General features: G+C 46.0%; 1 protein-coding gene and 1 long non-coding RNA gene across 15 annotated transcripts; one reads left to right on the forward strand and one right to left on the reverse strand.

The window, feature by feature from the left end:
* Positions 1-81,722: 81,722 nt before the first annotated feature.
* Positions 81,723-215,502, reverse strand: KLHL13 (kelch like family member 13). Of its 11 annotated transcripts, none has more exons than XM_075941168.2 (10): positions 215,369-215,475; positions 194,583-194,699; positions 192,187-192,245; positions 174,487-174,558; positions 123,091-123,232; positions 116,080-116,212; positions 115,615-115,811; positions 104,482-105,277; positions 93,148-93,261; positions 81,723-91,340 (listed from the first exon to the last, which is right to left on the reverse strand). In XM_075941168.2, the coding sequence occupies exons 3-10, from the start codon at positions 192,204-192,206 to the stop codon at positions 90,853-90,855; spliced, it is 1,962 nt and encodes a 653-aa protein (XP_075797283.1). In that variant the 5' UTR covers positions 192,207-192,245; positions 194,583-194,699; positions 215,369-215,475; the 3' UTR covers positions 81,723-90,852. The 11 variants fall into 11 exon arrangements, with proteins under 11 accessions (XP_075797283.1, XP_025046644.1, XP_075797282.1 ...); XM_025190859.3 differs by lacking the exons at positions 194,583-194,699; positions 215,369-215,475 and adding exons at positions 142,730-142,842; positions 143,338-143,382; XM_075941167.2 differs by lacking the exon at positions 194,583-194,699 and having other exon boundaries at positions 215,369-215,502.
* LOC106732830 (uncharacterized) lies at positions 215,456-243,283 on the forward strand. Of its 4 annotated transcripts, none has more exons than XR_016350604.1 (4): positions 215,456-215,591; positions 222,448-222,582; positions 230,888-235,900; positions 240,847-243,283. It is a non-coding gene; the product is annotated as an uncharacterized LOC106732830 (long non-coding RNA). The 4 variants fall into 4 exon arrangements; XR_016350603.1 differs by lacking the exon at positions 240,847-243,283 and having other exon boundaries at positions 230,888-231,168; positions 234,356-240,840; XR_016350602.1 differs by lacking the exon at positions 240,847-243,283 and having other exon boundaries at positions 230,888-231,154; positions 234,356-240,840.
* The last annotated feature ends 5,054 nt before the right edge of the window (positions 243,284-248,337 follow it).

Below are 248,337 nucleotides of genomic sequence, written 5' to 3' on the forward strand. Positions count from 1 at the left end.
TTTAGCGAGAGACAATGATCCATCTGTTGGTTTTGTGGACTTACTGTCAATCGTTATCTTTTTCAGAAATGAAAGAGACGAGTCTACTTCGACATTTGGATTCTGTGGTTCACATACCACATGTGGCTAACAGTGTAACAGAGCTGAATATTAGAACACTTTTGAAATATTTCCAGGCAGATAAATTCCAGTCTCACACATCACTGTCAATCAAATATTTCTTGCCTATAATTTCTTGTCTAAGCTAAAAACCCACACACACACTTCCTTTGACGGGCACAGCTTTGTTTTTGATTGGCTAAAATCTTTTCAAAAATAGTTGCTTTGCCCAATAGGATGCACCATTAAAAAAATCCCATTTGAACTCTGCATTTTAATATCACATTTGGGTGGGCCCCTGTGATAATTGGGGTGGAGGGGTGGGGGTTGTGGCCTATCCAGGCCTACTCATAGCTGTGTCCCTGTGTCGAACCCATTGAGATGGGCTGTGTGGGGCTCTGTGCCCGCAGTGGCTTATGGGTAAGGGAGCCAGAGCTAGTTACAGCTGTTGCTGGGTGGCAGTGGGGAGGTGTTTGCTACCTAGCAACTATCAGCTCAGGTCTGAGTCCTACTGGCCTTACACAAAGTTTCAAGGAGAAAGAGCAGGCCCAAAGGCCCTTTCTCCCCTCCGCCCCCCCACCCCCAAGTCTCACTTGTGCAGCACTGTTACTAAATAGGAATGTATATTTGCAGACTTAATTTGCTTGCAATCACCTCTGCTACACTGAGCAGCAGCGTTCACAAAATGCTACTTTGCACTCAAACTTGTAAATACGGCGTTTATTTGAGCAAAAATTAGGCATCCAATTGCACACACATTTTGGCGTGTGACTTTGGATTATGCACGTAGGAACAGAGCTGAATAATTGATTTTTCATAACCAACAATCCAAACAAAATTCAGTTCCTTTCTAACCGAAACTGCGTTCACTAAAACAAAACAAAAAAAAAACATACTGAATATTGATTCAAGGCAAAAACCAATTTCAAAACCATTTCAAAACTGTGAAAACAAACCATCTCAACACTTCTGTAGAAAATAAAACATTTTCTCACCAAAACTATTTGCCGAATTAAACCCGTCATCATGAATCGTTTCAGTTGCCAAAAAATTACATTTTTCCACCTAGAGCTCTATGTGGCTTAAAAACAGGTTTCTCACCTACAGAAGATATGCCAATAAGAGATGTGACCTCCCCCACTTCAGCCACATCTACAGTGAACAGAATATCATCACTGCCGCAATCGATCTTCCGGAGTTTGATTTAGCAGGTCTAGTTAAGACTCGCTAAATCAAACTCAGAGTGTCCCCCTGCCAATGACTGGTGCACCTGTTTATGTGAGGAGTAAGGGATGCCAACACAAGCATAGGCTCCGGTCAGCCTCCTGCTGTGGGGTCAGCGAGGAAATGCCAAACGAGGTACATTGACTCTAGCTATGCAATTAACATAGCTGGAGTTGCATGTCTTCATTCAACGCTCCTTTTTAGTGTAAACCTGGCCTTTGTCTCCAATATCCTGGGACTGGCATGGCTACACCACCACTGCATACTAGCTGGACAAGTGTCAGCCGCAGCCCAGAGCTCCTTGCTAACTGTCCGACAGCCACCCAGTTCAAAGCAGGCTGCCCTCTTCCCACCCCACTAGCGAGCAACAGAAATCCACGGAGTCCCTGCTTTCCTGGCTGCTTTACCTCATCCAAGCTGGGCCCGAAGCTTCTCTTTGTGAGGACTCGTTCCTTCGCTGAGCACAGAACACAAAGGCCTCACGTCCCCATTCGGGTCCTGCCCCCCAGGGTCAACACCTGCTCTTCCCAGCAGACTGTCACTTCTGATCAGTCCCAGTCTTGATTGAGAAGTACAAAGCTGTCACCACGGATCCTCTTCTGGTCTCCGGCTACACAGGCACCGCCTCTGTCCTCCCGCAGGCCGGGGCAAGCGCCAAACCGTCAGGAGGCGCATGCTGCCATCCAGCCAGTGACTGAACTTCTTGTCTCAGCATTGCAAGGCAGAAAGCAGCCGCAGAACGCTAGCAGAGCCCCAGCAGCGCCCTCCAAAATGCCAATGACAGGTCCAGAGGGCAGCTGGAAAGAGTCTTCCAGCCATCACTTGTCTGTACAACACTCTAAATAGGAGAGCTGAAATCCCTGCGACTGAACTCAACGGGGTCTGACCAGAACACGACAACACGGGGCCTTTTCGTTTGTTGCATGTGACTTGTGTCATTGAATGTTTTTGTTTTAGCACAAAAGTTTCTCTCGCTTTCTCTCCCTTGTTTCCCATTGTCTACTGCAGGGGTGGGGAACCTTTTTTGGGGTGGGGGGGCTGACTCACAAAAATAAAAAGTCAGTTGGGGACCACACACAAGTGAGAAGAAAAAAAAATCCTCAACCCACTCTTTGCTGATTTGCCGATTTTGAGGTTGAACTCGACCTCCTGAGGTCTCTTAACTCCTTCATGATTCTAGAAGTCGGATGTGGCGTTCCTCTCTAGATTACATTTTTCCACTCGGCCCCTGATAAGAGAACTTATTCTCAGAACACCCAGAACCCTGCTGCTGAAGCAGAATACAGCTGACTCTGGCTGTCCGCTTAACAATACTTTTTTGCATGAAGTAGATCGCACCTGTGTTCCAGCATCTGTACAAATTTCCAGCGTATTAGGAAAAACAAGGAGTCCTGCAGCGCCTTAAAATTGGCAAAAGCATTAGAGTATAAGGTGCCACCGGACTCTTTTGTTGGTTTTGTTGCATCAGACTAAGACAGCTACCCCTCTGAAACCAGTCTACCGAGGTGGCACATGCTGCTTATCAAAAGCAAAAATAGCTACGCTTTGGATGGGACTAATTCAAACTTTCTGCTCCACCGCAAACAAACAACAAAAGAAAAAAGTCAGAACTTTCCTTCTCCTTATATTCATGATTATGTAAATATTCATATAACAAATAAAAAAGCTACTAAATATTTATTTAGTCAAGTCAGTCGGCATATGCAACAGAATTAATTTTCCCTTTCAGGGCCTCATGAGTGTGATGCATACTTCCTGTCTGATGTATCCGTGATTTTCTAGTTAGTTTAAAGCCAATGTGCTCTCCTCCTCCCCTCTTTCACTTTCTCATTTTTGACAAAAAAAATAAATTTTAAAAAACCTGGAAATGGAAAAAAGTATTTAAAATTCACCAAGAGGAAAAGAAGAAAAGGCCCAGATGGATAATGCAACACAGGAAAAGCAAGGGGAAGTCTGAAAATAATTTTGTCCATACATACACTTATCCCCATCCTAACCCCCACCAGACCCTAGGCTGTGACTTAGAAAGCTGGAAAGACTTAGAGATGCAATTTGCAGTATGCAAATTGCTTTGCTTATCCAAGTCTAAATCGAAAAAGCTTATTTTGAAATTTGGCTTGTCTACACAGCACCAGATTTCAAAATAAGGCACTATTCCAACAAATCTCTTAACTCTCATGGAACGAGGGTTACAGGGATGCTGGAATAGCACACGCGCTATTTTGAGAAATAGCAGGTGCTTTTAAGGACATGGCATTGCTATTTTGGGGTACTTCTGGTATCCTGAAAGAGCCACACAGTCTAGACATACCCTCAGTGAATTGTGGGCTCTACAGACATTGTAGATCAGGCTGGATTTGACATTCATTTACACCTAGCGCTCACCGACAGGTATTTCTCAGGCCCCTTTTCCCCAACTAGACCCTGCCCCAGAATACACTTACGCATGTGCTTAACATTATGTACATGAGTAATCGAGACAATTACACACGTGTAGAAATTTATGCATCTGTGTAATTATTGACACGACCAAATGGACATCAAAAGGCAGCTCTGGACAGTCTGCCTGCTCGTGTCCCAGGAAGCCCGTGTCACCAGGTCTTATTTGAAGCTGCCAGGTTGGATTTCCTGACAGGCGGCTCCACCAGGTCTGCAGCTGCCAGGACCTGGCACAAGGAAGTTGACTCTACCAGGCCTACTGCTGTCTAAACTGCCGATGAGTAGAATATTTTCAGGAACATCTCTGACTTCTGCTAATCGGGCTGTCGATGATGCACAAACATCCTTGGGAGTTTTTGCAGTTCCTAGTCTCCTGTTGCAGAGCACCAAAAGAAAGTGGGAGTAACACCTGATTACACACTCTTCTCTATATGGGCTATTGAATCCACTCAAAACCTAATGAATCCTGTGTGTAATTGAACATGCTGTACTGTAAGAGCCAAACATGGAAAATGAAGTGCTCTCCTTAGGTAAGCAGTTAATTGTATTGGAGTGTCATGCATCACGGTGTTTTATTTGCCAGGGTGGTTTAAAAAAAAAGTTCTGTTGCAGAATCATGGCTGCAGACAGCTTGAAATGAGCTTACACAAGCATAGGCAATTAGTAATCTGATGTTCATTACCAGCTTCAGGGTTCGCTCCCTACTCCCTTTTCAAATTCTCTCTATTAGCTGATTTGAGTGCAGCTCAAAAATGCAAAAAAGACAATAAACCAGAAAAGAATCAATAGGTGCATTCGGCTATCTCATAGGTCACTTCAAGTTATACTTTGCTCAGACTGCCATCTTGATGACCACAGTGCATATGTAAACTCACTGCTTTGCGCAGAAGTGATGGAATTACGGAGTCAGGGGATTGGGATGTTTGAATTTAACATGCTATGGGATTCATGTATATTTATTAATTATTATTATTATTGTTATTAGACTGCTGCAGCACTGCATTAGCTCAATTCAGACGTTTCCAGTAATGATTCCATCTGGGGCTGTAATTTGAAATCAGCCATTTGAAAACAGACGAGCATGAAAATTCAGATTGGCAAATATATTACCAGTCCAACTGGATTTTTACCTCCCAAGCTGTGTTTTTAATGGATTTTGACATTATTAGGCAATAAATCAGGGGAAGTACATGATTGTCACAAGACTTTGAGACATCTTATATCAGGCTATAGGCAACAAAACAAAACAAAAATAAAAAGCACATGCTAACTTTCAAAAGTGTGCGGTGCCCTCAGATTAACATCCCCCATTCTGAGAGCCATCCATGAGACATGGATAAAAAAGGTTTCCCTAGCAACACAAGGCACTTAAAGTAATCTTGTCATAACCGTTGCGCACCCATTTTCCCTCACTTCAGCATTTTGTATGTGGCCTTCCATGAATTGAAACAATTTTGCCATTTAGTCGTAAATTAGTTAGCAATTTCATTACAAGTCTCCGATGCTTTAGCACACGGGTGGGGAACCTAAGGCTTTGGGGCCAGATGCAGTGTCCTGGCATGCCTGGATCCAGCCCCCGGGGCTCCTCCCCCCAGCTTTGGGAAGCCCACCCCAGTATTCCAGTCCCTGCTGCCCTCTGCCTGACTGATTTATCTGAGAGTCAGCAGCCCCTGACCCAAAAAACATTTCCCAGCCCTGTTTTAGCACAAGCCACCAGTCTATGAACCTTTCTGAAGCCTAAATTCTGTGTTGTGTAACAATAGCACCATTTGCCTCCCACTAGCCACCTGCGGTTAGAAGACGCTAACAACGCAATATAACACAGTATGGCATCAAGAGCGACAGTCACCCTATTTAAAAGGGAGCATGTGCGATAAAGGAGTTGATATGGCAGACTGCACTGAATCAAAATAATGCAATACATTTTAAGGGGCTACATTGTAATGACATTGCTTGAATGTTTTTGCACATAGCCACCTACTGATGGATTGATTGACTCTGTCTGTGAGTGAGAGAGTGTGTGCGTATTTTATTACATTGATTTTAAATAACCAACACGTCTTGGTTGCAGTGTGTTTGTAAAGGAGTATTCAGGGCGTTATAATACACAACACTACGCCGTGCAGATCTCAAAGCACTCTAACAATATAAGCTCTCTGAGCCCCATTTTAGAGATGGGTCGTTGTGCCACATTAAGCTGTTTGCTTCAGATCATGTAGTAAAATGATGGTATAAAGTGGGAAGAGAACCAGATTGTTTGACCCCGGCCGAGTGGTTTCTCCACTGGACTCTTCCAAGGCATTTATGGTTATAACGATTTTTGGCTTCGGAGGATACACTGTCACAAGGAACTGAGGTCGAGCCTCAAAAATATGTACATTTCGGGGGTTTTAAAGGAGAAATGAATGCGATACTCTGAAGCTCATTAATGAAAAATACAAGCTGGTGGGTGGAAGCGTAGGCGGTGTACACAAGGGGGATTCAAAACGGATTTCATTGATTCTTTTTGCAGAAGTTGGCTTAGCTCATTGTTCAATACAATTCATATTATCAGATGACAGAACAATTATCTAACTAAGTAATTTAACCATGATTAAAGATGAAACAATCCGCTGAACAAACACCTACTGAGCCTCATGTAGCTAGAATTGTAATTCCCAGCACATACCCAGTGTCTTACATGTTGTATCCTCTTGTAAAAGGGCTAACGGGGCATAGGAGAATGCCTCTGCACTGCATTGCACAAGACGTACATTTAACCTCAGCTCGAGTAGCAAAGTCAGTGAGGCCGCATGAATGTCACACATTTCCAAGCTATACAACACCCTATACAATTAGCTCTCAAGTGTTCTGTCATTTAGACAAAGATCATTCCTCCTTCGCCGGAGTTGTCAGAGAAGCCGAAACCCATGTTTTGATGTTGATGGCCTTTCATCTCCAATGAACAGCAGTGCTCTTTGGGTCACTCTTTTAGACATTCTGCAACATTCTTTTTGTGTTTTAAAGAAGAACATGCATTCAGTTGAGTGAGATTAGGGAAGAGGCATTGATGTTGCCAAACTAGCAGCATGAGAAGGGACTATAAGCTCCTTATATAACCCACTGGTGTGCTACATAGAATCACAATCCTAGGGTGGCAAGGGACCACAGGAGTCACCGAGTCCAACCCCCTGCTAAAAGCAGGTCAATCCCAACTCAATCAACCCAGCCAGGGCTTGGTCAAGCTGGGACTTAAAAACCTCTATGGATGGAGATTCCACCCCCTCCCTAGGGAACCCAGCCCAGCACTTCCCCACCCTCCTAGGGAAATAGTTTTTCCTAATATCCAACCAACAGGAGTGGCCCTAAACGAGCTGCTGGCAACTGGTGCCCTAGGCAAAATGCGCAATGGGCACGTGATCGACGCCCCCACCTCCAAACCCCTCAACGGCCATTTAATTAGCCACCCTAGGCGACCGCCTACTCGCGCCTATGGACGGGCCGCCACTGCAAACCAACATGCTCCCTTTTGCGCCCAAACCACAAGTAAGGCACAGCCCCCCTCGCAAAGCCTAGCTCAAGTCGAAGAGACTCACGCTTTCATCTGAGGAGTTTGCCCACTCAGCCCTCAGTGTCAGCCAAGATGGCTACCATCACACCTGTCCCATTCAATCACAAAGGAGCCACCAAAATGGCTTAACCAGTCACCTCTGGGTTGTCCCTTTGTCAGTAGAATCCCCTGTGCGGAGGCCAGGTGGGACACACTGTGATGCGGTACATTAGTGGCTCCATCCCATCTCCCTCCCAGCTCTGGCGTAAGGCACATTCCCAGGGGAAAGATGTGGCCAATGCACATCTGTAGCCTAGTTTTGGGAGATTTCTGCAGGACCTGCCAGCCCACCCCACAGGCGGTGGAAGCAGAAGACAGCCTGACACGTCACGTAAGCAATAGCATGCAAATGCATGAGCACCGAGAGAGGGTGCAAAGGCAAAATCTATTTCTGTTCCTTTACCTCCCATAGACCTCCTGTTGTTCCACAGACGAATATAGCTGATCTTTCAGTGGATAGCAAAGGGCTGAGACTACCCATTTGGTTGCAGCAACTGATGTAAGGCACTAAAGAAAGAGCTGTACAGCAACGAAATGTCAATATGCCAATAGGCGCTGATGCCTTTCCATATGACTAAACACCACATCCGCATCCAGAAAATGCCATTCCTTTGAGAGGCAGTTGACAGACTTTCAAAACACATTTTGTTTAGCTGCCTGGGCTCTACACACGTGCAAGTCATCAGACCAACAGGGCACGTGAAGTTCAACCTAAGAAATTGATAGAGATGCAGCCATGTTAGTCTGGTGTAGCTGAAACAAAAGACAGGACTATGTAGCACTTTAAAGACGAACAAGATGGTTTATTAGGTAATGAGCTTTCGTGGGCCAGACCCACTTCCTCAGATCAATATGTGGAAGAAAATCGGCACAACCATATATACCAAAGTGATACAATAAAAAAAAAACACATGTGAAATTGACAAATCAAATTTTAGAGCAGAGTGGGGGTGAGGGGAGAAGGTTAGTTTCTGTGAGGTAATGACATAGGGGTGATAATAGGGGAAGTTTCTGTGAGGTAATGAAAACAGAAAACAGCTGAAAACAGACCGGCTGTGTCTAGACTGGCAAGTTTTTCCGCAAAATCAGATGATTTTGCGGAAAAAGTTGCCAGCTGTCTACACCGGCCGCTTGAATTTCCGCAAGATCACTGACGATCTCATGTAAGATCTCATGTAAGATCGTCAGTATTCTTGCGGAAATACTGTGCTGCTCCCGTTCGGGCAAAAGCCCTCTTGTGCAAATCATTTGCGCAAAAGGGCCAGCGTAAACAGCACAGTACTGTTTTCCGCAGAAAAGCCCCGATTGCGAAAATGGCAATCAGGGCTTTTTTGTGGAAAACTGCATCTAGATTGGCCACGGACGCTTTTCCACTTTTGCGGAAAAGCGTCCTGCCAATCTAGACGCGATTTTTCCAAAAATGCTTTTAACGGAAAACTTTTCCGTTAAAAGCATTTCCAGAAAATCATGCCAGTGTAGACGTAGCCACCAAGTAAAAGTGAGCAATAATCTAAAACCTATACCCAAAAACATGATAGATATTGTAATTTATCAGGTATGGCAGGCAGCTTTAATCACTGGTGCTTTTAATTACATTTTAAAGATTTCTATATGGTGGTAAGGTGTGTTTCTTACAGCATGTGATGGTGAAAGTCAAAGAAAATAAAATCTATTAAAAACGTTATGGCCTGGTATAATCAATATTAATATAATTGTAGTCAAGAGTTTGCAAATATGCTGTAGAAAGACTGTAGTGCTCCCTTCTGCTTTTCTTACTAGGGTTTCACTTCCACCTCTAATGCGCTCTTTTGCTCTGCTGTTTAGTCATGGCAGCATTTTGGGGGAGAAGGAGGGTCCTTTAATGGGTTTTTTTTTAATTGGTGTATCAAAGAGAATAAAATCATCAAAAGTGTACATTACGACCATAAGCATCAACTAAAAATGCTTAAAGCACTCTTAAGGACACATCTAGACAATGTTCTAATTTCAAAATTCCGCTGAAACTTGCATATCTTCTTCCGATCACTTTTTTGAAAGTGTGTCTTTTGAAAGTGAAAGTAGTCTGGACATGTTTTTTCGGGAAAAAACCCTTTTTCGAAAAAACTGCTCTTCCTAAAAAAAGGAAGTTTAAGTGGTTTTTTTCAAAAAAACAAAAACAAACAAAAAACCACACACGTACAGACTACTTTCACTTTCAAAAGACCTGCTTGTGATCAGAAAAAGATATGCAAATTCCCGCAGAATTTTCATATCCTCTTTTGAAATTAGAACATAGTTTAGACGTGCCTTATGTTTGCTTCTCATCAGCATAGTAGCGAGAATTATAATAAAAAGCTACAAAAAAAGGCAATTCAGGAAGCTTATTAGCCTTGTAATAGATCCCGGTACAGTGCAAGCTTTGTGAGCTGGCGTTCCTGGAGAATAGGGGTTGCTGGTTAATCAACTGTGTTCGTTACTCCATCTTCACACCGATGCCCCCAGTCAGCCACGGCACTGACCGTGTGTGTGGTGTTCTACAGATCACAACATGCACCAGCCAAAGGTGTCACAGAAGAGGCAGGAGTCCCGGCAGGAGACACACATGAGCATTCTTTGATTTGCTGTCTGGCCACGGAGGGCTACGCCAACACAACTGCTGAACGAGACACAACTTGCACCTCCCACCCCCCTGCTCTGTTTGCTCTTCTTCTGCAGGCCAAAGGAGGCACTCTTGCATGGCTGCCAGGACAGCTGCAGGAGTCAGAGGAGCGCAGAACACCCATGGCATATGCATTGCGATGCTTAAACAAAGGAGATCGCTCCTTCTCAAGTCACGTTTATATAGTGCAAAATGAAACCATTGTGATGTTTCTAGAGACCAAAAAAAAGCAATAACCTAAGCCAAAGTAATGCACTATCTGCTGAAAGTTATGAGTGTGCGCATTATGCAGGCCATGTGCAGACATTCGCAACAGCTTAATGAGAGGGAAATCGGGCCTATAGTTTCTGTCTATAGTGCCGAGGGATAAAGAAAAAAAGAGAGACTATGAGAAAAGACAGGCCTGTCGATGGCGTGAGCAAGGGGACGTCTGCCCCGGGACCTAGCAATTCTAAGGAGTCCTGATCTCCCAGGACCATTAGAATGGCTGCCAGAGTGCCGGGCCGTGGACTCGAGTGTGCTCTGGCTGGCTCTGAGGGACGGTGTCAGGTGGTGCTGTGCCATCCAGGCGGTGCTGAAGACTGGCTGCTCTAGCCCCACCCCTTCCACCGGATGCCCCACCCTTCCAGGAGCAGGCAGCCAGCTCCCCTCCCTCGGTCATCGCCCAGGGGCCTAGCAGTCCTGTCAGCTCCCCTGAGAAGAGGGCAAGGTATTCGGAACCGGCTAGTGATTCAGGTGTCCAATGCAAGAGGCCATTAAGGGGTCCAGATTTTCACAATGCATTGAGCATCCCCCCGAAAACCAGCTCTCCTCAGAGCGTCTCCAGCGGCGCACTCAGCCACCAGCCGCTTGAGGCTGTTTTGGCCAAAGGCTTCCGCCTTGCTGAGAAGAATTTCGCATTTCCCGAAAACGTAGCCGGCACGGACGTGGCAAGTTCCTCACCCCACGCCTGCGGCACAGTGACCAGAGAGGCAGACAGAGGCCTTCGGGCGCCACGGGATGGGTGGGATACAAGAAGCCCGACGACTGAAGAGCAGCATTGGCTACCCGCCAGGGATTCCAATGATGGCAGCAAAAGTGTTCTCAGCGCAGCTCAAGACGAGCAACAGCATGTGGCACCTCTTCTCTGCGCAGCACCAGCTGTCGACACCATTGCTGGCGATGCTCACAGCGCCTGTCACCATCTACTCGGCCCGCAACAACCCAGCCCTCGCGCCCCCCTTTCTGGGCCTTCTGCCACGCCCAGCTTCCTCTGAAACGTTTGCACCCGCCCACGCACGGTGGCGGGAAGTGCTGAGAACTCACTCAGTTCTTTGAGGAGCACAGAGCCCACGTTTTAAAATCCAGACAAAACGTGGCTCGACTTGCTAACAAACAACAACAAAAGCTAAAAATATTTTTTCGGCCCTGATCGTTGTACGGGTAGGACGTAGTTTGATAGTAATCGTGGCTGACAGATTTTCCAGTCATTTCATATCTGTGCCTTCTAGAGCACATCTTTGAGTTAAGAATGCGGTGTGTAGAGGGCCACCGTGTGAATGTTATCCTGAGTTTATTATATGCACCGGTGCATAGGAGGTTGCATTTACAATGGCTTCCCAATAAAACCGACAGCCAGCTTGATGGACACAAAACTGCGTTTATAATTGCTGGAATTTGCTAGGTCAATATACATGTTACACTTAATCTGATTATAAAATTCAGCTTAGTTACAATTACACTGGGATATTATTTTAAATTGAAATCTGTCAATGAGTTTAAATCCGTGAATTGTTTGAATTCACCGTAGTAGAGAAGAGGTTCAAAGTCACATTTGCTTCCATATACACATACTGGATTGCAGGGACACATACAGTGAGAAATTATGAAAGTCAGTGACTAGAACAAAATGCAGTCATGTGTCAGATGACTAGCAAACCGCCAAGACAAGGCAATGGCCCAGCCGGTTTCTAATCCATCTGAAAAACAACAGTGCAAAGACCAGCGGTTGGCCGATGCAGACGGAGAGGAGCGTCAGACCTACTGGAAATGAAGAGGGTCAGGAACCAAACAAGAGTTAGTCGCGGCTTGTAGAGGGGATTGGGCAGAACTCAAAAGGAGGAGACAATGAGAAGGCCAGGAGAATAAGACGGGTTTTATCAACATTCCAGGGGAAAGCAGCACTAGAAAGAATGTAGAATCCCAGAGCGGGCAGAGACCTCAGGAGTCACCGAGTCCAGCCCCCTGCCCAAAGCAGGACCAACCCAACTCAATCAGCCCAGCCAGGGTTTTGTCAGGCCGGGACTTAAACCTCTAGGGATGGAGATTCCACCACCTTCCTAGGGAACCCATCCCAGTGCTTCACCACCCGCCTAGAGAAATAGTTTTTCCTAATATCCAACTTAGACCTCCCCCACTGCAACTTGAAACCGTTGCTCCTTGTTCTGCCATCCGTCACCACTGAGAACAGCCTCTCTCCATCCTCTCTGGAACCCCCCTTCAGGAAGTTGAAGGCTGCTCTCAAATCCCCCCTCACTCCTCTCTTCTGCAGACTGAACAAGCCCAAATCCCTCAGTCTCTTCTCATAAGACATGTGGTCCAGCCCCCGAATCATTTTTGTCGCCCTCCGCTGGACTTTCTCCAACTTCCCCACGTGCTTGCTGGAATTGGGGGGCCCAGAATGAGATGCAACACTCCAAATCCTTTAACAAATGCTGAGGAGAAGAAAAAAATAGTGCCTCAGAAGTTGCTGAGATGCTTGAAGAAGGGGACTTGGAAACTGTCATCTAGTGCTGGATTGGACTCTCTGAAGTCACTGGGAATGCTCTATTTCAGCGAGATCTGAACTGGGCCAACAGGCGGGAGGAACAGATGTTTCCTGGGGCGTGAAGAGGATGAATTAGGAAATGATCTTAATATAACCTTTTGAAACAGTTTTTGCAAGTGGGAAGTCCTGGAAAAAAACTGTAGGAAAGCCAGTTCAAGAGAAGTACTTTTTTAAGGAGGAAATGAAATGGACTAAGACCAGTGCGCCTTTATCATATTCATAATTAGCTGCGGCATTTTTTCCTAGCAATTTCAAAAAGCGAGCCTCATTTCCAAACTGCACATTTACCGTGTGCCTTTACCCTACGATCCTCGGGGGGATTGAATTACAGTTCATAGAACCCACCCACATTTTAAAGCTGCCGTGGAAAGTGCTTATATTTAATAGAAGCTGCCGCTTCGAAATGATTATGGTATTTCATCTGCAGGCTCATTACTATTTTAGCTGCAGCCTCATTAGAGCAGCGTTACAGGCCCCCATGCTTTTATGGCCATGATGAGGGGAACAGACCGCACATGAAAAATTTAGAAAAGAGAGAGAGAGAGAGAGACGCAAGAGAGGCAGAGCGGGCTGAATAGATTTGTTGTGAGCTTTTGGCAAAGCTCCAATGACTGGTTTCAGGGAGAGGGAAAAAGAGATGAAGTATGTTTTGTGCTAATTTACATTACAGTTAAGTATTGGTCGGGACAGCTCTTCGTTTGATGTGCATGCACACTTCACTGGTGGGCAGCCCATGGCCAGATGAGGAGGTGGCTCCCAGTCCACTGATGGAGACAGATGGAAGATTCCTACAAATTTTTCTTCACTCTGTCCCAGCCTCCATATTTGGACTAAGTCAACGTGTTCTACTACCTGTGTGCAGGAAGGAATTATTTATCTTAGGGTATGTCTGCACTTGCACCCTCTTTCGAGAGAGGGATGCAAATGAAGTCATTCGAAATTGCAAATGAAGCTGGGATTTAAATATCCCGTGCTTCATTTGCATATTCATGTTATGGCGCTATTTCGAAACAGATGCAGTTAAGATGCAGTTATTTCAAGAGAAAACCCCTCTCGAAATAACTGGTAAACCTCATTGTATGAGGAATAAGGGTTATTTTGAGAGAAGGGTTTTCTCTCAAAATAACCACGTCTTAACAGCATCTGCTATTTTGAAATAGCAACATACCGTGAATATGCAAATGAAGCACGGGATATTTAAATCCCAGCTTCATTTGCAACTTCGAATGTCTTCATTTGCATCCCTCTCTCAAAAGAGGGTACAAGTGTAGACATACCCCAGGGCTGTGTCTACATTGGCGCTTGCTTTTGCGCAAAATCTTGCCGCCTGTCTACACTGGCTGCAAGTATTTGCGCAAGAACACTAATGTCGTAATGTACAAAATCAGTGCTTCTTGTGCAAATACTCTGACGCTCCCGCTCAGGGATAAGCCCTCCTGCGCAAGTATTCTTGCACAAGAGGCCAGTGTAGACAGCAACGTTAATTTCTTGCGCAAGAAAACCCGATGGCTAAAATGGTCATCGGAGCTTTCTTGCACAAGAGAGCGTCTACACTGGCACGGATGCTTTTGTGCAAAAGCACATCTCTTGCGCAAAAGCACATGCCAGTGTAGACGCTCTTTTGCCCAAAAACTTTTAACGGAAAAACACTTCCGTTAAAAGTATTTGTGCAAAATCTTGCCAGTGTAGACACAGCCTAAGGGATTTATAGAGCCCCCATTATAGACATGATGGCAGCTCTCAAGTATCTAAAAAGGTGTTACAAGGAGGGAGAAAAATTGTTCTCCTTGGCCTCTGATGACAGGACAAGAAGCAATGGGCTTAAATTGCAGCAAGGGAGGTTTAGGTTGGACATTAGGAAAAACTTCCTGTCAGGGTGGTGAAACACTGGAATAAATTTCCTGGTGGGGGTTGTGGAATCTCCCATCTCTGGAGATATTTAAGAGCAAGTTGGACAGACGCCTGTCAGGGATGGTCTAGATGGTGCTTGGTCCTGTCGTGAGGGCAGGGGACTGGACTTGATGACCTCGCGAGGGCCCTTCCAGTCCTAGTGTGCTAGGAGTCTAGGATTCATTACGACAGCGTTAGAGCACCTCGCAATTTTTAACACGTTGACCTTCAATCACTCCCTATGAAAAGGGCGGTGCTCCTTGTTCCGTTTTAACTCCGAGACAGAGGTGCGAGGCCCAGCTCCATCAAGGGACTCGGACATTAAGACACCGAACTTTTAGGTGTCTAGAAAAAACAAAATCCCAGGAATAACATGGCAAACCACAATGCCCACGTTAGGCACAGAGGCACCCTAGACAACGCCTGAGGTAAGATGGGCCCCTCGGCGTGAGAGCCACAGGGCCAGCAGATAGGCACGGTGCTGGCCAGGGGGAGACGGGGAGAGGAGCAACATCTGGTAAATCCCACCCCTTAGGGTGTGTCTAGACTACATGCCTCCTTCGACGGAGGCATGTAGATTAGCCAGATCGGAAGAGGGAAATGAAGCCGCGATTAAAATAATCGCGGCTTCATTTAAATTTAAATGGCTGCCCCGATCTGCCGATCAGCTGTTTGTCGGCAGATCGGGGCAGTCTGGACGCGATGCGCCGACAAAGAAGCCTTTCTTCATCGGCACAGGTAAACCTGGTTTCACGAGGCTTACCTGTGCCGATGAAGAAAGGCTTCTTTGTCGGCGCGTCGCGTCCAGACTGCCCCGATCTGCCGACAAACAGCTGATCGGCAGATCGGGGCAGCCATTTAAATTTAAATGAAGCCGCGATTATTTTAATCGCGGCTTCATTTCCCTCTTCCGATCTGGCTAATCTACATGCCTCCGTCGAAGGAGGCATGTAGTCTAGACACACCCCTAGAGACAGCTGCCTACCTCTGCTAGCCACTTGCCACTGGGGACCCTCTGCTCCAGCAAGATGGCTGAGGTGCCAAAGGTGCGTGTTGGGCAAATGAGTTCGACCCTTCCTCACTCTGCGCAACAGGGGTGGAGAGTAGTGAAAACTTCCCCGTCCGCCAGTGAGAGCAGATATGGGCCCTCTGCAGCCTCTGGAACTCCCTTTCAGGATAGTGTGGCCCAACAGTAACCGAGTCTACCCTCCCGCCTGTGTTCTGGGTAGCACGGCCTAGCAGTCACAGTCAATATACAGTTCAATACACAGTACAGCCCAGCAGTCAATGAGTCAATAGACTTGCCCATCAGGGCAGCATGGCCTAACGGTCAAAAGGTCTCTACAACTCCTTTGTGCTCAGGGTAGCTCAGTCTAGTGGCCAGAGTCAACAAAGTACGGCCCAAAGGCTAAAGAGTCAATATACAATTCCCCTGAGTGCAGGGTAGCACAGCCGAGCAGTTGCCAAGTCAATCTATAGTACGGCCCAGCGGCCAACGAGTCAATATACTTCCTCCTAGGGTCAGGGTAGTATGGCCTAGCGGCCAAAGAGTCTATACAATTCCCCTGTGGTCAGGGCAGCTCAGCCTAGTAGCCAGCAGCAGAACAAAGCAGCCAAAGCTCCCGGCGTGGGGAACGGGAGGAGGGGAGAGGGGGACCCAGGCCTACCAGCAGCTGACCGCCCACTACTAGCTCGGCAGGGAATCCCAGCGGAACATGCCCAGCACCCGGGCACCAATGTCCTGCCCTGGGCTACTTCCTACCTGTGTCTTCAGGGTTACCCTCTCTCTCTCTCCCCTCTGGACTGGGTGCCTCATCTGCAGCTTCCTCATGGCCTCTGTGGCTTGGTCCACAGGTGGTTCCTCTGATGGAGCTCCTGCAACACCTCCTTCCCTGGCAGCAGCCAGCCCTGACTGAGCAGCTCCACTGGTCTTTATACCCGGCCTCCAGCTGGAGCATGCCCAGTGGGGCTGTGGGGGCGGGGCCTCCTCAGCTGGCTGAGCCAGGTGAACCCCCTTCAGGCCCAGTGTGGAGTGGGCTCACCCCAGCACCGGGACCTGGGTCCCCCCCCCTCGGTCTACAGAGGAGAAAGGGCCCCTGCTCAAATCCTTCTACCTTCCGTCACAATCTGAGGAAGAGCTGGGGGCTCTGTCGTTCCTGGGGACGCCAGTCCTCTTTGGATAAATAAGGAAATAGTCACGGCCGCAGGGAGAGGCAAGACCCTTGGCCTCTCACTGGCTGGGGCCCCAATCCAGTCAGAGGCCTCCAAGCACACCTCTCCGATGGATGGGCTGCTCGGGGGCGTAGGCAGGAGATAGACGCCCACAGGGAGGCAGCTGCGGGCAGGCCCCGAGGCAGAAACAGGCCCCTACCCATCTTCTCCTGCGAAATCCTGGACGCTGACGGGTCCACAGAACGAGGTGGCAGCCCAGCAGGGGTTGTAGGCGCTGCTGGTGGCCACTAAACTGGGATTAAGGCCCCCCATGACTCACCCCAGGACACACAGGCAGGCAGGGGTAAAGCAGGGACCTGACCCTGCTCCGAGGCGAGTGCTGCAGCCACGGATCGGTGTCAGTCAGCCTCACCAGCAGGCCCAGGAAGGCACCAGCGTAATGAAGCTGTCACTTAATTACCCCGGCCAGTCAGGGGCGAGGGCACTGAAATCAGCGGAGTTGCACCGCGATAAACCTCACGAGCCAGATCGCAGACCTCTCGGGCCTGCTCTCCTCTGCCGGAAGGGGCTGGAGGGCTGTTACCGCAAGGGAACAACCTGCAGCAGTTCCTGGCTGTCCCGTCCCTAGGGCAGACCAGGCCCTTGCTGCGTTCATCCCGAAGTAGCCAGGCAGGCTCAGCCGGCCTGCCTCTGCTCGGTCGCGAGGGAATATTCACGCTCTTGATCTCCACTCCGTGCTTACAACAGGACAGCTAGCGTGAGCGGTTATCCCACAGGGGCACACACACAATGCGCCGCCTTTGTCAGCAACGGCATCGCCTGGAGTCACTTCCAAGGGACAGCCCTGAAAGAGCTCCAACCAGAGCACAAGGCAGAAGCCTAGGGGGGGACAACAACCCTCCTCTCCCGCTTTGTTCTGTCTCGCCTGCATCCGGCTCAACCTCGCTGTTCGATGCACCGCCAGAGGCTGCTGCTACTGCATCTCAACGCCCCCCGCGCCAGCGGGCCGTGGATTTCTGTTCCTGGAAACGGCACCGGCTTTGACAGACAGAGGGGGAAGTTGGTTCCAACAGAGGCAGAGCGTTACAGACGATGAATTTGAGAACGGAGGGCAATGGGGATTCTTTGAGCGGCTGGCCGCAGAGACCAGCTGGGAGGCTGCAGTTACCGAACATCATCAAGGCAGGCACCTCCGATTCCTCGGGAGTCGAGGCCACGAACCTTGTTCAGAGTCAGTAACTGCCCATGAGAAAAGGACCGTCTAGGAATTCCACCTCCTCGCTTGCGGGACCTGAGCCAAGAAGTGCAGCATTATGAAAGGCAGACTCAGCTGTTATGCAAATGCGCACGTCCATGTTCCTCCTCTGCTAACGATTCCCTGCTGTAACCCTGAAAGGTTTTAAAAGCGGCCACCTAAGGCAGCACACTTCAAAAACCCATTTGACCACAAGCTCGCCCGGGTCCCCTGGGGTTGTCCTGTTTGTTCATTTGGGCATAGTTAGTGCTTAGATGGATGCCAGACTGAGGCCCCCGAAGAGAGAGGAGTCCCTCTCATTACGCGCAGCTGAAATACAACATAGGCAGCTCATAGAATCATAGGACTGGAAGGGACCTCGAGAGGTCATCGAGTCCAGCCCCCCGCCCTCAAGGCAGGACCAAGCTCCGTCTACACCATCCCTGACAGATGTCTATCTAACCTGTTCTTAAATATCTCCAGAGAGGGAGATTCCACCACCTCCCTTGGCAATTTATTCCAATATTTGACCACCCTGACAGTTAGGAATTTTTCCTAATGTCCAATCTAAACCTCCCTTGCTGCACTTTAAGCCCATTACTCCTTGTCCTGTCCTCAGAAACCAAGAGGAACAAATTTTCTCCTTCCTCCTTGTGACACCCTTTTAGATATTTGAAAACCGCTATCATGTCCCCCCTACATATGATATGGAAGCTGTGCCTTCCTACATATGATATGGGGAGATAGGATAGAGGTCTATAAAATCATGACTGGTGTGGAAAAAGTGAATAAGGAAAAGTTATTTGCTTATTCTCACAATGTAAGAACTAGGGGTCACCAAATGCATAGGCAGCAGGTTTAAAACAAACAGAAGGAAGTTTTTCTTCACTCGGCGCAGAGTCAACCTGTGGAACTCCTTGCCAGAGGATGCAGTGAATGCTACGACTTTAACAGGGTTCAAAAAAAGAGCTAGATTGATTCATGGAAGTCCGGTCCATCAATGGCTATTAGCCAGGATGGGTGGGAATGATGTCCCTAGCCTCTGTTTGTCAGAGGTGAGTGACAGGGGAGGGATCACTTGATCATTACCTGTTGTGATCCCTCCCTCTGGGGCACCTGGCATTGGCCACAGTGGGCAGGCAGGATACTGGGCTGGATGGACCTTTGGTCTGACCCAGTCTGGCCGCTCTTATGTTCATACCCCACCAACCCTCTTCTGCTCTGCTGGGAGGGCTTAGGAGCCAGTCTGTGTTCTCAGCTACGCTGCTGGTATGGTGCCTGCCATCGGTGTCTCCTGGGAAGTAACCGCAGAAGAGCAGGGCAACGGACATCAGTCTCCGGCGGCGCGTCAAGGAACGCAAGCGTTCAGCCACCGGCCTCTGGGTGGAGCTCGCCACTCTGAACACCGCCTGGTGCTAACGGGTGACGGCGCCCGGGGAACAACGAAGGTTGTCGGCTCTCTCCTCCTCGAGCCCAATGAGCTGCCCAAGAGCCTTTGGCCACCACTGAAGAGTCACGCCGGTGGCCTAGCTGCAAAAGGCTCTACTGGCCACTGCCGTTTGCCCGGCCCAGTGCCCCAGTTTCCTTTTCTTCCTTGCAACCGCTGGGTCTATGCCTCCGGGCTGCTCCGTGAGCCAAAATTCTGCTCCCACTTCTATTTCACCCCTCCTAACCAGCCAGTTATTGCTGGCCGACTCGTCGTTCCGCCGGCTCAACATAGCACACCAGGACTCTCAGCGGTTTCCATCTAGAGTTCCAGCCTGAGGGCACCTCCGGAAGGTGACTGCGGAGTCAGACTGTTGTTCAGCGTAACACCCTTCCCTGAAGGGAGGTAGTCACAGCCCAGGACAGCAAAGAAAAGGCCAGAATCCACAGAGTTAGTAGGCTCATTTGCAACATAACAGGTATGGAGGTTTGGGGGCTTGGCGTGGGCTGCAGAAGATGCTATTGCTGACTTTGACATTTACTAGTATTTGTATTGCAGCAGCACATTGGAGCCCTGGTACCGGACTGGGATCCCAGGGTGCAAGGCACTGTACAAACTGAACACAAAGATGGGCCAGGATGTGTGCATTAAGTAGAGTGAGCCGATGGAAGGAGAGGACTATGAGGAGAGGTGAAAGTAGCTAGCCCTCTAAAATATCCTGACAATTAACACTGGTGGGAGAATAAATGCAGGGAAAGGAAATGTCAGGGAAAGGAAAGGATCCTGCAAGCTTCCACCACTGATTTACAGACCCACTTAAAGTTCTCTTTGCTACTTGCTGGGTGCAGCCGGGACCGGTAACTCTTTTCCGGATGTCACTGGCCCTTGCTGAGATGGTATTTCAATAAGCCAGGGAGAGGAAGTGTGCAGAATGTCTCCCTTTGCTGAGAAACTGGATTCACCTGAAAAGTCGTAAGATGATCTTGGTTTCCTCGGGGTCTTTTTTACTGAAGATGACGACTCGACTGAAATCCTCTCTTACTGAGTGACAAGCCGGTTGAGATAACGTGTGTGAATGATTACAGGATTTAATTGACTGTCAAGAAAAGGGATACGTTCACCAGCAAACTGAAGCTTGTGAAAACTAATCTTTTTGATCATGTTAATCAAAGAGCTACATCCTCCAGCAAATCAGCACCATAAAGCGAACTCTGGCTTGGCAACGAATAACAGAACACAACTTTTGCCAAGGACTCCTATAACAAAGGATGGAACTCACCTATACCTACAGAAATACCAGGATTTCAATATACACAAAATATTGCAACCATATGACAATATGGCAGCCATCACTATCAAATATTTCAAGCACAGAACAAGAGACTGTCAATATAACAAGGGATTCAAAGGTTTTTAAAATTTCCTTATGTGTCTTTTTCATCAATAGCTTTGGGCTTGAAGGAAATCGAGGGGGAAAACAGTAACTGGAACGTTTAAGTAGTGACACACGAGCCTGCAACCAGTAAATGCAGAACCAGCCGAGAGTTTACGAGAAGGGACAGCAGCTGCTCAGACCTGAATTAGCCCACATTGCCAGCGGAGAACGGTTTGTTTTCTCCAAAGGGTTGCATGCACGACAGCCCGAAAGAGCGAATATCAGCATCTTCCAACTCCCTGCAAACATACTGTCTGGTGCGTGGGAGGAAATGTAAAGAAAAGCATCAGTTCTTGGTGTCTCGTGAAGGGTCTGCAAAAACATCCCCCTCCCTTCTTGCCTCTTTACAGGAAGCCGGCCTATAAAGAGTTCTCAGCAGTGACGTTTCAACAGCAATGCCAGAATACTTTATGAAGTATTCTCCTGCTTCTTACAGAAAAGAGCAGAGCTTTTTGCCTTTGACACACTGTAGCCGTGTTGGTTTATCTGTTCCAGGAGAGATTAATTAGAATAGTGGATTATCTGATGATTAGAGCAGTAGATTTTGCAGACCAGTGTAATGGCAGAGAGGCAGAATTTGAATACAGGTTGCACCTCTATAAACTGGAACTCTCTGGTCTGGCAACACCCGTGATCCGGCAGGATAAGAGTCCTGGCACACTGAAGGGGGTAGAGGGCCCCGCGCAATGCAGGGGGGCAATGCACAGCTCAGTGGGGTTGGAGGGGTAAAGTGGGGAGCAGCACTGGGCTGCGGTGGTGGGAAGGAGGAGCCGGCGTGTGGTTCAGCTGCGCTGCAGGAGGCGGGGCCGGAAGCCAGTGCATGCTCAGCTGGGCTGTGAGGGCGGAGCTAGGAAGCCAGGTGGCGGAGGATGGGACAGGGGTGGGCTGGCAGCAGGGTAGCCAGAAACGACCTCCCCTGGTCCAGCAAATTCCCTCATCCAGGACCAGTCAGGTCCTGAAGGTGCCAGACCAGGGAGGTCCAACCTGGACTTCATTTCAGTTTTGGAAAGCTTCGCCTCCCACATCTCAGCCTTCCCAGGAGAGCTCGTGCTCCCTCCCACGATTGCCTTGCACACTACAACCGGCCTGGCTTACCTGCCCTGCCCAAGAACTGGCTGCTACCTGGAGGCAGCCAAGCAGCTACCATCACTGAGAAGAGCCGTCCCTTAGAAAACAAAGCCTGTGAAGCGTTTGCATGCTAGGAACATACAGCATCAGACAGACACAAGCATGCAAGTGGTACTCCCCAGATTTTGTCTTTCCTGATCTGTATCCTTCCGTGGGCAACAGCCACGCGACCGGATGGACGCTTAGAATTTCAGGCCTATTAAACACCTGGTTAAACACTCAATGACATGGCCCTGGCTGAACGAACTCCTCGTTAAGCGGCACAGCCATTACTGCTGCCCCAATTAAGCAGTAAGCATTGCCGTGCGCTAGCATTGGGTTCAACCTGCTTGTTGCAAGGCAGTGCAGTGAGGTGGCTCCTGACCCAGCCGCGTACAGGCAGGCTGCGTGGGCGCTCCGTGCACCCCCATCGTGGAGATCCAGCATGGGCAGCGAGAGGAGGCAGGGCTTGCAGGAGGCAAGCCCCAAGCCCGTCCCCAGCCCCGCCCCTTCTGCCCAGGCCACACCCCCCAACAGGGAGCGGGTCTGGCTGCTGCTGGCAAGGGGGGAAAGCGTAACACGATAGGGGCTCTCCAGCTGCAAGGTGATGGAGACCTCGCAGTGTGGTGGGGAGCAACTGAGCCTTCTCAGGGGACTGTCCTGGGGCCACTCACCATGAGCAAGGCTGGTGGCCAGGCCCTTACAGCCAAGGGCAGCGCCTGCTGGGACGTTCACACAGGCAAAGCCAACGCAAAACCCAGCAGAAGGCACCTGGGACCCGACTAATGGTCCACGAGGCCTGGGGTTCACCACCTTGTTCAGAGCCTCCCCCGACTCCGCGTGGCCACTGCCACCATTTTTCTGCCTATGAGAGTCACAACCGGTGGCAGCAGCAGCACGAAGGGCAGTTGTCTGGGGCCCCACGTCACAGGGGCACTGCAAAGCCCAGCAGCCCCAGCGGTGGGGCTCAGAGCTCCGGCCTGCCCTTTGGCTTCCTGCCCTGGGCCCTAGAGATGTGAATGGAGGCCATGTTGGACCGTCCCCCCTGAATCCTGCTTGCACCCCTCCCCTCCCCCGGAAGCTCTGGAGGAGAAACCCTGCACGAGGCAGCGCTAGTGTGACTGGCCAGCCAGCTCAGTAAGGCAAAGCCGGGCGAGACGGAGCAGCCCACCCCTGAGAGGGGGGCGCGGGCCCATGGCGCGGCACCAGGAGTCTGCTCGCTGGCCTTAGCCGAGTGCCAGCTGGCTTGTCGTCGTGCAGTAGAGGCTCATGCACTGAGCTCCACAGGTCCCAGGTGTGATTCTGCGCACAGACGACCAGGGCCTGTCAGTGTTAAAACAGCCTGCTGTTGGCATTGGGGCTATCCCGACCCCCTGGAGCATCATGGCCTCCAGCACCTGGCCCTCGGCACGGGGTCTGACCTCACTACGGAGCTGCCGTAGGGCTGCCAGCCCCCCAGGACTGGCCTGGAGTCTCTCCGAATTGGCATCCGTCTCCCGGTGACTGTTGAAAGCAACCCCGGAGATCTGAACGGGAGAGAAGAAGAAAACGACATTACGTCGCGTTGAGGGGAGTCGTCCAGAACAGCTTCCTCCAGCTACCTGGAGCGCCCAGCCCCCCCCCCCCCTCTTGAGCTTTCCAACCAACCCAGAAATTAGTTTTCTGGGGCCAGTCCCCCGAGGCGCACTGGGCAGAGGGAAAGCATTTTGTTCAAGGACCCTCTGGGCCTCTCGGGCGGGCCCGGAGCTCTCTAGCGCGCTGAGCATTCGCGAGGCCTGAAACAGGGTGAGATTGCATATGAATTTCATGGGGAACAGCTTTCCAGTTGCATACAAGCTGCTTCCTCACTCAGCCCTAAGAACAAGCCAAAGTCCTGCCTCTAGCACGACAGAAAGGACTCCAGTGTATTAGAGGCCTTGTTATCGACAAGTCATTCAGAAGCAGCATGGCACACAGATCCAGTGCCGGCCCGAGCCCTTCTTGCAGCCCGGGTAGCCGGTGCACGGTGCCCCTCCAATTTACAATCGGGCGCCCTCCATAGGTTGGGGCCCCGGGAAGCTGCCTGGCTAGCCCCCCCTTAATCCGGCCCTGCACTGATCACCACGTTTCATTCATTACCACCCTTCAGCAATGATCCCTGATGGGGGAAAAGAGCATCCAACTCCAACTGAGAGCACAGTATGGACCAGAGACCCCTGTGTAATCAGTCGGACTTCGTGTGTTCCGTACGGTGTCTTTATCTAGGCAGCGATTCTTTTTATTTAGAGCTAGTCAAAAATGGAGAGAGAATTGCTGAAAAGAATCGACATTTTCATCGTGTAGGCTCCAAAATGGTGCCTTTTATTCCCCCACCCCAGTGTGATCTCTTTGTAAATCTGCTTTTATCTAAATGGCTGCGTTTAAAAAAAAAAGTCATTTAATGGTATCCTGCAAACAATTCCTATAACTGTTCCAACAAAACTTGCAGGAAACTCTTCAATAATGTGCACTATTTTCTGGGAATTATTGACTTTGCTTTTTTTTTTTTCCATTCAAAGCCACTTGAGGAGTTTGATTATAATTATTTATGGGCAATCAACCAAGTTTGGTGCTGCAAAAACGCATTAGCAGAAGCAATATCGCACTAATGACTTTATAGTTTAAAACCCTGCACGTAACTTTACGCAGACCAAATTCTCCTTGGAAGTAATAGACGTGGTCCCTCAGGAAAGCTTTACACCCTACTCATCCTTTCCTCAATTAGCTGCATATTAGGTACAGACAGTATCAGCTAGAGCAGGGTTAGGGTTAGGGTTAGACTAGGGGTCGCAGCCCAGCACTGGGGGGTGGGATGTTGGGCACTGGGTCTCGTGGTTGCAGGGGATCAGGTGACCAGTGGAAGGCTAATGCAGATCCCTGACTGTCCAGGCACTGCAGACTGCGCTGCACCCCAGAAGCGGTCACAGCAGGCCCAGGTCCTAGGTGGGGAGGAGACCACACAGGACTCCACACATTGCCCCTGCCTCAAGCACTGCACTCCCATGGGCTGGGACCCTGCTACCGGCTGCTTCCAGGGGCAGCATGGTCTGCGGTGCCAGGAGAGGCAGGAAGCTGCCTTAGGCCGCCCTCCTCTCCCCCCCCCGCCCCCCCCCCCACACACACAGAGAGCACCGCTGACTGGGAGCCACTCGAGGTAAGCCCCTCCTCCACCTCAGCCCTGACACCTCTAAAACCAGAGCCCCCTTGGAGCCCCCAAAGCTCCTCCTCAGCTCCACCCCAGAGCCCACGCTCCAGTCAGTCTGTTGGGTCGCAGCATCAATGACTTTCTTCAACTGGGTCATGAGAAAACCAGCTGGAAAGCCGCTGGTCTAGAGAGACAGTATTTTATACATCCATGATGCAGAAGAGGCCCTCTGAATCTGCATGCAGACGGGGTGTCATTTTTAATATCTATTCATTACTTGGTGGGCTCCTAGTTGATTAGGAACCGGACAAAAATGCCTTTTTTCTGTTGAGCTTGCTGTCAGTCTCTCGAGTGAAATCCTGTGGTAGCAACTCTGCCACGTGGCGTGGGTTCTATTACTCTCCCCCTACACTGACAAGACACTGTTTATTCACAGGGCAACCGGTGTTGTCACTAAGAAAAGGGGCCAAAACATTTATGCCTCCAGTGTTTGAGTAGTATAGGTTGAACCTCTCCAGCCCGGCTCCCTCAGGACCTGACCAGTCCGGAGTGAGAATTTTCCAGACCATGGGAGGTCAATACTGTGTAGAAGCATTCCCAACGCTGCCACTACTTACTGGGCTCTGAGAAGACACTGAGGGTGTGTCTAGACTACAGGGTTTTGTTGACAAAAGTGGACTTTTGTCGACAAAACTAGACCTGTGTCTACACTACCGCTGAGTTCTGTTGACATAACGTCGACAGAACTCGGCAGTTTTGTCGACGGCTGTAAACCTCATTTTATGAGGAATAATGCTTTTTGTTGACAGAGTTCTGTCGACAGAAGGTGTTATTCCATCTACACTGTCCTTTGCATCTACACTGCCATGTCGACAAAGCAGCTTGCTTTGCCGACAGAACGGAATGTAGTCTAGACGCTCTTTGTCGACAGAAGCTTTGTCGACAGTATCTGTCGACAACATTTCTGTCGATGAAAGCCTGTAGTCTAGACGTACCCTGAGGGATCAATTAGGCTGTGTCCAGACTCAGGAGTTTTTTCGGGAAAAGTAGCCTTTTTCCGAAAAAACTTCACCTGCGTCTAGACTGCAGCCGCGTTCTTTTGAAATTAAATCGAAAGAACGCGGCTTTTCTTTCGACAGCGGTAAACCTCATTTCACGAGGAAGAACGCCTTCTTTCGAAAGTGCTTCTTTCGAAAGACGACGTTCTTGAATGTAAATAGGGCTTCTTCGAAAGAGAGCATCCAGACTCACTGGGTGCTTTCTTTCGAAAAAGCGGCTTGCTCTTTCAAAAGTTCCGCATGCAGTCTAGACGCTCTCTTTCGAAAGAGGCTCTTTCGAAAGAGGCTTGCAGTCTAGACATAGCCTTAGAGCTAACTAACAGCACAGAACACAGAGCCAGGACTGGGGACTGTAAAACTTCATGAGATCGCGGGAAACTTGGCCACACCCACAAAAAGTGGACATCCAGCCAACAACAATCATTCTGGATGACAATGTTTCTGGACCAAGAGAGTTCTGAACTAGGGAGAGTCAACTTGTTTTATAGTTTGCTCATAAGCTGTTAGAAGCAGCCAAGGAAGTGCTGGTTCAAAATACACACACACAAATAAATGCTTATTATGAAGTAACAATATTATTCGCACTCAAGGCTTTCATCTTGCCTTTTTTAAGGGGAGGATCCATTTGTGGAGCGGACAGGCTGTGAGGAGCAGAGATTTAGCATGAAACTCTTCAGTTGCCATGCCTCGTGAGAGCAGAAGGCATGTGCCTATTTCCGTCGCATGCTCTCCCCTGCATAATAAATAGGTTCTTTTCTGGTGAACACCACTTCTCTGAAACTTCTATACGGATGGTGCCAAAGCAAAGAGAATAAGAAACCATCTGTGAAAGGAAGGTGTAGGAGCACTTAATGACCCTGGGAAAGATTTAAGCTTTTCAAAATGAATGATCAACATTGTAAAATGCATAATTTAAAGATAATTACAGAGCATGTAGGTGGCTTCAAGAACGACACTAAGTGAAGGAGAAGAAAATAGTCATGTTTCTCGCCGGGAGAAAAGGAGGATGGCTGTGACTCTGGTTAATGGAAAAACACTAAAAAAACAACCTGACATCCTGGATTGGTCAGTCTCAAAATAACGTGGAAATTTTGCTGAAAACAAAACCCAGATCTGGAGGCGAAGGAGAGTGATCAGCGTCTGCTGGGCTCTGATTCGGCAAAGCTGCTCATGGTGGGCTGAAAAGGGACATGTTCTGGTTGCAAACTGGCCCAGTCTCACACTGTACGGTCATCACTGCGAGTGGCTGCAGTCACTGTGGGTCACATGCCTCCACGGCAGGCTGGGGACAATCCGATCACTGCTCCTAGCGCTAGGTTGATAGGCTGTGCTCCTGGGCTCAGATCTCATCACTGCCCTTCCTTGGGGGGTGAGATTCTACCATCCGGCCCCCCTGCAGGGATCGAAATCAAGGGAAGAGGCTGAACAGATGCAGCCCCCGGCCAATGGTTCAGCATGGGTCCAAGGCGGGCTTCCCAACTAGACGCATAACCCACCGTGATCAGTGAACATTTGTAACGCAATAGCACGTAAAGACAACCACCAGCCCAGGACCCGCCGTGCCAGGCGCTGCGTAGACGCAATACATGGCCATCGTGGGCTCCACCGTTTTGCTGAGCAGGGATAATCAGTCACCCACGGCTAGGCCACAGATGGAGGCTCACTCTTGTAGACGGTGGAGTCCACTCCAGCTCTGGGTTGGAGGTAGGGTGCAGGTTCACTCTAAGCCTCTCTGGCCCCCATTGAAGTCACGGAGGGTTTTACTCGATTTTCGTGAGAGCCGTGGAGGGAAGAAGTTAATTTTCTCAGGCCACTGCTGTGTAAGGACAGCACAGAGGTGAGTAGTCCCTCCACACTTAATTTAATCCACGTGCCTTTGACCACACACACACACACACACACACACACACACACACACACACACACACACACACAATAAAACAGTAGGTGCCTTTAGCAGCCCTAGCAACCCCCAAGGTTTCTCCACAACATGTCTCTGGGAACCTGCCTCCTGCCTCACGTCGGAGATGAAGCAAGCTCACAACGGCCATGTCGCCTAACTCAGCCCACTAGAAAACGTGTGAACTAAACTCTACCCATGGACAAGCTAGGGAGAGATGTGAGCGGAAAGTGCACCGACAGGCAGGGAAAGAAAAGTGGCTTAGTCTGTCCATAGCACCGTGGATCTCAACACCACAAGCATGTTCTCTCAGGTGTGACATCAGCCCTGGCAAAGGAAACTGAAATCTGAGCAGGAATGTAGCAAAACAAGACTTGTTTCGTCACATTCACGACCAGCGTTCCCTGTAAGCTGGGCGCTTGGATGGCTGCCCAGACAAGATTCAAATGCCTCTCGGCTCATCAGCAGAGCACCCACAGCTGGCAGTATGTGCTACCACTGGTGGTGTACATCTGCACATGCTTTGGTTCACAGAACAAAACTTATTCCATACATGGATAGAAAAAAATTAGAGGGAACATTGCTCATGACACTCAATCCTGTTTCTACTCAACTCTTTCCACAGTTAACCATTTACATCCCTCGTCTAGGTAAGGCTTAGTCCTGCCATGAATTCAGGGGACTGGACTAGATGACCAAGTCCCTGCAAGTTCTAGGATTCTACATCATAGCTGGAAGGTCATGTTGCTCCTCTTTCCTGGCCATTCACTTATTCCGTTCAGTGTCTCCATCCACCATAACAATGCATCGAAGAGACCTCGGCAATGCTTTGAGTTCCCTGAAGTCTCTAGGCCATTCCCTATGGCATCTTATGAAGGGAACTGCAGAGCAGTGCTCTACAAATGCATTTTGGGATCTGATTGACCGAATCATTGCTTACCAGCTCTTCGGGATATTGGCGCCATACACAAGCTGTGGGGAGGGCCTATCCCACTAGGCCTCATGACAAAAATCTAGATTTGGGGAAAAAACTACCCTGATGCTAGCTGACTTTGCAGAATAGTAAAAAGTCAACACGGGACTGCACCCTACCGTAGACAGCTGCAGCTGAAAATCACTAGCCTGTATTTTCCTTGACGTTTAGAAAAAAGGACTGTAACCGACAGGCAAGCTGGTGATACCGTGTGGAGCAAAGGAGCACAGGAATAGCAATGGACACAACTTCCATGCCTTTGTCTCTTTCCCACGCAAGGAACAGATCAGATACACAAGGCAAGATAGAATCCTAGAACACTAGGACTGGAAGGGACCTTGAGAGTCATCGAGTCCAGTCTCCTGCCCTCACGGCAGGGCCAAACGTTTCCTACACAACAACCCTCAGCAACCTGGTGTCCATTCCCAGCTTCTAGCAAACGGAGTCTAGACACACCATCCCTGCCCGCCTGGCTAGTAGCCATTGATGGACGTACACACACACAAAGCTCTAAGAGTCGCTCTCTTTCCCAGTGAGAGAGATGCACACCTTTGGCTCCCTCCCCCAGTAACAAATCTTTGCACTGGGCTTGATAATAAGCAAACATGCTTTTATTAAGAATAGAAAGTAGATTTTAAGGGGGTCAGCGCGACACCAGACAGAGCAAAGTAGGTGACCAAGTTAAAAGAAATAAAATGCGCCAATGAAGCCTAGTGCACCTAGAGAAGTGGTTACTGACCATACTCCTCACCTCCGTTCTTACCTCCGATGCAATTCTACACAAGCCAGAGCTGGTCTGTTTGTTCTGGCCCGAGTCCAACAGCCTCTTGAGTCGCTAGAGTCCTTTGGTTTCAGGTTTCTTCATGTGTTTCCTCTCAGGATGGGCCAGGCAGTTTCAAAAGCCGGCCGAAGAAGACTTCCCTGAAGCAGATGGGCCCCCCAGCACCCTGGTCTACTGGGCCAGTAACTTGGGTCTCCTCCCGCCAGGAGTTGGAATAACAGCCCCTCAGCAGAGCTCCACAGACACTGAACCAGCTCCATTCTGAGGGGGTAGTTACCCCAACTCTGTGCCTTGGCTGGGGGAGACCCAAGTTTCTGGCCCTGTTGGACTGGGTGGAGGGGAACTGCAGAGGGCAGGTAGGTGGGCTCGGTGGGATGAGCAACACATGGGTGACAGTCCCAAGGGGACCTCTGTAATTGAACCCATCACCAGTGGGGCTGACAGGGCAAAGTGTGGGGGGGGGGGGGCCTCCACGCCCTGGAAGAGGTGGGGCCAAGAGCAGAAGGGGCGGGGCCAAGAACAGTTAGCCCTTAGCCTGCCCAGACTGTGGTGCACGCCTTCCCCCTCCCCACCCCCAGCACTCAGCTGTGCGGGGTCACACTCCAGCGCCCCCCTTGGCCAAAGTGGCTCAGGCCCCTTTGAAACTCCTGCCCGTCTCATTCCCGTTTATAAATTCAAGGGCTGCGTTCAGCCCTGTAGCCACAGCGTCACAGCTGCTCAAACAGTCAGGGTGCCACGGCTAGCAAGGCCTTTGCCACCGCTTCGTAGGAAACCGTTCCCGTCTGGTAAAGGTGAACACTAGCGAGATGCATGATCTTACCTTTGCCTGGATTTAAAAAACCCACATTTTGATCCAGTAGGCTCAGCCTACCAGGTAAATCTGTACAAACGGCCTTTCCTTCCCCCAGCTCTATCAGGAGTGCAGTTATCTGCCCATTGTACCAGTCAGGATTTTATATTTTCTTCCATATCATCAGTAAAAATATTAAACAGCAGTTGGCCAAGAACAGACCCCCGTGGACACCCCTGCACACTAGAAACGCCTCTGGTGGGTGACAATTTCTCCTTTTCAGATACTTTTTTGCAATCTGCTAATCAGCTTCTAATCCAATTAGCGTGGGTCACGTTGATTTTGTATATATATTTTAAAAATATCTAGCTATCTATCTATCGCAATCAAAGCCACATGGAACCCAATTAAAGTGTCAACACAATTTTCTTTAGCCACCCAATTTGTAGAGCCGTGCGTCAAGGTTGTTTATTATAATACTTCATTTTGCTTTCATTGAGACGGAGAGGCGCAATAAAGGACAATCCGCTGAGCAAGAGAGCGCCACGAAGGAGCGGCCTAGTATCTCCTAGCTGAGGTGCCGAGCCGCGAAGAAGTGGTGCAGATTTGGCAAGTGATAAAGGGACTGTTAAAATAAAGACATGGCAGAAATCGTGTGGGATCCCGTCTGTTCCAAAGGGGAACAGAAACAAATGACAGATCACGTTGGCCATCTGCTACACATGCGCTTCCCCCACAACGAGGAGCTGGTAACTGTAACCTTTGTGCTCCTCCAACGGCCATCATTCTCCTGCCTCTTGGTAGAAGGCGGCTCCCCAAAGGGCGTGCACATTGTACACTGCCGGTAAGGGAAATCAAGGGGGCTGCAGAAGTCGGGGACGCCCACAGATCTCTGAAGATCAATTTAGATTAAGTCATCCAGGGCACAATCTGTGTCTTCCCACTACATTCAAGCAAAGAACACAACACAGTTCTCAATTAGTGAACAACAGGAAGGCATTAACGCAATAGCCCTAACTGAACTGCACCGGAATGACCAAACCTTGCCCCAAATGTCGAACAGCCAAAGTCTTCCCACTGCATCTCCAGGAGGGATTTTCGTCTTCCCCGTGGCTTACTGAGCAGTATCCGTTCATGAATAAATATGAAGGACAATGATCCAAATGCTATTGTTCAAAGGAATAGCACAGCACATTGGCAGCAGTGGTATTTTTAAGAGCGGAGAAAAAAGAACGTGCAACAAGATGATTTTATTTGACAATTTTCTCAGGGTTTGCTGTCTTATAAGTTTTCTATTTACAAATTGCTAAATTGTCCAACAGCAAATTTTGTCAAATATTTCTTGGTATTCTGAGCAGCCACGTATGGTGAACGGCAAATATTTCTTCTTGTGCTTTGGGAGTTACTGAAGTCCTATGGTATTATTTCGGTTCTCTGGATGCCTTCTGTAACTAAATGCTTCAGTTTCAGAAGGAAATACACAAGTCCAAATTTACACTGGTAACTAGACAACGTGTTTATCTGAGTATTCTGCCTAGCAGAGCCCAAACACACAACTGCTCATTGAAAGTGAATTCAAAAAGGTCCATTAACCTTGCCAAGTCAGAGCAGATTTTTGAATTCTAATGAACGTGCCTGAAAAGTTCTTCATATTCTTTCAGACCCTACATTTGCATTTTTTGGAAGGGGAAAATTATTAAATCATCACTATTGAGCTGTTTTAGCCGGTTCATTTACATGTAATCTAATAAACGAAATAATAAAACGAAACAATGCAACACCAGCCTACACTAGGTGTGTATATGCGCCCAGAGAATATATTAATGTAAAGCCACTTAAAAATATGGAAGATATTCACCAGATTCTGAAAATGACAGGCTGTGTCAGCAGTGATATTCATTTGGTACAAGGTGTTTAATTCCAGTTTGGATCATGTTGTGCACAAGTAAGAGACAGGAAGATTTCAATCCACTGTAATCCATTTCCTATTATGACCTCATTAGCAAGATAAATGGCACTGCTGAAGGGGAAAGAGTCTGAGGACTGACAGCTGATTAAGTATGTATGAGTTCTGGGGTTATGAGGTGCCATCTCACGATAATTTCCCCAGTTTAATGAATGGCTTGTTCTGCAGTTTTTTTGCTTTGCCATTTAAAGCATCCGGGGAAATCCTGAAAATAGCTGCAGTGACACTTACTTTCTTGGAGAATTTACAGGTTTCCTTCTGAAAGATCAGACATCATTTTATAGAACTAATAAGACATTGACCACTGAGATTAAGCAGGAATGCGAGGGTACATCCATCGTGGGTTGAATACATCTTCACAGATGAAACGTAACGTCAGGGCATGGGATGAAACATAATGGCAAGATTTGGCCAAGATTTGTGCTTTGCTTCGGCTCATATTCCATCAAAAGCCAGGCATTATTCAGCAGGGTCAGAAACTTGCAGAGGTGAAAGGTTCCTAGTTCTTTTTGAATGATCTGTGTGCAAAGGGCTGAGTCACTGCTAGCCAAGAATTACATTTACTGGGCAGGACAGGATTTCTCCATCTGTATGTATCAGATACAAAGAGGAGACTAAGGGAGGATAGGATAGAGGTCTATAAAATCATGACTGGTATGGAAAAAGTGACTAAGGAAAAGTTATTTACGTATTCCACAAAATAAGAACTAGGGCTCACCAAATGAAATTAATAGGCAGCAGGTTTAAAACAAACAAATGGACATTTTTCTTTACTCAGCGCACAGTCAACCTGTGGAACTCCTTGCCAGAGGATGTGGTGAAGGCTAGAACTTTAAGAGGGTTCAAAAAAAGAGCTAGATAGATTCATGGAGGTTAGGTCCGACAATGGCTATTATCCAGGATGGGTAGGAATGGTGTCCCTGGCCTCAGTTTCTCTGGAGATGGGTGATAAGGGAGGGATTATGTGAGGATTACCGGTTGTGATCCCTCCTCTTCATCTGGTATTGGCCAGTGTCGGCAGACAGGACACTGGGCGAGATGGACCTTTGGTCTGAGCCAGTACGGCCGTTCTTATGTTCTTAGATACATTTATGTTTGTGAGGGTTTTTTCTTTTTTTAATACACACACAGCCTGGTTCAAGTTGATACAACATCTCCACAGCAGACCCTTGCTAACTTAAGGGCATTTGAGTGCAGTATAAAAAAACCTAGCCCAATGGTACTAATGAACCATCATACAAACGTGGGGGGAGAGAACTATCACCCACCAAGTTGGAAAGAGCGTCGCCTTACTCCAGCAACAATTTGGGACAGCCAGGGCGGCACCTCACCAGAAAAAAAAAAAAAAGGCTTTGTATGGCATTGGCAGGAGAACACAGCAGAGAGGACGGCAGCGTCTGAGCTGGAAAGACCAGTACAACGGACACAGGGAAATAGCTGACTTCAGGTTGGCCCGTTTTCTGAATCAGCGTGTCCTGCCCATCAGTCCGGGGTGAGAGAACCTCAGCCCGCTTCGCCACGCTCGGCACATCACTTGTGTTTCCTTTGGTTCACCGATTTTCTGCAGTGAATAAACGTTTGGATTATTGAAACTCGGGTGACGCTGCTCGGCCCCCCACTAAGCGGAGGGAAACTCCATTCTAATCCGTACGGGTCCTGGTACCACCTTCATTATCTTGAAGAGTTTTATGCTAACACCTGTCGCAGGGAGCGGGTTATTCTCCCCCCCTCCCCCCAGCGGGATTACAAGACAAGACAACTATCCAACCACAGACTGAGCCTACGCCCAGCTCGGATCCTCCGCCAGCACCATGGGCCTCCTCCTAGGAGGGATAACAGCTTTCCCCTTTATTCGGCTTTGGTGAGGCCACATCTGGACTAGTGTGTCCAGTTCTGGGCCCCCCCACTACAGAAAGGATGTGGACGCGTTGGAGAGGGGCCTGTGGAGGTAACCAAAATGCTGAGGGGGCTGGAGCACATGATCTACAAGGAGAGTCTGAGGGATTTGGGCTTGTTTAGTTTGCAGAAGCGAAGAGCGAGGGGGGATTTGAGAGCAGCCTTCAACTTCCTGAAGGGAGGTTCCAAAGAGGATGGAGAGAGGCTGTTCTCAGTAGTGACAGATGGCAGAACAAGGAGCAATGGGCTCAAGTTACAGTGGGAGAGGTCCAGGTTGGATATTAGGAAAAACTATTTCCCTAGCAGGGTGGTGAAGCACTGGGATGGGTTACCTAGGGAAGTAGTGGAGTCTCCATCCCTAGAGGTGTTTAAGTCTCGGCTTGACAAAGCCCTGGCTGGGTTGATTTAGTTGGGATTGGTCCTGCCTAGAGCAGGGGGCTGGACTTGACCTTCTGAGGTCTCTTCCAGTTCTATGATTCTATGAACAGGCATCCTGGCTTCCACCTGAGCAAAGCGAGGTGCCCAGGAGAGAGATGAAGGTGACCCACATAAGAGGAGGAGGAAGACGACAACGACTGCATCCGTCGGCCAGGTGTGAAATCACAGCACTTAGGGGATTGCCCGGTAGCGTCTAGTGGCCGCACGGCACCAAGCTCAGTAGAGCAACAGCAAGATGGAAGCAGCAAGGCACCAAACAGGCCATGCAAGCACAGGCCCCCTGGACTGCAGAGGCCTTGGAACTTTATTGGGAGCCTTCTGGCTAGGTAGATCCCACATGCTGCACTCCAGCCCGGGAGCCTACAGCTCTCACGAGGCCTCGGAGAAAGCGCGAGAGACTCTCTTCCCAGCAGTGCAGAGAGAGCAGGCGGCGGGCTCCATGCTGGGGAGAGGAGCCAGGCTGCCCAGTCAGTCAAGCAAGAGGACCTGTCGGCGGCCAAAGGGGTAAGCGAAAAGAAAGGAATTGAGATGTGTGCGCAACTGGACGGGAAGATTTTGATGGGAAGATCTTAAAGGATTTGCAGCATCCCTATGAGGATAGGTTAGACGTACAGGTGGGACCTCCCTGGTCCGGCACCCTCAGGACCTGAGGTGGGATTTTGCCAGACCTGACCAGTCCTGGAGGTGGGATTTTGCCAGACCAAGGGAGGTCACTTCTGGCCCCCTGCCACTGGCCCCACTCCCCACCCTGGCCTGTCTGCTGACCACCCAGCCAGCTCCTTCCTGCTGCCCTAGCCCCACCAGGCTTCCTGGCCCCACTGAGCAGCCCCACAGCTGCACATCACGGCTCCCAGCCACCAGCCCGCCCCCTGGACTCTCTGGTCCTGGATCACCCATGCTCCTGCCGGATCAAAGGTGTTGCCAGACCAGAAAGCCCCGGTTTTAGCGAGGCTCAACCTGTAGAAAACGTTTTGCCGTAAAATCACATCACAGGCTTGAACGTTAGACCTTCAAATTGAGAGAAATCAACTTGGCAGAATAAACGGGGGTGGGAATCTACAGAAAGAGCGAGAGACAGACGTAGTGGAACAGTCCTGGCTCTCCCTCTGGTAGCTCCCTTTTTGCCAGCATCACCACGGTAGCAGTGGGGACTCGGTCAGACTGACGCATATTGAGGGCATTGGCACAGGGGGCAAGTTCTTTACACGACCCATGTAAGGGCTAAAATAAGAGTCCCTGAAAACGAAGGGTACACGTGATTATGTTGCTGTTACTGGGGTTCAGGCACAGTAACAACTCCGGTTACAAGCGCTGCACACGTAGGATTCGCAGGTTACCATGACAATGGAGGGACACATCTGAGGGAGGAGAGGGGAAAAAAAATATCTTCCCACTAAATAAATAATGTTCTCACATCCCCCAGTGTTCGCCAGCTTGTCAGGCTGAGACAGGAGCGTAGCTTTCTGGAGAAAAGTGCAAGCAGCGCGTTTCTTTCTCTCTTTGTTTTACACCTTTCCTGCGGTAGTCGTGAGAAAGCTGGGAACTCGTCGAGGTGAAAGACCCGCAGGGCGCGTACAGAAATCCAGCTACGCCGGTGTGCTTCACTACTCCATGGAGTAAGTGTGTGTGTGTCCTCGACCCTCCTCCAGCCTGTTTGTGATGAGCCCTCTGGTGAAAGTGTGGTCAGAAGCGATGCACCGACTCCAGTAAGATGCAACTCTGGGCACAGTCTAACCAGGTGGAAATATTTGTCAGTTTCTTGTTAACCCAGCCCCTTATTCAGGGTGAGCGTAGCACATTAAAGGCATAAGATGTGGATGGGCGAGGGGTGTATTTACAGAGACACTGTCTAAAGCCAAGGCCGCACTATGGGAGAAAATCGACCTAAGATACACAACTCCAGCTATGGAATAGCGTAGCTGGCATCAAAGTATCCTAGGCTGAATTTCGGTGGCATCCCCACTGTGGGTGGTTGATGGGAGAAACTCTCCCGTCAACTTTCCTTACTCCTTGCAACCCGGTGGAGTACCAGGCTTGACGAAGTTGCCATCAGCAATTGATTTAGCTTGTCCTTACTAGACCAGCTAAATCAATCCCTGGGAGATGGATCTCCTGAGCATTGATCGCTGAGTGAAGACAAGCTCTAAGCAGGCTGCTCAGCCTGCTAGTAAGTTGTTTGCAGTCAAGGAATGTCGTCCCTCCACAAACCAAAACGGGTAATTAAAAGCAGAGCTGTCCATGTCTCCCCATCACCCCTTATTTTAAAGAAAAAAAGCAGACTGGGGTACATTCCCAAAGGAAGCCACCATGCTGGTTTGGCGTTTTTAGTGCATGACTTTAAACCAACACCAAAAGAGAACTTGAGCTAAGAGACCCTCAGCCTGCTTCTGTGCTCCTTTGAAATATCATTACAGGCGAAGTTCGTCTAACAATTACACCTTGTCACCAAATCTCTCTGGGCCTGGCCAATCAGTTTTGCTGCTTCTCTTTCACTTGTCACTAGCTGTGGATGTTGCCAATTTTTCCTTCCAACAACTTTCCAAAGAAAAAATTAACTTCTCTTGAACAATGTCCATGAGGAACATTGAAACTTGACACTTGGTTTGGGGTTGGGTTGCCCTGAAGAGAACCGTTTCGGTTTGTCAACCCAAACAAAATGGTTTCTTTCTGGTCTGCCCTCTGGCTGAACTGAAGTGATGCATCATGGGTGTCATGTGAACACAGTGCATTGTGGGAGACAGACCCTGTGCAATATGACAGATGTGAGCTAACATGATTATTCATCTGAAAATGTGTAGCAGAGCATGTGTTATTCATCCCAGCCAAACACACACACACACGACTTATTCTCCTGGTCCAAAGTTTCATCCATCCTAGCAGGGAGCAGACACCACCTCGTTAGAGGACAAAAGACACATCACAAATAATGGAGTGAGAGCAGGCGGGTTGAACAATTGACCAAACAATCCATTTGCAGAGATCAGTTCACAAACTAGTCCTCCGATATCGACGAGCACATCTGCAGAAATCGTTACTGGTGTGCGTGCGCACGTGTGTAACATTGACTTGTACTGAGTGTCACTGTCACCCCTGCTTCCAGCCCCTGGTCGTCATCCCTGCGGTAGCCACTCCAGTGCTATCCGCCGAGCTTCGCCAGCCCCCATCTTGCCTTGCAGGTCGACTCTTGGAGCACCCCTGAACTGCTCAGAAGCCGCCCTCTGTAGCGCCCAGCCCCCGGTCAGTGAACCCAGAGTGCTCAGCAGGTGCGCTGTCCCCCGAGGGTCAGTGTGCGCACAGCCTAGCCGGTGCCCTGCCAGACAGCACGCCAACACCGTAATCAATTTACAGCAAAACCAAATCGGAGTTTATTAACCACCACTCAGATTTAAGAGGCACTGGGCAAGGCTAAGAAGAACAGGTCGCAAATAAAACAAAAAGGCCTTAAGTGCTTCTTAGAGTTTAAATTTTAGTGTAACAGATAAAATCATTCCTAGAGGAGCTTGTTGTGCAAAACAACCTCCCGGAGTCACTAGCCCCAATGGCCAGGAAGGAGCCAACTTTCATGCGCACAAAAATCCTCTTTTTTGTTTCCCCAGTTGTGGTGGCTACAGCCGGTGTTCCCTGGAAGCTGGGCACTCGCGCAGCTGCTCAGGAGAGAGTCACACGCCGCTCGGCTCATTAGCAAAGTGCCCACAGCGAGGTTGTGTTTCTTTACTGGTAGCGCACATTTGCACATGCCTTGGTGCACACACATTCATCCTGCCCGTGGATGGAAAAGATTAGAGGGAAAATTGTCGCTTTTATGGCCCAAAACTCACTGTTTTGCCCACAAACACAGGTCAGTTCCCTTCTTGCCGGGCTGGGGCCAAGGTATCTCTCTCTTATCCCCCTCATCAACCTGCTTTTCCTTCCGACTTTCACATGTAAACGGGACTTCCCTTGGGTTGGCTTTACGAAACTTCATTTCTATCAGTGGCGGCGTGGGGTACATGCACTGTCTCTCTGTGAGAAAGCTTGTCTAGGGGGTGCTGTAGCCCTTGGTACAGACTCCCAGAATCCATTGTCTGTGCATGCACAACTTTTACACCCCATCAACGCATGCATCTTGACATGCTATTTCTGACCCGCATGACACCTGATTTCCTTCGACACCTTACAAGCCCCTATTGATGGATAAATGCCATGGAAGTGGTGGGGGAGGTGTAGTAGCTGTGTCAGCCATGGGGGAGCATCTTTAAGAGGGGGAGTGTGGAAATCCAGCTCCCTACCCCCGTCCGTCCTCCCACCCCAGCTGAGGCCAGGGGCAAAGTCCCAACATACAGAGCTGGCAGCAGAGCCCCAGGGATGCTGCTGCACCCCTGGACACCTAGTTCCTGCACCTAGGAGCTGTGTCAGCTTGAGAAATGTCGCTGATACCAACCAGGGAACCCTTCGCCAGGTGGCCTGTGAGGCAAGGTGAAAACTGAAAAATGCCAAAGCTCGTTCATACTAAGTAGCAACAAATAATTTGATCCACCATAATATCTGCGTTTATTAACCAGTTTGGGCTTCTTCTGCAAGGAACCACCCATTGTACTAGCAAGATGCTAAATGACGTTTTACTTCGATTTGTACGGTCACTAGCCATTGTCACCTATGGGCCAAGTCAGTGAACCAAAGCCCAGTACAAATGGACTTTCCCCCCGGGGAAGGAAGTGTCAGAAATGGAAATGAGCGATTTTAAAAATATTCCGTCTAGGAGGGCATAGTACCATTGGCGGTCCAGGCACCGGTATATCATTTCAATAAAGAATATCGTTTACACAGAGAATTAGACCACGCAGTCTAAAGGCGAGGGTTGAATCAGTCTGATACGGCTATTATATAACTGCCTGATGAAGACATTTATGCCTGTGTAACGCCGAGTAAATGCCCGGGTGAGAATCAAAGCCTTCATTCCCAACTGATATTACTGTTCAGGATTGTCTCAATCTGTGTGTCATAAATGCAAGAATCCTGCTCCCATGCAGAGATACTGCATACTAAAGCTATCAGAAAACATTACCCAATACAGTTCTTGGCAGGCCCATCAAAACAATGTCAAACAGTCAAAACAAAGCTGCCTGTGAGAATAACTTGGCGTTTACGCTTTAGTCGGTTATGCAAAAAAAGATACACAAGTTTAATACATGCAATTGTGCAGACCGAACATTTCTGCACCAATCCCAAATTACTGATAATTCCATGTCTCGACAGGCAGTAGTTTCACCCTAAAGAATATGAAACTTAAGGACTGAGCCTTTCTGAGAAATTAGATGTAGGATCCCATTAAGCCATGACCCTGAAAAGCAGCTGATGACTTGTTTAGCATTCCGGTCTCAAGGCTGCAAAGCGCTTCTCTTGGTCTTGAGGATTCTTTGCAGAAGCAACATTGCTCTGAACTGAATCCATAATAAGGGGATCAGGAAAAATGAAAGTAGCATATGGTCGGACCTGTTTTACCCCTCAGGAAAAATAACCTAACAGAGGGTTTTTTTCCTTCTTTGGAGGATTTGCTTTGCCCAAAACATAGGAGATTTTTGAAAAGGCAAATACAGGTTGAACCTGTCCAGTCCAGCAACATCCATGGTCTGCAGTGATTTTAGTTCTCCGGATGTCCCCTTATCATGGGTGGGGCCCAAGTTTCCCACAGTCCCATAAAGTTTGTTTACAGGCACCAGTCCTGGCTCTCAATGCTCTGTGCTGTTATTTAGCTCTAATTTACCCTTCCATGTCTTCTCAGAGCCCAACAAGCAGTGGAAGTGTTGGTCATACTGCTAGACAATATTAGAATCACAGAGCTGGAAGAGACCTCACGAGGTCACCCAGTCCAGCCCCCTGCCCAAGGCAGGACCAACCCCAACTAAATCAACCCAGCCAGGGCTTTGTCAAGATGAGACTTAAACACCTCTAGGGATGGAGATTCCAACTGCTCTCTAGGGAACCCAGCCCAGTGCTTCCCCACCCTCCCAGGGAAATAGTTTTTCCTAATAGCCAACTTAGACCTACCCACTGTAACTGGAGACCATTGCACCTTGTTCTGCCATCCATCACTACTGAGAATAGCCTCTCGCCAGCCTCTTTGGAACCTCCCTTCAGGGAGTTGAAGGCTGCTCTCAAATCCCCCCTCACTCTTCTCCTCTGCAGACTAAACAAACCCAAATCCCTCAGCCTCTCCTCATAGGTCATGTGCTCCAGCCCCCTAATCATTTGGGTCACCCTCCTCTGGACCCTCTCCAATGCGCCCACATCCTTTCTATAGTGGGGGGCCCAGATCTGGACACAGTACTCCAGATGTGGCCTCACCAGAGCCGAATAAAAAGGACTAATCACTTCTCTAGATCTGCTGCTACTCCTAATGCAACCTAATATGCCATTAGCCTTCTTGGCTACAAGAGCACACTGTTGGCTCATATTCAGCTTCTCATTCACTGTAATCCCCAGGGCCTTTTCTGCACAACTTCTGCTTAGCCATTCGGTTCCCAGCCTGTAACAATGCTTGGGATTCTTCCGTCTCTGCACTTGTCCTTGTTGAACCTCATCAGATTTCTTTTGGCCCAATCCTCTAATCTGTCCAGGTGATACTGGACCTCCCGTGGTCTGGCAAATTCTCTAGTTCAGCGTCAGTCAGGTCCTGAGGGTGCCAGACTAAAGAGGTTCAACCTGTATTTAAAAAGCATTTGTGCTTAAAAATTGATCTACCTTAAGAACCCCCCATATACAGATCTGACCAGTCAGAGTTTGTAGTTTTTTGTTTGTTTTTTTTTTTAAGGAAAGGAAGAACCCACCACACACACAGAAAGACACTGCATCTTTAAGAATCTTATTTAAAAAAAAAAAATCAATCAGGCATATGCCCAATGCTACTTACACACCACATGCAACTATGTGCTGGTCGTGAGATGCCATCCTTCGACGTGCCGAGGGAGTGAGACAGCAGCCAGACAGGGAAAACCCTAGAGGTCAGAAGTTCAGTAGGAGAGACAGTTTTTCTGCCCAACTCCCTTAAAGGAGGAGATCTCTACTCTATTTCAGAGACTTTGTCTGGGTGCCTGTCCGTGAGTTCAAGAAAGCCTCCTAAATGGCAAGAGCTAGGACCACCAAATTGGGTAGGCAGCATCCTCCACGGCCTGGGACATCTCTCCTCTCACGCTCCAGCCTCACAGCTGCGACCAGCAGGGTTGTTGGGGTTGGAGCCTGCGTGTCATTTTCCAAGAGCATCCATCTCAGATTGGGACGCCCAGCGGGCCTGAAAGCATTTCCCGGTGTTGGCCAGAAGGGCAGACTCCATGATCGATCTGCATTCCCTGGCAGCGGGAGGCAAAAACAGGACTGCTGCTTATAGGGAGGGGATACGTCCGAGTTGGTTGTCTCCCTTTTCAGCTGTGGCTCGAACAGATCCCAAGTCACCCAAGCTTTGCGGGATTGGAGAAGGTCCCTCCTAGTCTCCACTTAAGCTCCCAAACCGTCCCCCATCAGAGACATAGCAGCTCATTCCCTGAAGCTGCCCGAGGCTAAGGGTTGGAATTTCAAGGATGGCTAGAGAAGTTTTGCCCAGTAGTTTCCTGCTAACCTTTGGCCAGAAAGGTAACAAAAGAGCTTCAGCTATGCTTTGAAGCCCAACTCAAGCGACCAACTGTTCGCTAATCCAAAACATGGCACAAACAAGTCTAGTCTCTAGCGAGACACTGGAAATTTGACTTGGCCTGGCACTGTGGCTCCTACTCTAGCTGGAACACAGCGAGCGAGCACTAATACACGGAAACAAAAATACAGACTGGTCTTCATTTTCTCCTGGCACGGGACATGGGTATGTTTTTAGAATTGTTCTGATGTTGATTGTATTATCTAAAGCCGATCAGAGTAGCCCGTCTATTGCTTATTTAACAACTTTGTACAAGGCAAGGATAAACAATGTGTTATTCAAAGCAAGCACTTTTAAAAACCAAGTCTCCACTAAATCTATCATTCTGGGTAATCATTGACTGCCATAACTTCTCATAACTGAAGAACCATGAAAATAAAAATGGAATGACTGACTTTGATCTGCACATTTTAACAGCAGCATGTCTATTCAGCTTACAAACTATAAATTAATGGGTAATACAATTTAAAGTTTTAGGTAAAAACAATTAAGTTGACGCCTTCTTGTGGCTGACTTGTCCTCATAAGCCTGTAAATCTATTTTTTCCCCCCATTGCACTGCGTTTGGTTTCGAAGTTTCATGTGACTTACTCATTGAAAGGCAAGATATAGTTTCTCAAAGTTTAGACAGCACCAAATGTTTAAGCTTGTAATTTACATATTTTGTACATACATATTGCTTGCAAGATACATTGTGAAGAGAGACAAAATGGTGAATCATAGTCTTAATCATTTCTTAATTAGATGCGGTTTTAATAACTTCAGAGTAAGTAAGGGGAAATATTAGGCTATTATTATTCTCACCCTACTACAGGATTATAAAAACTTCAAAGTAGTTTAAAAAAACAGTTTTGTTACATACATAATTAGTAATGTAACTGATCATTTCAAACAGGAGCCTAAAACAATAATAAACCAGTTTCTTACCAGCTGTTATCAAATTATAGAAAGAAAAAACCCATTAAGGATTAGCTGAAGTCAGAAATAACCTTCTTAGCCTTTTCCCAGCAAGAACATTTGCAATGTGTGTGGATTCTCTTAGCTTCTTATTCCATTAGACTGAGGACTTTGTTCCCACAGAAGTGCACTACGTGATCAGACCAAGGGTGTGATCCACAGACCTACTTAAGCAGCAGCAATGCAAAATATTCCAACCAGAGCTGGGCTCAGGCCAAGGTTTTGAAAGATCAGGGCTGACCGGCGCGGGGGCCTGGGTTAGCCCATTAGGGAAGCAGGGAAAGCCAGGCAAAAGAGTAACTCTGGATCCAGTTCAGAGACACCCTAGTGCTTGTGCCCTTTGGCCCCAGGATTCAGATAAAGCCACTGCTGTGTGTTCACAAGAGCAGTGTTAACCCCTCTGTCATGGCTCCTTCCCCGCTCTGGCATGATAAATGCAGACGTGGAGGCCCACAAAAGTACCCCCAAACCTTCTCTACCAGGCTTTGGTATAAAACGTCTCCCTAAAATCTTAACCTAGATTTGGGGAATAAAATCTCCGCTGCCACCACCCAAGTATTGATACAAAAATCAGGGGAAAGATCACATGAGAAATCTCACCCCTAAAGTACAAACCAGGACATAACGATTAACCAATCCCAGGTGAATAAAAAGGAAAGAGAAAGAACATGTATTATCATCCCAATATTCCTGTTGCCAGCATAATGACTAGATGGAAAAGTAACAAAATAATATAACCATGGAGGAGAAATCTACCATGGGCCAGGAACTTAGTTACAAAGGGGAGCAAACCCCATTTTTAAATGCACAGACATCAGTGCCCATTTCCCAAACCATAAAACAATAAAACCGAACGGATTTATCTAAACTTTACCCTACTTACAGACTGCGAAGAGTATTTTCTTAGAGGGATGTTATCTGCTTAAATGAAGCACACGAGATCTTTTATAGGGGAAAAGGCAGTATGCCGCATTTATTGAGAATACAACAGTTGCACATGCTTTTCAATCACACACACACACACACACACACACAAAATCATGCATACACAGTTCTGCCAGATGATATCATAGTTACCAGTCCAGAGTGTGTCAATCTAGTGGCCAGCTAGATCAAGCACAGGGGGGAGCAGGGCCCTGTCGGTCGATCGATCCGATACTCCTCTCAAAACCGTGGCAGATGAACCCAAGTTCCACACCAAAGCACCCTGCTTTTTATAATCTGTTTCTCTGTTGAAATCAATGTATTCCGCTGTGACCGGAACGTTATCTTTTTGATGTGCGTGTTCCCAAAACATCTCTCCAAGGCTCATCCTGTAATCAATAGTCCTTTCGGGGCGCTTGCTCCCCTCCAAGGTCGTCAATCTGCCAATTATCCAATCTTCCTGTGAGTAGGGGGTATACATCGATGGTTATAGATGGCTCCTCTGCAGTCAGGTCATCTCGTCCTCTGGCCTTTGCCCACTCCCCTTCTCTGACCATCTGGTTCTAAGCAATATAACTTTGCATCTGATCTTGACACATTCACACTCCTCTCACACACATGAGCAATGTTACAAGGACTTTTGAGGTTACAGATCTGCAATTGTAAATCAAGCAATTAAGGCTTTGGCCTTGCACATTAGCAGAATTCCTCTAATCTAACACAGCCACAACACCCAGAACTGTTTTTCTACTTTAGGACATTTACTCAACTTCAGAACAAAGAAAACAGATCTTCAGCTGAAAGGACAATTTGTAAAATATTGTTAATATATATGCTTTATATTGCTATATTATTGCTACCTTACTACTATATGATTATATATATTACCTTACATTACTAAACCTAAGATAAGAAATATAAAAATAATAAAACTTTCAATTCTAACAGGGAGACATCCTGTCCCCTTCAATAGCTGGAGAGAAACTGCCCAGGACAAAGGAGGGAAAACCCCAAAATTCCTTTGTCCCAGTTTGAAATTCCTACCTACATTTCTATTGCCTGCCTGCCACCTGGTTTAGGTAAGGGACATAGTTAACCTCTTAGTCCCCAGGATGCTGGCTAACCCTCATGATCATGACACCCTGGCACTATATTAGTTGTCCCCAGGTATCCCCCTTTTCTAGTATTGGTCCACAGCTCTTCACTGTAAACGCTTTTATTGCCTTTTCACGGATAGTAATAGCTGAGTAATAGGCCAGACCAGCACCCGGGATTACTGCCGGATGCGCCAATTGACAATATCATTATGGTTCCCTACTACAATGCACAGAACCAGCACAGGCACTGTAAAGAGGTGCAGGAACGTTAGATAAATGCCAGACACTGTAAACCCAATACATGTGCAGGCATTGACTAGTCTGCTCCACTCAGAGCAACAGGTAGGCGCTCCCAGGAGAGTGCAAGTTGCTTTTACACGCTTCATTTGGTTACTTCTCCCTGACATTTGGTCGCAGCAGCCTTCTAACAAAGGGCTGGCTTTTCAGTTGTGCCGTCTTACAAAAAGCAATTTGGTGCCACGCCACTAACGAATCTGTTTAGACGAACCTGTAGCTCATCAGTCTGCTTTCCATGCAGAACCCCGTACGGGACAGATTTTGATTCATCCGTAAGGGATGGCCATTTTGGTAACCGCTCTACTGCCTCTTACAAATTGTATCTTAATGGGCAATAAACTTCCCCAAACTGGACACGTTCCGAGTGCCTGTCGTTGAGATTGGACATTCGTGATAAATCCGACAGAGGGAAACAGTGTTGTTCTGTCAGAGCAAAATAACCCACCGTAAAGAGCATCAAGATGACACACGGCCTCTTAAATCTAATACACCAGCGGTGGGGAACCTCAGACCTGGGGCTAGATGCAGCCCCAAGGCCCCCCAGCATTGGGGGAGCCAGCGCTGGCACGCCAGCCCCCCTGCTACCTCCCCGAGAGGCTGAAGCACACAAAATCTACTAGCCTGGGCCCCCTAGTCTCTGGTGTGCAAGGGGAATGCAGGGAGTGTCTTTCTCCTCAGCTGGGGGGGGCCACACCAGTGAGGGGTTTTTTGTTTGTTTTTTTGTGGGCGTGGGTTTTTTAGGGGGCAGGGGTTTGGCTTTGAACTTGTGTGCTGTCCCCGACTGATTTTTCTGTGGGTCTGTAGCCAAAAAAGGTTCCCCAGGCCTGTAACACACCCTTCCTTACAGCGCTGTGCAGTCTGTTAGCCGCAAACGCCAGACACATAAGGATCAACTCAGCGTTGGGAGGAAGAGAGAAAGCAGCCCGATGGCCATTTCGGATTTGGGAGTTAAAGGAACGCAGGTGCTGGAGGAGGTGTGAATCCTGCCCTCACTGAAGCAGATGCCAAAACTCTTATGAGTTCACCAGGGACAGGAGTTCACCCTTCGATGGTTCCTAAACCCGGGAATATTTGCCCAGCTTTCACTGGCCAGACCAGGAGTCAGTGAGGTGAAGCCGAATGACCTCCCTCCAGACCTGAGAGGGAGAGACCATTCCACTCCCCCCAGGGGTGCAGCCAAAGCCTCCATGCCCCTCCTCCTGGGAAGTACCAAAGCGGGGCAAATAGTATAAAAAAGAGAGCTCTGGAGCGCAGTCGGTGCTGGGCCGAGGGAGGGAGCAGACCAGCCCCCAGCAGAGCAGCCCCTTGCTGGCAGAAGCAGCGGGAGGCCACAAGACAGCCCCAGAAAGGGCGCTGCCTGACAATGAAGCAGCCTCACAGAAGTTGGTGTCAATGGAGCCACGCTGCCTGAGGTGGCAGGAAGTAGCCCAGGGGAACCAGGCTTTGATTCGGCCGCGGCAGCCTGTCCCGGGGGTGTTCCCGCTGAACCTGAGCCAGGACCTCCCACCAATGTTCAGGACTGTGGGCTGGGAGTAGGGTGGGCCTGGGTCCCCCTCCCTCCTGGCTCTCTCCCTCCCACATACACAGCTGTGGGCTAGCTGCCTACTTACCAAAAAGCCCTACCATCGCCTATCTACCCCAGTCAGGAGGCGCCAGGCCAAAGACCACAGAGCACGCCACTCCCTCAGAGGGCCAGTGTGTCCCACAGACGGCTCCTTTGGTTTGCCTGGTTTGCTCCACACACCTTGAGGAGCAAAGACCCTCAGCCATCCTTACAAGCCAGCGGCCTCTCTCCGGGAAGCAATGACTTGTCTGGTGCTCGTTGGTCAAAAGAGCAAATGTGATCCTGGGATGCAGTCGGGGGAATCTCAAAGAGGAGCGGAAAGGTCACCTCGATCAGGCACTGGTGTGACCATTTCTGGTGTTCGCCATTCCACAAGGACGATGATGAACGGGAGTGGGCTCAGAGATGAGCCCCCAAAATAATTAGATCTGAAGCCCATTCCAAGAGCTCCCTCACTTCACCGTGACCGCCAGCGCATGCCGTGATTGTAGTTTGAGTACCTAGCGAGGGCACAAATATTTCATAAGGAGCTCGTCAATCTATCCGACGAAGGAACAAGACAGTCCAATGCCTGGGAACAGGTGCTTGACAAATGAGAGTGGAAAGAAGCTGTACATTTTTAAACAGCCAAGAGCCATGAATGCTCCATCACTGACACTTGTAAAATCCAGATTGATTTTTTTTCCTAAAAGTTCTGCTCCAGCAACATTGGAGACATTCTGGTCTGTGCGCTGCAAGAGGTCGGTGATTCCAGCCTTAGCATCTAGGAATCTCAATAGTTCCTTCAGTATCTTTCTTCATTCCCCAAGCCCTGGACTGAGGGGGAGTCCCCTGCCTCCTTGCCCAAGAGGAAGCATCTCCAGACCCCGTCTTTACCTGTCCCAGGCTGGGTTACTAGGTTGCTCGGATGAGGTCGGTGCATTCTGCCATTAGCACACGATGCTGCCGTTTGGCTCATTTTCTACGAGATGCTGCACTTCTAAACCTCCTCCCTGGTGCCGTTGTGTGTCCCACTGCGTCTTGTCACTGCACTCGGCGACCTGGCTACTCTAGAAACCCGACTATTTAGAGAAAGAACCGATCGAGTTCGTCATTCCCCTGTGCATGCTCTGCTTAGCTCAAGAGCACAGAGCAGAAACGAGAACGCTGGGGCTAGAGGCAAGACTGAGAAACCTTTACTACTGATTTAGTCGGGGGCCACTTAGGACAGAAAAAGCTTTACTAAGTCAGCCCCTGAAGTCGCAGTAGATCGTTCATGCTGACAATACACACACATCCCAGCCTAACACGTCCTCAGTAGAATCATACGTTGGAGGCCATTTTTCATCTGATGCCTTAACTCTCAGCAATTCAATTTGGAGAGAGACGTATCAGCCTGAGCAGAGTGTTTAGTATTGTTTTTTACCCCATTTTTTGGTTGCTCTGTTTTATGCCTGGTGAACTTCCTACCACCTCGTAGGTCAGAGCAGTCCGGCCGATAAACCACTGAGGCTACGTCTAGATTGCATCCCTTTTTCGTAAAAGGGATGCAAATTAGATGTATAACAATCGCTAATGAAGCGGGGATTTAAATCTCCCCCGCTTCATTAGCATAAAAATGGCTGCTGCTTTTTTTTGGCACAGAGCTTTGCCGGAAAAAAGCGCCAGTCTAGACGCGGCTCTTTCGGAAAATAAAGCCTTTTCCGAAAGATCCCTTATCCCTCTTAAAATAAGGGATCTTTCGGAAAAGGCCTTATTTTCTGAAAGATCTGCATCTAAACTGGCGCTTTTTTCCGGCAAAGCTTCGTGCCGAAAAAAGCAGCAGCCATTTTTATGCTAATGAAGAGAGGGAGATTTAAATCCCCGCTTCATTAGCGATTGCGATACATCTAGCTTGCATCCCTTTTACGAAAAAAAGATGCAATCTAGATATAGCCTGAGTGATAAACTGATCTCTAAACAGACATCTCTTGGCCCACACCAGCGCTGAAAAATAGAAGCGACTCCACACGCCCAGAAGCCGATCAGCTGATCTCTGTGAAATAAAGTGCATGGGTTTTTCAGAAGACAGAGCATCACAAATGTAACCAACTCCCCCAGCCTCCATGAATCACTGACAAGCAGGAGAAGACTCCCACGAGTGCACAGTGAACCGTCAGGCTTCCCATGGGAGCCAAAAACTACTGGGCGGGCCAGAAAGAGAATTCTCGTGCCAGCTTTTCAGGCAGGGACCGGCCTTACTCATTTTGTACCACGCACACCCCCGTGGAGCCCTGTCTGGATCAGGACCTAGAGCACAATTGTAAATCTGATCAATAGCAACAGCAGCAGCATGGGCTGTGGTTGAAGGCCTGGCTGGGGAAAGCAAGCTGAAGCTCCGCCCCTTCCACCCAAAGCCACACCCCTTCCCCTCCCAGACCATACCCCTTCAACCACCTCCGCTTGACCCCAGATGCAGGGAGCCCACCAGAAAGCTGGCGTGACCCCAGCCTTCCCCAGCCTCTGGGCTGCCGGGCAGCTAGACAACGTAGGCAGTGTTGGGAAGGCAATGCCCTCCTTGGCCTACATTACCCACCACCCACAAGCTGCAGCAATTAACCCCAGGGACTGACAGTAGAGAAGAAGCAGGAGACGCAGGAGCCGAGAAGGAAAACAGTCCACAATATCACCGACACACGTTCCCAGTGGCAATGATTTGGCACCGGCTAACCTCCTTTACCCATTTGAGTATGTTAATTCACATCTATCGCTACTTCCCCTCGATCCCTGTTTAATAATGTCGACTCCTAGCCAATGAATATTAACAGGCCGGTGAGGAGTATTATTATACCCGCCCCTGTTGACTGGATTTTCAATTAGATCAGCACTTTTCTCCACCCCACGCTTTCCAAGTCAGCAGGTTACTGATATTACCAAGGCGGTGACCCTGAAAGTACTTTCACAGAGCACGTGAGCAGCCAACACACAGACCTCGTCCAGTGTAACGATCCCTCTAGGCTGCCAGGACGAAGGGAAAGAGCACGTTTATACACCAGAAGGGCTCTGGGCAGACCCTCTCTCTGTCTTTGCAGGCTGCACGGATGAACGGGAAAAAACATGTTCAGAGGACAAGGACTATTTTGGCCAGACCCTTCCTTCCCACTATTGTCTTCCCGCACCCCTATTCATTCTTCCAGATCCCAACAATCGCCGTGGAGACTTCCACCCCCTGCCACTGCACGGAGAGTCAAGCCGTCCTGGGGGGCAAGGGCTGGGTTGAAACAGCTACTTAGTTAAATGATGCCCAAGAGCCCCCGCCCAGCGGTTACCATCAGTGATTTGTACGTGTCTCGGTGCAACCCACACACTGGCCGGGTGGGGGCCACGGTCCCATCCAGTGGCACTTCCATCATGTACAGTGAGAGAAGGAGTTTGCTCAACAGCAGGGCTGGGGAACCTTTTTTGGGCCAGGGGGTCACCGAGCACCTCAGAAAAGTCAGTCAGGGTCCACACACGTGAGAAGCAAAGTGAGAAGCCCCTGGCTGAGCAAGAGAAAGACTCCCCCTCCCCCCATTTTTCCCTCACACACCAGAGCCTTGTTGGGCCCTGGCTAGTAGATTTTCTGGGCTCTACCCCCGTAAGAAGACAGCAGGGGCTGGAGTGCCAATGTGGCCTTCTCAATGCTGGGGGGTAGCCCGGAGCTTCGGGGGCTGGATCCGGATAAGCCAGAGGCCACATCTGGTGGCCGGGCCTAAAGTTCCCCACCTCGACAGCTCAAGCTGTAAAGGCTCAGGCACCAAGCTCCAGAGGTCCCAGGTTCGGTTCCACCTGCAGACTGCTGGGGCCTGTCAGCATTACCTGGGCACCTGCGATCAGACAATGGGGCCAGAGGACTCCAATGCATCATGTCCGAGTCCGCGACCTCCCAGTCCTGCTCCCCTCGACAAATCGCACTGGATTCCATGGCAGCGAGATCTCACCCCTTTCTTGAAAGCGGCATGACTGACGTTTCACTCCGCAATGACGTTCCACTCCAGGGTGAGTGGGGAGACACCCCAGCAGAGCACTCACCCTAATTAGCCCTCAATTAAAATTAACGTGGCTGGTTGATGTAATGCCCTCCAATTTGTGTTGGTGTCATTGTGATTTTTCGCTCCGTGTGCCTTACGGAATTTACTCGGTGTGTTTATTGAAAGCAGAGCTGTGCCGGCCCCTGCCAGAAATGGTGATGCATTAAACCAAACTTGAGCCGAGAAAGGGATTCGAGTATCCCTACTACAAAAGCCGCAGTGAGATCAGCGTGCTCACTGGGAAGCGTGAGTGGGGAGATCCGGGCTGGATTTGCGGTGGAATGAGGTCCCCTTGAGTCACAGAGAGCAAGTAGCTCTGTGGACACTCATTCCCCTCACACAACACTGCTCTGTGGCCAGGCACCCACCCCCATGGATTTGCTGTCGATCTTTTCAGCTGACTCCACCCCCCCATTATTTAATGGTACCCTAAAGCATGCAACAGTGCTCCACAGAAGACACACAAAACCAGAATCTGTCCCAGAGAGTTTTCAGTCTCCGAGCTCAGTCCTGTCAGCACTAAATGAGGCTGATAAGAATCGAGCATTTACAGCCCACTCTAACTGGCAATGCCATTAGGGTGTTGAATGTAACGGCCCATCCAAGTAAGGTCTTCGTTCAGACCTTGATTAAAGGTGTCAAATTTGCAGATGAAAGAGATTTCTGCATCTTCTCTTTTCAGCCAGTTTTTTAATTTGGTATATATGGTCAGGCCAATTTTCTATCACAATTTGATCTGAGGAAGTGGGTCTGGCCCATGAAAGCTCATCACCTAATAAACCATCTTGTTAGTCTTTCAAGTGCTGCATCGTCCTGTCTTTTGTTTCAGCAAGACCAGACTAACACGGCTACATCTCTATTACTGTAATAAGAGAGTCACTTTTAGCTCCATTAGCGCAGGTTAAAATGCTCCCCGACAGGTTTCTGTGTGTTCTCATTTCAGATATCTGATTTGTGTCCATTAATCCTTGGGCTTAGATTAGGTGTGACTGGTATTTTCAATATCAAAAGGAAGGATGCTCAGAACATAGTGTAGCACAGGTATTTGTGATTCGCTTATCGTGGGTCCCACAGCAAGGCTGAGTCGTCGAGAAAGATTTCAGCAGGGAGGTTGGAGTGGGGCATGTGTTTCACACCCTCCAGGTAGCATGGCAATGCAAAACAAAGATGAATGGGGTGCCGAGGCGACCATGGCAGGTGAGCTGGGTAAGGAGGGTGGGGCAGGATGTGAAAAGTGAAGACAGGAAGTTTACATATAAAAGGCCAGTGGAGAAGCAGGAGCCCAACTCCTTACCCTCCCACCCCCTGCTTCCCGATGCAATAGCTATAGCTTGTATTGCAAACATTAACCTCAGTAACACACAGCTGTCATCCAATGTCCAGCTGCCCTCGGAGCGGGTCCTGCAGTCCCCAGACGTTAATAGTTACTCGAGCAGTAGGAGCCTAAATTGGCTGATATCAGGTCATGGGACCGGCTGGCCCCCACTGCCCACTGCCACTCAGCTGGTGAGTATCCCAGAGAAAGTATCTCCCCCTCATACATGCCTCGGTGGCACGCACCTCTCCAACAAAACAGGCATGGCCCTCACAGGACCAGTGGTAGCACAGCAGCTCTCTTGTAATTCATGGGAGTAAAAAGAAGCAGCATCCACTCCTATCAGTCTTTCCACACCGCTGAGGTGCCATTATCCCGAAACATCGTGCTGGGTGTGTCAGCTCAACTGTCTGTTCCAGTTCCTTCCTTCCATCCAGGTTGGGGAGCTGAACGTTGCAGGAGGTCTTTCTCAGCATCTCACAAATGTGAGGCTCTGTCTACACTGGGGAAGTTTGGCCACACAAGTGCTGTCAACAGCAAAAAATCGCCAAAAGTGAAAACCAGTTCAATTGTTTTTATTGCCTCCCCTTGTCAACATTTCATGGCCACATGGCTAGCTCCCCTGGTGACAGATAGAGCAAAGCATTGTGGATAAGCATCAAAGCGGCACAGCCATCTCGCCAGCCCTCCCCTTGAAGCAGCAGCCTGGCTGCCATTGGGTTCCTAGCAGGGCAGAACAGGAGCATTCAGTGATTTGCTCTTTGTTCTCCAAAGGGAGCAGCTCGCTCCACCCTCAGACACTTCCCGGAGCTTTGAAAAGGGAGGGGTGCATGCCTGCAGGGCAGCAGAGATCACAAAGCACTTAGCAGAGCCAGCGGAGCAGGCATGGTGGAATACTGGCAGATGGGGCTCTTTGTTTACAATAAAGAGAGGGGAAAAAAAGAAAGTCTCTTGCAAGGGTAGAAGTTTTTCCCCCAAACAAATGTCACACTACATTGTAAACGCTCTCACTGTTTGGTTGCCAAAGTCTCCTAGATGTAGTAGCTACCCCACTCTCACTGATGCATCTTTTTTCCCCCTCACACTGCCCAGGTACAGGAGGCAGCAGGGTGTAGTACCGCTTTCTGCCTACAGCTAGTTCTGGGAACTACATATCCCAGGAGACATTGCACAGCTGGTTACAGCTTTATCCCAACATATTTTACTCCAAGGGAAAGGAAAGTGACTGAGCATAGATACATAGGCATTGGCTGAGACTTGGTGTAATTAATATTATTTTCTGTCCATGATGGCAGATCGTTTCAACCCCAGCTTCCCAGAAAACTGGGTAACACATTGGAATCCTTAACTGCAGTAACTCCTGCAAGCAGCCACTTGGATTATTATTTTTTTAATTTAAACATGTCAAAATCCTGCTTTTTGCCAGCATGAGCTGGCTTTGTCTAGACCATTATGGGCAAGTTTCGACACTGACAGCCATGCTTTTCCCTTGAACAGTTAGAAGAATCCATGAGCTCATGTTCTTAAACCCTCCAGCTAGATCATCAGAACACAAAGGAGTCATCTACGGCACAGCAAAATTTCTCATCTAAATGTAATTTTAACCAAAAATGGCTTTTGTGGAGAACCGACTGCTTTCCTGGAAGAAATATATTAGACAAAATAAGAACTGACAAAACTCTTCTGGAAAAATGGAACTTCTGCCTGAAAATGGGTCATCGAAAAACAAATCATTTTCACAGGAAATTTCTATTTAAAAACCGCTCCCCCCCTCCCCCACCACCTCGGCTTTTAAACATTGCCTTCACAATAGCAGTTTAAGGCCAGTTTTAGCGTCTACTCCCTTCTGACTCAAACGGTGGATTCTGTAGGCATCGTCATTCCTAGAAATGCGGCGGAGCCCACCGAACACCTCCCCCCACATTTGAGACAAACACACGCCCTCTCTTTCATCCCCCCGGATCACGAGATGGCTTGGCCGAAGCTAGTAGCTTTGCATCCTCAGAAAATCCCCCCCTCACAATCCAGAACTCCTCCACCGAAGACCATACTCCACCCTGGCTTCTCAGCCACACTCCGCGCTCTCCCTCTGCATGCCTGCGCCACCGGCAGCCACCACTCGCAGCCCCCTCTGGCTGTCACTCAGCCGGCTGACCCCGACTTCCGTCTCTTGCCAGCCTCTGAGGAAATGGCAAACTCAGGCCTTAATCTTCACCCCCCACCGCCGCCCACGGGGTGTCCTCCCTCACGTTTTGCTGCTATTTTTACCCTGGTCCGTTCCTTTTTTTCCCCTTTTGCTCAAGTTTTGTTGCAATTTTGGGGGGGGGGCATGAGGGATTCTCAAAAATCAAAAAGGGGTCATGGTGCTGAAAAGTTTGGGAACCGCTGTCTTAGACTAACAGACTTACTGTCGTCAGGATCAGCTTCCTACCATGTGACTTGGTGAACGGAAATAGGACGTCCCAGGTGGGATCAAGACTTGATGTAACTTGGGGCCTCTCTTCCCTTTAGTGTTACGGTTCCTGCCTCTGGTCAGCCGCCCGCGATGAATACCGTTTCGTTGGTCCCCATTGTGTTCTGACAGCAAGCACACAGACGCACAGACCAGCTCTAAGGTTGTCTGGTTTGATAGCGCTGGGCACATTTCAGCCGGGTACGGGCTGATGGGAGACACAGAGGACAACGAGGGACCTCCAAGTCCTGCGGCAATGGCTACACAACCCTGCATCTGTTCCCCAAGAGCCATGAAGAGTAGGGATGCGAATGGTTAACCGGGAAGGGTGGAGTAACCGGTGGCCCAGCTGGGCTGGAGAAGCCCCCCCCCCAGCGTAACATTTAACCAGTTAACCGATTAAACGAGATTTTACATCTAGTGAAGATCCCATAACAGCACAGGCCTTCCCTAGGATAACAAGAGCCAGGAGCATCCAGGCTCTTGCCCAAGACATCGGCAGCTCAAATGCCAGAGTCTAGTACATGCCGGGCACAAGGCTATATACACAGCAAATCAAAGGGTCCTGGTTTTATTGGTTGATGCCTTCTTTGGGCCCGGTTCTGGGGACATGCTACAGGATAATGGACACCACTCTCGGAGCTCACCTACACAGTGTAACTCCAGAAGAAATCCACGGAAGTTAATTCCAGAGTTACAACAGGGTCTTTTCACTATGAGAATGACACTTGATACCAATGCCGTCCCTCCCGCTCCCCCCACCCCCCCGCCTCCCAACCCAGGTGCCACCACCCCCACCCCACCCACGTGCTGACGCACTCACAGTATTTAGGTTTTTAATATTCTGCTCTCCCAGCATTTGGAAAAGCAAATTCCAGCCACCAGCAAGACTGGGCCCCATTCAACAAGAGAGGGTTGTACACCGCCATCAGCCGGGACGCCGCCGGTGCAGCCATGTCAGGCCAACTACAGACCATGAAAGAGAAGGGGCAAACTTGCTCCTGTTTTGGATTGAGGCTTTTGTCAGGGATATTGACCTCACAGTTGATGAGACAGTTGGACTCTAGTACAAAAGTCATGAGGCTTTTAAGCTACATTGTAGCCAGGCAGGTCAAACTAATACGAAGATTTGTTCATCGTACCCCGCAGTTCCCTCTAAATAGTCAAAAGCGGCGAGGAGTCCTGTGGCACCTTACAGACTAACTGAAGTGCTGAAATTTCCACTACATGCATCTGACGAAGTGGGTCTTTGCCCATGAAAGCTTATGCTCCAACACTTCGGTTAGTCTATAAGGTGCCACAGGACTCCTCGTCGCTTTTGCAGATTCAGACTAACACGGCTACCCCTCTGATACTCTAAATAGTCGTTATCCATGTTGTCGCCTCTATTATTGCAAAATAAAAATCCCCTTCACAACAATTTGGCTGAGGGAAACACGTGAACGACTGAATCACGTCACTGCCCTCACTGTGCATTATGCAAATGTAAACACTGGAAGAGACCAGGAATGCTTGAAAATCTCTTGGAATTTGGGAAGAAAGTCAGCAGGGTGAATCCGTGAAGAAAATTCTTGACTTCCTGTATCTACTGAGATGTGCGTTTATTTGTCTGGGCTGTTTTCCTGAAGGGAGTTGGGGGTTTCTTGCTTCCAAGTCAGCTGCCATATAACTGGGCCGGATTCACTGTTAGCATAAGGCCGATTCAATTCAGAGGACTTACCCAGGAACCAATGTAGTCCCTGATGCTAGTGTATTGTTACTTGATCAAGTCAAGTCTGATGGTGATTTTCCATCTGGTTTTACCTGCTCTGTTGTTCGGAGGCAAACAGAATTCACCATCTAGATTCCTCATGCAAATCTATCGAAGCCTTGTGGGCCCAATCTAAAGCCCACTGAAGGCAACTGGACCCCTTCCATTGACTACATTGAGTCTAGAATCAGGCCCCTCTGCTATTCCCAAGTGGTAGGAGAGACTAACACAGAATAAAGAGCAAGGAGCTAAGAGCCTGTCTAGTCCTTCTATCTACTGCACAAGCTACTGGTGAAACAAAGTTGAAAATTGCTGTTCTGAAAAATTTCATCTTTCGGGGGGAGCTGGATAACCAGTTTGTTTTTGTAAAAAAACATATCACGAATACTTGGCTTCCTAAGAGTTTGGGTTGTGGTTTTTCGTTCGAGTGGATTGTGTGCACCCACTAAGCAGAAAATGAGAGTGACATTTGAAAGAAAGGAACATTTGTTGCAATTTTTTCGCCTAAATTACACCCAAGCCCTCGCTGGCTTGATGTGGTTCACTTAGAGATCATTAATCCTGTGGCTGAGTGGGTGGCAGAGCGAATCAAACCTACGCAGGCTTCTGTCTTTGAGCGACAAGAAGAGCCAGCTTGGAGAGAGATCCATAAGGGAGACATCTGCAGTTTGGTACGTACTGCAATTAGCCAAGTCAACTTTGGATGCTGCATCAGACCTATAGTTCCAAATGTCTTGATTGACAAAGATGGGAAATTAGAGCAAAAATTAAAGGCTATAATTGAACGTTTTAAACGCAGCAGACCAGCTACAGAATATCAGGGAAGTGTTTCATAATTCGAATACATTAGCAGCCTTTCATGCGGCATTTAATGTACAACACTGTGGGATGGCTAATCCACCAAACTAAAATATTTCCCATTGTCGCAGGGTGGTGCACTCCCTCCTCCCCCCCCCCCGCCGCCCCAAAGGAATAGTCGAGTCCCTAGATCTCTTGAAATCACATCCCAACCCTATTCCTCCCCTGCCCTAAACACATGGCCCTGTTGCTGGGGCTATGGGGCCTCACAGCTGGAGTCAACAGCAAAAAAAAAAAAAAAAACTCACTGGGGCAGTGCGGCCTAGTGGCCAGAGTCAAGGCTAACACCCCACTTGCCAGGGCAGTGCGGCCTAGCAGCCAGAGTCAAGATTAACACCCCACTTGCCAGGGCAGTGCGGCCTAGTGGCCAGAGTCAAGGCTAACACCCCGCTTGCTAGGGCAGTGCGGCCTAGCAGCCAGAGTCAAGATTAACACCCCACTTGCCAGGGCAGTGCGGCCTAGTGGCCAGAGTCAAGGCTAACACCCCGCTTGCCAGGGCAGTGCGGCCTAGCAACCAGAGTCAATACTAGTGGGTGCAGGCACCACAGGTTGGGGATTGAGCAGAGATAGAGGGACCCAGATCCTCCCTACTCCACCGGGTCCCAGCCCAGGGCCCTATTAGCGGTGGTGTGGGTCCACTGCTAGCTCCGCGGGGACTCCCTCCACAACATGGGGTGCTCCTCAGGACCCAAACTCCCGCCCTGGGCTACCTCCTACCCATCTCCACCGAACGCCTTCCAGGGTCCTTCCTCCCGATCCTCGGCAGTATCTCTGGTGTCTCGCTGGCTGGTCTCCGGTCCGGTCCCACTAGCAGTTCGCCTCCAGGAGCTCTGGCCGTACCTCCTTCCTCCTCGGCAGCCAGCCCAGACTGAGCCTCTCTCCAGGCCTTTATACCCGGGCTGCAGTCCCAGCATGACCGGCAGCGCTGCGGGGGTGGGGCTTCTGCAGCCAGGTGGGCCTGGTTAAGCCTTGTCGCCGCAGCGTGGGCTGGTCCACCCTGTTACACCCGTCAAAATGGCTTCGTTTTTAAAAATGTGTCTCCTCTGCTTCCGTTTGACATTTCTGGACTCGTCATTTGATTCTCCGGCCCACCCACGCTGGAAGCGAAAGGCACATTTGTATTTGTTTAAACAAGTTCAGAAGAACAAGGGTCTGAGCATGGCCACAAGGGATTGCCAAGGAGGAGGTAAAACCTCAGTTAAAATTGCCTTTTGTCCTGGAAAACACTCAGGAAAGATTTCCCAGATTTTAATTTGCTCCTTTTCTCCCGAACCACCGATTTATGAAGTCTTCCATGCCAGGCCTATAAAGATACTAGAGAAACGAGAGTGAATTTGCACCTAGCGGGATTGCTTCCACATTATTAGGGCCTTAATTATTGGCTCGGCTTGCTAGATTGAAAGCCGTGATTATGGAAGGGAATGGTCGGGACGCTACAGGAATGAGCCTTCAAATAATTGACTTAACAACCTCACAACAAACGGGGCTTTATCGTCCATGTGCCGGACACACATCACACTCCTGTTACTGAACTAGGGATTCCGCAGTCCAGCTGGGTCAGACGTAACCCTGGGACAGAGCCGCACAATAGTCGTTTGCGGAGCGCTGCCCAGAGCAGACTACACAACACGGCTTTGTTAAGACCTCTGGCGGCAGCTGCTACTAACATGAATTCCTCTGACCTGTGATTATTGTTAACATAAGAACATCAGAGCAGCCAGACTGGGCCAGACCAAAGGCCCATCCAACCCAGTGTCCTGTCTGCCGACAGTGGCCAATGCCTGATGCCCCAGAGGGAGTGAACAGAACAGGCAATCATCAAGCGATCCCCTCCCCCTCACCCAGCCTCTGATATGCAGAGGCTAGGGGCACCATTCCTACCCATCCTGGTTAACAGCCACTGATGGACCTGTCCTCTATGAATTTATCGACGCACACACTTGCACTGAGGTGGAGATGGACGTAGGAGACCGACTTGTTGAGAGTCTTTGGGTTAGATTAAAAGGGGTAAAATACAAGGGTCATGTCAGGTTAGGGGTCTACTACAGGCTACCTACCCAGGCAGAAGAGGAGGAGGAGACTTTTTTTTTTCTTTCTTTTTTTTTTTAAAACAACTCATAAAATCATCCAAACTGCAGGATTTGGTGGTGATGGGGGACTTCAACTATCTAGACGTATGTTGGGAAACTAACACGGCAGGGCTCAGACTATCCAATACGTACTTGGACTGCATTGAACACAATCTTTTATTTCAGAAGGTTGAGAAAGCTACCGGGGGGAAGCTGTTCCAAATCTGATTTTAACAAATAGGGAGGAGCTGGTTGAGAACTTGAAAGTGGAAGGCAGCTTGGGTGAAATTGATCATGAACTCAAAGAGGGGGTGGAGGGATAGCTCAGTGGTTTGAGCAGCAGCCTGCTAAATGCAGGGTTGTGAGTTCAATCCTGGAAGGGCCATTTAGGGATCTGGGTCAAATCGGTCAGGGATGGTACTTGGTCCTGCCATGAGGGCAGGGGACTGGACTCCATGACCTCTCAAGGTCCCTTCCAGCTCTAGGAGATGGTATATCTCCGTATATTTATATATGATTCTAACATATGGCAGAAAGGAGAACAACAAATTAGAGACAATGGATTTCAGGAAGGCAAATTTTGGTAAGCTCAGAGAGCTGGTAGGTAAAGTCCTATGGGAAGCAAGACAGAGGGAAAAACTACTGAAGAGAGTTGGCAGTTTTTCCAAAGGACATGATTTAGGGCCCAAAAGCAAGCTATTCCGCTGCATAGGAAAGATAGAAAGTACAGCAAAAGACCACCTTTGCTTAACCAGGAGATCTTGGATGGTCTAAAAAAATCAAAGAGGAGTCCTATAAAAAGTGGAAACTAGGTCAAATGACAAAGGATGAACATAAGCAAACAATACCGGTATGCAGGGGTGAGATTAGAAAGGCAAAGACACAAAACGAGCTCAATCTAGCTAAAGACATAAAGGGTAACAAGACGACATTCTATAAATATATTAGAAGCAAGAGGAAGACCAAGGCCAGGGTAGGCCCATTGCTCAGTGAGAAGAAACAACAGGAAACTTGGAAATGGCACAGGTGCTTAATGACTTTTGGCCCAGTCTTCACCGAGAAGTCTGATGATGACTGGATGCCTAACAGTGAATGCTAGTGGCAATGGGATAGGGTTAGAAGATAAAATAAAAAAACAAGTTAAAAATCACTTAGAAAAGTTAGATGTCCGCACGTCACCAGGGCCTGATGAAATGCATCCCAGGATACTCAAGGAGCTGATAGAGGAGGTATCTGAGCCTTTAGCTATCATCTTTAAAAAAATCATGGAAGTCTGGAAAGATTCCAGAAAACTGGAAAAGGGCAAATCTAGTGCCCATCTATAAAAGGGGAATAAGAACAACCCAGGAAACTACAGACCAGTTAGTTTAACTTCTGCGCCAGGGAAGATAATGGAGCAGGTAATTAAGGAAATCACCTGCAAACATCTGGAAGAAAATAAGGTAAGTAATAGCCCGCAAGGATTTGTAAAGAACAAATCATGTCAAACCAATCTGATCGCTTTCGTTGATAGGATAAGGAGGCTCGTGCATAAGGGAGAAGCAGTGGACGTGATATACCCACGCTTTATTAAGGCATTTGATACAGTCTTGCATGATCTGTTATTGATAAACTAGACAAATACAATTTAGATGGCTCTACTATGTAGTAGTCGCATAAATGGCTAGGTAACCATTGGCAGAGAGTAGTTATGAACAGTTCACAATCCTGCTGGGAAGGCTTAACAAGTTGGGTTCCACAGGGGTCTCTTTCGGGACCGGTTCTGTTAAATATCTTCATCAATGATTTAGATGACAGAGAGGACGCTTATGAAGTTTGCAGAGGATACCAAGCTGGGAGGGGTTGTAACTGCTTTCAACATGATCTGGACAAACTGGAGAAATGGTCTGAGGTAAACAGGATGAAGTTTAATAAAGGACAAATGCAAAGAGCTCCCCTTAGGAAGGAACAATCAGTGTCTCACACACAGAATGGGAAGTGACTGTCTGGGAAGAAGTCCTGCAGAAAGGGATCTAGGGGTTATAGTGGACCACAAGCTAAATATGAGTCAATATCGTGACATTATTGCAAAAAAAACCGTGATTCTGGGCTGCGTGAACAGGAGTGTTGTGAGCAAGACACGAGAAGTCATTCTTCCGCTCTGCTCTGCGCTGGTTAGGCCTCAATTGGAGTATTGTGTCTAGTTCTGGGCACCACATTTCAAGAAAGATGTGGAGAAATTGGAGAAGGTCCAGAGAACAGCAACAAGAATGATGAAAGGTCTAGAGAACATGATCTATGAGTGAAGACTGAAAGAACTGGGCTTGTTTATTTTGGAATAGAGCAGACAGAGGGAACATGATAGTGGTTTTCAAGTATCTAAAAGGGTGTCACAAGGAGGAGGGAGAAAAATTGTTCTCCTTGGCCTCTGAGGATAGAACAAGAAGCAATGGGCTTAAACTGCAGCAAAGGAGGTTTAGATCGGACATTAGAAAAAACTTCTCAACTGTCAGGGTGGTGAAACACTGGAATAAATTGCCCAAGGGGGTTGTGGAATCTCCATCACTGGGGATATTGAAGAGCAGGTTGGACAGACACCTGTCAGAGATGGTCTAAATGAGCAGTTCTCAAACTTTTTGGGCTCCAGAGCCCTTTACATGCTGAGCCCCAGCAGTCCACTGGTTGAATGTGTTATTACGGACAAAAGCAAAGTGCTCCACTTAGGAAGGAACAATCCGTTTCTCACACACACACAGAACGGGAAGTGACTGTCCACTGGTTGTATCGATGTTTCCAGTTTGTCAAACTCGTGGAGCCCCTGGAGATGTCTCATGGAGCCCTGGCGCTCCGTGGAGCACAGTTTGAGAAACACTGGTCTAGACTGTGCTTGGCACTGTCATGAGGGCAGGGGACTGGACTTGCTCTCTCAAGATCCTTTCCAGTTCTAGTATTCTATGATTCTAGCTCTTTTCTGAACTCTGTTAAAGCCCTACTCTTCACAACATCCTCTGGCAAGTTGTTCCGCAGGTTGGCTGTGCGCTGCGTGAAGAAATAGTGCCTTGTGTTTGTTTTAAACTTGCTACTTGCTAATTTCATCTGGGGGCCCCTAGTTCTTATGTTATGGGAACAAGTCAATAACTTTTCCTTATTCACTTTCTCCAACCCCTCATGATTTTATAGCCCTCTATCCTAAGCTGAAGAGTCCCAGTCTTGTTCATCTTTGTGCTTATGGGGCCCGTTCCAAACCTCTCATCATTGATGTTGAACTTTTTCCCATGCCAAGATATCTTAGTTGAGATGAGGGACCACATCTGTACGCAGAATTCAAGCTGTGGGCGCACCGTGGATTTATTACAGAGGCAATAGGATATTCTCTGTCTTGTTCTCTACCCCTTTTCCACCCACAGCACCCTGGGCTCTTGTCGGCAAAGTGGGGGACTCTGTTCTGCCTGGCTCGCTCGTTACGGTCCTTGTGTTGTGCGGCTCACCCAGCACAACTGGTGTCCAGGGTGGAGGCCATCAGCTGACAGGGCTACTCTCTCCGCCAGGGCCCCCGCTGTGGCTCTCCCGCTGCTCCGAATGGAGTCACACCTGGGAGCTGGGCACACGGCTTGGCCCATTGCACACGAAGGGCAGACAAGCGTAGCAGGTCCAAGCCCCAAGAGCTTTGACTGCTCTGACCTCAGAGCTGGGACCACGCCAAGAAACCGGGAGCAGCCAAGGCCTCCCACTCGGCTCAGTGCTGGGAACTCCATGCCCAGGTCTGTGAGGACAGAAAAGCACCAGCTAAAACAGCTGAGAGGCCGGCGGCCCAAGGGGGCGTCAGGAGAGTCTCTTCTCGATTGGGCTACGAACAGTCTACGTCCTCCCTGGGCCAAGCGCTGGGCTCAGACCGCAAAGCTCGGTCTGAGCTTTCTCCAGAACCACACGTTTCCCAGCCTCCCTTCCCTGGGGAGCGCCCCCAGCACTGGGTGAGGGTCAATGGGGTCACAGCGAGAAGCAGCGAGTCACAAACTCAGGCCTGGGTCAGCACTAGGACTTATGCTTCAGAGTGGCCAGGATCAGCACCGTCTGCAGAAGCTGTAAAGCAGGGATGGGCAATAATTTCCGATGGGGGGCACTGCAAGAACGTGGCAAGGGGTCAAGGGCCGCACACGTCCATGATATTAACGGGGGAGGTGCAGGGTCTGGGATGGAGGCTGGGTGCAGAAGGGAGCTTCGGGTAAAGGACTGAGGCGTGGGAGCTGGGGGGCGGGGGGGAGAGTTTGGGTGCAGGAAGGGTTGTGCTCTCGGGAAGGAGACTGGGGTGCAGGGTCCAGAAGAGGGGGAAGTTGTGGGAGAGGATTCTGGTCTGGAGAAGGGATGCAGGAGGAGGTGCAGGGTCTGAGAGGGGGTGCAAGAGCAGGGGTGCAGAGGGTTTGGGTTATGAGGGGTGGGGGAGCTAAGGGTCGGGGGAGGGAGGGGCTGGGGTGTCAGTGGCAGGCTTCTGCTGGGAGGTGCTTACTTGGGCAGCTCCCGGCCAGCAGCCCAGCATGTTCCTTAGCCAGGGACCCCCACGCGAACTCAGAGCAGCCGCAGGGACGACGAGAGCGAGGCCTGTATGGGTGACATTCCTAGACACCAATTGCCATGCAGCCGGCTTTTCTCAATGCGGAGCCGGCCGGGTCTGGGGGCTTGGCAGGCCAATTCTGGCCCAGGAGCCATATTTTGCCAGGCCTTGGTGTTAAAGGGACACTTGTGTAATCAACTGCCCACAAAGAAAGCCTCGCCCGTCGCCTGCTAATTGGCTTATGCCTCAAAGCACCAGCCCCCCGCATACCCAGCGCGCAGACACACGTAGAAGAAAAACATCAATTCTCTTTCAAGAACGTTGCCACGGTAACAAAAAACACTTGATTTCTTGGGGTCCTGAACCCTGACAACCTCCCGCATACCAGCCGCAAAGCAGGCTGCTGTCTGGGGCTCAACTCACCCACCTGGCGTCAGGCTGGTTCTCTTTCAGAAGCCCCTGGGCATCAGCAGGGACAGAAACCCCCCGGGACAAAACTTGCCTCATCCTCACACGCTCCAATCTTGCGAATCTCTCCTCAGGAAGGCGACTTGCTGGGCCTCTGATAGTTATGTCACCAGCTCTCTTGCCTGTCTGCTGTGTCTCTTGGCAGAAAGGTGGCCAGCAATGCTCCTGCCATTTTTTTCCCCATCTGTGTGTAGAATAAATTTTGTGGCGCGCACCGAGGCATGTGTGGATGTGCACCACCATTAACAAAGCATCCTGCTGACGGTCGATGCCCTGTTAATGGGCTGGGAGACATTGGAATTTCGCCCAAGGGCTCAGCTTACAGGGAGCCCTGGTGGCCAAATGTGGGGAAGGTGAGAGCAAACCATCACAGTCTATAACGGCATTTACTACTGACAGAAGAACTACGGTGTGTCCCTTTGCAGAACCATAGCACGCTAAAAGGCCACGTCTACGCTGCAGGCTACTTGCGCAAGAACTTTTTGCCTGTCTCCCCCTCCCCTTGTGACACCCTTTTAGACACTTGAAAGCTGCCATCATGTCCCCTCTCAGTCTTCTCCTTTCCAAACTAAACAAGCCCAGTTCTTTCAGTCTTCCCTCATCGCTCATGTTCTCTAGACCTTGAATCATTCTTGTTGCTCTTCTCTTGACCCGCTCCCATTTCTCTACGTCCTCCCTGCACTGTGGGGCCCAGGAGGAGACCTCCTGACACGTTTTCAATGCGTTGTCTTCAGGGACACCCTGCCCTTCCCCCAAGCAATTGCGCTCAGTTTAGCGCCCAGTAACGTGTGCAAACGGGTCTAACAATTCCTCTCCTTGGTGTTAGTTTGCGCTTGTCCCTGGATTTCATCTCGCCCTGCTGCCCGGGCTAGGGCCCAGGTGAGCTCTTCACTGATCTTGATGAAGCTACTTTCTTTGGGGTCATGTGCAAGTCTTGCCAGCTCCCTGCTCGGCCTCTTTGCCAGCTCCTCAGGAAGTCTGTTCAGCTGCAGGTGGAGGGAAAGTTATGCGTTTCTTTTTGCAGGGCAGGTGTGTGGGGGGTGGGGAGGAGAACAGGTACAGAATAGTGTGACGGCGCATGGGGGTTTTCCCGTCTCCTGCACCCCTGTAGTGGCACGAACAGACTCCGCCAGCCAGTAGAACAGAGGGAGTTTATTGCTTCTCCAGGATACAGCACAGCACAGGTGTAATCTGATTCCAGGGCAGGCCCTTGAGATGGGGAGACTAGGCCCCTAAATTCCAGCCCCTTTCCCTAGGCTGTCTCCTCCATGCTCCCAGACAGAAACTAACTCCCCCACCTCCAGCCCTGCCCCCAGCCAGGGCTCCACTCCCCGTCCTCCCATTGTTCCGCTCCCTGGGAGATCACGGGTCAGACAGGTTCGAAGCCCCCTTGCATAATGACTCATCCCCTGCCCTGCTGGGCCGTGCTGCAGACAGCAGCCAGTGGAGGTCACTCACTGCCCAGCATAGCAACCAGCAAGGTACCCCCCACTACGTCACAGTTCTCCACCCTCCGAGAGCGAACTGAGCAGGGTCACTCCGCTTGTGACCTAGGGAAGTTTGGGCCCCTTGCTACGGGACAGTGAACGATTTGCCTAAGCACGCACAGCCAGGGCTGCACCAGGAGTGGTCAGCTGGCCCCAGTCCCATGGGCCCCCCAGTCTCTCTACTTTTCAAAGCTGTGTTAAAGGTCTGGAGGGTGGGGACAAGATCTCAAATAGTTCCCTCCCATGCCTCCTGACCCACCACTTCATAGAATCCCAGGGCGGGCAGAGACCACAGGAGCCATCGGGTCCAGCCCCCTGCCCAAAGCAGGACGAACCCAACTCCATCAGCCCAGCCAGGGCTTGGTCAAGCCAGGACTTAAACACCTCTAGGGATGAAGATTCCACCCCTCCCTAGGGAACCCAGCCCAGCGCTTCCCCACCCACCTAGTGAAATCGTTTTTCCTAATATCCAACCTAGACCTCCCCCACTGTAACTTGAGCCCATTGCTCCTCATTCTGCCACCACTGAGAACAGCCTCTCTCCAACCTCTTTGGAACCTCCCTTCAGGAAGTTGAAGGCTGCTCTCAAATCCCCCCTCACTCTTCACTTCTGCAGACTAAACAAACCCAAATCCCTCAGTCTCTCCTCATAGGTCATGTGTTCTAGCTCCATCACTGGACTTTCTTCAATACATCCACATCTTTTCTGCAAGGGAGGGGGCCCAGAATTGGACACAATACTCCAGTTGAGGCCTCACCAGTGCTGAATAAAGGGGAATAATCACTTCTCTAGATCTGCTGGCAACGCTCCTCCTAATGCACCTAATATGCCATTAGGGTTCTTGGCTACAAGGGTGCCCTGTTGACTCATCCAGCTTCATTGACTGCAATCCCCAAGGCCTTTTCTGCCAAACTACTGCTTAGCCATTCAGTCCTGTAGCCTGCAACAGTGTTTGGGATTCTTCCGTCCCAAGGGCAGGACGCTGCACTTGTCCTTGTTGAAGTGCCTCAGATTTCTTTTGGCCCAATCTTCACTTGGGACCCTCTTCCTTCCCTCCAACATGTCTACCTCTCCCCCTAGCTTAGCATCATCCGCCAGCTTGTTGAGGGTGCAATCCATCCCACTGCTGACACCCAAAGTCTGTCAAACCAGCCCTTCTATAGTCGTTCATCACAGAAACGCTCATTAACAGTGAAAAGGTTCCCTCTCTGTGCCACCAAAACAGTTCAGGCTATAAGAATGGCCATACTTGTCAGACCGAAAGTCCATCCAGCTCAGTACCCCGTCTGCCGACAGTGGCCAGTGCCAGGTGCCCCAGAGGGAGTGACTCGAACAGGTACTGATCAAGCGATCTCTCTCCTGCCATCCATCTCCATCCTCTGACAAACAGAGGCTGGGGACCCCATTCCTTACCCATATTGGCTAATAGCCATTTATGGACTTAACCTCCATGAATGTATCTAGTTCTCTTTTAAACCCTGTTCTAGTCCTAGCCTTCACACCTTCAGGCAGGGAGTTCCACAGATTGACTGTGCGCTGTGTGAAGAAGAACTTCCTTTTATTTGTTTTAAACCTGCTGCCCATTAGTTTCATTTGGTGACCCCTAGTTCTTATATTATGGGAACAAGTAAATAACTTTTCCTTATTGACTTTCTCCAGCCACTCATGATTTTATAGACCTCGATCATATCCCCCCCGAACGACCCGCCAAGCCCTGCAGCCCCACAGGGGAATGTGCTGAGAGAGAGCACGGCCTCACAATCCCCCGGCCTACGTGTGAGAGGGGCTGGAAAAGGAGCCAGGTGGCTGCAGGAATTAGCCCCCCAGGTGCACTCACCCTGCTTCTGAGCCTCTAGGACAGGGGTGCCCAAACTTTTTTCCAAGAGGGCCAGATTTGATGAAGTGAACATGCGTGAGGGCCGACCATTTTGCCTGACATTCTTTGAACCATTAAAATTAAATGCAAATTAACTATTTTATGCAAAGTTTATTGCAAACAGCATACTTTTCATTTCGTCACATGGATGACAAATCTAAACAGGTGTTAAATCACTCTGCCTTTCATATCTGAAGGCCAGATGAAAAAAAAATCCAGGAAGCTGAAATATATGTCAGGAACATTGTAAAGTACATTACATATTATTGGTAATAAAGGTTGTCTGTCAACTTTTAAGTTCAAAAAATATGAACAGGAACATAACACCAAGTATACATGTTGTGTCCAAATATATTTATAACTGATTTAGACCAACTGACATTAACTGAGATTTTACAATGTATTCATCTCAATACATATGGATTCGTTGGGGGCCATAAAAGATAGATATTGCCAAATTACCCCGGGGGGCCGTATTAAACCGGAACACGGGCCGCAATTGGCCCGCGGGCCGGACTTTGGACATGCCTGCTCTAGGAGAAAGAAAGGGGAGAAATCTGGCTGGAAGCTCCGTCCAGCAACACGATGCAATGGTTCCCTCCTGCCCTGCAGGAGATAAGCACGGCCAGAGTGGATGGGTCTCGGGGGGGAGGGGAGATGCTGCCCCACCCAGGGTGATGAACTAACACTGTTTATACCTTTTACAGGTCCCTGCCCATCCTCACCAGCGTCCTGAGCCCCTTGAAGCCCCTTTGGTTGTTGGTTCTCAGTGAAACCGCAGATTTAATCTGAGCTGTCAAACGCCAGCTAATGGGCTGTTTGTTTTCAGAGCTAGTAAATATCACCGAGCAATGGCATTCACTGGCAATTATAAAAGCAAACTTTTGCCTCGGGGAGCCATTGGGGTTATTTAAAACCCAACCAAAATGACTTGGGCGCCTTTGCTTCCAAGTATAAAGAACGTGTCCAAAATACTCGATTGCGGGGTGCAGTGGGGAGGGGGGATGCAAGCCTGAGGTTGCTGGCCTGGCATTAGCATTTCGAGTGAGCAGCCAGATGATTGCACAGCGAGGTCTTACCCCGGAAAGGCAGAGGCGGGTCGTTCATTGTGTCTGAGCAGAACGCCCTGGTGCAAACGCATGTGGGATTTGGATGCTAATTTTGATCCGACTCCGCCCACCACTCGCCACCCTCCTGTTTGCTTCCTTGACCTTCCAAGCCCTCACGTTTTACTAGTGGACATAACGGCCGGTCTAAATCTCGATTGCTCACCCAGAGCCCGTTTCAATTGCTGGCGAGTGTGAAAGTCACCCTGCGCACAGTTCCTTGTAGAGATCACATGGCACCGCGGCGCCTGCTCAACGGAATTCCTCTTCCATGGCCAAGCCATGGCGCACGAGACACGCACGGTAAAACTGAGCACGGCGGCATCCAAGGATGGATTCTGGGGTTTCCTGCCCCTCATCCCGACCTGTCTCCAGCTCAAAAGAGCCCCACTCGATTCCAGCAACAAACTCCCGCCCTGGTGACCTGCAGCCTCACGAGTCCATCCGATCCCTTCCGTGACCTCGCGCCAGGCCTGCCGGAGAAGCAGGTGGAAGGGAGCTTTTGTTTTCACGTGGCCAGGAACCACGAGGCTCAGCTGTGGTTTTGAAGCCCGGCAGCGTGTGGGAGGAAGGTCAGAGACATGCTACCCAGCCAGGCTCTAGGGGGACTCAGTCCTGCAGCAGGCCTGGGGCTCTGGGGCACGCGATTGTAACTACCACCAGGTGGGTTTGAACCTGGCACCTCTGCAGCTTAAGCTATAGAGCCAGCTGGCTCCCAGCCTAGGCTGCAGAGCTTCCTTGTTCTCCTCTCGCTGTACGTGGCCTAAGTGCCTCTCCGTGGGACAGTGAAGCCCACTAGGTGTGTTGGTTACACAGTAGGGATGGGCACGGGGCCTGCCCAACTCCCTCGGAAAGCCAGGCGCTGGCCGGGGCACTAACAGTCCTCATCCCGCCCTCCTGCAGCTCACCTAGCACAAAGCCCTGGCAGCAGCATGTGTGGGGCACCCGGAACTTTGGGGCACCGCTGGGTCCTAACGCCCACCCACGCGCCCCTCCCTAGCCCTGCTCCTCGGCTCTGCTTCTGCCAGCGAGGGTCGAGTTTGCTAAGAGGTGGCGGCGCCAGCCAGAGCTGGGAGCGGAGCAGCGACCCTGGGCACGAGCCATTCCAGGGGGAAGGAAGCCGCTTCCCAGGCATTGGCCAAGCCCCATGACGGACTGGCGGCGTCCGGATTTACGGCGGGAGCCGACGGGCCCTTCCTCGAACGTTCCCTTTAAAACCGTTTGTGCCGGAGATTGTAAAACAAAAGCACATCTCTGAAAAGTCGTCTCTCCTTCCCCCGAGCTGCTGCCGGGCATAGGGCCCATCCATCCCCACGAAGGACGTCCCAGGGCGAGGCTCGCGCTTCCCTCCCAGGCAGGCCGCACACAGCTCTGGAGCGGAAGGCTCGAGTCCTGATGCAGGCCTGTCGCTGTTTCACCCGGCGGCTCTCGCCAAATCTAGGGCTGCTCCACCCTAGAAAGGGAAGCCCCCAGGACGCGCAGGGCCGAGACCGAGAGGCGCCAGGAGAGATGGGCACTAGTTTGAGACACTTTTCAGAAGTGGCAGCAAGTTTTGAGAGCCCCAGTCGGGACCCCCCCCCCACTCATGCCTGCTTTGCAAAAGCGCTGATGGCCTGCCCTGCTGACCAGCCACAGCCTGGGCCCACGGCTGGGACGCCCTTGCCAAGGGGTCGCTGCGGCAGAGCAGAGGGAAGGGAAAGCAGAGAAGTGGCTCTCCCGGGAGCCCAGCCGTGGCCCAGCGCCTGGCTAGCAGCAAGGGCCTGAGCTCCAGGGGGGCAGCGCCCCGGGTGCCCCTCAGCCTCCCACTGGAGCGGGTCTGTGTAGGACGCGTGGAAAAGGCCTGACTGGGAGCGGAATTATCTGGGCTTTCAATGCATCTGGAGTCAGGCACCTAATCCCCTTGGGTTCCCGCTGTCCCGACAAAGGCGCTTTGGGAAATGCAGGCCCCGCTGCCTAAGCCAGCAGTTCTCAAACGCCGGACGCACCCCAGCACGGGGGGTGGGATGTGGGGTGCTGGGGGATGAGGTGAGCAGTGGGGGGGCTAAAGGAAGAGACCTGCCTGGCCTGGTACCACAGACTGTGCTGCGCCCCAGAAGTGGCCGGCAGCAGGCCCGGGCTGGGGAGGGGAAGGCATGGGGCTTCCCGCACTGCCCCTCCCCGAGCACTAGCCCCTCCCCCCCATGGACCGGCCCAAAGACCGCTCGGTCGGCACCGTACCGGGGAGCACACGCTGCGTCTTGGCAAAACGCCTGGCACGCCCCCTGTCTAGTGGCGATGGTGCTGCGTGGGCCGCTCTCCCTCAAGCAACGGGGAGACGTTTCCGCATTGTCACTCTCAATGACCCCGGCTCACCGAAGAGCCTGGCGCAAGATGGGCCGACTGACGGGAAGGCCTGGGGCTGTGCGCCCAGGTCTTACCTGCCCTTGTAAGCTCACTGGCAGGGACTAAGGGAAGCCAAAGGCTTCCATCCCTCTGTGCAGCAAATACCACTTCATAGACCTGGCCAGGCTGTGGAAAAAGCCGCCCACGGAGCTGCAAGTGAGAAGCTGGCGCTCGTTCGATGCCAGATGCTGCGTCAGAAATTCAGACATTTTGGTTCCCCTTGAATCACGACAAGGTCTGAGCCCGTGGCGCCGGCTGTGGGGCAGGGAGGACGGGGGCTGTCCTGAGGGGGGCAGGAGGCTAGCGCTGCCAGCCGGCAGCCCTGACAGCACACAGGGTGCAGACGAGAGGAGAGGGGGACACGCGAGGGCAGAGGCGACCAAGCGCCCGGTGTCGGCGTTAGTGCCTCCCTGCACACACCAGCATCTCCCAGGAGCCGAGGCTGAACCTACTCGACTCCTCTCAGGGGAGGCCCGGGTTTGGCAGCAGTTAGGGGGTTTACGGGCTGGCGCTCCCAGACCCCTGGGGGCCTGGCTAAAGCGCAGCAGTGCTCCCGAAGCCGGCTACGAGCCGGGGTAAGCAGCTGTCCGGAGTGGGGGGAACCCCTAGCAGTAGGACATCACCCCCGCCATGGGAGCTAGTCAGGATTTGGCCCTGATCCAGGAAGCGCTTAGACAGCCGTGGGGAGAAAGGAAGCTGTAAGGACACCACACCTCCAGCAAGCAGCTCTGCACCGAGACAAGGCCGTAGAAGACAGACTGGGCCACTGCTGGGGTCATGCTACAGGGGAGCCCTCTGGAGCCGTGAAGACGGTCCTAGTCTCTAGACATTCACGATTTGCCTGATCTTCTAGAGCAACAAAGCCTGCGGAAGAGGCATCAAAGGAACTAGAGGGTCTATTTAAGGTGCAGTGAGTGGAAGAAACAGCCAAAACGTGCTGTTAGATTATTTAATTTGACAATGTAATAGCCCTTCCCCTTCCCCCTGGCTCTGACAGCTAGTGATGAGAATACACGTGTATAAATTATTTGCATTTTATTACGTGCAGCCGTGGATGAAACTGACAATTATGGCCTCATTTCCTTTAAAATGCCTCTTGGAACATCTCTAAGCAGCTCTTACTGAGCCTGGTGCTGGCCTGATTACATGTCGGCTGGAAATAACCTAGATAATTCTGAAGGGGACTAATTACCTGTCCGGTTCAGCTTGCTTTAACCTGCGCCTCCCTTACGTCCCTCCAGGACTGCCGGGTGCATGCAAACCGAGGAACACGCAGTAGAATTTCTCCTAGCTGGACAAGGCTTTTCCTTCCAGCAGTGTCTCACTCCTGTGGAGTTACAGTAGCCGGGGAAGTGTGATTTGTGCTTAGCTTTTCCACACACAGGCGCATCTGAGAAAGCAGGAGTTCTGAAGAGCTGCTGTGTTGACTCGGAGCAGCCATTAGGCATTTCGGCACCCCCAAACACATCTTTCATGGGGAGGACTGCTGAAGGGGCCTTGGCATCCAAGACTAGGCCTTGGGTGGTTTTTAAAAACTAGCTGCATCTCTTTTTCCTCCCGTCGGCTCCTTTGTTTTCTGGCACATCTGTGTTAACAAGCTCCGACATTTTAAAATAAAAATCAGTTGACTAGCCGCTGAGCGTTTTTTCAGCGCAGTCGTGGGACTCAGAGCCAAAGACGCTGCTAAGTGCTGCTTGTTGTGACTGTGTGTAAAGAACACCAGACGATTCAGACACACACAAGAACAGGGGTTAATTTAGCCATTAACCACTCGAGAGATCTTGGAGTCCTTGTGGGTAGTTCTCTGGAAACACCCACTGTGAGTGCAGCGGCTGTCAGAAAAGGGAACAGAGCGTTGGGAATTATTAAAAAAAGAGAGAATAAGACAGAATATCGTATTGCCTCTACAGAAATCCATGGTGCACCCACATCTTGAATACTGAGTGCAGATGTCCTCATCTCAAACCCCCCCCCCCCAATATATTGGCATTGGAAAAGGTTCAGAAAAGGGCAACAAAAAAGATTGGGGGTTTGGTATGGCTGCCATATGAAGAGATTAAAAAGACTGGGACTTTTCAGCACAGAGAAGAGAAGATTGGTAGGATAGAATAGAGGTCTGTAAAATCATGTCAAGTATGGAGAAAGTGAATCAGGAAAAGCTATTGACTTGTTCCTATAAGAACTAGGGGTCACCCAATGAAATTAGTAGGTAGCAGGTTTAACAAACAAAAGGAAGTTTTTCTTCACACAGACCAGTTAACCTGTGGAACTCCTCGCCAGAAGATGTGGTGAAGACCAGGATTTGAACAGGGTTCAAAAAAGAACTAGATACAGTCATGGAGGTTAGGTCCATCAATACTTATTAGCCAGGATGGGTAGGAATGGGGTCCCTGTCCTCTGTTTGTCACAAGCTGGGAATGGGTGACAGGGGATGGATCACTTGATGATTCCCTGTTCTGTTCACTCCCTCTGGGGCACCTGGCATTGGCCGCTGTGGGCAGACAGGACACCGGGCTACATGGGCCTTTGGTCTGACCCAGTCTGGCCGCTCTGATGTTCTTACGGAGACACGGCTTTCAGGATGAGCAGAAAGTAACTGCACCCCCGCTAAGCCTAGTGAAGTTCACGGACACATGGGACACGTTCCGCTTGCAAGCAATGCGCCTACTCAGGAAAAGCAACTCAGCCGAGAAAGGCAGACACCAGGTACAGGGGCTACATCTGCCCGAGATGGAGCCGCCTCCGCTGCCTTTGTCCACTAGAGATTTACCCAACTGGTTAAAAACAGACCACAGCTCTGGTACAATGGGCTTGCCCAGGAGCTGGAAGAAACATCTGAAATGGAGATGCCCCTGTGGACACCCTTAAAAGGGTCACTGGGGACTTCCCTGCCACCAACAGCAGACAAGCCAAGTTCTTCCCTTCTTTCCCTGAGCGCGACTGCTCAGTATTTGAAGCAGTTTGTGGGACGTGGGAAGACCTACCACTGGAATCGTGTAGTTTGGAACAGCCCAAGACAGAAGGGGCCACACATCCGCTCTCCCTCCTTACTGCCCCAAGCAAGCCAAACCAAACAAAACCTCCAAGGGTGGAATCCGAGTACCTGACGTGAACTTAGATTAACCCGGAAATAAGAGTCCCACTGGGGCTGGGGCTCTCCCTAGCACAGTACTTCTGCCCTTTAGATTTTCAACAGGACTAGATCTTATTGTGCTTGGTCACCGATCGGCACACGGGTAGCTCTGGCACCCACACGGATTTGTCATTCACACGCTCTAGGGACACACCTTCACCCAGTTCCTAGGGCTCAGGGCATAACGTCCTGCAGGAGCTTTTACCCCTGGAAGAGCCTTGCACAGTAATATCCTTACTCTCTATTTCTTGACCACTCCCAAGCAAGGAGAACACACATGCTAAACACACGGCCATGCTCACCAATTCTGAGCAAGGCAGGCAGACTTCCCCTGGGGGCCAGGCAAGGTCAGTCTCAGGATCCTCGTTGCTTGCACGTCACCTGGCCTTGGAGGGGAGTAGTTCTTCCAGGTGTTCACTCCTCTTCCTGATCCTTTCCTGCTGGTCTCCTTGGACCACAGTTTATGTAGAGAAACTTGAGCCCTGCTTAGCTAGACCGTAACCAATTATTTTAGTATAATTTTACTACCCAGTCATAACATTGTAACAGAATTACATCATACCCCATCACCTTAGTTGATTATACCTAGCAAAATTAATTATACAGCAGACAAACAATTACAAACCAGACAGAAATCAGACACAATAGGAAAGTGAGGACAATAATCATAGAACGAGGATTCCACAACCCCTCTATTGATAAACAGCTCCTTGCCAGATGAAATAGAATCATAAGACACTAGAACTGGAAGGGACCTTGAGAGGTCACTGAGTCCAGTCCCCCGCCCTCATGGCAGGACCCAGTACCGTCTAGACCATCCCCGATAGATGTCTATCCAACTTGGAGATTCCACAACCCCCTCAGGCAATTTATTCCAGTGTTTCACCACCCTGACAGGTCGGAACTTTTTCCTAATGTCCAACCTAAACCTCCCTTGCTGCAATTTAAGCCCATTGCTTCTTGTCCTGTCATCAGAGACCAAGGAGAACAATTTTTCTCCCTTATCCTTATAACACCCTTTTAGATACTTGACAACTGCTGTCATGTCCCTTCTTATTCTTCTCTTTTCCAAAGTAAACAAGCCCAATTCCTTCAGTCATTCCTCATAGGTCATGTTCTCTAGACCTTTCATCATTCTTGTTGCTCTTCTCTGGACCTCCTCCAATTTTTCCACATCTTTCTTGAAATGTGGTGCCCAGAACCGGACACAATACTCCAACTGAGGCTTACTCAGTGCAGAGTCGAGCAGAAAAGTGACTTCTCATGTCTTGCTCACAACACACCTGCTAATGCAGCCCAGAATCACGTTTGCTTTTTTGGCAACAGTGTCACACTGTTGACTTATGTTTAACTTGTGGTCCACTATGACCCCTAGATCCTTTTCTGCAGGACTCCTTCCTAGACAGTCGCTTCCCATTCTTAATGTGTGAAACAGATTGTTCCTTCCTAAGTGGAGTATTTTGCATTTCTCCTTATTAAACTTCATCCTGTTTACCTCAGACCATTTCTGCAGTTTGTCCAGATCGTTCTGAATTATGACCCTATCCTCCAAAGCACTTGCTACCCTTCCCAGCTTGGTATCATCTGCGAACTTAATAAGTGTCCTCTCTATGCCAATAAAATTGTTGATGACAATATTGAACAGAACTGGTTCCAAAACAGACCCCTGCAGAACCCCACTTGTTATGCCCTTCCAGCATGAATGTGAACCGTTAACTATTCTTGGAGAATAGTTATCCAACCAGTTGTGCACCCACCTGATAGTAGCTCCATTTAAGTTGTATTTGCTTAGTTTATTGATAAGACCATACCAAATGTCTTACTAAAGTCTAGGTATACCACATCCACCACTTCTCTCTTATCCACAAAACTTGTTATCCTATCAAAGAAAGCTATCCGATTGGTTTGACATGATGGCTGTGTCTAGACTGGCATGATTTTGCGGAAACACTTTTAACTGAAGTTTTTCCGTTAAAAGTATTTCCGCAAAAGCGCGTCTAGATTTTGCGGAAAGCATCCATGGCCAGTCTAGACGTGATTTTGCGCAATGAAGCCCCGATGGCCATTTTAGCCATAGAGGCTTTTTTGTGCAAAACAGTTCTTCCCTGTCTACACTGGCCCTCTTGCACAAGAGGGCTTTTTCCCCGAGCGGGAGTGTGAAAGTATTTGCACAAGAAGCACTGATTTTGTACATTACAAAGTCAGTGCTCTTGCACAAATTCAAGTGGCCAGTGTACACAGTTGGCAAGATTTTGCGCAAAAGCAGTTGCTTTTGCGCAAAGCCTTCCCAGTCTAGACACACCCGATTTGTTCTTTACAAATCCATGCTTGCTGCTACCTATCATCTTATTTCCTTCCCGATGTTTGCAGATGAATTCCTTAATTACTTGTTCCATTATTTTTCCTGGCACAGAAATTAGGTTGATTGGTCTGTAATTTCCTGTGCTGTTTTTATTTCCCTTTTTATGGATGGGCACTAGATTTACTATTTTCCAGTCGTGCAAGATTTTTCAAAGACGATAGCTAACCGTTATCTGAGCCATTAGCTAAGTTAACAGCATTTAGCTAAGAGTTATCTGTTAACTATGTTTTCTTTACCCATCTTGAGATCTGTTTCTTTATCCGGTGATAGTGGAGGCCATTACAAAGGAGATCCTGTCCCAACAGCCTGCTGTGACACTATTTTAATGCAATTCAGATGGAATGTGCATATGAGACTAAGCTTTACAGCTAACGGCTGCTGCTCTTCAATCTGGCTGCAGAGGAAGGCTTTAGGCCTTCCAGTATGTCTACAGAAAAGCCGTATTGTTACAGCTTAAGACAAGTTATGTCCCCATTTAATTTATTTGCTACTATTAGCTTGTTGCCTGCACATGGCTGAGTGCTGAAGTGGAGAAATAAAAGCCCAGGCAATTTCAAGAGAACAATTACACTTAAGTGCTGGGATGAATTCATGCTCCTCAACGTATTCCATAAACAAAACTCACCTGCCTTGTCACATTAAACAACCGTCTCTCGGTCTGGTGTCACGTGGAGAGAAAATAAAGATGGGACCAGGTATAAGACACACTGGACAAAGCCAGTCATAGGAGATGGAAGCTGGCAGAGATGAAATCGACCACACATGCACCATCTCTATAGGCACATTATACAAGAGGAATATAGGCGCCTCACCCATCAGACCGAGGCCGTGAGAAAAACGGAGCTATACTAGCCATGCCAAGACTGAACCGCTAACTATATTAAATTACTAAACTATTGACAAGCTCATCCAGAAGAAAATGAATGGAAAAGTCTGTGGAAACAGAATTTGGACTCTCTGCCGCACGGCGTACGAAGGAACTGTCCACATAGCCTAGAGCGTAGGGAGACAGACGTATGAGCCCTCAGACAACTTGCTATAAATCTTGGACCTCAAGCGCATGGGGTGCGCAGCAAATCCACTTGTGGAAGACATTGGACACGCATTCACAGGACGCAGTTGTTCCTGGCTCCCGGCTGAGCTCACATCAAGTGAGGACAATCAAATTGTAACATGATGTTAGTGTATGTGCACTCTTTCAGATCAGAAAGCGAGCCACAAAGAATGGGGCGTGTCATCCCCATTTTATAGTGGGGGAAACAGGCCCAAGGCCACACAGCAAGTCAGTAGCATAGCAGGGGTCCTGTTTCCTCCCCTGATTATCTATCTACAGCATAATGCTTTGTTAAACTCAGCACCCACTGAAACGCATATTTGTATTTCCCAGAACCTGGGCAGCACTTTAGGAAAAGCATTTAGGGGAAAAGACCCATTTACATTTTGGTAAAAACTCTCCAGGAAGCCTGAGTTTGTTGCAGAGAAGGGGCTCTGCTCTTCTGTCTGCCCAGATGAATTTCCATTTAATTGCTACTATATATGGATGTAGATAGTTGTTGTAGCTGTTAAATGCCACATGCCAAAACCCCTGGAGCCCATAACCTGAAAGCTTGGGAGAGTCGTTCCTTGGCCACTAACTGGTAGGGAGACATCCAGAAGTCATCTGGTTGACTTACCAATATCTCCTCAGGCAGAGATCAGCTTGGCCACACTGCACAACGCTGGGTGGACTCTGCTGTAGGTAAACCAATGTCCCACCCTAGAGCATATCACATTAGTAAAAGCCAGCGTGAACCCATCTCCTCTCTGCAGTGGCCTAAGCTCCCTGCTCAGAAACAGGAGCTGAGGTTAGGACAGTCTCTTGGTCTTTTTCCCCCCATGAGACACAAGGTGAGTGAAGTTGTGTGTTTTATTGCACCAACTTCTGGTGGAGAAAGAGACAAGTGTTTGAACGACACGGAGCTCTGCTGGCCTGAAGAGCTCTGTGTCCACAGGTAAACTTAAAAGCTCCTTTCGTTCACCAACAGACGTTGGTTCAATAAAAAAATCACTTCACTCACCATGTGTCTGACATCCAGGAACCAAAGTGCCTAGAACATCAAAGCTCTTCCTCGCCATTTTCCTCACGTGCAGCAGGTCCATTGCTGGGTTCAGCAAGCTGTGAGATGAGAACCAGCTGGGCAAAGCCTGGGGACCCACGTTCCATGTTAGGTGGCAAAATCGGGATTGGCAGGAAGGATCAGAGAACACGGAGCAGGAGTCCTCCGAAGCTGCCATTTCATCTGCCTCCGGACAGGTGGTCTCAAAAATGAGACCTTGGCCTCGGAAAAAGTTCAGAAAAGGGCAACAAAATGGTTAGGGATTTGCAATGGGTCCCATATGAAGAAAGACTAAAGAGAGTTGGACTTTAAAGCTTAGCAAAGAGGAGACTAAGGGCAGATAGGACAGAGGTCTACAAAAACATGACCGGTATGGAGAAAGTGAATAAGGAAAAGTTATTTACTTGTTCTCACGTAAGAACTAGGGGTCACCAAATGACACTAATAGGTAGCAGGTTTAAAACAAACCAAAGGAAGCTTTTCTTCACATAGCGCACAGTCAACCTGTGGAACTCCTTGCCAGAGGATGTGGTGAAGACCAGGATTTTAACTGGGTTCAAAAAAGAACTAGATCAATTCATGGAGATTAGATCCATCAATGGCCACTAGCCAGGATGGGTAGGAATGGCGTCCTTAACTTCTCTTTCACCGAGGCTAGAAATGGATGACAGGGGAGGGATCACTTGATGGTTCCCTGTTCTGTTCACTCCCTCTGGGGCATTTGGCGTTGGCCACTGTGGGCAGACAGGACACTGGGCTAGATGAACCTTTGGTCTGATGCAGCGCAGCTGTTCTTATGAACTGGCAGCCTGTCAACTACCATGTGGCACCTGTCATCACTGACGAGTGAGTGAAGTTTCCTGGAAGTTCTGTCATGTCAGACAAACTCCAAATAGCCAGCATACACAGGGAAAAGACAAACACTGTTCCTTAAGAACAATCAGGTTTTCTGTTTTACTCTCATGCAAGACAGGGAACTGAACTGACTGCACATCTGTTCATGGAATACAGCACGTGGGAAAGACCAACTACCAGTCTTAATTTGATACTGATTAAAAAAATTAAGTGTCTAGAGTAAATCATATCAACTACTGGAATGAGATGTTTAAGACCCTAGGAGGTAATGGTGAAGAATGACACGATGATTGGAGAAGGTTGAAAATCAGAATTCATCTCCCACCAAGGAAAACTCATTTTCTGATCTTTATAAGAAGATGATTCCTGCCTCAGATTTGGTTTGCACCATCTGGGAGAAGTTATTTCTATGGAAGATAAGGTAGACGAAATAAATGTTTGATTGTGGTAGGCAGCTCTTCCATCTAAGCCTCTACACAATGATTTTTATTCACACCACGACTGAAGAACTGAGTTACACAAAGGTGCAAATGTAAACGGTCTCCGCTGGTAGGGTGGTTTAATGCACCAACACTCATTTCATTCAGCTTCCTGTTGTCATCAGCCAGGAACATGACTTGGCCATCAATGGAGAGACAGGTATGTAGAACTTTAGTTTTCCTGCTTCACTGGTAAACAGTGTTACTCTAAACCAGGCAGCAAGCTGCCACAGCTCTTCAAGGAATTCAATGTTGACTTTTGTGCCCTCAGCGCTATTTTAGGGCAAGTCAAACGGAGACCACCCGAGTTACTAAATGATACATTTAACAGCTGCAGAGAAACCCTAAAGTAGCACACACCCCCTTGCACAACTGCTGATGGAATCTACTTGCTGATGAAGACGATGTTAAAAACTGCCTCACCCTTCTCTGTGGCAAGGAAAAACAGAGAAGCCACCACAGCTTTAAAAGGCCTGTAGAGACACTCAAAGGAGGCCAGGCTCAAAAACGAACAACCCAACCATTGACACTTAGCACCATCTCTGCCGGTTACGTTCATCTCCACAGGTCTGTGACAGCAAATGCAGAAACCTCACTTGGGGGGGAGGGGGGAAGAGAAGGATGGTTACAAAACTTTGGAAAGCAATTCCCTTCCAGCACTATTGGATATAAATTCATGTATACGACTCTCAGTAGTTTTAGCCACCCCGAGCACGACTGACATGATAACTTGTTAAACTGACCCTTCTGAAACAAAAGTTTCATGAAATATTGAACTGGAAAAATAGGTGTTGCTTTTGCCTGCAAGCACTTGTCAGATACTTCAGAATATATTCTTGTCAAGGAATGTAAGAGTATTACATATTGGCCTAGAAGTCACCTGCCGGGGTTCTTATAGTTACAGACTCTATGCCCGCACAGAGCTTTGCGTAGATGTTTTTGTTTATAGTAATGTTTATAGCAATGATTGGATGTCATTTACAAATACTCTTCACGCAGGATCAACACCGGTAGGGGAAACATTCCCCTGGCCTGTTCAGTAGGGTCAGTCCTGTGACTCAGGATGTTGATTTTATTGTATTGTGCTGCTACCAACGTGCCCCTTTGGATGTTCCACCCAAGTTACGTGAAGCTCACCCCGGCCTTTGCACAGACTTTTCAGGAACAGGAGACTTCACCTGAGGAGTTGGGAGAATGCCCTCCACATCTCCATGCTTGCTGGGATAAATGTTAAGTAACTGTTGAAATGGTTTCGCAATCACGTTCCCCGAATAGCCCCACAGAATCCCTGTGGCACACTGGAAGGCTGTACCAGCAGGTACCGTGCACGTTGGGGACAACTAGATACAGGGGATGATGCACCAGAAATGGGATTGGCTTTAAATGCTTTTAAGAGGATTGCTACGTCCAGCAGGTTGGAGTAGTGCTTTAGGAAATGAATCGCTACGGCAGCTCTACTCTGGGAAGGCTGCCCACATCTGGATTAGCGTGCAAAAGCTTGTTCTCCTTTCGTGTTTTGACACACTGGCCGATTAAGCAAGACGGCAAGATGACCCAACACCAACTCTTCCCCATCCAAGTTCACACAGGCAAAGCAGTGGTCGAAGGAAGCCAGGTTATCCAATGAGCATACGGCCTCCTGAGATTTAGATCACTCGACCCTCTTCCCTACAAGATTAGGTGTAGTCGGACTGTCTCCTCTGATATTCCCCAGCTAACTGTAAAGGCTCTGCCTTCTACAACAGACTTCAAACAGGAGCACTGTTCTGTAGCAGAAATACAAATCTTAGCGATGGGCACTCGGAGGAGCTACAGTAACCAGTTGCTAAGATGAGAAAAAATGCATTTTAGACAAATTAAAATGGCAGGAATACAAGAGAAATATGTCACTGACAACCCAATTAAATGAAATGCAGCATCTGTACAGTCATTGGAAACAATCAGCTATGTAACCTCTTTTACAGGAGCCCACAGGAAACTGCCCCTGCCAGCAAACACAGCTCACCCTGGAACAACCGGAGGGATCAGATGACAGTTCTCGTTAAATAAACTTTCTGCAGCTGCCTAATGCCACCGGAGATGCAGCTGCAAAAATAGGTAGGCCAAGAATGGATGTGTGCGCACCCGTATGTGTGTGTGTGGGGGGTCATGCTGGTGTCTCACACTTGTCTGATGTTTCCATGCCAGCTGTGCCTTTGAGAGGCAAAACTCCCACAGGTGTGCGCAATGGAAATAAAGTGATTTGCACTTGGGCTCAGGTATCCAGTTGTGTCATATCCCGTGCAGTTCAACACAGCAATTGTCCCAAGTGTTATAGATACCGAGAGAAGAGGCACTGACGTACGGGGTTCTTGAGTCTTGTGTCACTGGTGTACTACAGGGATAATTAAAAATAAAATTATTAAGAGGAATTTGTACAACATGGTGAAGATGTAGGCTGCTGAGATTTGCATTGTTATTACTCAGTTATTTACTTAGGTTATAGTTTGGTTATAGTCAGTCCCACATACAGGAGAACCTCAGAGTTACGAACACTAGAGTTACAAACCGACCAGTCCATCACACCCCTCATTTGGAACTGGAAGTACACAATCTGGCAGCAGGAGACTGAGACATACGTGTGCACATGCACGAACGCAAATACAGCACAACATTGTGTGAAACAGAAAATACTGACAAAGGGAAAGCAGTGTTTTTCCTTCTGCATAGTAAAGTTTCAAAGCTGTATGACGTCAATTGTTCAGCTGTGAACTTTTGAAAGAACTAGAACATTTCGTTTAGAGTTATGAACATCTTCCATCTCCAAGGTGTTTGTAACGGAGGGTATTCTGTAAAGTAAGTGTAGTAAAGATGCAAGCTGGGGGGGGGGGTCAATCCTCCACTCTGCCACAGACTTCCTGGGTGACCTTAGGCAAGTCACACAGTCTGCATTTCCTATCTTCAAATAGGGATACTAGTCCTTGGCTTCCCCCCCATACTGTGGAGATAAATATAGGACTACCATAATACAGCTCTATTAGTAGCTATATACAGACCAACGGGATTGTGTGTGTAAGCCATATTATGGAGCAAGTTTTCACCACAGGATTCTCAACCTAGCGGTCTGAACTTTAAAACGTGAACTGATGTAACAAACAGCATAGCACTCAACGCAGCTAAGCCGCACTGGAAACTTGGTATCGAACCCGCTTGGTTATGGCATGCCCACGGGATATTTTAAATAACCTCATCTTAAGGACGAGTGGTTGTGTGGCACCTTAGAGACTGACCAAAATAAATAGAATCATGAGCTTTCCAAAGAGAATTCTATGTATTTTGGCTTGTCTCTAAGGTGCCACAGGACCACTCAGTTTTTAAAGCTACAGACTAATGCGGCGACACCTCAGATACTTCTCATCTTGAGGGATGCACACACTTGTTGGCCAGATTTTTCAAAAGTCCCTCATGTTACATCCCAGCGTGAAAACTTACATGTATCTACTAACAGGACTATATTGCTGTGGTGATGTATTTATCCTCACAGCATCGGGGAAGGAAAATAAACCTGACACACCACCAACTGGGACTGAGGTTTACAAAGTGCAGGTGAACGCCTCCCTCTGAAAACCAGATCCTTTAATACATGTCAAGTTGGACATCCAAATCTGCTAGCTGCTTGTCAGTATCTTGGTCACGATAGTCGCCATCATCTGTCTGTTAACAGAGGAACGCTTCTGGAGTGTTTATAGAGCTGCTTATATCTACAGGACACCTGCAGTGAGGATGCTCTTCCAAAGAGGGTTGGCATGCTTGCCCAAGCAACCCTCGCTATACTACATTGCAGGAACTTTTCTTTGAAGTAAGCAGACACATGGAGGTTTCTGACAACTCTAGATCGGAAAGGAGCAACTGCAGCTTCAAGGCTGGCCACAGATTGGAAAGAGGCACAGCTAAAATTGGAGAAACAAAAAGCAGCAACAGCTTCAACAGGACCCCAAGTCAAGGACCAGAGCAGCCATATGTCTAATCGAAGGGTCAACTTCATTCCAGGCCTAGCGTGCAGACTGACAGCAAGTCTCCCAGCTCGGGCACCCAGACATGATCTAGAGTGCTGAAATTTGCAGTGTTGACATGGCAGCTTGGGCTAAGATTCAAAGCACAAGCCCGTCAGGGTCCATACTTGGGTGCAAGCCCATGTCGGCACCTGGCATCGCTCAGGTTCACACTGCTATTTGTAGCACGCTAACTCTCACAGAGCTAGCGTGTGACTGCTTGGGCAGGGAGGCATGCCCCTCGATGAGGTATAAATTAACCAGCAACTTTCCCAGGCAACAAGCGCTTCCACCCCCTGAAAATGTACCAACAGCCTTGTTATCTAACCCCTTCACAAGGGCCCTTTGTTCATTCCTACTATAGGCAGCATCTTCACAAACAAGAAACTAGACAAGACGTCCTGTTGAAGATGGAAACTGGAGGCTACTGGGGCATTCTCCATGGTACACCAGAAGCAGTGGGCGCAGTGGAAGGCAGACTGAAGATGGGGGCTGCACGGTAAGGTATGACGTTCACTTAACCTAGCTGATGGATGAAATGAACCAAAACATCATCCTACTGAGTGCCCTTCACTGGAGGACTCAGGGCAGTTTACAGCCATTAGGCCTCAGAAGACTCGCAGCCGGTGGCTGATAGGACCTCTAGCTTACAGCAGGGTTAAAGAGATCCTGGACGATTAAATGCCAACGGTCACCTGGTGAGTCAGGGGCAGACAAGCAGAAAAGGTCAGATTCCTGCATGAGGCTCACTTTTCCATCGCTATGCTGGTTCTGCAGTACTGACCAGAATTCCCTCACACGTGAGGAAAGAATTTTGTTACGTGCCCCAATATGGTGCACATCATTTCATGTGACAGGGCTGGGGCAGAAGGCTGGAGAGTGGAGGGGTGAGGCTCTAGCTAGGGGTGTGGGTTCTGGGATGCAGACTGCCCTGGGGGGTATGGCAAGAAGAGAGAGAGGACTTCTCCCAGCTCTCTGCCCCACCCCCTTCCACAGTAACACCTGGGCTGGGAGGATAGGCACCTCTCCCCCAGATGTCAGTGGTTGGGTTGGGGTCAGCATGTGTCTCCTCACTGTGGCCGGTGTGGGCTGGTATGGGGGCAGAGAGAGGGGACAGGAACCTCTTCCTGCTGCAGCCCTGAGCGCCTGTGCAGAACTTAATAGGCTGTTGCATGGCTGTGCAGCTTAGCAGGAACTTAGGTACAGACATGAGTAGGAAATGCATTTTTGTCACCAAGGTAACTATACACTCCAGATTTTTTCCTTATGAATAAAAATGTTGTATTTTTACGAAGGTGTTTTCTGATCACAGCTACATTTAAGAAACGATCATTCTCCTGCATTTTCAGATAAACTAAGCAAATAGAAACTATAATTAACTACAGTGCTTAATTAAACATGCAGTAAAGTGCTTTCAAACGTAAGCACTGTCTACAGCAGGCCTGATTCTTGCAGAGGTGCGACATCTCCGGAAAGGGGAGAGCATACATCAAGTGAATGCTTTAAGTATGATTGACTCAGCAAGGTGCAAGCCAGTGGAGTTCTAAGACTCGGTATTTTTCCTGCAATAAGATCAGCAAATATCAACTTTTGAATACTCAATGTTGAATCAAGACCGCTTGTTTTACACAGCTGACTTCCAAGTCCTGAAAGTTGTGATTGGAAAGTTAAAGCATCTGATCCTAAGTTTATTCTTATGAAAACTGTGAGATGTTACTTATCAGTAGTGGTGCATTTTGCCCTTCAGTCCTTCCCACATTACGCAAGTCTTGACAAATTTTGGTGCAGCTTCCAGAAACAGAAGATGGAAAAGTATTAAGAGAACGATGAATTTAGGTTAGGTCTGTTTTAACTCAGAAAACAAAGCAGACTAATTTGGATACAGGTTAACCTCTCCAAGCAGAGAGCATTTCTCATATGAAGTCAGTCATCAGGCTTGAACAAAGATGACATCAGTGGCCTAGGGGATGCCTATTTAGAACAAGGTGGGAAGAAGAGTTTGATGAATGTGTGTGTCGTGGTCTGAACACCAAAAGGCTGGGTCCTATAAAGACTTCAATGCCATCATTCCTCGCTAGCAGCAGCAGGAGAGACTCCTCGATCTCAACTAAGAGAAATGCACCAAAAGGATCACCAGTAACTGTTAACAGGTACAGCTATGCAGGACTCCTTAGAAATAGGTTACTAGAAATTACGGACAGTGAGGAGTAAAATCAACTGAACTTTTTGAAGTCATGGAACTACTTCATTATCTTCAGTCTTTTAGCATCAACTACCACAGAGTATTTTTATACAGTGTCTGTCCATTTCATGACATGTTCCAAGATCAGGAGTACCTTTCTGCCTTGGATGGTCTCCACACAAGACCATCCCTCTCAAATTTAGGCCAGGAATCTATACCTCACTCATCAATGGGGTATTGTACTGCTTCACCTTAGGGTGAGGTTCACCATGCAATCCCATTGAACAGTGAGAACAGTGTCTAGACCAGCAGAGCCAGAACTACCACAATGCAACATCCCACCCACCAGTCAAATCAAAACACTGGAGTTCTCTCCTCCATTTCCCAGACAAGATGGGAGATTTTCTATTTTTGCTGCAGGAAAGCTATGACTAAGACAAGATTCCTCCATTTTGTCCTGTGAAAAGCGAGCAATTCAGAGCCACTAATCTCCAGCAACAGGGGAGTGGGGTGGAGGTGGGGGAATCAGCCAATGAAAATTCTGTCTTCAGCAGTCCCAAGTTGCACACTTGCAGCTGACTTAGGGCCAGAATATCGACTTCAGTACAGGATTCCACAGGGAACACCTGTAATACAGGAGCACTGAGGGGAACTGATCCTGTTGCCTTATTATGTAGGAAGAGAGCAGCAACTTCAAACAGCTGGATTTACCGTAAGGCTGTTGTCCTCCTTGTGTATAGTGCTTTGGAATTGTCAAGCCTGCAAGTCAAACACGTGGCATCAGAGAAAGTCACAACACTCTTCAGATCAGGTGTAAATGGACAAAAGTAACAGCTGCTAGGAATGCTGTTTGGGAACCAAGACAGGGCAGTCCAGCTGGACAGTGAGATTACAAACTGCCTTAATGGCTGGAAGACAGACCTCTGGCTTTTGAGGGTTAGAGATTACCACGGCTCTTCCAGCTGTCCCCTTAATATCCCATGCGTCTTGCTCAGGGTACGTGCCAGCTTTGCATTCAGTTACTCTTCTCACTTTGGTACTACAACTGGAAGGTGTTACCTTTAACGTTTGGTATAAAAGGAGTTGGGCAGCACCTGTGTACTGTGAGCACTGAACACCATGACAGCTCACAATCACTCCTCGAAAGCGGCCTCAGAAGTGGAGGATTGACAGCCTTCTCCTGGAACTAGCTTCCCATAATTCCTTGTAGAGTCACAGACTGAGGCTCTTGCCAGCTATCGTGCAAAGAGACGCAATCAATTCTCTGGTTATTCAATAGCACGGCAGCACAAAAGAAAAACTATTTGCCATCTTCATCGAATCTTTGAGATTTATTTTTAATCCTAGCGAACAGACCTGAAAAGATTGCACCGTGTGGTGGAATTGTTTAGCCTTAAAAATACCAGGAAAAGAATCCAAAAGGAGAAGCATTTCATTTAGACACAAGTCTAATCCATTATTCTACAGACACCCAGCACTACTGCAGAAATTCAAAACAAGCATTTAAGGAGTATAACTTTCTGTCATGAAAAAGGCAGAAGCTGAAAGTTGCTGTGTTCCAGTTACCTAGCTGTTCTCAGACAGGAAAGCGGCTCGACTTCCTTTGGAGGATGTCTTCCTGAAGCTTTGAAGAGGGTCTTTCTGTCATGAGCATCTTCAGAATGCAGAGCATTAGGGCGAAGTTCCAACTCTCAACAAGTGGCCCAAGGATTCAGAGATCAAACCTATTTTTGAATCATCCAATATGATTTGCAGTCTCCCGTTCTAGGAAGAGGATTACCTTTATAGTCCAAACTCAAGTAAAAATGATACAATCATATGTTGTTGGCATTCAAACTAAATATGTTAAATACCTACATAAGTGACAGCAATATTTTCGCCTCTCTTTCCTATGAGTGGAACAAAAAATATCTTGTATCTATGCTTATTTAATCTTGGATAGGTCAAATATTTTGCAAGAGTATTCAATCTTCCATTCCTATGCAGAATAATCTCTGGTAACTCAACATATACCAGTGCAGAGTTCAAACACATTTTTAGGAAGAACCACTTCTTTAAAAGTAAAACGTTAAAATATTAAACCTGTGATAAAAGTCTCTAGCATAATGAGTGAAGGACACTTCCAATTAAATGCCATCAGAGAGAAACAAACACTAGCCATTAGAAGATGAGGTTGAAACCCAATATTGTTTTAGTGGGAAAACATGCTACTAAAACTTAATATTGTAACTGGAAATAAGATACCATAATAAAATAAGTTAAATAATGTAAATACCCATCTCCAGATATCTGCTAAAGCAATTAATACAAATTCTTGTGCTTTTTACGATGGAAAGAAACACTGTAACGAGGACACTGGGTTTAGATCATCAAAAGTGACTAACATCTGTGATTATCTGCCCTGTATTTTAGTTTCATTTGATTTAAAACCAGAACTTTTAAAAAAACATTAAGAAGCAAATTACTGTGTTAGAACCAATAAAGATCATTTGTACTGCAGAACATTTAAATATTAGCTCACTATGCACAATTGTTCAGACATCATTTCCATATTTTCCATCCTTAAAATTACAATAGACAAGTATGTCCAAAACAGTTCCTTGAAAGTAGGTCAAAGTGCCCATCTGAGACCATTTGTGCATTGGTTTCCTAGCAAATTAATCTACCCACACAGATATACACAACATGTTGCCCTGGTAACGGTGAGGCTGAGGCAGAAAATCCAAACAACATTAATGAGGTATCTTAGGCTGAATAATTGCAGTTTAAAGTTTTATTGAACAAAAGAAGGTAAAACATGGTAGTCTGAGTTCACTGAGCAAAAAGCAGCTCTCCTGCCGAAGCTGCACTTTGTGCTAAATAACCTTATTAACTGAGACTATACAGAGGACATGGAATATGTACGTTCTCAACGGCAAAGGAGAAAGGTCAGATTCAGTTTGATCTGAAAGAACAACGTGGTCAAATTCAGTGGCTTGAATTAATATTTCTAGCCCTTATCTATATAGCTCAGTGCAGGCATACAACAGGTCATACAACTGTACTGAATTCCCCTTTATTAATAGCTTATGCTCCCTTAGAAGTGGAAGCAGATTCCTGGAAGGGGGAGAGGGAGAAGAGACCGCAAATTAAAAACTCAAACATTTTAATCTTCTGTTTACAGTGTCACTTCATTGAGGCGGGGGGGAAAAAAATCAATATATGTTATTAAAAAACATTGGGCCAACACAGGGTCCACCTCTTGTACAATATTTTTTACATTATTTGATTTCTCCTATATGCTTAAGAAACTCCATATGCTCTTAAAGCACCCGCCCACCCAGCTGGGCAGGCAGAGAGATATGTCAAAAATACTCTGTGAAAACAGGGAGGTAGCTCATGCCTGCTTGGCAACCTTTCAATGTAGTCCACGTGGGTGTAGGCTGCCTCCCTTTAAAATCTGCAATCAAAGATGAAAGGAAGAAAGACTTTCAAATATGAGGGTTAGTGAACACAATTACATGTTCACTACAACCTCTTCCAAATTTGACTGACTGGGCTTCCTAATGTAAGTTGTAAGGTACCTCACACCCGATACACAACATTAAAACGTACCTAATTCATATTTGTTATAGACAAGATCTTGATTCTCATTTGTTAAAGATTTGGCTCGAGTATATTTTTCCATATTCTTTGTTAACCATTCGACAAACATTCCAGGCCAAATAAACAGCACAAGTAAAGTCAAAGTCTTTTTTTTCTCCTCTCTCATTAACTGTACCAATTGCTGTAGGCTAAGCCCAACAGATGCTACTGAAGAAAAATGAGACACTCCATGATGCAGTGCAAAGGTATTATCACAACACCGTTAAGTCAAAGGATTTTTTTTTTTAAGGTGCTGAAAGAGGTGACTCTCTAGAAGGTGACCCTGTGTTATCTTCTGGTGGGAAAACTGTAAGAGTGCAGGCTCGGATGCCACCAAGGGATTCTGGGAGGTCAAAGACCTTGTGCCACTCATCCTTTTCCGGGTCATATTTCTGGACTATTTCCACCATACAACGATTATTCCAAGAGTACCCTCCAACAACATAGATTTTATTTTCGAAGACAGCAACCCCGACATCACTTTGCCCACGCAACATAGCAGCAATTGGAGTCCACTGGTCTAGTGTTGGTGAATAATATTCACAGCTTAGAACGTCATCATAATCGCTCGTGCCTCTGAAGTGATTTCCACCAATAACATAAAGCTTGTCTCCAACAGTACACATGCAGTGCAGCCCTCTGACTGTCGTCATCGGAGCCTTCTGAGTCCACTTGTCCGTGTCGGGGTCAAAGCACATCAGTTCTTTTTGGAAAGTATCATGGGTAATCCCACCTACAGAAAAAAGGAAATCAAAGTAATATTGGCCTCGGGGTAAACAAAAGTCATGGCAAAGACGTAATAGTATTTCAACTAATTCTAGCCATTCCCCAGACTACTGGACCGCTTTCAGGAGGCTGATTGGTCTGGCCAATTTTTACCATGTGTAAAATTTTAGTTTGTACTGAACCAGGCAAATATCTAGATGACGATACATCTCCTGGAAGACCTCTGTGTACCTCCAGGGGTACAGGAATACCTGGCTGAGAAACACAGCCGAAGGATACACCAATGGGAAACCAGAACCATCTGTGTAGTGCGCACACACATCTCCACACTGTGGCACCTGCATTAATAAGGACACTCCCCGAGTGTGGCCACACCTGGGAATCCTGGGGAACGGCTCAATTGAGCAGGTAGCACAGTACCTGTTTGTATTCTCTTTTCTGCACAAACTCCAGGTAGCCATAGATGGCTCCATCTATATCTTGGCTATTCCTCATTATGGAACACTAGTTTCCATCTCTTCCCTGCCACAACTTGGGCTCTGTGAAAAGGATTCTGCAGGGTCCTGGGGAAGGGAGGGTACCGTTCCTGGGATTTGCACCGGTCCCCTACCTCAGATCTAGTGAAATAGACATGTGCGAAGGCCTCCCTCTAGTTGTGGATTTGAAAGAAGCAACTTGGCTCTGATTAATCAGCCACTGACTCTCTTGAAAGCAAGAACACAGTTGCATTCATTTCCCATTTTACACTTTCTGGCTTGGCAAGCTTTCTGCCACTTGTGTTTATTTCAAGGGCTTGGAGCCAAAGAACCAGCAACAGTTCTGAGAAAAGTCAGCACGTACTCCCTTCTCAATCCCAACTGGTCAGACTACTATTAAGTAGTGCCAATTAACGTCTTTCACCTGTTCGGTAGTGACAGATAATTGGCCAAGTGACATCTGAAGTCTGCACACAATGGTTAGAGTGAGGGTAGACTATATCCTGGGTGCAATGCATGCATTTCAACTGCACTATTGCTATAAAAAGGAAGCATCCTTCTCTGAGGTCAGTGGAAATCCTGAGCCAAAAGTTATTTGGAACAAGCAGGAGGCAAAAATGTGGACCCGGGGCCTATAACATGCCATTACTCACGAAAAGCATGGGAGGGCAGAGTAGGGCAGGCAGCACAATGTATTGACTGGTCATGGAATTCCCTTCAAAGGAGAACAATTCTCTGGGAGACTGGAGAACTTGCTCTCTCAGGATAACTATGGCTCCTGGCTTGAACAGCATTCATCGCATTATTTGCCTTTCAGAGGCTCAGAACCAAAGTTACAGCAATACAGAAATAGCGAAGCCACCACACTCACACTGCGGTTAGCCTTCAAATCCTTCCAACTTTGTCTTATACAAGTAGATAAACTTATCTCTGTATCTGGAGCATTAGCTAACCTTTCCAATCCTTAGGTAACTATTTATCGGAGGTCAAAATGACAACTTCCGCATGACCAAGCTACATAGATGTTTGTGTTCAGAAAATGCAGGACTCAGGAGTTAAAACGCAGTAGAGAGTACTAACCATCTCAGATTTGCAAAGTAAGTATCTATCAACAGTGGTATTTTTATCTAAAATGGTTCTTTCAGCGATTTAGCAAGTATATGTTATTTGACTAACTTTGTATGAAGTGATGAGTCACTGCTTGAAACAGATGTTTTATATCTAAAGCAAGAACAATTCTTTTCATCTTCCTCACCCTCTGGAGTAAGAACAAAAAGACATAGTCCATATGCATTATATGCGGTGGATTTTCTTTGTCAACTTAGAAGAACTATTTACCTGAAATATACATTAATCCCCCATACACCGTTCCAGCATGACCATAGTGGGGCTCGTTCATTTTTGCAACATAACTCCATTCATTCATTCTTGGGTTGTAACATTCCACTGTGGCTGTTAAAAAAAGAAAGAGTCCTGGAATGTAATATGATCATTTGATTGAGTGCAGCAGTAGTGAAATTAAAAACAAACACCACCAGTGATGTTATTTGTATAGGAACATTTCAGAGAGATGTTCGGATTCTCTGTGAAGTTAAGACCTCCTTAAAAGGCATATAAGCGTGCTATCCTCACAGGAGCAGAAGAAAAAACTCTTTCGCAATTGATTCCTTTGGGTTTACATTCAATGCCGTACCTGCTTAGCCTGTCTTACCTTTTGTTTATCTTCTGTATACATAGTGGGGTGCTTAAAAAGGGAAAATAAAAATAGGTATATCTGCTTTTCTAATCCTCCTTCTCATCCATCTTCTCCAGCATCTACTGCAAACTGATATTGAGCAAACTTTAAACATGTACAAGATGACGAAAGCATTAGGCAGTCAAAAAGACCTACGTAAGTCACATTGCTTTAGACATGTCCCACCCAGACACATGGATAAAGACACAGCTTGCGTTCCACCTACTGCATTAGAATCCCACTACGCTACACAAAAGATTTCCTGAAAGGACTGCTGACACACGTTCTTTATCTAGGAATAGGATACCAGCTTTTGAAGTGACTGCTATTGACTGCACATAAAGCACCCAAGTAGTACATAATTCACAGGGCTCGACAAATAATACAATCTACTTGCCACGGGCGAGTAGATTGCAACCCGGAAGAGCCGGGTTCGGGTGATCTGCGCATGCACAGATCGCCGGACAGCGCGGCTGGTGAGCAGGGCTCGCCACAGTTTGGTGAGCCCTGATAATTCACACAAAAGGCTACAAGTCTTGTCCAAATTGCTTGCAGGAGCTAAGCCCACTGTGACAGTTCACCCTCCACCCATGCTTTATGAAATGGACTTATGGACAAAAATGCACATAACTCAAAGGTGCTTTGAGCAAATTCTCTCTTGTAACCTGTCAATTTTCATGTCAATCCACTGGATCTGTTTATCTTATTTTGGTGTATCACTCCGGTGTGCAAAATTAGACATGGAGTCGGGAACACTTTTATGATTTTTAAATGTATATATGGAAAGCCATCAAGGGTAATTCCAAGGCTGGGATGCACCAGTGGCTGGGCAGTCATATGCAAATAGCCTCTTGTTCTGAAGTCTTAGCAGTGGTTGTGGGGAGTGGCCAGGTGACTCCCCTACGCAATAAGGGAATTCTTTAAAAACAGGACGGAAGGAGGCTTTCGCTGGATGGACACGCCTAAGGAGGATGAAGCAGAGATGCCAGGGGAAGTGGAAGTTTCCCTGGCTTGAAGTTTCCCTGGCTTGAAGGTGCAGCTGGGACAGAAACAGTTGGAGGGTGAGTTTATAATACGTGTGCGCTGAGGATTTTAGGGTTAGAATTAGCTAAGCCTTTTTTATTACTTTTGATTGGTAATCTACTTGGCTCTGCCTGTTCTCACTTTTTAGCACGCCAGTCCGACTGCTTGTACAGGCAGTCCCCGGGTTACATACAAGATAGGGACTATAGGTTTGTTCTTAAGTTGAATTTGTATGTAAGTCAGAACTGGCTCCAGATTCAGCTGCTGCCACTGAAACTGACCAGGGGCTGACTACAGGAAGCCGGAGGCAGAGTTGCTCTGCCCCCAGCTTCCTGGAATCAGCCTGATCAGTTTCAACAGCTGCTGAATCTGGAGCCTGGGACAGAACAGCTGGGGCGCTGCCCGGTAGGTTCCCACAGGACCAACCCAGCAGCACCCCAGCTGCTCTACCCGAGGCGTCCCGCAACAAAAGCCTGTCTCCCTGGGGTGCCGAGGGGAGTCCCCCCCCAGCACACCAGGGAGACCTGAGCAAAGCCGCACAGGCGGCAGGAGTCCCGCTGCCTGGGCGGCTTTGCTCTCGGGCAAACGAGCAAAGCCGCCTAGGCGGCGGCTTTGCTCAGGTGTCACTGGTCTACTGGGGGGGGTCCAGCGGCTTCGCTGGACCCCCCCAGCAGACCAGCGAGAAGCTTTTCCTCGCCCCGGAGGACACGGGCGGGGACCTGCCGCCCGTGAGCTGCGGGGCAAGAAAAGCCCCGTTCGTAAGCACGGATCCGACATAAGTCGGATCCGCGTAAGTCGGGGACTGCCTGTACGTAATAAAATCACTTTTCCTTACTATCAAGCCCAGTGTAAGTAACTGTTCCCTGGGGGAGCGACCAGTGCTCACATTCCCGTTCATTGTTAAAGGGGGCTCTCCTAAGTAATTCACCTGGGGGATTTGATCCCCTTCGGGGAGTGGTATCTCAGGGGCCCAAATCTGCACTCTCCTTGGACCTGAAGAGACTCAGTGTCTGTACTGCTTCTCGGGGAGCGGGGGGGAGACGGGGACAGTGATCTCAGCTCGCTGCTTTGACTGGGAAGACCAGGGAGCTGGCCCAGCAGGGCCGGGCAGTGAGGAGCCCCAGAAAGTAGGAAGGCGAGTGGCAGTGTCAGCATCCCAGGAGGCGCCCTCAAGGGATTGCCTGTGACCCCACCCCATCACACCCACAAAGAGAATGGTGGGTATCATCAGGACTCTGCTCGTACAATTTTATTTGAAAGACTAAGGCCTGGGGTAGATAAAAAACCAATGAAGTTTTAATTTTAAACCTATTTAATAAAATGTTTTAATTCTTAAAAAGAAAATGTATTTAAAATTAAAATGGAGATGACCTGTGTTAAGGCCTAAGCTTAATAAGCTACCGCAAGGTAATGCAAGTAAAAATATTCAAGCAGTACATTTTGTTGCTCAAGTTTTAAAGAAACTTCCATCAGTTCACTGCAAGTCACTGGCTAAGCACCTAGAATCAGACTCTGTTGAAGCAACAAACAAGCTAGTGAGAGCAACAGCCTCATCTGACTCATCTTAATTCATTCAACTAGTTCAGTTCAATTAAGAGTTCGTTCAAAGTTGAAAAGCCAACTGAAGAAGCATGAAAGCTTGTTTCCCTGTTACTATCTATGAATAAAAATGAGGCGAGAAGAGGAGTTCAACTAGCTCTAAAATCCTTAATGACATGGTCACCATAAACAATGTCAGTAATTATTAATAATACTTGCCTTGCTTAATGAATCAGCTTTAATGGCAAAACATTTTCATAAACTCACTTTTTACCTTGTATATCCCAGCATTATTTAGGATAATTTTATTTACATAATATACTTTGAAATTGAGTTACAATGCACAGAAATATTAATTTCCATCCAAATGCAGTTTGCCGCATCATGAGTAAAAAAGTCTATCTAGGAATAAGAAATGCATTATTCACGGTTTTCTAACAGTAAAAATTAAGACTGAATAAATATGTATCAAGTTATACAACTGCTATATTGTGGAATCTCCATCTCTGGCGATATTTAAGAGCGGGTTGGACAGACACCTGTCAGGGATGGTCTACTCTAGACAGTGCTTGGTCCTGCCATGAGGGCAGGGGACTGGACTTGATGACCTCTTAAGGTCCCTTCTGGTCCTAGTGTTCTAGGATTCTAAAAACAAATCAAGCCCCAGAACTGGTGGAAGCCACTAGCAAAGCATCTGGATCCAGATTTTCTTAAATCTGACACGCTAAATCAGCTTGAGAGCAGAAGCCTTGCTGGCAGATTAAGGGGAATATTTTCATTTCAGTTCAACGATTTGTTCATTCAAAGCTTCAAGAGGAAGCTGAAAAAACGCAGAGCAGCTTGTTTTTCTTCTTCCAACCTACGAAGTCTACTAGTTCTAAAACCTGGAAGGACTTGGGGACAAGAAACCATCACTGATTCGCTAATGGTAGCAAAGTCCTCTAATTAATACATCAGTTTTAAATGCAAAACGTGTTTTGATAATTTTTTGATCAACTTTTTGCCTATGTATCTGGGACATTCAAGGTAGTTTTATTTAATTAAAAATCACTGCATAATACTGCTTTTTAACTTGTGCTTGAATTTCCATCCAAATAGAACTTAACATGATACACAAGTAAAAAAATTATTTGCTGTTTTCTAGCATAATAAAATGTAAAAATTAAGGCTCTAAATAAAGGAATTAAGCTACATAAATGCTGAAATAAAAGTGTATACATAACCTGTCTCTGGTTTCCAAAAAAGCAGCACCAAATTTAGCAGAAGGCTATACTTAGTTGCAATTCATCATGTTTAGATGGTTATCCCTGGCAAGAATCGTCTTTCTTTAGAAAATTAATTACAAATGCAAAATGTAATTAAAATTGATTATTTAAAGCAAGGTTTATTGCTCGTGGATTTAAATCCACCCTGTTAGTTTGATTATTTATATCCTGGTAGTGGATCAACACTATCAATTTCATGAACCCAGCAACGTGAACATATGGAGAGTGTGTGAAGTTCTCCTGGTATTTCTTGGTATCTTGGAAATAAAAATCTGCAAGAAGCAAAAGCCATGATGTGGTCGGAGCACCTCCGCCACCGCCCCCAATGCCACATCACTGAGGCTCTACCAGTGACCAAAAATTATCTGATGGCCACTCCATTCTTCTGTCTCCAATGCACCAGGTAGCCAGTCATCCCATACGCACAGTGGGACGAGGGACAGAGGATACAGCATGCAGCAACTCATGTACAATCTTATGGCTCATACCAACTTAGAACAGAATTGCCTATTTGAGAATGGAGCACGGTCAGTTCCAGAAGCCTGACTTTTTGAACTCATAGAATCACAGAGCTGGAAAAGACCTCAGAAGGTCATCAAGTCCTGCCCCCTGCTCTAGGCAGGACCAATCCCATCTCAATCAACCCGGCCAGGGCTTTGTCAAGCCGAGACTTAAACACCTCTAGGGATGGAAACTCCACTAGTTCCCTAGGTAACCCATTCCAGTGCTTCACCACCCTCCTAGTGAAATAGTTTTTCCTAATATCCAACCTGGACCTTTCCCACCACAACTTGAGACCATTGCTCCTTGTTCTGTCATCCGTCACCACTGAGAACAGCCTCTCTCCATCCTCTTTGGAACCTCCCTTCAGGAAGCTGAAGGCTGCTCTCAAATTCCCCCTCGCTCTTCGCTTCTGCAGACTAAACAGACCCAACTCCCGCAGCCTCTCCTCATAGGTCATACTGAAATGAACACTGTCAACATGAAGTCCATTGTTCTGATGGAAAAAATCGCGTGGATTCTACACTCACAATTAACTTCTCTGAGTTTTAGTAATTTTAGAAGTTAGCTACTTCTCTGCATTTTTTACATTGCCTATAGTCAGTTTCGATTTTCTGTGAACAGTGTCAGCTTCTCCCTACATAACAAGGCTTACATAAAACCTCAACAAGGCATCAGAATTTTTTTTTTTAAACTATTACAGCACATGCTATTTAAAGGGGCTTGTCAAAAAACAGCGTTTTTTAAAAAACAAGTTAGTGTATCAACTCCCCTCCCCGAGCAAGAGAACATTCTCTCAAACAGCTGTAGTGTATACCATACACGAGAGAGTAAGACTCTTAAATATAAGTTTAACAACTAGTCTGGTCCACAGATGGATAAACTTCCTTCCCCTCTCTCCAATGCTTACGTGATCTCTTAAGGTTTTGCTATACTGGACCAGAGGAAAGGCCCAGAAATACCTACTTCGAAAGGCACACCTGGAATGGGCCCAAATTATGCAACTGGTTTTATTTTCACATAGCCCCCAGGAGCATCAGTTGAGTATGTAAACATGGAGCAGTTTTGTCCCCAAAGTTTCTATGAGTCTGGAGATGGATTACCCTAGTAGATCTGTATTATAGGAGCACCCAGTGCATGTCTACTGTGCATCTGGGAATGAGAGCCCCAGCCCAAAGCAACAGTTGGTCACCTGGACTCATGCGAGCATGCTAAAAATAGCTGTGTAGACAATGAAGTGAAGACTACAGTTCTTGCTCTCAAGTATATGGGTTTATGTGAGCCTGAGGAAGTCATCTCTCTCCCAAGTCAAACCAGAGACATGGCTTATTTTTAGCACATGCTTAGACCTCCAAATCCATGGATATCTGCTTTATAGCCACAGGTATCTTCAGAAATGGATGCAGATATTTGTGGCTCATTTGTGCAGCTCCAGATGTGGTATAAAATTGTATCTCCATGAAGGGCTCTACTCATGCTCTGCTAGCACAAGTCTGTGGTCCCGGGCTGGAAGGCTCATCTTAGACACACTGTAGACATACTGTTCCCTATTGCTCCCGTACGCAGACATTTCAGTACTGAGAAACCAACGTCTTTGTTCCTCCATCCTGTCAAAGGAGAGTGTATGGCTGGTTCTAAAAAAACTGCTGCATCTTTTTCACAATACAGCATCGTGATGGATTCCTTATACATACTGTTACTCTCCCTATTTGCAGGCTGAACAGATGTCTCATAGCATTCTCCCTCTATTTGACTTATGCTCACAGACTGACCATTCCCATGCTGGTGAATTATTTTGTTTTTGTATGGATCTCTTGCATTAACTAAGCCTCAACTGAAATTTCAATGAAAATCCAATAGTCTCTGCCCCCTGTGTGTTGTATCATGACTTGATACCAACACAAGATGTTGTTTCATAAAAGAGTACTTTCCTTTGTGTACAGAAGGTCCCACTCACAAGGCTACATATAAAACTAGCTATTGGAGAACCTGGACTCCGGAGTTTTGGATACGCTGAGACCATCGAAACTTCAGGATGTTTAACCTTTATCTCCACCCCAGCCCTACTCAGGCCAGATGAATCTCACAATAAAACAATCCTATCTCCCAACACCGATTTATATTCCAAGAAAGAAGCCTCCTTTCAAAATACCCACATTTACTGCAATGGGAGATGATCTATATGCTCTGATCCCTCAGGCTTTCCTCCAAGGCACTTCCCAGTTTGTCATCCACACCTTTCTTTAAGAGTCTTCCTTTTCTCGGTCACCTCCTCTGTTTGTTTAGGCAGACTAGCTCCCTGTAGCCTCCTTCTTTGACCCTGGGTTCCCTTCTGTATCCATTAGCAACTCCACGTAACTAGCCAAATCTAACTTCCACACACGACTTGAATAAATTAGATGTAAAACTGTCCATAGCCTTGGACTTCTGATGTTTTTGAAAATGAAGCCTTGAAGAAACACATTACAGTTTTAGAATAAATGGGATAATTTGAGGTCTTCGCCAGATTCCAATTCTGATCACCTCCCTTGGAGGGCTTCAAAGGGGTACTATTAGTCATTGTTAAATTACTCTTATCGCTAATGAAACACGGACATTTTTATGGTGGAAAATAATACTATACAGTTCTGATAAGTTTAAAATATTTGAGAAATGTTTTGGGTACCTTGGCTGAAGGGTCCCATAGAAGTATCACTTACTATTGATTGAAAGAGACTTATTTATTTTAATAACTTTGACCCTTCCTGTTATGCCTGAAGTGGATGGTAAATTAATCAGTATAAAAGAATTTACTAGAGATTATCTAAATTTAGATAACGAATACTGACATACAATCTCCTTGGAAAGTTGCATTTGATTGTTCAGAAATTCATATCACATACAATAACTAACAAGTTGAAATCAGTTTGAATCCAAGAGGGCAAATCCCATAATAGTTATCCAACAACATTTTGTATTTAAAGTTAGGATTTTTTTTTTATTTGGAGCGGTGAAAGAGCTGAACGGTTTTTTGTATCTTTACCCTGCCAGTTTTTAGGATGGAAAAAATAAGTGAAACGAGTTGCATAGCAATGGATAGGAAGAAAAACAATATTTCAGTATTGAAATCAAAACCCTACGCAGCCAGAATAACTGACATTTATACAGAGCTCCTCATGCCAACAGACTAAAAGCACTTTGCCAGCTCCACATGGACGTTACCAGTTTAACTTGTGTGGAGGTTCTGTTCAACACAATATTCCTTCATTTCCTGTCTTAGACTGCAGGGAAATCTTTGGTCACAATGTTACCACTTGAAATAGGTTTAGTGCTCTCCCTAAATTCAACCCCTGGTTTACAGATAAAACTGCATGACTAACCGAAGATGTGATTTGATACGGATTTAGTTAAACTGCTGCAACTTGGTGTATTGACACTGATAGTCTCTTGTATGGCCAATCTAATCAGTGTCTTAAATCAACTCAAATCACTACATTGCAGTCAGGAAAAGTATCAGACTGATTAGATGCTTAGGCTGTTTATACAGCACACTTTGGAGAGAGACAACTCTTTCATCTAAAGATTTTGTCATGGCACCGTGCATGCAAAAAGTACTAAAAAAACCTCTGAACATTTGTCCTCAAGGTCAACTGGATTCATCAACAGACAATGCACAGAATCCCCTAGGCCCATCACCTACAAGGTATATGTGCTGGCTGCTTCTGGGAACTGCCTGAGGTAAGCGCAGCCCAACCAGAACCGAAGCAGCACCCAAAATCCCCTCCAACACCCCAACTGTAGCACCTAGTGTAACCGGTTACCCGTTCACATTCCTATGACAGGCAGCAAAATATTATACTGCTGGAACACCTAAGGAACTCCGTAAGTGTCTGTGAGAATTGAAAAATGAGTAGAGACCCTCAACTCTGCCCTTTATAACACAGCACAGTGGATTATCAGTCAATGAACCATTACCTCCACTGAAAACAAGGTGCTCTGACACTAGTTCCTACAAGTGAATGATGGTTTGTGCTCATTAAACGAGCAGTAGGTACACCCACAAGGCCACAAAACTTTCACAGCATGTTGCACCACCAAGCAGAAAAAGGAAGTTACCAATCACAATCATTTTTGCTAAAAATGTATTTATATGTACAGGCAGACCCCGGGTTACATACAAGATAGGGACTGTAGGTTTGTTCTTAAGTTGAATTTGTAAGTAAGTCGGAACTGGTACATATTGCACCCCAGGTGTCCCCGATTCAGCCGCTGCTGAAACTGACCAGCGGCTGACTACAGGAAGCCCGAGGCAGAGCTGCTTTGCCCCGGGCTTCCTGGAATCAGCCGCTGATCAGTTTCAGCAGCAGCTGACTTGGGGACACCTGGGGTAGAGCAGCTGGGGTGCTGCCAGGTTGGTCCCCGCAGCACCAAGGTACGGCGCTACGGGGACCAACCCGGCAGCGCCCCAGCTGCTCTGTCCCAGGCATCCAGATTCAGCCGCTGTTGAAACTGACCAGCGGCTGACTTGGGGACGCCTGGGGCAGAGCAGCTGGGATGCTGCCGGGTTGGTCCAGTAGCACTGCACCTTGGCGCTGTGGGACCAACCCGGCAGGCCCCCAGCTGCTCTACCCCAGGCGACCTGATTCAGCCGCTGCTGAAACTGACCAGCGGCGAGAAAAGCCTGGTCTGCTGGGGGGCGCTCTAGCTGCACACTCCCCCCCCAGCAGACCAGGCTTTTCTCGCCACGGAGAATGGGGGCAGTGGGATTGCGACGCGTCTCGGCGGTCCCACCGCCCGCGTCCTTCCCGGCTTTGCTCCGCGTCTCCCTGGTCTCCCAGCGGACCAGGGAGATGCGGAGCAACTTTTCTCGCCACGGAGGACGCGGGAGGCAGGACCGCCGCGGCGCGTCTCAGCTGTCTGCTGGGGGGGGGGGGGGGGGGGGGCGCTCAGCTAGTTCGGGATTCCCTCACCCACTTCTTAAGTAGGGATCCGACATAAGTCAGATCTACGTAACCCGGGGTCTGCCTGTAAAGTATGAAATGGTTGCATGAAAAACTGTGTTTGAAACAATTTGGTTAACATTAACAACAACAAAAATCCCCAAAAATCGATTCTACTACTCAGAACCTTGACAAAAGAATTAGAAGTCTGCAACCGTAGCACTATATGCTTCCCAAAAAGGAAATTATATGACTAAAATCTATTGTAGATTATCTGAATTTTGTAAATTTGTAAAATCAACAAAATGGGGGGAGGGAAGAAATCAAATGCTCCATCACAGAACAATTAGTTAATTTTTTCTGATTAGTTTTAAATGAAACAATACTTCACTGTACATTTATAAAAATTACACTACAGTATAGTCACAAAAGTACTAAAGTTTTAGCAATAGGAGATTTTACTACAGACCCAGGCGTGCTGCAAAGCCTCTGCTGTGAATGGGGATAAGACAGACTGAAACTTAAATAAAATTAATGTGTACACTTAGTGTGATTTGAGTGAAATTATATTATGCAGTAAGAAATGTGAAGTATAATACTGTTTCTCATTAGATTTCCAATGCACAGAGACAAAACCTACAAATGGATATGTAGTAGGGATGTAAACTCCCATTTAACCAGGATCCCGTGTGCAGGGGGCTGCCCCAGTCAGGCCACTGGTTAACAAGAAGAATCACCTGGTTACCTGTTAATATCCCTACTATATATAGGGAAATCTGTCTATAAACTCTGAACTCTGCCTGAAGTAATAGTCTCACATTTATGACAGCTTGTGCTGAATTCAAAGGGACTAGCTACGACCTACTGTAGGCTGATCATTTTTTATTCTAATTTAATTCATTATACATGGCACAAAAAAAAAAATCTACATTTTTTGGCAAGGAGGAAGTGAAAAAAGGACACTTAATAGGGAACCTTAACCAGGAGGTACAGAGACTAAAAATGAACAAGTAATTTTTAGTGATAAACAAGTGGAGTGTTAGAACATTTTTAGCCTCATAGCGAACTTCTTAGCCTGCCTTCAAGAAACACATTTAAAACACTGATATTCCAAAATGACTATTGCAATTATTTCAAGAAAGTCCCATCTTCTCAGAGTAACTTTATGGGTGTCCTTCAAGTACAAGAGACATTCTTATCCAAATAGAAACCATGTTTAGATTATGTAAACCAAAATAATTTAACAAATTACTAAAATCATGATGTGTTTGAAAATCAACTGTTCCACAGAGGCAGAGCTGGAAACCGTTAACCTATTTGCATGAAGTGTTTCTTCAGTCAAATATTCTAAAGAAACTTGGTAAAACTCAGTAATCTTCCTCAAGCATTTTAATAAATGACAGTGAGCATTTTTTAAAGCCAGGTTGATGTTAAAGATGAAAACAGCGTACATTACATATTTAATTCAGTCAGAAACATGTCACTTTATTTTACTAGTTTATTCTGCTCTCCCTTCACAAAGTATACCTGAAATTCATTGATAATGTCCAAGTTAATATCTACAGATGCTGCCAGAAAATCTGGTTTTAAATTATTCCTAAATTAGGATACTTGTTTTTCCTCCCTCTGGTTCACAGAACTGCATAATTGTAAGACAAAAATTCATACTTAGAAGATAAAACACACTTACCTAGTTCACCCGCTGCATTTCGGCCTCCAACTGCATATAAATGTCCTTTGAGAGCACTTAGGTGGAAGAAGGTTCGCTTCTCATTTAAAGATGCAACTTGCATCCACTTATTATAGCGGGGATCAAATCTGAAGACTGTGTCAACCGCTGTTTTTCCTTTTGTATCATAATTGCTCTGCCCGCCAACTACGTAAAGAAAGTTTCCAATCACAGCAATGCCATGCTGGTATCTTGGTGCATCCATGGGAGCTAATGATTTCCATTCGTGTGCCTTTTCATCATACATCCGTAATTCTTTGCTGACAACCAGTTGCTGCCTTAACACTCCCCCCAATGTTACTAAATGAGTATTATCTGATCGAATGGCAGTTCTTTCTGACTGCATGACTGGCTGCATGTACGGCATCATTTGGTAGTTGCTGGCTTCCAAAAGCAAATTCACACACGTGTTGTCAGTTCTCATGAAATCCACTGTTTGTACATAATTAATAAGATCCTGTGGTGTCATCAGAGGAAATCTGATATTCTTCATGAGTTTTGCAGCATATTCCATTCGAGGCTCCTCATACCGTAGCCAGCGACAAGCAGCCTTGAAGAGTTCGAGCTCAGTGCAGTTTTTAAGGCTATTGCTTGAAAGCACAAAGGCAAGACGTTCAAAGGGGAGTTTCACAAACTCACCAGTGCTTAATAATGCGGGGAAGTTCTTCAGGATGAAATTATTAACATATTTATCCACTTCTGTAAGATTGTACGTATTGGCAATCCGCCCAACCTCAACACAATTTTCTAACGAAACCTATTAAGCGAATAGAAAGAGGAATCAAAACACTTTCTCCTAATTTGTTCTTCGTTTAGCCACATTAGGATAATGAACAATTTAAGAAATCCTATGGAACTAGCAACATTTGCATCATTTTGCAATGCCCACTGTGATTTGCTCATATAAACAAATACTCAGTCAAATGCAATGTTCATCATTGCAAGGACAGACACAGTAAAGTAGTTGTTTTGAAGAAAGAAATGGGACTACTGGAGAACAGATGGCATATATTAACTAGGTCAGATCTGCTACCATAAAATGAGGATACATAGCAATTATAAGGCACTTTACCTTCAAAGTGCTCTGCAAACATCCTGGTAAGCTGGGAATGGGGACATGCGGTAAGAGGAGAGATACATCGCTCCGGCACGTGAACTCAGGTTTGGCCTTAAATTCCTAACATATTCCTATGTTTAAACAGTTATAACATGAGCCCCTCCATTTTTTTAAACTAGAAAATAAGCCATATTTTATGACTTTTCCTCCACAGATAAGCAATCCTCCAAAATCAGCACTCACGCTGCATATCATTTTTAGTATGTAAACTGTTCCCTGAGAAACATTCACTTGCACATGATGGTAAACTATACACAAAGCAATAGCAGGAAACTAATAATTAAGATTTTAGCGATCTGACAAGTTAATCTGCCCAGAAATGTCTTAACTTGCTTCAGGACACTTTGAAGTGTCTAAGAGAAAAACCAGAAGTATTTTAGGAAAACACTGATTGTTTCTCCAGTTACTCTGAATTTTTAATGCCTTAGGTATCTTCTGTGTAAAGAAGAATACTCATGCACCAAAAACAGGCCCCTAAGGTTAGATTTTTATGGGTGTTGTGGCAGGGTCAGTCCCACTCCTGGGCCCCTGACACCTGTTCAGCTCACTGGCCCACCGTCTAGGAGTCACAGTACATGGCTCACTCGCCTTAGTTTGAGATTTGTCGTCTCCCTGTAGTCTTTAACAAGGTTGATGCCAGTCTCTTGGCTCCTCCAATGTCTTGCTCTCTCCAAACTCCTTCTCAGCTCTCTTTCCCCTCACTTACAGGGAGAGTTCTTAAATAGGCCTCCAGGCAGCCCCAATTAGTTTCACCTGGGTCTTAATTGATTTTGCAGCCCCCATCTCAGCTGCCCCTAATTAGCCAGGATTGCTGACTGCCTCTTTCACCTGCTGTATCACCCCTGCTCTGTCACAGTGTATATATTAACAAATGTCAATTTTATCACACAACCAAAAATTGTTACTGATGGAAATATTTTGTCAATCAAAATTTATGGCAGCACAGAAAGAAAGTGCTGCTGGAAAAATTAGGGTTTAAGGAGAATTATTATATATACACAACATGCGATGTAGACATTTGTCTTTTAACAGTTATAAAGCTTTATCTTTTTGAATCTCTGCTGTCATAAAAAAATCATCTGGTCCCCACTGTCTGACAGCTCTCTCCCCCTCCCCCAGCCACAATTTTGTGTAATTGTGAATGACGATAAAAAAACTTAATAAAACCTTGATATCTGTGAAAATTATCAAACAAAAATTGAATTCTTCCAAGCTCAATCATAACTAATTTATAGAAAGCTACTAATTTTAAACCTTAATTTCAACAGGAGCAGGTGGTGCACTGAAAGACTTGATGTACATCTATACAGAGACTATGCCAGCTGATGTGGGCTGGCGGGGCTCAGGCTACAGAACAGTTGCCTTGCTGTGTAAATTTCTGGGCTCAGGCTGGAGCCCAAGCTCTAGGACACAGTGAGGGGAATCTCAATTTACAGGTTTGTTTTTCTGTAAGGTCCCAGCTCAGAAGCACTCTTGTTTGACTGAGTTTTGTGTGTGGCAACGGTTTGTATGATACACTGCTAAACTCTAACTGCAGATCTCAAAGTAGACCATCTCAAATCTATTCTGCAAAATACTTACTCTTGAAATTTAAATCGTTACAATGGTTTAATTGACGACCTAGTCTAAATCTCATTTACCACAACTTCGTTGTGCTGCATAGGGATGTAAAATCCCATTGAAGTAGTTAACAGGTTAAACACTGGGTTGGAGCGACCCCTGCCACAGACAATGACTGCTCCAGCTGGCAGGTCAGAGCTGCTGGGGGGGAGGCGTTTAAAAGGAGGGGCAACTACCATGGACAGGGGCTGCTCCAGCCAGCCAGTCGGAGCAGCCCCCGCCTGGGAGCTGCTCCAGCCTCCACAGGTTAACAGGAACAGATAAGCCTCACCCATTAAGGTGACACTTACTGGTTAACCATTCACATCCCTTAATTGTGCATAATCTATTTAATCATCTTAATCAGTTATTAAGAACACAAGAACGGCCATAGTGGGTCAGACCAAAGGTCCATCCAGCCCAGTGTCCTTTAGGTGCATTTTCAGGATTGTGCACTTTTCTATGCTGGTCTGGACAATAAATGAACTTCCCTTAACATTTTAATGAAAACTGAAGGTCCCGTGTATATTCCACCATAGCTGAATTTATTTGGTTAAAAATGGTAGCGTTAAGAGCAGGGGGTTGGCTTATCAATGGGTCATTGTGTGGCTACATTTTTTTTTTAAATGGCGGAGGGAAGCAAGTCAGCAAATGTTAGTTCCCAGCCCAGCAAGACAATCTGCTGGCATGCCAGGACTTATGTACCTGTTTGCTGTTCCCAGCCAATGGGAGCTGCAGTAAGTGGCGCGGCCGGCCACATTCTGCCTCTGCTGTTGGCCAGAAACAGCCAATCAGACACAGGGAGCTGCAGGACTCTATGCCTGTAGATGCTCCAAATAAACAAAACGCCTCGATGTGACACCGGCTTATACTGACAAGCTGGGCCCGGAAGTTTGCCAACAGCTGATAGAGTTGGCTTATGTACAGGTCACTGTGTATTTACTTTTTTTTTTTTTTTTAAACTTGAGGGGTTGGCTTATGAATCAACAGGCTGATGATTGAATATAAATGGTGTTTTCTTGAAAAAGATACCTTTCCACTAGCCAAATGAGTAACTTTTGATTGGTTTTACAAGCATTTAGCCAGCTGTCAGGCTACATTAGACTGTACAGATTAATTCTCATTTGATTTACAGTCATTACTTTTTAAAAATATATAAAAAATACACTTGATTTAGAGTGGGGGAAAATACTCTACCAAAAAGCACCATGTATAATAATCACTCACACTGAAATATTCAAGATTTGGACAAGATACAGTACACAGAGAAAATAGTCTCCAAATACTGCTTAGTACAGAGCAACTTGCTTTATAGCTTCTTTAATTTGTATGTCTTCTGTTATAACCACTATGGTAGACACAGGAGCTGCTGCTATTGTATGAAGCCCAAGAATAAAAGGAGCTCATTAATAGGCAATGGAGTAGTTCAACCTCCATAGCTGAAATGAATGGCAAAGCTTTATGACTTAAAGGAACAGCCTAAGGCAAAATGTACAATTTCTCTTACAAAAAAGCTGATGAGATATTTGAACATCAAAGACATTTTACACACAGACAAAGGCTATAAAATTGGACTAACATTAGCAGCTCTACCTGACAGAGCTGAGGGAGAGTTCATTCCCAATAAGTATTTTTTCCTTTAGTGGGGTTTAAGCAAAAACAGCAAAACAGTTCCAGTTAATTCACCCAACACTCCCCTAAAAGCTAAAACTTCCAGTTAAAAAGGAGCAAATCAAGGGAGTAGCTAGCTAGAGAGCTGCAATATATCATCATTCAGAAGAGAGATATAAATTTTCCACTAAAGTAACAGGCATTTCTCTTTTTCCAGCTTTCATGAATGGCAAAGAGCTCCACAGAAAGTTACTGAAAATAAAACCTTAATTCCTCTGTGCCTCACAATCTTGACACCTCTCTCCCAGTTGGTCTGGGCTCCCATGAAGAGACATTCACAATGTCGAGGTCTTTTTCACAACCGGCTCTGGCCAGCTCAAACTGGACTGATTCACCTGCACAGATTTTACACCTGGGTGTGTCTAAAGGCAAGTTAGAGGGGTGCTTCTCATTGAGCTACCTGCCTCAGGAACATGGGATTTTCAATGAGAAACTTCTTAAGCCACTGCACAACAGCTGGCTGCCACTCTCACCAATCCATCCGCCATCCCTGCCATGCTTTGTACACTTCAGGCTTCCGCGCCAAGCATTCTAGCGGATTTAAAAGTCACGACAGCAATCCACAACATGGAAGGTGAGCTGAGCGCTCTCTCTTCCCCCGCTCTTCTCCCCTGCTTTGGAGATCCACGTTCATACACAAACTGATTTCCCAGTCCACACTAAGGAACTACCATGACCCACCAGAGACTATATTACAGTTAGTAGCAGGGCTGGTACCACAAAGCAAAGAACTGGAAGGGACCTCAAGACATCATCTAGTCCCATCCCCATGGCGGGAAAGTATTATCTAGACTAGTGGTTTCCAACCTTTTTACACCCAAGGTCACTTTTTAAATCTCAGAACAAGCAAAGATCTAGCACCCCATCCCTCCCCAAGGCCCCACCCCTTCCTAGAAGCCCCACCCTCTCTATTCTCCTCCTCTCCATCACTTGCTATCCCCAGCCCTTATATACTCTACACTGCCACTCCCCCCCCCCCAATTCTTTTGTAGGAAGAGGTTTTTCCAACATTTGGCCTGTCTAGATTAGACCAAATGTTAGAAAAACCCATTCTTTTGGAATCCCCCTTATTCCTCATGGAAAGAGGAACATAGGGGTTACCAAAAGAGCACATTTGCTCTTCCACTAAAAAAAGCAGAACAAAAAATGCATCCCTGGATGCAGAAGAGTTTTTCCAGGATCTCTCTGGAATCCTGGAAAAACTCCTGCAGTCTGGCCATGCCCTCACTGGGGTGAGACAGGATGTGTGGGCTCTGGGGTGGGAATGAGGGATTTGGGTGTGGGAAGGGGTGAGAGCTGCAAGCTCTGGGAGGAAATTTGGATGCAGGAGGAGATGAAAAAGGGGATGCTGGCTCAGGGAGGGGGCTCCAGGCTGGGGAGCGTTGGGGTCAGATGGAGGGTTGCGGTACTAAGCAAGCTACAGGCTTGTGGCTGTGAGGGTGCAGGAATTTGGCTTGGGGTATGTGAGGGGCTCAGGGCAGGGGGTTCCAGTGTATGATGGGCTCAGATCTAGGGGGGTACAGGAGTGTTATAATGCTGCAGCCAAATGGGGGGGTTGGCCCCAATTGGGGGTTTGTTCTCCAGGCTTCATTTTTAAATAAAATACTATGTCAAACAAAATGTTTCTGCACTGCCTTTATTTATGAGAAGGGCAGGGGGTCACTGACCCACAGAAAAGTCAGTTGGGGCCACACAAAGGACCCTCCTCTCCCCCCTTCCCCCCCCCCCCCAAGCCTCACTAATGTGGCCCCAACTGTGCTGGTAGGAGCAGGGGACATGGTACTGAGGAAGGATGCTAGTGGGTGCTGGGGCAGGGGACAGGGTTCTGCAGCAGGGGACAGGGTGCCAGTGGAGGCAGAGAGTCCCCTGCACCAGGCTCCTTCCAGAACCTCTCCCTCCCCCCGGCACAGAGGAGGGAAGCCCCCGCACGCACCTCCTCCAGGGCCAACTCCCCCTCCGGCAGCGCAGGGAAGCCCCCACGCATGCCTCTTCGGGGGAGCCCCCTCCCACAAGTTCCGGCACCCCACGCCACAGACCTGAGGGAGGGGAGCAGCCAGCACACTTCCGGAAGCGGCACGCAGCTGCAGGACTTCCATCCACCCCGCAGGAAGCTGGCACTACCTCCATTTTCACTGGAGGTAGGTAGTGGGGCTTCTTGGGGGTGGGAGACCCGCGAACGCCTTGCAATCGACTGGTCAAGCCCTGACCAGTTGGTGACCATGGTTCTAGACCACCCCGGACAGGTCTGTGTCTAACATGCTTTCAATCTTCAACCATGATGATTCCCCATCCTCCATAGGCAATTCATTCCAGTGTTTCACCACCCTGGCAGGTAGGAAGTTTTTCCTAATGTCCAACCTAAACCTCCCTTGCTGCAATTTCAGCCCATTGCTTCTTGCCCTAACAATTTTTTTCCCTCCCTCCTCCTTGTAAGGATCTTTTTTATGTACTTGAAAACTGCTACAGGGTGTCCTCGCTACACGTCCAAGATACGTTCAGAAATTGTGGACATGTAGCGGGGAATTTTTTCCCCGCGGCCGACTTCCATTAGCGCGAATTGGTCTCTTTGTTGTGCGATAAAGAGTGGCGTACGGGAGGACTTACAACAGAACTGTTCCCACATGCATCAACGATACTAATGCAGAATCAATGTATATCAAGGCAACTTATAGTGGCAACACCTTCTTTCATGGTCCCACCATCTTCTGTTTTCCAAACTAAAGAAATCCCCTTTTGTTCAGTTTTCCCTCACAGGCCATGTGTTCTAGAGCTTTAATTGTTCTTGTTGCTTTTCTGTAGACCTTCTCCAATTTGTCCTCAGCTTTCTCGAAACGTGGCCCAGAACGGGCCAACACTCCTCCCTAAATAGTCGCTTCCTGTTCTGTACATGTGCAACTGATTGCTCCTTCCTAAGTGGAGCACTTTGCATTTCTCCTTATTGATCATCATCTTATTTACCTCAGACCATTTCTCTGGCTTGCCCAGATCATTTTAAATGATAATCCATCCTCCGAAGCACTTGCGACCCCTCCCAGCGTGGTATCATCCACAACAGTCAATGCAGACAAAGATTTATATTATAACAGTGCTTGAAAATGGCTTCAAACACATTTGAAAGCTCAAACGTTATGGGTCCTTAACAGAAAATCTGTATATTCTCATTCGCGTAGAAGAAAAATATTTTCAACTTAAGACTTCAGTTTCTTGTGAATAAATTCCACAAGAAAGTGTGTGTCAAAAATTCCTGTTGTCACAAGCAAAAAGGTAGACTGAGGCACTGCTGTCTTTCAGCAAGGATGAATGCTTAGCAAGAAACCAAAATCAATATCTGATGCATGATACTAGGTGTAAGCTTATCAAATCTGAGAGCAGGTTATGAACACCTATGAAACAGGTGAGGGGCTAGATGCCAAATTAGCATTATATTTTCCAGATTCCTGAGTAACAATGTTTTTCACAGTCCTCACTCACAGACACCACACAGATGAGAGGCCTTTACTATTTCAATAAGCTTTTGATAAACACTGCATTGGCAATTCTGCTGGGGGCTTTCCTTGAACATTTGAAGCCGATAAAAAGAAAATATGAAAAAACAAATTAACCAGACTACGCTCAGATATATGGTTAACACTCAAGTGCACATACTTAACCTCTTTTTAAAGCATTAATAATGGACACGCACACACTGACTTGCTTATCTCCAAAAACATTCACTTTTGTTTGGTTACCAGTCATTTGTGGAAATCATATTTGCAATACTAACACCATGCCATGCCCGATAAGAGACAAATAGGATTCAGATGAATGTCCCTGTGTTACCACTTTGAATAATGTCATCAAAATGTGTACTACCATGCTCTATAGCTTCCCCCAAAGAGATGCTCATTTAAAACTGCTTGCTTATTTTACTGAATTTACTACTACTCAGTTATATGATCAATTTTTCCAGTTAGAAATAGGGTCTAGAAGAGAAATCTGTCAGCCTTGGGAAGAGCTAATGTTTCACAAGTTGGTGACTATTGAGAAAGACTCTGAAGGCACCTGCGGAAATTAGCCTTAGGCTTTGGAGCTATTACCTGTCCAAATGTAGTAACATAATAAAACAAAGTAATGTGCTCAGAAAATCTTGTCAATCACTCAGGAAAATAAGGATCTCAAACAAGCAACCCAACTCCCTCACTGAACTCAAGAGAGGTCTTGAGAGTTCTGGCAGAGAATTATTTCACACACAATTTAAATTAACAGTCTTGACACTGTTGGGCCAAGGATGGGGAAATAAGTTCCAGAGGTGAGAATCTCTAAGGTGACTTTGTCTGCAGCCTGCTTTTTTTTAAAGCCAGAAGATTGTCAACCTGAGAACCTTTAACGATTGCAACTAACGTAATCTCAACAAAAATGTCAGCTTCAGTCCCTTGGCTTTCAGTGGTCTGGTATTTGCTAGGAAAACAGAGGTTTGTTCTGAACATGTTAGCTAGTATGGTAAAATCCTAGCATAGACCACTTATAGTTTTAACATACTAGTGGGGGTAAAATCCTAGTTGGGAACACAGGGTCTATCTTAACCAGATGTGTGTTAAAGCTACAAATTGTCTTATCCACATTAGGATTTTCAAACACATTAATGTGAGCTCTTAAAAACAAATATTTTTTTCCTAGTGTGAACATGGCCAGTGGATTTTCCAAGACACTTCATTTTTCTACCTATGGAGACATATTGCTACACTAGGGAAAAGCATTTAAAACTGATCACTAGCAACTGTCAGTTCTAGTATCCCTCACCCTTTTTCACAGCTATTGCCTATACATGTAGACTGGTAACTAAGTAGTGCTGTAAATGTGTGAGTTTTTCAGTTAGGCTATGTCTAGAGAACATCCCTCTTTTGAAAAAGGATGTAAATTAGACAGACCGAAATTGCCAATGAAGCCGGGATTAGAATTTCTTGCGCTTTATTTGAATAATGGTGGCCACACATTATCGAAAATGGGTATTTCGAAAGTGAAACCCGCTGTCTAGATGTGGTTCTTTTGGGGAAAAAACCCTTATTCAAAGGATCCTGTACTCCTGGCCGCCATTATGCAAATGAAGTGTGGGAAATTCAAATCCCGGCTTAATTTGCAATTTCGATCTGTCTAATTTACATCCCTCTTTCGAAAGAAGGATGTAGTTTAGACATAACTTTACTGTAAAAACACGACTTACACTCCTATTGCAAACAACCTTCTTTATGCTTTCTCTCAGGTTACAACTAAGTAATAGGAAAGCCTTAAGAGATTCAGAAGTGATGAAGTCTCTCCAGATCCACGGTTGTATATACTAGCACATACCTCCCTCATCTTGGGATGCTGTGATTTTACGTTAAAAACCTGCTCATTACAATGAAAACATGAACTCGATTGTGCAACCAATTAAGAGCACACATATATACACACAGGGTCTATAGATGTAATGCTTAGGTTAAAAGCTGCCAAAAGTAAGATTCCACATAATAGGAGTGCTTTTTAATAGATTTTTATGATAAAACGCAAGGTTATATACTTGCATTTTACATTAAAATCTATAAAAATGATCCTCTGATTTAAGCTCTCCTTTTCAACAGGCCTTTGCTGGGGGGGAGAGGGAGAGGAAATGGAAATGGGAGATAATAGAGACTATTAACTCACTTGGAACTCAATAATAGGTTTTGTAAGAGACACAACCACATGATAACACTATAGGCTACGTCTACACTGGCATGATCTTGCGCAAAAACTCTTTAGCATGTGCTTTTGCACAAGAGCATCCATGCCAGTGTAGATGCTCTCTTGCGCAAGAAAACTCTGATGGCCAATTTAACCATAGGGCTTTCTTGCGCAAGAAATTCATGTTGACTGTCTACAATGGCCTCTTGCACAAGAACAGTTGCGCAAAAGGGCTTATTCCTGAGCGGGAGCATCATAATTCTTGCACAAGAAGCCCTGATTTTATACAGTAGAACGTCAGTTTACTTGCGCAAGAACACACGGCCGGTGTAGACAGGCAGCAAGTTTTTGCGCAAGAGCGGATGCTTTGGCGCAAGATTGCGCCAGTGTAGACACAGCCTATTTGTAAGTTCAGTATATATTCAATACACAAGTTTTTCCTCTGTGTGTGTGCCAAACATACAGTGATCACCATTAAAATCCTTGTAATGACCTTTTCAAATAATTAACATTACTGACATCCCCTACATATTCACTGTATTGGAGTATACTATACTTAAAGAATATTATTGTAACATCATCCGTTCAAAAAAGGTATATACAAAGCCACAAGTATAAAGATGACAAATAATTGACTGAATAATAATGAATAAGCTACTGAACATTCAAACTTTCTTATGGTATGATATAAAAAAAAAATGAGTGTCGGTGAGAGAAATCCATAACGAGCTAAAAGTGTGACTGTCATTTATTGAAATAAAATGTTCCAGTTCATGCAGTAAAATTAGACACTGCAACAAGCTGTTCCTTTTTTTAAATGTGTCATGATATTTAAATCATAAGCTTAGTGTGATTAGTGCTAGGTACAATAAATAAGATTCAGTTGTATGGTTCCTTTGAGCACAGGAACTTACTGTATGTGAACCAGTTACCAATGTCATGATGAAATTCTTGCTTATGGATACTACACAATGACTTGGGTTTTTTAAGTCAGAACTTGAAACTTATATCAAATCAAAATGCCTTACCCCAGATATCAGAAACACTTTACAGAAGTCCAAAACTGGCAAAATCTGCAAAAAGCTGGCAGCTTCTAGAGTGTCTTGAAGGTTGTCCATGTTAAGAGAAAGTTTTGCAGTATAAATGAAATCAATAATCTTCTTTAGACCTATTTTGTTCACACCATGAAGCTTAATGCACATTAAATCTTGTTCCTTCATTCCACCTGAGAATGGAATTTAGATAAGTTATGTGTTCTTCAGTTGCATTTGAAAGAGATCACTAATTAAAAAGTGTATTCTTACACAAAGTCAACTCACTTGAACTTTAATTTCAATTAAATGAATCAATTCTGATTTTTTATTATTCTAATAATACCACGAAGGGAAAAAAGTGTTTGATCTAGTATTTGTATTAGACATTTATTAGACTAACAATGAAGACTGTTTCGGTAATAAATTTGGATTTTGAGCTGTTTTAAGCAAAAGCATTACCTGTGAACATTGCCTTGAAGTAATCACTAGCTGATGCCATCATAGCTCTGTGAACAGGAAATACTTCATCACCATCACCTGGTACTAGCGTCACATCACAAAGTAAACCTTCTATTCGCAGTTGGTCAAATCCCTGCAAACAAGATCACAACTTTAACTGTCCAGTCTCCATAAAGTGAGAAGTAAAAAAGTTTGTTTACCTTATTTAAGGGAAGTTATTTACTTTAAGTTGTCAAGGAGTTCACACCACTGCTGGAAACTCAAGGAACACAGTAATGGGAGATAAGAGCAGGGATAAATGAGAGAGAAAACGGAACAGGGGGAAGGGTTAAAAAAAAAAATCAGTAACTTAGTTGTTTGTATACAAATGCAAAAAGTATGGGGAATAGTGAGTAAACAAGTACAATAGTTGGTATCACAGAGACTTGGTGGGATGATATGCATGACTGGAATACTGGTTTTGCTCAGAAAGTCCAGGCAGAGAAAAAAGGGAGGTGGTGTTCCCTTCTGTTAAAAATGTATACTCTTGGATGGAAGCAGAGATGGAGAGAGGAGACAGACTTGTTGAGAGTCTCAGGGAAAGGATAAAAAGGGCAAAAAACAAGAGTGACATCATGGTCTACTACTGGTCACCTCACCAGAAAGAAGAGGTGGATAAAGCTTTTTTTGAGCTAACAAAGTCAACCAAAGCACAGGACTTCGTGATGAGGGACTTCAACTATCCAGACATCTGCTGGGAAAGTAGCACAACAGGGCACAGATTATCCAATACATTCATGGACTGCATTTGGAGACTTTTTTTTTTCCAGAAGGTTGAAAAAGCTACTGAGGGGGAAGCAGTTTTAGATCTGATTTTGACAAATAGGGAGGAACTGTCAAGACTATGAGACTGGAAGGCAGCCTGGGTAAACGTGATCACGGAGTGACAGAATTCATGATTTTAAGGAATGGTAGGAAGGAGACTAGCAATCTAAAGACAATGGATTTCAAGGTGGGAGACTTTAGTAAACTCAGGGAGCTGGTAGGATGGTACCACAGGAAGCAGAATTAAGAAAAACCAATTAAAAAGGTAGTTTTTCAAACAGACATTATTAAGGATGCAAGCAAAATTGGAAGTATGGCAAGAGATCACCCTGGCGTAAGCAGGAAATCTTGAATGATCTAAAAATCAGAAAGGAACCCTATAGAAAGTGGACGCTAGGTCAAATTACAAAGGATGAATATAAACAAAACAAAAGTATGCAGGGACAAAATTAGAAGGAGTTAAGGCACAAAATGAGCACAATCTAGTTAGAGACAAAAAGGGCAACAAAAAACATTCTAAAATATTAGAAGCAAGAGGAAGACCAAGGACAGAGTAGGACCATTACTTAATGAAGACAGAAAACCAATAATGGACAATGTAGAAATGACAGAGGTGTTCATCGACTTCTGCGTGTCAGTTTTCACCAAGAAGGTTGATGGTGATTGGACAACTCGCTGGGGGAAAAGAGGTAGATTGAAAAGTTAAAACAGGAAAAGAATAAGTAAAAAGTTATTTAGAAAAGTTAGACGTCTGCAAGTCAAGAGAGGACCAACAAAAACGACTAAAATTCTAGAAGCCACGACCTACAAGAGAAGATTGAAAGAACTGGATTTGTTTAGTCTGGAGAAAAGAAGACTGAGAGGGGACATCATAACCGCCTTCACATACTTAAAAGGCTGCTAAAGGGAGAAGGGAGAAAAAAATTTCTCCTTAACCTAGGATGATAGGACAAGCAGCAATTAGGGATGTCAGTGGTTAACCAGTGAGCATCACCCTCACCAGGTGAGGCTTATCAGTTTACCCATGGCTGGCCAGAGTGTGGGTTAAGGGGCCTGTTTAAGCGGTTAACTGATTTAATGGGATTTTACATCCTTATTAGCAATGGGCTTAAACTGCAGCCAGGGAGGTTTAGGTTGGACATTAGGAAAAACTTCCTGCCTGTCAGGGTGGTGTGAAACTGGAATAAATTGCCTGGAGGGTTGTGGAATTTCCATCTCTGGAGATTTTAAGAGCAGGTTGGACAGACACCTGTCAGGTATGGTCTAGATGGTGCTTGGTCCTGATGTGAGGGTAGGGAACTGGATGTGATGACCTCTTGAGGTCCCTTCCAGTTCTACTGTTCTAGGATTCTAGGACAGTTTACAGCAACAATAGTAACCGAAGTGGCTAGTGCCCTGCAAACCTGATTACCACAGCAAGACACCACAGAGAGCGTGTGCCAAATCAACTGGGCTCGGGCTGCGGGGCTGTTAATCTGTGGTGCAGACAGACAATCTGGTTCAGGCTCCAGCCCTAGGTCTGGGACTCTCCCACCACTCACAAGCCTAGACGCATGTACACTGAACTAGCCCTGCAGTCCAAGCTAGTACACATGGGCCAGCCACAGGTTTTTAAATGACAGAGGAGGGATGTGAACGGGTAACCAGTTAACCGGTTATCTGGTAAGCATCACCCTGCTCATGGCCCGTTGTAGCTGGAGGACTGTTACAGCCCGGTGCGGGGCTGGTAGCAGGAGCTCTCCTCCTCCCCGCCACCTATCATCACTGTGTGCTGGGTTACTGGCTTCTGCTGCCCCCCCATCCCCCACATTGAGTGTCTGGGAGCAGAAGCTGACCCCCTTTCCTCCTCCCCCACACACACACAGCTGCTGGCCCTGCGTGGAGCGGGGAGGTTCGGGGGGAGGGGGAAATGTGGAATGGGATCCCGCTTTAATGGTTAAACTTAAGATTTAACCGATTAAGTGACTGACCAGAACATTGCATCCCTAGTGCAGACATACCCTATAAGAGCAGTGAATGTCCCTGTATTGAACTTTTGGGCTACACAGAATTATGGAAACCTTCCCATCTTCTTTACTGCCCTTCCCATCCTAGCCAGAAAAACCAGACTGATCCAAGGACAGGACCAAATATTCTGTAACCAATCTAAGTTTAATGTTTGACGATTAGATAATACAAGCCACCCATTTACTTTTAACCAAGTACCAAAATAAAGCATCTCAGTAATCAAAAAAACCCTCCCTTGGGTCATTTTAATCAGGCCTTCTAACTAGTCCGTCCCCCCGCCCCCCAAAAGAAGAGGAAGTACCTACTAGTCCTCCAATCTATCTTGAAAGAATAGGTATTAAGACTTGAGAAAAATTATTTGTTTCAAACTGGAATCTGAAAGCAATGAGCTGTGATCAATGTCTGTTTGCCAGGGTCTTCAAACAGTGCTATTTGCTGCTATAGTAGCTGCCGTGCTGAAAGATCAAGCAAAAAAAATCTCTGCCGCAGTACTGACCAAAGTCACTTTCTAGTAAACTATAAATTGAACAGATAGTAGCAGCCAGCCACTTTTTTTTTGGGGGGGGGGGGGGGGGGCTTCTGTGACAGCACTTTTAAGTATAGAGTCTACTAAGTGCTGATGAGAATCCTTGTAGCCCTAGAATACACTATCCTGTGGGATGGTAATCAATGTACCCACGTAGTAACCTTGCTTCTGCCTGGAAGGAACTCCTCCCATAAGGTTAAGTTCAGCTTTGCAAAGGCTCCAGGAAGAAGCTATTTCCAATCATGTAGAAAAAAGAATCAGTGATAGTTCCCAGGGAGGTAAGAGGTGCACCATGGGGACCTGGGAGAAAAAAGTCTGAGCTGTCCTAAGATTTGAAGGAGAAGTACTACCAAGCAAAGGCCCAGGAGTTAGGTACTAAGGTACTAGTGGTACTTTCACCCCAAACTAACAATTAGAAATAAAAAGCACTGCCTAGTTTAAATTTGAAAATCTTTTGTGATCCACTTCAGCTATATTGGCAGCTAGTCCTAAAAGAAGATGTAATTCTTTAGGGCATCTATACAAGAAAACAAACTGCACTTCTGCCTAAAATCCCAAGTACCAAAAGATGTGTATGTGCGATAGACTTTTTCCTGGATTCAAGCCTAATGATGCCAACACAATTTAAGCAGAAATGAGAAAACAGAGGAACTACTTCCTGAAACGTATAGCATTTTAAAGCCTCAACCTTTTGAGAGAGGATGACAATATCCGCCAAAGATGAGCAAAAGCCTGTGACAATATCCCACAATGCCTTAGTTTGGTTGATCCAACGAAGAGAATTTAGATCAGGATGGCCAGAAGACCACCTTTAGATCATTATCTCCAGCAGACTGTAGCGCTACAACCGGACCATTCTCCATTAGGGAAATGGGCACAGAGAATACACCACAAGTTGCCCCACTACATTTTGCTTAACTCACCTGCACCTTTAGTACATGTATAAACTTTATTTCTTACTCAGAGTTAGAGAGAAGAATTGATCAAATCAAAAAATGTTCCTCAGCTTAAAAGCGAATAGCTGCACAGGCTTGCTGTGCATGACTCGCTTGTAATCATCTGCAGAAAAAGGTGGCTTAAAATGTTCCAAAATATAGTTGGGATGGCTGTATGAAAAAATCAGGGCATTAGGCTTCCCAATGTCTCTGGTGAGCGATGTCACAGATGTTGTAGCCACAGGGAAGGAATACAAGATTTTAGTTGGGATGGTTCTACCATCAAGCATAGTGGGGTGGGGTAGGGCTGTGGGTGGAAGTAAGACCATCTCCCTGGCAATTCAGGACACGTTTGGCCTTTTCTCTAGTATGTTTTTAGACTGTCTTAGCGCTCTTCATGATATTCTCTGATTCATTCACACATCCACCTCTGCACTGCTACCTCTGCCATGCAGAGAGCTCCCAGTCTTGCTAACCATGACTGTTTCCAAGATTCACATGCCCCCATTCCAATGGTGGAACAACGGGAGTGTATGTCTCTGATCTGTAGCTATCTCTGTACTGCTAGGGCATAAACAGAAATCTGCTGGGAGTGAGAACATTTTTCGAGTTATGCCTGTCGAGTTATAGTTATTAGCCAGCTTCAGAAACCAATGAATATATATCATGTTACCAAGGCTTTTCTTCTTCAGGTTTACTTTTTTTAAAAAATCCTTAAAATTGTTAGTCTTGGGACAGCAATGTGAATTTATCTTACATCTAGTATTTATGTAGTTCTATACAGCAATTAGCATGTGTAAAGGTAGATGTGTTAAGTGGTTTACATAAGCAAATAAATATTTGCAATAAAATTTCATTTCATTGGCACTTTACATTTCATGGTCTATTTGTTTTACATACAACGTATAACAAACTGACACGGTGAGGCCATCACTTTAGTTCACATTAATTATAATGGGGAAAAGACACGAGAAAATTTAATGTGACTGCTAAAGTGCAATGATGTGGCTTTGCTCTCTAGCGCAGAGTCTCAAGATCGAAAATAAGACTGCAACACCTGCATACATCAGCGTGAGAAAGCCTCCTGGGTGAAGATTTAAAGTGCAGTTCTGCTTTGAAAACTTCAGACACAGCTTATGGAATCCCAAGTGTGACTAGGGTTACTAATGGTTTCAACAAAAAATACCAGACACAGTTGACATCACAATCTACATCACATCTTACTTAGAAAATATCAGCTATTTCTATTGTCTCATTTCTATTTTCTCAATGTATTTCCTGAACAGAAAGCTCAAATACTGGACTGTCTGGTTCAAAACAGCATACCTGGCAACCCTAAGTGTGTCACTTCCATTTCACATGTGCACAGTTGCAAAGTAAAAAGAGGTTTGCCCAACCTGTTGGGCCTTGCAGCTGAATTCTCTCCATTTTGTGCATCACTAGTGATAAGGTTCCATGTTTCATATTAAGTGTAAATGAAGGCCTATGCACTTTCATTGACACACTTACCTATTTGCTTCTACATGATTGCCCAGATCTACTAAGATATACTGTACTAACCAAATTTGGAATATACAGGATGAAACAGTTTAATCCTTCATAGCTCTGTAGAGCTTGCAGAAATAAGTGCTACAATTTTATTTTTGTCATTCAAGTCAACCGATCTGATCCCGAATAAACATAGGGGGAGAAAGTGTCACTTCACAGCCACTTTTCAGAGTAGAACCACTTGCTAAACATTTTCTACCATTTCAGTTTGTATACCCACTTGGGGTAACTTCAAGTTTTTATACTTCAGTTTTGAAGAATTAACTCAAAGGCACAAGCATCTGCTAATATATGCTTAGGAGTTTTATCTACAGAGGGGTTGTATGGTTTTCTTGAAGTGTACGCCCTCATGACACAAATTAAAGCCTTCTACTTCCTTCTAGACAGCAGTTGCCACTGTATGTACAGTACATACTATTACTGGAAAAACATGAAACTTGCTTGATTTGATAGATGTCAATTAAATGAAGTTAATCTGTCCCCAGCTGTACATGATGACAGGCAAGATAAATGGATGGCTATTTCATGGTTGGACTACAAAAGAGTATGTTTATTAATAAAGCGAGAGCTGGCAGTGATGAGCTTCATAACAGTTTTCCCAAATCCTCTAAGTGCACGTTTTTTACTAATTATTTCATATGAAGGTCACATACTGTGGCTTCCAAACCATAAAGAAACTGGACAATTGGAAGTTTCACTGTTTTAGGAGCACCAAGAGAGGAATAGTATAGCTGTGGCAAGGAGGCTTAAACACAATGTTCACACAGAAAATGCCAGAACAGGAAATTCACCTGAAAAAGTTGCCTGACTGCATGAAAAAGGGTGTTGCTTTGAAACAGCAGTCCCTCCCTCACCTTAGGAAACCTTATTTACCCATTTGAAGTTAATAGTGAACAAGTCTATAATTAGAGTAAAAGGTCAAGTTTTTCAAACTGTTGCTGTGCTTTGAACATTTAACTTGGAAAATCTGATTTTCAAAGATAGCTTAAGATCCCGAAGAGAAAATAAAGAACACCAAACCATGCTGCCTATTCAACAAGGGTACTGTCAGCATGACACAAAAACATTTAATAAGGACTTTGGGGTACTATTCTAAGTTTAAGAACTTCCTAGATGCACAAATGGTTCAAAGCCTTGAAAAGCCTTCAGGTAAAACAGGTATTAATTTTACAATATGCTGTGTTAGATTACCTGTAATACCACAGAACTATGAGTGTTGCTGGTGAAAAATCTTGTGGTCCCTGTCTTTGAAGACTGTAGATGGGCAGACACTCCCATATCGCTGCTACCAAGCGATACTTTCATGTGAGGATCTTCCTCTTCCACTAGCGATCTAAGAAAATGGGAACAAAAGAGCACGCTTAAGCACACAGTTACTTAGATTAATTGTTGATAGATAAACATTCAACCCATAGTAATTTAGGCTCCAAGCCAATGTCAAGTTTAAGTTATTTTATTGATTACAGTGGGAGTTACACCAGATCCTTATTGCTCATCTGATTTAGATAAAGGAATGTGTTTAAGGTAATCAATGTAACATTTTATTATTTTAAAAATTCATCATTTCATTTCAGATTTTTGATTATTAGATCAGCAACGAGGTTGATGTAAGTGGGCTTAATAAAAGTCAATTCCATTTTCCTTTAAAAAAATAGACACTTCTCTACAAATGTTTGTATGTGTGTTTACAGTTATTTAAGACACCTTTGTTTTCTCAATTTCATAATAAAGTGTCTACCTCACCAGACTAATACATGAAGCTATTAATGCAAAATGTGATCTTAAAGTTTATTTCATTTGTATTGTTTTCTGCAGACTTGCACCAATATGAAAAGAATACTGAAAAGGTGCCATAATTTGTCAACACAAAAGTTATCCTTGAATATAGGGTTTTAATGCCAAATCTAATGGTGGAGCAAGTTTATCAAATGCCTATGTTTTCAACTGCTGCAGCGTTGCTGCCTTACTATTTTCATCTTGTGATAAAAAGTGCATGTAAACTTTCAGCTGTCTAGGGCTTTCATGTAAATGCTATTTATTTTATTTTTATTTAAATAAAGAAACAGATACACAAGGCCTTGTACCCCACCATGACATTCAAGATTTTTAGGGGTATTTAGTTTTTAAAATCACCTGGATGCTAGGTCTTCAGAAAGTTATCAATACTGATCAGTTACAGTATATACTGAATGTTGTAAGTTATCAGGATTCAAACTGGAATGGTTCAATAGATGGCATTACCAAACATGTTATAACCCCATATATGGAACTGAAACTATCCATTAGAAACTGAGCATTTGAGTAAAGCATTCATAACACAACCAATTTGACAACTCTTATATATTGCATACAGAAATAGGTCTCATTCAATTGTAGCATACAGCTATAAACATTGGCCTCCAAACTAGTTTCAGAAATCACTTTAAAATCATTGCTAGAAGATAAGTTGGAAAGCAAAGCTGAATTTTCACACTTCACTTTTAAGGAAGCCCAACCAAAAATGCAATTTTTTTTAAGCAAATAATTTACTCTCAGTATACACACTGAAGTAGTCTATTAAAAAGCACTTTCTGAAACTTGAGAATTTTTCTGGTAGGGTTCGTATATTCTGTATGTTCAAACCCTTTTTTTTTTTTTAAACACGAGTTACAAAAAACATTCAAAACAAACCATTTTCATCACTCAACAATGCACATGGGTTTGAAACAGTACGGTTTTATGCACACAGACATAACACACAGTAAAGGAACAAGATATGCTTCAGGGGTTTGAATTCACATGTGAAGTAATACACATACTTGAACAAGCTGTAATAAATTAATGTATTTTAGCATGCACTATAGTGCAGTCTGTTTACAATTTTGTTATTGTTTTAAATCTCATCATTTCTTTAACATACAAATCAGTATTTTACATCCCATTTGTAATCAGAAAGTTATTCTCCATATGCTGGAAAAAACAAACAGTCAAAACAGCATACAACAAAAGGATTAGATAAAGCAGTTTCTATAGTGCATGACCTGCACGTTCTTGGTCAGTGTGCTCTGTTTCTATTTTAAAATCTAAACTTGAGTATATGCCCTCATGTAGTTATGAGAGCTTTGCTCCTTACGTTTACACATCATTGCCAAAAAGATTTATGTTTACATAGAGGAAAGTTGTGTTGTTGTGGGAGAAAGAATTATTACAAACATCCTTTTCAACTTCATTGATTGGTTACTTCTCTAAAATAAATATGTCAAGTATCTACTCAGATAACCAATGAAACAATAACTTCAAAATGTTTTTCTTTAACTTCAAGGAAAATGACGAAAGTGCATCTTAACTATGAGGTAGGCAACCAAACCAAAATTTTCAGTGGGCTATTAAGGTTTTAACCACAATACAGGAAAACTCCATACAATATGCATATATTTAGCATGAATCCTAAATATCTGAAGGGAAGGTTACTCACCTCGTGCAGTAACTGGAGTTCTTCGAGATGTATCCCCGTGGGTGCTCCACTTAGGTGTGTCAGCCAAGTGCACAGCACCCACGGGGAACCTCGAAGAAGAACAGAAGGTAAAGGGCTGGTCTTCATTAAGTGTTCCCCTCTTTACATTTTTCACTGGTGGCAGTAATGAAGAAAGTGCTATTATTCAGGCTTCTGGTGTGCATCACCCTGTTCCTTACCAGGACACCTAGATTTATTTTGAGCAGGTTTCATAAGAGGGAGGTTCAAGTGCAGATGGGTGTCTCTATTAGTACGCTGGTCCTTGCTACTGCAGGTGGAGCTCTGCCACTGGGATATTAGAAAAGCAAACCTTGTCAAATTAACTTCAACCAAGATGTGCGGAGATCAAGGTGTGGAGTGTTAAATGCTTATGGATTTTTCATCAGTTGGGGAAAGTATGGGCTCTTGTCATTGTACAAACTTGCAGTTTGTTAAATCTGTGTCAGTTTTGCCATTTACAATATAAATAGAACTATATGTATTTACAAGATAGCGTCTGATAGCAACATTATAAAACCATTTAATTGCTGTGGGCTACATTTGCAAATTTAAAAGTGTGTGGTGCAGAACAGATTAATAGGCATTACCTTTTAGCCTATAATTCAGCAAGCACTACAGGATCCTTGCCATTTGTACTACAAGTCAGTGACCTACTAGCAGTAGCTGAGTAAGCTCGTTGGTACTAGATCTATCTTAAGGGGAGAAAAAGCAAAACCACCATAAGGTTTGATTTTAATGTTTGCCAAGCAAGTCAAATTCATTGTACTCAAGTTATATCCCATTTAACAAAACAAGATTGCCCTATCTTCCAGGTACAGGCAGTCCCCAGGTTACGTACAAGATAAGAACAAACCTACAGTCCCTAAGTTGAATCTGTATGTAAGTCGGAACTGGCATCCAGATTCAGCCGCTGCTGAAACTGACCGCCAGTTCTGACTTACATACAGATTCAACTTACGAACCCCAAGCTTCCCCAAGTCAGCTGCTGCTGAAACTGATGAGCGCTGATTCCAGGAAGCCTGGGGCAGAGCAACTCTGCCTCGGGCTTCCTGTAGTCAGCGCTGGTCAGTTTCAGCAGCGGCTGACTTGGGGACGCCTGGGGCAGAGCAGCTGGGGTGCTGTTGGGTTGCTCCAGTAGCACCGCTCCTCGGCGCTACTGGACCAACCCAGCAGCACCCCAGCTGCTCTGCCCCAGGCGTCCTGATTCAGCCACTGCTGAAACTGACCAGCAGCGGCTGAATCAGGACCTGGGGCAGAGCAGCTGGGGTGCTGCCGGGTTGGTCCAGTAGTGCCCAGAGCGAGTGCTGCAGGACCAATCCGCAGCGCCCCAGCTGCTCTGCTCCAGTGTCCAAAAGAAAAGCCTGGTCTTCTGGGAGGGGGGCACACTATCCGCGCCCCCCCCCCCAGCAGACCAGGGACCGGGGAGCAGAGCAGCAGCAGCAGCGGGGTGCCGCGCCTCTGAGGCTTTGCTCTGGCAAAGTCTCAGAGGCGCGGGACCCCCCCCCCCCCGCGGCTGCGGCTTCAGTCCCGGTGCCTGTGGTCTGCTGGGGACCATCCCCAGCAGACCACAGGCACCGGGTCTCAAGCGGCAATTCCCCGCACTTCTGAGGCTTTGCTCTGGCAAAGCCTCAGAAGCGCGGGAACCCGCCCGGTGCCCCTGGTCTGCTGGAGACGGTCTCCAGCAGACCAGGGGCACCGGAGCAGCTTACGAACGGGGCTCTCTCGCCCCGGAGGTCGCAGGTAGCAATCCGCTACCTCGACCTCCGGGGCGAGAAAGCCCCGTTCGTAAGTGCGGATCCGACATAAGTCGGATCCACGTAAGTCGGGGACTGCCTGTACTCAAGTCAACTTCTTAAATTTGGTTTCTATTAAATTTCATCATCAATACAAGGGGGGGGGGGGGGAGATAATGGGGATTCAGCATCTTCCATGATCTCAAAAGGCTTTAGAATAGGAATGTTTTCTTTCTGTTATTCAGGCAGTGAAAGTAATGGTCAGCATTTAAGCAACTTGCCCAAGGTCATGCAGCAAGTCAGTGGCAGTAGCTGCAAATATGGCTCTGGTCTCCTGATTCCCAATCTTTTGGAGCTAGCCACTACAAAACACAGCCTCTCAAAATGACAGCCATCTGACCCTGTTATTAATATTGTGTAAACTATATGAATGCAACCAAAGCAGTAAACATTCACCTTTGCATTTTCACTGTCTTGCAGTATTCACTGTATATTTTCCAGTTACCTTGTCTGACTACATTTCAACTTCAACAGATTTTTCCTCCTTGCCATGGAAGTATCAAACAAAACCATTACAACAGCTGATTTTAGTTCAGAGACATTACACAGGAACTTATGGCTAACAGATTGTTACAGATTAGAGTAACACCTTTGCAACACTTGTATCATTTCCAGCGATTATTAAACTGAGTGAAATCTCTCATTACACATATTTGACAACCAGGCACGTCTATTCACTGTTGTCATTAACAATGGGTAGATGTAGGTTTTCGTTTTTTGCAGCAGAATGTACATTAAGTACTGAATAAAAGGTAACCAAATATCGAATTCCAAATTAATACAAAATAAATATGTCTAGAATAGACAACATTACTAAAGTCATTTTACTTACATTTATTAACGTGATTTACCATTAACTGAGTAATAATGAATGTAAATATGTTTATAGGTGCTTTATAGTAAGCACAGTAGATCACAATGAAGCTTACTTGCAAAGAATAAAGTTAATTCATGCTCTAATTAGTTCTATTGTGCTGATCAATAAGTCATTAAATAAAGAGTAAAGCAGAAGCATTTTAATCAGAGTAAGAGGGACTGGTAAAGCAGAGCTACATCAACTACAATAGCGTACCATGAGAATGCACAGCAAGCACACACACAAACATCGATGTTAACACTACTTTCGTCTGGAGAAAGCAGGGGGGACAATTTTCTGTAATAGCATTCTTTTGGCCCTCAAGCTGAGTTAGACATGCAATGAACACAACTGCCAGGCCAGACCAGACCAATAGTCCAGCTATTTCAGTAACCTGTCTCAGAGGCCAGTACACGAAAAGGTGTCAAAGGTAGGTAGTGATAGACTTGCCTCCCAGGCAAGTTTCTTCCTAACATAGTGGGGTAACTCAAGTGCTTTACATGTCTGCCAGCTATAGAATTTACACTAACAGTGCACATAACCTGTTCTGGAATATTTGCATGGTGACAGTTCCTTTGCTATCGTCCTTCATCAATTCCTTTGTCCAACAGCTCTTAAGGGTAGAGAAATCGCCTAATGTGCATTTTAAGCTTTTACCCAAATAGTCAGAGATGGAATTCAATCTTTGTTTAGGTAGCAGATACATCATAGATTCCTATTACCGCTTCCCTGAGTCTTCACTCATCTGTACTGTAGAGCCATTTTACTCTTCACATTTCTTGTCATCTAATCCTCGCATCTTCCGGTCTTTCCTACATACAGCAGCCTACCTGATAAAACTGTTACCCTTTCCTCCAGAATAAGAACTCAAATGTTTTGAACTGCAAAGTCTGTAAACAACCTTGTATAATATAGGATGACCTTGCACAAAGACAGCTAACTACAATATCCAAGGAAATCTATTTACATGAACAGCATTTTAATTTGAAAGGGCTAAAAAAAAAAAAAAAATCTCAGTTACAAGCATGAAGTAAAACCAGATTGATCATGAAATGCTTACTATATGCTAACAATTATTAAATTGTGTCAAAGTTTCAAAACATCTCTCTTTGGTAAAATAGAATATACCAGGCTAAAAATACCTCATTGTCTGGCATCCATGACAACCAAATATCTGGTCTGAAAAAACACTCCGCTACATATTGCTTACTGCACAGTCTGCTGGGCTAGTTAATCCTGTATATTGACTGACCAGCAAACCAGAGTTAAGAATGAAAATGCAAAAATTCACTTCCTCTCTAGTTTCTTAAAAAAAAAAAAAAAACACCCAGCAGATCCTATGCTCCTAAAGAGCAAAAGCTATTTTCTGGTACATAATTCCTAACTGTATATGTATTTAGAAGTGTGCATGAACAATTATGTAAGCATCCTCCTCCACCAAAGTACAGCATGTTGTCTAACACCTGATTTGTGTTAGGGCTGTCTTTTGCCACTCTTGTGAAAATATGCCCAGATTTGTTAAAATTATAAAGCCTCTGAAGATCTGTTAGCACGTGCTCAGTGACTTGTTAGAATTTGAAAGATAAATGCTCCCAGGATTTCATCTCTAGTGAGAACAGTCAGTTCCACATGTGCATGCACCACCTCTGGAGAGCAACCGAGCCAGAGTAAGGTTTTCCATGGCACTGAACCCCAGTACTGAGAGCAGGAAGACTGGAGTTTGACTAGCAGGGGTACTAGAGACAATGGCCTCATATGTTCAACAACCCTGAGACAGTATTCCCAGAGATCATCCACCTCTGCAGGCGGCCGGGCTCTGGGGGAAGAGACTTAAGTATCTCCAGAGATGGAGACATAAGAGCAGGTTAGATAGACATCTATCTGGGATGGTCTAGAGACGGTACTGGGTCCTGCCATAAGGGCAGGGGACAGGTATCGGTGAGCTCTCGAGGGCCCTTCCAGTTCTAGTGTTCTAGGATTCTATGTAATTAAATATCGTGTCATAAAGCATGTGGCACAAGGGGGGCAAAATAAGGTTACCAAAGCAAATTTAATTCTGGAATTTCTTAACCCAAGGGTAGGGATATTAAATTCAGATTAATTAACTAATCAAATCATTGATGGGCTTTCCATCCACTAGTCTATAAAGGGAGCCCTAGTGGGCTCTTGCAACAATTTAAAAGCAGAAGCGTCGCAAATGGAGACTGCTTCAGTCCCCACTTGAGCCGTTTCTGTTGTGCCTCTTCCTCCCCTGCGCCCTGTGGAGCCGGAGCTGGAGGGGAACCGGCTTTTAAGCCAGCTCCCTCCAGCATGGGCTCCTGCTCCCCCGCTCCTTGCTTCTTCTGACAGAAGCAGCAAGGCAGGGAGAAGCTACTAGCTGCATCCCTAGTTGACTATCCGATAAGTTTCTGACATCCCTAACCAAGGGTTTGACTTCGCAAATGTAATGTTCATTTAACCGTTTTAAAAAGCAGTATGTATAGCATTTGGAACTGCATCTCAGCATTCCCTTTCAATCGTGGCCTGACGAGTAAGCACATGCAACGCACAGTATGCCATTTAAAATTTGGTAGGAAGTACTGAGTTTTTTCTTGACTAGAGTTATCACTTATTGTCAAAATAACAGTAAAACCATCTCATTTTGCACTGCTCTCACTATGAAGTTGGATTTATTCTAATCCCATGCCAGCAAGACAACTATGAGAATGACTAATTTTGTGAATTTATACATTTAGGTAAACACATCCAATTTGTTTTAAATATTTTATGAAGTATGCTTCTTTTGACACAACACACAATTATTCAAAACCTTCTCCAGCACAATTTTCTCCACACCAGAACACATTTCCTGGGTTGTTTTTAAAAATACAATTCTTGATATAACATTAAAAATGTACCAAAGCAATACAGTCCAGATATTGATAACTTTGTGTAGCTCAGCAGCTTGTTTAAGGATTAACACCTTATTTTCATTGTCAAATTATTCTCCAATGAACCATGACTACACTTTTTCTGGTCACTGGTAAGTGGCATCTTCTGAAATTATTCTTGGCATGTGCCAGCACGTATGGTATTTATCAGCCAGCAAGGAGCTAAATTTCAATTTCATATTAAGATTGTTCTCTCATGATAAATCTTTACTTTCACAATCCAACCAAAACTCTGGTATATATGTGTGCAGCCAAGCATATGTTTAGCTAATGAAACTATTAACTTAATGAAGAAGTCGATTTAAATATAATGAAGCTTTCATGCATTATTAGAAAATACAGCAATGCTTGTCCTTACACTGCCAAAAGTGATTTTTAAATATTAAGCACCTTAACATCTTCCCATTAAGAATAGATGCTCTAACTTCTTGACTAGAGAAGTTAAAAATTCTCTAATAAATTAGCTGGCCATGTGAGAGCTGAGTAAGCTAAACAATGGCATGGCAGGACAGAAGAGAATATTTCATCATTCGGATGTTAGGGAATTTAATATTGCTGTAATAAGCCATACAGACTAATCTAGTTACATAACACATGGCTCTTCCCTTTAAAGATATACACGTGTGCTCTGTTCATCTGTATAATTTAAGGGAGCACTTTAACCAGGCAAAAAAAGTTAGATTATATGTATCAGTAATTGTTGTTCTTGTCCTCCAAAATAACAACGACCTGTCTTTTAATTAATATCACTCCTCCAGTTTTGTAACATACCTCCTATGTACCATTAAAACTGCAATTTAAAGTAGTCAGCACTGATTTGCTAATGCCTATTTTTAATGAATACTTATCAATCAGTACAAGAAATAAAGGCTTTGGTAGCAGAAATGCACGACTTCAGTGACGGCCCAGCTGAGGCCCATGTGTGTGGACCGCAAGACATTTCATTTACTGTTGTCCACATGCAGGGTTGCTAGATTCCGCTGGTTGACAGCCACATAGCTTTCTGCCCCCACTGATATTACTAAGAACATGCACATAAAGCAAGGACACATGAAGTGAGGTGCGTGCTGACTGCACACGACACTGACTGCAAAAGTAGTGCACCTCCTCTGCATCCAAAGTGCTGCTACAGTTTGATCGGCACACCCTGCCAATTCTAGAAACACAAGCAGTTAGCCAACTGCCCCATCTCAGGAGAAGCTTGGTTACAACCATCCTGCGGCCACTGAGATGGAGAGCCACTCGCTAGCCTGGACGAACTGTCACCATAGGAGTTGTTTTATCTGAGGTGGGGAAAGGGAATCTAATTTTATGGCATGGAAGAACACGGGCTCATCTTTAACGGATCAACCACAATATTTAGCCAACAAGCACTTGGAACTCACATCTTCTCTTAGCACACACAGGTGCTGACTCACAACAGGGTGCTCTACTCTGAATATTTCGTAGCAGAGAAAGGCACAGAGTTAAGATGCATGAAAGCATCCCACTGGCAGAGATCAGTGAAGTGACCTGTGATATTGACGAGGTACCCAAGGCATGCATTTCACCTTGGGATGCTTTTCGGAGAAGGAGTCCAGTCACACACACATTTGTGGGTGTCACACACCGAGTTCTGGCTGAACAATTAACAGGAAACGTTAACTTCTAGTAACAAATACAGAGGCTTTATAATCCTGACAACAGCGCACACAAGTTCCATCACTAGAAGCTGCATAATGGAGTCATTTGGACCCGTTAGTCACCAAGTTACCAATTTTTACCTTCTCCCTCATTATAGCCCTTGAGTGCTGTTCTCTTCAGCTGGGTCCCAGTGACCAGTAGCCTTCTGAATAGTTATTAGTTATCTCAAAGTCACAAACAGATGAATTCTAACGTCTTTGGGATGGAGTTAGGTGCCAAAAATCCCACTGATATTTGAATAGGATTTAGGGGCCTGCTTTTAAAGATCCCAGGTTTTTATTTTTTCCAAGTAGAAACTGCTTGTGGAACGTGTAAGGGTCACGAAACAGCCACGTATTTAAATGCTGTGTGCATCTCGATATGCCATTACTACAGCCTGGCATTAACCCCACACAAATGGAAAAAGGACAAAAATAAAATCCAGTTCTGTATTAAGTAATATTTCAACAGCCCAATTGTCCTACTCTTCACTGACCACAGTGATGGGCAACTTGTGGCCCACGGAGGAAGTGGGGGCCATCGGTATTGTGTGTAGCGCCCATGAGACAGTTGGTTTAGTGGAATTTGGCAGCCATGCCCATGGACTTCATCCATTCACAGAGTTTTTTCTTACTTGTGTATCACTTCAGTAATCCCAGAAAGGCAAGGGCACGTGAGGCGAGGTGCGTGCTGACCACACGCAACAGCGACTGACAACTTGTGTTCTCTCTGCAGCCAATCCCATTGCTGCTTGGGTTCAATCAGCACACCCTGCAAATTCTAGGTATCCAAGCGCAGTTAACAACTGCCCTGTCTTGGGAGGCCGACTTGCTTACAACAAGGCCACTCATGCGAACCATTCACTAGCCTAGGATGTCCCTCACTGCTCTACCTCCACCTCCTGACAAGGGGTATTGCTCTTACCCAGTCAAGGCAGACACATAGAGATAACCAGGCAGCATCAATCAGAGTAGCACCTTCTGCTGACACTACCATGGGGAAAGGGTCTCTCTTCCTAAGGCTCCAGAAAAGAAGGGCATGAAAGAACAGAGGCTGGAGTTAAAAAAAATCCCTCACCTGCTATAGAAGGGTGGCCAATCAGAAGCCACAAAGATATAAAGGAGGAGAAAGCAGCACTTGCAGTTGGGCAGGGACTCTTACTACCTCTCAAAACCTAGCAGAGCAGAGAAGTCTTCCGAGTGACCCATCTCCTCCTCTGCCTGCTATGTACCAGGTAGACCAAACACCCCCCCACTCACCTGTTACTAGCGCTCTTTGGGATGCATGCCTATAATGGAATGGACATGAGCAGCGTATGGGTCGGCATGCACTGCCAGAGACCCTTGTCTTAGTGGTACCTGTAGGGCTAGCTGCAAAACCCCCTGGAGGGCCACGCTCATGCTGCAGTACATCAAGCGTCACCAGCCCTGCACCCCTTGGTTCCTTCTTGATGACAACTCAGAGAAGAGTAGAAAAGCGGGTAATGGAGTGGGCACGAGGAACATCTCACACAGGCTACATCGATACTACGAGTTTTCTAGGCAAAAAATATGCTAACGGACTCATTTGCACAAGTCGTAATCTCATTTGCATATTTTCTGCCAATCCGTTCTTGTGCATTTTCTCTTTGCGCAAAAATCCTTTTCCGTAAGATCCTTATGCCCCCAAAAAGGAGGTTTACCAATCTTGCAGAAAAAGGGGTTTTTGCGCAAAAAGAAAACATTCATACTGCTTGTTTTTGCGCAAAAACCCTAGCGAAAAAACGAATCAGCAGAAAATATGTAAATGAGATTGTGACTCATGCTAATGAGTCCCTCGTTAGCATATTTTTTGCCAAGAAAACTCAGTGTAGACATAGCCACAATGGCTACAAAAAGGCGAGTAACCTCGAACATTTGCTCACATTGACTCTAGGGATGTTAAATATAGGTTAAATCAATAGTCCATTAACCTCATGAATTCTTATCAGTTACTTAACTACTCTAAAGACCCAGGGGGCGGGGCCAGCAGCCAGTGTGCTCCAGTCCCACCCCCGAGGAAACCCTTGCCACTCCGCACTGATGCCTCTATCAGAGGCAGCAGCATGGGGTGCCACGTGGGAGCTGGTCTGCAAGGGAGCCAGTTTAAAAACCAGCTCTCCTCGTGGACTGCCTGCCTGTCTGATACAGAGGTAGCAGCATGGGGTGGAAGTAGACCCTGTACAGGGTCAGGGGGAGGTCTGAGTTTCAACTCATTCTGTGTCCAGGAGCTGAGCCAGGCTGCCTGCCCACCTGGCTCCTAATGCACTTTAAATGCAGAGCTGCAGTGGGGGTAGGTCCTGGACTTGGTGCAAGCCGGGACTGAGCCAGGCTGCTGGCCAGCCTGCTAATAAATTTACTGGCAATGGGGGGAGGGGGGGAGAGGAGAAAATCCATGTAGTCTATAGCATTGACTTATAAGTTTTTGCTTATTGGTTAATCAGTTAATCGACTACACTATTACATCCCTAGTTGACTGTAGGTGACTCAAAACAAATCCTAGAACATGGGCTCAAAGTTCAGCCTTGCAGTCTGGAACACTGATCTGCTGAAACCAGCATCAGCCTGAGCCTGCTGGATCAGCGCACAGTACGAGGCAAACGTGTGGACAAATTACCAGGTAGCAGTGTGGCAAATTTCCAAGATCGAGTCAAGCTAAAGGAAGAAAGCTGCCAAAGAGGGCTGTGCCCTCATGGAGTGAGCCATCACAATCACTGGGGGGCACCTTTGCCAGCTCATAACAGCAGGACACAGTCTGTGATCCAAGAGAAGATCCTCTAGGTGCACAACACTGGACAACTCTTCCGCTGGTCTGTGTCACTAACTGCACAAACTTTTGTAACAGCTTTGTCTTCTATGTAGAAAGCCAGAGCCCACCAACATTCTCTGTGTGCAACCTCTGCTCTTCATATGTCAAATGAGGGGTCGGGCAAAGGACTGACTTTTATGGAACTGGGAGACAACCTTGGGCAGAAAGGTCCAGCTGCATCTGGATCACGTCCTTCCAGAAGAGCATATATGGGGGCCCTGATGTGAGTACCTGATCTCATACAAGCTATGGGTCAGAGTGATAGCAACCAAAAAGGAGACCCTCTGGGACAGAAGCAGAAGAGAGCAGGATACCAAGGGTTAAAAGGGGCCCTCATACACCCAGAGAGAACAAGGTTCAGGTCCCAAGGTGGGATCGGGTCATGGACATGAGGGTAAAGTTGCACTGGACCTTTCAGACACCATGTTGTTATGGGAGGGCCAAAGATGGACATGCCCTGAAACAAAGGTGGAAAATCAAAATGGCCACCAGATGTACCTTGACTGAACACAGCAACCGGCTTTCAAGCTTCAGTTGCGCAAATAGTCCAAGACATCCTGCAGGGGGGCCTCTTTCACCTGCACACAATGATTCAAGGCCCAACGTGTCGCTAGCCCTGGTGGAATGCTCCCTGCTGCTCACTAGTGGAACACTGCCACTCTGCCCGGTTTCTGTGCGGCTGAGCAGGGAAGTCACGTGCAGTACCGCCAGATGCGGCAGATTCCCATGATCCTGGGAGAGCAGAGGCTGTGATAGATCGGGGATTGTAAATGCTCTGCTTGCTTTGTGATGTGCCATGCAACTCCTCATTCAGCACAAGTGCAATACTCCGGGGGAGCCACAGCCTGCCCTATGGGTACTGCTAAGTCAAAAGTCTGACAGCCATGCACACAGGTGCATGCACGCCTATAATGGAATCGACATGAGCAAGCACTCAAAGACGAATACAGGAGGCCCCCAACTTGCAATGCAATCGGTTCCAGGGGAAGTGTTGCAAGTTGGGGGCATCGTAACTCGAACCCTCATTTACGATAGGCACTGTGCGTCATCGTAAATGCGGGCCAAGGATGTAAGTCGGGGGTTTTCAGCCCCTTCTGCACTTACACAAATGGTTGTTAGTGCGAGGGTTGGAACTCGAGCAGTCGCATCTCCGGGGCCTTCTGTAGTTCCTTTTGGGTTTTAGAGATGAGAACCAGAAAACTGTTCCAAACACCACTATCACTTCCAGAAAACACTATTAATTCACTCAGTTTTGTCAGGTCGATACAAAGACAGAGATACTAGAGATAGCAAATATGTCCAAGAATCCTTTAAATGGGTAATAACTGCAGAATTGGAATGAACTTTAGATGTCCCAGTTGTTGGTGTGTGGTGACTGCTTCTTACACCATGGAATGCTCAGCTGTGCACTAACCTTCATGGCTCCTTTCCACTTTCTTGGCGGTGATTATCCTATTGAGAGGGAAAGGGAAGACATCCAACTCTACTAAAACTTCCATAAAAGACCTGGAGAACTGAGTTGTAAATATGCTATGAAAACCCACAACTGACTGGAAAAATAAGTGCAGTGTAATCTTTATATTTTAGCTACTGGAGTAATTCAAAAGAAGTAGATTTTTTTTTAAAGTGGCTTACAAAGAAAGGAAACAAAGAAAGGAACAGCGAGGAGATATAAAAACAAATAGTAGTTAAATATTAGTACCACAGAGAAGGCTCTAGTCTCCTCTCTGTTAAGTCTAGGTACAGGACTGCCCATTGAAGGGAACTACAACTCCCAGAACATCTCTCCCTGATAATTCCATTCTATGTTTAGAGGGCAGCTGTAGTATCTTGGATACAACCCTGAAGCAAGGACTAGCAAACTCTGACTCCTTAATAGACATCTTTGGAGTGTTTTACAATAGTCACTCCAGTCCACATAGTACAATATTACTGTTTACAGATTTCAAGGAAATGGGACTCTAACCCATGCAAAATGGCAAGAAGAGCAAGTGATTTTCACTTACAATTTTTGAAGATATACACATATTCTGGGTATCAGTTCATCCCAATGTCCCCTATGGCACAAGGAGAGACTTAACAGGAGAAAACAAGAAAACATGCTGTATCACCACCTGAAAGCTAACCCTGAATTGCTCTTGGGGATTAGCACTGCTTCTGCTTTTCTACATGGTAAATAATACTCACAGCAATTTGACTCCATCAAACAAAAAGAGTGACTCACAATAACTGCTATTTTGTACATCATTTTATGGCAAAGTATTCACAGAATCACAAAGTAGCTTGTCTCAGAGGGGTAGCTGTATAAGTCTGTATCCGCAAAAACAAGGGCTGTGTCTACACTGGCATGAATTTCCGGAAATGCTTAAAACGCAATACTATTCCGTTTTCAGTTTTTCCGGAAAAGGAGCGTCTACATTGGCAGGCTGCTTTTCCGGAAAAGTCCTTTTTCCGGAAAAGCGTCTGTGGCCAATGTAGATGTGCTTTTCTGGAAAAGAGCCCCGATCGCCATTTTCGCGATTGGGGCTTTTTTCCGGAAAAGACTACTGGGCTGTCTATACTGGCCCTTTTCCGGAACAGTGTTCCGGAATAAGGACTTATTCCCGAGTGGGAGCAGAATAGTTTTTCTGGAATAGCAGCTGATTTTGTACAGTAGAGCATCGTTGCTTTTCCGGAAATTCAAGGGCCAGTGTAGACAGCTCGCAGCTTATTCCGGAAAAGCGGCTGATTTTCTGGAATAAGTGGCCCAGTGTAGACACAGCCAAGGTGTCCCGTGGCCCCTTAAAGAGTAACAGATTTATTTGGCCAAAAGCTTTTGTGGATTAAAGACCACTGAGATGTATGACCAATTCTGTTACTCTTTAAGGTGCCACAGGACCCCATGTTTTTAGATTGGCTTATTTATTGGTAGCATTAGCAACCTAGCTATCAATGGCAAATTGAAAATTGATTCTTTTAAGTTAAAGAAACCCACAACAAATGTATAAAACTAGAAAGCATCACATTCAACAATTAAACATTTTGCATTGGTCCTTTTAAAAAATATTAAATTTTTCAACGGGGCATTATTTTCAAAGAAACAAGTTGCAACTCTTCTGGTTAAAATTATATATATTACACACATACATATATATATATATATATATATATACACACACACACACACACACACACACACACACACACACACACACACACACACACACACACAGATGTTCTGCATTTCACGTAAGTGATGCATAACCCAAGAAATATGCAGCTAGTTAGGCCGCTTAGTTTACAACACTGATACAAAAGCTTCAGGGGGTAGCCAAGTTTGTTGTTTTAAATTTATCCTATACAGACTAATAGTCTATAAAGCACTACCAGACTAACAAAACACGTAGATGGTATCATGAAAAGTGGGCTGTGCCCATGAAAGCTTATAATGCTATCTACATGTTGTTAGTCTATAAAGTGTTACCAAACTATTATTTGTTCTTTAAGTTTAACATTGATACAGTACATATTACAAGACACTGCCTTTGGGGTGGTACGATCAAACAAGCAATAAATTGTTCCTACCCTTCCTCCAGGATAGTGTTGCCATACTGAATTTTTCAATGTACTTAATCCATTTTCGTTTAAATATTTTTACTGTGCTTCGATGCATATCTACAACATATGCACTTTTTGCAAGACACACCACAGTCCCAACTTTGCCTACCTGTTTCCTAGTGGACTCCTACTGGTAAACTGCACACATCCCCAGACTAATATTAATTGATGAGTGCTGCCCACAGCAGTACATATAACAATTGAAATATGAATGTACATTCTTGCCAATGAAAATACTTACTTGTTTCAACAGCTTGAACTCTCAGATTTTACAACAGAAATCTGTAATATTCACTTTGGAGCTAAGACAGGAAGATTAGAGGGATGGAAGTAAAAAGTTTTTTATAACACGCTCTCTGCATATTTATAATGTGTGTATTTATAAAGAAAAGTTGCATGATACTTAAAAATATATCTTATAGGCCAACACTCCAGCTCTCATCTCACCCAACCATAACCAGAATATGTTCTTGCCAGACCATATAAAAAGCTGAAACTATTTTGGACCAATTCAAAACAATGCTCACAGGTTTCACTCACCTCTTCGCCCAAGGGAATTCTGCCCTGCTCTCTACAGTTTTAAATTGGTACCCCCTTGCAGTTCCAATGTGATTCAGAAGTGTTTATGTAAATCTTTGCGCTATTGTGCTTTAACAAATGGCACAAGAAACTCCCTTTAAGGTCACAGTTATCACTAATCAGCAGGTAGGGGGAGTTAAAACTGTGCTGCTCTCTCTCTTCCCCCCCCCCTTCTCAACAAAGGGTAATCGCACCTCTGAAACCATCTGAGGGCCAGTCAGAACACCAGTCTCTCTGAAAAGCCCAGAGTTCTATAGTCTACCATGAAATCAGCGTAAGTGAAAAACCAACAGCTTGTTCCACACATCCACGATATACAGATCTTTTCCGGCAGAGGGCTTCCTTTTAAAATTGATCTCTAAAGAATTCTTTTTTTAGCCCTTCAACTAGTAGCAAACTTTATGTAAGACAATATTCTGTAAACTGACTCAGATGCAGAGCTTACAGGGCCATACCAGGAAACAAATATTTAACAATGATACTTTGTGCCTAACAATACAATTTTCATCAAAGAAGCTCAGAATGCCCTCAGACTCACTATTTAGCTACAGGATGGACCAAGTGTAGTAAACCCATTTTATGTACATGGAAACTGAGGTAATCTTTTACACCTCAAGTAGCAGGACCAAGAATAAAAACGTAGGTATCCTGACTCCTACTCTTGTGCCTGAGTGACTAGTGGTTAGAACAGCAACTAGGATTCAGTATTTAAAGCTCAGCCTAACTGTTCTAGAACACCTAGAGTATGAGGAACAGCACCTCAACAAGCAGAGACAAACAAACCACTAATTTCATAAACATATTGGCTATAGTATAAACAAGTTGTTACTTCACTATTTAGAAGACAGAATTCATCTTCATTCCTGTCACTCATTTTCTAATACTAAGCATATATTCTAGACTATCCAAAGTACTAAGAAACGTAGCAACACAACAGTCATTCCTTAGTTCAGTTGTGGTTTTGTTTTCTTAAACACGTACACAAAAGTACTGCATGTGGAAGAGAAAAAAAAGGCATGTATGGAGACATACATATCAAACATTTAAAAATATTATAATCTTTGCAATGAAGTGTAAGTGGCTATTATCTATTTCTCTCTCAAAACTAGCTCACAAGGCTATTTTTAGCTTCTCATACATTTTCTAATCAAACTGGATCCATTTTGTAATTCCTCTCATTTAATATGTATGTATAACATATGTATAACTTCAGTATTACATTTAAATCCAACTAGGATTGTGTGTATCAATGAAGAAATATGTCTGCTTAGACACTAATCAGAGCCTACTGTAGCACTAATTTTTTAATTAAAACAGCTGTTCATGTATTTCACATGCTGCAGATGTACCTAACATAAGAGAGTTAATATGTGATCACTGAACTGCTCCACATACATTGAATACATCAATCTACAATCAACGCCACATCCAATAGAAAGATGTTGGAGCACACAGAAGTCAAAAAGGTAACAATTTAGAGGTGCTGAATAAAATAAACCACATCTCAGTATGGCTGTGAACAGACAAGAATGGAATAGAGCATTTTCTTTTAAATCTTAACTTTATTAAAACCTGTTATTTTAAAATTCCACAAAAACATATCAGCCTCAAGTCATTATTTTCCCAAAAGAGATTCAAAGGCCTCAAACTCTTCTCTGACATACTACTATTTTTATATTTGACCTTGTCTTATATTTTGCCACATACATTTATATTTAGTAGCAACACCGTGATACTTTCTGGGAGCTAACAAACTGCTTAGTTAAGAGAATGATTTGCATTTTCTTTGTGAAAACTAAATTTAAATAAAAGGCATACATCACAGAATACTAGAACTAGAAAGGTCCTCAAGAGGTCATCAAGTCCACTCTCCTGTCCTCACTAACATACTATATGTTAGCATATCACATCTGAGAATATTAGCTTCTTAAGCATGCACTTTTACACAACTAAAAACAATAGGGACTATGCACAAGGTGCCTTATCTTGATTTAATCCTACTGACAAATTATTATTGATGTCTCAACAGAAAAATATATAAGGAACCCATAAGCATCTACATGTAATAGTGTGTCCTCATAAGAAACGCAGCAAAAACGAAGTACATCAAGGTTGAGTAGTGACATCCATTATTTTACACACGTTTAAGTTACAAAGCATTACTAATGTAGTTGTCATACTAAGGAACACTGCTAAAAGTAACTTTATTCCATTAATCTATCATATGCCATATGTTGTGTGCAATATCAAATGTACTCAAGTCGCTTGTTTCTAAAAGTCTTCCTGATTTAAAGAAAAATGCCATAAGAGGAAAAACTCTGCAGTCAATCAGGATTTAGCTTTATTTCACATTGCAGAAGGAAAACAAGCCACCTGTATACACTAATACAAACTTACATCAATTACCAGAAGCTAAAGTATAACCATTTCTAAGATTTGCCAAGATAAAATGTACATTGCTGATTTTTATGTATTTATTAAAACACATGAACATCTATCTGGAACTTACTGTGAGTAGACAAACCGCATAAATGCATACATATTTACATCAAGAATTATACAAAATAAATGTTTTAACAATTCACATTTTAAAAACTGAATTAAGTTCTTAGAGTATGACTATAGAGGATAAAAGCAAGGCTAAATTAAGATGTACCATCCCAAACTAAAATACACACAGAGGTGCACAACAATGTAGCAGGTGATTCTATATTCAATGTCTAGGTAACAATCAGGGAATTATTTATTTTTAGAACATACGCCACAAATAAAACCCTGCCTAGATGCTTAGACGGACTGATCTGAGATCTGAATTACAAATGAGTGATAACTTCAACTTCACAAATTACAATTTTAAAATACTGATAAATATGATTAAATCTTCACAATTTCTCTGCATTTCAACAAAGGAAAGACTTGACAACACCTACCATGAAAAAACAAGAAGGGTACATTGGAGATTGGATAAATAGAAAGAAAAGAATAAGGCAAAATTCTGAGTGCCAATGTCATTAAATATAAAACAGGGTATTTTGCCACATGGCAGTCTCATGAAAGAAATCCCACCTTATGTACCCTCATTTCTCTCACTTACATGTATGCTGGAGAAAGTGGCGATGACCTGGATGTTTTAAGCACAGGAACTGGGAATTTCCAGATAGCAGGAGAGCTCGTTTTCCATTTCAATGGCATGTTGTCACCACGGTACTACAATAACAGTAAACAGCGTTTCCATAACAGACTACCAACTAGGACTTCCATTCCACACACTACTGACAGCAGTGGCTGCTGCTAAGAACAAGCAAGCGATTCTGCCAATGCCCTTAAACCGATGCTTCCAATCTGTAAAATAGGGCTGTGAGGCATCTCCTTTTAAATCCTGCTGTCCCCTAAAGCAACGATGATGATTCTATCATTCTAACTCAACAATAGTGCCACCTCGTTAGGGAAGCATTGACTGCAGTATATGTTTAAAAAAAAAAAAAAAGACTGCACTGTACAAACCAGCACAATGCAGCTTTATTTAATTAAACCAGCTAAGATTTTTTTTAAAGGCTATTGTAAGGCTATTGTTCTACCTTAACAGGGACACTGCAGTACTGTGCTTGCAGCTCTGTGCTTCATTCTGTTCCTAGTAACCTGATTTCTGACCAATGGTAGCAGGAAAAAAAATGGGTTTCATATGAAAACGAAACAACATACCTACTCAGAATACACTTGTCATCCCCTGAACATTCTTCTTTTGAGCTGCAACAATACAAATGGGATAGGAATCTCAGCATAGCCTTAGGCCACGGCTAATAGAGATCAGTGACTAAATTCAGCAGCCTGTTTTCCTCTTGTGCAATCCCTGGCCAGACAATACAAAAATGCCATTATAGAAAAAGCCCATTGCAAAAACTCCAGTCTTTCTAATCCATAGTTAGGGAGGCAAAAGGGAAGAATAAACAAATTGCTGCAGATTTCTGCATGCTCTTCTAATAGCTTCTGATTCAGGTTGCTCTCCTTTTCCTAGTCTTATTTCCAAGGAGGATGAGCAAAATCTCATGCATTTTACAACATGCTGTGGGAACACGAATACCACTCTGTCTTCTGCAGTAGAGAAGCAGAGAAGAGCATGCTGTTAATAGCAGTCTTTGTGGGGATGCTATCAACAGTAATTCAGTTCCCCCCTCCGCCCTTCCCCCCCCTCCCCCACCGCTCTCAAATTGCCTGAAATACTAACGAAGCAGCCGGTCATGCAGGTGTCCATCAGGGACCACTCTGCAGCTTTGTGGTCTGTTTGGTGCCCTCCAGGGGCTAATGACCGACAGGGATGCTTAAAAGGTATGCTGCTAAAAACAGACACTGAGGCACTCTATGGAAATTATTGTGCATTAAGGAGTTTACATATCTAGAAAAAGCACAAAACCAAGAAATATCTTATTTCACTGAATTCATTGTTTAAGAACCTATATGACAGGTCTCATACGAAGAGAGATAAAGAGACAGACTTTTCAGTTTTGAAAAGAGGAAATGAAGGGGGGAATATTATAAAGGCCTGTAAAATCATGGCTAGCATGGGAAAAGTGAAGGAAAAGTTATTTACTTGTTCCAATAAAATAAGAACTAGGGGGTCACCAAATGAAATTAATTAGTAGCAGATTTTAACCAAACAAAGGAAGCTTTTCTTTACACAGTGCGCAGTCAACCTGTGGAACTCCTTGCCTGAGGATGTTGTGAAGACCAGGACTTTAACAGGGTTCAAAGAAGAGCTAGATAAATGCATGGAGGTTAGGTCCATCAACGGCTATTAGCAAGGATGGGTAGGAATGGTGTACCTGGTCTCTTTCTGTCAGAGGCTGGGAATGGATGACAGGAGAGGGATCATTTGAGGATTCCCTGTTCTGGTCACTCCCTCTAAGGCACCTAGCATTGGCCACTGTCGGCAGACAGGATATTGGGCTAGATGGGCCTTTGTTCTGACCCAGTGTGGCCATTCTTATGATACTTATCACATCACACCTTATTTAAAACAATGTTGGTGCATTGGCAGGGTACACTCAACCAATAGGTTTAGAATACCGTCTGTAGAGACTTCAAGAGTCTCTTCTACATGTGGCATCATTCTATTATGCCAAACTAGTTATTCTAGATATCAGCATGGCTTGATTCTGTCCTACCACAGTAACAACCTCTTCAAATTATAATTGGAAAAGTAGAAACAGTGATAGTGTGTCATTTATCATCACTATTTCTACCAACTTCGTGTAAATTTATTTCTCACACACATTCTAACTGTGCCTAGAAGCCCAACTGAAAAGGAGCTGTTAAAGATTTGTAATGGATGTGTTACTGCTCTGAGAATTCGTTCTGAACTAAACACTTAGCACTGCGTGCCTTTACAAGTTCCCCCCAAAATGGCAGTGAGCCGCTTCTAGTGTCATAGCATCAACCCATGACACATCCTAAGCAGTTTTGGGAGTTAATTTCATTATTCTAACTCAAAAACAGTTTGCATTTACTCAGCAAGCAATTAAGGAGCTAGCCTCTTAGTATAGTGAAAAAAACAACTAGTGACAGTTAAACTGGCAAAGAAGAATGTTATACAGAGGTACTCACTGACGATGGAAATATGAGATTTATGTTCTGTAATCAAATAGAAAAAAAGTCAAGTGTTGTAAGCTACAAGGATCCATTTTTAGCTTATTGGAGTCTGTCAAATTAGACAAGCGCAACAATAGGTCCTTTTTTTTTTTTAAGGCTAAAGTTACGTAGTTACATGCACACGGAAACACTTGCCAGCAAAGCACAGAAAAGACTGATTTGCATACATACAACTAGACAGATTAGATCTTGTCCTACCTAATTCCATGTTTTATTCTTTTAAAACAGGAAAAAAATCATTGGATTTTGCTAACTCACAATCATATGGAAGAAACTAGACTTATTAAAAATGTAGTGCAAGAATAATGTGAATTAACCTATAAAGCCTTAACACAAGACAACATTCTCAAGTCCCATCACTGTCTGAATGTAGAAAAATTTTGCTATTCCTGTAATTTCTAAAGACAAGAGGACTAAAGATTTTCTGATTGTAGATGAATAGAAGATAGTAAAAGTCAATAAACAGGCTTTTAAAAAACTAAAAAAGGCCTGAAGATGTCATGTGTCCCACTTTGGCTTAGACAGTATAAATGTACACATAAGCAATTCAGCCAGTTCCTTGTACCAGAACTAATGTTTGCAATTACAGTGGCTGTGATTAATCCAACCTATTGCCAGAGAGCAAGAATCTATTCGTCATCTATCAGCTTACCCCTCAGAGATAAGCCACTGAACAGAACCATCTAAGAACCTGTTTAACTATACTGGGATGCACCTCGGCCCACACATTTTTCTACTTGACAATACCCCACACCTTCAATAAGCTCCAAATTCAAACGTGCCGGAGACCAGGAGTAGCACTATGATACTGCACAGACGACTTACCTGCAGAGTAACGGGAATTATTCCTAGGGAGGTACTGAGAATAATCATACTGGCCCCAAACTGGAGCTCTGCTCTTCTGATCAGAGAGATCAGAGACCCATAATCACTACATAGAAAACTGAAAAACATTTTGAGAGTCTGTTCCGGCCTCTTGCACCAGCATTTGTTCTCAAGATTTCATCTACATCTGCTGCTTATGCCTCACTTACAGCTATGTTCTATTTATGAGCTCAATCACTTAAGCACCTTGTGCTATATTCAAATATTAACTAGGGAAGAAAGAAGTAAACAGTGCCTCAAACCCATTTTCATAACAATAGCCACAAGATAACTTTGGGAAAAGAAACTGGACTCTACCAACAATTACTACCAGAAGATAAACCTCTGCAATAAGCCATTCAGTGCGCATCTACACAGCACCCCGAACTCGAAAGAAGATCAACCATTTATGCTATTCAAATTGCATCTCTCATTTTAAAGCTATTTTGAAATAGCTTATTTTGAAATCTGGCACATCTACAAAGCGCTCAACTTCAAAATAACATTCTATTTTGAGCCATCCCTTATCCACCATATGATGAGATATACCAGGATGGCAAAATAGTGTGCCTGTTATTTTGAAAAATATTGTGTAGACGTGGGGTAGCTATTTCAGGATATTGGAGGCATAACACAGTGTAGACATGCCCTGTGACATGGAAAGTGGCCAAATACATACCATACCCCACAAGCAGCATATACACCAGGTGAAAACACATAATGGGCATAATCATAAGCGGTCATTCTATGGAGGATCAAACTACAGATTAGTTATTGGTGAACTAGACATACTTTCCTTAAACATGCCTATCATTAGAGGAGATATGAGAAGATGGCACAATTAAAACAAAAGCACACATGTAAGTGGATTGTTGGACTCTCATGGCCTCTCTAGGAGTCGGGCAACAGTCAATGTATGAATGCTAGTCACAAATTAATGACATTTTTTCTATAAGAATATAAGAATGGCCGTACTGGGTCAGACTCAAGGTCCATCTAGCCTAGTAGCCTGTCTGCCGACAGTGGCCAGCACCAGGTGCCCCAGAGACTTTGATGTTTGCTGTATAATCCAATTTCAAGATCAAGTACTTTCCTCCCCTACTTGCGGCCTTTTCCTGTGAGACGTCCTCCAGCTTTCCATTATGCAACACCACACTAGTACCTCCCAGCGTTTCAGACATACCGACTACATTCATTTATGCCTTCGCTAGTTTTCCCAATTCAGTCTAAGTTTGTCTTTTACCAGCTCCCTATTTGCTGCATGGAACAGATGCCACAGTTTCCATTAAGAGGCCTTGAAAAGAAAGAATAGGATAAAAAAAAAAGAGAAAGGCACATGAGAAAAGGGCAATGACATGAGAAAATGCTGCCCCCAAAATATTTATTCCCCAAATGACTTCTTATAGTGGATTATAGGAGCCAAAGCTCCCTTTCGGTAATCCGCTGGATAGCCATGCTGCCATTTAGTTTGCCATCTGGATTCAAAGTTTAAGAGCAAATAGAAATCTAACCAGTTGCAGTTTAATATATTTGTGCTAACTAAACGGAAACAAGCATTCTGGCCCATGGTTGTCTCTTCCTCTTAAAGACTTGCTGTTCCACTGAAACTAGCATGCTCGCTCCCCACTTGTGTAGTCCCTATCTAGTGCTCAAGACTGTAAGACGCTACCAATGCATTCGCCAGAAATAGGCATAGTGTAGGGCCGGGGTGTGCCACCCCCGGCCCACGTGCAACAAGCAGCACGCGAACCGATTTTCCGTGGCACACCTGGTCGTCCTCCACCCCCGCACGCAGCTGCTCCAGCCTCAGCCACACAGATGCAGGCTGGAGCACTGGCTCTGGCTTCCTGCCGGGGGTGGGGGTGGAAAAGGCACATGCATGTGTCCCTGGGGCTGCCTCGACCCAGGCCCGGCCAAACAGTGCACCGGGCCCAAGGTAGTGTGGCTCAGCAGCGCAGGCGGGGCCCGGAGCAGGGCAGCACAGGGCCTTGAGCGAGTGGTCAGGAGGATGGGGCCAGAAGCTGGGTAGGGCGGGGCCCTGAATTCACAGGGCCCTAGGCAACCGCCTTGCTCACCTTGCCCAAGGGTCAGGCCTGCCCCTGCCCACCCTGAGCATGCAGCTCCTGGGAGCTAAGGGATTAACCCCTTCCACCCCCCTTCCCGGCTACAGGCTGCTTGCTTCAGGGAGGGATGGGGGCCTGCTCCACAGAGCTGAAGCTGGGCAGCCCACAAATGTGTGCGCCAGGGCTTGGGCTGCTCCCCACAGACCGTGTGCAGGGTCAGGGAGCTTCTTCCCCAGTGCCCCTCTGCACCCGGCCAGTTGGAGCCAGCTCTGGGCAGCCCCAGGCTCCGCCTGAGCCAGCCTTAGAGCTGCAGCCTGCAGACAAAGGGCTGATCTGGGCAGGGAAGAGACTTGGCCTCCCACCCCCATCTCTCCTCACCCCAGCACTGCTGCCCTGCCAGGGAGTGTGCTGGCAGCATGTGGGGGCAGGATGGGAGAGGGCAGGGGTGATGCAGAGGATCAGGCGGGGGGGGGGGGGGGATTTATGGGGCGGAGGAAAGCAAGGCTGGAGGAGGGGGGGAAGACATGAGGGGGGATACAACTTTATTTTGCTCTTTCCTTTACTCCCCACTTCTTTGCCTCCCTCCCTAACTAGCTATTTGGCTGCGTTACTCCCCCAAGCCTCCTCCCGTCCCCAGACTCCCTCTCGTACCCCCGCCCCTCACCGTCTCGTCACCAACCTCTCTCCCAGCTCGCCTCACCCTATCCTGCATCCCTATGCCACTCACTGGCAGCCCTGTCCTGCACACTGAACCCCTCATTTCTGTTCCCACCCCAGAGACTAAGGGGGTCCAAAAAATCCACTAACTGCGGAACCCCAGAAAAGTAAATCTGGCCTATGGGAAGCCCTGAACCTCAGCTCTCCCTGTCCCTTCCCCGCACCCCATGGGGAGCCAGAGCCCCAGAAGAGTGAGGTGTCTCAGCTGGGAGCCACATCAGTGGGGGTTGGGAAGTTTTGGTTCTCACTAGGGATATGAATAACTAATCGACTATCCGATAAGCAAATGCTTATTGGATAGTTGATACACTCATCAACTACTCACTCTCCTCCCCGCCCCTTCTATCAAAAAGGGGCAGTGAGGGGGGACAAAAAGGGGTGCTTCAAAGCGGCAGTGCCACGAGGAGCCCGGGGTCTGCCTCTTTGAAACACCGTGTGCAGCCCAGGGCCAAGTGGGCACTGCTCGAGTCCCCCGCAAACCGTGTGCTTCCCCCCAGCACTTTCACTTTTGAAGTGTACCCAGCAGCTGCTGCTACACTTCCAAGGCAGAGGAGCCCTTCTCAACTAATCGAATAGTCAATGCAAATTGCATCAACTATTCGATTTGCCAATTAATCTCAATTTAACATCCCTAGTTCTCACTTGTGCGGTCCCCAACCATGGGTCAGTGACCCCCAACCCAAAAAATGTTCCTCACCCTGCCATAAAGCAAGAAAACATTGAAACCCTGTATGTTAGACATAATATTTTACTTTATTTAAAATGAAGTTTGATACATTCATATGAGAAAGTTAACACACTTTAATTTAAATGATTAAACAGATGAACTGTTCTCCCCAGCTTGAGCACTAGCAAAATGGCTCGGGTGTAATGATGTAATTAACAGTGAGTTTCCATTAGCAACTGATAGTCCGTGGAAACATTTGCATTGATCCAGGTGGTCCACAGGGCACGCAGCGGAAAGAGTGCCGGTTCCCTCCTCCTGGGAGAGCGGCACGGCCCAAGGCAGGAGGATTAAATCTTGGCACGCCACTTCGGAAAGGCTGCTGACCCCCAATGTGGGGAGTACTGCATAGCGTGTGCCATTTAAAAAAACTTAACAACACTCACAACCGCTTTGAACAGGGCCTGCAAAAGCCCTGCGATTCGGTTCCTGGGCCTCTTGGCTACAGAGCACTAGCAGTGTCTAATTTTATGTTTGGTGTGTGATGTATCCCTATTATAATCTAGATCAGGGCTACTCAACGTTAGAAGCCACAGGGGCCACAATGATACTCACAGCAGATGCTGAGGGCCACAACTTAAGTGTGGTTGCGTATACATGCTAATATGTATGCAAATATATGAAAATAGCTTTTCACGCTGACAGGCATGAATATAAAGATTAAGGCAAGACTACACAACACACAGGCCCCATCTAAGTCAGTTCTGCTGATATTAATTAAATGCAATATTTACCTGATTTCCACCCATATGACAACACTTTTAATGAGCAATGACAGTGCAGAAGTTTAACTACTAAAACGCATCTCAACAGAAGACTATTATATGGACTCGCCATTGTGGAGCATGCTCCCAGTGGAGGCCATGTTCAAAGGATGCTACCCACGGGCTGCATGTTGAGCCCTGCGTAAACCCAAACCACACCGTGGGCTGCAAACAAACGGGCTTTGAGCTGCATGTAGCCTGCAGGCCGCATGTTGAGTAGCCCTGATCTAGAGTCTTAGATAACAATCATGAAAATAAAAGGCCTATAGAATAGAGCTATACCTTGGGGGGGCAGGAGAAATGAATGCATCTGTAATAAAAAGTGCCAGGGACCACAGCACAATCAAAGGAGAACAGGTTAATATCAATCAATGCAAGATTTACTTCTGAGAACTTCACTTCAGAATGGTTTGTTTTTCCTGGGTTTTCCACCCAACTTTTCTGTCCTAAAAAATATTGTGCACTTTACCCCCCCCTTTTCCTTTTGAAACTCAATAGAACATTAGAGTCAAAATGACTAAAAAAAAAATCACTTTAAATTTAGAAAACCAACTTCCATCTTTGAAAAAATTGGTATTGTATGTTTCAGAGCTATAAAAATGCTGAGCTGATATGAACTATCATGAAAAGCTATTTTAAAAGAAAAACTGAAGTAGAATTAATGCTTAAAAGACATTTCCATCAGAGACCTGAAACTCAAATGTGATCTTCACTTCACAACGAGCAATTTACATTTAGGTCTCAAGACACAAGCCTAGAAACTGAAAGAGACCACACAACACTTTCATTCAGAATCCCTAAAAGCTTTACAAAATGTTAGCCTAAAAGTTTCCTTGCCCCACTCTCAGCTTTCTCCCTAGGCCTCCCTCCTTTCTTCCTACAATCCATCTAATGGAACCTACCTTTGTTTATTGAACAACTGGCACACTATCTTGACAGTACTTGCTTATATTACAGTCAAGCAGTAAACATGATTTTTTTAGGCTATACAACTGAAATTGATATCGTTCAATTCTATTGAAGGCAAATTAACTCCTGCTGTTATGCCTAGGTTTTAGAGCCATGGTGTCCAACATGCTAGCCACTAGCAGCTATTTGGCCAGTTGAGTGTGGCTAGTTCACTTCTAAAACTGTGGTTCAGAACTGGTTGGATGCATCAACTTCAGCCCTATCGAAGCCAATGGATTTGTGCATATTCTCATTGCAATGATGCTAACACCTTGCAGAAACACATTTAAAATATTATGGACAAAGTGAGCATATGAACTAGGCAGTTCATCTGTTAAAATGTCAACATATCAACAGGGCCTCTGCCCCGTGTTAGGCACTAAATCCTGCAGGGTATCTATTTTAAGCATGGAGTAAGGGAAGCACAGGAAAGCAAAGGAGCTGGATGTTCCTGAGAATTAATCTAAGCTATTTTGATTATAGTTTGAACAGCTGAAAAGATCTTGACTTTTCCAGAAAAGAGTTTTTTTTTTTTTTTTTTTTTTTTTTTAAATAAACTCTCAAAGGCATTGAACATAGGAGCCAATATCTTAAAGCAGAGTGCTTCTGGAGATCACAGACAGGAAGTGAACAGAAATAAGTATGAAAAGTTACTTGGAAAGACGATTAATACTTTTAGATGTGTGGCTGCCATAAACAAAAACAAGAGGAACAATCCCAAGTAGGGATGTAAAATTGTGATCATCTGGCTAATCGAATAGTCGATGCAAATTGCATCAAGTATTTGATTAGTTGATAAGAGTGCTTCTGTCTTTCAAGTGTAGCAACAGCCCCTTGTGCATTTCCTGTTCAGGGACGATACATGGAGTTTGCGGCGTACGCAGTCGTAAGTGCGAGCTGTGGACATAAATTGGGAGGAGGGGGGGTTGGAACTCGCTCACATGAAAAAAAATGGTTGTAAATGTGGGAGGTCGTAAGTCAGGGGTCGCCTGCTCTGTTGTAGCCATGTCGGTCCCAGGATTAGAGTGAGGTGTTTTCATTAGACCTTGTCTCCCTCACCAACAGAAGTTGACCTAAGAGAAGATATTATCTGACCCATCTTGTTCATTTAGGATGCACAATAGAAAAAGCAACTTTACAGGTACATATCTAGTGGATCCCCTTAATCTTGTGGCATCTGTATTATTTCGAAGCATGAAAAAAAAAAAAATCATTGCCCTCCACGCTGAACAACCCCCTCCCCACCCACCCTCCAAAAAGAAAATTAGGGCATTTTCCACCTCTGTTTTTCAGACTAGCAAAATAGAATATTCAGCTAACTGAACTGAGACAATGGTTGTCTAGTAACTAACTAGTAAGTTGCAGCATTATCAGTGTAAGTAATGTGGATTATGTGTATTTCTAACGCACAAAATAAAGGCATCCTTACAAATGCAGGTAGCACCTTGACTGCAAAAATCTATTTAATACAAGTCAGAGAACTTTTAAAAACAAGTAAAATAATGTTTCAAGTCATGTACCCACCAAACACCAGAAATGGTGAAAATAATAGTACTGTATGTTTGTAATTCTGTAAGATAGTCAGGATTTGGAAGAATTATTTGAATAAAAGTGTCCTGAACGTATTAATACAGCTTGTATTTTGCAACTATGCATAATTTAGAGTTAATTTTTGTAAATGTTTCTCCAATAAGTATTTCCAGTTGAGGGAGCATTTTGCTAAACCATCAAGTTCTGTCTTATTAAATCTCTTACTTGGGTTTTATTTTAAATTGCAAACTTAATAAGCCTCTCAAAAACAAGGAGTCAGGGGCCATGGTAAAAAGAGGAGTAAGGAAGTTCCTTGAGGACCAATTTAGACTGCTAGGTAAGAAACTGAAGTCCAGGCCTTCCATAGCAGCATTCTCTAAAATGCTTCTAGTTCCACGTTCAGGGCAAGTTAGGCAGGCAGAGCTGCAGAATCTCAATGAACAGAGGAAGAGGAAGATGGTTTTAGGTTTATTAGGAACTGGGAAACCTTTCGGGAAAGAAGCCTACAAAGGAAGGATGGGCTCCGCCTAAACCAAAACAGACTGATGGCTTGCAAAATTATTAAAAGGTGGTCAGGGCTGGCCTTACCATGAGGCAAACTGCAGCAGCCACTTCAGATGCCAGACTGTGTGTGTGTGGGTGGATGGGGGAAGGGGCAGGAGGAGACCCCACTAGGACCCAGAGTGTAGAAAATTGTGTCCGCTAGGCATGCATATGTATTTTCTCTGCTCTAGATGCACAGAGGTGGTGGAGTGCTGTGCTGGAGGAAGGAGGGCACAAGAGACATAACAGGCAGGCAGGCGAAAAGGTGGCATGGGTGTCATTTGAGCTCCCCACCTTAGGTGCCAAAATGTTGTAGGCCAGCCCTGGTTGTGGTTAACCGGTACATTAACCAATAACCAATCACTTATTGGTTAATGGCTACTCGGTGGACATCACTACCTGTACTCGTGTTCCACACAGCAACTATTTATTACAAATGTCAAACACAGTCCTGGACAAAAAGAAATTAAGATTCGAAAGACAAAAGCTAGGAGTTGTGATATTTTCTGGAAAGTTACTAAATCAAACTGAAGCCAATAAGGAAAATGCTTATTCAACAATGCTATCTGCTTTGGTATTGCACACACGTGTTTTGGTAAAAATGTATTAGTCAACTCATTTCCAAAAGTCCATTTAAAATGGCAGTTTTGATGTATTCACTTATACTCTTGCTTTATATAGCAAAAATGACAAGAACTAGATGGCAACTTTTCTACAAAAGTCAGATGTCAAAGGAGAGAATTGCTGCTAAGGAACAGCATTAGGGAACTTGTAGTGTAATGAAAAGTGATACACCTAAATAAAACTTGGATACTCAATATCTCTGGATTCTACTCAGTGCTATGGATCTCAATAGTGATTTCACAGTTGAGTGAACTGAGATTAGAGTGGAGATAAAACATCTTTGTGCATCGAGAAAATGTGCACCAATAAGCATGAAAAAGAGCACTGAATCTAATCTAAAAAACCCTAACTTTTCCAGATGAGTTAGACGTAAATCAGTACAGGAGATGTGAAAGTTTAACCATGAAAATGATTGCTCTAGAAGCTTGGGTTTATCAGCTAACATTCACAGTTACACACAGGTTCACGGTATGTCCGGGGAGCAAGCTAAGCCAGTTTCCTGGAGCACACCAGCTTCTGGGGAGCCATTTGCCAATTTTCAGTGGCTACACCATTACTTACATGCATTTTAACCTCCCTAATCAGTACTATAACAATTGTGTTTTGTTGCAAAACTAGATGTGTACAGTCACATATCTGCAAAAAACATTTGCCAGCTTGCATCAGTTTTTGAAGAATGGCTTATCTTCAGGGAAAACTTTACCTTACAGTAACTGAAACAGACGGATGTAAGCACCAGCCAGTTGGCACTTACTATGTAGGCAATTTCAGAGGCTACGTAAATTCTACTAACATGTCTAAAGTAAGTGAACCCTTAACACCTATTGAATTCACAAAGTCATTTTCTATCTTTCAAAGCTTTGCGGCCAAATTTATGCTTATTTTGCCAAGAAAATACAAAGGCATAAAGCATAAGGTTACAAACTCAAGTATCTTCAATGAATAGCATAAAGAGTAGATGACAAGTACAATCCTAAAGATTTATTGCCCATTAGGGATTATTTATCTCAATTAATAGAAATGTACATATACATTTGCTTTTCACACCGTAGTACCAGTGCTAGTCATCTACAATAGCTTTTAAATTTATAAATTATTCCTAAATTTTTAAAAATACTGACTGCTGTCATCTATAAAAATTTAGAAATATTTGAGGCTGGAGATAACCACTGACTCTGCTATTTTTCAGAAAATATTGACTTATTTTGGCCTTATAACAATATAGTCCCCCTCTCTCTCATTTTTCATTCAGTACAGGTTGCGCCTCTAAAATCCAGGATTCTCTGGTCCAGCAACAACCGTGGTCTGACATGACCATGGATATTCCAGGATCAGAGTGTCCCAGTGCACTTCAGGGTGGTGGGGAACCCAGGAGCCTGCATGCGGCTCAGCTGGGCAGCGAGGGGGGCAGAGGAGGGGGAGCAGGCATGTGGTGGGGCTGAAATCCCCTGGTCTAGGACCAGTCAGGTCCCAAGGGTGCCAGATTAAGGAGGTCCACCCTGTATTAATCTTTTCATTATACACTGTCTATATCAATCTTCTTCCTAAAATGTAGGATTCAATTATATCCAAAAATCCAGATGGTTTGAATATGCTAAATGCAAATTTCAGTCAGTCAAATTAAAAACATACTATATCGTAAAATGTGGTTCCAAATTACCATATTACCAGTAATTTGAACAGCCATGTTAAGAGCTGGAAGCACCTGAAGTCACCTGTAAAGTAGGCAAGTCTTCATCTCATTTTACAGACTGGAAAGTAGGAAGAGTTTAACTGACTTGCTCAAGGTAACTCCGTAGGAGAACCCAGGAAAGAACCTGTCTCTCCCAGATCCTTATGCGTGTGCTAAGAATGCCCTTCCTTCCATCTTACCATTCAAACAGAAATGCCAGTTATAAAAGTAAATCAGAGTCCTGTTATAATCACATTTGAGAAGTGAGCAGAACTTACGTATCTTTATAAATTGCTCTTTACAGATAAAGGACAAACTGGCATGACTTTCTTTAGATTAAACTTTAAACATTCAAAATGCTTAGCTGAGCCAGACACTTGAACGCTAATATCCACTGTATTTTCTGTCCTGTAGCTCCTGCAAGACTTTACAAAAATCTGTTATGCCACCCACTGGTGACTGTGTGAACTGAGCTAACCAGTATATTGGACAGAAGTCCGAATCACAAAAGATATTACCTCCCCCCTGCCTTCTCAGCGTACCTCTCATTTCACAAGTCTCCGCATCCCTGAGGAAACACCAATACAAGGTCAGATTTCATTTAAAAACAGGGGGCTATTAGAAAATGGTGCCAACAAAATAGTCTTTCGTAATTCTGAACATATTCACCAACTACAATTGCAATGACGTTTATATATTTTCCTGTACCATACCAGATGCATTTGGCTGTAGTTCTCACCAGTATGTTTCTATGGAAAAACATCCTATAGCTAAGTCCCTACCAAATTCAGGTCACAGACCATGAAATCTCTTCTCCACCCATGAAATCTGGGCTTGAGTATACTTTTACCACATTCTGTACAGATTCCGAGGGGGGGGGGGGAATCAATGGGGACCCTGACTCAAAGGGGAGTTGCAGAGTGGGTTGCAAGGTTATTCCAGCCTTACTGGATTTGCTGCCTTCGCAGCTTGGCAGCCAGAGAGCGGTGGCTGCTGACTGAGGGCCCAGCTCTGCAGGCAGCAATGCAGAAATAAGGGTGGAAATACCATATCATGCCATCCATACTTCCGCATTGCTGCTGGTGATCCTACGTTCAGAGCTAGGATGCTGGTTAGATGATCCTGCTCTGCAGCTGCCCAGCTCAAGGCAGTGCAGCCACCAGCAGCACCACAGAAATAAGGGTAGCAGTACTATAATCTCCCCATCCCTGCACAGGAACTTCATGCAGTAATTTGTGAGCCCCCCCCAGAACCAAAATTGTGATTTAAGTATTGCCCATTCCAGTCCCGCCTGGGTTCAACACCAGGCATTGCAACTGACTCATTGCTCTAGCCACTGTTCCTTCACTTCCCTGTTTACTAAATGGTGCCAATAATGCTCATCTTTGTAAAAAGTTTCGAGGTTCCCTGACAAAAGTTGCTAAGTGCTCTTCATATGCTCCTCAGGGCATGATTCAGCACTCATGCCAGCCCACCCTGAACCAGGCCAACTAATGATCCAACCAGCAGCCCAAACAGAGTGATGAATCCTAGTCACATGCCACCCGAGGAATGAAGCACATCTGCTAGGAAGAATACGCTCCCAAACTGGCATAGTTAAACTTGAGGATTAACACAGGTAGACTGTAAATGCAGCACGCTTACAGCACCTTACAAAAGGCTCAAATACTATTCTAGAAATTATGGAAATACCAACATCTAAGGGGAATTGTAAAACACTGTGTGTCTAACATCTGGAGTGGGCGAGTTGATGCGAATAAGTGGAAGAGTCAAATTGAGCTAGGATATCATCCCAACTGTTTTCCCATTGTTTTCTCAGTTCCGGCAGAAAGCTAAGCTTGCAATTTAAAATGTTTCTTACCCTTTGTGTTCCATAGATCACCTCCACATCACTTTTTGACCTCAAGTACACAGATTGTTTTTATCCACAGAGGTTATGTTCACTCTGTTCATCATTGTATGTCAAGTCTACATTTGATAACTATGGCTAGATCACATTAAAATGTATTTAGTTCTTCTATTATTGCCTAAAGTAAACAATTGCTTGGCCATCGTTAAACATGCATTTTTGCTGGTGGGAGCAACACAGGCACATTGAGATAAAGTTCATCATGCTCAGATTTTCTAGAAAATAAACTTGATTAATCCCAAAGAGGATTTCTACACCTTCCATTAAACTTATTCTCTTCCTCCCCCCCATCAAATGCACATTCAGTCACTGGTATCACATTTATTATGGGGTCATCTGCTGGGTTTCCCAATAAACTAAAAGCACAAATTGTTTAAGTGTAGGCAATCTTAAGGGTGAAATTTGCTCACATACAGGCCAGAAAATGCAAGGTTTTGTTCATGGAATAACTAACTGCCACTTGGCACATACAGTGAAGGCAGGAAAGTTTTCACAACAGGCAGGAAGTGCTATAGACAAAAAGATCAAGTTGCAATTGCAAAACAACTAATTTTGTAATGTTCTTAAATATAAAGCACAGCTAAGCACTCAAATAGCAGCCCATGTCATAGCCCACAGCATGCGGAGTGATGTTGCCTTGCTAGTTCCAGGAGAGTAGAGACATAAGGTGGGGGAGGTAATATCTTTTACTGGATCAACTTACATTGGCAGGAGACAAGCTTTAGAGCTGACACTGAGCTCTTCTCCAGAGCTGGTCAACCAACTCAGACTGTTACAGCTAAATACAAGGTAGAGCAGATGATTTAGTGCAGCTTCTCTCAACCTTTTATAAAGTACCCCCTTTTTAAAAAAAAAAAATTATAAGTACCCCCACCACCTACAGTTTTCAGACAATTTTTTTTCTACCATTGCAACACATTTGTTTAAACAACTTAATCATAGCAAGGAGGGCGATAGAATTTTTGGGTGTAAAAAGTACAAAAATAATAAAACGCTGTAAAACTTAATTCAGTTTTCTCCAAATTTCAGTTGTGTTGTTGTACACCCCCAGACTCATCCCTAAGGGTACTCGTACCACTGGTTGAGAAACACTGATTTAGCGGAAGTAGTGAACACATGGATTACTGTTCGGTGTTTGGATTTCAAACAAGCCAAGGGACATAGTCATCCCGGTTGACGATGGATTATGATGATGTAAACAAAGCCAATGGACACCGCCTACCACAAAGAATGCAAAGAGGACCCCCTTTACACACACACTTTACTCAGGAATTTAAGGGTGTCATGAAATCTTTCCCTGAACTACTTCAGAAAAGCCTCTACCATCTCATCGCCTGTCAACCCATACCAGGGACCTGCCACATGTTTTCAGACACACAGAGACAGGGGAACCCAGGCAGGCTCACCATGTTTGACCACAGCCTTCTACCTGAAGGGAGACCAGGAGACACAGGCTGTATGAATACTATAGACTGTTCAGCAGCACAGCTGTAGCACTGTCTCTCGCATGTAGCTCCTTTATGCTCATCGGAGAGCCCCTATCACCCACAAAGCGCACCACATTGTTAATGGAACTTGTGTCAGTCTTGGGGGGTGGGGGGGGGTCACACTGCTGAAACACAAACGTTGTACCAATAGGTGAACCACACTCAAACCACGCACTATACGAAAGGGCAACCTTCTACCAGGACACGCCAACTCAAAGCAGCACCAGACCCCATCTGAACAAACGGTGCAAAGCCTGTAGACGCATCTCCACTGCTGGGAGAACCACCGACTCCCATACTTAACATCTATCACAACCCATGGGTTCCACACGTGCCTCTCAATGTAAGGTATACCTGTGGGGACATCAAAGCACTGGATAACAGGTATATCTGCTTTCAATCCTAAACAAGCACTCTGCTCTCCAATGAACTCACAGAGAAATAAGACAAACTATATCACCTTTGACAAACACTTGGCAAAATCACCACTGTACCGGACCCCTTCATCCTCATCCTCAAAAGGAAACTTGCACACGACCTTGTATTCAAGAGGCAAGTCTGGGAGTTTAAATGGATAACTTTCCTTGACATTAAATATCTAGGACTGAAGACAGGTCACAAATCTAACAATCCTGAATCATAATCCCCTCCACCCAGATTTTTCCTCCTTTTCCCCTGACTAGATAGGCTACTGCACCCTAAATGGCCCCTTGAAATACAAGTTACACAACTTGTTCCACAGTGTATGTAACTGACATTCTTGGTGCCTTGCCCAGATCTGAAGAACGCTGCAAGCTTGAAAGCTGACTGCTCTCCCCAACAGAAGCTGGTTCAATAAAAGATATTACCTCACCCACTGTGTCTTCATAATTCAGGGTAGGCACCATAGGATCATTGTCACTCAATATCAGAGAGAAAACAGCACCACATACAGAACAAGCTGTAGTCAGCAGATATGCTCTGCTGTAAACCCTGTTTAGAAAAAGGGTTACAATCATCAAGCCTTGTGACAAATCTATTGCCATTGTAAAAAAAAAAAAAAAAAAAAATCACTGCATGGGGCATGCCCCGCTATGTATTTTCACACAATCATAATGATTTGATAATTGCTTTTCTGCAGTTTAGCAAAGGGTCTACTAGCTGACAGAGATGGCCATGCTAAATTTCAGGCTTCAGAGCTTAGGCACTGAGATTCAATAGAGACCAGCTTAAATTCAGATGGAGGTAGCACCTCTATGAATCTAGATTCTGGAATGGACTGAAGGTTGAAACCCTGAACCTTTCCAGTCAGCACATGGCATTCATGGAGAGCAGGAAAGGATGGCCAGCTTGCTATTCGGTGTTCAGACCAAGATCTGGCTGCTGAGGAACACATCCATGAAATCTCACAGCTGAGCCAGGCACACGATTCCAAGCTACAGCACACAGCAGTTACACTTGTCTGCACGGGGGCGGGCACACACACACACGTTTGATACTGTGTGCAGAAAACAACATAGAACAAAAATATCTGTCCTCAGAGTCTTTGTAAACTGCTAATATAACAATCCACTCCTGGCCTCTAAACATTTAGAGGTCATTTAATATACAATTACTATGAATACGCATCAATGGTAGGCAAAGAAACTTCCAAAGCTCCCCCAGAATGCATTTAGAAATACCTTGTATTTACTCTTTTCTGCCTAATGTCAAGATGGTCAAAGGATTCTACCCTGACATGCTTTAGGGTGCATTCTGATAAACACTCTGTCACTTTTCTTCCTCCGAGGAAGTGAGAGGAGACTGCCCTGCCCTCAGAGCGGGAGGAAGTGACAGTTGGAGGGTCGGTTGAAGGGCAGAGGGGAGACCCGCAGAGTGTGACGGACACAGAGTACAAGCGAACTCAAACAGGGAGAGAGCAGAGTGTGACAGACACAAACAGAGTACAGGCAAACTCAAATAGGGAGAGAGCAGAGGAAGAGTCAGAGGGGAAACAGGCCTGACAAACATATGTGGAGAGACTGAAGCAGAATAGGACAGAGGTGCACAAGCTTAGAGCCGGCTGGTCCAACAGTCCATGGTTGATGGCATGTTCCTGAGTATCGATTCTTGTTCATCCCTCAGGACATGTTCCAGTGGTCTCCTGTCACTGATTACTGCACTCCCACAGATCTGGAACAGGAGCTCCTAAGATCCTTCACATCCCAGGAATCTGGCCCAGTGCACAAGCAAGCATTACAGGAGTCTTGCGACTTCTTGGTAAGATGCACTCAAGGTGCATAAGGCTCAAAAACTGAAGTATTTGGAGAAGGGAGATCTTTGAACTAAAATAACCTACAACAGAGGCTAGCCAGTGCATACAGAGATAGCTATCCTTTATTTCCCGGGCTATTTTTTAATTAAGTTCGCTTAGTAGTAAGTGTGTGTGCGCATGTGCATAAATTGCTCTGTTTTTTTATTATATATTCTTCTATGTAGTGTCATTCTAGGTACATGGAATCCAGTTCTATTTGTTTAAATACAATCCTTGTTATGTTTATTTCTGACAAGCAGTTGTATTATCTTGTTTACCATAAATAACCTTTTATCCTGGTATAACACATCCCCCCAGCTGTCAGCTGCTGACTGAATTATACATACCACCACTAACAGACCAGTGCTAAATCTTGGTCAGCTGTTTTGGGAGAGGGTGACACTTGGATGTACACATATTACAATTATCAACACACATACCCCTGCTCTGTGTCCACAGCACAAAGGTGTAGGCAGCATGCAGCTTCTGTCTATTCATTGTCAAACCACCGCCCATTTTCAACAATATTTAAACACATTTACTAGATATGCTCATTGTAAGAGTTCATTCTTATGTGCCAACTAAAATAAGCTTCTACTGCTTTTATCCAGAGTCAACTCAATTCTAGACAGGAACAGGATTCTATTTTTTGGGCATGAGCTTTGTTGTTACAGAGCCAGATGTACCTGTGCTACTCCCACTGGAACCTGTGCAGCTGCACTGGTGTAACTGAGGATAGAATTAGACCTGCCAAACTTTTGCTACTCATACAGTGTAAAAAAAAAAAAAAAAAAAAAAAAAAAAAAGACTCCAGATGAACTGTTAAGAGATTTCATGCTGAGTTTGCACGGAGAGCAGCTTACTTTTTTTTTTAAATTGTTGCCTGTAAACTGATAGCCAATATCAAAAACAAGAAATATATAATGCAACGGCAGCTTTTCAGTGAAGAACAGCACTTGACAATAAAGCAACAGTCAACTTTGCATTCCAGGGCAAGAGGCTGTGAAGTTACTTAGTCATCAACATTCAATCACCAGTCTGAGATACATTTATGTCCTGTAATAGTTAAGGAGGAGATACATAACCCTATACAGAGCACTGGGGAACAGAATATGGACAAGACACCCATAAATTAAAGCTATTTTATAACTAAGAGTATAATCCTTAATCAAGTAAATATGGTCTCAGAAATCTGACTGAAAGATGAGTGACAAAATAAATTCCTAAACTAGACAAAATAAAATAAAATGAAGGACAACACTGGTTTAAATATATAAACATTATTAGAAAAAGAACTATCACATCAGCATTTCCACATTCAGTATGTGGGTTTGTTTAGTGAACCATGAAACAAGAGGGACTAAGAAGAATATAATGAGTAGTGGCAAAGCTCAGGAGACAGGGAGAGAAAGTTACATTTATATTTCAAATTTAGTTAGATCATCAAGACCATTCTGCATAGAAAACAACTGCTAGCAAAAAGCATTGATAAAATTCATAGGGTCCTAAAATGAGCTGTTTGCATTTATGAACAGTGCCAGTAATTGATTCAAACAGAACAATCAAATTCACTGAGGAAAAAATTATTCCAAGCCTCACTCGAAGGTGAGCCAAAACAAACTTCTAAAATAATTACCACTTCTCTCAAGTAATTAATGCATTGTTCACAATCACCAGATCAGATACATTAATGAAAAGTAACCAGGGTCTAAAAACACCTGGAAGTTAGCTACTCTAATTTGTCTTTTCACTGTCAGACTATACCACCACCATAAACATATTGGATAGTCTTTTTAGATTGTACCGATATAATCTAATGTAGGAAAAACACAGAACCCAAACAGCTTAAACTTCAAGGGACAGGAGCAGGTTTTAAAGGGAATGTGTAATTTGAAATCTGAATGTGTCTACCCAGTTTCTTGGAAGAGCGTTCCGGGGTTTGTGTCATTGGTTTTGTTTGTTTCCATTTACGCTTAGATATTCGTTTCTTTTAACGGCACTAACAGAGCAACTCAAACTCCCCTACATGAAGTTCTCCAGCCCATCGTATTCTAAGGTCTCCAAGGCGAGAGGTAAGGAACCTCTTTTGGGTTGGGGGTCCCCCGACTGAGAAGGAGAAAGGTACTCCCCACATTCCTCTCATGCACCAGAACCTAGTGGGACCCAGGCTAGTAGATTTTGTATGCTCTAGCCCTGCAAGCGGTGGCATAGGGGCTGGTGGACCAGCACAGGCTCCCCAATGCTGGGTGCAGACCCGAGCCTCAGGGGCCAGATACGTCTTAGACCTAAATGCAGAATATTATTAACCTTAAGCCATCGATAGTAGGTACACAGCTAGACTAGCTTCTAGTTAAAACAATGCAGGTGATGGCCTGTTCACGTAACGGACGCGAGAACTGACTAGTCCACACTTGGGAACTCACCGCTAACATGTTTGCGTCAATGGGATTTTTCAGTTTACTGTAACACAGACCAGCAAGGCTGTGCCAAGGCAAATCCAGCAAGTGAAATCAGAGCAATCTACCCCACTCTCCTAGCTGGGCCCAGCTTTTATTAATGCCTTGCAACAGGACTGGGAACTTCATCGCTGGGCAGTCACGCTGGTCCTGTCCGATGAGAGAGACGAAGGCACAGGTGTAATGGAGCGGCAAGAGCAAAGAGAAACCCAACCAGGAACCACAGTATGACAGGACAGCCAGAGAAGTGAAGCTTTATAAAACCACCCAACAACTCCCCACTTCACTTCTCGTGTTGTCTACGTCAATCCATTCACATTCCTGTCCTTCTAGGCACATTTAACGTGGTCACAAACTAAACAGGGGTGGTCTTCTGCCATGTGACACAAAGAGGTACTTGTCAGCCTGTTTCCATATTACATCTAGGCTATGTGAGACAAAACATAATACAGGAGATGCAAGGAGGGCATCTGAGATTTGATGCATTCATCTCGAATTTTTTTCCCCAGATCTTCTGCTAACAGACCTCAGGGCAATGAAATAGTCGGCCCATGGAGTGCCGAAAGGGTGGTCAACGTGATGGAGATGGAAGCTAAACTGTTTCTTTTCAAGTGCGACTGACAGCATGTCCATTGAGGAGTGGTCTGGCCAGGCCAGAAATAAAAATGCACACGAGACAGAACCTAAGGAAGTTATAGTGTAACACCGCCTGAAGACGGGCTTTGGTATCAACGTTACACAGTCAAAAGAAGTTAGATCTCTAAATGCAGAGCACTGTTACTCATAAAGCCACAATACATGCTTCAATTCAAGTCAGAACTCCAGACCTATGAGAATCCACTGTATCTTACAGTCAATCTATTTACAGGATTGATGTTCTCTAGGGAATGAAGGTGACTGTTTCCTCCCCACGGCTGCCCTTAAACTGGTCTTCTGGGGGGTTGCGCTCACCTCTCACGAAGACCCGTTGGCCAAGTGTGCATGTCTGCACTCACTCTTTTCCTGGAGGCTCTCTGGTGACTCAGCCCGTTGACCGAGTCTCTCTCCGTATGTGCACCAAAATAAAACCACCCCTTCTGAGGTACCAGTACAACAGGGCCTCTCTGCACCCTCTGTAATGTCTCAGTTTGTTCCCACTCTGAAATGGAGCCGGGACCCCAGACCTTACTTCCTCTAGGCAAGAATTTTGCTCTTTCAGGGCTCCTCTGGTTCCAGCCCTTTAGCTGGGATACTATAGTCATAAGAACGGCCAGACTGGGTCAGACCAAAGGTCCATGTAACCCAGTATCCTGTCTTCCAACCCTGAACAATGCCAAATGCCCCAGAGGGAATGATCAGAACAGGGAATCAAGTGATCCCTTCCCTGTTGCCCATTTCCAGCCTCTGACAGACTAAGAATACCATTCCTAGCTAATAGCCATTGATGGACCTAACCTCCATGAATTTATCTTTTTTTTAATACCCTGTTAAAGTCTTGGTCTTCCCCAACATCCACACACAGGTTGAGTGTGTGCTGAGTGAAGAAAAACTTCCTTTGGTTTGTTTTAAACGCGCTATTTATTTCATTTCAATTTAATTAAGTCAAATTCTCTCCCTCCCCCACCAATGCCTAAAGATACAGGCCACTTCCCCCCCCCCCCCCAGTGGCTAACAGAGGGGGGAGAGGAAGGGGGATCGGGGATCCAGTCCCACCCTTTACTCGATGTCCCAGCTCAGAGATCCTGTAGATAGGAGCTGTCTGCTATGTCCATCCCACTGATACTCTAACTCCCTAGATCACTTTGCTGTAGCTCTATGCCATCTTTGCCCTTACCTCAGGGCTTGGTCTCATTAGCTACGAGCTCTTCCCATTGTGTTGTCCATGGCACTCCTACCCTTCCAGCCAGCCACCCAGTCTTCACTCCTTGTGTTCTACACTGCTACCAACAGCTGCTCTGTTCTGCAACTCCTTTTATACGGCCTTCCTGGCTCCTGACTGGCTGCTTTCCCTGAAGCCACTCTAGCCTGCTTGGAGGACCTCTCTACTGCCTTTTTTCTGGGGTGGGGTGCAGGCGGGTTCTCAAGGTCTTTAGCAGTGGCTGTCTGGGCCTAAACTACTCCCTCACACACATTTATGAAAAAAGAACAAGTCTCAAATACAACAATAACTTAGGAGTTGCTTGAATTTCCTCTGTACCAGATAAGACATTCTTGTGAAGAGTTCAGATACCTACACTACTAACTACAAATACAAAACTAGGCAAAACCTTTCCTCTATAGTTTGCACTGTAGCTTGCTCACAAATCACAGTTAATCTGACAGACACCATATGGCCAAGCCTAGTAGTCCATTTGCACAGTGAAAGTAAATTTCTTACTTTAGAAATACTGTCCTAGATATTCAGCACTGATTCATAGGTTTTAGATTCTACAGTCTCTGCACTCTGAACAGTTATCTTTTAATCATGAAGTGTTCCTTAATATGCATTCAAGTGAACTAGAATCCTAGACATCTCCCAAGTGTCTAAAAACAATGGATTCAATAGGTTGTTCTTAAAACACAGGCATACAGGAAGAAAAATATTCCTCAATGTATTCCATATGGTGCAAGTACATGTTTTTAAATGGAAATCCCTTGTTAGCTTTTAGAGGAAGTCTATAGCTTAAACACCACCACACAGAAAATTATCTTGCTTTTGAAGGTTAGTTCACTGGATTCTAGCCAGGAATGGGAGGAACATGCAACAGATCCATTTACAAAAGAGAGTATTCCACATGGATCAGCATGCATTTAGCCATTCCATTCTCAACTTCATGTCAAACTAAGTCATGGTGAAAAGCTAGCTCTGAAAGACTACTTTTTGAGCATAATAAACCTAAGAATAAATGCTTACTTATCAACAGATGGTATTTTCAAATAGATGACAGGAAGATGTAAGGCTAGCATGTTCATTTTCACACTGTATCAAAGAGATACCATATGCATTTCAGAAGTGCTCATTTAGATAATCAACTGCTGGCTAAAATGGCATTCTTACTGCACCTCAAAATGAGGATAACAGCTGTAGATGAAGCTGCACATTAGAACTATTCCTTTTTGGCATCATAGGAAGCAACTTTTAGGCTGGCTCAAAGACTAAGAGTGCCGTATTTTTCTGAACTTAAATTTTGCACAAACTAACCCAGACTATATTAAAAAGTAAGGTTTAAGAGAAATTGATTATTTAACAAATTAAGTGTGGGGAGATATGGGCTGAGTGATTTTATGCTGTTATAGCTGGTAAGTACACAGATACTATTTGCGTATGTTCGACAAAACAGCTGGGATAGGAGAACAAAAGGAAAATCTGCAGAAAAGCTGCATGTGATTAGACTACATCGTCATTGGTGAGTCGAAGCAGTCAGAGCAATTTTCAAGTTCAATTACATGCAGAATGATTTTTTTTTTTTAAATGGAAGTTGCGGGTCTATGTAAGCAAGAGCAATACTGACCAGAACAGTGTGGTCCCACAAACAGAAGGATCTTTCCAAATACAGGCAGTCCCTGGGTTACGTACAAGATAGGGACTGTAGGTTTGTTCTTAAGCTGAATCTGTATGTAAGTCGGAACTGGCATCCAGATTCAGCTGCTGCTGAAACTGATCAGCGGCTGATTCCAGGAAACCCGGTCTCAGAACCAAAGGGTTTAGCCACAGAGTGTCCATGCTGTGACTCCAGACTGGGGTGCTGGAGACAGTCATGGTCCTGCGTGATCAAAACTGGGACCAAGGGCAGCGTTACAGGCATGCCCACCAACAGGTCTAGAAGGGTGGTGAGCCACTGTCGATGTGGTCATCCTGGTACTATCAAGATCACGGATGCTCCCTCTCTTCTGACTTTCAGCAGGACATTGGGCCTGAGCAGAAAAAGTGGGAGTGTACACAGCCGGTGTCCCTTCCAAAAGAGGAGAAAGGCATCTGCGAGCAAGCCCGGGATATGGTTCACAAAGAAACAGAACTGCCGACACTTCCTGTTACACCATGTTGCAAACAGCTCTATCTGGGAAACCCCCTCCTTTGGAAGACATCTGGGCAGAGGAACCCCTTATGGCGGTGAAAGGCCCTGCGGAAAAGATTGCCAGTTCATTCTGAGCGCCTGGGCAGGTATAATGCTTCCACGTGCAGCAAGTGCACAACGCAGAAGTCCCCCAGCATTAGGGCATCCTAGCAGAAGAGAGGGGGCGAGCCCTACCTTGTTGGTGGAACATTGCTGTTGTATGATCCATGAATACCAATACACATCTGTTCTCCATATGGGTTTTAAAGTGTCTGGCAAGCACAGCAAGTCACATGTACCTCCCAGATGCTGATGTGCAGTGGAAGTTCTGCCCGGAACAAAAAACCAAGTCCTGAGTCTTCTTAGGAGTGCTCCCCTCCTTCCCCCCCCCCCCCCCCAATCACGCTACCAATGCATCTATTACTAGACACAGCAAGGGCAGGCCTGGGGAAGGGTACTGCCGCACACCCCACTTGTGGGTCAAGCCACCACAGAAGCGACTCAATAACTGGAAGAGTAGGTGACTAACTTGTCTAGGTTGCCTCAGTTCAGCCCATACACCAAGGATTGAAAGAGTTGGAACCGTAGCCTGGTGTTCTGCCTACACATATAAACGCAGCCATATGACCAATCTGCTTCTGGCAGTTTTGTACCAGAGTAGTGGGGAATGGTCGTAGTACCTCTATGCCAACACCCTTGATGAGAAAACATGTTTCTGGAAGGAATGCTCTGGCTTGACCATGGTCTAGCTCAAATGAACTCTCTCCTCTGAGTAGGGGCTAGGGTTGATTCTGCCACATTCCACATCAGGCTGAGCCTGTCAAGTGTCAACCAAGCCAGGCTCATGTGGTTCACCACTTAGGCCCTGGCATGACCCTTGATTAGCCTGTTGTCTAGATATGGGAATACTTGCACCTGCCACTTCTGCAGGAAGGCAGCTACAACCAACATGTTCTTGATCAACACGCAAGGAGCCACCAAACAGCTGAAGAGGAGAACCGTAAACTAATAATCGGTTGTGTTGACCACAAAGTGGAAGAACCACCTGTGGGACAGGACTATGGATATGTGAAAGCATGAGTCCTTCAAGTCAAGTGTGATGCAATAGTTATTCTGTTATCCCCTTTCTGAACCCGAAGCCAGGGAGATCACGCAGAACTTCAACTTCTTCATGAATCCATTGAGGTTTGCAAGTCTAGAATTGGCCTGAGCCCACCCTTGGCCTTTGAAGATTAAGACATACAAGTAATAGAATCCTCTGCCCCTGAACTCTAGAGGGACCTCATAGACCCCGAAGTACAGGAGTGTTCTTACGAGCAACTTGTCATGCAGGAGGTGTAAAGAGACCCTGAAGAGGGCCAGGGAAGGCAGGAGGGAACAGAGCTGGAGACAATATCTCAAGTCTACCTTGCTGAAGGTGCATTGGTCTGAGGTGATCAGTTCCCAGGCAAGATAGTAAAGGGGACTGACCATTTACGAGGGAGTATGGGGAAGAGTGGCAGATCTGGAACCTGGAATGGTGTGTTCCCCACAGACACACCTTCAAAAATTAAGTCTGGGGTCTGAGAGCTACCTCCCTGAACACAACCATGACTGGAGAAGAAGTGACAAGGCCTCCACTTATTCCTGCCCCGCTTCCTCCGATAGTCCTGTCTAGGAGAAGCAGAGTAGAAGCAAGAGGTGTCTGCTGATTTAAGTGCTTCCTCTTAGGGGCTGGTGTATGAAGCCCCAAAAACTTCAATATTGCATGTAAGTCTTTGAGACTGTGGCACAGAGTCTTTTTGCTCTTGGGAAAGTCCTGAGGGGTTGAAAGCCTGCATTGTCTGCTGCACTTCATGGGGAAGTCTTGAAACCTGAGGCCACGAGCTCCTTCTCATAGCTCTGGCTGTTGACGCAGCCCAGGATGCTGAATCAGCACAACCGAGGGAAGATCTTTTCTTCCGAAATAGCAGCAAGCTCCGATTGAGCGTCAGCCAGAAGCAACTCCTTGCCTTCGGAATGCAAGATCCAGGAATTAAAGCTCTAACGGCTGGTTAGCAAAACCCCGGTAGAACATACCTTCCTGCCAAGGAGATCCAGCTTCTTTGCCTCTTGGGACTTTGGAGTCTGTCTAGTTGCCCTTGCTTTTCCTTCTCGCTGGCAGCCAGCACAACCAATATGCCCAGCTGAGAGTGTGGGAAAAAGTACCCATAGCCTTTTGAAGGCACAAAGTATTCCTCTCCACCACCTCGGTACAATGCTTTGATAGTGTTCTGAATGGTCTCAATGAGGGGCAAAGCCATCCTTGAAGGATCATCAGACACCAGAATGTCAACTGTGGGGTCAGTCTCCTCCAATACTTCCTTTGCCTGCATGCCCAAATTCCAAGCCACCCTTCCGAACAATTCTTGGTGGCATCTGTTACTCATGGCCAACAGTGTGGTAGATCTGTCCACCACTGCCTCACCAGGAGACGAGAAGGATACCCATGGGGCACCAGGTCCTTTTTTCCCCTCTGGCTCACGGAGATGCCCATGTGCCAATATGCCTGCACTTGGCAACCTAGACTAGATCAACAGCAGTGGTATACTCATGTGGCCATTCAGAGATTCCAATGCTGCCCACTGATCAGCCCAGCGCCCACAGCTCGGTTTTGTTTCTACTGGGGGTGGACATAGGCACATGTCTCAGTGCACAAAAATTTACTCCATACTTGGATGGGGGGAAAATTTCATATAGAAGAAAAAGGTTAGGGGGAACATTGGTCAATAGTCCAAGCTATGAGAAGGTGCTAGTTTCTGGATCTATGCCAGTCCCCACTGCAACCTCTATACTGAAGCATGGCCCATCTTGCAGCCTTGTGGAAGTTCCTGGGCTACCGGTGACGATGGAGAGGGTCATGCCTCCAACACCACTGATGACAACTTGGACCACAGCCCTTGGGCTTGGTGGCTTGTCACTCCAGTGGCCAAGGCATCACAGGCAATGGTTGTCCTTAATCCTGTCAAGCAGTGCCAGCTCCGCTTCGACACATACAACTTCACTCACGAGTCCGCCAAAGATTCAGACCTTGGTGATGGTGGGGAGCAGTGTGGCGTGAGGGTGAATGGTGCCACAACATACCTGGCTTGCCCCTGGATAGCGTGGGGCTTCTTTGCAACACTGGGGTTATTGCAGGGAACTGTGTCATCACTTTAAGGTGCCTAGCTGTCTCAAAGGTGTCCCAAGTGGAGGAGAGGTCCAACTCTTCCACATGACGCTCCTGTACCGTAGATTCTACAAGAACCAGACTCGACTGACCTCCCAGTGAGGCGGGAACTGATGGTGCAGGTTAAATCAGAGCAGGGTGTCCCAGTGCGGGGCATACCCTGCTAGTCCCTCCTTTATTCATTGGTTTAGTGGCAGAGCAACCTCTGGAGGTTATCATCTTGTGTAGTAACCGCAAATGAGAGCTGTGCAGGAACTCGCACCCGAGAAAGTCGTCAGTGACAGGCAGTGGCGGTGACAAGGGTCTCTAGAGACCAAATCTCTGTGCCATAGTCTGTTACTGAGGCCAGCTGGGAATCGAAGGCTGACTCCATGAAGAGCAATTTCAGCCTAAGTCTCTCCCTGGGCAGAAGCCTTTGCAAATTTTACACTTCTCAACCTGAGTAACTTCCCCCCAAAACTTCAAACCAGAGATACGTGGGTCTCCCTTTGGCACTGGCTTCAGACAGGACCCACCAGTTTGAACCCCTGAGAGGGAGGTATGCCAATATACATCAAACGGAACTAGAAACAACTAAAAAAAAAAAATCTCCTCTCAGGCTGCCCTGTAGGAAATTAAGAACATAGCATATTGAACTGTAAGTAATCTAAGTAAATGAAGCATTATAATGTGAAGGATAATGCAATTCTAAATATAGTCAGTAGCTGAAAACATCATAATGAGTTTCAGTTTTAGAGAAAAGAAAATGAGTTGAGACAAAAAAAGACTAAAATTGTAGTCAAAAGATTGGTACGTCCACTCAGTTAAATAACCCTCTAGCGCACACACCTGTGCTTCCTGAATTAGTCTGATTTGTCCAGAGTACAAATATTAGGATTAAGTGACAAAACAAAGCAAGACTAAGTGTCACTAACATCTACTTGATTATTTCAAAGTGATACTGAAATGGGATGAAGCCACTATTACAATCAGTTTCTGTTCATGACCTCTCTTATATGTATGTTTTATACCCTACTAACTCACTGAGGTATGAGAATTGGGCACCGTATTCATAATGAGCTCATAAATTAGTAAAACTTAGATTTGAAATTTCTTCTTCAGCCACCAGGAGCTTCACAGCAAAAAATAAAATGTATAGTCATATCCTAGCTTCTTAACACTCAGTGGAAGATTTCTCTACACAGCATCCAACTACTATAAGTAGATTGATATTTGTAATCAATATGGAGGTCTGAAAAGTGCATACTGAGTTTTGAAGAGCTAGCTGAAATAATATTACAACTGTTGGCAGTTATCTTCAAGAACTCATGGAGGTTGGAGGAGGTTTCAGAGGACTGGAGAAGGTCAAATATTGTACCTATCTTTAAAAAGGAGAACAAAGAGAACCGGAAGAACTACACAGTCAGCCAGCCAAAAGTGAAGAGATATGTGGACAGATACTGGAGAAAGTTACCAATTTGTAAGCATAAGGAGGATAACAGGGTTATAAAGGAATAGCCAACAACAAATTATGCCAAACTAACCTAACATCCTTCTCTGAAAGGGTTACTGGCCTAATAGATATGGGAGGGGAGGGGAAAGAGGTGGCACAGACATGAGATATCTTTGATTTAGTAAAGTCGTTGGGTTTATTTTTTTTAAATACACAATCCTGCAAGTGACGCAAAAGTGGTCTAGATGAAATTACTATAAAGTGGGTGTGCATGACAGGTTAAAAGTCTATACCCAAAGCGTAGTTATCAATAGCTGGCTATCTAACTGGAAGGCTATATCTACTACAATCCGCAGGCATCTGTCCTTGGTTCATTAGCATTCAATATTTTCATTAGAGATTTAGATACTGGAGCAGAGAGTATTTTTATAAAAATCTGTGAATGACCCCAAGCAGCTGGGCAGTGTTGCAAATATTTTGGAAGACAGAATTAGTATTCAAATGACCCTAGTAAACTGGAGAATTCGTCTAAAAATCATCAAGATGAAATTCTATAAAGACGAGCACAAAGTACTTCACTTAGCAAGGAAAGGTCAAATTCACAACTACAAAATGGGGAACAACTGAGTAGGCAGCAGTACTGTTGAAAACAATCTGGGTGTTAAAATGAATCACAAATTGACTATGAATCAACAATATGATACAATTATAAAAAAGCGCTAATATTTTGTGTTGTATTAACAGACGCATCAAATGTAAGACATTGGAAGTAGCTGTCCTGTTCTTTCCGGCACTAGTGAGGCCTCTAGCTGGAGTACAATGTCCAATTTCAGGTGCCACCTTTTAGAAAAGATGTGGACAAACTGAAAAGAGTTCCAAGGACAGCAGCAAAAACGATGAAAGGTTTAGAAAATCTGACCCTATAGTTTTAAGGAAAAGTTCTAAAAAAAACATGGTCTGTTTAATCTTGAGAAAAGACGACGACAGTACAATCTGATAGGTCTTAATTTGCAAAGAGCGATTATAAAGAGGATGGCAAAATTGTTCCCTCTGTCTATTGAAGGTAGAACAAGGAGCAATGGGCTTAATCTGCAGCAAAGGAGGAGATTTAAGTTAAATATTAGGAAAAATGTATCCCAAGGATAAGTTCTGGAACAGGCCTCCAAAGGAATATGTAGAATCCCCATCATTGAAGGTATAAGAATAGGTAGGACCAACACCTTTCGGGAATGGTCTAGATTTACAAGGTTCTCCCTCAGAGAATGGTCTTGATGACCTCTTGAAGTCCCTTCCCCACATTTGTATAATTTTATATAAGGGACTCTAGAACCATTACAACGATATAAAATGTGATTGATCCCAAATACAGACTTTACAACCAAGTTAAAAACAGAAAGAAAAGCTTGAAATGCAGCTGCTACAACAACGAATTTCTTCTCTTCTAGTATGTAGAGAAAAGTATCTAGATTTCTAACCTGAATCTGTGTTTCTCTAGAAAGACTGAGCCATCATGAACTGCTACAATTATAAAAAGTTGAAGTTTAAAAAAACCAAGAAGGGCAGTTGAATTCAGAATTTTGTTTGAAAAACCTCCGGAATTCTCTCAGCCATCCCAGCAAACAGGTGTCTTCAGCATATTCTGACTGTGTTCATGATAAAGAGCAAAAGATCAGAAGACTTAACTAGATAGGCTGGAGAGAGAACAAACAGATTCCTTGCTTTTCTCCTTATAGAACTGAAAGCTTTTCATTTTGGAAAATCCCAGGCTCTCTGTCTGAGGTACAAAAACAGATGCAATGAGGCGCATATTACGTCTTGGGGTTTTATTTCTCAAAACATGTGCTTTTGGGGGAGCAACTTTTTTGTTCTGTTTTTCTGATTCCTTCAAGTTCTCCAGAAAGAAAAATGGAATATGTTTTCAAGGTTAAGAAAAATCACAGCCACCCTAACCATAAGCACTGAAGGCCCGGCCTGATTTCAGCTCCTTATATAAAACATACCTGTCATGAAGAACTGCAGACATCTCCCCTCTGAGCACAGAATGATCCATGCCGTCAAGATTAGTAACTCCCCTGTTGACCAAATGAGATAAAATAAAACATGTAATTTAAAAAAGAGCAGCTACCATAAAGTTATTTAACATGAGGGAATTAAAAATGCAGTCATTCCGTTGGATTCATGAATCCTACTTACTATATTACGAGAAGGTGTTTTTTTGATTTTAAGTATCAAAAAGCACAACAGAACCATATAGAATCAATAGATCCACTATATAATTAATGTATTGCAGCACAATCAAGTGAACATGGTTTATTGCCCTCCTACTGATCTTTTTTATTTTTGAACATTTTTGAAGTCGTGTAACTTAGTTATTTTCAGTATTATACTTCAGAACAGCTATAAATTCCTATTCATGAATTAGAGAATCTCAAACACATAAGTATAAATGTCTAAGTAACATTAAAGAAATAAACTGACAATCCTAAAGAGACATATCTCTAATGAAATGCGTTTCTTGGAATGGTGTTCTCCCCATCATATTCACAAAAATCCGAATGCATAGAAAAGATGTTTAATCTGTTTAGCACACTGATTTCAAATCATCACCTTTTGTGCTGCATGAATATCACTCTGGCAAAGTCAAGCAGCTCTTTAAAAGGCATTGCCTTTAGATCTTATCTATGCAACAAGAATGGACTGCTAAGAAATCTATTAACCTGTCTGATATATTTCACCCTGTTAATGAAGTACAGGCAGTCCCCAAGTTACGCGGATCCTACTTACGTCGTATCCGCAGTTACGAACGGGGCTTTGCTCGCCCCGGAGGACGGGAGCAGCGGGACACCCAGATGAGCCACGGTCCCGCCGCCTGCATTCTCCGGGGCGAGAAAAGCTGCTCCCCGTCTCCCTGGTCTGATGGGGGGGGGGGGCCGCAGCTAGTGCCCCCTCCCCCCCAGCAGACCAGGCTTTTCTGCCCACGACGCCTGGGGTAGAGCAGCTGGGGCGCTGCTGGGTTGTTCCCACAGCGCCGCTCCTCAGCACTACTGGACCAACCCGGCAGCACCCCAGCTGCTCTGCCCCAGGCATCCCCAAGTCAGCCGCTGCTGAAACTGACCAGCGGCTGACTACAGTAAGCCAGAGGCAGAGTTGCTCTGCCCCCGGCTTCCTGGAATCAGCCGCTGATCAGTTTCAGCAGCGGCTGACTTGGGGACGCCTGGGGTTCTTAAGTTGAATCTGTATGTAAGTCAGAACTGGCATCCAGATTCAGCCGCTGTTGAAACTGATCCATTTCAGCAGTGGCTGAATCTGGACGCCAGTTCCGACTTACATACAGATTCAACTTAAGAACAAACCTACAGTCCCTATCTTGTACGTAACCCGGGGACTGCCTGTACCAAAAATATTGTTGGACATCACTAAGAATATACTCTCTCATCTTAATATTTAAAAAGTGACATCACATAACGCCCCGTTTGCACTTTGTACAAAGTCACGTTATATGAACTTGTTTTAAAGTGTTTTAAAATATTCATTTAAGAATTATCCCCTAACAGAATCGTATAGATGCAGACACAGCTTTTGGTAAATTTGTACCAAAAACCGAAGGGGTGGGGGGAGGAGAGAGCCCTGTCACTCTTACTACTGGGCTGTGTCTACATATTAGCATCCCTTTTCCAGAAAGGGATGCTAATGAGACCAGTAGGAATTGCAAATCCGCGGGGGATTTAAATATCCCCCACGGCATTTGCATTTACAGTAAACTTCCGATAATCCGGCACCTTTAGGACCCAGGGGGTGCCGGATTATCAGATATGCCGGACTATCAGAAGGGGGGGCTATGAGAGGTCTGGAGTAGGGTGGGAGGGGATGCCACACCAGACCCCTCATAGCCCCCCCTTACGATAGTTAGGCTCTGCCCCAGGAGTCCCTGATTCAGCCGCTGCTGGTCAGTTTCAGCAGCAGCTGAATTGGGGATGCCTGCAATAGAGCAGCTGGGATGCTGCCGGGTTGGTCCCGCAGCCCCGAGGGGCAGCACTACCAGACCAACCCGGCAGCACCCCAGCTGCTCTGCTCCCGGCTTCCCCGATTCAGCTGCTGGTCAGTTTCAGCAGCAGCTGAATGGGGGAAGCCTGTCCGGCTGCCCCAGCACTTCCGGGTTCCTGATGGTGCCGGACCATCAGGAGTCCCGGAGCATTGGATGCCGGACTAATGGAGTTTTACTGTACATGGCTGCCGCTTTTTTCCAGCTCGGGGTTTTTGCTGGAGAAAAGCGCCAGTGTAGACACGATTCTCCAGGAAATAAGCCCTTTTCCGGAGGATCCCTTATTCCTACTTTGAGGTATCTCAGCCTCTAGCTATCATCTTTGGAAAATCATGGGAGACCGAAGAGATTCCAGAAGACTGGAAAAGGGCAAATCTAGTGTCCATCTATAAAAAGGGAAATAAGAACAACCCAGGAAACTACAGACCAGTTAGTTTAACTTCTGTGCCAGGGAAGATAATGGAGCAAATAATTAAGGAAATCATCTGCAAACACTTGGAAGGTGATAGGGAACAGCCAGCATGGATTTGTAAAGAACAAATCATGTCAAACCAATCTGACAGCTTTCTTTGATAGCATAACGAGTTTTGTGGATAAGGGAGAAGCAGTGGATGTCATACCTAGACTTTAGTAAGCATTGTATACGGTCTCACATGATATTCTTATCAATAAACTAGGCAAATACAACTTAGATGGGGCTACTATAAGGTGGGTGCATAACCGGCTGGATAACCGTACTCAGAGTATTTATTAATGGTTCTCAATCCTGATGGAAAGGTATAACAAGTGGGGTTCCACAGGGGTCTCTTTTGGGACTGGCTCTGTTCAATATCTTCATTAACGATTTAGATATTGGCATTGAAAGTACGCTTATTAAGTTTGCAGATGATACCAAGCTGGGAGGGGTTGCAACTGCTTTGGAGGATAGGGTCATAGTTGAACATGATCTGGACAAATTGGAGAAATGGTCTGAGGTAAACAGGATGAAGTTTAATAAGGACAAATGCAAAGTGCTCCCCTTAGGAAGGAACAATCAGTTTCTCACACACAGAATGGGAAGCGACTCTCTAGGAAGGAGTATGGCAGAAAGGGATCTAGGGGCTATAGTCAGGGCTCGACAAATAAGGCAATCTACTCGCCCGTGGAGAGTAGATTGCAACCCGGAAAAGCTGGGTTCAGGCGACCTGCGCATGCGCAGATCGCTGGACAGCGCAGCTGGCGAGCGGAGATCACTGCGGTTCGGCAAGCCCTCGTTATAGTGGACCACAAGCTAAATATGAGTCAGTGTGATGCTGTTGCAAAAAAAACAAACATGATTTTGGGATGCATTAACAGGTGTGTTGTGAGCGAGACACGAGAAGTCATTCTTCTGCTCTACTCTGCGCTGGTTAGGCCTCAGTTGGAGTATTGTGTCCCGTTCTAAGTACCGCATTTCAAGAAAGATGTGGAGAGAAACTGAAGAGGGTCCAGAGAAGAGCAACAAGAATGATGAAAGGTCTAGAGAACATGACCTATGAAGGAAGGCTGAAGGAATTGGGTTTGTTTAGTTTGGAAAAGAGAAGATTGAGGGGGAACATGATAGCTGTTTTCAGGTATCATAAGGAGGAGGGAGAAAACTTGTTCTTCCTGGCCTCTGAGGATAGAACAAGCAGCAATGGGCTTAAAGTGCAGCAAGGGAGGTTTAGGTTCGACATTAGGAAAAAGTTCCTAACTGTCAGGGTGGTTAAACACTGGAATAAATTGCTCAGGGAGGTTGTGCAATCTCCATCTGTGGAGATATTTAAGAGTAGGTTAGATAAATGTCTATCAGGGATGGTCTAGACAGTATTTGGTCCTGCCATGAGGGCAGGGGATTGAACTCTATGACCTCTTGTGGTCCCTTCCAGTCCTAGTATTTTATGATTTAAGCTTCAAGTCAGGATTCGGTAATCAGCTCCACAATTATTTTTATACCATTAAAACATTAACCTAATTTCCACAATTCTTATAACTCCTCTGTTCTCTGGGTACCAAAAGTATAGACTTTTACGTACAAGAAGTGTACATTCAATATTTAAAATTACTTGGGGGCTGCCCCCTGCTCGCTACTCTTACCATCATTCTGTCATGCGGCAGAAAAAACTTTTTATATACAGAAAGATACTGATCGGTAGAACGATATGGCTCTGGTGAGGCCACATCTGGAATAATGTGTCCAGTTCTGGGCCACCCACTATAGACAGGAAGTGGACGCATTGGAAAGAGTCCAGCAGAGGGCAACCAAAATGATTAGGGGGCTGGAGCGCATGACCTATGAGGAGAGGCTGAGGGACTTGGGTCTGTTTAGTCTGCAGAAGAGAAGAGTGAGGGGGGATTTGAGAGCAGCCTTCAACTTCCTGAAGGGAGGTTCCAAAGAGGCTGGAGAAAGGTTGTTCACAGCAGTGACAGATGGCAGAACAAGAAGCAATGGTCTCAAGTTATAGCAGGGGAGGTCTAGGTTGGATATTAGGAAAAATGATTTCACTAGGAGGGTGGTAAAGCACTGGGATGGGTTATCTAGGGAGGTGGTGGAGTCTCCATCCCTAGAGGTGTTTAAGTCTCGGCTTGACAAAGCCCTGGCTGGGTTGACTTAGTTGGGATTGATCCTGCCTTGGGCAGGGGGCTGGACTTGATGACCTTCTGAGGTCTCTTCCAGCTCTATGATTCTATGCAACTTAATGGTTATTGTGTTTCTAAAAGAGTTAGTGAGCAAGTTTAACAGCAGATCATCAAGTGCTAACTTTATAATACAATTAATGCCTCTCGTGCACATTATGTACTATACACGTGAGATACAGCTCACACCATGTATACTGCGTGTTTCAATGCATGAATACAAATGAAGACCCAACCCAAACAATCTACATGTAGATTTTAAATACATGCAGAATACACATTGGTAACTATCAGTAGAGCACAAACACTTTTATCCAAACCAAGGAACACTACTCTTCAGCTAATGCCTTGTACTGCATATATACAAATCAACTAACTGGTCGCTGGAAATGCAAGTTCATAATGGGAGAGCTAAATTTAACCATAACTTATGATTTTACAGATTCTGATTCATGTGAGTAACTGTGGGAAGAGTACTCTTGAAATCACCAGAGCTGCTCACAAGTGTCTGCAGAATCAATTAGGAACATGAAAAGGTGAGCAATGATTTGCTTTCTGTAACGTAAGCCAATAAACTGCATAAGACTGAAATTCTTGACATTTTATAGTCAATGGTTTAAAAGTTACCACATTACAAATCAGTATGGCTCTGGGTTGTAGCAGAAAACTATTTTCAAAAATACAAAAAGTGTTAGGCTATGTCTACACCAGGGGTAGGGAACATGCGATTTGCCTTCATCCGCAGCAAAGCTGGAGCACAAGCGCCATCTCCCCACTGCTGGGCTGGCCAGATCCACACAAGCCACCGGCCACGTGCAGCCCTTGGGCTCTGCCTGGTGGGGAAAGGAAGTGAGGGGCTCAGCTCTGGAATGGCAGCACAGGGAAGCTCTGTCCCTTGTACTCGCTTACAGGGTCCTTGCCCGTCACTCTCAGTCTTGGACCCCCCAACCAATAGGAGCGATGAAGGTGGAGCCAGCAAGCCAACACAGGCTGGCACAGACACTTGCTCCATCCCACCAAGACCCAGCATCCCTACTCACCCCTCTTCCACACACCCCTCCCACTGCCAACCCTCTCCTGCACCTCCACTCGTGCACCCTCCCACCCTGACCGTGCACCCTCAGCCTACAGGGTCACTCACCAGATCCTGCACCACCACCCAGCCTGCTCCCAGCAACCCCCTCCCACACACTGACCCCCTCACTTTTTAGCCCATCCCAGAGCCTAGGGACCCCACCAAATCTACTACCAGAAGCGTTAATCCAGCCGAGCCATGGAGCCCCCCTCCCACAGAGCTCAGTGAGAGAAGCACCTGGCATTCCAAGAGGCATGAACCAGGTCAGTACTCCCTTTCCCCACACCCCACCCCTTTGCTTCTCACTTGAGTGTGGGTCCCTGGCTGATTGGGGGTGGGATGGTCAGGGAGCACTGATGCACAGAAGGTTCCCCACCCCAGTGTACTCTAGGCAGCTTTTAGCGACAATGCTTTGTCAACACAGTTCCCACATGAATGCTGTCTGTCGGCACTTTTCTGACAAAATACTCCACTCCCACACCCAGCAAGAGGCTTCTGAATTGTTGGCAGATGACCTAATAACTACCTAATAAATAATGCAAAAATCTGTGTCTAAACCAATAATCAATGTCTACTAGCATGCAAGGCTACTTGTGGTGAGACTTCCTACTGGCAAGAGGCAAAAAACTCCATTTTTGTAAAAGGTTCAGAGCCCAGTCAGCCTAATTTATTCAAGTGAAATCGCCTGTGGTAACTCTTAAATGCTGCAGAGATGGAGGAATCCCAGGTGGCAGGGGAAGGGGGATTACTTCTAGCTTCACGCTGAATTCTCGTCACGTAACAATTCTGCCATTACTTTTCCCCTCCCCAGGCTTAGAATATGGCTGCACCTCATGTGACGCGACTATACCTTGTGTAGACATATCCCAGGCAGCTGTGATCAGGGCTTCAGCGCAGTCTAGCCGCCTACAGACATGTACACTGCAAGCCTAAGAGTACATACAAAGCATGTCCCTTGGCACAGGTACAAATAGCAATGCAGATGGCGAGGCACTGTTCCATCTCTCTACAAGCACAAACAATGCCCATGTCCTGCTTCCAGAGTCCTTCGCCATTTCAGGGAATGGGTCTAGCACAGCTACCCACTGTGGAGCCTTTCACTCCTCTATGTAGCTATACTCCAACGTGCTGACAACTTGCTTTTCCACTAACACACACAGTTGCATATACCCTACACACTGCCAATGCAGGCTGGACCTCCCTGGTCCAGCACCTTCAAGACAAACTCCCTCCTTCAGGTCCCGTCAAGGGACCAGGGGAAGTTGGCCACTCTACTGACAGACCTAGGGTTGCCAGATGGTTGAAACAAAAATTCTCGAACATCCCCCTTCCCCCCCAAAAAGGGAAAAAATTATGTTGGAGAAAAAAGGGAGGGAGACCAAAGAGTCCCCCCCCCCCTCAACAAAAGGACTTAAGCCCCACCAAAAAAAATTAAAATAAAACAGCATGTCCCCTTTAAAAGTGAGGGATAGGAGTAGTTGAGCACTAAGACCCAGGGGAAAGCATTGCTTCCCCTAGGTCTTTTGGCCAGCAGCCTTGGGGAACCAGGTAAGCATGGGGGCTGGGGTCAGGGGCAACTGGGGGTGTTGGGAGCCAGGGGAGGCTTGGGGGGGGGGGGAGGAGGAGAGGCTGGGTGCTGAGTGTTTGTAGGGTTGCCAGGTGCCTGGCATTTTTGCCTCCTGTCCAGGGAAAAATTCAGAAAATACCAGACATTTTAGGTGTCCGGTATTCTCTGAATTTTTTTTTTTTTTAACTGGACAGGAGCTGAAAATATCGGACTGTCCGGGTGAATGCCGGACACCTGGCAACCCTAGACAGACCTCAGAAAAGCCTGGAGTGTATCCACATCAGCAGATTACTGGACTGTTGCAGCCTGCTGCTAGGGCTCTGGTCCAGCAATATCCAAGCCCCTGCCTTCACTATGTTCTTTCTAGCAAACGTATTCCTTTCATGTAAAGTGCCTAGGGAAAGGATAAGCATCACAGTAATGCCTCAGGGTCAGACAGAGTGCTGGGTGTGGAGGAGGGAAGCATGTTCCAGAACTGTAGGGCCCTCACAGAACACTCACTCTTGCTTTTACTGTAGAGAAGTCTCTGTATTAAGCCTTTTCATATAACTTTGTATTGTCTTTTTACAACATTTAGTCCTTAGAAATAATCAAGCTAAAGAAAATGTCTGTACTAGGAGTAGACTAGATCTTACCCCTTCGACTTGAATGAGGCCCTGCTGAATGAATGCGGCGTGGAAGGCAAGCACCTCCGAGGATGAACAGCTGCAACAGCTAAAGAGGGGAAGACTAGGAGCCTGGGGAGTCAGAAGCAAGCACCTCCTTTTGAAGCAAATTCAAAAACCCTCTTTGAAGATAGAAGTGGCAGCATTGACGACAACACCCAGAAGAAGGCGGCACAGATCACTGACACAGCTAGAGTGCATGGATTTGCATACGATGACTGATACAGCTACGGTGTATATACTTGCATGAGAGGGAAGCAACTATAAATGTAGGGTGTCTTGCAGGGGATCCCAGATCTCGTCAACAATGGAGCACCAATCTGGATCAGCAGAAGCCCGGGTCCTCCCCTCCCCCATGTAACTCACCAGGACAGTGAACTTAAAAGGGGAGCAACCAGTCGGTAACTAAACAAGGCAGAGTGAGTGAGGTATATCATATGCATATGATTAGTGTTGATTGATATTATATATTTTATATAATATCAATGTGGTGTTTTGCCTTATGCCCCTGAACAAGATTGGCCTCACTGGCATGGCTAAGAGGACTTCCACTCAAGAACCTCTTATTCTGCACTAGGACAGAAGAGTTCCCATCTATCAGTTAGGTAGCCACGCCAGTTCGGACTTTAAAGGTCAAAACCAGCACTTTAAACTTGACCTAGATCCACGAAGGAGTGATGCAGACTGTGGAGAAAGGTTTCATACGATCCAAGCAGAATATTTCATTTTTCAAGTAAGGCGCTCCATTCTCCACAAGCATTAAGGTAAACGCTTGCTTTGAAGTCTAGTTCCATGAAAAGCAGCGCATTGATTTGTGAAAGAACAAAGCCCACAGATAACATGGGCAAGAGCCACAAATCTACTTCATGTCCAAGTGTTTGGCCACAGCTATATATAAATCTTTTGCCAGTAAAGCTGATTGGGATATCACCAACTTTACAACAGCTAGGGAGTCTAGAGGTGAAACTGCCTCTACAGAATTGTACAGATGGCTTTTTTGGTCAGTGAAACTACTGGCAAAAAGCACCATCTGGAGAATTCTCTTTGGGGAACTAGCACGAGCTGTGCCAGAAAAACCACTCTTTTTCTGGTCTAAGTTGTCTCTACACTAAAGAGGGTTTGCTGGTGGTACTGCAGTACCGGTATCACTCTACCACTAACCCTCTTCTTGCATACATTAGGTCTTGATGTTTCTTCCTGAACAATATCTAGGGTTGCTAAGTATTCAGTTTTCAAGTAAAAAGTATGGTCCAAAGGGGGGACCTGGAAACATCCAGTCCAATGTACTGACCAGACGCCAAGAGCATAGTTACCATGGGCGACAGGGGTGGGGGTGGGGGGGGGAGAGTCATCAACCCACGTCAGCATCTGCTCAGCCGAGACCACCACCTACTTGCATCTTGTGCGTAGGCAGGTAACAGGCTCCATAGCAAGCTACAGCTCTGATCACAACTCCGGCACCAAAGGGAATGTAGGGGGTGGGAGGGGAAGGCGGGAGAATTAGTAATGGAGAGGCACAGTGACTGGGGGAAATAAGGTGGGAAGAAGAAGAGGTTCTGGTTTTCAGAAGTTAGCAAGTTGGCAACCCTAATATTGTCTCCGAAGCCATCTTTCCTGCACTTCCACACAGCTCCGTTCGCTCTTGTGTTGACTACAGAAAATTCCTTTCTGATCTGGACAAATGCCACATTGCCCTTAAATTCATCTAAACACTGATGCAAACAGCTTCCTGGATTGCCCTCTTGCGCATGTTAATCCTCCACTAGCTCCTCCTCTTCCACCACATGAAGAATGAACTATTTGTATTCTGTATCAGGGACCTAAGGGCTTAGCCCTGCCCCCCTTCTTACAGAATCCTCTATGCCCTCGAGCCATGCCAGTGAGGCCAATCTTTATTTTCCATCTGTCAAACTCCCCAACAAGGCTCTACAACCCCTTTAGGTAGGAGAAACTCCCCTTAAAAATCCACATACACCCCAAGTTACTTTTCCTCACATCCAACTGGATGCCTGTTTATAAAACACTTAATGAAGGACTAGCAGCAGCGTGCTTATTGCAGATAAAATGGCCTCCTTCCCCATCGCCACCTGTTCTCATAGCCCATACTTTGTCATCGTCTTGGGGCAAATCACAGTCTTTTCGTTTTGTTTGCATAGTGCCCATGGGAGTGGGACCCTGAAGTCTCCTAACGCTGCTGTAACAATTAAACAATGGGGCTCCCTGCAGGCTGAAGAAAACTGAACTGCATTGGTAAGCACTTCTCCTATTTAAGGGCTAATTTTGGTTGTTCATTTTAAAAAAAATTAAAGATATGAAGCTATTTCGACTGAAGCTACGCAACTGACGTAACTTAAATTGCTCAACTTAATTCGACTTCTACCCTGCTGTGTATGTGCACCCTTATACAGCAGATGAACTCATAAGTCTTTCCTCTTCAGAGACAATGCTCATTTAATTAGTAACGTTGATTTAAAAATTGGCTTTACGCTAAACTGCTTCAACAAAAACAAGATTGTTTTTAACTTCTCAGTCTTGTATCAGAGCAAACAGAGCCATGTTAATATACCACAGCAAGCATCCCAAACACAGACAAGTGGTAACTATTAATGCAACACTTTATATTTCCAAAATCCCGTCCAAATAATGGAAAACAAATTCTTTACTCCACAACAATCAAGAAGAAAAAGCATGACGAGCTGTAAGTTGACAACTCAATACGGACAGCACGATGTAGGACATAAAGATATGGACCTTTATCAAAAAAAGGTTATGTTCTCAAGTCAAATGTAAATCCTACATTGTATTGGGATACCTACTATGTCAGGTCACTTAATTACTACTATAGAGACATGAGAAGCAAACATTTTCAGAACACTTGGTTATAATCTTTGTAGGTTTATCATTACCAGTTTCTCCTTCAGTAAGAGGAGAGTGTGAAATTAAAATAGGATTTTTTAGAAACCGTTTTTTCAGGATTTCTCTACTCAAGATTCAGAACACTAGAGTGTTTCCAAGGCCTCTGTTGCAATAAGCCAAGGTCTACAATTTAAGGAAGTATCTGGTGTTCACTGAAATGCAACAGAGTTTACAGTCCACAGTGACATGCGTTCAGGGTCAGCAATTAACATACATACAGTCGGTTCAGATTTCCTGTTCAGCATTATGTTTAAAACGATATCCTCCGGATCACAAGTGATATTTCAAGAAATGAACACCTAAAATTTTGTTTTACTCTATTAGACCAGTCCATTGAACGGAGTTATTTTATACAAAGCCATTTTTAAGATGGTATGTGTAATTTTAAATAAAATTATATCAATCATTACACTAAAAGCTAACTTATCCAGCAAGAGACTTTTGTTAAAGCAAATTTAAGCATCTGATTCATTAAGTAGTTCCAAGTTGAATACATACCAAGACAAGAGTTGGCATTGAAAACAAGGGATAGTAATGTGAACAGCAGACCTTTGTAACCCTTGTTGCCTGTTCCTCCTCGCAGTATATACCTTGACATCATCCAGTACACCATGAACATTCCATAATCCAAAAATCTTTATTTCACGGTAGATGAAGCAGTCTCACATCAAATAAAATAAGCCTCAAAAGCTGTTTAATAAATAAAACACAACACATACTTTGTGCTGCCATGGAATACTAAAATCTTGAAATTGCTCTCGACAAAGCCAGCTGCTCTGCAGTATTTGCATTTGGTCTGACAACACGCTCCTAGGCTGCCGAGCTAAAAACTGGATTATTTCATTGTCCAAATACGTAGGCGTCTGTACCCTAAAGGATCTTGGCTTTCAAGTCAATCCCTGTCTGAGAATCAGAGTGCATAACTTGAACTCTGTAACAGCAGCAGTCTGGCAACAAGAAACAGACAAACCAACTAATTCTCCTCTTCTGGAGGAATTTTAAAAGACGATTTATGCAAAATAGAAATTTAAAATGGAAACTGTCTGCTTATTCACATAGCAAGTCAGTACGGAGCTGTAGTTGGCCTCCATACAAAAAGTATACTGGAACTTTTGTTTCAGATTGCGCTATTTCACTCAAAATCAATAGGATTCAGACATAACCAGGAGCAGCAGGAAACACTGATCCTAACTTCACCTACTTTAGAATACCCTTATTGCTTGCACAAAGAGCAGGGACTTACGTACTAAATGAAATTTCAACTCAATGTCACGGCTTAGATTGCTTTCCAAATAGACAATTGGCAGTACAGAAAACTAGCCATCAGGAAACCATCCCATTTCAACAAAGATTTACTTGACACTATTTTTGAGCCATTTTTCCACCAACTTTTTAAACCAAGGCAGACAGAAAAAACCCAGCACTCAGTTTATGCAGGTGTGAGGAGTGGGTGGAAGAAGGGTTTTATTAAATAATACAATGTCTTCTAAGCAGTATTACCCCAAGTGCAGCAGTCCTGACTTTAGGGACATATATGGGCAATGCCGCTAAGCGTCAGAGTCTAATTTATATTTATCCATAACCTTATATTAGCAGCCGAGAAGCTTACCACCTCCTAGATTCTTCACCGCTCAATTTCCCCTTTTACTCTTGTTTGGGACACAAAATTTTGAGTCATCAACTCACACAAATTGGAGCTAGAAGAGACTTGTGAGGTTATCTAGCCCTTCCCCAGCCCCTCCCTGCTAGGGCAAAATTAAGTATGCCTACACCACTGGTTCCGCAAAGTGATGTTCCCAGCCTTCCAGAGGTCCATCATGAATGTAAGAACGCCCATACTTGGTCAATGATCTGCCTAGCCCAGTAGCGTGCGTGCCTCCCCCTCCCCCTCCCCTTCCCCCCCACCCACCTACCGTGGACAGTGCCATATGCTTTAGAAGCTGAACAGGGCAATTATTGAGTGATCCAGCTCTTGCTGTCCAGTATCAGCCGCTTGTACCGACATGTACATCTAGGAGAGTTCCTCAAATCTGTCACCAAAAAAGATCGGCTCAGTTATCTCCGAAACATCCTCTGATGCAGAAAATGCATTTAGCTCCTGTAGTGGCCTTGTCTGAGTGCTCCTTCAACACCTGGCTCTGCCAGCAGCCCGATGTATTCCTTGGCAGATTGCTGCCTCTGTGCTTGATTTGCTTTTAGTTTCTCTCTCTTTTGTTAGTTGCTCTTCAAGTAGAATTGGGATTGGGGGGGGGGGGGGGGGAACTGACCTGTCAAGAGTTTATTCTTCTTTTCCTCACAAGGATTGGTCTTCAAGTTTTTAAACAATGCCTTTTTTATTCTAACAGCTTCTTCTGCTCAGTTTAGCCATGGTGGCATATGTTTGGTGTTTTAGGGTAGAGAGTAATATATATAGTTGGAGCCTCTAATTATGTTTTTGAAAAGTTTCCTCGTAGCTCGCAGGCATTTCACTCTTATGACTGTTCATGTTAATTTCTGCTCAACTAGTGTCCTCTTCGTGCAGTTCCTCTTTCTTAATTTAAATGCTACTCTGGCGAAGAGCTCAGGCATTTCCCCCTCCTAAATCAAAAAGTACTTCTCCCTTTGTGGGTTCCAGGACTAGCTCTAAGTAGCAGTCGTTCTGCATCCCATCCTGATGTGACATGTACCCAGTCAAAATGCGGATAGTTGAAATCCCCTGTTACTGGATTTTCTGGTTTTGTAGCTATTTTAGTCTGAGCATTTTACAATCACCTCCATCATCCTAGTTAGGAGAATAATAGTATATTCCTAACTCCTATACTCTATCATTCAAGCATAGAATTTCTCTCCAAGAGTCTCTATGGTGCTACTTTATTCAGTTAAGATTTGCACTATATTTGACTGTATACTCTGGCACAGTAGTAATTCCCAACCAGCACGACATTGTCACTCATATTTTGCGCCCCTATATTATTATGTCCCATTGATTATATTCATTCCATCAAGTTTCTGCTATGCCTATTATATAATAGTCCCATTTAATACCAGGCATTCCAATTCATCTTAGTATTTAAACATTTTATATTTGTACAGGAGTACTTCTAAAATGTCAATATTTAGTTGTCTGTCTTTGTTCAATGTAACTTCCCTAGAAGCATGTGTGTGTATTTATAAATCTAAGTATGGTCTTTACGACATTCAAGAATTCTTTGATCAGCAATATTACACATCTGGATTTATAAGTACAGGCAGTTTAAGATTTTCATGCATCTTACCAGATAAACTCAATAGTTCTGCAGATTTTTGCTGGCTCTGCTGCTAATAATTTTGAATCAAAACATTTAAAAAGTGTAATGGGAAATTTGCGACAGAATGAGGTACTTACAACCCCCCCGCATCTTAAATCTTTACTTTTCACCAACCATAGATTTAGACCAGTGAAGAGCTAAAACATATTTGACAAAGCCGACGCTAAAATTGATCCCACTGACAAAAAGGTATGATTAACTCAATAGCTCCTGTTAGAAGAAACTTAGTGCAGCAAAACCACAGAAGTGGTAAAAGGAGGAAAAACACACAGACACACACACCCACCCACCCCATTATCTCCATTAATTCAAGGCAACTGAGAGCTGGGTTATCTTATTCCCCACAGTATCAGACATACCAATACTGATGAGCCAGGTGCTGTAAAGTTATTGCCTCATCACCTGCACCTTCCCCATCACCACCAGGGGCACCATTCTGGCACCTCCCAAGGACTACAAGTCCTTCTACCACCCTAGGCTGGGACGCCACTTTTATTATCTTTTGTGTTTGATGCATATTCAGTAGAGGATGTTTCCTTTACTCCTTATTTGTATTTCCTCACTGAAGTGTCATTTCCCAATAGGTCAGTATATCACCAACTTCAACTTATTGTCATACATGTCAATTCATTATCACGGGCCTTTGTGGTTGTCTCTCATGTTTATTATTTCTGTCCTACCTGATTATTCAGTCTGGTGTCTTGACCAGTTATTTTGGGTTTTTCTAAGTAATAATGTACCTGCTAAGTCTGAGGGTATTCTTGGAAGCCCTTATGCAACGGCAAGTCCCTCGATCTTATCACCATCTACCTAGGTGAAAGATCCCAAATATATGCGAGCTAACTGCTATTTGGGTGGAAGGTCAGACAAAAATATTAACTTTGCCTTAGCTAAACATACGGGATGTGACCTATAGTCTTTTGTCTTTCAACCAAATTGCCAACATTGTAATTTATTATAAAAAAATACATAATCAAATCCATAAAGAAATACATTTATATATCTATAGGCAAGCAAGACGTTTAGCTCTATAGGCTACAAAATCTAGAGTTGCTATTGAGTGTCATTTTCTTATATTACGTAATGCATGCCTCTTATTTCGGAAGATCATGGACACAGACCATAATGATGATGTCACAAGTCTATTGCCTATTTTACTTCAGCATAACTCAGCTTTCCTAAAGGAACCCCATCCTATATTGTTTTCAATGCGGCTTAATTGACTGCAAAATTAAGTGCATTCTAGGTACAGTCAGATTTAGCTTTTTTGATAACTCCGAATCAGATGTGCATCAAAATAACAGTGGGAGTAGAGAAGATGAGAGCTAGTTGTAGAAGTTAAGGACACTGTATATTTAGTGTTTTTGGAGACTTGTCTGACGGAGTTAATAAAATTTGAAAATTAAAAAGAGTTTAAGGACAACTATCAACTGGCAACTCAGGAGACTGCTGCAAATGCGAATGTGAAATATTTATGTAACATTTAAGGTTTAGTTTAATAAAATATTAGTGCTATTGTGTTTGAGAGAGATTTAGTTCTTACCAGTCTTAGTGTGCTGCTGCATCTTCCCTTGACACTGATAATGAGTATCATGTACTATTTCATTAATAAATAAAAGCAAGTTATCTTTAAAAAAAAAAAATCACAAAGCGTATCTTCTTAGATGTGGTAAAATGATGTACATTGACATGTTTTAGTGATCAGATTTGCATTGTTGTTTGAAGAAATATATGAAGTGCTATCTGTGGGACAGGATTTGAATCACCTTGATTGAAATCAATCCACCCTGCTCTTAATACATAGAAATACTGAAGTGGGCAGGCTAATGTGACACTTTTTAACTCGCTCTACTTTTGATGAATCAATTTAACCAAACTTGAATTTTATTACATTTAACTGTCTTCAAAAATTCAAATTAGAAAATTCTGGACTATAATTATGTTCTTAGTCACTTATTTTTCCACATCATATAAACCAAGATCCCCTTTTGATAGTGACCATAGTCATGCAAGGCATACAATTTTCACTGAGCTCTGGAACTTAAGGTCTGGCCTGCCCAAAGAGAAGTTAGGCTTGTTCCTCGGGGAAGAGAACAAACAGATTTGCTGTTGCTTATGTGAGCTAGTATTATGTTGGTGAATTGAATGTCTCTGACATTGTTTACCGTAAGTAATTAATACACAGTCTGTTCCGCTTTGTATTAGCTGTGGCATTCTGAGAACATTCCCTGACCTAATCCTTTAAAGAAGGGGTCTGGGTAAGTAGGAAAGCTTGTATCCCTCGCCAACCAAAGCAGGTCCAAAAAAAGACATTATCTCAACCACACTTTGTAATATCTAGCGATCAACATAGCTACCCCACCTCTTTAAAACATCCAGAGAACAGAGCCTGGAACACACCTAAATAGGAATACAGTATGCGTATAGTATATGAAAGTAAAATTAAAATGACAATAATATGGCTGGGACAGAACTCTATTTCAAAGACCTAGAGTACTGCAATACTACATTTGAAGCTGTTACACTAGGTTACAGTAATACTACTCCTAAGAATCTCTGGCAGACATTGATGGTGTGCAGGAAAGAGCTGCTTGGTGAGTCTTTACTGCACTGTGGAACTCGGCAATAGCATAATGACCGAGGTATGGTGTCAAATAAGGCAGCAGAGCAAGGCCTTGAACACACGAGGCCATTAAAGACTCTCAAATTTTCACAAAAATAGAGGTTTAGAAATTTCACCAAAGTTCTGGAGCTCAATATAAGTAGTTATATGGATAGCTCCTTTTGCCTTAGGAGGTGAAAAAAACAAGACCAATAGTTGTTCTTTGCTTCCTCTGCTTAACTATGATGTAGTGCCTGTTTCCTGTCATATGGCCAGTACATGTCAGGGGGGTAGGTGAAAAGCTGGTTTTCAGAGTGAACGACACTACAGAATTTTACTACGATTTAACTTTGTGTGGTACAAATCAGAGTCCTCAACCAGAATTAGAGAGACTTAATTCATAAATTGACAAAGCCCTATTTGCAGTAGTGAAGAAAGCTCATCCTTAGGTGGCTAATTTAACCCTTCTGCCAGGGAGCATGGCCACTAAGGTTATCAGAAAGTACTCTTAAAATGTATCTTGTTAATCCTGCCAAAGATTATTCAGAGAACAGGCCTCACTGGTTATATATTATTCATATCTGTAGGGCAACTTATATTGCATGGTTAAAACTAAAGTTCACTCATGTATCAATCATTGTAAGTAGGTTCCGGCCATCAATGGCTTTTTTAACAGTATGGGTAATCTATTCTACAAACGTAAGATGCTGTCCAAAGTACATTTTAAACTGTTTTTGAAGGGATGAACCTCAAATTAATATTTTTCTTGAGTTCAGTAAGACTTTGAAGCATGATCAGTTGTCACAAACTAAAAGCTTATCCAGTGCAACATGGAATAAGGAAAACAAATTCAACTTCATTTTCATAGGAGCAATAAAGTTTAAACATTTGTTTTTAGGCACAGTTACTCACAAAGTCTCTCTCCACATCATCCCTGAAAAGCAAAATTATCTCCTGCGCTGTTCATGCACCTGCAATTGAACACACACAAAAAAGCATGGAGCAGAAAGTCAGACTGACATCAAGAAATAGAGTACAGAAACCCATTAACACTTAGCAATAAGAACACAAGAGCAACCACAAAGTGCTAGTCTGCAGGTAAGCAGCAAGTGACTAATGCCAGGTTGCTGGAACAATTGGTATAGTGGGGCTGCTGAGAGCCACTGAACCCAACTGAAAACCCTGAATAGGATGGAAACCACTTCCAGTCCAAGAGTGTGGACACATCCCCAGCACCCATCATTCCAGTGTTTACTGCTCCTGCTGTCGGAGTGAGGATGAATTCTGAAATCAAATGAGCAGGGAAACATCAGGACCTACATTTTTCAAATTAGCCTCATGATTTAACCTAGCTGTGCCGGACCCTGTTTATCTATCCCGTTCGCCAAACAGTTTACTGAAATGCAACTACCATGGGAATGAAGGGGAGAAACAGCCTACATTACCAACATGTGATAGAATACCCTGATCTGAGCAGAAAGCTCTCAATTTGTATTCGGGACGTAAAAGGTTAATTGGCTAACTGTACCGGAATGCTTACACGGTTACTTCAGGAGGTCAGGGCAGCAGGTAGGGCAGCATGGTGGGCAGATGGTTCCCGCAGTCCCGACCCCACCTCCTGGCCAAACACTCCCAGCTGCATAGTGCCTGTCCCATCTCAAGAACCCAGCCACACCACCACAGCTCCCGTCCCAGCTGTGCTGCAGCCTCCATCCCCAACAGCAATAGTAGGAGCCCCACCCTGGATAACTGACTAAACAAAATAATTGTCATTGTTTAGCCAGTGAACTGCTTTGATATTTACACCCCTACATTTGCATGAGCTTTATTTTTAAAATCTATCACAATTATTTACCCAAAATTTACAACATCACCCCTTCACTCAAAGTTTAATCTTAAAACACCTTTCCAATAGGGAGCAAATACTGGAATCAGTTGTGTCAAGGGCACACTGCTGCAACTCTCCTTACCGAGGAACACTATTTTGATTTGCAACTAACAGATCTATAACTCATGCAAGTAATTACTCCTAAGTCTGCAACATCATTTAATTAGTATCACTTTCCTATTTTGTATTGAAGAAACTGCAACAAGAATAAGCTACGGTATGGGCTTACTGGTTACTTTTATGAAAGACGGTGAACTGAGCCTTATAGTCCTAAAACAATTTTTGAACAGGATGTTCCCTCATTTGTATTTATAGGTATTAAATGAGTTGTATTATTCATGTGCATGAATTGGAAAATAATTTCACAAAGTGTCACAGTGGTTTAAATGCACAACAAAGCTCGCATCAGTGCTACAAAAAAGAAAATAAGTTAGGCACTCAGCCTCTAAAATGAAGCGCTCCATGCCAATTACCACTATGCAAATAAGGGCCAATACTAAGTAAGTTAAATTGCAATTATCTGGCTGTCAACACAAATTGTAACGACTGCATGATCAGTCGAAAAGGACCACTCTGCAGAGCTGCAGTGGGGGTGAGCAGTCCCGGCTCGTGCCGGCTCCTGGAGTCAACCTCCTTGCAGCTCTGCATTTTAAATGTAGTAAGAGCTGCCGGGAGCAGAGGCGCACCCTCCTGGACCAGCGCAAGCCGGGACTGCTTGGTCCAAGTCCAGCAGCCCGTTTGCGGCTGCCAGGGCTGGCCAACCCAGGCCACTGCCAACAGGAGCTGCTTGGTGGCAGCAGCCTCTGTCCCAGCTCCCTGATGGGTCCCCCACGGACACAGACTGCTCCCAGAGCAGCCTCTGCCTGTAGCAAGCCTCAGCCCATTGAGGGCAGAGGCTGCTTTGTAGCAGCCTCACCACCCCGGATGCTGCCTCTAATAGAGGTAATGGGGGAAGGGGAGGCAGGCAGCACACTGGAAATGGTTCTGGGGGGGAACTGGCTTTTAAGCTGGCTCCCCTCCCCCTGCACAAAGAGACAGTGGGGGGACTCTTTCAGACTCTTTCAGAAGTACTGCTTCTCAGCATACAGGCCTCCACCCTGTCCTCATTCTTGGGTAATTTTCCAGGCCTTACAGTTGTATGTATTGATATTAAGAGTATGAACTTTATCACTGCTGTCTTCCTGAGCCCACAGAGCTCCAGTGCCTCTGCTGATGTTCATAGTTTTGGCTTTAAAACAAATTAGTGACAGATTTACTGTACTCTGATTCGTTTCAGAACTGTAGGAAGTAGCAAAACTAGAAGACTCACATCTGCTTCACCCTACCACTGTTTGAGAAAGCTCTGATCACAGACAGGCATCACAAATATTTTAGAAAAGCAGGGACCAGAAGTCACCACAGAAGAATTTGGGTTCCTCACCTCAAGAAAAGATCATGACTTTAAAACTCCATCAACCTTCCTCTATTCCAGGCTTTCCACAATATTCAGTGAAGGATCTCAAGATCACACAATGCCATATGAAGATATGAAGTACTGCTGAAAAAGAACGTAGCTATTCAACATATAGTGCAAAAAACGGGCATTGCTTTTTCAGGAAGGTCTGGCAGGGGAAAAGGGAGGTGGCGTTGCCATGTATATTAAGGATATATATATTTGAACTGAAGTTGAAATGATAAATAGGAAACAGACTTGTTGAAAGACTGAGTAAAGATAAAACCAGTAAAAAATAAGTGTTATGTCATGGTAGGGTTAAGACCATCCAACTAGGAAGAGGAGGTGGACAAGGCTTTTTTTTTTTTTTTTTAAGTCATCCAGACATCTGTTAGGAAAAAATAAAAATAAATAAATAAATAAAAGAGTACCGATTATACAAGTTCTTGGCATGCACTGCAAACAAGTTTATTTCGGCAGGTGGAGGAAGCTTGTAGTGGAGAGGCTGTTCTAGATTTGATTTTGACAAATAGGGAGGAACTGGTTGAGAATCTGAAAGCAGAAGCCTCTTGGGCATAAATGAAATGAGGGGATGATAAAGGGCTAAAAGTTGGTCACAAAGGACAGGGTTTTCATGATTTCACTTGACCTCAGTGACTTCAGTGCTGGGCAGCAGGACTCCAGCTTCCGTCATTTATTGCCTTCATTCTGGGCAGGATTTTATTAAAAACATCCATGACAAAAATCTTAAACCAGAATCATGATTCTAAGGAACGATAGGAGGAAACCATCACAATAAAAATAATGAATTTCAAGAATGTACATGTTAACAAGCTCCTGCAGGAGCAAGAGAACTGGTCACTGACAGAGGCACCTCTGAGTTTGATTTAGAAAGTCTTTACTAGACCCGCTAAATCAAATTCCAGAAGATCAACTGCAGCAATGTTGATCTTTCCCAAAGCAAAGACATGGCCTCAGATCCAATACAAAGCAAATCCAAAGCAAATCAGTTCAAGACAGTTGGCAGTTTTTCCAAGAGCCATTAAGGGTATAAGTAGTGTTCTCTAATTTTGTATATCCATGTGCGAATGAATTGTGTTACATGTACCAATATGGAGGTGATGTGTAGCAGGTGTGGGGCTGAGGGGATTGGAACATGAGAAGGGACTCAGGGCTGAGGCAGAGGGTTCAGGAAGATGAGGGCTCTGGGGTGGGGCCAGGGATGAGGGGGTTGGGGTTCAAGCTGCCCTAGGGCTGAGGTAGGGAGGTTGGAAAACTTCAGACCCATTGTCCTCAAGTGCTGACCGAGAAGGTATTTGAGCCATTAGCGATAATCTTTGGAAAGCCATGAAAGACTGGAGAGATTCCAGAGGACTGGAAAAAGACTAATATAGTGCCAATCGATACAAGGAAAAATAAGGACAACAGGTGGTTGGAGGATTTCTAGACCAATCAGCTTAACTTTAGTACCAGGAAAGATAATGGTAATCCCTTAAAACCATGGGGTCCAACATGCTAGCCACATGTGGCTATTGGCTGGTGGAGTGTGGCTAGTTCACTATAGCAGTAGCCACTACAGTAGATACTGCTCCAGAACAAGACGGACACCACAGCCTTAAAAGATAATAAGATAAGTAACCGTCTGGACTGTTGAAGAACAAATCCTGTCACACCAACCTAACAGCATTCTTTAGCAAAGTAAGGAGCCTTGCCCAGGGAAGGAAGGGGGGAGGGGAAGGAAGAGGAAGAGGGTGTGACATGGGCACATCTTGACTTTCATCAGGCTTTTGATACAGTCTCACCTGACCTTCTCAAACAAAATTAGGGAAATACAACCTGAACGGAGCTACTATAAGGGGAGTGTGCACGAAGGACTAGAAACCCCTTCCCAGAAAGCAGTTAGAAGTGTTTCAGTGAAGCCAGAAAGGCATATGAAGCGGGGCCACACAGCAATGGGGCCTAGATCCAGTTAGGGATGTCAACGAATAGTCAACTATACAAGAACTGATAAGCCTAGGCTTATTGGTTAAAATCTAGTCAACTACTCGCATTCCTCGCTTAACATTGTCGTTACATTCCCGAAAAATTTAGTTTAAGGGAAATGATGTTAAGCGACTCCAATTTCCCCATAAGAATTAATGTGAACGGGAGTACCCAGGCCCCTAGCCCCTTTCATCTGAAGTGGGCTATGCCCATGAAAGCTCATGATACTTTTTTTTTTTGTTAGTCTCTTAAGGCGCCACAGGATCATTCATTCCTTCAGAGGTTAAGTTACAGATTAATATGCCCCCCCCCCCCCCCCCCCCGGGACCTGTGAACAGGCAGTTTAGGTTCTAGGGATTTTTTTTTCAAACAGACAAAATGTAGTATATGCAGAAACAGTATAAGTTTTAAACATTTTAAACTAGGGTGCTGCGCCCGCTGCACGCCAACATCACTCACGGTCAGCCCTTCCACCCCCCCCCCCACCATTGAGAGGGTCAGAGGCTGCCCCGGCCCCAGTTCTCCTCCCTACCAATGCTCCCCCTCAGCTGGCGTGAGCACAGCTTCACAGGCTATTAGTCAGCCCCGCCCAGTCAGAGGCTCAGGGCTCCCTGCACAGAGCTGGCTGGGCAGGGCTGATTAATCATCTGTGAAGCTGGGCTGCCAAGCTTTCCGCCCAGCTGCTGGACAGGGGCGGAGAGAGGTGGGCCCAGCCATAGGATCCCCAGCCCTCCACCTGGGTACTGGGCAGGGCCAGGCTGGGGGTGGGTGGGGCTTGTTCCTATTCGACACAGTGACATGATGAAATCCCTCTGACATCCCAGAGGAAAAATGCACAGCGAGTTACTATGTGCACAGCAGTGATGCTTGTGACGCTTGGTTGAGGTGCGGGTATCAGGGAGTGGAATATTTCCCAGGGAACAGCCTGCTACTAGATGTGCTAGCACTCAGCTGACCCCTCGGGGTTAACACATTAATGCAGCTTCACACTCTAGAGCAGCGTTTCCCAACCAAATACGGGTCGCCATTACATTTCAAGTGTCTCCCCAGGGGGCTCTGCCCCCTCCCGTCCCCCCGTTTTTGAGTTGCCCTGGGTCACCAAGTCTTCCTGAATTGTCAAAATGGGTCCCCATCTGGAAAAGGTTGGGAACCGCTGCTCTAGAGGCAGCATGGCTTGAGGCAGAAGGGAGGAAACACAACAGACATGGCAGCAGCTGCTAACACTTCCCTACGGAAAGTGAACAAGATGCTGAAACACCCCTCTCCCTCCCCACAGCATTTACACAGCTGCACAGGGGCAAGTGGATGTGAGAGACAGAGACACTGGCTGAGTGTGCTTGAGAGGCAGAGACATGCCTAGCCCATTCAAGTACGCTGATCCCACTTCAAGCCCACTGCCTTGTTAGCAGAACAGGACGTCCAGACTAGGGACCTAAAATCCCATTTAACTGGTAACCAATTAAACAATGTTTAAGAGAGAGCAGATGGGAGAACAGGCAAGGGCTCTTCTGCACCGCCAGAGCAGCCCCCCACCTGCAGCACACGCAGGCCAGGCATGGGCAAGGGCTGCTCAGGCCAGGCTGGAACGTCCGTCTGCAGCGAGCCCTGCAGAGCTGGGCCAGTGCCCTGTCCGCGGCAGGCAGGGAGCTGTTGCAGCCCCTACCGGTTAGCCGGAACCAGAAAGAATCAGCAGTTAACCTTCCACATCCCTAGTCCACATACCCAGCTCTCACAGATATCCTGCTTTGGGTCGATGGGGCATGAAGTGGGGTGCTTAGGAAGGCGGGGGACATCCTGAGGTTGGCACTCCTCACCCCCTCCCCACAGCGAGCAGGAGGCTCTGGAGAGCAGCTCAAGGCAGCTGAGTGGGCATATAGCTTCCAGGGAACTTAGGGGACCTGATAGGGGCTGCCAGCTCACCTAGTTCCAAACCCCACAAGAACAGGCTGTTTTTCCAGAAAATCCTGCAAGTAGTGGACAAAGCAAGCAGTCAAGTGACATTACAAGCGCGCAGTGTACAACGTTAAACAAGCGCATGCTCTAATAGATAAGCAACGCAACAGGGACACAGCGTTACCCAGGACAACGTGAAGTGAGGAATTCCTGTAAACAGGTGGGGAACCTACCACCTCCAGCTTGTCTGGATCCAACCCCAGAGCCTCAGGGCTTCTCTCCTTCCCCCCAACCCCAGCACTGGGGACCTGTGCTGGTGCTCCAGTCCCCCCCCCAAATCCCACATATGGCTGGAACAACAAAATCTACTTGCATGGAGGGCAATGGCCCTGACCCAAAAAATGTTCCCCACCCTGGCTAAAAGTTGGAAGCTTACAAGAAGTGGAAACTTGGACAGATGATTAGGAAGGAGTATAAATGTATTGCTTGAGCATGCAGGGGAGTAATCAGGAAGGAAAAAGCACAACTGGAATTGCAGCTGGCAAGGGATGTGAAGGGCAACAAAAAGGTTTCTACCGGCATGTTAGCAATAAGAGGGTGATCAGAGATGTTGTGGGGCCCTTACTGGAGGAGGGAGGTAACCTAGTGACAGATGATGTGGAAGAAGCTGAAGTACTCAATGTTTTTTTGCCTCTGTCTTCACAGACAAGGGCAGCTCCCAGACTACTGCACTAGGCAACACAGAATGGGAAGGAGGTGGGCAGTCCTCAGTGGAGAAAGAACAGGTTAGGAACTATTTAGAAAAGCTAGACACACTCAAATCCACGAGTCTGGATTTAATGCAGCCAAGGGTACTGAGGGAGTTGGCAAATGTCATTGCAGAGCCTTAGACCAGTATATGGAAAGAGGAGACAAGGGGGGATATGATAGAGATACATGAGATCATGAGTGGTGTGGAGAAAGTGAATAAGGAAAAGTTCCCATAATATAAGAACTAGGGGCCACCAAATATAATTAATGGGCAGCAGGTTTAACACAAATAAAAGGAAGTTCTTCACACAGCGCAGAGTCAGCCTGTGGAACTCCTTGACTGAATAGATTGTGAAGGCTAGGACTATAACAGGGTTTAGAAGAGAACTAGATACATTCATGGAGGTTAAGTCCATTAATGGCTATTAGCCAGTATGGGTAAGGAATGGTGTCTCTGGCTTCTGTTTGTCAGAGGGTGGAGATGGATGGCAGGAGAGAGATCGCTCGATCATTACTTGTTCGGTTCACTCCCTCTGAGACACCTGGCATTGGCCACTGTTGGCACACAGGACACTGGGCTAGATGGACCTTTGGTTTGACCCAGTATGGCCGTTCTTATGATCTTGTCTTAGAAAATTTGTGGAGATCAGGAGAGATCCCAGATGACTGGAAAAAAGGCAAATGTAGTGCCCATCTTTAAAAAAAGAGAAAGAGAACAATCCAGGGAATTACAGACCAGTCAGCCTTATCTCAGTCCCCGGAAAAATCATGGAGGGGATCCTCAAGGAATCTATTTTGAGGCACTTGGAAGAGGGGAACGTGATTAGGAATAGTCAACATGGATTCACCAAGGGCAAGTCATGCCTGACCAATCTGATTAACTTCTATGATGAGGTAACTGGCTTGGTGGACATGGGGAAGGCTGTGGATGTGATGTACCTTGACTTTAGCAAAGTTTCTGATACGGTCTCCCACAATATTCTTGCCAGCAAGTTAAGGAAATATAGATTGGATAAATGGACGGTAAGATGGATAGAAAGCTGGCTAGATTGTCGGGCCCAACGGGTAGCAATCAATGGCTCGATGTCTGGTTGGCGATCAGTTTCAAGCGGAGTGCCCCAAGTATCAGTTCTCAGGCCACTTTTGCTCAATATCTTCATTAATGACCCGGATAAAGGGATAGATTGCATCCTCAGCAAGTTTGCAGATGACACTAAGCTAGGGGAAGAGGTAGATACACTGGAGGGCAAGGAGGGCAAGGATAGAGTCCAGAGTTACCTAGGCAGGCTAAACGATTAGGCCAAAAGAAATCTAATGAGATTCAACAAGGACAAGTGCAGAATCCTGCACTTGGAATGGAAGAATCCCAAGCATTGGTACAGGCTGGGGACCGACTAGGTAGGCAGCAGTTCAGCAGAAAAGGACCTGGGGATTACAATGGACTCATATCCAGCTTCTCGTCAACAGTATGCCCTTATAGCTGAGAAGGCAAATGGCATATTGGGGTGCATTAGGAGAAGCATTGCCAGCAGATCTAGATAAGTGATTATTCCCCTTTATTCAGCACTAGTGGAGCCACATCTGGAATATTGCGGCCAATTCTGGGGCCCCTCACTATAGAAAGGATGTGGGTGCATTGGAGAGGGTCCACCGGAGGGCAACCAAAATTATTTGGGGGCTGAAGCACATGACCTATGAGGAGAGACTGAGGGATTTGGGCTTATTTAGTCTGCAGAAGAGAAGAGTGAGGGGGGATTTGAGAGCAGCCTTCAACTTCCTGAAGGGAGGTTCCAAAGAGGCTGGCGAAAGGCTGTTCTCAGTAGTGATGGATGGCAGAACAAGGAGCAATGGTCTCCAGTTGCAGTGGGGGAGGTCTAGGTTGGATATTAGGAAAAACTATTTCCCTAAGAGGGTGGTGAAGTACTGGAACGGGTGACCTAGGGAGGTGGTGGAATCTCCATCCCTAGAGGTTTTTATGTTTCAGCTTGACAAAGCCCTGGCTGGGATGATTTAGTTGGGGTTGGTCCTGCTTTGGGCAGGGGGCTGGTCTCAATGACCTCCTGAGGTCTCTGCCAACCCTAGGATTCTATGACCATCTCAAGTCTATTAGCTAACACTGAAATGGATGATTGAAGTGGTTAAGTAATGCTGGAAATAGCACAGTAGTAGAGTTACCTTGCTTTAATAAAGAAAAAAGGCTGCTAAAGTAAACATTTCAACTGGCCTACTTCTTACAAGAGCAAACTTCTTAAAATAGTTGGCTAAAGATTAAGACACTTTACAAAGTGTTATTCCACATGCCTTGAAGTAGAAACTGAAGGCTCTTTGTTAAATGGATTAAATGTTGCCTAGTTTTACTGTATCTTATAAAAGTACATCTAAATTGAACTAAACTACTTCATTTCCAAAATATGTTTCAGTGAATCACACTAAATCTGTCCATGTGTATACATGAGACAGACAAGCATTTTAATACCCCTACTAGATATGTACAGAGGTACTAAGTTCAGAAACTGTACAAGAACTATTTTTCTGACCTGTTATTGCAAGTGAACCATCACGAATCAGACACTTTTTGATCCATAAATTAGCATTTTCCATACAGATACTACTAATACAGCATTTAAAGTGAGTAGGTTTTTTTCATTACAACGTGTATACATTCCCCATGATTAGACTTGCACAAAATCACCACTTTTGGCTAGTCAGTTTGAGACACCTTAAGGATTTCATTTTCAGAAAACAGGTGCTCACATTTTCTGAAGAGTAAGGCCCCTTAACTCACCTGAAGTATTTAAGAATCCTTTAGAAATTCATCTCTAATGTCTATTTCTAAATTAACAGTATGACTCCAGTAGTAAGCAGATTTTGCAACAAACTACAGATGAAAACATGCAATATTCGAAAGCATTGACTTTCAGTGGGATTTGTGCTCCTAAATCATTTTAGTATTTTGGAAAGCTGCATGCAAAGTCAGTTCTCTAAGTGCTGTAGATGAAAATCTAGGAATAGCATTTAACACCAGGTGGTGAAATGATTGACACACCATGCATCAGCTTTGTAATATTACAGAAAGTGATTATCAAATCATTTCAGTATCTGTGTACTATGCATATTTCCAATACCGATCTTCTTCTAACTGAGTATTTCCTGGAATGCAAAAAAGCTATTCTAGTTCCTATCCCCATAAATGTTGGCATTCAGTGCAAACAACCTCACATTTAATTCTTATTTCTCCCACGTTTAGTACATCACTAGGCCCAACTGCAGCATCTCATTTCATAGGAAGCAAAATCATTCATCTTGAGATACCTGCTTCCATTGGCAGAGAAGCCAAAATGGAGGTGATGAATTTAAACATAAATTAAGGGACTGGAGGGCCTGACTGTAGTAGAAGGAGCCTTCTCCGACATCTGCATTCATAAGAAAAATATGTACATATCTACTATAGAAATATCTGCACAAGTGGAGGAGTCCTGTGGCACCTTGTAGACTAACCGAAGTGTTGGAGCATAAGCTTTCGTGGGCAAAGACCCACTTGGTCAGATGTACATCTGATGAAGTGGGTTTTTGCCCACGAAAGCTTATGCTCCAACACTTCGGTTAGTCTACAAGGTGCCACAGGACTCCTCGCCGCTTTTGCAGATTCAGACTAACATGGCTACCCCTCTGATACAAAAATATCTATTTCATTGTGAGATGTTTTCTTATCTACTTTACACATACTATAAAGCCCAAACGTGATCAGTACTGCAGCACTAACAGCAAACAGAATATGTAAAGTCCCTTTATAAAAGTTTGCTATTTGGTTCCACAAGTCTATCAAGAACACAGTATGGCTTCAAAATTGCTAATGAAAAACCATGAAGAAATGGTTATCTATAAAATGTTAATAAATTCCAGAAAGAGATAAGAATACCTCACTCAGACAGCTGAATTAATAAGCACATTCTCATTTCCTCTTCTAAGACTGTCCATTAGTTCCTTCATGCACAATTCTCATGAGAAACAGGGTGGATAACAAACGCTGTTTTAGTGGCCAAAAAGTAATGCTTCTATGTTGCGTTATATGTTGCCTAGGGAGGTTGTCCAATCTCAGTCATTGAAGATTAAGAGCAGGTTAGACAAATATCTGTCAGAAATCATCTAGAGTAGATGGTGCTTGGCCCTGCCAGAAGTGGTAGGGATAGGACTTGATGATCTCCTGAGGTCCCTTTCCTTTCTAGTGTTCTATGTGTTGAGTATTACTAATAAACACTACCTTAACAAGCACGTTAATTGTGACAACAAAATTCAGCGAAGGAATAGATCTCCTTAGAGGGAGGGGTTCTTCCTAGAGGGAGGGGAGAACACTAAAGCAATAGATTCTTCAAGCAGGAGAGCTTGCCAACTTGGGTGTGCCAGTAGTAATTCTTCCAGAGTAGAATCAACGTAACAAAAACACACTTAACGGCAGCAATAAGAAGTTGACTTTCTTTCACCACACACTAACTGTGAAAAAACAACACTTGGGATGCAAAACTATTAAAATGTAGAGCTTCTGGCCAAAAAGACAGTTACCAGAACACAACAAAAATACTGCCTCATTTATCACAAAACTTAAGCAGCTATTCAACTTAACTTCCGCTCTCTCATTACAATATTTGTCAGCTGACTGAACATTACACACACTTTCTATTGAAACTTTAGCCTCATTGTAAATGCAGCATAACAGCCATCTGAAAAAAAAAAAGCGCCCTCATTCAGGAATATAGAATCTGTTCTTGAGAATGAGAATACTGCAGGGTGCACATTAAGTCTCTCATTCTAAGCCATTTTGAGGAAGAAAGCCTCCATGCATGCAGAAAGGTCAACAAAACAGTTTCCACTTGCAAGGACCCCTAATCCCTAACAACAGGACACAAGCTATGAACTTCCCTTCACCCTTTTCTGAACACACTGTACAGACTGCAGCTATGTTGAGCATTATCAGGCTCCCCTTTGGCGCACACTACATAAAGTGCTTATGAAAGGCTATTAGTAACAAAAAACCTAACAGTATCAGAGCTTGTTAGGTGTACTTGGCATGGCGCTAGGAATGTTACATTTTGATTAATCAGCTGAGTAATCAATGGAATTTCCATCAACTACTCCATAAGTCGAGAAGGGGGGCACTCACTATCACACTGCCTCTCTCCCTCTGAAATGTACAAGAGCCACTGCAGCTCCTGTGCATTTCAGAGGAAGAGAGGCAGAGGGAACCAGTGGGGGAGGGAAGCAGTCCTCACTGGCATTGGTTCCGCTCTGTGCCTCTTCCTTTGAAATGTCCAAGAGTCACAGGTGGCTCATGTACATTCCAAAAGGAGAGAAGCAGCAGTGGGACCAGTGCAAGCAGGACTGTTTCAATCCTCGCTCACGCCATTTCCTCGCTTCCCCCTGTGGAGATGGTGTGGGAGGGGAGGGGAGGGGGGACCAGCATTTGCTCTGCCCTTGCTGACTCTCTCTGATAGAGGCAACAAGGGGGTGACTAGTTGAGTTCCTACTTGACTACCTGATAAGCATTTGCAAGTGCAAAGTACTTACGAAGGGGAGAAGGGAAATCAAATACACAACTGCAAGAGAGGACTAAGCTGCCAGGTGGTAACACTGCTGAGAAAGGATTTGGGAGTTTTAGGGGATCACAACTTGACTAAAATGCTTCTTGGATAGTCTACTCGACTAGTCACTCCCTCTCCATTCCCTGATGCCTCTATCAGAGAGAGGCAGCAAGGGGGAAGGGAGCAGGAGCTGGTGCTGGGGGGCAGGGGAGGCAGAGGCACAGTGGGGAAATGGCACAAGCAGGGACTGCTTCAGTCCCCACTGCGGCACATCTGCTTTTGGAACGTACAGGAGCCGTGCAAGGCTCTGGTACATTTCAAAAGCAGAAGTGCCGCAGGAAGCAAGAGGGGAGTGGGGACTCAAGCAGTCCTCATGTTCTCCGCAGCGCCCTCCTCCCCCTTGCTGCCTCTGAGGGGCAGCAAGTGGGGACAGGAGCTGGTGCTGGGGGGGGGGAGGGGTGCCAGCTTAAAAGCCACATGCCCTTTTGCCTCTATCAAGGCAGAAGGGCGGGGACAGGCGATGCTGCTGCAAAGCAGCTCCTATCCACTAGGATCCCAGTGGGGATCTGGACCCCTCTCCCCCGCCTCCCTGCAGACGGGTTCTGTTGCTGCCAAGCAGCCCCTGTTTATGGTGGCCAGAGGCTGCTCAGGCAGCAGCCCGTCGGCTGCCAGTCCTGTCTGCCGTGAACGGGGCTGGTGCCGGAGCAGTCTGTTCACAGAGGACAGGGCTGTCTGCTGTGAACAGGGGCTGCTGGACTCAGCATGAGCCGGGACCAAGCAGTCCCAGCTCACACTGATCACTGCGCCTCTGCATTTTAGATGTAGTAAGAGCCCAACGGCTCTTGCTACATTTAAAATGCAGAGCCGCGGTGCCGGTAGCTCTGGAGCCAGCACGAGCTGGGACTGCTCAGTCCCAGTCCGAGTTGTCTCCTGCAGCTCCCCCACTGCAGCTCTGCAGAGCAGCACTTAACTAACTTTATAGTCGATACAAACGTGATTAGCCAGATAATCACAGTTTAACACCCTTAATCCGCAATGCTGTTGTGACACAGACCAACACCTATTTGGTGGTGCGTTCACAAGCGTGTCATATGTAAAACACAGAAGGTAGCTGTCCTGCTCTGCTTGACACTGATGAAGCCTCAGCTGGAGTATTAAGTCCAATGCTGAGTACCGCACTTTAGGAAAGACATGGACAAACTGGAGCATTTGGAGGACAGCAGTAAAAAGGATAAAATGTTTAGAAACCCTGACCTGAGGAAAGGTTAATTGGGCATGTTTAGTCTTCAGAGACTGAGTGGAGACCTGATAAGTCTTCAAATATGTTAAGGTCTGTTATAAAAAAGGACAGTGATCAACTGTTCTCCATGTCCGCTGAAGGTAGGACAAATTATAACAGAGTTACTCTGCAAAAGGGAGCACTCTCTCAGTTTAGGGAAACCTTTCTAGAGATATGGGTAACTAAGTTCTGGAGCAGGCTTCTAAGGAAGACTGTGGAATCCTCATTATTGGAGGTGTTTAACAATAGCCTGGACAAATACACACCTGTCAGGTTTACTTGATGGTGCCTGAGCAAAGGGGACTAGACTGGATAACTCTGTCCTCCCTCCAGATTTACATTTCTATGATGCTATACATCTAAAATCGTAATTCTAAATGCAGATGTTAGGTATGATTAGACTGGAAGAATGAAGGAAAGTAACTGACAGCAGCGCCCAGAAGACAAGGGCTATTGTGTCCTGACATACCAAAATTGGGTACCATTCCCAGCACCAAAAGCCCTTCTCAGAGTTTAAAATGTGGGCTTTTCGGCATGTCCAAACACAGAGGAGACACTAAAGACAGAGACTGAAAGCCTTTCGGAGACCTCACCATTAGAGCTCTTCGAGAAACTTTAGTAGCTTGTTTAGGGCTATCTTAGTAAACTGGATGAGAGGTTGGAGTGCCATGTAACCTGAGTCTTAATATAAATGAAAACTAAAGTATGAAAGACTGCCAGGATGTAGCCTTCACATCTTTTGTAAGTTCAAGTTTCTCAAGCCTGAAGTTTCTCATTTGAAAGGATTGCACATTATGTAAGCCTTGCAACATTCAAGGCTGTTGTATAGGAAATAGAATAATTCCTTTTAAATAAATTGCAAATCAAACATCTTAGAACTAGACAACTAAAGTTTTAAACTTTTATCTTTCAGGAGATATATTATGGTATTAGGGTCAGTGATTATTGCTTACCTATGAAGAGTTACAAACTTATTAAAACAGTTTCGTGAACTATTTTACTGAAAGTTTCTTTGTCAATGAAAGATGCAACAAATTTTTGATCACACTTAATAAGTGACAATGAGACTTCCGCAGTAATTGTGCATTTATATATTATGCCTGTTAGATATCAAAACTGTATGTAAATAAGTAGCTAATACTCAAAAAAATTACTCGTCAGCGGTGAGTGATAAGATCACCCTGGCAAAAGTGGGAACTTGAACTGGCAATTTCAGCAAACTATGTTAGCCTTTAATTACCCCTTATTGCATATAAGAAGTTTCCATCTACATACAAAACATAAGCAAAGCCATGTTGCCTTTTAAGTCTGCATATAGCTTGGTGCTTCCCTTGCTACTCAGCTTTCATAGACAGAAAGCAACTAAGGAGATTTGGTCACTTTACCAGCGCCTACTCATACCTACAGGCAGCAGTGTCTGGTTTTTATAGCGCAGCTGCTACTTTGAAAAGCAGGAGATTGGGAGAGAAATAAAGTAATAAAGCCTTCCTTCCTTTCAGCTTCTTCAGCACAATAACCTTATGGGTTTTTCCTCCTTCCTCTGTGGCAAGAGACAGGGGCTTGCTAATTTGAACTTTAAACACAGTACTGTAAATGGTGGGTTTTCTGTTCCTAGAACTCTTTAAATCAAGACTTGAGCACTTCTGCAATGAGTCCATCATTTCTGGCTGAGTTACTGGAGTGGTAGGCAAGGTTCTGTGGCCCACAATGTCTAAGGAGCCATATAGTTTTAAGAGAATTAAAACAGCTGAGATCCAACTATCTCAGTGGCAAGGAAGCTCTGCAGAAGAAGAGACCAAGTTCCTGCCAACAACTGGATGTTGCGGAATATCAAGTTTCTCACAACATCTTACCAGAGACTGGTGTCAAAGCATGGGTCCATAACTGAATTCTGCTTATAGTACTATGGTAACAAGCTCAGAAATGTCCCCTTTCGAAGCAGCTGAATGGACGGCGGTCTGGGCTTTTCACCGAGGTGTTGTCTCCTGCCTCTGTCCCTTCTCTTCCTATCATTCTCTGGTTAACAGATGTAATCCTCCACGGTCAGTGTTATTCTGCCACCATGCCAAGCTTTGACAAGTTCAAGGAGAAAGGAACACTGCACTGAGCAGTTTCTCATCATAAACCCATTTGTATTTATGTTGCAGGTAAAAATAGTGCATCAATTAAATGTACAATTTAGCAGCTTTTCCAACAGTCACACAAAAGCAAATGAAGAATTAAACTACTAGTTGCTGCTAGGCTACTGGTAGCCCCTCACTGCAAATGAATAGCCCAACAAAAAAAATAATAGGTGTGGTTGTGGAAAAAAACAAAACAATTACCTAATCATAAAAATAGACAGGACAGGCAAGTAACATTAAATCCATAGAGCCTTTGATGAATTCAACAAAATTGCTAAAAATGACAAAGGTGCTGTAATGATTCTACCTCTGCAGTAGGGATGTCAATGGTTAACGGGTAAGGGGGATTCTTACCAGTTAACTGAGGGCCTGGCCAGGCTAGAGCATCTAAAGCCCCCCCCGCAGCCATGGCAGGCCCCCAGTCCAGCAGGAGCAGCACTTGCCTCTGCCAGGTCCAGCGTGGCCAAACAGCCTACCACACCATAGACAGGGCGTCGCTCCAGCCCAGTTGAGCAGCCCCCCACCCACACCCATTTAAGCAGCCAACCAATTAAACGTAACGTTGAACCGGATAACTGATTAAATGATATTTTACATCCCTACTCCATAGTATAAGACCCCCTTTAAAGAGAAAGGTCTGATTATTCTATTCCTGTATAAAGTCTCTTTAAACAAAAGCTAACTGTTGCAATTGTTTTGTTTCTGATATTTACACAGCAAGAATTTGTCAACTTGTCAATTTCCTACTTAAAGAGATTTTTAAATAAACAATTAGAAAGTCTAATTTCTGTGCAAGAAAAAGTAAAATAACCAGCACTTTTTGAACATTAGTGTTGTCAAGGAAGACCAATTATTAAGATCAGAGTTTTGACAACCCTAAGTGGAATTAAAGTAGATCAATTTCAATTGAGGTAACTGAACAGTCAACACACCACATATTATAAAAGCACCTTTAATTTTTTGGCCAGGAAAAAATATCAAGATTTAATTATACATGCATCTTCTAGCTTTACTAGGATCTAAGCAGCCCTGCCCAAGCGTTTAAGTCACTGGTAGAGCTCTGCACAGAGACAAATTTGTATCCGCATCCATATCGACAAAAATGAGCCAAGGCTATCTGCATTCATATCCACTGATGTGGATATCCATGGATATCTGCAAGTTTGCAGGGCTCTAGATAGGGCTGTTAAATATCGAGTAATTGAATAGTCTATTAACCTAATCAATTCTCATCAATTCCTCAATTATTTTACAGTCCCCAGGGGTGGGGACAGCAGCCAGTGCACTCCAGCCCCACACCCGGGGAGCCCCCTGCCACTCCACACTGCTGCTTCTGTATCAGAGGCAGCAACATGGGGTGCCACGCAGGAGCTGATCTGTGAGGGTAGCCAGTTTAAAAACCAGCTCCCTCACGGACTAGCTGCCTGTTCACAGAACCCTAGCACACTAGAACTGGAAGGGAGCTTGAGAGATCGAGTCCAGTCCCCAGCCCTCACAGCAGGACTTTACAGCTTATTAATTTACCTGAGGTAAACACACCCTTCCCTTCAAACACAACACTGAATTGATTTAGAGGAAATAAAACAGTCTTATTAAATAATGTAGGTTAAGTGACACCAAACTGAAGGAATAAAAATAGAAATGGGTGCAAACAAATAAAATGCAAACATGCATATAAAAGACTAGAACTTAATCTTGGACAAAAACTGTACCTTGCTAGAATGTTTCATACTCTCTCGCTCCTTTTCCGCTTTTACTGACTAGCCTGCTCAGGATCCATCTGCTGCCCAGTGCAGTTGCCTCAGATACAGAGGCAGCAGTAGCGGGTGGCAGCAGCCCCTGTCCAGGGCAGTGTGAACTTCTGGACCCAGCGCAAGCCGGAACTAAGCCAGGCTGCCTGCTCACCAGGCTCCTAATAGATTTTAAATACAGATCCGCAGCAGCGGATCCAGCACAAGCCAGGACTGAGCCAGACTTCTGGCCAGCCTGCTAAAAAATGTACTGGCGGGGGGAGGGGCAGAATGCATGTTGTCTATAGCATTAACCAATAAGCTTTTGCTTATCCATTAATCGACTATACTATTACATGCCTAGTTCTAGATATGAAGTGTGTATACACATTCACAAAACTGAGCCAGGATTTGCAGTCAATTTATCGGACTGCTGGTCTCAGAAAGTTATCTATTAGTCTTTCCCCTCCTTTAATTCAGAATATCCATTTCACTCTCCCCCAGTTTTGGTAACATCAATTCACAGCTGATCAAATGGAAAAGCAGTCTCCAAAGTAACTTTTCATTTTTCTGTCAGATTATCAAGCCCTAGCCCTGTAATGCAATCTTTAAATTATGTACACTGGTACAATTGATTTTACTATCAATTCATTTTTCACACCAAGAACATTGAAAGAAGAAAAAAAGAACCTAACAGCCAGACTGGGTCAGACCAAAGTCCATCTAGCCCAGTGTCCTGTCTGCAAACAGTGGCCAATGCCAGATGCCCCAGAGGGAGTAAACAGAACAGGGAATCAAGTGATCCCTCTCCTGCCATCCATTTCCAGCCCCTGACAAACAGAGGCAAGGGACACCATCCCTGCCCATCCTGGCTAATAAGTGTAGATGATACTCCATGAATTTCAAAGATGCTTGGGGAAAAAGTGATACAAGTTCAGACTTTCCCCATAAAATCCAAAACTGAACAATTTCAACTTGCACAATTCGAATTCAGTCTCTCCTTCTCAAAAATTTCACAACTCTGGCATACACCAATAATTGGTGCATAATTTACAAAGAACTTAAAACAAAAGCCACAAGCAATCATATGACTGTACTGTGTCGTTACTATCAACAAAGCACTGCTGTTTCCGTGCAAGGAAATAAAATGCTCCGTTTGCCACAGCTGACTAAACTACATCTGAGCTTACAGCAAAAAAGCCAAAGCTCCAAAAACATAATTCAGTTGCTACACTCCCTCCGGAGACCTCATGCATTTGATTTGTTAAAAAAAGTAAGTGTCTCAAAATGGGAAGGGGAGGCTGAAGATGTGCTGAGATCACAACCTATCATGCTGACTAGTATTATCTCGTTGTTTCCTTGTACAGCCCAATCTGTATTCATCTGTTGTTTTAGCTCTTGTACTTAGACTGCATATTATTTGGGGTAGGACAGCCTTTGTTCTATTCATAGAGTGCCTAACACAATGGGGCCTTGGTCCATGAATAGGGCTCCAGGAACTAAGCGATACAAATAAATAAATAAATAACCATAGGATAGGCTATTTCAACACTTTGAAATGGGCATGAAGAGCCTTTTTGAGATGCCATTCCACCTTTCTTCCCCCTGCAGAACAAATAGGCAGATCTATTTGAACCATAGCACAGACCTAAATTTTGGTCCATCTTGCAAACGTTTTCTAGCTGAAATTCAAATTCAACCCCTATCCCCACAGATACATACTTCATAACAGGACAGGTACGTCTTCTCTATGGCTCCACAATAAGCCCAGCAACGAAAAGATCTTTGAGGGTCAGTGGAGCCTTTTTGGCACACCTCTGCTACTGCCAACATCAAGTCTCAAGTGGAGTGACTTAAACAACGAATAGTCTAGCAGCACCTTAAAGACTAACAAAACACGCAGATGGTATCATGAGCTTTTGTGCAGCCTCAAGGTACATGAAATCTGAATTCAGCTACAAGTTCAACCTCAGAAAGGTATTTTAGGCTAAGTTTTCAGTGCAAGAAATAGGTGTGTTTTTACATCAATGAACCTCTATATAACGAACTAGGGAGATAAGATACAGCTAAGTAAAAATGACCTGTAATGACCCCACCTGACATGCATCTTAAGTAACTACATCTAGATAAAAACTTTTATGCCTTCTCCCAACTAAGTTGTTAGATCAGAATAGCTATCTTGATGCCTAAACACCTTTAAGTGAAGACACAGGCACTGAAAGGAAACCGAAGAAGTCTAATTAGCACAGACACTCAAATCTTTTGAGATCTGTCCATACTACATCTTCCACATATAGTAATCCTTTGTCATAATTATTAGAATAAAAAAATTCAAAGTGCAAAAAAAATCTGCAACCAGTCTTCCACCAGTGCATCATAGTGAGATAATTTCTAAATAGTCTCAGAGGAGATTCCACCTTAGGGTAGAATCCCTATATCTATTCTTCTGCTGAGTATTATGAGGATGTCAAATTGGGTTTGAATTTTTTTTATTTTTTTTAAGTGTACACCCATTCAGTGGAATCTAGACTGAGGGAGCCCAAATAAGTCAATTCCCATAAGCTATTAAATAGCCAGAAGAAAATTAAGTAATATTACTACTGACATGCACTGATACGTAAAACTTAATACCATCACCTTTTTTTATATAGCTTGTTCTTACAACAAGAACTCCCAGTTTTTAAATTTGTTTATACAACCAATGATCTATATGGCTGTCCCACACAAATGTTCAAATCTATACAGCCTTTGTTTGAACAGAACAGGAACTTTTAGCTCAGCTACTAGAAGCTCATTCTTTTGGAACCAAAGGTCCCGGGTTTGACCTTCAGTGCCAATGCCTCCTAGGGATGTTGTGTTAATATTTTTGGCTAGCCTACACTAGAAGGACTAGAGCGCTGGCACAGTGCATCTGTGGAAGATGCTCTATGAGGATGAGAGAAAGTGCAATCACATCACTTCCAAAGTTCCAACTCTCCCACCAACACAGGACTGTCCTTAAAAGTACTTAGGTTGGTATAACTTAATTTGCTATGGGGTGTGGCTTATTCACACTCCTGAGGGACACAAATTATAGTAGCATAAGTAATAGTGTGTACAAGCCCTCAGAAAGATTAAACAGAGAACCTTATATTTTGGAAATAAGATAACAGCAAATTAAATCATTTTTCTGCCTTTTTTGTCTGCTCGTGTAACAAGCAATATCTCTAACTATAACTATTTAAAGAGATTATGGAAAACTCATGTTACTTTGTACATGCGCAACAGCACTCCCTGTTGCCAATTTCATGGCTGCCACAATAGAGAGGACCTCCAGAGGTTGCCCTTTGCACCCGCTTGGTGTTCCATGATGATTTTCTGAGGGTACAGGGTTTCAACTTCATGGATCTTGCTGCACGTCTAGGACCTTAGACACTACTGTTTTTAGAGCCTGAGCAGATACAAAATTTTGTATCCACATGGGCATCTGTAGTCACAAAAATGAGTTGCTGATATCCACGTTCACATCCACAGATGAGGATACCGGTGGATATAAATTGGATATCTGCAGATTTGCAGGGGTCTATTTTCCCTTTTGGATTATGTGGGTCTTTTAAAGAACCGCAGGAAGCACTCTTTAAAACAAAAAGAAAATGCAAACCAACCTGGCTGTAACTCAGGGAAAAAACATAGTTAGCGTCTTATCAGAAAGTGGTTTCAACCTGATAGCACCCCTGTAAAGTATTCGTGCTTTGGATGCACAGCAGCATGCTAACATGTGCTAGCGGTCCACTGCGGTTTGCTGAACTTTAGATCTTAGGGAATAAAAACACTTTTCAAAATAATCCTGACTTTTTAAAAATGTGTGGATTGGCCTGTACAATATGTAAGCATAGCTGACACCACAAGATTATTTGAAGCACAATACTTCTGATGCTGACTGCAGCAGTTCAGGAAGCTGGTATCAATATCTTGTTAGCACTCCAAACACTTACTCTGGAAAAAAAAAATCCCTCTCCTCTAGCATGCAAAAAAAGGTAAGTTATTTGCACCTCTGAATTTGTACAAAGGAACTGTGCTAAGAGCTCAACGGTTTCACACATTAGCCTTGCACATTTTCACAAAGACACCAACAGCCCGGAATAGTAGTGCCCAGGGACCAACAGATGGGGCCTAACTGCAGAGCGGCGAGGGAGACCAGCAAAGTCAATGCATGGGACAGACGCCTCTCTTCCCCTCCACTTGCTGTGCTCCTCGGACAAGCGATCCCCCAGCACCCAGAACCCGCAACTGGAACCGAAAGGCAGCAGGGGGGAAGCCAAGCGGGGCTTGCAGGGGTGGGGGCGAGCGGCGGGGGACAAAGCAACATGGCACTCGTGCCAAGTGGGGCAGGGGAGAGGAGAGGTAGGCGGTATCTACAATGACCCCCTCCTTACTGCCCCTTCAACCCCCCGAGCATGCACAGGGACCCCCAACCGTTCCCCCACCAGTGCCCCCATCCCTGTACACCCCTCTAAGAAGGGAACCCCCCCATCCTTTCCTCCATAGCTATCCCCGTCCCCCTCTGACCTCGCCTGCACAGGGACCCCCATTTCCCAGCGCTCACCCACTACCCCCTGCACACAGGGACCCCCCCAGGCACCCCTCTCCATCTCCACACTCCTCCCCGCGAGCCCAGAGATCCCCACCTGCCCCCCGCTCCTCATAGGCACCCCCCTGCCTTCTCCACCTGCCCCCCCCCCGCGTGCACAGACACCCCCCCGCCTTCTCCCCCTGCCCCCCCCGCGTGCACAGACACCCCCCTGCCTTCTCCCCCCCCCCCCCGCGTGCACAGACACCCCCCTGCCTTCTCCCCCCCCGCGTGCACAGACACCCCCCTGCCTTCTCCCCCCCCCGCGTGCACAGACACCCCCCTGCCTTCTCCCCCTGCCCCCCCCCGCGTGCACAGACACCCCCCTGCCTTCTCCCCCTGCCCCCCCCGCGTGCACAGACACCCCCCTGCCTTCTCCCCCCCCGCGTGCACAGACACCCCCCTGCCCTCTCCCCCCCCCAGCACCCCCCCCTTCTCCCCCCCCGCGTGCACAGACACCCCCCTGCCTTCTCCCCCCCCCCCCGCGTGCACAGACACCCCCCTGCCTTCTCCCCCCCCCCCCGCGTGCACAGACACCCCCCTGCCTCTCCCCCCCCGCGTGCACAGACACCCCCCTGCCTTCTCCCCCCCCGCGTGCACAGACACCCCCCTGCCTTCTCCCCCCCCCGCGTGCACAGACACCCCCCTGCCCCCCCTGCCTCTCCCACCCCCCCCCGCTTCTCTCCCAGGCACCCCGCGTCCTTCCCCAGCCGCCCCCCCGCGTGCACAGGGGTGCCCCTTCCCTCACAGGCACCCCCCCCTTCTCCGCGCCCCCCCGCTTTCCGCACAGCAGCCCCCCCCTCCCGCGTGCACAGGGGCCCCCCCGCTCACCGCAGCTCGCCCGGCGGCCGGTCCCGGCCTGAGGCAGCGGCGCGGCGCTGGGCGTGGAGCCCGCGGCCCCCGCACCGGAGCTTTTCAAAAGTCCCGAGTCCGGACCGGGAGCCCCCCCTCCAGGCGCCGCCCCGCCCCGCGCCGCCACGCCCCGCCCCGCCCGCGGCACGCCGCCAAGATGGCGGCCGCCCCAGTGCGCCTGCGCGGCGGCGGGCCGGCAGCTGTGAGGAGACGGGGAGAATGGGGGGGGGGGAGGGGGGGCTGGGGGGGGGGGCCCTGAGGCGGGGGCTCTCTGGGCGAGGAGGGGGGCCTGAGGCGGGGGGCTCTCTGGGAGAGGGGGGGGCCCTGAGGCGGGGGCTCTCTGGGAGGGGGGGGGGGCCCTGAGGCGGGGGGCTCTCTGGGAGGGGGGGCCCTGAGGCGGGGGGCTCTCTGGGGAGGGGGGGGGGCCCTGAGGCGGGGGGCTCTCTGGGAGAGGGGGGGGCCCTGAGGCGGGGGCTCTCTGGGAGGGGGGGCCCTGAGGCGGGGGGCTCTCTGGGAGGGGAGGGGGGGCCCTGAGGCGGGGGCTCTCTGGGAGAGGGGGGGGGGCCCTGAGGCGGGGGGCTCTCTGGGAGAGGAGGGGGGGCCCTGAGGCGGGGGCTCTCTGGGAGAGGGGGGGGGCCCTGAGGCGGGGGCTCTCTGGGAGAGGAGGGGGGGCCCTGAGGCGGGGGGCTCTCTGGGAGAGGAGGGGGGGCCCTGAGGCGGGGGGCTCTCTGGGAGAGGAGGGGGGGCCCTGAGGCGGGGGCTCTCTGGGAGAGGGGGGGGCCCTGAGGCGGGGGCTCTCTGGGAGGGGGGGCCCTGAGGCGGGGGCTCTCTGGGAGAGGGGGGGAGGCTGGGGGCTGGGGGGGGGGGGCCCTGAGGCGGGGGCTCTCTGGGAGGGGGGGGCCCTGGGGGGGGGGGGGGGGCCCTGAGGCAGGGGGCTCTCTGGGAGAGGGGGGGGGGCTCTGAGGCGGGGGGCTCTCTGGGAGAGGAGGGGGGGCCCTGAGGCGGGGGCTCTCTGGGAGAGGAGGGGGGGCCCTGAGGCGGGGGGCTCTCTGGGAGAGGGGGGGGGGCCTGAGGAAGGGGGCTCTCTGGGAGAGGGGGGGCCCTGAGGCAGGGGGGCTCTCTGGGAGAGGAGGGGGGGCCCTGAGGCAGGGGGGCTCTCTGGGGGGGGGGGGGGCCCTGAGGCGGGGGCTCTCTGGGAGGGGGGGGGGCCCTGAGGCAGGGGGCTCTCTGGGAGAGGAGGGGGGGGCCCTGAGGCGGGGGGCTCTTTGGGCGGGGGCCCTGAGGCAGGGGCTCTCTGGGAGAGGGGGGCCCCTGAGGCGGGGGCTCTCTGGGAGGGGGGCCCTGAGGCGGGGGCTCTCTGGGGGCGCCCCTGAAGCGGGGGCTCTCTGGGAGGGGGGGGCCCTGAGGCGGGGGCTCTCTGGGAGAGGGGCGCCCCTGAGGCAGGGGCTCTCTGGGAGAGAGGGGGGCCCTGAGACAGGGGCTCTCTGGGAGGGGGCTGAGGCTCTCAGAGAGAGGCAGCAGGGGGGAGAAGCAGGAGCCAGTGCTGGGTGGAACCAGTACACCCCGTTTCTTCCAGCACAGTCTCTGTGGGGGGAAGGGCCGGCAGAGGCACAGCAGTAAACTACACGAACAGGATTGCTCCTGCACATTCCCACTGAGAGCGTTTCTGCTTTGGAAATGTACAAAAGCTCTAGAGGGCTCTTGTACGTTTCCAAAGCAGAAGTGCTGCAGGCAGCAGGGACTCAAGAAGGGATGAGAGCTGGTGCTGGGGGAGCCAGCTTAAAAGCCGGTTCTCCCCAGCATTAGCTCCAGGGTGCCACCAGCCCCAATTGCTGCCTCTATCCGAGACAGCAGGGGGGATAGGGGACGTTGCTGCAAAGTCTGCAGGGGTCCCAGCGGGGAGCTGGGCCCCCCTGTGGAAGGGGCAGTTGCCGCCAAACAACCCCTGTTCACGGCAGCCAGTGCTGGCCACAGGCAGGGGCTGTTCAGAAGCCTCTAACTACATTTTAAATGCAGAGCCGCAGCACAGGTGGCTCTGGAGCTGGCACGAGCCAGGACTGCTCACTCCCAGCTCAAGTCAGCTCCTGGAGCTACCCCCGCTGTGGCTCTGCAGAGGCACTTATCGACTAATCGTATAGTCGATTCAAATTGTATCGACCGTACGATTGGTCAGATAATTTCATTTTAACATCCTTACCATGTCATAAGAACGGCCATACTGGGTCAGACCAAAGGTCCATCTAGCCCAGTATCCTGTCTGCCGACAGTGGCCAGCACCAGGTGCCCCAGAGAGGGTGGACCGAAGACAATGATCAAGCGATTTGTCTCCTGCCATCATTCTGCAGCCTCTGACAAACAGAGGCCAGGGCCACCATTTCTATCCCCTGGCTAATAGCCTTTTATGGACCTAACCTCCATGAAATTATTTAGCTTCTCTTTAAACTCTGTTATAGTCCTAGCCCTCACAGCCTCCTCTGGCAAGGAGTTCCACAGGTTGACTACATGCTGTGTGAAGAAGAACTTTCTTTTTTTAGTTTTAAACCTACTACCCGTTAATTTCATTTGGTGTCCTCTAGTTCTTCTATTATGGGAACTAATAAATAACTTCTCTTTATCGGCCCTCTCCACACCACTCATGAGTTTATAGACCTCTATCATATTCCCCCCTCAGTCTCCTCTTTTGTAAACTGAAAAGTCCCAGTCGCTTTAACCTCTCCTCATATGGGACCCGTTCCAAACCCCTAATCATTTTAGTTGCCCTTTTCTGAACCCTTTCCAAGGCCAAAATATCTTTTTTGAGGTGAGGAGACCACATCTGTACACAGTATTCAAGATGTGGGCATACCATAGTTTTATACAGGGGCAGTAAGATATTCTGGGTCTTATTTTCTATCCCTTTCCTAATAATTCCTAGCATCCTATTTGCCTTTTTGACCGCCGCTGCACGCTGTGTGGAAGTTCTCAGAGAACTATCCACAATAACTCCAAGATCTCTTTCCTGATTTGTCATAGCCAAATTAGCCCCCATCATACTGTACGTATAGTTGGGGTTATTTTTCCGTTGTGCGTTACTTTACACTTATCCACATTAAATTTCATTTGCCATTTTGTTGCCCAATCACTCAGTTTGGTGAGATCTTTTTGGAGTCCCTCACAGTCTGCTTCTGTCTTGACTATCCTAAACAGTTTGGTATCATCCGCAAACTTTACTACCTCACTGCTTACCCCTTTCTCCAGATCATTTATGAATAAGTTGAAAAGGATTGATCCCAGGACTGACCCTTGGGGGGACACCACTAGTTACCCCTCTCCATTCTGAAAATTTACCGTTTATTCCTACCCTTTGTTTCCTGTCTTTTAACCAGTTGTCAATCCAAGAAAGAACCTTCCCTCTTATCCCATGGCCATGTAATTTACACAAGAGCCTTTGGTGAGAGACCTTGTCAAAGGCTTTCTGAAAATCTAAGTATACTATATCTACTGGATCCCCCTTGTCTGCATGTTTGTTAACCCCTTCAAAGAACTCTAATAGATTAGTAAGACATGATTTCCCTTTACAGAAACCATGTTGACTTTTGTCCAACAAATTGTGTTCTTCTACGTGCCTCGCAATTTTATTCTTTACTATTGTTTCGACTAATTTGCCAGGTACTGAAGTTAGGCTTACCAGGCTGTAATTGCCAGGATCGCCTATAGAGCCCTTTTTAAATATTGGTGTCACTTTGGCTACCTTCCAGTCATTAGGAAGACTAACCTCATTTTTGTGTAATTCCTCTTTTTGAAATTAAATGCCAGGGTGCTGGACTGCTGAGGTGTTCTTCCCACCACAGGAATGTTAAATGTTGTTATATTATGGACACTATTCCCAAGCGGTCCTGTAACGATTATCTCCTGGACCTGATTCTGCTCTCCACTCAGGACTAAATGGAGAATTGCCTCTCCCCTTGTGGGTTCCTGTACCAGCTGCTCCAAGAAGCAGTCATTTAAGCCATTGAGAAATGTTATCTCTGCTTCTCTTCCTGAGGTGATATGTATCCAGTCAATATGGGGATAATTAAAATCCCCCATTATTATAGAGTTCTTTATTTTGGTAGCCTCTAATCTCCCTCAGCATTTCAATGTCACTATCGCTGTCCTGGTCAGGTGGTCGGTAATATAACCCTACTGCTAATTTCTTATTATTGGAGCATGGAATTACTACCCATAGCGATTCTATTGAACATGTTAATTCATTTAATATTTTTATTTCATTTGATTCTACATCATCTTTCACATACAGTGCCACTCCGCCACCCACCCGGCCTGCTCTATCCTTTCGATATATTTTATATCCCGGCATGATTGTGTTCCACAGATTTTCCTCATTCCACCAGGTTTCATTGATGCCTATTATGTCAATCTCCTCCTTTAATATAAGGTACAGTAGATCACTCATCTTATTAGTCAGACTCCCAGCATTTGTGTAAAAGCACTTTAAAAATTTGCCACTGCTTATTTGTCTGCCCTTCCCTGATGCATTGGATTCCTTTATATGCGGTTGTTTGTCTGCTCTGGCCCATGGTTTGTCCTCTCCCCTCCTCTCTTTCTGACTACAGCTTAGAGAATCTCTATCAATGGATTCTCCTCTAAGAGAAGTCTCCATCCAATTTACGTGCATCTCCGCACCAATCGGCTTTCCTCCATCTCTTAGTTTAAAAACTGCTCTACGACCTTTTTAATGTCATGTTGGTAACAACATCTCAGTTTCCTAATCATGGGACTTCTGGACTTGGGGCTATTGAAGGGCCCCAGCCCCCTTGAGAGCTGGTACCTCTGGTTCCAGTTCAGCCTCAAAGGCCTTAGTAGACTAGAGACTCCTATGTTGGTGTAACTATCTTGAGGTAATCACTCTTGATCATACTCAGTGCCTCAGAGTTTACCTTGTAACTGGACAGGGACACTGATTCATCCTGCCTGGGACTCACTCACTCCTCCCTTGATGGCTGTATAAGGAGGAAGAGGAACCTAGGGTCATGCATGGGGCTTACCTGCACTCAGGGATTTCATCTGCCCAACCGTCCATGTCGGCAGCATCTGGTGCACAAATAACATCCAGGGACAGCAGGGCTGAGCCACATGCAGTACCAAGAGTCAGGAAATGAAATCATGACACACAAGAGCCTCATACAATGTACATCCCACAAGGAATACCACAACTTAACCTGTGGCAACCTTCCTTTGGCCTCTCATGGGCTCATCACCTATCGCTCATGTTGCTTCTGACTGTAAGTCTTGAGTCTGTAGTGGGTTCTTTGTGGTTATGCGGCAGGCTTTATTGCGCAAGCTAATCGGTGCTAAGATTTGTATTTTTCTGTCCTGTAACGTGCCATGGATACTTTACAAGAAAGCATGTGTTTATACAACACCCAGTACAATCAGTCCCTCAATAGGGCCTATGGACTCTTCTTTAGTGTACAAACCAATAAATTATAAGGTGATATTTTCAGCTTTTCCTAGAAACTTCTAGGTGCTCACCACCTAATCCTGGGAAATGATCAGTGGCTTTTTTTCCTCTCTCAATATGTATCAAGGGGAAAAATGATAAAATAACCGTGTGAGAAAGGAGAGATGGACTAAGAGGAGGGTGTTTGCTATGGGAACCCTGCTGTAAAGGGTAGCCGGAGGGGTTATCTGAGCAGCAGTGAAGAAGAGACAATATGCTGATGGTTTGAGCAAATTAATGCTGCCTCTTAAAAGCTCTTCATTCTTCAGTCCCCTGAAGTACCACGTGGTCTGACATCACCCTCACTTGCTGAGCACAGAGTCCATTGTTTCCCTACATGTCAAATTCTCCTTTGAGTTACATTCTAACTTGTGCACACGGCAGAAAGGGAGAGGAAATAGTCACCTCAGATGAGCTATTTGGCAGGTATTACATTTCATTTTATTTGAGCTTGCTGTATTCTGTGCAGATTTGAATGGTTTTACAGTCAGAGCCCAATATAAGCAATATACGAGGCAAATACAAAGGAAAACCATTTATTTTCAGTTTAAATTGATGAGAAGTGTTATTTTTATGTTCATCATTACCATATAATTTGCTCACTGGGCCCAATGTGAAGTATGCTGCCTGATGTTTACGGTTGTAGTATATATGCCAGAGGATGTGGGGAAGACCAGGACTTTAAGGCTACATCTACGCTGCAACACTATTTCGCGATACCCAAGTATCCAGAAATAGCTATCCCGCATCTTCACAGCAAGCCTGGCATTTCAAAATATAACAGGCTCGCTATTCTGACATCCCTGTAAATCTCATTCCATGAGGAGTAAGGGACGTTTTGGAATAACAGGTTATTTTGAAATTTGGTGCTGTATAGACAGTGCCAAATCACAAAATAAGCTATTTTGAAATAACATCGAAATAAGATACGCAATTTGCATAGCTCAAATTGCGTATTTTATTTTAAGCTATGGTGGAGTGTAGGTGCACCCTAATCGGGTTCAAAAAAGAGCTAGATACATTCATAGAGGTTAAGTCCATCAATGGCTGTTAGCCAGGATGGGTAGGGATGGTGTCCCTTGCCTCTGTTTGTCAGAAGCTTGGAATGGATGACAGGGGAGGGATCACTGGATGATTCCCTGTTCTGTTCCTTCCCCCTGGGGCACCTGGCATTGGTCACTGGTGAGAGAACACTGGGCTAGATGGACCTTTGGTCTGATCCGGTCTGATCATTCTAATGTTCTTATTTTATGTAGTATAGACTAGGGTTTAGTCCCAGAGTGAGAGTAATATGGTGAGGGAGATAATACCTTTTATTGGAGCAATTTCTGTATTAGCATCACACCTTCAAAAGATGAACCCGGGCACTTAAATTCATAACTCTGCTGGACACTAAAAACCATTGGATTTAATAGATAGTGTTTTTTATGGCCCATTATAACAACTTGTAACATACCGTGCTATTTTCTAACCCTCCAGTGCCCAGTTTCTGCAGAGGAGTTACTTGGCCACTGTATTTTAAGTGCTGCACAACAACGTATGTGAAACCCTTATCTTCTACATTTTCTTTTTCCAGACCTAAAGAAGAACTCTATGAAACTCAAGAGCTTGTCCCTTCTGCCAGTAGAAATTGGTCCAGTAAAAGATATTACCTCATCCACCTTGATTCTTTCATAAATATATCGGATGTGATTCTTTTTGTGCTTTCTGGGTAAGTCTGTAAATACCACCTACAACAGCCCTTGTATGTTTATGGCACTAAATTTATAGCTTTGTTCATGTCACCCCACCTCCCAACATTCTCACTGAACCCTTGGTAATATGTTCTGTCATCTCAAGACCCGGGTTCTGACCTCAAAGTGGGACATGACCCTATTAAAATGGGGTGGCCAGAGCCAGCACTAGACTTGCTGGGACCCAAGGTGGGAGCCTGAGCTCCACCCCCAGAGCAGCTCAAGCTCCAGCATCCTTTCCCATGTCATAATTTTGTTGTCAGAAAAGGGTGATGCTGCAGTGATGTTTGAGAACAGCTCTACATTCCTCATAAAGATTCTTTCTTAGGTACACTTCTAAATTCCCTCATCAAGAGATCAGCCGTTTCTTTAATCTTAGACGTGTTAATAAGCAATCTTGGGGTCTGGACAATAAATATAAATTATTATTTAAACTGTATCAACCAGTTAACAGTCTAAATATGGGGCACTTGGTTGATCTTTCCATGACTGGAACCACGTACTATCCTGTTTTGTGGCACGCTTTGTACAATCGTCTTAATCTTTTCTCCTTAGTCCACAATTCCTGCTAATGTTTTTAACTAAACTTTTAAATTCCTGCTTATTCAAAGGTACCTGTATATTAATTTCTCCATTTTTAAAGCCTTTATTGTTCCTTTATCTACCACTTCATTGTCATGTATCCCAGCGTATGCTGGAGTTCATGTTTGTATTATATTCATATCCTAATTCGCTAAGTCTTGTCAAAAACAATATTTCATAAATTAGATCACTTCTGCTTTCTAAAGTATCCCTTTTAATTGCCAGTATATCTGATTATGAATCTGAAAAGATAACAGTGAAGTAGACTGTATGTCCCTTATGTAGTTTAACACTAACACTTTCGCCACCAATTCATAATGTATGGCATGTCTACACTATGGCGAAGATCGACCCTCCGGAGGTCGATCTTCTAGCGTTCAATCTAGCAGGTCTAGTGTAGACTCCCAAACCGAACACTGAGGACAGACCCTCCACCCCCCAGCATCTGGTACTCCTCATTCTGCAAGGAGTAAGGGCAGCTGATGGGAGTGTGTGCTTCTGTTGGCTTCCCACAGTATAGACACCGTGAAGGCTTGGCTTAAGGTGAGCTGATTCCAGCAACGCATTTTGTGTAGCCAAATGGTGTACCTTAAGCCAACCTGCCTGATCTAGTGTGAACCAGGCCTTAGAGAGGTGCTAAGTAAATACAGAGTGGATACAAAACACTACCTAATCAGAATGGTAACAATTCATGCCACTTTACCCTGGTTATTGACTATGAATCATAGAATACTAGGACTGGAAGGGACCTCGAGAGGCCATCGAGTCCAGTCCCCTGCCCTCATGGAAGGACCAAATACTGTGCAAAGGGTCAGAAAGAGAACCAGGTCCATTCAATGATGTTCCCATTTTAACTGTATTTACTATTTAACTACTTAGTCAAGAAAACAAAATTAAAGCATAACTATCACTCCAGGCCCTAAACAATACATGGTATGAACTGAAACCAGGTTAATTTAACAGATTTAAGTCATAAACTACGATTGTAAAGCTAGTCGTAAAGCTGAACAAGAAGCTTTGTTAAATAAGCCATGCTTTATTAATGCTCAGTTACCTATGATTATGTTTAGGATTCATTAATAACACTACAATTTAAACGGATAATCTTACAAGCACGTACTTGTGCTACAATCAGTAGGAATACTCACATGTTTAAAGTTACGCATGTGTGTCAGTGCAGAGATGATCAGGGCCCTATTGCTCTGTGTTCTGAAAAACATTCTGTGTTGAGTAGATGGTCACATTCAAGGCATAGTCACAATTGAACTAAAGGAAGATAATTCTAAACAGAAATTAGCTGCTTATTTCTCAACAGGTAAAAACCGAAAAACATATTTTCTGATAAAAGGTCACTAATATTAAGTATTTTTGACCCTAGAAGCATTTCCCTCACTGCTCACTAACCCACAACAAATTTCAGCTAAAGACAACTTCATTGTAGCCATCCACACACGTGCTTCATACACTGTATTAGCATTGTGATTTAATTTGCATCCAGAGCTAGACTTTCCCAAAGGAAGATTTTATGAAAATGAGAAACCTTATTTGTATATGATATTTTAAGTCAACTTTGCTGCTTTGTTTTCCCTTTTCCTCTGGTTTTCTCTTTTTCTGTCTTTTTCCACTTTGCCCCCAAAAATATTTTTTTGTTGTTCAAATGGCAATGCTTCCAACAAATGTCAGTGCAAACAGCTACTGTACTCCGCTCCAAATGTGCATCCTACTACAATCTCTCTTATAACGTCAGCTACGTCAATGGCTCTTTTACTGACATGTCCATGCAGCAGGATTTGGAATGAACAGAGCTTTGGTTTGATGGCAATGGAAGTTTTGGCTGTTTTGTGACTCATTATCTAATTACTTTCTCATTTACAAAGCATAAATTCAAAAGGTCAGCTACAAGAGTAGTTTAATTGCCCTTTTCAGATGAAGAGCTGACTGTTCTTCTACTTGACCAATAGCCACATCCCTTCTGTAAAACATTACTTTTGCTGGTAGAAAACTGTTTTCATCTCACTAAACTCTGTGTTCCACTGGCTTAGACAGTGCTGTACTGCACACTTCTATGCTTTTGTTCCCCTGTGACAAGTGATATTCTGTCTTCCATATCACTGTCAGTCAGCTTAGAGAATGTGAAATCCAACCTTCTTTTAAATCCTGTTGCTCAAATGCCTGAAAGGGCTTTTTTTCCTATTGAAACTGGAACTGGTAGGATAGGTATAGGCACAAGCACAATGCTGGCTAGACATTTCTCGGGGGAAGAGGAGCCCAAGGTGCCTCTTTACTCCTTGCCATATCCTGCTAGAGCAGGCTGGTGACCCTTCCATATGCCTGCTGGTGCCCTTTCTGTGTAGGCGGATAGAGCATCTCCCCCAGTGCACCAGCCAATACAGCTGAGCCAGGGTGGAGAGGGAAGTAATTTGTCCCAGCCACAAGTATTCTGCAAAGCCACAATCTAGCTCAGTGGTGGCCAAACGATGGAGCATGCTACCCTAGAATGCTGGGGGCAAGGAAGGAGCACCACAGCCACATTCCACTCCATTCCTGGTCCAGCTTCAGACTCAGCCGCAGCGCCATTCCACCCCCTTGCCCAGCTCCCCTCCCTGTTGTAGCTGCGTTGTAGCTGGTTCCAGCCCAGCTCTGCCCTCATTCCCTCTCTACCCCAGCCACCTCCGTCGCTAGCCCCAGCTCCTCCATCCTCAGCCCAAGTTCCTCTCCTGAACCAACTGTGCTGTACTGGAGCTGGGGCATGGACAGGTTCCATTACCAGTGGGCAAGGGGGCATAACAGGAATCACTCGATCTAGCCCTTTGACGGCAATTCGTTCCATCCAGAAGGAGGTGTTGCATGGCGAACTGTTTTCCATTGTGCAAAGACGAGTAACCTGGAAACTTTGAGAATGCTTTTTGGTATTAGTTAATCCTCTATGCCCAGAGTGTCTAAGCAGGATACAAATATTGCTACAGTGACTTGTAAAATCATAAAGCGCCTATTAAGAACCAGACCCTGCTTGCCTTATTCAAGCATTCCCGTTGATTTCGACATCCCTGCTCATGTGGATGAAGCAAGTAGAATTTGATCCTGTATGTGGCAAGTTTGACTCAATACCACCCATTGATACTTAACTAGCAGAAGTGTGTGTTTGTACTTTCCCAGTGTCATAGGAGCAACACAGAGGAGTAGCTGCATGATCCTTCAGAATGTTAGCTGAGAAGCGTGCCTTCTGCTGGGAATCCATAGCTTTTAGAGTCAAGACTTCTGTCTTTTGGTTCACCTACCATTAATTATCAGATTGAATATACAATAATTATTGATCCCTGCCAGGAAACACTTTACCAAATCCCACTCCACACAAGAACTGAGGCATAGTTCCAAGCGAACCAAATATAGTGTCAATGCTTTTGGAGTTTTCCATCAATCCGTTTTGGTTGCTTCTATAGCGAAAGAGCTTAATATGCCCCATACCACTCACCAACCTGATCGTGGGAATCATAAGGCTACGTCTACATTGCGTTCTCTTGCGCAAGAACATATGCAAATGAGGCACGGCAATGAATATCGCTGTGCCTCATTTCCATACTTAATGAGCTGCCATTTTGCATAAGGGCCTTTTGCACAAGAAGGAGCAGTCTACACTGCTCCTTCTTGCGCAAAAAACCACACTTGCGCAAGAGCCGTTCTTCCTGAAAATAAGCAGCAGAATGGCTCTTGTTCAAGGAGGGGGGGGTTTGCACAAGGAGGAGCTGTGTAGACTGCTCCTTCTTGTGCAAAAGGCCCTTGCACAAAAATGGCAGCTCATTAAGTATGCAAATGAGGCACAGCGATATTCATCGCTGCGCCACATTTGCATATGTTCTTGTGCAAGAGAGCACAATGTAGATGTAGCCTAAGAGAATATTCATTCTGTGCGCTCTGGGCAAAGCTTTAGGGGGAGGTAGAAAGTGCCACACATCCCACGGATGCTAAGCAGTGCCTTATCATGATCATCCTCAGAGCAACATTGCTCCTATTGAGCTCACAACACAGACACTCCCAGTCCGAGGCAAGAACCAGTTACAGAGAAGAGCAGACAGTGAATACAGTCAGGCTAGATGGCAGTAGCATCAGTATAGTGTTTACTAGGTAAGTTATATCTTGTTGAGAAAGAAATGATCTTACTTCAGCCATCACGGACCTCCTGCAGTAAATACATTGCACCAATAGGCTGTCGTGAGAGGGACATTACAGTAGAATTGGAGAGATACAAATCCCACGTATAGACAACAAATGCATTATAATTTTATAGAGTCCAAGGTCAGAAACAACCATTGTGATCATCTAGCCCAGTGATTCTCACCACCGGCTGCTTGCAGCCCAATCAGCACAGAGCTCTGGCCCAGGTGACATCCTCAGGGCCATATAGACAGCACATATAGTGTGTGTTTGTGGCCTACGTAACATATAATAAGCTGCATATGTGGCCCACAGTGGGAAACAGGTTGAGAACCACTGACCTTCGGTATACTACAGACCATAGAACATCCCCCGAATTGATTACTAGAGTAGATCTTTTAGAAAAATGTCCAATCTTGATTTTAGAAATGCCTGTGATTGAGAATGTACCAAGACTCCTGATAAGCCATTCCAACGGGTAATTATTCTCTCTTAAACATGTACACGTTATTTTCAGTCTGAATGTGCCTGGCCTTAGCTACCAGCCATTAGATCCTGTTACGACTTTGTCTGCTTGATTGAAGAGTCCATTATCACATTTCTGTTCCCCGCCTTGCCGACGGTGATCAAGTTGCCCTTTCACCTTTTTGTTCAAATAGATTCCATTAGTGCTTGCCTGCATGAAAAATACAGAGGCTACATAATCTCTGTTCTTATTCTCTCGATTCCCCAGTGTATGCATCCAAAGACTTCATGAATCTTTTGCCCACTGCTGCTCGTGGGGTCCAAATGAGATTATTCATTATGTGTGCTCAAAGGACAAAGCTTTAGCAGAAGGCATGAAGTTCTGTACACTCTGCAGGACACGGAGCAGGGTTTCATCATGATTATCCTAAAGCAATATTGTACAGCACATATTAAGCTCACGGATTCTCACATAGTCAGGCTATGTCTCCACTTACTGGAGGATTGACCTTCCTTGGAGTGATCATTTACAATAGCATACATGCAGGCAGCTGGAGCAGTCCCTGCAAAAGTCCCACGTCCTAATTCTCACCACCTAGACATCCTGAGGCAGTACACAGGGAAACTGAGGCACGCACAGTATTCATGCAAAATCCTAAGACTCACATACAAAATAACAAGGGGAAATCCCCACTTCGTCGCAATCTCATTTCTGGAGGTGAATTGGCATTTAAATTGTAAGACTCATGTTGCTATAAGTTTGGGCTGAAATTCCCAGCTGTCTGTGGCACTCCCATCAAAGAGAGAGAATGGATGAGCACAGGGTGAGGCCTGGAAAGCTTTGGCCATCGCTATTGGCACAGTATTTATAAGTGACATGCACCACATTAAACACTGAGGTGGAGCAGGTCAATCACTGTAGAAGCTCATTACTTAGCGCTGATTGCAATTGCCATGCCATCATGTCTTTTAAAAATATCACTTTTTAAATGATGAGATGCATGGCACAGTGAAATCCTGTTGATACTGTGCCTGGTATGTCGGCCTTAAATGCAGAAAAAAATACCTTAATTTGCAATTAGAGGCAAAATGGGTTGTAGGCCAGAGCCTATTAGACTGCTCTTCACTTTGTCAGGACTACTGCTGGTTGCAAATATTTCTAAAAGTCTCTGTGAGAACTAATGGAATTGGGGGGGCAGAAAAACTCCAGCCAGCTGTACTGCCTCTGTTATAGGTTCACAGAAGAATGGAGCAGACCTCACAATGACAAAAATTAGCAAAGGCAGCGTTGTGTAGTGGGAATGGACATGGCACAGCTCAGCAGTGTGGCCTCTATGTTGCTATCTACGGTGCTTGGTCCTGCCATGAGGGCAGGGGACTCGACTCGATGACCTCTCGAGGTCCCGTTAAGTTCTAGGGTTCTATGATTTATACTAGCATTAAGCTCAATGAGAGCCAACACAAGTACATCCACACTAGGGATCTAAAATCCCTTGTACTTAGTTAACTGATTCAATGTGAATTTTAACTGGTTATCTGATTAAACGGGGGCAGGCAGATGCGGGGAGTGCTGTTTCAGCCGGCTGGGCTGGAGCGCCCCCTCCCCCCTGCCCATCACAACTGGGCTGGAGTGGCCCCCGTCCAGCTGCTTCTGACCCCATGCTGGGCTGCTGGCTCCCAGCCCATGTGGGTCCCAGCGGCACAGGGAAAGGGGGGGGCTGGGCCATTAAGGGTCATGCTTACTGAGTAACTGGTTAACCGGTTACCCGTTCACATTCCTAATCCACATAAGCAGAATCCCAAGCCCCCATCCCTCAGTGTAGACATTGATTTAGGACTTGTCTTCACTACATGGATTGACGCTGTGGTGATCGATCCACCGGCCATCAATTTATCGTGTCTACTTAGATGCAACAAATCAATCTCTGAGTGCTCTACCATTCAGCCCTGTACTCCACCAGCATGAGAAATGTAGCCGGAGTCGACAGGAGAGTAGCCCCAGCTGACCTTACCACATGGAAGACACCACAATAAGTACATCAATGTGACGGTGCAGTTGCCTTGCACTGGAGTGTAGAGGGTTAAAACAGGCCTGGGAGAGGGCTGAGGCTGGGAGCCAATTGGGAGAGGGCTTGTGGCAGCCAGTCAGAGTCCAGCAGGGCTGTATAAAAAGATGGCTGGCCAGGAGGAGCTCACTTTTGCTCCAGGTCTGGAGGAAGAGGAACCTAGCTACCTGCTAGCAGGGTACCTTGGCCAGAGCAGGGCTGAGGGAAGGCAGGGTGAGCCAGGGAAGTTCAGGCTTGAATAAACCCCAGGCTGAGACCCGATGGCAGGGGCCCAGGGAGTAGCTAAGGCTGTAGAGAAGGAGCCAGGACAGGAGAAGGCAGCAGGTCCACACCCCCCTCCCAATGATGACGGCAGTTTGCCCGGGAGGCAGGGGCTGGCTAACGACTAGCAGTGGCTCACTGAGGCATGGTGGGCACAGGGAGTCGGGGTTCCCCAGAGCAGAGGACCCCAGAGTGTGGGGGCCCTGCCACGGGGCAGTACTCTGAGGGAAGGGCACTGTGGTCTGGGAGTGTAACAATATGGTTTTTCTGTAACCACGTTGGAAGGCCTATAGCCATATTGGTAGACCTGAACTAAAGCCTTCTCCTGCAGCCAGAGTGGAGAGCAGCAGCCGTTAGCTGTAAGGCCTAGAGTCACATACGCATGTTCCATCTAAATTGCATTAAAATAGCATCACACTAGGCTGTGAGAAGGCGACCTTGTCCTGATAGCCCCCCACTGTCACCAGATAAAGAAACAGATCTCAAGATGGGTAAAGAAAAGTTAGTTAACACCATTCTGTCTGGCCAGAAACTGCTTCTCCAGAGTTGAGGTTGCGGAATCCGCACTCGATGATTATTGTCATTACTTTCCTATTGTTTGTCTGTGTGATCTGTCTGGTTTGTAACTTTCTGTCTGCTGGGTAATTAATGCTGCTAAGTGTAAATCAGTTAAGGCGGTGGGGTATGATTGGTTAGGTAATTTTGTTACAGTGTGTTATGATTGGTAAGTAAAATTATACTAAAATCATTGGTTAAGATCTAGCTAAGCAGGACTCAGGTTTCACTATATAAACTGGGGTCCAAGAAGGAGACCTGCAAGGAGAGCAGAAAGGGAAACAAGCACAGAAAGGAACAACAACAAGAAGGGGAAAGACCTGGAAGGAGAACTCGCTGCCAAGACACAGCCTAAGACCAGAACTGCCAGGATTTTCCTGCACGACCATGACATGCAGCAGCTAAGATCCAGAGAGAGACTAATCCTGCCGGGCTGACAGAGGAAGTCTGCCTGCCTGTACCGGGATTGGTGAGCATGACACTGTGTGCTTAGCATGTGTATTCTGCTTGCTTGGGAATTGTCAACAGAGAATAAGAGTATCACAGTGTGAGGCTCTTTCAGTGGCTAAAGATCCTGCAAACCCGCAGGAAATTCCGCCCTGAGCCATAGGAGTTGGGTAAGGGTGGGTGTGTAAATTCACAGGGTTGCACCTTGAGCCCTGGGAACTGGGTAGAGGTGTGTGTCCCTACAGTGTGAAAGGGATAGAGAAGTTTGTGTGGGTAACAGGAAGGACTCGGGTCCTGACGAGTAATGAAGAATAGACAAAAAGGGTAATAGCAGACGAGACGTTGCTAGGGGAAGGCGCTATAGGGCTGACATAAGCTAATTCCCAAAATGACCAACAGGAGGTGCCAGGTGGTGAGTCAGGAAGATGCTGCAGTCGACTTCAGTTAGGCTAGTTGTGTAGCTGAAGTTGCATAGGTTCGGAGGTAGTGTAGGCCAGGCCGCACACACGCCGAATCTCAATAGTAGCACAGAGGAAAAAAAGCTGTTGGTAATATTTGTGCATTTCAGTGGGAAAGAACAAGAATCCTTGGCGGAAAATTCCATCCTGTTTTCTGGCCAGTCCTACTGACTTGCCACCAAGGTAACTCCAGACCCAGGTTATTGGGTTGTGAGTCTGTACGATTGTCACATGACAAAGAGCAACTTTCTGCCTACACCCAAGCAAAGAACTTCATGAGTGACAGACTCGGTCACATCCCTAATGCTGGGCCTTCACGGCTCACCGTCTGCTTCGAACCTCCTGCAGCCCCTTGTCCCGCACAGGCTTACATGAACCATTCGCAGGCCCTGCCCCAGCACTGAGCCCGGATTCCACACGCAGCCCTTCTGCAGCTCTGGTCTCTGCCGCCACCTCAGGAGCCCAGACAGAGACGTGCTCGGGAAGGGGAGGCCAAGTCTTCGGCCCCAGCCATCCTTCAGCTAGCACAAGAGGGTATAAATCGGAGTGGCCCTTTGAGTTGCTCTAGACCAAGCGTTCCCAACGAAAGATGAAAAAGCACAGGTGCCCTGGTGGCCATTCTGTAAATATCAATCAGAGTTTCCTTTCGAGAGAGCGTCCATGCAGTCTGGACATGCTCTTTCGCAAAAGCACATCGCTTTTTCAGTGCGCGTTTGCAGTGTGGATGCACTCTTGTGCAAGACAGTTTTGCAGAAGATCTTTTCCAATAAAAGCTTCTTGTGCAAGAAGCCTGCAGTCTAGATGTGGCCTCAGGCTGTGACTAGAGGCAGGGAGGAAATTCTAAGGGAGGGGTTTTCAGCACAGACTTCTGCAAACTGACATCTGAGCTGTGGGGGGGAGGGAGGGGTTAATTCTCATTATTATAGTCCTGGGTTTCCCAGCACAAACCACACTCTGCATTTTTGGCTCGATATTATTGATCTGACGTTAGGATGGCTGACCTTATATTTTTCCAGTCATTTCTATAGCAGTTTGTATGCAATCTGAACGGAAGATATACAGAGTACATTCAAACACACTGAATCGCTGTGGGGAGCTCCTTAGTTGTAGTACCAAAGCTATTCTCCTAAGGAATCCCTTGTAGATTGCCCCTCATTTTTCTTTGCCAAGTTTGCTGTGCAGCGTTGCCAATTGCTGTTGGCATTTTATCATAAGTATCATGATAGTTAGTGGGTTTTTTAAAGCCCCAACTCTTGGAGTCATGTGACTATGAAAAAATCTCTGCTTTTGTTTAATAAAAAAGACCATCTGGACGGTACTGGGTCCAGCCGCAAGGGCAGGGGACTGGACACGATGACCTCTTGAGGTCCCTTCCAGTTCTAGTGTTCTAGGATTCTATGATCAGTTACCAGCCCTCAGAGTTGCAGAGAAAAGGCTGAAGTGTGAAGTTCAAAATCCAGAAAGCAAATTAAAAGTTCCACAATTTTTTAATCTCATGACATTCAAGCCAATCTTCTGATTTGGGGGTAACAGATTTGACTCATTATTTTTGGATGGTTGGGGCTAATAATACCAGTTAGTAGTGAATTCAGATGAGATTGTGGTAATTAGTCGCTGCATAAATTAAACTCGTGAAATCTATAGGGGCGGGCAAGCTGTGGTTTTGGGTGTTGATTTTTTCACTGCATGCTGGTCCTGCTGGCAACAGAATTGTTAAACTTAGCTGCAGCTTGTCAAATATTTTTCTATCATTGTTGTGTTTTGTGATAGTTTTCACACACCCCTCTGTGTTCTGTGAATGCAAAGGATCGCTGAGCCTGTTTCTACCCACCGCACTTGCTAGTTAACAGCTCACTTTTTCCAATCAATTGTCCTTTGAGGACAGAGAAAAATCACTGGGGAATTTCCAATATTTTCTCATCAGGAAGCCCAGGGTTTAAAAACACAAATTTTTGACTCTGCAAAAAATCTTGCACTGATGCCCCAGACTATTGGCAAGTGGCCTGAAAAGATAAATTACTCCTGCTGCAGCATTGCAGCTCCTGCCCTTTCCGGGGTCACTGCTGACGTTCAGAATTGTAAGCAGGTGTTGGGGAGGCTGAGTTCTCTTTATCATGCAGCTGGTTTGGGGGGGCGCAGGGGAGGAGAAGAACTGCACTTTAACAGAGCAAGTCTGAATTTTAGCCTGCAGCAAGGTGGAAAGATGTTAAAATCCAACATGGGTATCTCATTTATTTTATGTGTTGCTGTCCCTAACTAATTTTAGCTGCAGTAATTTAATAACTTTATCCCACATGGACTGCTCTATCAATTTAGTTTGTCTCTTTGCAAACTGGCAAATATACCTATTTATTTGTTGGGTCTACACAGCTCTCAATATGGCTACAATTGTGTTTTCCTTTCACACCAGCCACAAACACTCCCAAGATGACAATGTTTTGGTGACATTACAACCCCAAATAATAGGATATTTTCCACCTGCAAGCTGTAGGGATCATTACTGCATTGTGATAAATTTGAATGGGCTAGTCCCATACACTTAGGCCTGGTCTACACTACAGTGGAAGGTCAAATTAAGATATGCAACTCCAGCTCACCGTTTAGGGGCCAGACAAGCTGCGACAGGCATGCAGAACAGGGGATGGAGGGTTGTTTGGGTAACGAAACAAGACTAACCATTTCCCCCAAGACATCAGAGCTCTCTCCTCAAACTCCTGTAGCTCTCATCCTGTATGCTTGTCTGCCTTCGTGTCTCTTTCACCCAGGCCATGTCTACACTACAGAGGAGAGCGAAGCTGTCGCTGTCCATCTTCCGGGTTCAACCGAGTGGGTCTAGTGAAGGCACACTCATTCAAACTGAGAGGGTGCTCCTGTTGACATCGGTGGTCCTGCTCCTACGAGGAATAAGAGAAGCCGAAGAGAGAGGGTGCTCCCCTTGACCTCTCGCTGTGTGGATGGCACAAAAATGTTATGTAAGATACTTCGTAATTAACGTAGGTGGCGTTGCGTCTCTTAATTCGACCTTATCTCCTACTGTGGACCTGGCCCCGGAGTAAATTTTGACTCTTCCCTGATCCCATAAAGTGGCAGACCAACAGTGTCTGCACGGTCATGGCTGCTACAATGGGGAAGAACTCGCCATTAGCAAAGGCAGCTCAGCGCATCTCTAGAAGCCAGGGAAAGCTAAACTGTGCCGGCGGTACACGTGCATGGGACCCTGGGCATTCTTAACAACACAGAGAACCCGTCGGCACTTAAAGACAAAGTCGTGGGGCAGAGGTGAATACATTCGGTTTGTGCACACACTTCTCTGCTGAGCTTGGCATCTTTCCTGCCTCTCACGTGTTTCCCTCTCGGAACAACATGAAAAAGTTTAAATGTCAGAGGGAGGAAAACACACTGAAAATCGTTGGCCATATTCCCGACATTTTCCATTCGCTGGATGTCTCAGAGATTATGAGGTGAGGACAGACCATTCCCTGCCCTCCTCTAGACACCTGCCAGTACGCACCAGGAAGAAAATACCAAAATCCTCTGCACTGCACCACGTGCTCACTGCAGACCCAGTGGTTTGTGGAGACTTCTGCCTCCTTCAGAGCTACACTTCAACCAGAACCCTGACTAGACGCTACTGCAACACCTGCTGTCGTCCTCTACCAAGACCTTGGGGATGGAGTTTGCCTGATTTAATTCTCACTGCAAGCACTGTTGTTCTCAATTAATATATGTATAACATCAGAATGGGAGAAGGGTTGAGATGGGGGGCAGAAAAGACTATTTTAATCAGAACTCAAGGATATCAGGCATTCCTAATCACCTAGAAATACACATGATTCAGTAAGTAGGAGCGGCTGAAAGTTTCTCACCAGTGTCTTGGGCTTGATAAATAATGGAACACACAAACCTGAGAAACCAATTCACTAGTAAGTTGCTTCTGTGCATTTCGTTTTCAAGGATGCAGGGAGGTGCTTACAGCCAGGAAGCCGGGATCTCTGACACCTCAGGAAGGGGAGGAAGAGATGTGTGTGGAAATGATTCAGGGGCAAAGAGGCAAGAGGAGGAGAAGGGCAAGGGACTGCGTCTCTCCTCACTAACGATCCCTCATTTTTTTTCCTCCTTCGTGCAGAATAAATGTTGTTCTGTGCACTGAGACATGTGCGGATGTGCACCACCATTAGAAAGACATGCCGTCGGCGGTGGGTGCTCTGCTAGTCAGCTGGGCGGCACTGGAATCTCGCCTGGGTGGCCACCCAAGTCCTCAGCCTGCAGAGAACCCTGCCCTTAATCCTATGAGAAGGGGAGAGAAGAAGGTGAGCAGGGAAAAAGAGCGGAATCTGGCCACACTGCATGTTTCAGCCAGTGATCACAGAAGCGCCCAGGGCGTGTGGGACGGTGTGAGAGAGAAAGGGGAAAGGAAGTGGGCAGAGCATGGGAAGACAGACAGGGGCACTAGCCGAGACAGGGAACAAACCAGTGGGAAGAGTGGAGATAACAGGAGGGGAAGGGGAGTATTAAATGTCTGATCCTGGATGGGGCGTGGTGACAGGGGCTTAAGTAGAAGCAGCTGCCACTGTCACAGACCCTCCGCCCCCTCCCCCACCCTCAAAGTCCCTTTCACACTCTGGATCCCGTTTATCTGAGGAAGTGACTTCTGCTGTTGAGAAACGTGTTTTGCTGCACTGCTGTGGCAGACATTCTCCACACCGTCGTTTTTTCAGCCACGTCGTCTCGCAGGACCCATCTTCCCACAGATCCTTCTGTGGCTACCCCCAAGGAGAGGCCATTTCCTTTGGGAGCTGGAGGGGCTAGGTCACTGAGAGTCTGCTGGTATTTTACATTGCTGCTGTCGGATGATCATTGACATCAGGTCCTTGTGTGCCGCATTCCTGTCTTCTGGCAGTGCAGGGCTGCGTGGGGCTGCTGATGTTCACTGCAGTAAGAGCAGTCTAAGATTCAAGAGCATATCTTACTTGGTACCCATGGGGGGCAGCTACCCCCACTTGGACCTGAAGGGTTTAAAGCAGGCTGGAGGGAACCGGCACAGAGCCCTGGCCAATCAGAAAAGGGTTTAGAAGGAGCCAATGAGAAGGCAGCTTGCTGGGGGCAGCTCTGGTTATAAGAAGCTGCTCAACAGAGCAGAGGGCAGTTGTGGCCTGACCAGGGAGGGGGCAGGACTGGTTCCTAGAGGAGTGCTTGAGAGAAAGCAGGGCCGGGCAGGCTCGGGGGAGCTAGCAGAGGGCTCCAGCCTGATGCCGGCCAGGCTGCAGGCCTGGATACAGGGGCCAGGAAGGTGCAAGGACCACAGGGAAGGGACCAGGGAACAGGAGGCATTTAAGAGAGCAGGTCAAGGCTACTGCCTTAGGGTCCTCAGGCTGGGACCCAGAGTAGTGGGCAGGCCCCCCCTTTCCCTCTTGCACAGCACCTAGCCACACTGATGAGTGGCCTTTACAAACTGGGACTTGCCCCTGAAGCGAGGGGCTGGACTGAGGCTGCAGTTGGCTACAGAGGCTGGCACAAGGCTGCAGTCTGCTGGTACCCCGTGAAGGGGGCGAGCGACCAGTGTGGTGGGCATTGCTGGAGGGCGGAGTCCCGAAAAGGATGCCATGGTTGGAGGGCAACGTGGTGTGACGTAGTGGGGGTACCTGGCTGGTTTCTATTCTGCTGGCTCTGGGGTAACCTCCACTGGCTGCTGTGGGTACCACGACCCAGCAAAACAGGATGAGTCACTATGCAAACCAGTATGGCCAGACACCCCCTATGGAGAGGAACAAAGGAAGGTGGATGCTGCCCTGGCTGGGGGGCAGGGCTGGAAGAGAGTTAGTTAGTGGCTGGCTATCTGGGAGCATGGAGGAGACAGCCTAGGGAAAGGGGCTGGAGTTTAGGGGCCCGGTCTCCCCCATCTCAAGGGGGCCTGAGGCATCCTAGCCCAGTTCTGTGACCAGACTACATCTGTGCTGTGCTGTACCCTGGAGAGGCAATAAACTTCCTCTGTTCCACCGGCTGGTGCAGTCTGTTTGTGCCATTTCGGGGTGCAGGAGACGGGGGACCCCCAACGCGCCGTCACACGTGGGTCCAGAGCGAGAGTGTGGGGAGAGCACAGAGGAGTGATGGACGACACACATGCAGAAGGAGGCGCCCTGCTGAGGACTGAGATAATTACCAGAGTGGCCAGCAGGGGCCACTGCAGCAGTGAGTCGCTCCCTGTTACGGTAGCTCTCGAGTCATCTTAACGTGAACAGACTTCAGCCTACCCTCCGGCGTTGCCCCTATGGCACCGTTCCACAATAACCACCTACAATACAATTGTTCATGACTAATTTAACCTTCATGGAGCATATGAACTGATAAAACGTCATAGGCCAGTTTCCTGAAGTGCTCTTGCTTTAGAATATATCTATTTAAGTCCAAGGTCACTAAGTATTTCTTAGACATGAAATGGCCACTTTGCAGCCGTTCTACACGATTGCTAACAAGCAAGTCCATTGTCACCCAGAAATCTCTGTGCAGGAGCGAGAAGCCATTTAAACCAGGCTTTCACTTAAGGCCAGTTGGCTAGGAAAAAATGTACTCCACGTCTGGCTGTGGCATTTTCCCCTCTGCTGCAAACACCCCTCTTCCTCTCCCACTGTGCGGGGGTATTCATGAGGTGCACTGTCGTGAGCGACCTAATAGTGGGTTAGAACTCAGACGTGTCCTTGACAGCACAGCTGCTCTGTGCACAGACTATTTCATTGCTTGGGGAAGCTGGGAACAGGCGGGCTCCAAAAGTGAGATGGAAAATTTTCAGAAGAGAGTAAGAGGCAGGAAATCAAACCCTCGTTTCTTCTCCTCTGGGAGAGGAAGCCCTAATCCCCCCTCGCACCTTTCTCTGGAGTGGAGATTGCGGGCAATGCCCATTCGCATGCGCTGGGATTCTGATGTGAACGGACAGATTCCCTCCTCTTAGCTGGCTGCCAGCTCCTCCGTCAGTGATGTGCAGCTGATTTACAATTAGCCAGGGACTGGTTTGTGCATGGAAGAGCCTCACCAAAAGAAGCGAGATGTGCTGCGCTTCATAATCCTTTCTCAAATGCCATAGTACGTTACCTTCAGTGTCAGTTGCTAACGAACGCACAAGACTCAGAGCCTGGACATGAGTCAAACCAGACATGAAAGTGACGGCATTTTTATCAACTGATCCCATAGGCGCCTGGCATCTCAAAGGGCTTTAGACGCAACAAGGTCGATCCTGCAAGGAGCAGCGCTTTCTCCACTTTCACTGACCTCAGCAGGAGGAGAGGGTGCTCACAAAGTCGGGCTCCATCTGCACAATGGCATGGCCCCCCTTCACCCAAGCAGCTTAGGGGTTAGCAGATGGGTCACCGGGACCCAGCCCAGGAGAGCTGGGTTCTCTCTGGAGTTCTAGGAACCTGCATTTGAGAATCCTTTTGTGTTTGGGGAGGGGGAAAACCGTCCTGAATAAGGATAAAGACAAAACCTCAACTTTTTATAGAATCAACACCCCAAAATAGTGTGGTTGGGACACACTGAAACCTGGTATTTCCAAAATGATGTATGCTTCCTGGGATTCCACAGGGGCAGCCCAAACTGACATGATTTGTGTCTGTTTCATGGCTGCCCCCACCAAACAGAAGCAATGAAACGGACTGGTTCTGTTGGGGCTCTGCTACTGACTTCCCACATGGCCTTGAGCAAATCAGTTCACCTTGCTGTGTTTCTTTCCCAGCTGCTGTCTCATGTCTTCTTTCACTGTATGCTGTCTATGGCAAGGCCTGGATCACATGCCCATTTATACATCCCGTAGCCCAAAAGTCCCTGGCTTGGCTTGGCTTCTCTAAATGCATCTGTCATACAAAGAAGAATAACATGGAAGTGCAGCTCCTCTGGGATATGGAGGAGGGGGAATAGTAATAGGCAGACAGCTGTTCTGGATAGGCTGGAGTGGCTTGATGGACATTGGTTTGGTGCGAATGGTTGAGGCTGTATTCAGTGCTAGCATAGAAAAGTATCTGGAAATTATTCATGTCATCTGTTGTACTCCGCAGCAGAACCACAACGCAGGGCTAGTACGGTGGCTGACGCATAGTTCATCACTTGCACTAGACACTGACCTGGGTTTAGGAGAAACGACATCAACAGAAGTGATAATTTAAAGGAACTCCAGGTTACCAGGGCCACTTAGTGTATCAGGGTGGGATATTTGTTTCGCTGTGCTGAGACTCACTGGCATGGCGCCTCCTGCTGGTCACAGCGGGAATTAGCTTGGCTCTCCGCAGGGCTCCCCCCCCCCGGCCGGTGTCTCACCCATCCCTGCTCCGTGCACTCTCCACATGCTCTGTCCTGGACCCACGTCGCTCCCCAGATCATAGCGTCCTCCACACTGGTCTCTTGCCCCCCTTTCTAGGGTATCAGCAGACTGTAGCCTCGCACCTGCCACCTGGCCAACTGCAGCCCCTGTCTAGCGTCTCACCTCAGGGACAAGCCACAGTCCAGAGGGGCCACTCCTCAGCAAAGGGGAAGTGGGACCCAGGCCCACCCACTACTCTGAGCCCCGGCCCAGAGACCCTTTGGTAACAGCCTTGTCCTGCCCTCCTTTTCCCCCCTCTATGGCCTCCTGTTCCCTGGGGCACTTCCCTTGTGATCCCTGCACCTTCTTGGCCTTCATGTCAAGGCCTGTGGCCTGGCCAGCATCAGGCTGGAGCCTCCGTCCCTCTAGCTCCCCTGAGACTGCCCAGCACTGCTTTCTCCACCATGCTTCCCTGAGAACCAGTCCTGCCTCCTCCCTGCTCAGGCCTCCACTTCCCTCTGCTCTGCTGAGCAGCTCCTTATAACTAGGGCTGCCCCAGCACACTGCTTTCTGATTGGCTTTTTCTGAGCCCTTTTCTGATTGGCTGGGGCTCGGTGCAAGGTCCCGCTAGCCTACTTTAACCCCTTCCCTGCCAGAGTGGAACAGCTGCCCCACTACAGTCTGCAAGCTGACTTTTCACGGATCTTTGAGCCTCACCTTGGTAAAGTCACTCTCCTCTAGAGCAGGACTACGCTCACACTCGTGATGAGAATAAACGTGCCAGGGCTTTTTTTGTATTCATCCCTCTTCTGTATGGACCGCATGGTCTTTATGGCTTGAGGGGTCTACACACAGTACATGTCTAGCCACTCGGTTGTGGTGTTTTAGGGAAATCCTTGCCAGTCCTTTGGACTATGTGCAAGGCCCAAAGATAAAAGCTTTAAAATCCTTTCTGGTTCCCTTCCCCAGACCTGAAGAACTCTGCATAGCTGGAAAGCTTGTCCCCTCCACCAACCGAAGTTGGCCCAATAAGAGATATTACCTCCTCCCTATGGAACTGGCCCGGCTTCATCTCCTGCAAACAACATCCCGTGCTCACAAGCCAGTCCTGAGCCTTGCTCTGTGAGGTCTCAGGACTGCTGACAAGAATCTGGCCCGAATCACTGTTGCTAGGCAGCGACGATACCTTAGGGAAAAAAACGCGGTAGAACAGATTCCTGCAAGTCTCTGCAGTTTCTTCCAGTCTTCTGGAGTCTGTCTGAGGAGTTTGTACTGGCTTTATCCACTTTTGTTTAGCCAAGGAAAGCATTTACATGGAAAGGTGTTCCTACTTGGGCAGAAGTAAGGAAGCCCGAAAGAGATGTTCTCTTGCAATTCCATGAAGTACTTCATTATGGGGAAATAATGAAACCAAGAGACAGAGTGAAAAATGAGAAGACCAGGTCCAGTTCTAGGAGAGAAACTGTAAAGGGTAAATCAAGCAAATCCCCAATAGGAGAGGCACCAATTTCAGGGCATGCAGGAAGCCTGGTACTTTGTGACAATTTCTGGAGGCTATGCAGCAACCCAATAAACTCAAACAGGCACAGAAGGTCAAACCTGTCCTTTCAAATGTAGGTCAATAAAGCGTGCAGAGAGAGGAACGCACCTAGGAAACGCAGCTGCTTTCAAAACCTGACATAAAGCCATATATTACACGGTGTCACATGGGGACCACTTCCTATCACACTGACCTCAGATGATGTGAGATAATTGCAGAATGACTCAGCTGAGATACGCTTCAGTCAGATGCTCCTGTGAACTTGTAAGTTTTGCGGTAGGGTGGGCAGATGTCACTGGAGAGAATTTTGGCTTTGACAGCCTTCTTTGACAGGCCCTTACCACATTTGCTGCCTCTGCTTTTATGGCAGCTGCTACCCCTTCAACGAAAAAAAAGGATTAAATTATTTTAATGGTATGTTGAAAAAACACTCATGAGTCCAGTACCAGCCCTGCAGCATTTGGATCTAGAGTTACAGGGTCTTGCCGTGTTTGGGGTAAATGCTCTAAGACTCTCTAGTACCATTTTTTATTAAAACAGAGATAAAACATGCAACCCAAGAGAGAAAACTCACAACCCAAAACATGTCCAGCAAGAACGGAGAAGTAGAAGCAGCAGCCGCCTGGGAAATCAGCTCAGAGAGAAGAACGAGCACTAAAGTGACCATAATAGACCTGCATGACATTTCCACTCTGAGTAATTTACAATGTCCCAGTTGAAATTTCTGCTGGGGAAAGCTCTCGCTGCTCTTTCCAGCCCAGTGCTACTCAAGGGCAAGCAAGCTGCCAAGGCAACCTAGCACAGAGGCCAGTATCCTGCAGGTAGCTTGTCATACCTATGCAGTGCTCCAGTGAAGTCAATAAGACTCACAAGAATGGCCATAGTGGGTCAGACCAATGGTCCATCCAGCCCTGTGTCCTGTCTGCTGACAGTGGCCAATGCCAAATGTCCCAGAGGAAGGGATCACAACAGGTAATCCTCATGTGATCCCTTCCCTGTCACCCACCTCCTGAGAAACAGAGGCTAGGGACACCCTTCCTACCCATCCTGACTAATGGCCATTGATGGACCTAACCTCCATGAATCAATCTAGCTCTTTTTTGAACCCTGTTAAAGTTCTAGCCTTCACCACATCCTCTGGCAAGGAGTTCCACAGGTTGACTATGTGCTGAGTGAAGAAAAACTTCCTTTTGTTTGTTTTAAACCGGCTGCCTATGCGTTTGGTGACCCCCTAGTTCTTATATTGTGGGATTAATAAATAACTTTTCCTTATTCGCTTTTTCCACACCAGTCATGATTTTATAGACCTCTATCCTATCCCCGCTTAGTCTCCTCTTTTCTAAGCTGACGGGGACATAAGGTCCAGCCCCCCTGGATGGAACGGCATGTTCCAGGCCTGTAAATGAGGAAAAGTAGGCAGACAAGATCCTCTCTTGTCCTTCACTAATGTAGCTATTTTGCACCACTATGGCCTGCTGCATGGCTGTGACTCGCGCACCATCCGCCAGTGTGTAGGCCGTATGGGTTTCTGGCCAAAGGATACTTTCTGACACCGTGCTCATTAGTCCTCGTTGTGAGTAGGAAAGAAAGCCACTTCTCTGATTTGGGGAAATTTGAAGAATGAGGTCAGGCTCGTCCTCAGTCTCATAACAGGCAGATCTGAATGGGCACAACCAGACAGCTCTGGCTGAGCTGGGTGAAATCTTTTGGTTGAAACTCTTTTTGTGTGCGTGAGAAATGCAAACTGAGGTCGACTGAAACCTTCTGTGAATCTGTCGCCAACTTGTCTGTCTCACACAAAAAAAAAAAACCTGCAAGAAATCGACCATTTCACTTTCACATTTTCGCACCAAAATATTTCGATTTTTCACTGTGACATTTTCGCACCAAAATATTTCGATTTTTCACTGTGACATGGCTTGTCATTTGGAAACGACCTTCCATTTCATTTTTAAAAACCCAGAACAACGTTTTTAAAAAGCTCAAAAATTGAAACCCCAAGTGACCTTTTGTTTCAGAGGGAACAAAACGTTTCGTTCAATCCTAAATTAATTCTTCTTTTCGGGGGACCGTCAGGGAATCAAAAATTGGTTGTTCACACAGCACTAGTGAGGACTCTGTGCCATTAACCAGCCATCTGTTTGGAGTCTAGTTAAAGTACAAATTGCTGACTAGGGAGTGCTGTGGCACAGCTGAGCTGTGTAGATCTCGGCAGAGCTATTAACACACTGTGGCTGGGCTCCAGACCCCCCCACTGTCCTACTACAGGGCTGGAGTGCACAAAATCTACTAGACTGGGCCCACCGAAGCTCTGATGTGGGAGGGGAATGTGAGGAGTGTCTTTCTCAGGTAGGGGCCCCATCAGTGAAGGTTTTCACTTGTGAGTGGTCCCAGACTGATTTTTCTGCAGGTCAGTGGCCCCCCACTCCCCAAAAAGGTTCCCCAGCCCTCCTGTAGAGCAACAACGCATTGCTGGGCAAAAAGGCAGCCAAGTTCAGAGTCCTCGTGGGGCAGGTTCCAATGGTGTGTAAGTACCCCATAGAGTCAGCGCACAAACACTGCCCCTTTAGGCCCTGCCTTTGGCTTCACACTGGTGCGCAGCTGAGCGTATGTATTGCTGCAGGGTATAATTGTACTGTTAGGCTTGCAGGGACCTCTTACTGGCTTTGCCAATTACTTCAGTGCTTGTGCTCACTCGGTGTGAGGCTATTGACTCCACTACGGAAAAGGCAAAGCTATGGCTACCCTCAGACACGGTTATTTGTACCCATGGTGCTGAGCAGTGCTTCCGCCACCGCCAGGAGAAAATGTGTCTCTCGATCCGTGTGAAACTGGGGGAGAGACCCCCCTCCATTGGAGCTGTAGGGCTGGTTTCCAGAGGTCCCCATAAATTACCACAGAAATGGCTGAATTGTTTTTCATTCACCCCCTGGTTGCTATGGTGCAAGCCTGCATGGGGATACTCTTATCGTAAGTGGTCTGCTTGGAACTAGCTCAGAACAGGACCCTGGCAGGGGCAGATTGGTGCCCACAGGCCCCAACCAATTTGGGGGCCTCGCAGAAACACTGGGACCTGAATAGAAATATGGGGGGGCAGCCCCCCGACTCCTCATGGCTTGGCCAGGCCGAAGCCAGAGCTGAGCCGTGGTAAGAGTCTCTCAAGGAGCCATGCCGCTGTGAGGAGTCGAGGGCTAGGGGACCTGAGAGCAGCCCCCAGCTTGTTTCCCTCCCCCCCCCGGGGTGCACCAGACAGGCCAGATGGCGGGCCAGGGCTCTCCACAGTGACCCAGGCTCCCTGGGCAGCTCTTACCACAGCCAGACTCGGGCTTCTGGCCTGCCTGGGCCACGTAGCAATAGGGAAGTGAGGGGCTCAAGAATTCTTCGTGCCCAGAGCTCTGTGACAGGGCGTTGGCCCTGCACTGGCCCTTTAAGGGCAAAACCCCAGCCCAGAGCAAGGGCTGAGAGCAAAGCCCCTGCTGAGGCAGGTCTGCTAACCTGGGCCCAGCTGGGGGCTGTAGAAAGAAGGGCTCCTGGAGGGAGACAGGGAGCTGACTGCTGCTCTGGACAGAGAGCAGGAGGGGCCTGGCTGCCTGGGAAGCAGGAGGGTTGGAGGCAGCAGAGCAGGACTGGGGAAGGCAGGCCAGGCTGGGGAGGCTCTGGCCAAGCAAGCCCCCAGGCTGCAAGACCTGAAGCTACTGGGGCTGCGAGGGCTGCCCTGGTAGGCAGGGGCAGCAGGTCCACACCCCTTGGCCAGTGCTGAGTTGCCATGACAGGCTGCAGTTTGCCCGAGGCAGGGGCTAGATGGAGACTGGCCGTGGGTCACTGAGGCAAGGGGGGTTCAGGGAAACTGGGAGTTCCTGGGAGGAGAGCAGGGTCCCCTGGGGAAGGGAGGACCCTGGAGCGTGAGCAGGATAAACACCGACCCCCGGAAGGGGGCTCAGACACTGGCGTAGGCACCTGAAGGCTGTGTCTTGAAGAGGACGTGTGGTCCAAGAGAAAAACGGGGAGATGCCAGCAAGAGGAATGAGTCCAGCCAAACACGCTCATTCCCAGGACTGCCGGCTGGAGGCGCGATGGTGGTGGGCCTGCCCCAGGACAAGCTCCGATAAATCTTAACCTGCCTCTGGGACTCTGAAACAAGAGGGTCCACACAGGGATGTGCATCAGGTTAACTACACTGGTTTTAATTCGCACTGCCACAAGGCAGCCTGCCCTGTAAGGACCAGCCAGCGTGGCCAGATGATCAGAGCCTGCCGGGAAGGGGGCCCGTGTTTTCTGTTGGAGGAGCGCTCCGGGAGGCAGATGGGCTCCTGCAGCCGATCCTGAAGTGGGGAGCGAAGCACATTTTCACTTCAGCCTCCAGAGAGGCAAGCGCAGACGCGTCTGGGAGCTGGAGCCCAGGGCGGGCAGAGGAGCTGCCTTTTTAAAATATTTTGCCTACGTTTTAGGTTTGAAGAATAAACCTGCACTTGGAAAGAGACTTCAGCCTGGTAGCAAGTCTTCCTTGGAGGGTTCAGAGAGCCCACATGAGTGAGGGGAAACTGAGGCAGCAGCTAGCCACTGCTATAGATGAGCCATGGAACTATAGTTTCATCAACCTTATGTCAACCTGAAGGAAAATAATCCCATGGTTAATCCAGGGTTCTATCAGCAAAGAGTTAGAGGTTAATTCTAATTAATGCTGGTCAGAATGGTTTCACCAAAAGTATCTCTTGTCAAACCTGGTTGATTGATACAGTACTCTCAAATCTCTCCTGCGTATTTGACTTAGAGTCACACGACAATTTCATCAAAAACCTTGATTTATATGGAGCCAACCCAGTATAGATTAGCCGGATTACAAATCACTGCCAAATCTCAAAACGTAGTTGTTAGTGGGGATTTTCAATGTCTAGGGCTGTTTGGCGCTGGGCCCCCGGATTGGTTCTTGGGCCAGTGCTATTGAACACGTTTACCAATGATCTGGACCAGTGGTTATCGAATATATTTGACCTTTCTTCTTTTTCCTGCATTCTCTCCTGCGGGAAAAATAGTTATGCAAATACCTTTGCCGTTTTCTATGCAAACTTTCTTGTCAGTTTCAAATTTTTGAAATCTGCCAGCCACTCACTAGGCTAGTTAGAAACCAGCACATTTTATCTATTAACCTTCCCATCCCCCACCACAAAAACCAAAACAAACCTCAACAACCTTTCAGTGCAATATCAAGCTCAAACATTTGTGCATTTCTCTAATACTCTCTAGTAGGACCTTTTGCCATCAGCTCTCTGCTCTGTCCGAGAACTGACATCTAAGTTTGGCCCATGATGTCTTTTCAGATCACTCCACTTTTTCTTGCAATGTACATGGTGTGTTCTCTTGTTTTGCTGAGCCCCCAGGCAAAGGGCAGGACTGCAGAGAGGAGAGGGTAGGCGGGCAGGGAAGGTAGATGTCCAAGCTACCCAGGGGACCACTATAGATTGTTGTAGACTAAAAACACAATAACACAAGCACACCTTCTGTTTTTAGGCCCCTTAATGCCTTTTGACCGGTTTTCTGAAGATTTTGGCTACAGTCATTTCAAATAATTTTGCAGGTATCTGGATGTGTTAACCATTGGAACCAACTTCAGAATAGATAACATAAGAACGGCCACACTGGGTCAGACCAAAGGTCCATTCAGCCTAATATCCTGTCTGCCGACAGTGGCCAATGCCAGATGCCCCAGGGGGAGGGATCACAACAGGGAATCCTCACGTGATCCCTCCCCTGTCGCCCACCTTCAGACAGAGCCCAGGGACACCTGGCCAATAGCCATTGATGGACCTACCCTCCATGAACCTATCTAGCTCTTCTTTGAACCCTGTTAAAGTCCTGGTCTTAACCACTTCCTCTGGCGAGGAGTTCCACAGGTTGACTATGCGCTGAGTGAGGAAAAACTTCCTTTTGTTTGTTTTAAACTTGCTGCCTATGCATTTCATTTGGTGACCCCTAGTACTTAGGTTATGGGAACAAGTAAATAACTTTTCCTGACTTACACCACTCATGATTTTATAGACCTCTACTATATCCCCCGTTAGTCTCCTCTTTTCCAAGCTGAAAAGTCCCCGTCTGTTTAATCTCTCTTCATGGGGACCTGTTCCAAACCCCTCATCATTTGTGTTGCCCTTTTCTGAACCAATGTCAATAAATCTTTTTTGAGATGAGGCAACCACACCTGTACACAGTATTCAAGACATGGGCACACCATGGATTTATATAGATGCCAACAGCCTCACCAGGCCCCTGGGCAAGAGAGGGGGAGGGCCTTGCTCTGTGCTCCTGAGAAGGGGCGGGGCCTTGGGTGGAAGGGGTGGAGCCAGGAAGCCAGCCCTTAACACAGCTCAGACCATGCCGCCCTCTGTGCTATCCAGAGTGCGCTGCTTGGGGGGTCTTAAGTGCCCTGTGCAGGGCTCAGGTGGAGATTTAAAGGGCCCAGGGCGCCAGCCACTGCTACTGCCATAGTAGTGGTGGAGGCTGGCAGCCTCGGGTCCCTTTGAATCGCCAGTCCCCACAGAACCGCCTCCTTTGTCCCCTACCACAAGTGAGAGCCTATAAGAGCAACATCTAAATAACCCACACACCATGGCAGGCCCTTGCAGAGGGATGGAATCACGTACACACCCCATCACAGAGTCTAAGGCAGGGCTGGGCAAAATGCGGCCCAGGGGCCGGATCCGGCCCTCCTAACACGTGGATCCGGCCCATGGGCTGCATCTGGTTGCTTTCTACTTACGTCCTGCTGCCCCTGCCACCGAATTACCAGGCAGTGGCTCAGGCAGCAGGAGCCTATTTAAATGGCTCTCAGTCATGGTGCTACCCCAGCAGGGGCTGGAGCCACAAGCTCTTTGCTGGGTTTATAATTCAAAGCCTCTAGCCCCAGAAAACTCTGGGGGGGAGGG

This window comes from Pelodiscus sinensis, chromosome 13 (assembly GCF_052426305.1).
Source record: "Pelodiscus sinensis isolate ZL-2025 chromosome 13, ASM5242630v1, whole genome shotgun sequence".
NCBI lineage: Eukaryota > Metazoa > Chordata > Testudines > Trionychidae > Pelodiscus > Pelodiscus sinensis.

What these genes read in the sequence shown, in the direction of transcription:
- KLHL13 (XM_025190859.3), bottom strand. Translation starts at nt 142,827, where the DNA reads ATGCCATTGAAATGGAAAACGAGCTCTCCTGCTATCTGGAAATTCCCA. An exon ending in CCACTTTCTCCAGCATACAT is followed by an intron (nt 123,233 to 142,729) that starts GTAAGTGAGAGA and finishes CCATTTTCTTAG; the next exon opens with ATCGCTAGTGGAAGAGGAAG. An exon ending in GGGATTAATGTATATTTCAG is followed by an intron (nt 91,341 to 93,147) that starts GTAAATAGTTCT and finishes TTTTTTCTGTAG; the next exon opens with GTGGGATTACCCATGATACT.